Consider the following 288,358-nt stretch of genomic DNA (forward strand, 5'->3'; position numbering starts at 1 on the left):
CCTTCATATTTTATTGGTGTTTAGTTATTTTCAGTCTTTTAAAACGAAGGAGGAAAAAAGGCATGTTTGCTGTGAGAAGAGAAGGACCCTGTGGCTTTAGAGCTATTCATAATAACATCATCAAGAACTCTGTAAAGAAAGGGATATGAAGTAGCAGGGAACTGGTAAGCATAAGATTTATTTAAGTATTCAAGTATTTGACTCTTTAGCTTCTGAATGTTTCAACATGTTCACCAGCTAAATGGACTTGAATCTATTTACAACACATTCACCCGCTCACACACACGTTCAAACACTGATGGCAAAGGCTGCCAAGCAAGGTGCCGACCTGCTCAACAGGAACAATTTAGGGTTTCGCATCTTGCCCAAGGACACTTTGACATGCAGCCGCCGACCCTCCGATTAGTGGGCGACCTTCTGAGCCACAGCTGCCCTTGTGTCCTTCAGCTGTTAAGTGCTGGGCACGTACCGTACAGTCAGTTTATCAAAGCTTTAGCTCTAAAAACAGCTGCATGCTGCAGCCGGACGAGAGGTAGATGCAGGATATCAATACAATGATACGACTACTACGGTGATCTGATCAATAGTTAATAAAAAATGTTTTCTCTGCAATATTCCTGCTATTGCTTATCCATGCTAATGATGTTGATCTTGCTCTGGTTGGTCCCGTTGCGGTGGTAATAATAATGTACAACTATCAACCACATCGACATTATTTGTTTGAGAGCAGGATGAAGCACTGACTGGAGCCGGGCTTTAAGTTGCTGGCTAGGAGAAGTTACAGTCCCTAAGGCGGGATCAACTTTTCGACTTTCGCGGACTCCTTCTAGATACTACAAGCAGGGACGAGCATGGGGTTACTGTACATTTTCAAGCAAAAAAAAAAATCGGTGGAACTTTGCTACCGGGTTGAAGTTCATCCAGTGCCTTCAAAAAAATCTCCTGGCAGAGTCAGAGTACAGGATCTCTGATAGAGAATAAACTTAGTTGCAGGAGGAGGAAGTGGCGCCTTGAAAAGCCACAGCTTTCTAAAGAAAGATACATCAATTACTTTAACTTCCCAAAGAATGTGTAAGTCATGTGTGGGCCCCTGGTAGACTCAATTAGAAAAACCAGTCATGAGTAAAAGCAGGGGGTGAGGGGGGGGAGTTGAGAAACAAATTACATTTCCATAAACGTCATGGGAACATCTCAGAGATGAAACTCCAAATGGAGGAAAAAACACACATTTATTTGTTAGTTCGACTTATACAAAGTGAAAAAACACCACGTCATCTCTGGATCGGCCATGTGTGGCTAACATGTTCTGAATCGAGACAGTGAAAAGACACATGAATCCCTTTGGTTTAATTTGCAGGCACTATTACTTAATGTGAATGGAAGATGATCAGCGATTTATGTTATGTCTTTGTTCATGTTTCATCTGCCAAGACTGCATATACCGGTATATTTGTCACTATGCGGCGCACTGGAAAGTACTTGGACACACATCAGACTCCAGTGTGCCTCCACTACGTTTCAGTTCCTCTCAGGGACCTCCGTATGAAATGGCATTCGTTTTCTGTATCCTGCCTGTCTCTACACGAGGCCCTCAATGGGAACAATGATCACTGACTATTGCTCCCCTATCAGACGAGTATAATTAGTTTAAATTAACTTTTATGTCTGTCTTCTAACAACACTGCTAGCTCCAAGATTTAAATGGGAACAGGACACGCTGCAGTGGTACATTCTGCTCCGCTTAAGACTAAAGACTTAAGATGAGCCAAGATGCTAATTGCTCCAGAAGAGGTCGGTAATTGGGAGTATAGCTGCTACATGTTGAACCATTAACCATTTTCTGTTGAATCCTGTTTATATGTATGGCACATATGCATGGAAATGACTGTTTATGTAGCTGTCAGGATAGTTCCTGGACTCGCAGTCTGTGCATAAGCTTTGCCTATAGGGCCTCGCTCACTTTACCTTCTACTCACGGGTTCATGTGGGGAAGAAAAAGGGGGAACATGCCTTTCCAAATGCCAAATGTCCTTTTTTGTTAACAACTCTTTGACAAAGTGACAGTTGTCTCAATTCAAACAGACATGTTTACCTTAAACATTGAACTGTCTTTCACGTCTCCGTTCTACAATACCATTTTAAATGACAAACAGTAGTGTGAAGGTAGGTATGAGAATGCACCACTATGTTTTCCTACTTCTCTCAAATACCTGCCATTTCTATATTCTGTTGTTAAAACTTCTGACCATCACCATGTTGTGTTCAAACACATGATAACATGACTGGCAGGCGTCTATGTACAATGCTGTCAGTCTTGCAGAGGTGAAGTCAAATTAGGAATGTACTTGCACGTCTTCACCTTTCAATCAGTGACTTGTTGATTTTTAACAGGGTTAACTGCCCCTAAACTTAACTCAACACAAATACGAACCCTAATTCGCACGTTCGTGTGGAGGGACCACCACGCTACGTGTCTATTCCCAGTTGAGTGTGTCACTTCCTCAGGATAATTAATGAGTCGTCTCATCTCAAACAGACATGTGATAGACTATTTTCGTGCACACATGAGGGAATTAGGAGTTACATTGTTCATTGGAACGGACATGGCGTTGAGAAGACGGTACACGTGTTGATTTGATTTGACTCGACTACATGTGGCGAGCAATTTCAGAGACTGTGGAAAAAAACCCTAATCTGATTAATTATTGTAAATGAGTGGAAGTGCAAAAGAAGGATGGGTGTGACTTTTTATACGGTCGACTAATCATTTTTCTTCTCACGTGCTCAGATGCTTCAATGAACGGACCACTTTATTGATCCGAAAGGGGACAAAAAGGGTCACGTTACGGTAGCTTCTTTCAAAAACAGAAATGTATCAGCACAGACAAATAATAAAATGATTTGTATTTTATGCACAAATAAAAAAAAGCAGCAACACTCACATTTTAAACAGACAGGCCACAAAATGAAACATAAGGCAAACTGCTCAGCACAAGAAAGCTCCCCAATTTCCCCTTTGTTATCCTGCTTTACTCCGGCTGTCAGTCGCGGCCTTTGATGTGTCACACAGATAATTCCCACTAACCCACAGTTGCGTGAATGGCGAAACACTGTGGTTCCCTGGAAGGTTTTATCGGACCTTTGTAGGGTATAGAGTCTGCCTCTGAATTGGGGAATGAATGCATACAAAGTGCTGACAAAGTAAATTAAGAACTAAGAAGTCTGAGGCACTCGAGAGGGCGATGACTTAAAAAGCCTTTAATATCTCATGGCTATTGAGTCGTAACAACAGTAAAAACACGGCTGATAAAGTCAATTAAAAACTCATTCATTAGTCGTTGTATAGTTGTTTATTGCAATAATCATAGTGGAGTTGTAGCAAAAATCCCACGGCACACCTGGACTCGCCTCACAGCACGGCAGCGTAGATCCACGAAAGGGCGGGAGAGAGAGAAAACAGCTTCAACTACAAATCTGTCTGCTACGTCAGCATTATGGACGATGCCATTGACTTTTAGATACACAGCACAGTAAGGCGACTGATATTTCCGAGCTATGGGCAGGGTGGTTGATTTTAACTTGCACAAACCTCAGTCAGAAAAAGGATCAATGAGTCAGGCACACTAGACTAACATATTCACTAGAATAACCCCTCTGCCCCCTGCTCTTTCTCTGCTGATGGCGAGGCAAGTTAACGAGGGAGATGCATTCTGGTTATTGTGCTAACGAGGGTGGATACGTTCCCCCCTCAGGTCACCTCCTGCTTTTCATGTTTGTTAGATAATAAAAGAATATATGCTTAGAAAATGTCGACCGACCACTTTGCAGACCACTTAGGTGACAGAGCGGCAGGTTTAATAATGCATTTTCGTCATTTTGCTAACAAGGAAGGATGGCACATCCCCTTTAATAGACCTGCTACCTCTTCATGTTTGTCTGATACGCCACTGAAACAATACACGCTTACAAAATGTCCACTGACCACTTAGCATGCAGGTGGAGCTGTCCTGCTGCACACAGCTCAGCATAACAACGTGTCTGAGTAACAGAGATTGTGTGGTGTTTTACTGAGCACGCTCTGGATATTTGTTAAATAACCATGTAAATGAGTTCATTCATGTTTGCGCATCCTAATGATTATGTTCATTTACTCCGCGAAGCTGCGTTCGCAACAGAAGCTGTCGTATGATGCGCACCACAACAAACTCTGCTGAAAAGGCTGACCTCGGCCTTGCCACGAACAAACCCGAGCTGGATTTGTTATTACATACGGAATTTAAGGAGTTTTTCTCCGCTTTGAAATATGAAAGGTTGTGTTTGTGAAGCTCCAGCAGCTCAATACTGAGCATTCCCGACAGTTTTCCCTCCACCGTCTTCTCCCCCGCTGGCTGTTCTCGCTCACCTGTACGCCTGTCTTCACCACTCCAGGTAGAGCTGAGACTGATGCAACCGCTTTCTCCACAGACTATGGCAAAGTATGTCTTCAGGCAAAGATATCACGAGCCTCCCATCATCCCTTTATGTGATGCAGTTTTTTTTTAAGGACTGCAGACGTTTCAACTGTAAACTTTTTGAATGCCTTCCGTAAACTTTTGGAAACTCAAGGAAATCCCATGTTCACTGTCTTTTGCCAAGTGTACTTTATCTTTCATTTGTTTATCAGATTCTGTTTGATTCAGTCTGTTTTAAATTTTGACTGTGAAGCACTTTGTGAATGTTGTCTGTGAAGGGTGCTGTTTAAATAAACTTTGATTGCTGATGCTCTCGTGGAATGATTTTTCTGAGCTTATGCCGCCTGTTTCTCCAACTCAACTGCCAGAATAAATGCTGGCAAAGTGCATCTCTGCAAAACCACAGATAACGAAAAACTATATTTTTATATGTTGTAACTTAATATTTCTTCAGGTTCAGTTTTCTTTCTGTCACAACGTGCTTATGCTCTGGTTACATTCAGGCACAAAAAACATTATTTTTTGGCTTAAAATACCTGTTTTGGTCAGCACAAACACAGCTGCAAATTGCGTTAAAAACACATGGTTTTGTCAACACAAATATGGCTGGAAATTGTCCCGAGGTCGTGCTAAAAACATCCGGTTTTGTTGCCAAAAACATGGCAGGAGATGTCCCGAGGTCTCGTTAAAAAACACCCTGTTGTGTCACCACAAACACGGCTGGAAACTGTCCCGAGGTCGTGCTAAAAACATGCGTTTTTTTCACCTCAAACACAGCTGGAGACGTCCAGATGTCTCGTTAAAAACACCCGCATTTCACCACAAACACAGCAGAAAATTGTCCCGAGGTCTGCATAGAAATATCCCTTAAAACGCTGTGGTCCCTCGTCAGAAATATCCTGTGGTTTCACACTTACAAATGTGGCAGACTTGAACAGTGGTCACTGGCTTGGCAGCCTTGTTACCTATAATTCAAGACCACCACCACCACCATCCCCTCCAACTCCCAACATGGAAGTCAGGTAGTAAACATGTACTGTGGGCATGATATGACACGTTTTGTAGACGTTACCATGAACTGCATCCATTTTATCCTGGCGACTGGGCTGATTTCTCACATAGAACGGTGAAGCTCCACATAGAATGATTATAACCTTGCACACATTGTTGGTTTGTGAAAAATGTAAGCATTGTCCTGAGGAAACACTGGGGCCATTCAGCCGGTATCTTGCATAACTCAGTGGTGTGGAGGAGAAAATTGTTGTCTCAGCCATGATTTGCCAACACTGTTCATTCACGGAGCAGTTTCAGTAGTTTTTTCTACTTTCCCAGCTCTCCGCCACCCCTTCAAATGTCAGAGAAGGCCTGCCTGCTGCATGGCGCTGCCTCTTGGGTAGCGTTTGTGTTTTTCATCTAAAGCTAATAATAACGAGACAGGCCCTTGGAGGCGCTTTGTAATTTTTCTTCCCTTTTTTTTTTTTCTTTTTCCCTTTTTCACAGATCACTACGTTTCTTTTTATACCGCTGCACATAAAAACCCTATTATAGGCCAGTCAGGGAGTACTGCCATCTCTAATTTTCACTTGGATAGTGATTTTATTCCAGTTTTATGTCATGATACTCGCTACAAAGATTTTTCTGTTCAAGGGCCTGTGAAACCTGCTGCTTTTACGTGACAAGGAAGTTGAAATCTCCAGCACTTCTTGTTAAATAAAAACTTTTGTGTGAGGGCTTGATGCTTTTTCCTGTTTTTCTTTCCCCTACTTGAGACCTCACCTTCAAACAGGCGTCTATTTTTTGTGATTTCTGTTTCCAAAATAAAATCATAGCATAATAAAGCTCATTAGACTTTTAGACTTTGCCTTTATTTTCCAGTCAGAGCTTCGGTAAACAGCAGTGACTGCTCAGATCCGTTCAGGTGTCATAAAGAATAGCTGATTTGTCTGACACCGGGTCAGTTCATTTGTTCTCCTCCAAATAGAGCGCACCGGAGTAGCATTAGGTTTTCATTATTATAGACATTGATTTTCAATATGTGCGGTGCCCACGAGGACGGTTTGGCTTGAATTCTGGAGGTCCACTTGATGTTATTAACCGCATCCCCACACAGGGGTTATTACCCGGAGCGCTGCAGTCAGCAAAATGTTTTGACAAGTGATGAGATTGAGTGGGTGGAATGAGCCGCTGATGGACAGACGGGAAGGAACTGAAACGCTGTTGATACACTCTGTTTGCAATTTGTCCTTACTAGCGAGCTTTTTCTGGATTATTTTAAGGTTTGAGTGGAAATCAATAAACTCATTGTATATCAGGACTCCATATATCTAAAAAAGAGTGAAATTGGAAAAGCAATATTCTCTCTATGTAGCAAAGTCTCCAGCGTGATGCAGTTAGCAATGACAACAAAACTAATGGTCCTCTGAAGTCAGTCCCAGTGGGTTTTGGAGTAGGCCAAAGACATGAATCAAATGCTATACTTGGTGCCCAGCTATTTCCTTGGAGTGTGAAGTACATCCTCACTTCATTACTCAAAGCCAATGACTTACATTCACTCATTACGTAGCCTACATTACAGGTTGATCATCTGAGGCATTAATAACACATGGAGTCTGGTCGAAGTTAAAGATGATTGATCAAGCAGCTGGACGGCATTTTTTTTCCCCCCACATAATTCCACATGTGTATATACGGTACATGTATTTAAATGACCAATCTTCATGATTGGGCTTTTAAGATTCATTCAAGCAGATGGACACCATGTGAACATGACTGCAGGTTGATAATGGACGCCAATTACGTGTATAAGTGGTAGGGCTGTGCTGAATAGAGCTCCTTTCATAACATCAACAACGATGAATTTTTAAATGAAATACCGCACAGCGCTTTAGTTTCATTCTGTTTCAGCTCGGCATTCGGGCTACACGGCAACTATTTGTAAAATTATGACGTCAAGCGCACATTAAAGGAACAGGTGGTGATATAACCTCTGCCGTAAGGCCCGCGTTGGCCAATCAGAAGCCTGCCAAACCAAAGGAGACAAGCCGAAAAAAACATGTTTGTCCTGTCTACACTGTAAATGCCGTTTCTGAATGCAAGAAAGAAAAAGCTTTGTTTTAATAAATACCTGTGTACGTGTGGACAAAGTCTTGAAAGCCTGTGAAAAGCCACATTTTCACGGCAGTTGGGAACATTTGCTCTCCTGCTTGACGTACACAGAGTGAATTAGGGCATGAGCCTCAATTACCGGGCGGTCTAGCAGCAATCTAACCGCCCCCGAAATTTACATTTATATAAGCACAATACAACAAAAACCTATTTCGGCTTTCACACTATTGTTCTAAATTGCGTGAAAAAGCTCGGGCTGGGAGGTTACTCTGGAAGCATTCGTTGAAAATCTCTTAACATCCCAACAGCGATCAATAAATCAAACGCTCTGACAAATAAAAGATAAAAAATCCAGCTGGCTAGCGAGAGCCACGGGGCAGGCGGTGTCGGTGTAGTCAGGCGGTGTGCTTTCATGTGTTTCTGATGAGTGGCTCTGGAAGGTGAGGGCTTCATTCAAAAATCTCAACAGAAGCTCTGGATGTAATAAAAAAAAAATACAAAATTACGTCGGGTGCAGCCCCAGTAATTGGATCACGTATATTTCTGTCGGCCTTACTGGCGCTTTACGTAGAAACTGGTGAGCTTACAGGCACTGACGCATTTCAAATGTAGTCCATGCAGGTGTGTGACACTCATACGAAACCCTTAGAGAGAAGAATCGGACGCGACAGAGCACAGAGAGCACATCTTCGGGCAGCTCGTCTGTCTTCATTGTGTCAAATGGAAGAAGCAGGCCACCGGGCCACAGCACAAACAGGGAACAGGGGTCATGTGGACAACAGGGGGAGGAAAAACATCTACAGAAAACCACTTTCCTATCCTGGATTTTTACCTACAGCTCGCTGCCGTCTTGCTGTTTCTCTCTCTCATGCCAGGCTGCTCCGACAAATATAAGCTAACTGATGCGATAGGAAAACCTTTTAAGGGTTCTTTCCTTCTCCGCCTCCCGTGCAGTTACACACTAATGGATCTATTTTCCAGCTAAGAGCATATCTTACCTAATGCACAGGATTAATAAACAATTTATGACTATCAGTCTTCAAAAAGACTGATAGGCAGGTCTTTGCACAGGATGTGAGCGCTGAAATGCCTTGTTGAAATATTGTCCATTGTCCATATGTCCATCAATTCAGATTAGGTGTACATTTAAAACAAAACAAGACATGCCTTTTAATGTTTACCTTTCCAATTTTGTTTCATTATCCAACTAGCATCTCATTTGTATGCACGTACATTTTGTTTCCCTGAAGTAAATCACCAGGTCGTGTCCAATTTACGAATACATCACCAATTAACTTAGCGAGTGCTCTCTTAATAAAATGCTCTGAAAGTGGATGTGGAATTTTCTCAAGAGATGAGATTTCTGGCTGCGTTTGCAAACCGTTGATGAAATCTACCGTAGTTTTTAAAAAGCCAACAGGGCATACTCCCACACAACTCATAGTTTTTGAAGATTAATATCTGTGAAATAACCACATTATTGATACTCTTTAATGCCTCTCAGACCTGGAGATAACAGAGAAAAAAAAGCCCAGCAGGAAACTCCTGGAGAGGGAGCAGAGATAAAAATCTTCTGCTGGCAATCCCCGTGCAACTTTTACACACAATCGGCCGTGTGGCTCGCTGCCAACACATCGCAGAGAATCCAGCCGAATTGGAGAGCGGTGAAATATTTGGTGGCAGAGAGCGTTGTCTGCGAGTCTCTAGGTGTGTGCCGGCTCTGAATGCGATCCACACATTCCTTGAGGATGATTTTGTGTTTGTGACTCCCTCTTTCCCTGGCCATCTGTTGGACTGTTCCCTCTCTCATCTATATGGATAACAAGACATGCATTAGAATAACTAATACAACAGGCCTCATATGGTGCATGTGCACTAACAAGGTGCTACAGATTGCGGGAGAGATTCTTAGAGGTTGTGTTCTGCTTAGGGTTAAGGCCATGCTGAGGATGGTGGAGCTGCAGTAGCATCATGGTCCTAGTCGCCAGAATGAGATGTTGGCAGTTAATGTTTCTGTAAACCATCGACACATTCAGAGTGTCGAACCATATTGACATGTGTACAATAAACGTCATAACACGTTCACATTACATGTTTACGACCTGACTTGGTGGAGTTACAGCCACGCAAGAAGGCTGTGAAGCCAGTGACCACAGTTCTGCGTTTCAACATTTGTAAGTGTGACAGACCTGCATCATTTTAAAGGAGGCCTCAGGATGATTAACAATATTAGTGACAGGAAAGAACAGATATTGTTGATGAGAAGTCGGTACATCACCAACCATGTTTGTGCCCGACCTTGGGGAATCTCATCGTGTCGAGGTCGCATTAAATACATCCGGTTTTGTCGCCACAAAAACGTCTGAGGATGTCCAGAGGTCTCGTTAAAAACACCCGCTTCTTTCACCACAAACAGGAAATTGACTGAACCTAAAGTAACGCAAAGCTGCAACATAAAGACATGTAAGATTTCAATACATCCACGATTAGCAGAAACACACATCTCTAACAGATATTCTGCCGACTGGGTCGAGATTCATAAAAATAACGATTGATTATCTTGTGGGAGGCTACACTGTACATAACACGCTCTAGCCTAAAGACGTCCCTTTCCCCCTGTAAACTGGTTGTTTTTCTTGCAGCTAATTTATCAACCTTTAAACAGGCATACAGTAAGGTCAGCTATTTTTTCTTACTGTCAACATCTACAGTCGAACGTATAAAGGAGAGCAACAGCACAAGAGGCAGCCCAACCCTTGGGGAGGAGGTTATAGCAGTGCCGGTCCAACAGATAGATGGAGAAATAAAGAGATGGAGAGGGGTAGTTGTTGAGGGAAAGTCCCTCGGTGGAGCCTCCAGTGGTAAAATAAAATGCATGGCCAGGGCTGAGCTGGGGGTAGCAATCCCTCAGGGTGAACTCCATGCTAAAAATTGAGAGATCTGAAGTGTTCTTGTCCTGAGGGGAAGACTGTCCACCTCCAGATGTTGAGTGCACAGTTGATGATTGATGCCTGGAGGGAGCAGAGTGATTGTAAATGTGCACACGCACAAGCACACACACACACTTAATTTCTGTGTATGTTAGTCAGGGATTCTCACTAAATATTTCAAAGGGCCAAGAGAGAAAACAAAGGGAAAATGGATATCAGAATCTGGAGCAGCAGTCCCAGAAGAGACACCGAAGGAGCCCCCTTCTCCCAGTTACAACAGAAATAAAATCGTTTGATCTCTGCCGCTCCTGCTTCTATTGTTATCTGCTGTAAACCTCCACCCTCCCCAACTCCGCTCACTGTAGCACTGTGAGACTGCGGAGGCCAACAAATGCGTGCAGATAAATAGGCAGAGCAAATATGTTTACTCATGCAACCTGCAAAGTACTTGATTCCACCAGGGACGCTCTGCTAATTTGTAGCGTTTTCACATACCTTCCCACTTTAATTAGCACTTTTTGGAGAGCAGCCTCCCTCTCCCCAGCACCACCTAGTCACACACCTGACTTTGTCTGGCTTCTCAAAGCATTTGTAATTACTCACAATAGCCACTTCATTGCATTCAATAGGAACCTTGTTTAGCCAAGCAAATCTTCTATTAGCTAAATTAATGTTTTGTGATTTCATTGTGGTCCAACTAGAAATGCCTTGCAATTTGAATGTCTCTTCTGAGAGAGCTGCAGCGTCCCACTTCCTCTCTTTTTTGACCGTACAGTCAGCTCGTGTTGGCTGCATCTTTGGTGTTATGAAACAATAAATTAAATATCTACCGGTTCCAGTTCTGGCTGCATGTTGGGTCTGGCTGGTTTTAATTGTAGCACCGCCCTGGTTGCAGCTTCTGCTACATCCTCCGCAAAAATTTCAAAGAAAGGCATTTATCGACGAAGGGAGATGAGGTTTTGACAAAAGCCTCTTGTGATTAGAGTCCGTCAATGCTTCACCTGTATTGGCTGCATCATCTGAACCGCAACAAACCGGCTGCAGTCTCTTAATCGATACAACATTCGAGATATTGACCAGGTGTTTAGGTGAGACCACTTCCTAATGGGTCGGGACACCTGTCTTCGCTGTACCTTGCAGATTGGGGTTGGTCATCCTTTATATCAAACATCCTTATCAGCTTCTGGTCAAACACACACACCCGAACGTGCACATGCAGCATCCTCTCGGTCATTTCCTTATCGCCACGTCGCACAAACCACCCCATTCATTAGCATTGATTTCCCTTTGAATGACCACAATAAAATGGCCCTGTGTCCACGCCTTCTCCCTATCTCTTATTCTCTTCTTCCTCCTTGTTGTGTCCTAACCTTCCCCACTCTGGCTCTAAAGGGATGCCTCCTTCATGGACGCTACAGTAGGTGAACTCTTGTTAATTGCTCACAGCAGTTGGAGGTTATCAGCTGGCTGGCAGTGAAGGCTTGAATAATAAGCTGAGCTGAACAAGGCCCAGGTGGAAAACAATTAACACAGGAAGGAAGCTGCAGCAGAGAGGATGACTTGTAAAGGTTCTGTAGCAAAAAAAAAAAGGTTTGAACCCAAAAGGTCTATGAGACCATGCAGGGGACAGATGCATAAAAAGTGCTGGATTCACGTGTACAAGCCTCATTTCCATAAGTAGATGTAGTAACACCCATCTGTACCTGCGCCCGCTGCATCCTGACCTGTCGACGTGGTGCGAACAGGGAAGAATCAGTGGAAATTCACCAGTTGTGTCGGATCACAAAAGGTTCTCCAACAGCGCCTCAGCAGCTGTGAATAGGATCAGCCATTGGGGAACCTTTGTGGCTATTTATAGCGTCCACTCACTTGTCCGTCACATGGAGCTGTAAACCATCGTCATGGTGATATTTACGTTATCATTGTTAGACGTCAGAAGGATTATCAATGGCTCATGTTGAAATAGACTTTACAAGGTGCTCTGCAGTACAGGATCAAATGAGATTACAGCGGTAATGAGATCAAATGTAAATAAAGAGAATGACGAAGAGTCATCACCGATAAATCATTTAAAGTTGAGTTTAAAAGTTACACATATGAGATACTGGACATGAGAAATTAATTTCTCTACTCCCTTTTAGATATTGTGAAAATACCTCTGTCTGACTGTTAATGTACAGCAGTGCATATGCAACTGTCTCTTATTTTAATGTTAAGTGGGTCCTTTTCATGCCACCTGTGCACTAAATATGTTATTATACATTTTATCCTCTTTCATTTTTTCTCGATATGCACAAATAAGGAACTAACAAGCTAAATTTAGCAGCAAACAACAGTGCTATGTAACAAATACAGTGGAGTATTGGCGTCCTGGACAGGGAATGACATCACACTCCCTCTGTGTGTGTTGTGATCTGAGCTGATCCGTTCCTTGTCAACATGGCAGCCTGGCAGAAACATTAAAATGTAATTGTACACTAAAAAATGGTGCTGAAAACGTCGGGGCTGTGCTGGAGCAGATTCATATTTGATCAGAACTGACAAATACAGTTCATTCAGAGTTTCATGAGCAGTATCCGCTGCCGTACCACCAGACTACAGAGCAGCTTCTTCCCTCAGGCTGTAAGACTCCTCAACTCATCCTCAGCACCATAAAAGATATTTTTTCTTGAATAGCATAAAAGGATCACAGCTTGAATTGTGTTGACATATTTGAGTGAACCTATACAATGTTTCACTCCAAGGTTACATCTCTCACCTTATGTTTCTTCACCTTACATCACTCGCAGCTACAGCGTCTCACTTCAAACCGTGTGCATAACAGGTCTGAAGTATGCACGAGCAGAGAAATATCAGTTTATGAGTGTGAAATGGCATACATATGGACGGACAGTATGTTTTTTTATTGTGTGCATATGCTTGTTTATCCATATGGCCCCAGGACTGCAAAATTAATAGTTCACTCAAGGTTGAAAACGACAGCAGCAGGGGAGACGAGGCAAACTTATCAAAGCATCAGGGGGTCGTGACAGGTGAGGCTCAGGCAGGCAAAGAAAATGGCGAAATCGCAGCGGATAATCTGGCGGGCGATGAATGGAGGCGCGTCGACATAATATGCCACCGTGCTGATGTGGAACTGGGCACAGGTGTGCAGGTGGACGGGGACGGTCGGGGTGGACGGAGGGAACAGGGGTTACTGCAGGGCTCATGGGTATAGCATACGGCAGGGGGGAAAAGGCAGACAAAGAAAATGTGAGATAAGGAGTGGGCTGACAGTTTGTCTTGAAAAAGGGGCGAGAATAGATTAGATGAAGCGGTTGCACGTTCATGGGTGAGTCAAACAGGGTAAATAGGAGCGACGGCAGTCGGTCGGCTGATTAGGCGCTGTACATAAAAGTTTGCCCTGAGCATCCCTCTGGCTGCCCTTTTCATGGTGATTCCTGCATTTCCATAATGCCACAGTCTGGTGGTTGAGTGTCTGAGGTTGACACACATATGCACACACCACATCCACATCCTCACTACACCCAGCTCGAAGTTTGATCTACGCTGGACGGCACATGAATGTATTTGTTTTTTTTCCAGCAGTTTTTCCAAATGACCTTGCGTTTGCAGACAGAATTTCTGCACGGCTGAAAGAGAACGAGGAGTGAAGGTTTGTTTTTGCTTCCGTCAATTTATTATCTGAAAATTCTTTTGTATGTGTTTTTTATGCATTCAGCGAGAGAGAGTGCGTCCACGCATGAATACTGTATGAGAGTGACCCCACACGAACCGTGAACCCACCTGTACGGATTGGTTTCCGTCACTTTTGAGTCCTCGCCGTGTGCGCGTGTGCGTGCATTTCGATTAGTTATTTTAAATGTAGGACGCGTCACTCATTGCATCCCTGCAGAAAACATTCAGAATAAGTACTTTTGAGAGGATTTGTTAAATTTAAGTGAAGAAATGGTGCAGTCAAGAGCAGCTTTGCTCCCTTTTCTCAGATGTAACCCCCTTTCCCGACGCTTGCACGCACACACTCCTCTTCCATCAGGTCTCCACTGTTCATCCTCCACTTCTATTGCCTGCAGGCACTCTAACTTGGAGTCTGAACTTATTATGCTTCTCCCTTCTCTGAATTTTGGTGCACTCAGCTTGTGAATGGAGAGGGAATGAGCTCATTCTACCTGCGTCAGCACGAGGAATGGTTATGCTGCAGACGACTCGGCGGGGAAAGTGTAATGAGGAAGCACAGGTTTCTCTGAGACGGAGGTGGCCCCCCGTGCTCGGGATCGGCTTCTCCCCCCCCCTCTCAACCAATCGAGCGTGACGTGGTTTAAGCCTCCCGCGGCTGCAGGTGAACTCCATGAGAACACATTCATGAAAATGTTTAACTTCTCCCCGTAAGACCGCTCCGGGCTCTCTGTCCTCTCCTCAAACACAATCAAGCAAAACGCTCCATTTTTCCTCTCTTTGTCTCTCCTGTCGTCCTCCTTTCTCTCTGCCCTCACCGTTACCCTCCATTTTGGACACTATCACACCTTTGTCCCCGTTCCCAGAAACTAGGAAAATAGGGACAACAAATCTTTCCTTTCAGCAGGGATTGCTGGAGGGATTTTTTTTTTTCACTGATGATGGCTGATTCTTTCATGCTGCGTTCGAGGAAGGTAGTGCTCCCACTGCTTTCTCCTCACGGCAAGCATCAGGCTTAAATGCTTACCCGTGGTTTTAGATGTGAACGGTGCACTTATGCTGCTAAACAAACATAAATACTCTATTTTTTGCAATCGTTTCTGGAGAGCACAGACGAAATAAACAACATGACAGTCCGTTCCGCTTTCTGATAAATGGCCTTTTGTGCTCCAACGGTTGTGAGGGCCAAAAAGCAAATAAAAAAAACGGAAGGAAAAAAAGAAGATCAAGGAAGGGAGCGGAGAGAAGATGACAAGATATGGTGTTTGTCTGATCCTTGAGAGGGGAGAGGTTTCATTACCTGAGGGACTTCAGCCGGGGATGTCTCACTGCTTGTCAGAGTTGGGGCGCTGCTACATAAACTTCTGTGTTTTTAGTCACTCTGGGATTTCAGCGGCACCGGCAGGAGCAAGACAGTCTAGGAATCAGCTGTGATGGATGGCTTTGTCCGTCCTAGAGGATGGAGGGGTCACCGTGGTTCACAGCAGTGATGGAGACACTTCCCTGCTCGGCCCCCGTGACTTTTTTAATTAACCTCTCTGGGAGGACCAGTCTCTTCCTTTAGAGGTAATCACAGCCTGGAAAGTCCCTTCATTAGGACTTATCTGACCTCTGTGTGTCCAGCAATGTGCACACTTTCCTTCCCCGACATCCTCTGCCTCCCATTCAGTGCAGTAATGGCAGTGCCACACAGGGAGGGAGGCAACAGCAGTGAGAGGCTGTGGGATATTTAGAAATGTACCTGGCCTGGAGTTCTCATTCTCTGCAACCTCTCTGTTTCTATGTTCACACACCTCAAGTCTTTGTCTCCTGCTCTCCATTCATCCCTCTAATTCTCCCTGCCAGATTTCTTTCTATTTCACAGCGAGGCGACCGCATTGATCCCACCGAGAGGCAAATCGCGAGAGTTTAATGGCAAATTAGGCGAGGAACCTCTTGCCAGATGCCTTTGTGCCCTCTCTTCATCCTCCTTTCTCATTTTCTTCACTGAGGACCTTATGGCCTCATTATATACAAACAGACAAGAGGCGTAGACGGAAATAAAAATGATCCTATTTTTCATATTAGACTTCTAAGGGACAAACAGGCCTCGACGCTCCTCTGGGGAAGTGGGCCCCCTCTGAGTGATGCCCCAGAACAAGCAGATCAAACGCCTCTCCTCCGGATCCCTCGCCTTTCTTCCTATCTCTATTTTGGTTTGCCTTCTTTCATGTTGGGGAACAGTGGCTTAAGTGGCTCTATTGGAGCTCTCTGATGGGCTCTCAAATGAAGCCTGGGTGAGCTTGGGAAATAAATTGGTTTGTTCTGTGGCCGTGGCGCCCGTGACGTGGCGCCCCCTGCTGTTCGCTCTCTGATCTGTGTTGTGTCCGGTGGAGCAGCAGCAGGAGGAGGAGGAGGAGGAGGAGGAGGAGAAGGAGGAGGAGGAAGAGGAGTGGGGAGGGGGCAGGCAAAAAGAAAGTACACAAGGCTGGCAGGGAAGAGGTCAAGGGAAAAAAAAAAAAGGGAATGGGATGAGTCATGCAACTTGCTTTGTCGGAGCATTTACATTTCATTTCAGTCGATGAGAGTTTTATACATGCAAAGTGAACACTCTACATTTAATTTATTCACAATGTAAGGAGGGGATAAAGACAGGCAATGCGTGGACCCACAACTCCCCCATGTGGACATCCCGGATAAAACACTTTCTGAAAGCTTCAATGAGCTGATTTCTCTATTTCTATGAACCGGCTTCTGTCAGCTTATGATGATATAACAAATATAGCTGCGATACTGAATCTGTTTCACTAAGTTTAGTCTCCCTCCATACTCCTGCTTCATGTACGCCAAAGAAATGCCGAGCAGAATGCATCAGTTTGGTTTGTTCCTGATTTGACAAATCCACCTCTGAATTATTCATGTAACAGTAAGATCCCTGTTTGTCTGTATTCTCTGCATTCACATGCAGCGCCACAGGGTCCTTGGCTTTTTTCTGTTCAGCTTATCAGAAAGGACAAGTTGCTTTGGTCGCTGTGTGTGGCGGCGATTTGTGTCGTACGTGTGCTCGCGCCCATCAGATCTGTGTGTCACAGAAAGTGGCCTTAGTCACTAAAACAGAAGGCCTTTCTCTTTTCCTCTGTATTTTTATACTTTTTATCTTCACAGGCCCTTATCTTGTTACTGAATAATAGGCGCTTTGCCCAGGTGTTAATAATTAGATCTGAGAGCTGATACTTCTTCTTTGAAGACTCATAGTTATATTACTTTTCAACAAGTGTCCCTGAAACTTTAATCCATTTACATACATGGTGTCTGTGAGATTTCACCGCGGCTTTAAGTCTTCAAAGTTTATGACTTTTAGCCTGTGATAGTGTAAGTGCTGTATCGAGGCTGTTGATCATGTGATATGTTGTGTGTTTCCAAATCATGAATAATGAAGTGTATGTGCATCGTGTTAAGACGTTGATTTGATCTGTTCCACAAACAGACGCCTATTATCAATCTTACAAAACGTGTCAGTAGTCAACAGGCTTGGGGAGTAATGGGATACATGTAACAGGATTACGTTTGTAGGATACAGACAGAAGGTAACTGTATTCCAGTTAAGTTACACAAAATGAAATGTAATTAGATTACATGTGCATTCAGGAAAAGAGGGATTACTGACAGGATAGATAATGATCTATCAGTCTGTAACCGTGCACATTTGCACACATGGTTGTTGGCCTACTATTGGTTAGTATACTTTACAAACTCATTGTTTTGTATGTGCAACATGGCAGCTGTTAAATAAATGTAGCCCAGTTGAGTAAAATTTAGGCGAAAGGTTTCTCCTCTGGATTGTAGCCTAGAAGGTGGCATAAAATGGAAAATAGAGGTTAAGTTGTATAGCCTAAAGTAAAGTACAAGTGCCTCAAAACCTAGTACAGCACTTGAAGTGAATATACTTACCCCACTCATGAATTCAGCATGATAAGGGAGATCAGCTGTGTAATAAATACATATAAATATACATTAACATGAATAAAGAGGATACTTTGCACTACTGATCTTAGGTATATAAGCCTAATCTACATTATTAGACTCATTATTACATACACATTCATATTGACAGAATAATTATACATCATGTTTTAAAAGTGTCATATATATCAACCTGTCTGTATCCTTAAATAAAGAATATATATACATGTAAATATACTGTGCAATCAGTTTGTCTCTTTGCATTAATATTAACAGCATGTTTTTATACTTTTTTTAAGCATATTCCAACAATTATAAGTGCAGTTATCCCGTGCAGTTATCCTTCTTGGTCATATCTGTATATAAAAGGTGATAGAGTGTAATCTGATTACGTGAACTCATGATGCCATCACAGACAGCTCTGCTGACACAACTTGCGGTGAAGACACTAAAGCCGATTATGACCCAGGCAGGGCAGGGCAGGCCCGTGGGGGGGGAGGGCATTAGAGGTGAAGCGGCATTCTTATTGGTCGCCGGCGTGTCAGGAAGTGCGAAGCAGCCAATCGAAGGGCGCGGAGTCTTACCACCGCCTGTGACCGTCCCGACCTGCGCTACCTGTCAACACAACGCGCTCCTTCCACAAAGATAATGACTTTTCTGAATGTTTCCTCCTCCAGCGGAGCAGCTGTTCAAACCGGGATGAAGTGCTTGTAAAAATGACGGAACACTAATTACCTCTGTAGGAAAAGTGTGCGCGGGGTTTTACGAACGAAAGTCCGGCCCAGTTTGTCCCTGTTATTATCTGCAGCCGCCGGGGACTGTGGGAATGACATTTGTTGTCACTAACAGGATGGAGTGTCTGTTCCAGCGGTGCCACAAAGAGGCTGCCCTCCACTCTGTCTTCCGCTCGGTGCTGCTCATGTTGTGTTTGGTAAGAGCTGCTGTGATTATTGTGGACTTTCATCGTCATTTCTCATTTTTTGAAAAACTTTTCAGAAAAAGTCTCAACAAGAAGGCGTTGATGTGGGATGTTGCTAAATTGTTATTAATTCTATGTTTTGTGTATCTACGTGTGGCTGTGTTGCTGTGCTGTGCAGAGAAAAATGAGACAGATTATAAATTGGTCACTGTATCCAAGCCAAGGCCTATACTCATCTATGTGTGACAGACAGCTCCAAATAATAAGAGGATAAATACTGAATCCAATCCAAACATGGCAATCCTCTCAGAGGGCAGCAGATAATTAAATTGAGTAATAACTTCGCCTCATCCCGACGTGAAGTGACATGAAACAGCCAAATGTCCAAATCATTTCCGACAGATGCAAACATCAGCCGCACGGACACGCTTTATCTGTGTGTATGTCAGGTACGGTGGCCGACAAGGGCACCCTATGGACCCCGTTACAACCCGAGTGAAACTGTATCGTGTCCCAAATGAAGTTCACTGTTCTCAAAGTTTGAAATACATTTATTAAACACTCTGAATATCTTGTTTACAACACAAAAATACAAAGTGCTTCATCCTCTGAGCACCACAGGGTGACGCTTGTAGCACACAGAGCTGCGTGAACTAGCTTACACTGTGGGTTTTAAGGTGGGTTGCTCAAGTGTCCACTGGCTAAAGTGACACTGCTAGTTAGCTAGTCTCGTTGTTAAACTTGCTGTTAAGTGATATGTATTGTTTCTCGACAATAGGCAGTGTTTTTGACTTTGAATCTTGCTAGCATAACGTTAGCCAGCCAGGGGTTTAATGAGCTGAGCGGACTAGCGTATGACCCGTTGCTAGGTCGTATCTAAGGTTCGGGCTACTTACTGGAGTAGTGAACAACGCTTCCATCGCGTGAGACTCTTATGGGATTCCAATGACTGCTCCAGACATTAGTCAGACCCTCCTGTGTTACAGGGGAACTGCAGTTTCTGCTTGTGAAAAACTTCATATTCTGATGTCAGAACACGTAAAAATACACATTAATGTTCTTTTCCTTTGGCAAGTGAGCTTCCTTAATTGTTTTAACTCGTATTTTGGGTTCCACTGAACAGAAACAGTCCGTCTTGCTGCGCTGTGTGTTCCGCTGTAAGCTATCCCGTTGTTAGCTTCCTTAGCATAAGGTTGCTCACAGCTATCTAGCTAACTACAAACTTGCTAGCTCTCCTCCTGCTGGGCTTTTAAGTGCCCTCTTGGTTTAACTAGCACAACATAATTTCTAGTCCTCCTGTAGCTCAGGTGGACATAAATCTCAAAATCTGCATAGAAATAGGCAAGAGGAGAGCTAGTTAGCTAGCTGTTAGCAGCTTCAAAGCACCTTCTGGACTCGTACTGCCATGACGTGTTCACTGTCATCAGGTCAAGTCCAAGACCTCAAGCCAAGTATAAGCCGCTGATAGGCAGCCTTAAAGACTACAATAATCAAATACATACGTATTTTTTGTATTTGGTTGTGTTGTGTATATGTGTCGCTGTGCTTTTCTGAAATGCTGCACATGTGCTATCAAATTGATGGAGTTGTTGTCTTAATTTGCTCGTGTTTTGTCTATTTGCATTGCACTTGTCGGCCACCGTAGTTAAGCAACTTTGCACATTCAGACGTCCCTAATTGCAGCCACATCACACCCACCCTTCCTCTAGCTCCTGGTCCTCTGCCTGTCCATGTATCCTGCCTTGTGGTCCATTGGGGTTCAGCTTCGATCAGCCCTCACAGGGAGCTACATACCAGGCCACCACTCTGTCCTTCTGGTCAACAGTCCCAACGAGCAGGCAGCCAGGGACATTGGCAGGTACAGTAGTGAATCACACCCTGTGGGGAAAAGTAACTTCATACATTTACTCAGTACTTTACTTAAGTATACTTTTGAGGCACTTTACTTGAGTATTTCTATACATAATTTCCACTACACTTCAGCGGCAACTAATTTACTTTTTACTCGACTACATTTATCGGACAACTTTAATTACAATGTCATATAATGTATTCAGATAACACTTAAATTCACAAGCTACCCAGCAGATGAAAAAAAGTAGTTAAACTACCTTTACCAGCTTCAACATTTAAGTGATAAACACATTAACGCATCAATATTTATAATGCAATCATGTTATATATCATACATATTCTGATATATACAATCCTCATATTGAGTGTTTCTACATTTGGTGATATAAGTTTATTTTTTATGCTAATACATGCATGACTGTGACTTGATCTGAGTAACTCTCTGATCATACCAGGTTACATCTTCCTGTCGGTGTCACACTACTGTGGCACTTAAAAAGTAAAACACACGGTTTCATTTGAGAAAATGAAACCACGGAGATCAATAAAGTGAGATCAATCTTCTTACCTAACTCGCTTTCAAGAAAGTGAATAAGCACTTCCCAAAATGTGAATACAAGTTAGAACTATTCCTTTAACCTGGTTGCTAATTAAATTCCTGTCCATCTGTACTGATTTTAAATCAGTCAATGTGATCTAAACAATTGAAAATCAGTCAGCCGGGTGTACGATTGACTTTTCTGTGTGGAGAGGTGATGCAGCCTTGTCAGACCCACAACTGTTAGTAAGCGCTGCGTTTGCACTCTCATCTCCTTTTGTTGGCATTTTAGCTGCATGCAAATGAGCTCCATTTACCACGTGTCAAGACGGAAAGAAGCCAAAGTGCTGCTGCCAGAAATGTAAATCACCTCCTTCAGAGACACTGGTTAGAGGAAGGGGGCACGGCTGAGCCGGTAATAAACTATAATGTCAGCAGAGCAGCAGAAAGCAAAGTTTACTATCTTTTTTCTGAATTTAGTGCATACAAGTCCTTTTCCAGCACCATAATGAAGGGCTCAGTCATGCTGTAATTGATAAACAGCTGGTAGCTTGTGTTTAATTTTTCTCTCCTCTGTTTCCATGTCTGCCCCCTCTGTTTCCATCCACGCTCCCGACCATTCTGTCTCTTTTTCCAGGGCGATCATGGAGAGGCGGCTGGCAGCCAGCGTTAACATTCTCGCCAGGACCTCCACAATGTAAATCATATTTGCCCCCCACCTTGACATAACTTTGTATCCATGTGATGCACAAAGACTGGCTTAGTTAGCGATGATGTCCTTCACATAAATACAGAAACACATGCGTTTCGTTTTTTTCCTCTCACGCATCTATTTGTCTTGGAAACCACATGCTGAACGGGCTGCATCTGATTGTTCTTATCAGTTTTTCCCCATCACTATAAGCCTGAATGGCTGTTAGCCTTCAAAGCATGGATTGGCTTTCCTGTTAATGCATAACCACAAAAGGAAGGAGAATCTCAGGGCGTAGAGGAACGGAGGGTAGCTGAATAGAGAAGGCAGTGTTAAACCTGTTAACCAAACTGAGGGTTAGCCTAAAAATAGAGGATGTGTTTGAATTAGTTTAGGGGCGATGGAGGTGGTAGAGGTTTTATGTGTGTGAGAGCAGGTCTGTAATGAATGCGTTCCATTTGAAATCCAGGCTTATTTAGTCTTCGACGAGTTTAAATATATTCTTAGTTTGTGTTTTGCTGTATTTCACAAATCCATGAATAAAGCAGTGTGTTTAAAGCAAAGAGGCAGCTTTGCATTGACACCATAAAGTCTTGTCAGGAGCAGCCTGACAGTATCGCAGTAAATCACCACGGCCATAATAAATAACTGGGAAAAGGTTTGAGTGCTGCGTTGTCTCATAAAATACAGTTTTTCTTTTTTAACTGAATTAAAAGGCTCAACAAGGCCTCGCGATTCTGATGTGTCGTGTTGTTTTTGGTTCCTCAGGTACTACTGGAAAGGTGAAATCCAGGACGCAAGTGAAATTCTGATGGTAAGCCTCCTGAGAAAGTCCTTTTGCGATCAACATGTAATCAACAGGCGTGTTGGAACAGAAAGCAGAGCTGTAAGATGAGATGTCACTGTTGTTGCAGCTGGTGAAAACAAAGACGTCCAGGATCCAGCAAGTCATAGATTATGTGAGGTGAGAGGCTGCTTCATGTAATGGTTGTTTTGGTGTACATCACATTACTGTCATCATATTGCTGTTGTCAAATTGCCGATGAAAAGGCCAGCAAGAGTTTCATAGTCCACAAAACATTTCCAGAGCTTTGCAGAATCCTTCTAGACAACTGAAATAGGTGGGGACTTGTTTTAAAACTCACAGGAGTTTGTCCAGTGTAATGTCAGGAAGCCCTGAGATCAGTCGCATGGTTGAGCTGAATGAATTGCTGCTGCAAGGAAGTGGACGAGGATTTACTTTCGTCCACATTCAAAAACCAGATACTTCAAGTGTTTGATCATGAACCTAACTAATAGTTTGTTCAAAATACATTACCTGACATATCCATTCCCCCTACAATACCGACAAATACCATTAGGAGTTAATCATCTACACTTCCTCTCATTTAGCTGTTTGTCAGTGCAGCATCAGACTATTAGGCTCGTTGGTGTGCCGAGTTGTTAAGATGGCATCTCTTTGAACATACAGCATGCAGACCGCAGGTAATGGATTATTGAATGGAGACAGGACACATTACAATGGGATGTTGTGGTGGAGATGCATTTTAATGCACCCAGAAAGTGCTTTAAGAGCTTACTTTTCCTCCTTTTAGTGTGCGTCTCTTTTTGTACTGGGAAGCCTCACTCGGAGGCAAACGCACTATAATGGCGAAGACTAGGAATGAAAGTCGAGGTAGAAAATAATTAGTCGCAACTTGCTGCTTCCTCAGGTTACAGTGGAGAAGCTCCTCTCATTTGCTCTCTGCTTAACTGTTATTTTGTTGCTACTTTTTCACCAACTTTTCCCAAACTACAAATCCTTAACAGCAACGTAACCCAGTAACCCAAACGCTAACTCAGTGGACTGCTGACAGATTTGTGCCCTGGAACGCACCACGACTCTCTGCTCATCAGAATCAGTGAGGTGCACTGACTGTCATAAATAGTCGCAGAAGATTGCCGTCTTCGAGATGAGGACATCTGAAGTGGAGGAGTTGTCTGAACTCCGTGTCACTCCGCCTGCGAGGTTAGCTCATGAGAGCTCAACTCAGGAATATTTTAATGGGCAGCCGTACGGCTTGCTGAAATGCAACCAGTGAATTAATGTGCTGCGATTTGGATTTCTGCCTTTCTCGAATAATTTGAGTGTACGACCTGAACCTGAAGATAAGTGCGTGACTGTTCTCCCAGAGAGGGCAAAATTTATGGATTCAACTCAGCCAGCTTCAGCCTGGAACATCTGGCGGGCGGCCAAAAGTGGGCATAAACACAGACCACAGTCAACATCACGGCTGGAAAAGGGCTGAGAACCTTTTTATGAATCTCCAGAGACAGAGGTGAAAATGAGAGAGTGGAAACTCTAGGTGTGGTCGACGCCGCTATCAGACACGTAAACCTGGCAACAAACTGCATTCCAGCTCCCATGGTCTGTGACTAAAGGCAGGATTTCATTGAACTGTTTAACCGTCTGGACAAACTGCCAATGGTCAACAGAGCGATCAACAGGTTCAGTGGACTCTTATCACCGAATACACGGCTCAGCGAAACCTGCGGTCTCAAAAGGATCAACTGTATTGATAGCTTCAATCTGTTCTGGGGATGTAGGCTCCTCTGGGCAGGTGGCTTCCACTCAAGCAGATCTGGAGTTAAAGCACTGATGGAGCGTTTTTGACCCAACCTGCAACACCTTTCAGTGAACAGCAGCCGCAGTAGCGCAAAGACCATGTCCACATGTTGAAAACCAGCTCATGTACCGGTCTCCGAATTTCCTCCTCCCTTCACTCTCCCCTATCCCCCTGCCTCACCCCTTTTTTGCGATTCGCTGAACTGAAATGGAAGCACTGGTAAACGCTGGCATTAAATTGTAGTCTTCTTCCACCTTAACCGGGAACATTCTGTAACGCCAGCCTTACCAAAAATAATGACAAAAGGGAGAACAGCTCAGATGGGAGATATAAGGAGCTGGATGTGATATTAATGGATGCCAGTAAGCTGCACTGCCTTTCAGATCAACAGCAAGGAAATCTGCCTGGCATCAGAGCAGACAGGTGAGAAGATGCCCGGGACAGACGGGGTCGTCGCCCCACTTCTACTACCTCTAATATGCCTTTATCTGATAGGGCATGGATCTGCTGGCTTGTACAGTGGCCCCCCACAACACCCAGAACCACGCTCTCCTTCTGGACTTCATCAAATTTGATATAGATCAGTCGCAAAAAAAAATCTAAATTTAATGCTTTTATCACACTCAATTTAGCTTTAACAAATGTCTGGTCTTTGGCAGGCAAATCACTTTTAATTAATGACTTAATTAACCCCTCCCAGCTTCAGTTTTATGAGCGAGCTCGAACGGAGGTGGAGCTGACATTTAATAATCCTGCATAATAAACCGAATGGGACATTATGGCTCAGTCTTCAGCTGGTTTGACTCCTCTTGGCAGGGACTATTTTGTGTCGATCAGTACTTTCACATTTGACTGCACGTGCTCCCACAAGCTAGGAGTCTTGGTGTAGTCATGAATTCAAGCCTGAATTGTAGCATCCTCGTCAAGACGGTCAGAAAATGTGGCTTCTGGCAGGATTTAGAAAAAACTTGACTTCTGCGATCCTGTTTTTACAGGTCTAAGTTGAAAATACATCTGCAGCAAATTCAGAATGCTGCTGCTCGAGTCCTCGCTCAGACCGAGCCAGTGGATGAGTCCACTTCTCAGATCTTTACACTGGCTGTCTGTGTCCAAAGAATTGACTTTAAATTCCTACAGTTGGTTTATCAGACACAGTATTTCTGATCTGCTGCTCTGTTAAGAACCATCCAGACGTTCTCAGATCAGCCGGGACGGGTCTGCTCGCTCCCCCCCCCCCGAGTTAAAACTAAACATTTTAAAAAGCAGCGTTGGGTTTTTATGCACCACATATCTGGAACAAACTCTCTTCAACTCTCAGTTCTGTTAAATCAGGGCTTTAGACTTTTCTGTTCGCCACTGCATTTTATAAAGTTAAATTTGGGACAATTTATTCATTGTTTTTTCGCCGGCCTGAAGCTGCACTGCCATTTCTATTGTGTCTTTTTATATTGCCTTGTGTTTATTTTATATCTTGCCTTTATGTCTCATGTAAAGTAGTTTAAATCGCCCGCTGTTGAAGGATGCTACACAAACAAACTTGCCTTTGCCTATTAGAGATATGAGTTTCTGCCGTAGAGTTGAGATGTGAAGAAGTCCTATATCACGTCTGACATGTCTTTGTTCGGGTGTGTGTGTGTCTCTTCAAGGTCTGTCCACCCCTATGCAAACCCAGAAGTCCTCAGCTTCCCGGTGGAGGACGGCAATCTGGCTTACATGAAGTGGATGGATGAAGCCATTCCAGACGACTGATGCACACCATTAAAATCAAAGCCAACCTCTGCAAGGACTGCTTCCCAACAAGGACGCTGAGCCGTGTGCTCCAGCTGTTTTTATAAGGCTTTGGATCGCAGGGTTCAGAACTAAAGTTCAGTACATTACATTTATACAATTGTGTTGCTCTGACCTTTACGCTGATGTAGTGTGGGGATTTTATTTCGGTCTTTAAAGAGCTTTATATCACAGCCATAGAAAATACTTGCTTCTGATTGGCTTGTGGGTGGATTAGCATTGCGTAACAGGACATCTTAAATGAACGTGCCCTGCTCACTGGTCAGTTTTGAGTCATTGCACAAAATCTAAAGTTGTCTGCTTTGGGCTATGATCTTCTAAGTTAACTCTAACTTATAAAAAACTGACTCAGAAGGGCATAAACTGACCACAAATAATCAATCATGGCCAGAAACAAACCTGCCAACACACTATTTCTAACCCTTCTCTCCTGCTCTGCTCCCAATTGGCATTTTTTTCTATGAATCTCCAGCTTTCATAGCGATGGCAATTGATGTTTCTCAGTTTCTGTGTGGGATATGTGTCAGTACCTGGCAACCCAACCCAGAGGCAGAGGTGCACACATGCAAACGACCCTCACTCCCATTTTGCTCGCTCGAGCCCTCAGCGCCGCTCACTTTACAGCTGAAAGTGGATGAAACGGGTCCCAAGTAGAAGAAATGCGCTCCCAAATTTTATTCCACTTGGTGTTAGACCTTCCAGTTTTGTGATTTTAATATAAGATGGTGACTTTTGATCACACTTTTTGTACATTTTGTAATTTTTTTCTTAAAATTATTATACCGTCAGCTATGAATTTAAGACTAGTTACCTGTTAGTGTAGGGTTATATTGGTCCAGTAGAGTTGAAGGTAGGCAATTCGTCAATCCCTCTTTTTCACAGCCTAATATTGGCAGGTATGTAGAGACCAACATACACATCCATCTTCCAACCCAGCCTTCATCTTTTTAACTTAAACACACGCCTGTAAAGTTTCACAGTTTTCGCAGTTGTGTTGACAGAACACAAGTCCTCAAAACTGTGGTAGTTTCCTCTACAGACGGTGTCTCTAGAACCACATTTTTCTATGAGGGCAAACACCCTCACAAGACAAATAATGGGTGGAGGAATCACCACTCTGTATCATGCATTCCTTACCTACACCTCATTTTGCAGTATTTCTCATGCAGCGCCTGTACTGATAACGCTCTCCTTTAACGGCAGTCATTTCCATTTGATGAAACACGTTCTCCGGTTCGGCTTTTTCAATGAATTAATTTAAGATTAGATCGTTCTTGTAGGTAGTCGTTAATGTTTCCCTAAAGGCAGGTTTTACATAGTAATAACTTGTGTTGGAACGTATTGATGGCGTGACTAAAATACACTGATTACTGGTCTATAATAGTCATGCACTGCCTGTTATTGAACATTACATTGCCTGTACTGTAAAATATTATGCTGTATTTTACGTTATGAATTTAAAAGATTATTTTAATGTTTTTCAAAAACACCAAAGAGAAAAGGAGAAACCTGATCAGCAACACGCAGAAGAATGGGACATCAGGGCAATCAATGTACCTACAGATCAATACGTTATTGATCTGTCAGGCTCTAGTAGATTTCCATTATTGTTGCAAAAGATGCTCTAAGCGACACACAACTGTTTACCCTGTGTATGAACAAGAGGAGAGGCAGTACTCTGCTTTAGCTCAGCTAACTAATAAAACATTTACTTCCATCTTGTATAACCTCAAGCAAAGCTACAGAGAACTACTGAGGATAAATCAGCAAACAAATACAGATAACAAAACTCTGAAGCATTGTACATCTTGACCCGGTTTCTCTCTTGGATTCCTAATGACTTAATTATAAAATGTTTTGATTGTTTTGTTTGAGCGTTGGAGGACTGATGCTGATCAGAGCAGCTCTCCCACCTGGATAACACCTCCTTGATCTCCACAGGAATCAAACTTTAATTGAATAAGAAAAAACAAACTCATTTTGTTAATCAGCTCTTGAGAGCATCGCAGGTCAGAGTATCTGGATTGTTTGCACATTTGCAATCAAGTATCCGGTACATGACCACAGAGGCAGGCGCATGATGCTCTGCTGCATGTAAATTTTCTGTTAATTACATTTCAAAAAGGAAACAAATGTGCCAGTTGCACCGTGCCACAGTTGAGGTTATACAGGTCGGTCATGCGTGCCTACCTCGTTAAAACAAAAATACACACTGAGCCTCGGTCTGCAGAGAGCATTTCCGGCACGAGGCCTCCAACAAAAGAAACTGCAGACGAGGTTTAGTCGGGTGTTGTGCCCGTGGAGCCAAAATAATCCTCCACATCAGGTCCGGAGATCAGACCATTTGGTGGCAGGGAGTGTGTGTTTTTGCACTTTTCTATGTGTGTGTGTCGCATCAGTTGGTACAAGCCATGTTTGAATATGCCATACAGACTTAAAGGTACTTGTGTGCCTCTGTGAGTAGCTGTGACCAGTGAGGAATGATACTATATGAAATAAATACTGCAGTTCATCATTGCAAAAAAAAAAAATGAACAAGTATCCTGCAATTTCTTTAAACTTTCACTAGATGGCGGCATTTCAATAAACATAAAAACATGCAGTTGTGACGAGATATTCACATGAGAATCATATCAAATTAATACAGTATATTGGTGCATCCTCAATAATTCAGCTTCATGCAGAGGTTTTTGTTCAAGCTGCAATAAGAGTGAATGAATAATGCCCCCTCGGTTTTATCTCAATATTGCTTTGCTTGCGTTTATTTCTGGAACAACCACAGTTAGCGAGGTGTTTATCGAGAACTGCAGAGGACCAACAAGTCTGCAGCTCAGGGCTGTGACTGAAGATGGTTTTCATTATCGATTCATCTGTAGATTCAAAGAACAGTTAAAGCTTCCGTCACACTGATCTTGTTTTGTCTTCCCAACAGCCCAAAACACAAAGCATGTTTAGTTTGTAAAGATATGAAACAGAGAAAAAAGGGCAAACTCATAAATGTTTTGGTATTTTGTCTTGAAAATGTTTATATTGTTGGGTAGTTTAATCCGTAGCAGTGGATCATATTTTATAAGTTTATCTTGGGTTCTGTAAATTGCAGCTTTACGGTGGCAGTAGGGATTATTCATTTCATTATCGAGTCCAAGGTGGTGTCTTCAGGTGCCTTGTTTTGTCTGACCAACTGTCCAAAACCCAAATGTATTCAGATTATTATCATGGTGGGCTAAGGAAACTAACAAATATTTACATTTGGAACCAGAACGGAGACATATCCAGTGAATTTTTAGCACTTTTGCTTCGGAAAACTACTGAACTTCCCTAAAATTCTTGTTGTATTTCATGAAACTGTATTTTCTGTGCAGCTGTAACCTGTAACTTTGGTTTTGAGAGGCGATATAGTAAGGTTATAGTAAGGAGTAAGGTTTTTTATTCTGAGGAGAGTTTTAGTGATAGTTAACTGGATATCTCTCGGACCCATGGCTGAACAAAACTTTATAAACAATAAGCACATCAGATACATAATTACATTTCCCTCCTACATAATCAGACACTGTATCTCTCTCTCGCGCTCAGTATTCATTATTTTCAGCTGAATCTCTGTATTTCTCTGCAGCACATTCAGTCAAAGCCTAATTGGTTGATGCAGCTAAGAAAACACCATATATTTCTGCGTGAATATTATCCAAGTTGTGTAAGCAAAGAGGCATATGGCTGGCTCTTTCTTCTTCCTGTGTGTCATTAAATTCTCCATGGGAATCAGAGTTCAGGACAGGATAATTAAGAATAAGCTGTAAGAAACAGACGCTGATAACATGCTCCCACTGAGCAATTCAATAAACTGGGGATAATAACACACGCACACACACACACACACACAGATAACCGATCCAGCAAAGCGAGGATGGTGAGCTAACATTGAATCGTCGATGATATGTGTTTATAAACTGGTGAAGCAGGTTGAGCTGTCTTCCACCAACCGGAGGGTCAGTAGTTCAATTCCTAGCCCCTGCTGTCGACATGCATTCAGACCAGAAAAGTGCTATATACAGTAAATACAGTCCAGTGAGGACCGTGTAATAAGTGTTAGTTAGCAGGTTATATACATAATAGTCAATAACTGAATATAACAAAAGGGAGGTGTTGGAGTTACAGACAAGATATCTGCCAAGCCAGAGCCGGCAGTTAGAGACGGCGCTTCGACATTTATAGGTGTGAAATACTGGATATTTTTGACGAGGGACCGCAGTGTTTCAACATTTGTAAGCGTGACATCACTTGATCATTTTGGTGGGAAGTCAGGACATTTCCAGCGTTGTTTGTGGTGACTGAAACAGGTATTTTCGGCCAAAACATGATCTTCTCCTAACCCTAACCAAGCAGAAACGTCGGCCTGCTTCGCCAACATTTATTCTGGAGATTGGGTTTCAGTGAAACCAGCCAGATTTTGCCACAATTTCAATCAGCCAATCGCGTTGTTGCTTTCAAACTTTCAAAACTTCTTTTCTCTGCTGTTACCTGTTGTTTTTTTAGTGCAAAAACCCTTGCGACCTTCCTGTTCACATCCAGTCCACTCATCATCACATCCCGATGAGATCCAGATTTATTATGTACATGGCGATAAATATATTGTCTGTTCACTAAGATGAAGTCTTAGTCTTGAATTACACTGTTGTTGCTACTACCGAGTACAAGCACACACACACAAATGATTGTTGTGGCAGTTTCCATGACCAGAGATCGGTGTATCTTGAATACATTGTAGGTAGGAGGAATATTTTAGCAGCAGAGCAGTTCACTAATGAGTTGGGAGGAGAGTCCTGACCAGCTACTTCAGGCAGCAAACGGCTCCTTCCCGGGGAGGTGCAACATGATTATACAGCAAGGACAAGATGATCTGCATCTTTAATCTGAACGCAATTAAGTCTTTTGTGCCTTTTCAAAAGTTTTGCTCTCCAAAAAATGTAATAACATGCTGTCAGAGAGCGATATGGCATTTTAAAATAGCTTTTATGTCTGAGAGCGTGGACCAAGTTGTCACAAGGCGATAATGTTTACCTGCCACAGAGGAAGAGGAGCTTTGTGCTCACTGACAAAAGCTTATGTTGTACCTTCTCAGCGATACAAGGTAGAAAGCTAACAAATAAAGCCTGTATGAAGATTAATGTTGTGCTTGAAGAGCAGAGAAAACAGTAGAGTGGGGAACAATCGCATGTGAAAGAGTCATATTGTCCGTTTTTGATGTTGAGTAGGGACCTAGGCTAAAGCCTCTTAAGAAAGGGTACCCAGCCATGCCTAACGACATGTGTGTTAGCAGTTGTGCATAATTTTTCATCAAGTCTTGAAAGCACGTTCCTCAGCTGCAGATTAAATGCACACATCAGACCCGGTGTCATCTAATGGCTTGAGGGTTTTAATCAAGTGATAAAAACGCCCCTCGTCCATCTTCCACGCAGTCAAGGACGACATTATTATGAATCTCTGACTCATCGAACAAACATTCATCTCTATAAACAGATACTTGCTCGTGAATGCAGAGTCTGTAAGCACGGGGATAAGACTTTGTTATCAGAGGTGTTCGGGTTTCCGTTTGCAGTCTGTGTATTATCACATTTGATCAGGCTTTGGTTTCAGGCAGGTAAACAGTCAGCGTGCTCAAAATTTAATCTCACAACCCATCCGATATTGTCTGGCGGCGGTATAGCTTTAAAATAGCATATTTTGAATGTATCTGTATTCATACGCAGGTATACTCACGTCAGGCTAAATCATCATCAGACAGACGATAGCTGCAGCCCAGTCGCCAGGATAAAACGTTGGCCGATAACGTTTCTGCAAGCAACTGATACGTTCACATTAGTTTGCAGGCTACGTACCATCCTGACAAGTTCAAGCGTGGTTTCAACTTTTGTAAGTGTGACGCCAATGGATACTCTTAAGGAGACAATTTTCAACAACTGGACGGTTTTTGACAAGAGGTTGAGACGTCTCCAGCGACGAAAACCAGTATTTTAAGCTAAAACATGATGTTTTCCGGACCATAACTAAGTGGGTTTTTGTGTCTCAACCTAACCGTACGTTTGTCACAAGAAGTTGAAAGCGTAAAGTTGTAACATAAAGAAATGTTGAGTTTCAACAAATCCATGGTTTGCATAAAAACATACATTACTAGCATTTATTCTGGAGAGTTGATTGAACTCTTGTGTATCTAAGAACACTTAAACTGGACTTGAGCCAGATTTCTCTTGTATATAAGTTATGGGAAATAACCATGCAAGTTCTCCCTTCATATCAAGCAGCAGTGTGACTATTATTCATGCACACATTGCAGTGTTGATGTTGAAACAGTATACAATGCAGCCCTACTTTTTGTGCATGTTGTGTTGAGCCTCGCAACTTATAATACAGCAGAGTGTGAGGCTGTTTTGTTTGCTTTTCCATTCACTGGGCGCCAGTTCACTAAAGATAAGATCTCACACCGCCAAACAGATGTTGTCGTACACGAAAGCCCTTAAATTGCCTTCGCGCTCTGAGTTGCAAGGTGACGTGGAGGGGAGGGAAGAGTAATGGCTCGGTGCCTGAGTGAGTAAGCCTACCTTTAGGTGATTGCCTTCTTCCTTTTCTTCAGCACCTCCTCCTCTTCTCCATCCCTCCCTCCTGCACGCTCCTCCCATCTACCCTGCCTCTGTGCAACCTCATAAATCACCATCTGCACTTACATGTGTTTTCTGTACAGACGTACACATGCAGGGAGAGAGAATGAGAGAAACTGAGAATGAGACTGGGGACACTTGGCGAGGTAATAAAGAAGCTCATTTCTTTCAGCGTACCTTCCTCCTGGCTCTGCGTCTCGCCTGCTCGCTCACTCCCTGAGCTGCTACGAGGGCTCCGTCATCAAAACACACAGTGAGGCGTGCTCACTCTCACTGTAGCTCGTGGAGACTCTCACACTCACACACTCACTCACACACACACAGTCTCACACTGGAGCCAACAGTCAAGATGCAGCAGCAAGAGAGCCTGTCCTCTGATTCCTTGTCAGGTAAATACAAAAAATATTCAGATGTGTGTCTCTGTCATCATCACTCCCTTTTTGTTCCTGCATCGTTATCCATCTCGTTGCCCTCCTTTCACTGTTAAATGACACATTCTTGTTCTCCCTCACTGTACCCATCTGTCCGCTCTCTCCTTTCCTCGTGTGTTTCTTCTTCCTCCTTATCAATGCCCACGAGTGCATGTGTTGTGATATCAGAGGTGGTAATGATTGTTATCGTAGGAAAAACAGAAGGTGCACCTTTTTCTTCCATATGGCAGCGCTGGAAGGAGTACGTTGAGGTGGAGTAGCTGCCTTGCTACTACATCTGCCTTCGATGCCAAAGCACAGCTGTGAAAGTACATATGGACGGGAGAATATTGCACTCTTCTGACCTAGATACAGTGACAACGCTTGTGCGACTTGGGATCTCTTTCAACTTGCATCCTTTGCAGAAGTGTTGTTTTTGTGTGTCTTCCTGTGGGGAGACTGTTTGTGTGCTGCCTGCTTTGGAAATTCAGTTCATGTGTGAGATTTTAAAAAGTGGGAGATCGAAGCAAAGTGGACTCGGTGGAAGAGTCCGTTCAAATGTGCTGTGCCCGGCCCGTGGAGGTTGGCGGTTGTCCTTGGTGTTGAGGACGATCCTGCTGGGCGTCGAGCCGGGGAGCTAGACTGTGTGCACACATCCTTCATTAGTTATGTAACTCCTTTTGATTGGAGCCGCTAAAAACATGAACCTGGAGGTGAGGATTCAGCCGTCGGTCAGGTTAATTTGATTTACACCAGCCGAATCCTGTGGTTTTAGATTTAAGCCATTTGAAAACAGAGGAATTATAATTGGGAGTTGTTGTTTGCCCTCAGCGCGCAGCATCAAACTCATTAAAAACCTCAAATAAAACCTCAGCTGGTAATGAGAGTTTGTACGTTGAAGGGAAAAACTTTAATTTAGATTCAATTTCAACTCTAAATCGCTCCACAACAGCTCAGATGTTGCTTTGAGCTTCTCACTAACAGACTTTTTAAACAAGTGAACAACAACCTGTTTGGCTGCAGAGGCGACCACAGTTATTCATGCACTTCTGATCATTCTGGTTCTGATCTTTTTAAATGGTCTTCAGCATATGCTATTTTAGGCAATGTGATGGGTCAGAGTAGACGATAACAACAAAATCAATCAGTCAAATGATCTTTACTTCTATATCTCACAGCAAAAGTCATCTCATGACACTTTCCAAACTGAGCAGGTCTAGACCAGACTTCTTGATTCATTTATTTACAGAGACCCAACATTTTCCCTATGAGGAAGCACTTGTCGACAGTGGCGAGAAAAACATGCCTTTTAACAGGCAGAAACCTCGGAGCAGAACCGGATCCAATGGCTGGCTGCCGTCTGCCTCGACCGGTTGGGTTGAGAGAGAGCAGGAGAAGAAGAGAGAGAGATGGGAGGAGGAGGGGACACAGCAGCCACAGCAGCAAAAACAGCTTTACTAATTGAGATATGAATTTTAATAATACTAAAAGTATAATAATAATAATCAGCGGGGGGGATGCTAGGAGCTGAAATTACGAAATAGCAGTCATACTTTCTAACATTACAGAGATAGTTCACAAGAATTCATGAGTCAAGTTAAGTTCAACCAGTCATGACTGACTCTAATCATAAAGTCACAGGTTATTCAATTAAAAGTGATGGTCATTTTAAAAAGTGGTGGCGACATGTCAGAGGTCTCCTTCAAAATATCCAGTGGTGTCCCACTCAGAAAAACGCTTGACATCCAGCAGGTTCACAGTTAGATAATATTGAAACACAACTTGTGATTTTAGCCCAGAATCAGCATATTGTCATAAGCATGCAGACATTGAAGAACTGTGATACATCTGTCCATTGCACGGAAGTTTCTGATCCTCACCTGATCCAAATCAGCATGTTGATAGTGATATCTCTTAGAAGTGACAACATGGTGAGAGATTTTTTCTTTTCATTCCCTGCAGTGGCGCTAATACACAATTGTTTTGGCCCATGCTACACCTCAATGTATGTCGGTTTCTCGTAGTGACAGTTGACCCCAAAACTGGGATGCAACCTGCACAATGCACCATTCAATGCATTGAATCAGAGAACACATGAACAGTTGGTACTCGTGGAAAAACCAACAAACAGTGGCTGTAACACAAAGCCCCTGATGTCTCACTCTTTGTCTCTCTCTTGGCATGACACATGTTCGCTGCAGGTAAGATGCAGACCTGAAATAGCGACCTCTAAAAACAGAAACCCTGTGCCTGTGCGAGTTTGTTCTCATAACATTGAGTTTTAAATTGTCACTCCAAGTTGCATTGTGCTGTTCGAAGGGAATCAAAAAGCTCATGTTGTTGTGGCTGCCACCGTGTTGTTCCTGATTTACGGAAAAACATCGCTCCTGCTCTGACACCTTCGCCCTGTCACCCATCACCGGTCCCATCGGAGCACCCAGGTGAAATCATTATCAGCACATTCTCTAGCTCTGTGTTGAAGAGACGAAACAACAGAACAACACAGGCTCTGAGGTGACTGCGGTGCAGATGCACTGTTTGCTGCTTCGTGGGCTTCTTAGACAGATGGGCGTTATTAGGAGCGCTATCTCAGCATGAGCGGGGAAAGGCATAATTTACCCTTAAGTGTGTTGTATTGGCCTACAGCAGTGGCAACAGCAGGTGGCAAGCGGGATTACATAATGTGTGTGAGTGCGGGAGAGAAATGTGAAGGTTCACAGAGAGTTAAAGCGAGAAAGAGTAAAACCACCAACAAAATGAAACGGAGAGGTAAACAGCACGCTCTCTCTGGCTCTTGTTGTTACGCATTTCTGCTGCGTGCCATTTTGGTGTCCTTTCTGATGACGGTACATTTTTCTGATTGCCTTGGCACAGTGTCTGCAACAGTTTGAATGTGCAAAAAATGCACTGAAAAGAAACATTTCCAGAAATATGCTGCACATTTTCCCTTAAGTATGAATGGCGAACATGAGACACACGCACACACAAGAGCTCTGGGAACAGCTTGAATATGACAAGATGAAACTGAAAAACAGGATTCTCACACAGACACCATGCAATCATCAAATATAAACACAAGACCTTCAGGTTGTGGCTAAAATTAGAGCGAAGTGGCTCAAGTTCTGCACCTTATGCTCAGTTTACAGACTCACACAAAGCCGTAAAGCTATTAATTCCGTCTGCTCCGGCTTCCACAATGAGTGTATTTGCACAGGAAGTTTGCAAAAAAGACTGACTCATCTAATCCTTTTCAGTGCTCCTGTAATAATGAATCAAAGACGCCATCCTTTGCAAAAGCATTTGCACTCCCGTTTCCTCTTGTCTTCATGGGGACTATCACCATTCAGAGAAGGGGTGTAGCACTTTAATCCAATATAAGTTTGTATTCTTCTTCAGCCAAGATTCAATTCATCCTTGAAACACTTGGCAGACGATGATTTTCCACAAGACACGTAAACTGCTCTCCAAGTTCAAAGAATGACATCAGTTTCGACCTTACCTTATTACCTCACTTATTTAGTTTGCACATATTCACCTTAATCTTGATTTTTTTTATTTTATACATGTAAATCATCAAATGTCTAGAATGGTAGAGAAAAAGGAAAGACTAATTTTAAATTGGTGCTACATGATGAGAGAAAACTGAAAAAGGCCTGTGGTATTCTCATTTCCTTAAAAAGGTAGAAAACCTACAACAACCAGCATGCACTGCGCCTCACTGGTCCAATAAACACTCTTGCTGATCGGTACCGCCAGTGGTGTCTCCTCATCGTCCATTTTGAAACAGGAAACAATATTATATAGCTAAACAGTACAGTGAGATATATTTCTGAAAACATTTTAGGAGAGAATAGACATTTGGCTGTATTCTTGCTGCTGTGTTGCAGGTTGCAGGTCCTATAAACTGTTCTCATTTCATCACTTAGCGGTTAAGTAGCAGTTGGACAATGAAATCATAACCCCAGAGTGTGATGTCAGTGGACAACGGCCAACGTGTGACTATGATCAATGAACAGGATTGTGGTTCATATTTCATCAGCACCACCTTCCTTCTCACAATAAAGGAACAATATGGCGGCTAACTTTCACTATTGCAGCTTAACAGTACAATAAAATATGTTTCTTAAAGCATTTTAGGCAAAGAAATAGGAAGTGTAGTGACAGAATCCTGGTTTATAGTTGATCAGCACTGCCTAGTTTGACAGTTTGAGAGGAGTTAGACGCCAAACTCCTCCTGGATGTGGGCATAAAAAATGCAGAAGTACAATCTGTAGTTGATGCAACAGTCCTAAAAAATAAAAACGTGGTTGGCTCCGGGTGCAGACAAAATGCAAGTTTGTTCAGTTGCGTAAACTGGCAAAAGCTGGATGAAATGTTCTTGTTGAAGTGTTAAAAACTGGGAAAGCAAGCGTGAGCTGCTATAAAATCACAGGGCAACATAGTTTGATGTTTTAAAAACCGAAATATGCTCATCTGCACGGCGACAGAGTGGCAGTGAGGGATGCAACTTTGTACCAACAAGTCTGACGGCAGAGTACAGACAGCTACAGACGCTGAGTGCTTTGAATTGGCACGTATCACATTAAAAATGAAAACGCTTAAGGAGACCAACAGAAAGTCGAAAAAATCTAGTTTGGCAGAAAGGGTGGAACATTGTCCTTTAAACTAGCTGAAGAGAAGCGGGTCAGGATCTTGGTGAATCACAATGGGCTAAAAAAAAACAAAAAGATTCAGCAGATATCTTGGGACTGAGAGTGGAAATAAATCCTCAGCAAACAACAGGACCCTTGAACACAACTTCCCACTAAAACAAGGCTCCTATTTCTCTCCAAGCAGCTTTATTCCACCAAATGCCTACAACAGGTAAACAATGGATCATTCCCATTCAAAACCCCCTCTCCTCCAGGACCACCATCAGAGCAGCTTTTCCCCTTCAGATAATCAGAAAGTCAACGTGTGCACTATTTGTTGAAGTCCATAAATCCTGTAACCTGCAGCAAGTTAAGATGTAAACAAAAGGTTTGCCAGTTTCCCTCCAGGCCTGTATTTAATTTCCATATAAATTGTGCCGTTACGACTCAAAGAAGAGGTGACGAAATCAAAGTTGCATTACCGCGTGGTGTCAGCGGGTTTCTTTTCCTCGTTATATCACTGCACCTTCTTTATCTGCATTATGTATCGCAATCATTTCTGCATCACAAGCTTCCGACACAGGACTTCTGTGCGCCACAGAGAAAGAGTGCTGTTTTCCTTTTGTGGCCAGTTTTCCTTTTTAAAATCTAATTTTCAGTTGCTCAGTTATCTGATATCACTGATATTTTACTGTGAAGGCCCCTGTAGCGTCATCGTGGAGGTGTGTCTCTTTCCTGTTGTGTCATCTTGGAGGTGTGTCTCTTTAATCTGTGCCTCTCCCTGGCAGGTGACTAATTGGAGTAACTCAGTGCAGCTGGGCTCAGTGTGCTGAAGTTACTCAGGTCACTGCTGTAGGCTTTCACTCTCTTTTGGGTTTTGCTGTGCACCTTCTTCACTCATGCACGACCCAGACTTTGCTCATTGTCACTGACGTTCTTTCAACGTTTGCCATGGCGTTGTCTCCCTTTTTTGTTTTGACCTCGTGAGCTGGATCATGACATGACTGAAGACAGTGTGGTTAGTGTGTGTGTGTGTGTGTTGTGAGTCAGTTCAGAAAATCGGTATATTTGAGAACACCTGTTCAATTTAACTTGTTAATCCCACCTGATGTTTTGTTTCACACCTGCAGACAGTCGGCATACAAAATCTGCATAATTCTGTAATTGAAATAATGCTCTTAACCTCCTGTTATCACTCATTTTAAACATCAGTACAGCTGATCTCACTGCACAGTTGTTGACTGCTGATCAACATGTAATGAGCAGCGATCAGCAAACTCATTTTAATCCCATGACCTCGGAGTTTGGCGCAATATGGTGAGTAATTTTTACTTTACAAATTACCGATGTAGCAGATTTGACAGGATTAAGATCAGACTGCCTATAACAGATTACTAGAGCTCCCGAGGTAATACTAGTCCCGTGTGAATGGGGCATTAGAAGGTATTTTAAAGAATACACATTATGCTCATTTTCAGGTCTCCTCTGATTGGTCAGCTCACACACGCCTGAGACGGCACCGCTCAGTGTCTCCTGTCGGCTCTGTCATGTTTTCAGCTCCCACTTAGCTTGACTTGTGCCGTGAATGTAGCCATAAATTATGCAAATGTGTGACATGGCGATGTCAGTAAGTCATAGACTTAAAGGCGAGGCTACTGACGAGGCGTTTCAGGCACTACGGAAGCAGTGTTTTCTGTAGGAAAGAGATTTGTTGATCTTTTTACAGCATTAACACAAACGCAACCTCACTATCACCACTCGGCTCAACTCTCAAAGCACTTGAATGAGGACTGACTATCAAAGAAACTACACTCTTTGCTATATTCCTTTAACATAGCAGTTCGGTCATAGAATGAGAACTCCTTCCTCGCTGACGGAGGCACCAGACAAAGGATGTTCAACCACACACTGAGCGAGGTCAAAGTCTGGGTCAGCGTGCATGTAATAAAAGCCTCCTCCAGTGCAAATTGAGTGTAGCGCTGCCTCCGCAAACTCCCACTCGCCACCTCAAGAGATGTGATTCAAAATCTACTATTAAGTCAAAGCTTGAAAAGTGAAGGTGACAGGAGTTCACAGTGAAAAGGCTACAAAATGGGAAATTAAAAAAGTCTTGTATTGACCCGCTTGAATACATTGTTTTACTGCTGGCAAACACAATCCTTTTATCCCACTAATTGCTAACAGTTCGTTCGGTTTTATCACAGTTTTTTAGGATTGTTTTTCAAGTGCAGTTAATCAGGCCTCGTCATCACAGAAACACGGGGACACGATGTTACTTGCAGACAGTGACAGTCTTTTTCACATTTAGTTTTCACAGTCCAGCTCTTATTGAGGGAGCTTAAAGTAATTGTTGATACGTGGCCCACATTTCTTTCTAACACTGTTAACAGCCCATGCACTAAAAGAAGATTTGGAAAATGGAGAGAACAGCAGCTGGTTTGTCCCAAAGTGCATTCTGCTGTTTGTGTGTGTGTGTGTGTGTGTGTGCTAATGAGATAATCAACCTGGCGGCAAACAGGTGTGCCAGCTGCACTCAGCCCTCCAAACACGACATGCGACAGAAGTCTCACTTCGTTTCATGATTTGAAAGTAATAATTTTTTGACATTTAACATTTAAATAAATGTCTGTTAAGCCTTAATGTTAGTTTGTAAGCTGTGGTTTTCAAGGTAAACACACCGACCTCTTCAGCCGTCATAGCTGCAGTGTCTCAGGGCTCGTTAGCGGAGCAGTGGAGGGCGGCCCAGTGTTGGCCCACCCTGCAGACACCTGACCTGCTAGCCAAGAGACACTCTGGCAGTGAAGAGCTGATCCGGAGAATGAGTGACCCCGAGAGGAGCAGCAGGAGGCCGAAGAGTTGTGTGTGTTTACTGGGGACACTACAGCTCACAAACCACTGAAGTTAACACATCTGTTAAGTTACTACGTTTGATACAGATGGAGCATTCTGTCTGTTTTTTCTCGCATTTGCCTAAACATCTGCTCCAGTCCTTGTATCTCCAATATACAGAGTGAAACCAGTAATACATATAGAGAAACACTAGATAGGAAAACTGAGGAGCTGCTGGTGTTTTGCCACATTGCAGTGGTAGAATTATAACATTGCTTTACTGTTTATTACCCCAATGGTGCGTTGCCATCTTGATCTGTGTGTGTATCGATTCTTTTCTCAGTATACTGGAGAGTCACAACAATTCCCTCTACAGCTGCAACAGTGATTTATGCCATGCTGTTTAAACACACAAAAAAAATATTGTAGAGAGCTGATGAAGGTCGGCACCTGTCATTTTTTGTCCTTGTGTCATGTTTACTTCCAAACCCCTCAAGTTGTCAGTCGCCCGGGTTGCATCTGCACCAGTGTCCCACTTCCTGAGTCTTTGGCGAGTTTTGTGACAGTGATTCACAAGAGTTTGAACGCATTCATATGTAGAACGCTGATCTTTGATCATTTCCTCACCCGACTGAGGGCTGCAGATTACATTTTAATTGATGACCAGGAGCGACAAAACTGCTCAAGCTTCATATTAATGTCTCGGCTTACAAAAGCCTCTTTTCCGGTTTGCTTCATTGTGCTATCGACTGGGTGATACAGCATCTCTGGCTTCATACCAGTAGTATCTTCATGCTCCAGAGTAACTTTAATTCTGCCATCTTTTTGGGCCTGTTACATGACAGCTTCAGTGAGGTCTGCGCGTCTAAATGGGGCTGTCAGGTGGCAGTACGACTTCCTTTACAGCTTTGAGTGCCGCTTGTGGAATCTCGTCTCACCCCATGTCAAAATGAGATTACCAAACTCTTGTTTATTTGCATTTGCATCCTCGCTGTGTTAACCTGCACCTCAAGCTGTGATCGGTGGCGGTGGAAGTGCCAGGCAAGCTCATGGCATTTACCTGCTCGCCTGGCATTTCCGGAAAAGCTGTGAGAGGAGGTTCAATCACCGGCTCTGCATGTGGGCTTATCGCGTGGCCTTTGCCGTGTTGCTTTATATGAGCAGAAAACAAGATGAAGCTCCCCATCAGCGGCGCAGTGGATCCGGGGGCTCTAAATCTGTCAAAGCTGCAGCGGAGCATGCTGGTGTAGCTAGCGGCGTGTAGACAGGCTGGATTTATAACTTTCTATTTAAATGGACGCATCTCTTTCCGAAATGCTTCCTCAGTGGGTTATGATGGGTTCATACTACATTGCTCTGGCGCCTTTTCCAATTCAGTTTCTATCTTTATCTCAAAGTGTGTTCTGCAAGACGGCTTGCATCAGATGAATCAGAGGCTAATAATCAAGCAACCATGATTTCTTCCGGATATTAAGCCAAATACGACTGTTTTACGCTCGACATCAATTGGCATACAACTTCTAAACAATGGCATTGACTGGAACGAAAGCAAGGAAGAATGATGCTTTTAGGGTTTAGATTTCAGGAACACATTCTGCATTCAGCAGCAAGTAATATGTAGAAGATCCAAGAAGGTTTTGGACTGTGACATTATATTATGCAGAGCTTGGCCTCGTGTCATCGCTCAGCCTGCGATTTCAACACGAGCTTCTGTCATACACTCTTTGTGTGTAGTAGGAAAAGCAAAAGGGCACAACTAATGAAATAAATCATGGCTACAATCCCATTTTTGGTGTCAGAAGCCATTCCAATTCGACAGCATGCACAGTATCAGGGGCCTGGAACTTGCACACCTAAATGCGAAGCAGCCAAATTTAATATGATTAACTAAACCTGTGTTTGGCACATCGTCCATTAGAAAGCTCTGCTGAACATCTTATCCTTGCGAGTGAGAAGAGGCTAAAGCATCATCAGAAAGGCAGAAATCTTGCATTGTGGGAGCCCCTGCTGCTTCTGCTACAGACGAATAACAAGAACAACATCTGGGAAAGATCATTCAGCATTTGGAAGTAGTGTCTGTCACAGCCACTCCGCCCCCCTATTACTTGTTTCTGCACTATGTAACTTCAGAGAGAGGGTAGGATCACAGCGTTGCGTACATGTTTACTTCAAGACACTAGTTTTAGGCCACATTGTTGAGACACAATGAGTTTTATTTGTAGTTAGCACCTACATTACGCTTGTTACAGACCTGGAATTTGTATTTACGACAGTGGTGTTGCATTCAGAACCTGCGGGGGGCGCCAAATCACACAAAATGCCCATTTCTACATAATGCTGCTTTAATATAAGAATGATTAAACATTAGTGCTATTAAAGATATACCGAAATACAATTAAGTGTACTTGAATGTACTATTTTGAGATACAATTAAGATGCACTTAAATATACTTAAGACTGTAGCTCGGGAGGTAGAGCGTGTCGTCAGGTCGCTGGTTCGAAACTCGGCTCCCCCAGCTGCATGTCGCATGTGTCCTTTCAAATTGTACTGTATAGTTGTACAATCATACTTACAATGTCTTTTCCACACATTTGATTGAATTTTGAATATGTCTTATCAGCGTGATAAGATTGGATTGACATTTAATACAGCATTGGTTAAAAAAAAGTGCATGTTAATGGTGTCCCAAAATGGTACAGACTCTAGTGTATTTAAGTGTCTTTAGTAGCACTAACGATATATCATTAGCATATTAATCACATTTTAGTACATCTAAAACGGTACACTTTTATTTCATTAATCATGTGCTCATTATACTTGTATTCAGTGGACTTTTTTCAACATGGGAACATTGTCTTCATAAAAGCACTTCAATCAATCAGTGACATGATTAGTTGATTTTAATCTTGGCAAAATCCGGTTGGTTTAACTGAAAGCGTAAAAGCCTGTAGTCAGCTGATTAAGGAGTGTGTAGAGAGAGAGAATTATAAACGAATGAACATTAAGCTAGTCTTCCTGAGTGAACTTCGACTGAGCCTTATTTCCATGAAAATAGGTAAATTGGACCTGTTGGGTATTTTGGTGAGAAAATATCCACTCGATTGTTCCAAAACCTCGAAATCAGACTCCTGCAAAAAGTCTGGTTTGGTGAGCTGGGAGGCTAGAATCCATATTCAGTGGGAGTCGTAGGTGTAGAGACTGTTATCTGATGTCAAGTCAATATTAACCTCTTGTATTTTCAGAGCACTTGTGTCCTGGGAAAAAAAAGGCAGTCAAATTTATAACCACGCTAACATCAGCTTTTCTTCAGATTGGGCTCCAAAAGCGGTCGTTATTGATAGATCAACAAGGCGGCCTACGTACACTACTCTCACATCTGCCGTCTTTGTTCCTGCTGGATCGCTATTTTTTTCCGTCGCTCACTATGTCGTCTTCTGTTGCTGGAACAGGAAGGCCAGATTTCAAAAATAAGTGTTCGTGCGGCAGCGGGTCCAAACTTGAAATATTGATCTGACACCATTAGGTTTTAGCCTCTTTGTATTTGCTCAATCATTACCTGACGGAAGGACTCTGTAGCAGCTGGTGAAAGCTGAGGTTTATTGTCGTAGTGTGGACCACAGCTATTGATGGGGGGGGAATAAAATGCTAATAGTGTGCAGCTATTGATCTTAGTCAGCCGCTGATATGTAAAAAAACACGTGAGGGAGCAGCACAACATGGCTGTAACTGTATGCAAATAGGAAGTGGCCACGCTTGTCTCCTGCGTTGAAGAGCATCCAGCTTCTATCTGATGGGAACACTCCTTATCTTTTACAGGCAGAGTGAAACACACTTATCCGTGACACCGTGCTTTCATGGACGCAAGCAATGAATGCACGATCTATTGTCCCTTTGAACCCTATTCATTTGAGCGTCAGTGCTTGATTACATAACTGTCCTACAATCGATAGGTAATAACACAAAGACAGCACACTAATGTGCAACCTAATCATGCCCTCTTATTTGGGAACATCATGCCCTGCATCTTGTTCTCAAGTATCTCTTATGAACAAAATGTGGAGTGTAAAGTGAAAGAGACAGTGCGTCATAAGTGATTTAAAGAATGTGTTGGGGGGGGGGGGGGGGGGTTTGGTAGGTTATAATTTTTAAACAGTGATCGCTCAGCCATGCCGGGTTTCAGGCAGTTTTCTCTTCTAGCTGTTGGAGAAAAAAAATCCTCTTACACAACACTGAGGATGTTTGTGTACAAAAATAATGTGCAGCAACTTTAAAGAGGCACAAGCAGACTGCCCTGCAGGTGACTCAGTAATCCACTTCTCTCACCTTTCCCAGGTGAGATTTTCAATACCTAGTTCAGAGATTATTCATCATCCCATATGGAAGACTGTGGTTTAATTCAGTGATAACTGTTGTCTGCGGCTGGACGCAGTAAATGTAAAACGTGTATTGTCACACAGCACATCTCCAGCACATTATATTTGCAGATGTTGATTGGACAGTTTAGCAACAGTCCCCTGGTTCATTTGTGGACTGTCCTGAGTGGGATCACTGTAGACTACGCCATGTTATCACGGACATGTCCACCAATGGTGGTGTCTTAACGACCTTAATACTTAATGGCCTCTAACGTAGTTTCTCCTATTCAAAAAACTGTCACAACATTGCAAAAAGTGTTGTTCTATCTATGTTGTGCCTCCTTTGTTAGTTTTAACTGTGTAAAGAGGTCAAAACTCCAGCAACACTTTTAGTATAAAGAAACTTTATTGTTAGAACTTTTCATTGTTAACCCTGATGAAGGCCATGAGCTATCAGGTTGGTAGTACCTTTTCCATTATGCAGGCCATGGAAGTAGGTGAAGGTGTGCAATAACCCCCCACTATGCTTCTTTTTGGCTGTGTAGCTTGATTTAAAATGTCCCACCATTTTTCAAGCCTGTGTACAGATGTTACCCACATTCCCCGGAGGTGGTGGCCTTTTTAACATCAGGTTCAAATATAGCGAAAGGAAGGCACAGCTCATTTTAGTCTGATGGTTTTTGGTCACTAGAACTTCACTGGTTTGACAGAAAGGCCTTTGTAACTGATGTGCTCCAGCTCTTTGTCGTAGTGACGTTCCTTCATACCATGGATAGGTCCAAGATGTTCAGAGTTCCTGAAGACTTCATTTACAACTGCAGAAAATGAGCATCAGGGGCTGAGCCAGATTTTGTAAACATTTGAGGCTTAGTTCAAATCTAGGTCAGCTATGTGCTCTCTTTTTTTTAAAGCCATTAGAGATAATACAATGCCTAAACATCTATACATCATTTGAGAGAACAATGGTTGGCATGGAAATAAATAATTCTGTAGCGTTTACATCCTTTTTTATCTAATTGTTCTCCAACTGTCTTCGTCGTTCTGAAATAACACAACAAATGTTGAGTGTGACTAATTTTCCACTACTGCCACTTAAAAACGGGCAAAATTGGCTGTTACTATTTTTAAGTTACATAATATAAGTAGTGTGAAAATTTGACTTAACAGCATGACTAATTCGAAAACCTATTTTTGTTATACTATGCTGGAAGAGAGTTCACAGGATGAATCAAATCTGCGATCATCTGAGCTGCTCTAATTGCAAATAAAGGATCTCCATCACTGCTAGCAGAACTAGATGATATTTCAAGATAATTTTTCAAGTAAAGAAAGTCAGTTTGTCGTAACTAAAGTAAAATATCATCTACTGTTGTGTGAAACCGCTCGGTGAACTACATCGTCGCGCTAAACACCAACATGGCCGCCAAATCGGAACAGAAACGATACAAAAAAAGATGAAAATCACAATTAATCTACTCATATTGACAACTGCAGTTATGTAAAAGGGGAGTTAATCAGCTTTGTGAGTTGCTAATATACAGGAGCAGCGCTACAATGTTTAAATTAGGGGTTTTGGTCACTGTTTTCAGTTTTACGTCATTTGTTTTATGACAAACGGTGACTTTATTGCCCTGGAAATTATCTTTTAAATTGACAAACAGCATATGTGTGATTCATGAAACAATTCAAATGGGATTAAAAAAAATTAAAAATTAAAAAAATATTTATTGTCTCTCCCATGTGGCAAACCGGAAGGGGCGTGGCTTCGGCTCTCTGTTGAATGGCTCGACCTCATCCGTCACCAGCAGATGGCGGTCGCCATTTTAAAATGCTTAACTGGCCGTTTGAGAAGTGAACCTGAACATGTCTCAACATGGCGCCCTTACAGCAATAGCTGAGTTGCAGGTCTTCATCTTTGGCTCGTTCTGTAGGTAAGAACATGCAAACAAACAACCAATTCATGACTTTATTTTCAGTTTAAAGTGAAGCTCCGTGTTTTTTTTTTATACCTAGCAGGATTTTAGCTAGCTTTAAGGTAGCTGAGTTAAGCTAACTTGCTAAGCTAGCTTGTTTGCTGGGAAAGCTTGTCACTTTAGCTTTGTCACAAACTTGTTGAGTTATTTATTTTGCATTGAATGCTGCAAGTTTTGCCTCATCTCTCAATTCAAAGTGATATTTTTGTTTGCACATGCCTCGTGTGTAATTTCAATTTGCTGTATGATGTGAGAACGTTGCCCCAGTTTGTGCCTCTTGTGTATTGTATTTGGGATACAGAGGAGACAATATCAGTTGCATAACCTGCATAATGGTGATGTATTACTGTTCACGTATAGGAGCAAACCAGAGCACTGCTAAGAGCACAATTGGGGGGGGAAATGGAGAGGTGATGTCTGCATTCATCCAGGACAATACACCTGGCCTGGTTGCAGCTACCAAAAAAAGGCACATAGCAGCTGAAGCATATCATCATCGTTTTTGGCACATAGATGTCTGTAGATGGAAGAGGTGTTGTCAGAAGAGAGAACAACCACTGACATGGTACATAAAATGTTCAAATGATATGGTTATCAGAATAACCAAAGCCTCACAAAATTAGCATAATCCTTATGTTATGTAGCCAAGCGTTGGTTGTACCTATTCCATATTTTTACTGAAGCTCTGATCACGAAGTTATTTTGCTTATTCCTCCTTACAGCGAGGGAAATGGCTGCAGTATGTTGCCGTCAGGGGAAAAGGCGCTTTGTGTATATATTCACACAGTCTGCTACCTCGGATAGCTGTGCCTGCAAAATATCGATTCACAACAGAGCATGTACCTGACCTGTCAAATCCCCCGATCTATAAATCAGCAAGGCCGTGGAAAAAAATCCATATAATTTATATCACATCAGCGAGTTGTCCTTGGGTGTGTCTGTCAACCAGAGTCAATGAGTTCTGTCAAAGACCTGCAAAGAAATACTGCACAGTGCAAGGATAAACATCAGTTGTTTCCTTTTTCTGTGGCATTGGTCTGCCATTTTTTTCCCTCCTTACTTTCTATTGTGGTAAATGCTGAACAGCTATGTTGGTTTTGAGATTACCACCATGAGAGCGAAAGACTCGGAGCTCATCTGCTTCACAGATGAATATCACCCCATTGGCTTTATTGAAGGAAATGAATTCAGACATGCAAAGAAAAACTGCACCAGTCAAAAGACTTCTTGTCTCTTTCTTGTAGGGGTGGGTGACATGACCTAAAATTGCACGCAGTATTTTTAGTTTTTTGCAGTGATGCTATTTTATAATTATGTCACAAAATGAAAAGTGATACTTCTCTCAAAATGTACCTGACCTCTTTCACTCTTCTCACTCTGTTGGCAGTGTAAGGGAACATATTTTAAGAAAGACAAATAGATTTTAAAACAAATCTGATTTATTTCTTGCCTTCAAATAGGAATAAAAATAAAGTCTATGGGCCTGCATGTGATTTGGGAGACTGCCTGGTAATGTAGGTTAATTAGTTAATGTAATGTGATTCATTCAGAGTTAGACAAGGGGTAGGATTAGGCATCTCAACAGCACTTATTTGTAGAAAACTCCAAGTATATTTATTTAAAATAGTCAGTGTGCCATGGGACTTATCTGTCAAGTACATTTACTTAGCTGCAACACATACATTGGAGAGGATCACGGAGCAGAAGGAGATTTCACTTTAACATTAACAACAGAACCGGCTGAGCTGAGCGACGTGGAAAAACAATGTCCCGCATCTAAGTTACTACTCCGATTTATTTGGCTTCAAATTTGGCCTCTCTTGACTGCATTACAGCATGTGACATTAGATGTAAAATGGCAAACACTCGATGCATCCTTTAGCTTGAGTTTCAAAGCGCATCCTGCTTTTTACATTGCAGGCCCTCATTGAAAATGCAGTTTGAATTAAAAGGGTTAGCACACACGATAGCTATAAGAGTTTTCCAGGTGTGGTGGGGACATTTCCATAAACAAATTAAGATAATCCACTCGATCCTCACTTCCTTGGATGGTGGGAGTAGATAAAGTGGTTTGTGTTGAAACAAAAACCGAGATAGAGGCTTGTTTACCTTCCCCGTGGTTACTGGATGCAACTTAAGTTCTCTGAGTACAGGTTATCATAGCCACAGTAAAGCACAATCTTTTTGATGGGCTGAAACACCTATGACAGTAATGATAGTGTTGCAAAGTCCATGTCATAGCAGAATGTGACACCGGTGGGAGTGATCATGAAACCGATATACTGCCTGGCCCTACTTTCTTGCATTTCTGTCTCTCTCGACTATCTCTCAGGATACTAAAGCTCGTGCAGATGATTCTGAATTACGTAACTTAATCAGGATAAAAATACCTGTCTCTGCTAAATGGAAAAACTCTGTGTGCTTGACCTGCTCCTGTCCACAGCATGACTGTAAGCTGTTCAGATGCGGTAGCTGTATCTCCGGCGTGTTTGTGCATTAATGCGCTCGTGCACTTGTGACTCTCTCTAATGGGGCGACGATGAGGCTACCTGGGAATGTGAAGCATTAAGATAAAATGATCAGAGAGACACGGCTGACAAGGTCGGGTCAACTCTAAACTTAATGTGTGCATTTCGCACGCTCACACCCAGCGTACTGGAGCTGTAAATCCACAATATTGTAAATGAGATTAAAAGATACATGACAATGAATCCCAGCACAATATCTGAATAATATACATCTCATTGCATTGAATATTCGCTGTGAAACTCGACTGAAGTGCCTCTGAAAGCGCGCTGAGTTTTATATTCTGTTTCCGAGATGAGATGAAAAACCTCCAGTTTCAAACGCCAACACACTGGAATAAACTGTATGAAATATACAGGAATGTCTCTTTGAATCATTTTTTAAAAGTAAATCATGTGTTTCAGTGCTTTTCATCAAGTACACACAGCATGTTGTGTATCATATGATGAAACACACTGCTCGCTCTAAGCAGTGGTGATGTGCCGTACCATCGAAACAGCACAATGACCCGCATACTGCACCCATCAGCCTCTAGTGGATGTCGCCGAAGATGATAAAAGTGTTTGAGTTTAGCAGGAAATGTATTTTCTTTACTGCACACAGTGTGGAGACCGAATCACCTGACATGCTAACAAGCCCAACAGATCCGTAATGAAACTCTCGGATTACGCTCTGCGGTGATTGATGTAGTCACGGCGTCTCCGTAACAATGTGAGAGTTGACGGATTGCATTTCCCGCGTGGATAAAGCATATGTATTGCATTTCTTGAGATTTATGTCATGTCATCATTGGAGGAGCAGAAGAATCCAATTTATGCCTGTCTCGGTTGTTTTATATTTATCCTTTTCTTCGGCACGCATCCATAGAATGATTGAGTTTGGGAAAAAAAAATGTGGAGAGCGTGCAGTAGTCATTACCTCTCCAGTGGCATTTCTAATCAAGAAAAAGGGTTTTTGTGTTCGCTGAGCAAAACAGTTATTTTGAGTTGAAAAGCAATTCTCCTCACACAGATGAAGGGCCTATTAAACAAGAGTACTTATTGTCCACTCTTTGCCGCCTGCTTCATCCCCCGTCCTTAGGGCTTATTTTAGGATGTCACCGTGGAAACTCTTTATTCCACTCCATTATCAAGCTAACAAACAATTGTTTTCATTTTCCCAGATGTCTTTTGTCTTTTTCTCTTCCTCCACCACTGATATCTTTCTCTGTTTTGATTTCTTCTTCTTCTCCCTTCTAGATGTGCGGTGTCCATCGAGACATTGGATGACACGTGGTCACTCCTATGACGAGCAAACTGCGTGGAACCAAAAGTACTGTGTGCTTGCCGACTGTCAGATGCTGCTTCTGAACGAGGAGGAGGTGGTGAGAGCAGACAGTACAATCTTCTGTCTGTCATGTCCTTCTGTGTCACCATTGTCTCGTCTGTTCATCTTCCTTCTTTTATTTGTCCTTGTCACTTTCATCTCAATTGCGTTTGCTTTTTTAGCTCTTTGCCATCCACCTATTTCTCCACTTTGCTTAATATTTGTATACCACATCGTAAATTAATGTAAATATTATTACTTCAGTCACATTTAATGGTCAGTTTCTAATGACTGCAACGTGTTGGATTCAACCCAAACTCAGTGAAACTATGTCATTAACACAATCAGTGAATAGATATCCAGTGTCCTGGCTAGGGTTTTCCATCATGTTTATATAATAATAATAACACATCATTACAGCAAGTCCTATTAAATGACAAAGACAGTATATTGTTGGATATTAGCTTATTGTAGATATATTTAGAGCTGCAACAAATAATGTACTAGTTGTAAACTATCACAAACTATTTGGATTATTCGGTTTGAGTATTCATTTTAAATTTTTCCAGCTTTTTAAATGTGACTTTTTTTCTTGTTTCTACTCCTCAGTGACAGAATATCTTTGGGTTGTGGACAAAACAAGTCATTTGAGGAACAATGATCAACGTTTTTTACCATTTTCTGACATTTTATAGACCAAAAAACAAATAGATTAATAGAGAAAATAATGTACAACTTATTCGACACTGATAATAACCATTAGGTGCAGCCCTAGATATTTTGGAATCGGTATATGACTGTTAATAAGAAACAATAAATTACAAAATGGAAATGCCAAACTAGGTTTTAAATAATTTAGAAGCAGTGTCACAGTTGCAGTTCGTCCACCAGAGAGCACTGATCCTAAGAATCCGTATGAAGGTCGTTTGTTTATGGAATAAATAAATGTACTACAGTATCGACTGATATCATTACTGCAGTTTAAACTCCCACATTTGAATATAATAAAAGATACAGTATCATTTGGGATATTATATAAATTGCCAGCTGTGAAGAGTCAAGAGCTCTAGAATGAAACCTGTGTTGAGGGAGAATTCATTCTGCATTTAAATTCATCCCACACCGGAGACCACCAGCAGCCAGGTTGTGCAGAGCAAGCTCCTTGCCTCCATTGTTTTGATTAGCGTCACACTGGATTATGCAAGTTTCTGTGAGATTAGAGGTCCTGTTGTTCAGAACACATCAGGAGTCAGCAGGGTAATCTGAACTGCATTGTTTACCTCTGCAGTATCCCGTCCTTGTTTAACAGCTTTGTGTGACCTCAGTTTGAAAGGTGACTAATTGCTAGGATTGGGATTGGGCTGATACTCTAATATACACATAATACATGCATAAATACGCATTTTTGCAATGATGTGTCCAATATTGTTATCAAACACTTGTGACAAAGATAGGTGTGTTATTGAGACGGGATATTTTACATCTCAACAATAAACTTTGTTGTCCAAAATGATAACCGTGCACTGAAACGGGACACTTCATGACTATCCCCATGACTTTTTTCTGCATTATGTTCTGTAAAAAACAATATTATAACAACATATGCCCCGATACCAATTTATCTGTTAGAGGCCAATGTCAGCTCATAAAATCAGCTAACCGATATATTGGTCCTGCCCTCATTTTTAAGGTCTCAGCACAGCAACTGGGACAGAACACTGACCCTCTTTGGGAATATAGCATCTTATCCAAGAACAAGTTAATCACACTGGTGCTCACAGAGTCAAAGTCACAAAAGCACCTGGAAAAGGCTTAGTCATTTCACCTGCCAAACATTTTTACATGACTGCTGGAACTGGGGAGAAAAGTGTGGCTTCAGTTTAATCTTTGTCTGAAGGTACTGAGGTGTGCCACGTTGAAATAGAGCAGTAATTGCAGGGAGGAATTATTTGAACTGATGCACTGGCAGCCTTTCCACAACAGTGCTTCCCCCCCCCCCCCCCCCCCCAGCAGCAAAGAACAACAGCTTTTAAATGCATCCATCTAGAGACCAAGACTCTGAAAGGTCATCCGTAACACTGCTGGATTCCTGCGATGTCAGCAAACTGCAGGTCAAAACGATGACAGTCTTATAATGGGCCTCCTCCAGAGGAAGGTGCGATGGCATGATATAGATGGACAGTTTTCATTAGCATGAGTCAGAGCATCGACTGCAAACATACAGTCCAGGTGAAACATGTATGTGCACTTCTTAGGGACATGTTTGTCACGGCAGTTTTCAGTTATTTCAGCAACAGAACGATTGCAACACTTCTTGCTCAGTCACAAGGTGAATGATTTGATTCAAAGTTAGTATAAAAATTTAGTTTAGTTCAAGCTCCTTCGACTTCTCATGCAGCCTGTTATCAATGATCACAAGTCAGAGAATGATTCAGATGCGGCCTTTAGGCTGTGAAGAATATCCATTTGTTCTGGTTGTGCATGTGATGCAATATGTCTCCAGTGCAATATCTCTTATTTTAAAATGCACTTAATATATAATTCAGATTCAGCCACATATTTAAAAAAAAAATGAGAACAGTTTAAATTGCCCATTTTCTTTGTTGTCTGAAGCTGACGCATTTATTTCATTGCACACTGAACTTGTGATCGTAAAGGAATGTATTAATGAAATAAGGTCATATGCTACATATTTAAAGCTTCATAGCTAATATACACGTGTCCTTATTCACTCTTTATATAATGCTGCATAGTAGGCTTTTTTAGTGCTTTTGAGATGGCGTCCTAACAGCAGAGGGACTGACTGACTAAGTTTATTTAGAGGCGGAAAGACTCCCGCTGTCTCTGCAAGACAGCAGTCACGTTGTCACTGCAGTCAAACGATATCTCCAGCTCAGACAAGATTGCCGGCGGTTTAGTCCAAAAAGGTTTGCAGCTCATTTGTAAACAGCCTCTCAGAACTAATGGAGGAATATGCTATTTCATCTAACCCCCGAGGTTGATCCCACCTGCATTAGCTTTCCCTTTACCATTTGTATTTGAGACCTTTTTTGACAAGAAATGATTGTTTGGTGAAAAAAAATAGGATAAGTTTCCTACGATCAATCGACTATTCAACTACTTTATGGGATTAGTGGATGACTTTTAAAATGCAGAAGTCGTGAGTGCCCTACAGTGGAAAAACACGAGAGAGGACAAGAATGTGTGAGACGCGTTCAAAAGTGAGAGGAAAGAGAAATCATTATGTACAAAAGACTTTTAAGAGTCCCTGCACAAAAGTTTTGATTGATTGTTGGCCGTGAAGGAGTTGTTGCTGTAGGGGTTTTAGTAAACAGTCACACTTTTTCTTTGTTTCTGCCTTTTTGTCTTTATTGTGTTTTTCTGTTTTTTATTTTTTGTCGGATTCTTTTGTCTCTCCGTCTTCAATCAGTTTCGTTCTTCAGCCAGGCTTGTCTGTTTCTCTTGCTCGTCTTGTACTCTCAACTGAACATTATAAAAAACAGTAGGAATAAATACAGTATCAGTGCTGACAGCCAATGCTGATATTGTCTTCTGTCAAAGAATGCTTACTTAATAATTTATTGTCTTGTTTGCCAAAGGTAGAGAGGCCCTTAGCCATTTGTTGAGCCAATGGGACACTTCTGTAAAGACAATTAATGCTTCCACAAACATAAAAAATCAAGCAAAAAAAGGAGGAGTTCAGATAGTGAATGCATAACTGTGCCATAAGGGAAAACAATCTCAAGATTCAGTGTGAATGCCAGTGTATCTTGAGGGCGGCAATATGAAGGTAATAAAACTGAAAGAAAGTTGTGATTCCAGAGGGGTTTCTAGGGTTTGGGCTTTTTTCTTTTTCAGCTTGTTATGAATCCTCCAGTTGTTCCTCGGGCCCATGAAACCCACTTTAAATGTTCAGATCATTACTCTCAAAGGTTTGCATAACTGCCAGTAGAGGGGGCTCATGATGAAAGATTAAAATAAGTTTTTATGGTTCTTCTAACAGGAACCAAAAAACCCCCAAAATCTCCATGCCAAATTGAGGATACTTTGATTTCTGCCTCAATTAAAAGTGGGCTCAGCCATTTTCTTCATGGTTGTAATCAGGTCAGTGCTTACATCCATGGCAAAGGCAATTACAGCATCTTAAGTGGGTAAGCAGAGAGTGGAAAGACACTTCACTGTTCCTGAAGTTTTTCCCCTGTTAACCCTTTCACAAAGAATGAGACGGACAAGTTTCTCATCTCATCATAACAACTGCAGCTTAATATTTAAACTTATTGAAAATTCTTAACTTTTAGTTTGCAACTAGGAACAGAGAAACTATATAACACTGTCAGGATGAATAAAATAGATCTGAGCATTACAAATGAACAATTGGATGAGTGAGTGAATTAAATCATTATTAAATTATTATGTATTATAATAGTTACAGATTAAAAATCCAATCCCTGGCCAGGACCAGTGTTCCTGGGAGTCGGATACCCCGGCCATGGCAGTACTATACTGTATCCCAGACAGAACTGTTGCGGTGAATAGTGGGACTCAAATTACAGCGCGCAGTGCTTAGTCATTATGGCTCAGACCACCAGACATTGTCTTTACGTCAGAGGCGGTGTCAGTGAGAGCTGTCCTTAAACCCAAGCCTCATGAGGCGAGTAAAGAGGTGACGATCAAGAGACACAGACAGATAAGAGACGGACATGGAAACAAAGGGGTGGAGAAAACAAGACGGACAAGGGCCTGCATTGAGTTGAGAGGTGTGAGGATGTTCGATAAGCCATTATCACCCCTTTTGGAGGACATCAGGCCCTTTCCCCTTTTTTTCCTTTTAGTCAACACTTTCTAACCGCAGCCATCCTTCTCCCTTTGTCTGTTTAATCTTTAGGAGCCAAACATTTGGTATGCGAGCTATAGGAAGATACGGGCTGACACAGACTGATGTGCTGCTAATGTCTCTTCTGTTTTATCCAATGACTCCTCATTCATCAGAAGCTCTACAGCTATTGTGCTCTATTGGCCCAACACAGCATTAAACATGGTGACCAGAATAACCACAACAACGCAGATAAGGAGCCTCTGTGACTATTGTATTTCCAGCTGACACCATTTGTCTTCTTGTTAGCCTTCATTCTTCCTTTCCTGTGCTTCCTGCTCCATGTGCCTGCTCTGTATCTGTGTCTTTTTGTTAAAATTCATTCAGCCTTTTATCTGTCTTGAATTTCTTGCTCTGTGTCCCTGTCCTCCTCCTTTCCCTCTCTTTCCTCAACAGATCCGTCCCTTGTTTTTGCAGGAGAGGCGCCCTGCGTCATGCAAGGTCCATCTCCTGCGACGCACCATCAGCGTTCCAGTTGAGACACAGTTTCCAGAATACCACAGCCAGCTGTCCACCGAGAGCGGTGAGTAGCCTGAGGACATACCTCTGCAGTGATGAGGATGCAACACACAGACGCATGCAGACACACACACATGCAGACAGACTAAGACACAGACACACTAATCCAGACACTGGGAATACTTTAATTGCTTTCTTGAAACCATTTAATTAAATAAGAATGATTAATAACCTAGAAATCTAATATTTAACACTTGTTCAACATGGACATATAAAAATATAATTTATTATTAAGACTCTGGAGGCAGTAGAGAAATTATTGCTTTTTAATGACTCGGCTGGATTTTTTTTTTTCTACGGTCCTCTTTGTCCAATATCAGCTTAAAGTCAAAGTTAACTTCTTGTCTGCTCCTCAGTGACATAACCAGTCAAACACTCAGACATGCAAGTGAGCCCTTGCATTGCTCACATGCCTAAGTGGTCCTTTTTAAAATTGCTGGTACTCTTTTCTTCCACCTCATATCCACTAGATGGAGAGCTTGCTGCTCCGTAGCGCTTCACTGCACTTAATCCTAACCACCAAGACAGACTCTCCTTTTCAACGGCAGGTGTCATGTTGCCTTTTCTAACCATGTAATGCTTGTAATATAAAACCATTACTCTCAGGATGTGAATGCACTTAAGATGGAGCCGCCCGGTAAAAGCTGGTGAAGTCTGTGGATGTGTCTGTAAGGATGAATGATGAACACACACAGTGAGTCTGAACGAGACACTAGGTGGCACTGAGGTTTGACATTCAAGCATTTGTATCCCACCGTTACCGTTGCTGGGTTGTGAGCTGGCATGCAACTTAATATGGCCCACCTTTAAATCAGTGGGTGCAAAGGTTGCTTTCATGATGTCATTACATTATTTTGCAGTAAGAGCAGAACATCAACTTCAGGTTTTATTTAGTTTCCTGAGGTATCGTTGGCCTCTGTCCCTGAGAAAGTTTTGCTGGACGGCGTTGTTGTTAAATGTCTGGCTCAACAATGTTTTGTTAGACTTGTTAAACCAACATTCTTGCATAGTTCTTTGTGACCACAGTAATGCTTTAATGATGCCCTGTGCAGGGATCAGAGGCATGCTTTCTGCAGACCCTTATGTCCAAGAACGAATTCTTTAACAGTGATTTTATTTCTCTCAACTGTGACCATTAGAGGGAGCCATTTAGACCAGTGTTAACAACACAACTAAAACTCTGGAGTACTTTAAAGCATTTATAAATGTGTTTTTGCTTTATTGACATGAGAAAATATATCTTAAAGACTATTCCTCATTCCTCTGGTAATAGTTTGTTTTAGTTAAAGTAACAATATTGACGATTCTCATATAATTTATGCTAGTTTTAATTAAAATCGATTCAGGAATTACAGATTAAATCATCAGTTCAGGGAGATTAACAGATAAAGCCTATGGTCCACTAAGGAAAGTATTGCAATATTTATATTTTTGCAGTTTCATGCATCGGTAGTCTGTATGAACATGCTGCCAATGCAAACCAAATATTACCTACTCATCAGAATCATTTAATTGGAGTCACCCAAACTTTTATTCTGAAGTAGTTACAGGAAATGCAGGAAATGCTTCAGAATGAAATACTTTTATTCTGAAGTAGGCACAGGAAAAGTCTGGCATTTGGCAGAGGGTAGTAAAACAAGAAGGAGGAGCTATGGTGAGCTGTTGGATGAAAAGCTGCAGGTGACGGGCTGCACACCTCCAACCTCTAAGAAAGGTACTCAACTCCTTTTACTGAGCCCTGCTGTTTGCAGAGTCATGCCCGTGTGCAGCAAAATACTAGATCAGGATTGCTAACAGAAAAATGGGGAAACATGCTTGCCTAACTTCTTTATTAACACTATAGTTTATTTTGCTACCTCCAGAACTGTGTGACCTGTGGTATTAAACCGCATTTGATGTGGCCATCAGTAACCAAAAGTGTTTTGCCACTTTAAAGCATTAAGTCATGTTATTTTGTCTGTTTTTGACACTTGTGTCCTCCTATCACACCCTATATTTCCCAAGTAAGGTCACAGTGTTGTTGAGAGTCCGACGAGGACTTGATGCTGAGCTATGAGCAGCAGCTTCTGTCTCCTCAAAGTCATGGCTGTGAGTCAGCATTCTCTGCATAGCGCATATTTGACTGTTAAAAATACAGGGACGAGATTTTACTGTGATTGCCAGGTGCTAAACCACACACACACAGAAAAACAGAGTTCTGATATATGTGCATCCAGGTTTGTAAGCCGTCTTCACTGACAGACGCGCTGACATGAGGATGAGAAATAAGACACATCATTATACTGGATCTATGATTAGGTTGATTTTGTTTATCTGAGAGGAGACGGAGGCTAAAAAAATATAACAGTCTGCCAGCTACTTCACTAATTACAGGGTACCTTTGCAACTCTGCCAGTGACATCTGAAACTTTTCCATGATGATGATGGAAGACAATTTCTGAATTGCTGATTCGGATTTCCATAGTGGAGCTACACTTTTCTGCATGTTAACTAGAATGCATTACAATACATTAATATACAGTGGCTCATTTTAGCCATTTAAATATATAATAACTATGATACATTAAGCTGTTCAGGTATTTGGCCGAATTCATATTTCACAAATTTAATATTCATTCATTCAAGTCGTGAAACTTGACTTCAGTTTCATTTGGATTTGAATTCAGCAGTTAGCAGCAATGAAAAGTGACATTTACAGATCATAAGCAGCGTTTAATGGCTTCTGTAGCAGAAATGCCAGTGGCACAAAAGGATGTCCTGCATCTGGTTGCATTTTGCAGTAAGCAGGCCAGTATGCTTTTCTGGCCAAAAGTGGCAAATGGCACTGGCAAAGAGGCGGAGGCGAAACATGAAAAGAAGCTGGACTAAATGGGTGAAATTATAGATGCTAAAGCGACAGGCAGAAGAGGCTTTTCCTTTCTTTTTCCCGTGTCTCTCATTGTGCACCGATTCACTTTTGTTGCACCAGATTGACGGGCTCTGCGGCTGATTCAACATGCTCAAGTCGGCCGAAAATCTGCCGACAAGAGACACACTGCAAAAACCTAAAACAGACACTTAGCGACAGTCCCAACCAGAGTTTATGCTAGACTCTTTATTTGACGGCCAATTTGACTGTTTATTTCAGAGTTCTGGTCATATAGAAAAACTACCGGTCATACGCTTTGAATTCTCATACACGGCAACAACAGCAACACACACAAAAGCTATAGTCTGCTAGGATTTGTCCTACCTGCCCCCTCACAAATTTTACAGAACATTTTGTCTATTCCTTCCACCTTTCAATGCCCGGGTGGTGTGTCTGGGGCTGTGTGCACCAGTTGTCCAGGCATAGACATTGAGGAATGGTGTAACACTGTGAGATGCAGTGAAAACTTCAGAAAATATTTTTAACTTAAATCTGTCCAAAAACTGCCACTGGTTTTTGCTGGTGAGGCATCTCTAGCGATGCATTTTGGTTTGATCAGCTGCCCAGTTGTACTTCTCCTGCCACTGCCTTTGGTTACAGCTTCCATTTCTTGAAGAGCAAGAAATCCACACTTTCCTGTTGTCCTGCTGTACTCGGCTGCAGTACTTGTTGCACTGTCGCTCAGGGATGTCTGCTTTGCCTTTGAACATTTTCTGACTCGTGTTAACTGCTGTCAAGACAAAGCGTGGGGCTGTTAATGGAGTATTTGGCTTTTGAATCTTGTGTCTAATATATGTTTAGTTTCAGGCAGAAATCGCTCGATGAAGAGAGAGAAAAACAGGCTGCACGACTGATCACTCGGTGAATCGTGCAATGTTTTAACAGAGGAGGCAAAACCAAACATATGGATCATATTAGTTTCTATTTAGGTTGTCTTGGCAACATCTCACACAGTATTAAGTTATTTATTATGCTGTTAATGAATTTATTTATGTGGCATTTTCCCAAACGGACATTTTAGCTGTTGATATTTTCATCTGCCGGACAACTACTCGTGATAGTGCTTAGTGCTGGGGTGAGATAGTGCTAGAGATTCATTAAAACACCCTTCACATGTTCACTGGCAAAATAATATTTTAAATGAACAAAAAACAACTAACGACAGAAGAGTTGTTATTAAATTTATCCCTGAAAACCAAACGGTAATACATGTTCCAGTCCCCTCTTCTGTATCTAACCTTTTAAAGATGCATTTGTGTGTGTTTGCTTGTGTGTGTGTATGTGCACCTGCGTGGTTTTCAGATCACGTTCTTCATCAACAACACTACAAACACTCACGCTCTATGTTTTACTAAATTATTCATTGGCGTAGGCCCCACCTGCTCCTGTCCTTGTGTGACACAGGCTCTAAATAAGCAGCGCGATGAATAAAAACTATACTAAGATGAATAGGAATCCACAGCGAAATCAGAGAGCGCTCTCATCTCGTCTCATCCTCCGACTGAATTGTGAGCGGCTGCCTCCTCTGTTCTTTTGAACTAGTCGAGGTTTTGGCACAAACATGCTTGAGACGGAGAGCGCTGTTACGCTCCCACCAGAACAACTACGCTTAATTTTACCGAGGTGAAAGTTTTTCTTTCTGGGTGCTGCTTTGGGAAAAGTTCTCATCTCTCAGTTCTTTAAAGACGCTGGGGCATATGCTGCCCTATTTTCCAGTTTTTTACTTTCTCCATAGATATTTCCATTAAAGCTATAACACTTTAGATAGGATTAAATAGGACTGTATGACCGGCCAAAGGCTGTGGAATGATTTTAACATGCCTTGTAACCCAAATATTGCATCACATGGCTATTAAGTATTTTAACAGTCCCTCTGTAATGTTTAGTTTGACCAAGTCCAGTTCTCTCCTCCAAGTTTATAATGGCAATTAGCTGTCATTAGCCAGGATTGAGTTTGTTGACTTTGTGCCAGTAACTCCAGTCTATCCTGCCAACACACCGCTTAATAATTGGATAGATTGTTTTGGCTTGTCTTTCGGTTTTTGATAAAGATGAACTCCAGTCATTCCAAATACGGGGAGCTATCAAGAAACCTGGAATAGTTGAGATTAAAATGTTTTCAAGGTAAAGGTCAGCTGGGCTCCATTTGGCTGAGTTATGCTGCTGACAGAAGCATCAGGGCTGGTATGTTAGTAAGTTGTTGTTAGTGCAGAGTTATTGAACTAGAATTGGGTAAATATGAGGATGTGCAAAGTTAAAATCAAAAGGACAGTTCACCCCAAAGTGAAAAATATTTTATATCATATTTAGAGACATAATTTTGGAGATATCAACCGTTGAGTTAAATGGATTGCACTGGCCTTTTCTAGTTTAATCAACTACTCAAGTTGCTTTACAACACAAGTCGGCATTCACATGCATGCACTCATACGCTGGTGGCAGACGCAACCATGCCAATGTACCACGTGCTCATCGTTAACAATAACCATGATCTGATTAAACAGCCACCGGAAGCAATTTGGGGTCCAGCATGCTGCCCAAGGACAATGCAACATGGAAACAGGGAACACTCGACCTTCAGATTATAGGATGACCGCTCTACCTCCTGGCTGCCACAGCTGCCACTCACCACAGCTGACCCCTGCTGTGGTTGATGTCTGCCTTGGCAGGAATACAATGGAAGAAGATGGCACTTGGATTGTCATGTTTAAAGTGGCAAAAAAATACATTTGAGAAACTCAACAGCAATGTCTCTTTCCAGAAATCATTACCTGTCTACTTAAGATAATCGACAGACCTTGTTGTGAGGCATTTCATGTAGGAACTATTTCTTTCTACCGAGCTACGCCTGCCAACCGTATTACTGCACAGAAGAAAGTGGGCATCTACTCATTGACAGGAGACCTGCGTTCGTGAGAGTGTAGGATGTAAACATTGTTGGCACCCTCCTCTGGCTAAGCTCTACCTTAAGTTAGCTCGGTTAAAGCTCGCCTCTCATCCATGATTAAATGCACACTTCCTTCTGTGTGGTAATACACTTGGTTTCTGAAAACGCCAAGGCCTAGTTCCTTCATAAACCTGCTCACAAAAAGGTCTGTGGATTATCTTGTGTATTCATGTCATGATTTCTGGAAAGACACATTGCTGTTGAGTTTTTCAAATGTATTGTTTTAGCGCGTTGCCCACCACAAGCCATCTACTTCCATTATATGGAAGGCAGACATTTCTACAGCTTATATCTCCAAAACACTGCAATATTATACCAACACAGTCTAGATGGATAAATAGCAAGGAAAAACAGTTTTTTTTATTTTCAGGTGAATTGTTTTCTTTGCTCTGCTAAACTACTGTCTGTATGTCACCAATTCAACCATCAGGGCAGCCAAACTTCAGTATCCTCGAGCATCTTTTGAGTGTTGGCAGTACAATACTAAGTACATCTCAAATGTAAGAATTTCTGTTTTATATCGCTGATGATTGAATATCTTTGGGTTTGGAGGTTTTGTTGACAAATTTGAGGATGTCCCTTTGAGCTCTGTGAAAGCGTGGAAAGCGTTTTTACATTTAATTGCCTAAACAAGTTTTAATGACAATAATCGTTCGTTGCAGCACTAATGTTCTTGCTGCACAAGCTGTTAATTCACGTCGGCTTAAGCAGCATGTGCTCTTTTGTGTGCCAAATTAAAGTGAGAGTGGAAACCGTGCCGAGCCAGCACAACTCGGTCAAGTCTTTGAGTCCACCCATTGTTAATGCGCTCAGTACTACATGAGTTCGTAAATTCTTCTAGCATGTCGATGTTTTCCAAACTGATGTTACTCAGTTCTCGTTGTGATGAGAAAAAAATATGCTGATGGTGAAAAATTGATCAAAGTGGAAACATTCAGCGCTGCCACAACCCTCTCCACCCATATCGCTCTCTCTCTCTCCTCCACCACATTGTGGAAACTGCTCCTCTCTCTCTCCTCCCTCCCATTCTGTGCTCCGTTATGCTCTCTCACTCACTCCCTCTCTCGCCCCACTCTCCAGAGAGGGGCTCATTCAGACAGATGTAACACAGCGGTAGAAGCCTGAGCTGAGCTGAGCTGGCAGGCTGTAGGGGCCAGACCAGAGCCAGCAGCAGCTCTGACTGGAGAGAGAACAGCGTAGAGCAGGACGGCAGTAGAAACAACACAGTAGTTGTAGGAACAGTTTCAGTAGTTGGGAGTTCAGTTACAGAGTCGACTTTGCCTCGGGATATGGGTGTGTTGATCTGGGCGCTCATCACCCTGTGAATTTAACATGGACCCTGACACCAGCACCCATCCAGAGGCACAGAATGGTGAGTGTGAGAATCGAGGGCGGGAGGAAAAAGATGAGATGGGATTGATAACTGTGGAAAAAGTTGAAGAGCATGTTGGTGAACAAGGGAGTCGGGTCACATGGTTTTCCCGTTAGCTTGCTAATATGACCAGGCTCTCCATTTGGCTCTTTAACTGTTGACTAGGGCCTCTGTGGTCAGATGAATGGGACTTCAGTCTGTTCTGGTGGGTAGGGGGTTAAGGGGTGAGGGGTGTTACATGGCAATGTGATGAAATCAACAGCCTGCTAATGACATTTTGCTCTAATGACCCTATTACTTTAACAGGATCCTGACTACTTATACAAGATTATAAGATTTTGGGATTTGCTGTAGTTGAGAAAGTTCAGAATTGCATGTTGAGTGATGTCCCTCTGGAGTATGCTTTCTGTCTTCTGTCCGTCTTGCATCTGGCTGTTTTTAGGGTGAGCTCCGTGGAGCAGGAAGCTCTCCTCTCGTCCTTTTTTGAATGGAATAATTAACTGTGGTGGATGCGAGGGGCCGTGGGTGTACCATTTCTGTTCAAAAGCAGCAAGATAATTTGAAGGTTACATGAATCTGTGTATTTGTATGCTGTTCAGCGGTTGCAGCATGTGGGTGTTTGTGTTAGAGCCACGGCGCAGCACGAAAGAATGAAAGTGGGAGAGGGAGAGAGAAGGGGAGAGACAGAAAGAGAGAGAGAGTTATGTACACAAATAAATCCAGGGGGATCTGGACTGCACTGTAGGCCAGTGAGAGTGCTCACTCTTTCTCTTCCCCCTCATTTTCCGCTGCCTCCTTTTTTTTTTCTCCACTGCTCCAAATGTTAGAGCCTAAACTAGATAGTTAAAAGGCAGAAAAAAATGGTGTGTTATTAAGTGGGCCAGAAAAGATGGTGTTTTGTCTTCATTGCCGATGGGAAGGACTCTGCTGTGCCGCTGATGAAGAATGTGGTTAACAGAATGAGTCAACAGAGAACATATTTCCAAGAGACCATAGTTTCTTTTCGCCAGCGTCTAAGCCACAGTGCTTTATGCACTGGGCTTTCTGCCACGACGGAGAGACAAAGAAAAGGGGAAAGAAAACTCCTAAAGTCCAGACCTCACCACTTTTATCCATCTCTAGAGATGTGAAACTTGTTTTAACAATCTTACCCAAATAAGTGAGAACAGTTGAGTGTTTTCTCACCTTCACATTAAGGTATTCGAACATAAAACTACAACTCTGGACAGCGGTTAACTACCGTCTTCTCCTCAACCAGTCAGCCAGCCAGCGTCTGTCAATGCGCACAGGCCCGAAGATATAAGAGAGAATATAAATAGAAAAGTATGAGTAGAAAGGGCAATAATCTGGTATCATCCGATTACATTCTCACCTCAGGCTCGCAAGCCTCAGGAGTTCACGCTTCCCGAGGCTCGTCGGCATCAATTTACACTCGCACACACACATTCATGCACACAGACATCATTGCTGTTGTTGTTGTTTGTAACTAATCTCAGAGCAAATCCTTGCTGTGCATTTTATATGCATGCTTTTTCACATATCACTCATTGCTTTTCATATTTTACATATAAAGTAGATGTTGATGTTCTGTTTACGTCAAGTTGAATATGGTAGCCCACACACTGTGACTGCATATACCCATCTCCTGTTTTTATGTGAAAGTTGAGGATTGCTGATGCTCGAGCTGTGCAGTACTTCAGATAATAGTCTGAGTGGTGTTGCTATCAGACAAGCCAATATAAAAAGTGGTCACTTAAATAACTCAAACAATAGTCAGACACTGTGAATGAACTCAGTCCACATCTGTAGTTGTATTACATAAGTCTAGAGCTGTGGTACAACAGTGCACCCTCCACTTTTCTCATGAGTAATGCTGTGTTCCATCTTCCTCGGAAATTGGAGCAGGGAATGACGTCATACCTGAGTTAACCACGTTCCAGTACGACAATTTTGGGAAACCGAGATGGACGCCACCAGGACAACCATTGTTGTGCTTTGCTCTTTTGGACATAACACGCATTATGTGGTCTTTTGCACATACAAACAAGTAGCAACATGTCGACAGAAGGAAGTTGGACAGTGCTGCGTATAAGACTGATTTAATGTGACACAAATAAGACACAAGTGCTCATATCGGTATATTCTACAGATTTCACTTACTGTTGATGGGGCAGCCATCTTGGATTTAGATATTTTTGGGAATGACACACCGAACTTGAATATGCCACAAAGACTACAACTGAAGAGATGGAGGTGAAAAATAAACAGAAACAGAGCTAAATGGGTGAAGTCGTGGATACTACAGCGACAGGTTCAAGGGACTTTACTTCTCTTTTTTATTTTCTTCCTGTGCACTGATTTGCTTACTGAACAGCCAGTCAGAGAGAATTCACCTCATCCACAGGCTCTGCCGCCGATTCTGCACATTCACACCAAAAAGCTCCTGATAAGGGCCCGACTAGTGCCAATAGTGTAAAGCACGCTTCAACAACTACGGCCACAGACACCCACCGATGGACTTGGCCGATGGCTGACCATTGGCCTGGTGTGTCAAGGCCTTACCTCTCCGGTTGTTCCAGTTGAAATTCACGACTGGGAACTTGGAGATTCTGAATTCCCAACTTAAATGAAAAGCACCGTAAGCTGAGAATCCCACGAGGAGTATTTCTCTCTACAAGTAGTCGGACCTTTTTGAGGCATCAAAAAGGGCACATACTCGTAGGATCACACAGAGATGAGAAGGAGTTTGAGGGAGCTAAGTACAAAGTGAGAGGCAGAGAAAAGTCCTTAACCATGGCCTTCATTGACATGTAAATAGGTCTGCATGTTTTTGTCCTAGTTGGGGAAAGGTTGAATGCCTGCTCATGTACTCCAGGAGAAAACACAGGGACATTTTTTTGTGTGTTTGGCCAGAACTTTTATGAGACAGGGGGATCAAACCAGATCTCTCCTGTTTCACTATAGGCATTTTTGTGAAAAACAAGGGGCTTTTCTCTCATTTTCCATTTTGAGGCGAGTTAGGGTTTCTGACTGCACTTCTGAAATTCCCAAAATTTCATCCAGATGAAAGTGTGGTCTTGTGGGTGAAAGCGCTGCAGGGCTTTGTCTCGAAGAATGCTCAGCTTTTAATAAAAGATTTATTCTTGCTCGTGTTGTCATGTGCTAAAATCTTGCCAGACGTCTGAGCTGGGTGGTACAGGGTGTTTAAATTTAGCTACCGGGATGTCAGCTTATAAGTTTTAATCTAGTTTTAAGAGGGGAAACACTATCTTGCACTAGGCCTCATGGTTTAGTCGAGTTCCTTCTGGTGTACAAGAGACTTTCTTCACTCAGCAGATGAGTGCTGTCTAAAGGGTTTAGAGACCGGTGAAAAAAACCTGTTTAGTCTGTCCTGTTATTCAGCTGTAAACATGTTTGCGTGTGTGGAGGCTTGTGTGGTGGGCGTGTTACTTTTGGGAAGCAAGTCTAGATTTTAAACCTTTGGTGGAGAGATATTTAGGCAGAGTGAAATCATTCAGGTTCATCCAACTTCTTTTGAGTTTGACGTCAGAGGTGAGACTGGAGCACAACTGAGCAAAATATCTGGGTTTTAAACTTTCTTTACTAGCAAGTTGCTATTTTAGTCTGTCAGTTTGTTGCTGCGGAGTGTTTTAGAAGTGGTGTATAATTAGTCTTTTTTGCTGTCCAATAAATGTGTGTGGACTATGAAACCAAAACATTAAGCTAAAAGCTAAAAAAAGATATTTTTACCTTGTTAGCAAACAGTTTCTGATTCAGATATCCAGCAGTTACGGAGCAACATTATCATTCATTAGGAGATGTGTCTCTGGCCCACGGATGAATGTAATGTCCATCATTCAGTTTTATTTCAGCTCTGTTTTTGGACTCTATGAACCCCGAGGCAAACATCTGGCTCTTTAGCTGCTAAATGCTCCACTATGTTCACCAGCGAGTCACTAACTTTTGCGTGTCTGCCATTTGGTGCTGAGCAGTTAGTGTACAGTTGTTTTTTTTTTTTTTTTTTGCAGAAAATAGTTGCATGCTGGGGATAAAAAAACAAATGTATGAGAGTGGTCAGAGTGAACCAAATCAGTAAAAGTTGTGGGATTGGACAGCCAAACATTAGTTTTAAATCTTTTTAAAATTCAAGGGGAGCTACAGAGTCAGGTGATAATCGAGACCGTTCGCATTGTCATTTGATCCATTATCATAAAAACATTGATTATAAGTGCTTGAAGGCCTAAAACTCCAAACTCATACACATATACATTATAGAACATGTTTCCAGGTAACATAAAAAATGTTTCTTCATTTGATTTTGGTAAATATACTCACATGGCCACTGTCAATCTACTGTTTTTTCTTCAGTTTACAAGTGAAAGACATTTGAAAATGTCACGATGACGTGTCACTGTTGAAGCTTCCAGATTTAATTTATTTCATTTTAAACAAAGATGGATATAACTAAAAGTCTGCAGTTAAACACTACAATTTGTCTTCTTTATTGTGGACCCATTCCCCCTTCAGTTTTTGAGTCCTGGGGACCCACTTAATTAAAACCTTTAAACATCACTAACCATTTTTAATTGAAATCCCAAAGAGGGACGGCTATGGAGGAAAACATCCCATCTGTAATTATTGAGTTGCAAAGTTTCTCAAACTATTGTGATTATGTTCCTTTAACAACATCTCCCCAGGCCAGATGCCAGTGAGAACAGAGCATATACAGTAGGTCAGATTGTGTATTGATTGTAATGTCGCTTCTGATTCCTGGATATTGATGGCTCCGGAAATTCAAGCAGACTTCCTCATTTGGGGCAGCCAGCCTGTCTCGAGCAGCTTTATGTTTAATGTTCAACATAGTCACTCTTTCTAATGGGCTTCTGACCCTGCTGCCCTGGCATTATCAGAAGCATTAAGAAAATATGAGCAAGTGCAAATAAAAGGCATGCTGCTTGTCATGCTCCTCCAGAAGTCAAGGCGAGTGGCACTGGATTAGTTTGGTTGGAAAGGAACGTCAGGAGTGTTTTGAAATAACAAACCGTGTGTTGGGGCACAGGCTTTTCTTAACCAGCCCTGATAGACTTGTGATTGTTATGGTTTCCAATAAGTCATTTTAGAAAGAAAGCAAAGCATCACCTTCACAAACAAACTGAATGTTTTCGTGAAAAATACCAAGTCTCAAGAGTTACCAAGAATTCAAAACTGACGAGGTGAAAAACAACATGTCAGATTGTGAGACTGATAGCATTTCCGACTCAGCTTTAAAATTCTTCTCAAACGTATCTCAAGTGGCCGTTTTTGACGGGATTTCGCCTCCGTGCTTTTCGTTTGATGTTATCTGTTGCGAAAACTGGATGTTTCTGAAGACGGAGGAAAAAAAACAAGGCAACACAAACCGCACACATTTGCGCTCAGCCTTGCAGCCACACAAGAGGATCGCTGTGGCTATTTGCATAATGGATAGTGCTTCACAGAGAAGCTCAGAATGAGAAAGAAAAAGCTTGAAGCGAAAGAGGCATGAAGGACAAAGAGAAAAGACCTCAGTGATCTATGTTTAGAAGCTTTGTTGAGCTATATATATTTACTACAAAGTTGACTAGGTGTTTCTTTGAGGAGGTCAAGGACGCACATGTGTTGACTCCACACTACATATTTGGATAAAGGTTGCAGGAACAACAAGGTTTTGATGCATCCTCTGTACATTTCAGGATGCTTTCACTCCTTAGAGCTGCTTGCTGTGATCGCCATGTTTGCGACTTTAAAAAGCCAGCCTCTGGTAATTTTGTCTGGATGACTAAGAATAACTATGATGGGACTTTTCAGAAAGGATTTATGCTTCTACAGTTTGCCTTTTAGTCAGATTATCTAAGGAACTGAGGAGCCTCTAGAACTCAACTCGGCTCAACTCAACAAAACTTTTCTTTGGGTTTGCCCTGTCCAAAGCAAATTAAACCGATGCCAGAATACAAGTGATTGCTTGGTTTGAGTTTGAAGTCATGGTGTCGTTCTTTTTAATTTACAATCGTGTGATTTGTGATTGATGTTATAAAGGAGACAGTCCACGCCAAGATGTCTGTCTCCAGAGTGGCAATCTGTTGAGCGTGACAGTTTCTTTGTCTGTCGTAGTTTTTCTGTCCGTTTATGGTACGAAACCACAATGAAACAATTGGCAAATGGATCATAATTAGCCCCAGCTCTCTTTACACCGCTCTTTTTAAGACTCAAGTTGTTTCAATCAGGAGCAACTTATTACGAGTTAACAAGTATTTATTGACATGTGCACAGTAAAGATGAGGAATTAAGTCTTTGGAGAGTAGATCCTAATCATGACGCCAACATATTTAAGGGGTTAATGACGCTGTGTGTAGTGTAGGAAAGCCTGATAAAGTCTAGACACTGCTGGTGGTGGTTGGATTAAGGTCCAACATGGCTGACATCTGGATGAACATAAAGATGAGTGAGCTTCTGGTGAGCTCAGACCTGGGCACTGGACGTGAATGGGGTGGAGGGAGGGTTGTGATGAATCGCACGGAAATGACAACGGACAGCAGCAGAGTGGAGTACGGATTTAAAAGGCTGCTTCCAACTCCACATAGTTCCCAACCAACTCTATTTCAGATTTACACAGTTGTAAAAAAACAACAACAAAGAAGTTAAAAGTCATCTATTCGAAAAGTGCAAGAACAGATCTCAAGCATTGTTTTTCTTGATCTGTTCCTCTTTGGCTGTTTCATTGTGTTCTACAGTAATTCAGCATTTTTTCAAATTGTGTTATTTCATCAAATAAATATGGAAATGCAATTTTGCGAGCCAGAATATAAGAAAACAAACCAAAAGATTCCCCGCTCACCCCTAACGCACACATGAAAAGTCCATCAAACACTCAAAACTAGTCGGGTGATGGTGGATATAAATAACACTGCAAGAGCAGAGCTAAGCAACAACCTCAGAGAGCTGACTTGGGGCCAGCAGCAACAGTGGCACAACTCCATTTGGCCCCATTTGTCAGAAAGCCTCCCTGATGAGAGACTGTCAGTCAACAGAGCGCTGCCGTGGAGGGACGAGAACCAGAGGGAAGCAGTGCAGAGTATATGAGACAATAGAGAGTTAAGAAAAACTGGAACGCGTATACAAATGTAAATTGTGCCTTTGCTCTGTGTTATGTAGACGTTAAGCTCGTTAGTGTGGCGTACATGTGTGTAGGTGCCAGTGTGTGTCCATGGTATGTTTTGCTGTAGGAGAGTCTGATGTGTGTCTAAGTTGAATTGACTGCGAGGGCCAGAGAGTGAGCCAAACACAGTCATGAGCTTGTTACACGCTCACAACAAATTTATGTTGGGAATGTGCTTTTCATGTTTCTGGAAATCTTATGTAAATGTGCCGGTCCCACACTGAGCACAGAGTGCCAGAGAGGGTGAGAGTGGCGGGGGGATGAGCTGAGGAGGAGAGAGACTTTTAAAATATTGACTATGTGGAAGTCAGAGCGAACATGAACGTCAGCAGCGGGCTTAAGCCTTTTTCCCGGGAGATTGTTATCATGGAAAGATGCTCGAATGGCGAGATCAACCGATCTTAATCAGTGTTTTGTTTATCCCTCCACATTGTTTATGTGGTTTACCCAGTTACAGATCTGTGATGATCCACTGGAGTATTTACAGTCTCTCAGTCCAAACGCTGGTGGGAAAATACAGTAATTTGAGCCTGAAATGAGCACTGGAGAGGCATTTGTGAAGTCTTTGCTATTTTTTCCACTTTGTTTTTCTACTATAGTATTTAATTCATCCATGATCATGAGTTTGTAGGTGCAATAAATGACAGTTCACTTAAATCAACACAATGGCCCATCCCATTACAAAGCTCCCATGCTAGCAGAGCAGACACTTCCCCGGTGCTCCGAGCTCCCAGTCCTGACTGCTAGCTGCACAGCTACCTAAGATAACTAGCAAGTGGCAGCTACAATTGGCAGCAGTTAGAAGTGACTTATATTTTTGAGTCTGTATTTTTTTCCTTTATATGGCTTTTATTGATAGAACACCTGAAGACATGACAGGAAACAGGATGAGAGAGAGGGGAAGCAACACGCAGCCAAGAGCCCCAAGCCGCTGCCTCTGTACACGGGATGCCAGCTCTACCAACTGAGCTAAATTAATTTCGATTTTATGATTAATCAATGGATCGCTTAGTCTATAAAAGGCCGAAAAAAACTTCGTTTGTAATTCATAGAATTGATTTTCATCACAAATGATGAAGAAAAGCAGAAAATCTTGAATTTTTTTAAGAAGCTGGAACCAGCAAATGTCTGACACTCACAAGTAATTGGTTATCAAAGTAGTCGCTGATTGATTTTTCTGTGTTTCGTTTCTAACATTGGGACAAAGTTACTCTGTTGGGGATTTCTTTTTAATTACAAGCTCAGCTTTCAGACACAGAAAGTGTGTTTATGTAAGTTCAGTCAGATACTTTCATCAAAGAATTGACCGTTACAGTAAAAGATTATACTGTTGGATTTGGCAGAAAAGGCTCTGTAATAGCTCAAAGGGGGAAGCATATAAAAATGAAGTGGAGAGGAAGTTTAAAGTAGCAGGAAATACAAGTACTGAAGTAAAATACCTCTAAATTATACTTAAGTCCAGTACATCAGTAAATTGTAGTTAGTTACTGTCCATTACTGGTTATGTATATTGGTTCCAAATATCTGTTATCAGTCTCCTTGATTGATTTGGCATCCGCAGTGGTAAAGGGCCGAGCGACCTTTGAGGGCCTTGACAGCTAAACAGCTCCGTGGTATGCATGTCAGACCGCCGGGCCCTGGGCCGCCCCAGTTCTGCTCTTTTATAAGTTGAATTCCCTTTGGAGTCCTTCCACAAAAAGCTCTTGCTGGCATGGTAGGCATGGTAGCGGCCTGACCCCACGTGCCGCACACAAGTGCCTTTGTCTCCAAAATGGCAGTTGTTGGCATTCCTGACTGTCCCCCCCCGTCCAACTCCTTCTACTACTGAAATACACAGTCCTTTTTATTTCTCTGGCAAGAGGAAAAGAGATGAGCCGTAAGCTGATTGGATGTAGTCTAATGTGTAAATGTTTCTCTGACTCAGCTTTTTAAGGAGCCCAGTGTCATTTTGTTATGCATTAAGTTGAGCCTCAGCACAAACATTTAGATGTTTTTTTTTTTTTCTTTTAGCACCCGTGCACTCAACAGAATATATAATGGCAGAATTACTTCTAGAGGCAGATCATTAGGGCTCTGTAGATACACATTAGACAGCCTGTTTTTCACTGATGGCTTTTTTGTCACATTGGCACTTTTCATTTTTTTGCTCTTTGCTTGCCACTCGTACACTGCTTTGTATTTTCTTCATGTCTCCCATATACCCTGCCTCTTCCTTCCATTTTTGCAGTCTTGCTCTTAACTCTGCTTCAACAGTAACAAAACAGCTGTCTCTCGAGGGAGATGCATTCACAGTCTTTGCGCATTTAACTCCCGAGAAACCTGACGTTAACACGCTCATATGCACAAACTTATGCATAGACTAAACACGGCCTTCACTCTGCATGTTCTTGACTTTTCCACACGTTCTTGGACGTAAACACACACAAGTGGACTCAGGAAAATAAACAGAGTGACAGGGGGTGAGACGGAAAGGGAGACAAACAGAGAGGAAGATAAAAGGAGAGGCGTGACAGAGTTGTCTATAGAACTGGACTTCACTTTTTGTCCCGGTGTAACTCTATAGCCCACATACCAAAGTACTCTCTCACTTTGTCTTTTCAGCCTCTGGGTTTCTGTCTTTCCCATTTTTTTTTTTTTACTCTCACTCCGTCTTTGTCTGTGTTTTTCCTGGTAATTGTTTGTTGAAGGTGGAATTGGACTTTAAACAAGCATTGTAGTCTTACGGGTTTAACCTCGAAACCACCGGGCGACCACATGCTAATGCAAACAGTATGTGGGTACTACTAATTACAGTGCGAGTAATAAGCAATATGTAACTCTAAGGATAGACCAGAATCAGAAGACTTTCGGATCAGCAGGAGCCAAGTAGGAGAGTAATCATAGTTAAATAGAAGCACATGATGCTAATAGGGTTTAAAGGCATTAGCATTTAGCCGGGCAATACTTGCTCTTGTCCTTTTATCTTTCTCCATCTAAATTTTGTTATATTTACAGTGTGATGTTTTCTATTCTAAAAAGAACAAACTGTAACATATGCAGTTTTGCCCACAGGAATCAATCAAGTATTTCTGGTTCTGATAACGAGGTTCAAGTTAGGGGTGGGCTGTCAGCCAAGAAATTATATAATGATCTCTTTTGAAAGCAATCATGAACTACGATCAAAATTTCAATATTTTTTTCTCAATTTTGAGATGCCCTGCAGACTTTAGGCAGACTTTCGTCCAATCCATGTAGCTGTGAAGTTGCCTACTTCGATCTAGTGGTTTGTTCATGAAGCGTTTATCTACAAGTTTGAAAAGAAGTAAAAGGGCATAAAATAGCACGATCTCTACACGATCTAAAGGCGTCAGATTGGACACCCCTAGTTACCTTTGCCTAGGAGGTTATGTTTACACCCATGTCTGTTTGTTTGTTGGTTGGTTGGAGGATGGGTCTCTGAACTTTTGGTGCGGATCCAGGAATACTTTCTCATTTTCTTTAACATGGCAAAGCTTTATGTTCGTTAATTTCTCAGGGAATGATTCGTAGTTCTGGATGAAAAACGAATGTGGTGGCTGGTATCTACTGTATGAGGGTATGTGCTTTGCTGAGTGCAATCCTAGTTCAAACTGCAATATAAATTCAACCACAGCTTAATTTATTGAAGGATAAATCACAGTTTCTTAACTTGAACTCAGCTCGAGGGCTGGAATGAGGAAAGGCAGTCTGTCTCTCAGGCTGTAAGGTTTACAGTTCAGTCCTTGCACATGAAGTACTGTAGGTGTGGAATAGGATAGTAGTAGTGTTGCTCGGTTCCCAGCCTACTTTCTGCAGGCTGAATCCTGGGGGCTTAGGAGCACCATCCAGTACTGAAAAAGTTCTCTGAAATCTCTGCTGAAGGTTCAGTAGTCTTCTCTGAAATATCTGGCACACAAAAAGGTTCTTACTCGCAAAGACTTGAGCATTTCTGACCATAACAATGAGTATGACTACAATCAACCTCATTCTGCACATTCTGCTCTACTACAAAGACGTAGTGTGCTTACCATTATTCAAAATTTCATCAGTAATCATCATTAAAACTAAGAAAATGTGTTTCAGAGAATTTATATGTACAGTAATAACTCAGTGACAGCTACTACGCAAAAACAGAAACACGATACAAGGTGGTCAGACATCTGTCCGACATATTTCTGTACTTGGTACTTTTTACTGGCATGTGTGGCCGTACAACACTGCACTGTTCAGCAAAAAACATTGGAAAAAGAAGCCTCACTAATTGTCCTGAAACTGTTTTGGAAATTTGGAAGTGATCAAGCCAGTCTGCAAAAACACGGAGTAATCACATGCCAAAATGTTCCAGTCTCATCACCGAGCTTTGGTACACAACAAACAAAGACACACTCACAACACAATGTTTCACTGGAGAGTTTTATAGTCGTGCTGGATGCCTCAGACCCAAGAAACACATGAAAGTAATAGATCAACGTATTTATTCAGGCCTCAGCGATGTCATAGACGGTCTCTGCACCAGAACAATTTGTATCATTTAACATTTACGGGGCATGTGTGGAAACAGGTCTGTTTCCATTTTGGTTTTGGAAGCCAAGACTCACGAAATGTGCAGTGGAGAAAACACAGAGCTGTCTGTCATCAGTTTATTCTAACCTGACGACTTTTTTAACGCTCTGTTGCTGTGACTATAATTAGCTTAATTGTAGATATCAAAGAAGATAAATAAAGGAAACATCCTGCCATCACAATATCTGTCAGGTCAGTCAGTGGAAAAACATGCTAATTAAAGAACTAAATTGTCTGTTGAAGGCTAAATAATGTTAATACTCCAAGATAGTTTTAATGGTAATTGTAGCAACACCGTAGAGACGCACACATGACTTCACAACAGGTTTCATCTTTGTGTCTTGTGCATTGTGGTTTGGTAAATGTGACGACGTTGTCTATAGAGCCACAACTCTTCATTTTTGCATTTCTCTACATTTTTAGCCTCCGCATGGCTCAAAGGATGGCAGTGTTGATCGGTCCGTCTGTCCGTCTTTGATCCGGATTGAAGTATCTCAACGACCTATTGAATGGATTACCATGAAATTAAACATTCACGGTTCCTCTGTCTCTTCCTCCATGAGGTTGACATTTGCAGTTGTGTCTAGATTAATGAATGAATTGTAGTAATATTGGTGATCCCTTCACTTTGGTAGTAGTTCACTTTTGACGGAAACCCACAAAACCGATGACATTCTCATCAGCTGCGGCTGCACTTTGTGGTTTCTGCTAGTTAGCATGCTAACACGCTAAACTAACATTATACTTGTTAACATCAGCATGTTGGCATCGTCACTGTCAGCTTATTAGCTTCCTGATGAGCTCATTTTGCGTGATGCACTGCTGTTAAGTGCAGACTTAAAGACATTAGTGTGACTGTAGACTCTTTGTCTCGTTATAAACACATCTTCGATGATATATTTTAATTTCTTCTTTACAATGAGGTGATGAATAGCATCACTGTATTGGAATAAAAGCAGACATAACACAGACAAGCAACTTTCTACAAGGACACATCATGTGATATTTTTCTTATTCCACAGCCCTGAGGATTTAATGTGAGCGAGACTAGATGTGGTGAGAACTCAAGGGGAAGGAAAGGGAAGAAGTTGAAGTATCCAGAAGTACACTGGTGTGAATAGCAGCAGGAGGAGGAGGAGGGGGGTCTGCTGTCACGTCTGTGGACAAATGCTTTGCTTGACAAATGTCTGGCCAAGGACAGCACCCGAAACATGAGAATAGTGTTCTCTGACAGGAAGGAGGGAGGGACGTGGGAAGAGACGAGGAAACACCTTTTGTAGTTTTGGCATAGTTTTGTGTGGTGACTCGAATCTTTCACTTAAAAACCAGGTTTGGAAACTTGCCTGGAATGGTTTTTGCAAATTAACTAGTTTATCTCTTAAACAGAGGAGAAACAAGTGAGGCTTATTTGTTCTTTGTATGTCTTGTAAATCAGCCACCTTCTGTCAATTCCAGCTGTGAAGAGTAATTTGTGTGTTTGATGTCTTGTTGCTGAAATGTGCTGTGTAGATAACACTCCCTTGCCATTGTAACAACCACAGAAATAAGAGTTTCCATTGGATGTTTAATATTAAAACATTTAAATGGCATTATGTAGAAAGACAGGTAGTTTCCCGAGATCAAATCGGCAGTGATCACACACACTGCCGTAGATGCAGCCTAACAACACAGCAAACTGCTAATGCTTTAAAGCTGGAGTGTGGTAGTGAGGCCCGGCCTGGCCCCGCGGTTTTGGTCAGCCGCAACAAGGCCTCCAATTGGTTGGACGTGAGGTAGGAATTCAGCTCTCGGAGGTCTAAACTCCGCCTCCTTTCTCCTCCTACCGGCCCCGGGCGCTGAGGCACGACGGCTTTCCCTGTGCATGCACACACACACACACACACACACACACACACACACACACACACACACACACACACACACAGTCTTTCTCATATGGAAGGGGCTGTAGAGCAGGGAGTTACAGACGTTTGAAGACGCGGAGCGAGGAAGTGAGAGAAAGCAACAAAAGACAAAGAGATTTCTCTCCTGCCCTCTGTTTGTGTGTGTGTGGGTGAGCTTTTTTTTTTTTCTTTCGCTATGTGAGCCTGAGAAGGGGGAGGACCTGAACCCTGCTAAGAGTCAATATCCCTGCAGGAGTCCACAGGACCATACACACTCACACTCACACCCTCACACACACACACACACACACCACACACACCACACATACTTGCTCAGTCCACTGCAGCTACTGCAGCCTGAATGAGTGCTGAAGGAGAAACAGAGCAAGGAAGCAGGAGTGCGAGAGAGGGGAGGAGAAATCTCTGGAGTTACTACTTGTTGCTCTTGGTTTTCTGTGTGGATTGAGGATGATATCCCCTCTGCTTACTCTGCGGCAGTGGGACCTTGTCTGAGGTGAGCACCAGCATTCCTCTCTCTTTTCTGTCCTTTCACCGGCCAATAATCCTGCGAGAGGAAAAAAGAGGGGGTCCGATTTACAAACTTGTGAACTTTTCTGCGGGATTGCTCTCTTGGTGGAATGGCGGAGGGGGGTTGAGAGAGAGGGAGAGAGAGGAGGAGGAGGAGGAGGTGTGGAGGGAAGCTTTTCACGTGCCAGGGAAGCAACATAATCACGCAGATCTGTCAGAGAAAGAGGCAAAGTATGGGTAGAAATAATAAAAGTATCTTTTGTGGAAGAAAATGAATGGGGGGGGAAGTAGGGTTGCTGAAGAAATGTCAGGCTCAGACACACAAAGAGCTGTAACATGTGATTCAGAGCTCTGCTTCTGTAAGTGGGACAGCAGAAGATGAGAAAAGAAAACTTAGTCCAGCTCTCAGTGTCCCCAGACTCTTTTCTGATTCATGCCACTCTTTCTTTGGTGTTTATGTGTGCCGCTTGGGGCTGACGGGACCATGCGCCTTAAATGTGACATTTATTCATAACCTGTTCTCTGTGTGTGTGTGTGTCCTGGAGGAATCGTTGTCCCATTCCCAACACACTGTGGCAAAGGCACAAGGTGGTGTTTAACTACTTTAGGAGTGTGTAGCCTTCATTTATCAGCTCCTGCATGATTACAGTGTCTTCACTGACTCCTCTGCCACAGATAGTAGCTCGCCGGAGTGTGCAGCCTCATCATCATTCCTACACCAACATGTGTTTACATGCTGCAGTCTATCACCCACACATAGAAGTACTAAACATCAACAATTTAGAAAGTGGCTCTGCTGGAGTCGGGCGTCTGTAATTGTAGTGACATTACACATTTATGTGAAATAACCATTTTATGACCTTTTGGGATAAAGCATCTGTTGTTTTAAATTTGTTTGGGAAACCCTTTAAAATATTTCAGATTCCAGGCGCAGACTTTATTAGATGTTGAGGTTGTTTTTTTTTCCTCTTTTTTTTTTTTCATTAGTGGACCGTGTCCGGGCGTGGGGCGGGCATTGTTGTCCTATTATTAGAGCAAGCTGGGCCAGCCAGCAGCTGCAGGGAAGGAAGTACGCTCTGAAACAGCCGGAGAAGAGGGATTACTGGGAACACTGAGCGGGAATTATGGACTGACCAGAATGGCATTCCTAAGGTGGCAGAGTCACTGGAGGGGAAGATGAGTTAGCCGGAGTAACAGACTGGGATCAGTGTGGATCATAAGAAAAGACATAGGCCAGCAGTGATCTGGACTAATGCACCCTGCTGTGATTGAAGATTACAGCTGTTGTACAGCTGGATAACTTGGTTGTAGAACTACTGACATGGATTTGTTGAAGGCTGCAAGTGACATTTTTTCCCCCTGATATCAATCTGTTGTTTTTTTTATTAATCAATGAATCTACAAGTCTATAGAAAATGTGGAAATAGTACAAAATGCTAATCAGAACTGCAAAAAAACAAAAGTGATAAGAAAAGCAGGAAAACCTCCCGTTTGGGAAGGTAAAACCAATGAATGTTTTGCATTTTGCTTGATAAACGATTCATTTTTGTGATTTAACAGTTATCTCAACAGTTGAGTCATTCTCTGCCGATCAACTACTCTGCTAATTGCTTTGGCACCTTTTCAAAATAAGCAGGATTCCCTATTAGTTTCCACAGTGTGGTCACTAATCTTCCTGGAGTCCTCACAACAAAAACTCAAATTAGCATCCAAATATCAGATCAAGAAAACTCTACACAAGCCGAACATGAAGAGAGAAAACAAGTGAGATAAGGGTATGTTGTATTACAATCTACAGTGGCAATCTTAGTTGTAATAAAGGGCGATAAATAAACTGCAACCTATTGTAACCTGTCATTGAGTCTGCTCTCTCGCTCTTTGTAACATCTTTATCTCTGGGGGCCCCGGCAGTGGAAGCCGACCGAGTGTTTTCAGGCAGTGAAAGTGGAAGGAGTTCTTTACAGATACTGATTACTTGGTGAGTGACTGCCGTGATAAACGTCTGCCACACCAACTAAAAAGAGATAATCACATCCTGGTATTACTCGCATATCTCTGCTATCTCTCCCTCTCTACCCCGTAAACCTCTGGTGTGTATTCCAGTGAAATACGCTTGCTCATTGCTAAATAGATAAATATGGCAACGAGGGCTTTGTTATCAGGAACTTTTGACTTTTTCTGAACTTCTTATTTATCATGTTTTTGTTTTATTGGGTTTTCTTTTTAGCAAGTGATGCCACTTCTGAGTGTTAAAAGTCGTCTGTCACTTCCTCCAAACCTGTAGTGTTGAATGCAAGCTGTGATGAGTTAAATTAGGTTTTTTGGTGAGAAACCGCCGACGGAGCTATTGTGAAACTGCTTCATCCAAAGAACAGAACAGTACAGTGGAGAAAGGATTAAAGAATAACATCGCCTGTCTTGAACGTACTTGCTCAGATATTTCTTTACGGTTGTGAAATTAAAGCTTGCATGCCAGCTGGGGGAAATGAAAGAGACTCTGATTTGATAAGTTGTTAGCCTTTAGAAGCAAGTCACACATGCGTGAGTCAGAAAACAAGTCTCAAGTCTTCACTTTTAAGTCTCAAGCACATCCCGAGGTACTGAGCAGAGAATCAATTTATACGAAATTCTGAAAAGCTGAGTTTATTTTCAACGTTAACAAAAACGGTTACAGCCTGCTTAGGCCTTATAAATGTTACTGATATTTGAATTTCCAATAACAAGCCTCTTAAATTAACAACAATGAGGAGTAGGGCTCTGAAATTGTTTTATAGCCGTATAGCTCCAAAGGTTCAATTCAAGTGTATTAAAGAGGCGTTTCAAACCGATAAGAAAGGGATGTAATAGTATGTAATTAGAAGTCTACCGTTACACCGGTGCCCATATTTAACTGGTTATACGGCCCTGAATCATCCTAATTGTATTTTACATCAACAAGTTCAAGTCTTCTCAAGAAATGCATAATTGATTTGCATCGTCTAACATAGATTAAACTTAACATTAGCTTTGTAGCTAATGTTTTACCAGACAGTAAGTTAGAGAAAAAGACACACTCATGTACCTTTCTTTGTTCCTTAGAAAGATGGATTTCATCTTTCATCGAGTCATCCGTCTCAAGTCATGAATATCAAGTCAAAGTCACGTCTGTTGTCATTGTTCATCAAGTCCTCACTTTTATGACTCGAGTCCGACACCTCTGCTAATGCTTCATACACAGTGGCCTAAATTCAAGTCTTTAAACTCTTATTCTGTAATATTTATGGCACATTACAAAAGCGGACAGGGAAAACCACTTGGGACTCTTTTAATTTTCAAAGTAACTAGACCACTTTGTAGTGATATTAATTCTGTAACATAGTTCTCTGTATTTTAATATCAAAGTCCTTTAATCTCCACACTGTCCATCATTTCCTCTCGTCACAAACACCTTACTGTGGCTCACAGACTTTTAGTAGCACAGGACCTGCCCTCATTTCCCCCACTCCCTTTCCAGCTTTCCTTCCCCCCCCCGCCTCCCACTCGCCCCAGCTCTCTGAGGAACAGCTATGTAATTAGTTGGAGGCATAAATCACAGACAACAGAGGGGATTTTGATACATGTTTGACAGCAATGTACAGCGGTGGTTTCACTCTGTATGTTGATTTTGGGTTTGTGGAGCAGAAAAGAGGTGGAGGTTGTTTGTTGGCAAACTGTACAATTATGTACACGTGTTTTGGAGGCTACATTCCATGCATTTGATCACACGCTCTGTGAGATAAATGATCTTTTATTGTGTGTCTCTCATTTTCTTCTAGATTGCATGTTTGGACGAGCAGCTGCAGCTGTAGCCTTTATTCCTTCACTGGCACTTGCTGCTCATTAATATCGAAATCAATTAGCCATTTCATTGTTTTCAGTACCATCGACCACTAATGATGACTGTGGAAAATGATCCATTTTGTCTTTGTCATGGCAATAAAGGGCTTCAAATTTGAATGCAGGACCACAAAAACATGGGCTTTTTGTTGATCTAAATGGTTTGTTTTGCTTTCCCCAAAACACCCCTAACCAACAAATTACTCCCACTGCTCGCTATTGACCGAACATAGTCTCACACACGGAGATGCACAAGAAGTGACGGTTTCTCTAGGAAATCTCACAGGAAAGAACTAGAATCACCTCATAGACAATGGCCCAATCAAAATCCCCTCTGTTTTGCGAGTTCGCACCTAGGGGTAGGGTGTAGGGCGAAGTGTTAGGGCTACATGCATACATCCAAATATAGTTATGCTTCAAACCGAGGGGTTATGAGAACTCTCTCAGGTCAATATTCAAGGTCCTTTTCTTTATAACAAGTAAAACAATTGCTACCAGTTTGCTGAAGGCCCATTAGCCCACTAGCTAGCTACCATTACATTGTTTTTGCTGATTTGTGCATGACAGTCCAGCATTTTGATGCATTTCAGCGTTGCGTTACCCCGCTTTGATGGCATTTGACCCCCGTGATTAAACAAAAGTCCAGCAGTGAAGTTGTCACACTTGGTTCCGCTCCAATAATATCAGTGCAATCTGGCAGGGCAGGAGCAGGCAGGGTCCACGCTTGTCTATCTCTAACAGATAAATGGCATTGTGATAATACCAGGATTGACACTTTAACGCAAGCAGAACTTTCACAGCTGAAGACGGCATATTGGAAATGTCTGGTCGCGTCTCTTTACATAAACACCGTCGACGACTACTGATGATGTTTGTGGGTCCGAAGGGTCGTCCCACTTCATTGGGGGGAGGAGACGACCTTCTACATTTTGGAACTTGGCCCTTTTGCAATCATCACACCAAAATTTCACAAGATCATCTCTCTAATATTTGTTGCAAACACATTATTTCAGTGCACGTATTACCTCTCTGTATGCTGTGTGAGCAGGTGTGTACTTGATCGGAGGCTTCAAGGCGTAGGCTGTTGCACACTGCTCATAACATATTATTATGTTGACATATTGACTCTCATTATTAATCCAGCTGGCGTCCATATGTAGTTGATAATAATTGAATTCTGTGCCCCCCGCCCACCTCAGATGTGGCCCTCAGCAACAGCTTTACCCCTGACTGAGCTCTTTGACATGCACACGCCCTCCGCTGAAGCTGCCAGATAAACGGATGTATGGGGCTCACTGTGCGTCTGGTTGTATTCATGTAGGCTTAGAAATTGACGGGGCACGTTGCAGTGTCAGCATGTGTGTCACCACACAGCATGCAGATGTAGCTACAGTAGATGCCTCTATGTTCTCAATACATTTATGTTGGTGGTATTAGGTCAGCAAAATCAGTATCTGCAAAAAATATGAAACATGTATACCATCTGTCTACAGCTGAGACTTCTGGAGGTTGTTGTTGAAATGTAATGATCCAGTTGCCCGTAACAGAAACTTTGTTTGTCACTACTTTAAAATGAGTTGTATTTAATTTCAAAACTTTAACTTGTCAAATCAGAAAATGCTCTCATACCCCATCACAATCACCATGGCAGCTCTCATCAGTGTCCCCGGAGTTGTTCCATTACTTACTGTCTATTTCAGCAGCTCTGACATTTTTTTTTGCCCAGCGGCAGACCGAATAGTGGAATGAAAGCAAGGTTCATAGGGAAGAAATCTTTACGCGGGAGTTAAAGCAAAAACGTTGTCTTCTGCCAGTTTAACTATTGCATAATTGATGATTCAATGCATAATTTAGTGCAGGATGTAGCATGAATTTCACACCGTTAACCAATGATGAAGTTACTGTGACTCATGATTGAGTTTAGTCACTTAAAACGCTGATACGCAGTCAAGTAAGCTGGATTTCAACGATTTAATAGTTTATTTATTTAACTGTAATTATGTATGTTTATTGTGTAAATGTTTGCATCTGACGACCAGTTTGATTTCCTTCATATTTCTATAAGAAGAGGTAATATGCTGCTTTCAGAGAGGCTGAGCAAATGAATGGATCTGAAATCAAGTTTTATGTAAATGGATTAAAAGGAAGTGGGAATTAACGTTCCTTCAAGTCATCATTTGTGAGCAAGAGGAATTAATGATATATCCTGCCCTTAATTAACACATTTATGAGTCTTCATAAGTCATGCGTTGGTTAAGCATTACTTAGAGTAAGTTTATGATTTGTACTTTTATTATAAAGTGTTACCCCGTGTCTCTTTTAAACGTCACCAGAATAATGATGCTATGCAAAATGTGGTGAATTTCTAATAAAACGATGAGTAAATGAATCTCTGAATTGCATATTCAGTTTCACATTATGTGGGCTTAACTGCTATACCTATTGCTGTGCCAGAATTATTAAAAAAGTACAATTCTGGGAGGTAAATGTCTCACAAGGAGTTTGATGATCTGTGAGATTGTGTGCATTGGTTCGAATATGTGATGCTAGTGTTTATTTGTGTTGTGTAGAGACGTCTGACAAAGCCTTGTTGTGTTGATTCACAAGGAGCTGGGCCACCCACTGAGTTTTCAATGAGCCGGGAGATAATGGAGCAAGTATTCCAGGTCTCTTCCCTGCAGGTCTCCAGCAGTGGTTCACTGTCTAGTTTAACAGTTAAGTAGCTCTGCCACATTCTTAGAGGTTGGTGTTTATGGGAAGACGAGACGCATTTCATTTGTTGATATGTGTGTGTTTCTGTGTGTGTGAGAGAGAGTTTGCCTTCACACCTCATCTTGTTTTTGTCACCTCAAAGCAATGCAAAGAAAAGTGGCACAGGAGCAGCAGAAACGCCATGAAACATGTATATAAAACACTTGTTGAGTCATGTCACGCTGTTGGAAAACGCATGTAATGAGACAGATGTGTAGATCAGTGCAGTGCAACCTTTTTAAAGTATAACTTCAGTTTATTGGGATCTTATTTCTGTAGTTTTGGCCACAATTTCAATCGGCTCTAGTCACATTATACTCACCTTGTTGTTGTTTTTAGATCTTGGAACATGGCCACATTGCATCAAAGTCTGACAGGGCAAGAAACAGGCAGACGGCTGTAAACAAGCCACCTGTTTTACCACTTTTTTTCAGAGGTGAAACTGAAAGTAAACACACTTCAGTAACCTCTCATCTGACAGGAAAACACTGAGCTAACAACTACATACAGATAGTCAGTTAAACCAGGAAGTCGGTCTGTAAAATGCCTGGATTGTAACAGTTTGTGTAATGAATTTACCATTCACCTGTTGTTGGGTTGTCAACCTGTCCAATGGTCTGACTGCCCATCTTTCTTGCTTTGTCAGACTTCCTATCGGAGACATTGTTGCTTCCCTGAATCTAAGTTGTTCATTTAATGAGTTTAGTGATATTTCACCCGTCAGCAGGAGTACAAAAAAAACTATTGAACAGACTTCCTTGAAACATGGATAGGGCTTTTTGTTGACATTTCCGTTACTTTATCAGGGAATAAATTGTGGATCTTGATGTAAAAAATCTGGCTATTTAAGTGGCTTGTATCTATAAGTGAGTACAACTTAATACGTTCCTAGATAATCATGGTTAAGCAGTTATGGGTTGTTTAACATTTAGAGTGATTTAGGCTATAAAGTTTGTTATTCGATTGAGCTTATTTAAATTAAAGGGGACAGTCGGGCTATTCTAATCACGTAAAGGAACGATGGACAAACAATGAAAAATAAAAACCCCAAATGTAATAAACTTTATTTGCTCTTCGCTGGTAAACTTGCAATATTCTGGAAGAAAATATCCTTCGGCGATGCAAATGAGGAATCTTTGCCGTTTGGTTTTCTACTCTTTTATATTTTTTCTCCTCCTTCTTCTCAAATTTGCCTTGACACTGACATACAGATAAACAGGCTTTCATCACAGAGCTCCAGACACACTGGTAACCAATAAAAATCTGTGGAGACAAAAGCCCATCACTGAACCAGGCCCCTGGCTGTCACAACAAAATGAAACTGGAGTGCAGAAGAGAGCGAACACTGTTTGCATGAACTTTTCTTCCTACTGCACGCCCTGCGAATATGCAGGTTGACTCTTTAAAAACCCAGCATGTACAATATATTTACACTTGGCTTGGCAAAGTTGTTTGACTACAATGCTATAGTTCTATTGCTTTCTAAGTGCGCCTTTTAACTGTTTTATAATTTATGAGGCATCTCAGACCAAAGGCTCCTTGAACTTAAGATTAAAGTCTTGCTAAGTTGTCTCATGCCACTGAGCTTTCAGAGGCGCCATGAAAAAACTATCAAACTTATTAATATTCATCCAAGACTGGTGGGGCAGTGAGGGGTTCATCTGAAGGGATCTGAGGCCCGCAGTGTTTCACAGAGCAATGAAGCGTTAAATTATTGAGGTAAGCCGTGGAGACAGGGAGACTAACTAAAAGTCCCGTCTGACATCCTCACCTTCCTTATCACATAAACTCACATGCACGCGTTACAAAGTGCAACATGATTGCCGCTTTAATGCAATTTAAGCCTGGTTTTGTCATTCTTCTAACTTCATTTAATCCTCTTCTCATGGGCATCACAAGACTTTCATTGTTTCTATGGTAACCGGCGGAGCGGATCAGTACAGTCGGTATTCAGATCAACAAAAAGACACGTGCTTTCAAAGTATAAAAAAGAGATACGTCCTGAGAGACTGATCAAAAGAGGGAATGAACACGTAACAGTTTAATTTTGTGAAAATCGTTAATTTCCTGGACACGTAGGTTATTATTTTTTCTTTCCTCATGTGGTCCATGACGACGAGGATGATTTTCTTTTATTTAAACATCAGAGAGAGAGAGAGAGAGAGAGAGAGAGAGAGAGAGACTTATGACAGTTTTTGAACACACCTCAATGATTAATTGTTGTACTTGCAAAGGGAAATATTGAAGTCCTCTGTTTATCAGTTCTCTATCTGAACAGTGCTCTCTCTGTTTATCACACACACTGCACACACACTGCACACCCACTGTGGGAGTGAGTGCAATCATGCTGATGATGTAAGAAGGTGGCCTAACGTGCTGAGACAAAACAGAAAACAGGAAAGAGGGGAAAATGAACTCCACTCCCAGAGGTTCCCCCTTCCCTCCAACGTACCTCACTTCCTGTCACATAACTCCCACTTCAACCAACCCTTCACACACAAGCACTCACTCAACAAGCCTATTTTTTATGACAAATAAATCATCATACAACAATAAGTGTCTAAGTTTGTAGGGTAGTTGGGTGGAGGTTATTATGAACCTGATTTTCACACTGAGCTACAGTTGAGTTGCCTGTCAGTGTCTTTGTAGAAGCGACTGGTGGAGACTGCACTGTCCCAGATTGTTGTACTCCTCCTGTGTCCTGCCCTCGATCTCTCTGAATAGCCACACACATACAGCAACACCACATACACACACATAAAGACAGGCGTTGGACCTTTTGTCACTGCGGCTGTACCAGTTTTGTGGATAAAGTTCAGGCCCCGAGTATGAAGTTACAGAAGTCCAAAAAATCTGCTTCTGTTTCCTCCCCCTGCGGAAGGACACAGCAACACACCCACAATGTGTCTGTGCATGTGTGTTGGGGAGACAGAGACAGTGAGATTGCTGTTTATAGCTCAGATGTGGATTCCCACGCTAGATAAAGCGTGGCTGATGATCACACTACACTGACAGGCCACAGACAGTAGCAAACAGAATTCACTTCAAGTGCCTGTTTTGATGTTTATCCTACCTTCATGTTAGAGTGTGCCTGTGTGCGTCTTTGTCCTCGTGTCTGTGTGTGCAGCACATTTCCATAGGCTGACTTGCCCGAGGTGCACCGCGCTGAAAGCAAGTGAAATCAGAGGGCTTGTTGCCAACTCCGTCTCCCCATAATTGAAAAGGGTGCTTTTAAAGCTTTTTCCAAACTGAAATCAGCAGCTGTTTGTCTTTCTGGTTCACTCGTTCCTCTTAGAAGTTCGCTGTTACAACACCCTCATCTGACGGAGAGAACTGGTCTATCAGACCGATGCAAAACAAGCTCCTAAAATTACAGTGAGGCCGACTTGTACGGTGCAACGAATTAATTAAGTCTTGGTAACCAAGAGGGATAACTAAGTCAACACTTGCCGCTTCTACTTCACACTTAATCCATCATGCAGTTCAGGGAATGAAGTTCATTTTCTTGCCATAACAATTTTGGTGTTTTCATTGGTATTCAAATCTAAGTAAGTAGTCTTTCGTGCAGCTGCAAGAAGTATCGGGATGCATTTCATCCGTTTAAAAAGTAAGGACATAAGTGTCCAGCCATGCTAGCCGTGCTTAGAGCTGAACACCGTCATTAGAAACAAACATCATGAGCTAACGTCTGCACACTGCCAATGCTAACATGCAGATATCACGCAGGTACAAGGTGTTTACCATGTTCACCAGCTTCGTTCAGCATGCTAATATTTGCTAATTAGCGCAAAATAGAAGGCCGAGTAATGAAAACACGATTTATTTTAATATGCCTAAAAGTTACTGTAGATACTGTAGTTGCCTCAGTGAAAAGATATGTCTATTTTTATGGATGGAGAGGAGTTTAAATGTTTGTTTTTTTAAAAATAATATACATTAAATTCTAAAGAAGGGTTGCTTTAAATTACAAAACGATGAAGAGATAAATAAAAAATGAACATGCTCTTGCTTCTGCTTAGTGGTATCTGCCCATTGTGAGTCGTCTGTCTCTGCAGTTTCAACAGTACAATGAAGATTAGGATAAATGAAATAGTTTGTGGTACATCATTTAAAAAGGACATTTAAAAAGACTCAACAAACACTTCCATTCCTCCTCTGGTCATTCAACAGCCCGCAATTCCCGATTTAATTTGCTGACTCATCTTCATCCTATGGCCCTGACACAAATGTATGTTTGCCTTTGTTTTGAGAGGACCTCCCCTGTAAGATCCAGCCTGTGTGTTTGTTCATGTGCGCGTTCATGCGTGGTAATCTTTGCGGCGCATTGACTCACTGTAGCCACTACAATTAGGGAGGATGGAAGCGGGTGCTTGTACTGTATGCCAGACTGTGCACACGCAGGTGAGCGCTCAATTAACGGTCAGCACATTTGCACATATCAAAGGTCAGCGGTCGATGGATGGATGGATGGAGAAGTTTTACAGTAGCATTAGTTGCCAGCCTCGGTATTGCCTGTATCGCTGCCAAATCCCTCGCCCCCCCTCCTTATCCTCACTCCACGGGCCACTTAAATTTCACATGGCCATTTAACAAATTATGCCTATTGTTCATGTGACAATGGAGCCTCTGTGGCTGAATGGGAAGTGGCTACCCTTCACTCGGGCTGTGACTGAATTCCATGAATTCCAACGTAAAGGACGTGAGATATTTATATACATAATGGGAAACGAGATCACGTATCATGAGAGATGTTATGGTATTTAAGTAATCCAGGCCACTTGATGCCACGTCAACATATCAGCCCCGGGTCCTGGTTTGCTGTGCTACGGTAGAGTTTGGCGTAGTGTGAATGTGAGTAAGCAAAAGAAAAGAAAGTGAGCAATTAAAGGCGAGAAGGAAAAATGGTCATTCTTCCTAAATGTACAAAGAGAGGGGATGTTATAAAGAGCAGCAATAAAAGCTTAGGAATGAACTAAGAGGAGGATAATTGAAGCACTACAGTCCCACTTCTGTAATGACATGTTTTGTTACCTATAAACCCGGCTTCCTGGCTTTCTCCGTCCTCTAATTTTTCTCCTGCCCTTTTACAGCCCGTCCTGTCAGAGCGAAGACTATTACAGATGTTTTTGAAGGAAGAGTTTGGAATAATTACGGGCGCAATATTTCAGCACCTTGTATAAACGCGAACAATTTGCACGCAGTCAGCTGCCATGAAGCAGGAGCGTTTAAGTAAAGTGAATACTGACAAAACTGGGACGCTCAGTTTCCAGTACATCATTTTCAACAATACAATTCAAAAAACATCCTCAGTCTTGTATCAACAGACTGTTGAGGGGATTTGACATATTGGAAAGTTTCCTACAAACCGTACAAAGCTCATTTCTGGTTTTATTCTTCCATCCCTCTCCCCGTGGCCTGTTATTTGACCTGGGATTTAAAGGTGGAGTCGCCATGTAGATTAAATAAGAACTGGATTACTAAAAAGAGATGGACGGTGAAAACCTGTGGAGAGCTTACACCATATATGTGTGTGTGTGCGTGCATGTGTGCGTATGAGCATGTGCAAAGGTTAAAGCTGCCCAGTGGGATCAATGAAGGCTCAATCTATCCTTTAGGTGGAGATGAGTGTGCCGGTGTGTGTTTGCAGCTACTGTAGAGCGCGTCCAGCCTGTGATCCTTTCTCCTGTGTTTTGTTTCCGCCGGGTCCCAGTGTGTTCGCTTATTTGTTTGATCTGCAGAGCATTGATTGGAACAGATTTGCCTGCGTAAGCGTTCGCCTAAATGTCAACAACAGAATGCGGGCTATTCACACCGTAATCCTGACATTGTCTCTTTGATGTGCATCGGGCATGGCCTCTCGGCTTGTGTGTGAGCGTCAGTGTGAGAGAGACAGAGTAAAAAAATAAATAGGTAGAATTAGCGCTTCAATGATAAGTCGATCAATGGGTATTTAATTTGCATTTGCTGTGATAATCAAGTCGTTAATCACGAGAAAACACCAAACATTCTTCTGTTCCAGCTTCTCAAATGTGCTGATGTTGGAATATCTTTGGAGTTTGGACAAAAGAAGAAGTTTGAAGATGTTACCTGAGACTCTACGCTTTTGTGCACTTATAAAACTGAAATTCAACAGAATGATGAGACAAAAAACGGGAATTAGGGTCCCTAAAGATGCTATTTCTTGCGTTTGCATTACACAGCTCAGTTAGATGCTTTCACACTCGCACGCACTTGGTCGTCAACTTCAGGCCAGTTGTTCTCTGTACTGCTGAGCGCTGTATAATATGATCCGGTGCTTGGTAAACAGAAGTGGTGTTGGCGGACCTGGAGCTCACAGGATCCTCTCCCCTGGGCTGAGCTTCACTGTTGTGTTTCGAGGTTCTGCGGGGGCCCATCAGATCTGAAGCCCACAAGACAAGAGCCGTGCAGCCACAGGAGAGACCGCTAGCTAAGCTTAAATCCATCCAGTCAGACTGAAGGCACAGTATGAAATAACGCTGTAGCAGCTATGAGCTAGCAAACTATACTCAACTTAGACACGTGCCTGACAGGTTGGGAGCGGTCATGTTCATGTTGTTTTTGCTTTTTTGATTTAATTGAAGATGTATTACATGATTGTTAGTCTTCTTTCACCTCTTACCTGAAGCTGTCATGTCAGTCATGGTTGTCATATAAGAAGATGTATGGAAACACATCAAGAGCTAATGAATTTCTTGATCACAAACGATAAGACGCTGTATTTATAGACAGAAAGAATGGGAGAAAAAGACTGATGAGCTTGGATGGAGTACACTGGAACAGCAGACAGTGGTTGTGTATTTGCCAGATCACCCGCAGCAATGGATGACAGCCTGAATATCACCTCTGATAGCTGTTCATATCCTGTTCACAAACATTTTTTTTCTGGCTGCTCATCCGTTGTTGAAACATAATCAACCGTCTGATGTTAGATTTAGCATTGTGGACATTTTCTAATGAAGAGAACGCTTTTATTTATTTATCACAGAATGGAAATCCCCATGTTGCAAGTACAGTATCAGATGACACTCACATGCACTGCAGGGTAGGGTGGCAGAGCTAGCTTTTAGCTTACTGATGTGAGTTCATGTAATAGTTCATCACGGGTCAGGTGTAGTGATTGGACTGATGTGTTAGCCCGGCCTAGTTGCAGGCTGTGTTGGGACTGTCGTGTTTGCTTCAAGGTAAGTATGGCAACGTGTATTTTGGATGAGTTTGTGACGACTCCTGCGTCAGTTTGAGAAACATACCTGTCTCGACTTTAGTTTGGTTAGTAGGCTAGTTCGTAGTTCATTTTGAGCTCAAGCTCTTAATCGTGAGTTTCCGCTTGAATATCATCTAACCCTGTAGGCAGACCGGCCTCTTCATTTTGAAGATGTACGTTTTCTGTTAGTTTTTGTTAAAATTGTGTATATATATATAATTTACTTTTGCTTCTGCTTTTTTGTTTCTCTCTTCTTTTACCCTGGTTTTAAATTCAGTTTGCTCCCCTCAGTCCCTGCCATTTCAGGGACACAACATAAGCAGGGTTTGTTTTACCTTTCTTGGTGTAACCAGTTTTTCTCCAAAATCACTCAGTATTTCCTTATAATACTTAACTGGTGACAGCCAGTGGACATGTTGTTGTGTGTTTTAAGGTTATGAGCATACCAGAAATTTAACCTTCAACACAAAACTTGTTAAAAAGGAAAAAAATGCACTTGATAACACATTTGCAATAATTTTAATATCTGTGCAGCCTTGGGCTGAAAATCTAATTGTGTGTCTGTTTCGTAATAGCTGTGATACTTTCGATACTATCAAATCACATCGCTTTAAACACAAGTACTGATACTTCTGACAACATCAGTGAGTGTGTGCGCTTACAAAATCTGTATATAAATACGAGTTGCTTGTGTCTAAGCACGATGCTGCATGGCCGCGTGAGCCTTTGTGGCACATTTGATATACAATTTGAAAACAACATTGCCAGAGGTCTGTCTGTGCCCGTCTCAAGTGGTTGCTTCATTAGCGAGACCTCTCTCATCTCTTTTTTCCCACTCTCGCTCCTTATTTGAGCTCTTTATTCCTTTTAATCATCGCAAAAAAGAGCCCCCTCTCTCCTCCTGCACCTCCTCTTCCTCCTCCACCTCCATATTGCCTATCTGCTCGTCTCTGGCCAGCAGTGTCACACAGACTCCTCTGTTCTCTGTCTGTCTCTAGTCTTGTATAATGAGTTCTGCTTGGGACGGGACATTCTGCAATTTGGCCTTTACTCTGGGGCCAAGAGGGAGTGGGAGACATGAATAAGATGAGGATGAAAAGACAGCACGGATAGATGGCACCAGTCTGTCACTATAGCAGCAGGAGGATGAGTTTGTGGGGTTGGAATGAGAGTTTTGTGAATTTTTACTTTTATGCTGGGAAAAAATGTAACAACTGGCTCTCTAGATATGAGACACTGCACAAAATAACATAATGGTATTGATTTAAAGCAAACATACACAATAATATCTTACATCTACAGATCAAAATGTCAGCGGTCCATCACGTGTTATCTCCTTTATCTTCTGGTTGCATCTTGTTAGCACAGTTCTGTGGATGCGTATGGCGATATGTATCAATAGAAAAATGTCTTTTTATATTATGTTCTATTTGTTATGTTGTTGTTTCTCAAATCAGCAACATTTTCTGTCATTTAAATGACGCTTTATGTAACATTCAGATCCGACTGATCAGAATATCATCGTAGTTCAAGAGACAAACTCGGGAAGGTCACAGTGAAGTGAGGCCTCTTGGTCTCCTTGATTCAATTCAGAAGTCAGACACCACAGAGTAAACCCTGGGACAAAATGTCCATATTTTATTCTGTGATGAGCAACTCGTGTCTAACCTTGGTTTTCTTGGTTTAATCTTACTGCAATATTTTTTTTATCTGAAAGTCTCATTAGTATTTTTTCCAAGAAACACTTGTGCAGTAAGTGCATTCTCTGTGAAGTGTCTGTGTATTCCTTAAATGTCACTTCAGCCAGCCAGAGATTTTAAGATTGTCTTTGATCTTCTCACGGGCATCCCTTTAATCCACTCCAACACTCCACTTTCTTTGTGCTGAAAAGTTTTGCTCGAGAACAGACGAGCTCCTCTTTTATCTGTTATTAGAGAGGGGTCGCTGATTTCGCTCGCCATCTGTTTTGTCCTTTCTACGCCAAAGTTGGTGGATTAATTCTGCTTAGGAGTCGCCCGGACGGTGCTATTAAGATGTTAAGATATCGAAGTGGGCAGTTAGCCGGCGGGAGATCTCAACGTTGACCACGATAATATATATCCCCTTTAAAACAGTGTGATTAGCTCTATCTGTTCTCTGGCTTTCTTTAAGTGTTAAGACAGCAAGACAACTGAACTGGAGTTTAGTGCAGTGAAGTTGCAGTCATTCTGATTTTATAAGGGGCTTACAAGCTGGTGCAAGATGTTTCAGTAAGAGCTGGTCCTTCTGTATGACGAGCCACAGAAGGTCCCACTGTAAATTTTATGGGTCTGCATCTGTTAAAGCTATCAAGCAACTTCAGGGCAGTTTGAAGGGTCATAACTCAATCACGTCACCACGAGTTGTACCTGACCACGTCCTCCAGAAGGGGTCAGTAGTGATACAGCTTTTGTCTGCCATATGGCTCATTCTCTACAGGATGTATTACATATAAATGAAGATGTGTTTCACATATTCAGTCAGTTCTTGTTTCATGAGATAATGACTCGGGTACATTATTTTAATAGTTTGCAGCATCTATATGATATCAAAAGCTGAAACAGTCGGTTAATGAATTAGTCAATCAACAGAGGAAATACTTGCAAATATTTGTTTGCTTGTTTTCTTTGCTTTATTGATAGCAAACTTAATATTACAAATGTAATGATGTTACCATGTACATTGTAATGGCCACCATTCTCTGACATATAGACTAAATAATTAATTAAGGTAAAGAAAATAATAGTTGTAGCTGCAGCCAGTGTTGTAAAAAGTACCCAAAAGTCACACTTACGAGAGAGTAAAGATACTGTGTTGAAATATTTACTTTATTTTCTGCCAATAAATGCCTCAAAGTAAAACTATACATATATTTCCATGCATATAGATGCTGTATGCTATGGGTCGACAATTATCAGACCTGATATTCAGATCAGAATAGTCAGAAAAGCTCTGAGGCAGCGTGCAATCTGCAAAGTCACTAGTAATTACAGTTATTTGATAAATGTAGTGGAGTAAAATTAAATTATGTGCCTCCAAAATGTGGTGGACTGGAAGTATAAAGTAGTAGAAAATGGAAATAATACTTCAAGTGCACATGCCTCAAAACTCTACTGAAGTACAGTACTTGAGTAAATCTACTTAGTTGCATTTCATCGGTGGTTGCAGCCCAATTTACAGTATTTACCTGTGTTATATGATCACTCAGTTGCCTGCATTAAATCCTGCCTTCATCATGGCGATAATGTTCAGTGTTTGAGTCGGTGATTCACCTGCATGGTCATACACCTCTCTGTATAATGCAATGCAGCTCAACGGCAGCACCAGTTTCTGGATGAGAGACAGAAAAAGATTGCTCACTCTCCTCTGTGACTGGCGGCCTTCCGAGTTTGCTGCTGTTTACCACAAAGCAGCGGTGACTTTATTATATATAATAAAGTCAAGTTGTCTTTTAGAGGGTAAACTATTATCTGGCCAAGGAGATTCAAGCAGCAGTAGCTATCAATTTTGTCTTATCCACCGCTCGTAATCCATACTAATATGTTTTGTCATTTCCAGACGAACACGTTTTTGCCCAGACTCTCAATCCTCGAATCTTTATGGTTTCTTATCACATGCTGCTCTGCTCTGTTATTTCCGAGCAGTCTAATCCCTGTGACTCCCTCCGAGGTGTTTTGCTCTAATGGATGGCTATATTTCAATGGTAATAGCCAGTGTGTGCCGCTTTCTGTGCGAGACCCACTATCCGTATGGAGACAATAGAGTGAGTTGTGTTTAGAATCGATACATCTCTCTTTGTCTTTCTAAAATTGGAAATTGTTCCATTTCCCCATCAGCTGAATACTTCGCCAGCATTTCTGAGCAGTGTTTTAAATGGTTCAGTGAGTTTATATTCACGGCGATACATATTAATTAATTTTATCCTCTGAAAGATTTTTTTGTCTTCATTATGTTGCGTCTCTGTGTTTGTATGCATGCACTTAAATCCAAGATTCAAGGTTAATATATGCAGTTTATTCATGCAAGTTAAAGTTGCCTTTATAATTCTCAAGATAAAATGTTTTTTTTATGGTGGAGTGTGGAGGATTAGTTCAGGAGTCTGACAACCTGAGGAAAGGTGTGCTGTGAGTACTGTGAGTGAGTACTCAGACTGTGACCGGGGTCGATGTTGACTTTTAGTATCCTTTCTTAAAGAAATCTATACTGTGAAGAGCGATTATGTATTTTCTTGCAGTATAACCCTCAGAACCACTTCAAGAAATTATAAAATACACACAGTAGATGAGGATGTCATTGTTCTTAAACTACCACCTTGATAGTTACAGTCTTGGGTAAGATGCTCAAGTTTCCAAGTCAACCTTGGATACATGCTAAAGGGAAACAGGGCTGCAAATAAAAATTATTTTTATTGTCTATTAATTGGTCGATAAAATGTTAGAAAAGTCATGTCTTGTTTTCTCCACAACCTGAATATATTCAGTTTACTCTCATAGAGGAATAAAGAAACCAGGAAATATTTACATTTGAGATGAAACCCATTAAATAGTTTGTCATAACAGTAATTTCATGTTTGACACCTAATCGATTAATTGTCGCAGCACTGCTGAGAAATGAAAACTGCTGCTCTAAATCTAATTTTTCTTTTTTCTCTCTCGTTTGCTGCCGTGTGGATTCGACCCTTCCTTTCGTCGCTCTCTTCAACAGGTAAGACATGTTTACTTGTGATTCTTCATGTGACCTACAGAGCTATTCAGATCCTCCACCTCACAGGTTTCTTTCTGGTCTCAAGAGGCCGACAGCAGAGACCTTCTTTCCTTAAATTTCTAAAGGTTTTATTATGTCCGAGTAACACAGAATCATTTATCTCCATTTACTGCAATTGACCTCAACACAGGGACTTTGTTGTGGAGTCCTGGTGCTTTAGTCATGCAGAGGAACAAAAAGGAGGAAGTAGGTTGTACATACTGTAAGTTAACTGGCAAACAGCACGCTCTGTGTTTCTCTGCTCAGCACTCTTAATGGGTAGTGCTCATCAAAACAATAAACTAAATGCATTCATCTTGATATGTTTTATATTCAAGTCATTAGCGTGTCTGTATTCGCCTGAAGACTCTGTTGTTTTCAAAACCTTTTTCCACTCTGCTCTCACAAATTAACAATTCACTATGCTGAGTGACTGGAAAGTGGGCTATTAAACACCTAGTGGTGATGCCTGGTTTTGATGTAATGCCATCAAAGTGTGTAAAGAAACTTTCAAATCTGTGTAATCTTTATTTCAACCACATTCAAGCTTTCAAGTCAAAATACACTGCAGCGTGCTAGACAGGAAGGATATTCAATATTTTCTCAAAAACAACAAAAAGACCAGACCCAACAATGCATTAGTCTGTCTCAATATGTGTCTGAGACACTCAGCTTGATGCCAGCTGGTTTGCACTGAAGATGCAAATCTTTTAAAACGGCTTACAGACGTATGATTTAATGTTTTAAAAGATGCAAAAGTAAATTTGTACATTTGTTAGGAACTATATCCAGCAGCAGAGTGATACACATTGATTGAGTCATTATTGGCAGCAGGACAGTGTCTGTGGTGTTGACTCGAAATACACTACACCGTCTCCACTCGTACTAGTAAGGAAACCATTAGGGGTGTTCCAGTGCAACAGTGTGGCTCAAATATATGTTTTGAATAGTTTTTAAACAACGGGCCACAGCGGAGTAATCTTTTTGTTGTCCGATCACAAGACTTCTCTTTCAGCCAGTTGTATCGGCTAACAATAGTCATATACTGTATGGATGATAGCCAAGTCTCAATTTAGGTGTCATATCTGAAAAACTCACATTTTAAGCTGTATTATTGTCACCGTTGTGACAATGTGGAAACATTGCTCTTGTTTTTCATCTGCAGTATTCAGCCTCATCTGATGCAACCAGTTTTTCAACTTTACAGACCAGTTTGGGGAGTCATTAATGATGCCATTTGGGTCTTATCCCACACTGCAAGAGTTGACAACTGGCATTCACATTAAAACAAAAGCCAGTGGTTGACTTCACCTTTTTTTTTCTTGACCTTTTATTGGCGCTTTCACTGCTCACTGGTGTCTTTGTCGTGGAGCCGGAGGAGGCCAGCAGAATTACACGAACTCTGCATGACCCTGATTTACCGGTCTGCTCGTCTATAGGCCTCCTGGCCTGTCTTAACAACAGCTCATTGTAGTAGGTACCTATTCCCACAGCGACTATTATGCAAGCAAGACAAATCAGTCTGCTTTGTAATGAAAAACGCAGCCTCCACTCACACATGTCTCTTTTGTTTTTGCATGAATTGGAGTTACTGTTAACCACATCAGTTCAGTTGTAACCCTAATTTGTGTGCAATTATGTGACATTACAGACAAGGTCTTAAAACCTCGAGACTCTGTTTGTTTTTCACCGGTCTCTCCATGAGAGTGAGAGGACATGTTAGCAGTGTCTGCAGGGTGTTTCATGAGCCCTGAGGCAGCTGTGTGAAGCCTGAAGGCCTTTACATTCCCTCCGCTACCCGGCACGAGGCTCTGGCTCACTCCTGAGTGATGTATACCAACTAATGGTCCTGCTAAATACTCTCCATGGGACTGGGGGAACAATCAAGCTTATGTTAGAGACATACAGACACACATACAGACCCTGCTGCGTCCTGTAGTTGTGAGTTTATGGGCTGAGGTAATGACAAAAACTCTACACGGCGTGTAGCGTTATGGTCCCCACTGCTCTCACTAGCAACATCACTAGCGACATCGCACACAGTGAGCAATTGTTCAGCCGTAGACGGAAGGAAAGGTAATGCAGAGGGAGAGCAGGAGAGGAAGGCTTTGATTAGGTACCATCAACGGATCAATTCATTTGTCTCGGGACCCGGGGAGACGTCGATTACAAAGCGGTTGAAATTTGTGCTTTTTCTCACGGGCAGTTGTTCGTGACCGTGCATATTTGTGACTGTTTTCATGTGTTGTTGTTTGTGCATCAGCATTTTTTTCCCCTTAATTTCTTTTGTGGTCATCGATTTTTTTATTTCTCAACTTCCCAGAAGTCACCTGTCAGTTGCAATGAATTTCCTCTTCTGTTGATTTATTTTGAGATTATATAAACGTCCAAGTTCTTCCTCTATTTTTTTTTTTTTGTAGCTACCAATGGATATGCAGCTACTAAATTGGTCATTTATTAAGCGTGAACGTGTCGACCACTGGAGGTTTCACAGAGCTTTCAGCCACACATCATGGCCTCAATCAGTGGATGGAATTGTGATTCAGCCATTTTATTATGCTTTTTAGTTTTAACTCAGTTAAGTAGAAAGAGGTTCTGTCATTAAAGCGCTGTCCTAGTTGTTGGCTACTTGAACAATCGGGTTCAGTGGCCTCATTACAGAAAAGATGTCCCAACTGCTCGTCCTATCTTAAAGAAAAATAAGTAATTCCCAAACTAATGGCTGTTTCCTATCCGATTAGATCTTGTATCTTATCTTAACTTAAGAAAACCTAACTAGAAGTGTAAACTCAGTTCTTCAATTGGCACTCATCCTGTCGTGTTTGTATCAAATACACACAAGACTTAGATTGTACACAAGACTGGCTGTATCTGTGATAAGACTGTAATATCAGCTGTTTCACTTCACTTGACTTGCTAGCTAAGCTTGCTATAATGGACAAGAAAAGACAGGCTTTCAATTTTAGAGCATTTTCTTGTCTGCACTAACACTGAGAGAACCCCATGCCTTCTTGTAGGCCTTTGCAGAGACGGATGTTTTTGGCAGTAAGTCTGGATTCAGGACAGGATCTATGTCGTCCTTACTTAGAAATGTTTTAGTTAGGATAGTTCTCTGATCTCTAAACTCTTATTGTGAGATAAGACAGGATTTTATTCCTAAATGCAGTCAAGAACACATGTTTCTGTGATACCAAAAATCCTAATTTTGTTCTCAACTAAGATTAGACTCAGGGAGTTTGTGATCAGCCGCCTGGTTCTGAATTGTCCAGTGTCGAAATAAGAAGTTGTTGCATTGGGATTGTAATCAGACATGAAAACCAAGTCTTGAGAGATTGATTGGAAACTGAAAGAATCGCTTGTCTGTTATTTGATGCACTTAGAACATTCAATCACAGTTTTTGATTATTTGCTCGAATTTAATTCATGAATCAAACTGTAGTTCATAGTTTGCACAAACCTGAAGACAACTTGACACATAATCAATCTTTGGTTTTGCCTTGAGAGTGAATTTCTGTCACTTTGTAAGCTGCAAGACAAATGGACAAAGTGGGACTGGCTGACTGTTAACTCAGATTTAACAGCTGTATAGACATTCACATTACAGCTTGAAATCACATGAGAAACCAACAATGTTATCCTCACGGTACATGCAGGAACAACACATACATGCATCCAATTGTGTGTGTGTCATTGTGTCTAGTTGTGGACTATGGTCCATCTGTCTGACCCTCTCCTTCAGAGCACTCTCTGATTGGCTGTTTGACATTCTTAACAGCCTATTTACATCTGCTTGTGATAGGCTGTCACTCCCTGCCATGCCTTTCTTGCCTAGGGAGGCAAATTGAAGTGGTTATGTTGCAAAACCAGGAACGTGACTGCCACTGTGACTGGATCTGGAGTCGCTAGCAGTCGGGGGCTGTGATGTTTTTCCTGAGTCAGACTTGTTTACTGCACCAGATGTTGTCTTATCTGCGCGTCTGCAACACATTAGTTTGGTTGATGGAGGGAAGTAAAACATTCTGTAATCTGATAGCTGTCTTGTTAACTCCATTCCACTGAAGTCCTTATCTATGCATGTTTTCTCTGCAGCCCAAAGTTTTCTCCTGCTGTTGTTCTCAACCACAAAGCATACCCTCTCTCTCTGTCTGTTACACACTCACACAAGAGTTGAAGATAGGGGGGTTTGGATTTATATAGCTGTGTTACAAGAGACCTCCTTCACTGCTTTATGAAACACAGGGACTGGCTTTCTGACTGTCTATAAAATTCCTTCAGTGCACTCTGGCACTGGGAACAGGAACAGCTTTCCTGTCATTCAGGATACACACTCACACAGTATTCCGGACATCATGCCTCTGGGATCTCGCTGTGGGAAACTTTGAGGGGGAGTGTTTTAAAGGTGGAGCAGAAGTCTGAAGCTTGTGGGACAGGACACAAGGACTGACTGAACAGAGGTGGATGTTTGATGGTTTCACAATGGAGTGGATTTGATCACGACACAATCCATGAGGACTTAAACTTGAGTAGATCTAAGGGTCTGCAAGAGGACTCTTCAGGGAAGTCTGAGATAAAGAGTTGGATTCCATGAGAACTTTTCCAGGAGCTTATCTGCACTGATACCAGATTCAAGAGGACTTGTTCCCAGCGCTGCTGAGATATATTGTCGTTTGGTGGGCTTCAGAGTGGAAACTCTCACCATGGCTGGGATCACTAGGAAGGGATCTGGGAGACCCTCATACTACTACAGATTCCTGGGCAAGTCCCGACTGCAACGTCAGCGAAGCCGGTCCCGCAGCCGCACCAGGCCGTCTGCCAGCAGGGGTAATAAATACTACTACCACTGCTAAAAAAGAGCCATGCAGCAGTTTTGGACTCACGTGAAGTCTTGTAACTTAGCTATTACGACATACTGTAGCTGTAGCTGATAAAACTCAGATGAGACACATTGTAGCTCACTAAGAGGCCATTAACCATTTTTTGTAGTGTTTCCCACAGGATTTTGCTGACAGTGGTGGTGGACCTCTGGGTGCATGGTTCCCTGTACTTATAAGTGTAATGTGTCAGTATGGCACACTTTGAGGGCAAGATTAAGAGGCTAGATCTGTGAAGAACTTTGTGCCCTGTAAACAATTTAATCACACATTAACACATATAATTGCTGATGACAAAAACGTCACCCCCACAAAGAAAGGTAAACAAGACAGCTAACGTTAGATTAACAGTATTTATCAGTGACTACTGCACTAACGTTGTGTAACGTTGACTGTCATACGTTGATAATGCTTACATTTTGTTTGTACCAGTGGATATTATAACGTTAATGAATGTTTACTTGCCTCAAATGATGATGTAACCTTTAAATGCCTCGGTGTCACGGATGCAACCAGGAATGTTCCAGTGTGTGTGTGTGTTTGTTGTCTTTGCTGAAGCAACAACACAAAACACATCACAGATCTTTTATGTCATTATGAGAAATGTAAATAACATTTTCGCTGCATTCTGAAACTGTGGCCGTGGCAGACCGCTGCCACACAGGTCATTAATGAGAAACACCTTTTTTTTTTTTTGTCATTAGCAAGAGCATAATTGTGGTGTTTGATGGGTATTTATTTTGCAAATATCAGCTAATTCTGTGAAAGCAAACATGAGAAGATGCAATTCCCCTCAGCTAACGTTAGATTCACACTATTTATAGTGACAACTTCTGCAGTAATGTAATCTGTTGACACTGGTAATGATACAACTTTCTTTGGACTGGTGGATAACTGCGCTCTAACACCGGTTAATGTTATTCCCTTTAAATGGCGTGTCCTCAAAATGCCTCAGTGTCTCGGATGCAACCAGGAATGTCCCAGTGTGTTTGTGTGTGTGTGTCTGTGTGTGTTTGTGAGCATGCGTGCATGTGTGTGTGTACAGCTGCCGTGAGAGATGCTCTGCTGAAGCAACAACACAAAACATGTTTCACATATTTTATGATTATTATGAAAAGCGTAAATATAGTTTTGGTTCACTATAAAACTGGCTGGCCGAATAACACAACCAAAACCTTTGTTTTTTTTTCATTAGAAAGTATATAACTGTGGTGATTGAGTTTTTAAGAAGTATTTCTCTGGCACGACCGCTGCATTCAGTGAAAGCAACATGAGAAGATGCAATTTCCCCTTTTCAAAGCTTTTTTTTAATTGTTCATATGAGAACTACCTTTTTATTTTTAGAACGCACGGCAACGCATGTGTGTTCACGAGTGAGATAACAGTTTGGTGTCGCTATTCACAAGGTGCTGCTGCTGCTGTTCTCTCAAATTGCACCGCCAACACTTGACAGCTCACAGCTCAGTGTCAACTTGCCGAGTTCCACCCTGTTTGGGCCTGTGAATGTTTTCGTTCTTAGTAACCGAGAAACAGTTCAAGTCAGTTGATTAGTTTCTGCACTGCAGAACTACGTCTTTTTCTCTCAGCCCATGCCCACGAGCACTTTGTTTCTTCACTTTGCTGCTTTTTCTGCCCCTCAGTACTCCTGTACTTACTGCTGGAGGCAGTGTTTGAACTGCAAGGTTATAGTGATAAGTCTGCCCCCAAGGCTTAGCTCGAGTTACTTGAATTGAGAGAAAAGAAAGTAGCTCTGAATTTCTCCAGCCTATTGATTTTATTTCAAGTGAACTGCTGTAAACTCACCAACCAAGATATCAAGTGGAAAAACTGTTAGGTATCTGGTGCTCTGTTGCTGTGAATATGATGCAAACTTTCTAGAAACAAAAAAAAATAGCGCGTTAACACCAGGCTCACACTCTCTGACTTTCACTGATACTGACCCCTTACTTGTATTCTTTTAAAAATAGCTGAAATTACGAGTAGAGCTCTATAGTGAGAGGCAGACAAAGCCAGACAAAAGTCACAAGAGAGAGACAAACAGAGTGTGTAGGTGCCCGCCTCGATGTCTTCACTTTGCTTCTTTTTGCTGATGAAAGAGGCGCTTTGAAGTCTCCCCTCTGTATCATTCAGTTCTCAAAAGAGCACACACACATGCATCTGAGCGTATGTACAAAGACACGCACGCAAACACACTCTGCCTTGATCTTTGTGGCTAAGTGCAAGCTCCTCTCACAAAAAAAAAGCCTTCACACACTACACATTAACACACAGGCAGGGTGGAGGTTGAGTTTGCTCCCAGATGGTACAGGAGACCACTGGATGCTGTCGAGACCAATACACGCCTTTGATTCTTGTTGTTGCGGTAATGAAGTAGTTAAAGAAGTTGTGGTCGTGCTTTGTATGAGCCTAAACTGGTGACTGTGTGTCATTGTTGGTGCAATAGACACTATAATGTTCTTTAGGTGGTCCTTTCACGTAATCTCATATCTCTAGAGTGAGTGTCTGTTGGTTTGGATTGGATGGGTTAGGGTTAAGGGGTTAGTTAACCCAATCAGAGGCAGAGTAGGGGCCAGTCTTAGCAGAATACAGGTGTAAATGTTTATATATTTGTTTAAGAGGAGACCATAACAGAGCTTGCATTCACCAGGCGACCAGAAACAGGCCTCTACATGGATGCTAATGTTGCTCTTGATCTGCTGGATGTGTCAGTTGTTCTTGGCCAACTTCAGAAGATGATAACATGTTGTTGTGTAGTTAATTTTTACAGCTTGTTTATGCATCAAATTAAATTAGAAACCTGTTAACACCAAGAAATTAGCTTTCTTCAAGGGAAATCAGGAGTCTCTAAGCGCCCTTCCCTGATAATGGAAACCAGGTTTCTTGTTTATGTGGCACTGTATAACTACAGAAACCAGATACTAGTAAACTGGTTACTGCGGTGCCTTTGATTGCATTGAATGTTGCAAATCTGCTTTATGGCTGAAGTTATTTTACAGGAGTTTCCAATACAAAGCATATTGATTTCTGGGATATTCAGTTTACTTGATTAGCCATAAACAAACACTTCTATCTGGTATCCTCAGTTTCCAGACCTTTACTGTGTCACTATATGGGCTCTGTTTGTATTGTGATATAGAATTGCATAAACAGTGACAGAACCACCCTTCACGGAGTTTGTATATTTGCTCTAATTCATTGAAATAGGGTTTGTGCGGAGAAAAATAAACTTCTCTCAGTAAACAGCTCTATGCGCCTGGAGCTAGATGATGTGATATTGCAGAAAATGTGTCTCATTCGAGACGCCCGGCAGCTCGGTTCGAAAATGGTGTTTTTGTTCACACCACAGCCGAGAACAGCTCTGTGGGTTTATCTTGAGGAAGTTACTGTCGCCCCTCTTGATGTATACACCGTCGCTGGGACAGATCAGGTGGCGGCTGCGTGAGCTCATGTGTTATTGTTTTCTCAGCATGTGCGCGTCCGTGTCAGTGCGTCATTATCAGCGAACGGAAAATCTTCTATCAGTTCCCCCTTCTTTTGCCAGGGTTGCTGACATTTACATAGAAAATTACTGCTTATCTCAAAGAGAGACAGGCAGGGAAAGAGAGAGCAGTGTTGTCTGATCTGACATGTTCTGCTGCCGTGTTTGAAACTCCTGTTGCAATCAAACGCTTTGTTCTGAATTGTCCCGTGAATAGAATAACATCATTTTTCACGGCAGAATTCATCATCTGGCTCTTTGTGTAACCCAGAGCAGCTTTAATTTGTTAAAAAAAGTTTCCTCAGAAAAGTTTTTATTAGCTCTCGTAAACTTGCGAGGGACGATTTGGTGAAAAAATAAGGTCTCTGAAGAGCTGATGGTTCTGTCAAAGCTGAATTTTCCTCACTTAATGTCGGGCGGATTCCTGACTTGCTTGGCTGAATTGAGCTGTTATCCTTTGCCATCATCTTGTTTTGATATCACACAGACTGAAACCAGGAGCGTGCAAAGTTTGTGGCTTTTGTCAGAAATGACTTGCCATTCTTCTTTCCCTTCCATTGATCTCACTCGATTCTCGTGACCCGTAGTTTCACTTTAAAGCTGGCAGCAGCTAACAGAAACACCAGCTGGCAACCCTGTTACAAATGTGTAACAGGGTTGCACACACACAAACACTCCCCTTTCTTCATTCTCACATCTCATTAAACCATAGCACTATCTACATTACAGTAATAGACATAGTTATTCTAAATGAAATAGTGTGACATTTTGTGAAATGTGTTTGTTCCCTTTTCTTGGTGAGAGTTGACCACTCCCAAATCTGTCTGTTCCCTCTGAAGCTAGAGGCAACAGCCAGTTAGCCTAGCTTAACTTAGCTTAGCTTAAAGACTGGAGGCAAGGGAGGAACAGCAAGCCCGGCTATATCCAAAGGAGACAAAAGCTGATTAGATGACTTTCTTGGGGTCTTCTTGCACAAAACTTTGTACAAATTAAGAAAACAAGATATAATGTGTTAATTCATGAGACTTAGAGGTGTTGGAGGCCTTCTGGCAGAGTGAGACCAGCTGCTTCCCCTTCTTTCCAGTGTTTATGATAAGCTATGCTAACCATTTCCTGGCTGCAGCTCCACATTGAACAGACATCGATCTTCTCATTTCATTTTCTTGAAGAAAGTGAATAGCATATTTCCCCAAATGTCTGATCGTTCCTTTTAAAAAAAAGTGCAATACTCGTCTGCTAAACATTTCATCCATGAATAAAACATCAAAATGAAATGCTGGAGGAGGAGGCGGCCCACAGCCGCAGCGCAAGTCAGGTCAAGTTGAAGTCTTTGTGAAGCTCAGAATCACATGCAGTCTCTCAATAGACTTTACAGATACACATCAACAATGGCTGCAGTCTCTTTAAAAGATTGAGAACCAAACAAAGAACGAAGAAAACATTACAGGAAAGGGAAGTAAAAACAGAAGCAGTAGCAGGGGAAGTTAAGTAATGATAGGAACCAATAAAAGACAAATACAGAACAATCCTCTCCAACAATACAAGCAAGAGTCCAAAAGTAGTACTGGTAAAAAGTCCAGCACAGTATGTCCAAAGAGGTTAGCTTTAGAAAAGTGCAAGAAAAAAAGCCTCTCTCAAATGTTCTTGCCCTTTTAAAAAGGCGTGCTTTGACGGATGTCGGCTCTGACGGCTCAGTGACGGAGAGCACACACACACAGCACGCAGTGACAGAGGCAGAGTAACAACTGTGTGAAACCATGAAATATCACAACACTAAAGGGAGAGTTACTGCGAGCAGCTTGGGAGAAAGTGTTTGAACTACTCGATAACAGCTCAATAATGCATTACCACTGACAGTTATTGCGCGTAATCATATTCTCAATGGGTCATTACCAAGAAACACTTTTGATCTGTGCTACCGCGTCATGCTTAGATTTTGTCAGGTTGTTTGTGATGTAGACGTATTTCTGACTGTGTGTGTGTGTCTGTATGCATGCATGCGTGTGTGCTGATGGGAAGTGAGGACAGAAACGAGGCTGATAGATGGGAAGCATGGCCAAAACAACACAGACGATCATAATGACTCAGTTTCCGATGCCTAAGTCATATTTACACGTAAACACAGGAAGGCTGGAAACAAGTCCGTAGTAATGACTCGCGTCTCGAGTGATAATCTGCTTTAAATATTAACACGATGGAGAGAGAGAGAGATTTATGGCCGAGCAGCGCCACGTTTAGACCTCAGCTTCACAGCCAGTTGAATCACTTTTTTCCGGTTTTCCTCAGATTTGCTCTTTGATCTGTTTTTGCAGTTTGCGCCCGAGCATCCTCGCTGAGATTAAGGTCATGTTTTAGTAAAACAAAGACTTCCCTAATGAATTTAGGCAATCTAATGCTTTGATGATTTCCGCTCAATGTTTAACATATACAATCAGGCCAAGGGCCGGGAGAATATTTGTGATAAGAGTGAGGAAATTGACTAAAACACCAAAGAGTAAAAGTACTTCCCCATCTACTTTGTCAGTTCTGTATTAGAGGATGAGAAGTGAAAAGTGTGATCAATTTGCCTCTGAGATCTAATAATGGGAGGCAGAGACACGAGACAGATGGCTGGGACAGTTAATATAGCAATAAAGCAGTGAAGTGAAACTGCTAGGCCTCTTCACATCATCTCGATGTTTAACCCAGGATTATTTTTCTGATCTGCGTCTCATCCCTAGGGTCCGTCCCTGTCTACCCTCTTTTGCCTCAGCCTGGTGAATCATGGAGATGGGTCGGATGACGCAGTGCTTCTGCGTACCCGAAAGAGTCCAATAACGGGGGGACAGGTGCAGGCTAATCCCCCTTAATCCATAGATATCAACTCAGATTACAAGGCAGAGCCAGTTATGGGGAAGTAGCTGTAGGGTTATAGGAGATCATTTCCATCGCTCACCGTGAAAACAGCCTCACAACGTACAGCCGACAGTTAGCAGTGAGTTATTCTCACATGCAGTCAAACTTAGAAAATGAAGGTTTAGGGTTGCAACTAAGGATTATTGTCATTATTGATTATTATGCCAATTATTTTCATGATTAATCAGTCCATTAAATGTCAAACAATCTTTAAAAATGCTTTTCCCAGAGGCCCAAATTGACGTCTTCACATCGCTTCTTTTGTCCAACCAGCAGTCCAAAACCTAAAGACTCATTTATCAACACAAATAATGAAGAAAAGCAGCAAATCCTCACAGTTAAGAAGCTGGAACCAGCAAGTGTTTGACATTTTGATTGAAAATAACAAAATAGGTGGTCATTAATTCTCTTCTGATTGTTGCAGTTGTGCTTCTCTAACCAAATTCGAGGTTTGTTCAGCCATTATTAGCCTCGTCTTTATTCAGAGCTTTACAAATTATATTTGAAAGCAGTCCAACTCTTATTTCCTTTGGAGTTCCAGGTTCTGGGTATAATATAACCACGGTATGCAATAAAACATGAGGAATCAAAACAAATAATCCACAAACAGATCTGAAGAAATGCATCTACAGCCCCCCGGAAACCAATCCAATACGTCCAGTCTCAGTAATCATGCATAGATGATACGCTTGTCATTTTCGGTTTGTCCTGTGCAGTGTGTATTTCTGAGAGCTGCTGTCACGTGTCATTTTATCAACTCACACCGGGGTTTGTTTGCTTCATATTCTACATTCTCCGTGCTTGTGGATGTTATCGAAGTGGGTTCGGATCTCAGCCCGGCAGAGGCAGGAATGTTGCTGCTGTGTCGCCCTCTGCATGAACACGGACTTCCTCCTTCTGCGACCCACTATCCTCCTCCTCCGCCTCCTCCTCTGCCTTCCCATAACACACTGCAGACAAAGGCATGCATGTGCCAAACTAAACATGAAGCAGAGCCCCTCTCTATGGATATCACCAGAACATGGTCGAATTTGGTATTCTTGTGGTTGTGGGGGGGGGGGAAACATCCTGTCCTAGTGCAGTGTAGTGCTGCGCAGTGCTCCCAATATCTGTATTTTTACCAATTTATTGGCTGACTATATTTCACAAACGTAATACTGAATTCTGGAAAAAACTTCAGGCTGCTTTGATCTTTTTTTTTTCATCATCAGCCCGGAGTCGATTTCAGATAGGGGCTCAGTGTTAGCAGAAAGTTAAGAGACTGTTGACTGTATCCACACTAGCGGCTGTTGTGGGCTGAAATGATTCTCTTTTACTCCCTCGTGTCCACAGAGTCGCTCCAAGGAGACGGAGCAGCACCTCTTTATCGCCCCATCATCGCTGCGCTGAGTAAATACAGCATCTCAGAGGTCAAAAGTCCAGCGCTGTCCTCACAGTCCAGTGTTAGCACATGATAGTGTACCCACACAAGGAAGGATTCTCTGCTCCCTCCCCCCCTTCGTCTCTCCAATACACCAACACCCGTTTTAAGACGAGACCTTAAAGCTTGACGATTCATAGCTGTGCCTTCATTACGGTACATGCCTGGGTGGGCCTCGAATGTCACCTTCATTACGTGGACAATAAATGAATAAATAAAAATCTTCCTAGCACATTTTTCTTTGATTGACATTAACTCACAGTTTATATTCTAGAGACAGACAGAGACTTTTTTTTGCAGCACTATCAGCCTGTCAGGACAAGTTCTGCCTGTCTCATATTTGAGGGGAAAAACAGAAGAGGCTTGTATTTGAGAAGGAGGGAGGATGAGAGGCAGGGTGGACCAAGAAAGATAGTCCTCCAGGTAGAGAGAACACAGTAAACACTGCTTGACAGCCTGTGATTTTGCTGCACATTTCACTGGCCCACAGAGGATGTGATTGTGTGTGTGTGTGTGTGTGTGTGTTTGAATCCTCCTCTGTTTTTCCCTCCTGTCTAACAGAAGAGCCTTGCCATCTCTTTGGAGGCTGTTTTTCAGCCCTGAGGGTGTAGACTTCTTGAAATGCAGACACGTGCTGCTGTTGATAACCGGATCCTTTACTCTAACTTTCTTCTCATTAGCTCGGCGAGCACAGTTTGGACTATTTCTCTGCCTTGTTCAAATAAACCCTTTAAAAGGGCTATTATAAATATTTTGATATTAATAATGGATTAAATGTTGTTACTCATAGTGACAAACCCTGAGGTCCTAAGTATCAGTATCAGGTCCAAGGAACAATTGATTTGTATCAGCTTTATTTTAATTCAGTTAGCAGCTTCTCATTTTCAGCCAGCACTGACTGTCCCTTTCACAAGTTAAAGTAAACGTTGCCAGCAGCAGGTCACACCACCAGTCCTGTAACTTGTCTGTTGCCTTGCCAGTGTCTGCCCCTCATCTGTGATCAGATCCTGTGTAGTTTGGTGATATGTCAGCGGATACTCTTGTATCACTTGCCAGATGGCAGCAGGGTGAACATGCTGGCTCTGTTGACAGTGAATTTAAGTAGAACTTTATTTTTTTAAGAAAACTCTACAGAGTACTCTGGCAAGCCAATGCACCAAAGCAGTCACCATAAAAAAAGTTGTTCAAGATGTTTGGCCACGTCTCAATTGGCTTAGATTGATGTTGCCGCTAGATTGTAGAAACATTCACTACACAGAAACAGACTTTTGTCATTCGTAAAAAAATAAGAGAGACTAAAGATAAGATCTCCTAGTCGGCGGAGTGTTTACTGGTGTAACACCAACAATACAATACTGATTGTTCTCTTCATGTCACTATCATTGGTTGGCAGATTAAATACCCTGCGCGACAACAACTTGCTTACAACAACCTTTGTGAATTTCCTCTTTCATCACGGAGCCACTCGGCACAGCCAGCTCCTCATGCGATAACGCATCATAAACCACATCACTCCGTGGCAAAGGAACCATGTTTATTTGCAAAGCCGACCATCATCGTTATTATATCAGCGCAGCACTTTGGCGCACCCGCACCAAAAATAAGTCGTTATGCAAAGTGTTCGTCCCTGTTTTTCCTTTGTAATGATTAACTAGATGCTATCAGTCTGTGTTCTGAAAGTTTATGTGACGCATTACCACCGGTTTTCTGGCACGCCTCATAAATGAATCAGTCGTACTATATTCATCCTGTTTGTCTGGCCTTACTAGCAACGCACCAAACATTTGACAATATTGAAGTTAATTTTTTTAGAAGTAGGAGAGGCTTTTCCTCCACCACCTTTTGTCTACAGTGGTTTTGCAAGCTGGAATATCCTGTGTCGGTGAGGTCTGAGAGGAAGGGAAGTTTAGTTGGCACTGGGCACTGGATGGAGCATGCCTGGTTGGGAAACACTGAAGGAAATATGCCTTCTGACCGATATGACTGAATGTTAATAGGAAAGGGGAGGGATTAGATTAAATTGAGCTAGACGGATGGACAGTGAAAATGACTATTTGTGATTTAACGACCTGTTACAAGATGGAAATATTTCCTCAGCTGGTAGCTGACAAGACCCACTGTAAAACCACAACATGTGGCTTTTACTCTTCGAGTTTTGTATCGATTAAACCAGCGAGATACAGCGTCTTAATAAGTGAGTTAAGAGGTGCTAGTAGGTGATTGTTTTACCTTAGTTTCCATTAGCATGCCTCCGTGATAAGCTATGCTAACCACCTAATGTCTCTAGCGTCATACTTGGCTTATTAACACAAGAGTGGTATCAATCTTCTCATGTAACTCTTGACAAGAAATTGACTCTTAGAGGAATAATTTGCTTGACATTCAGACTTTTTTTTTCAGGCTGCAATGCCCCTATCTCGCTTGGCCAGACCACTACACAAATACACTCCTCTGCGCACACGAAATGCAGGCGACTATCATCCCGTCTGTGCCCATTAGGCCCCCCGGGGCTCTCACTGGCACTTTCAGGATCCCAATAACCAAGTGTGAGGAGGCCTGAAGGTGGGTGGAATCAGGACAGAAAGATGGCTCTATTTGTGAATAGATGATGGTGGAGGAGGGAGAGGTGTGAGCTTTTGGGGGGGGGAACGTGAAAGGACGGAGAATAAAAGGGAAGATGGGTACAATGGGGGCGGTAACGACAGATGAGAAATCGATTTGATTTGATGTAGGAGATGAAGATGTCATGGCACAGTTACAAAATTCAAGGAAAGAGGTTTGAAGAGGACATTCATCAGAGAGCACACAAGGGAAGAAAGTGGATTGGTGAAGGCAGAAACGACAATGTTATGATAAGGAAGAGGAGGTGGAGGATAAGGAAAAGGAGAAAATGATATTCAGGGAATCGATTAGGATGAAGGTCGGTATAATGAATACCTCTCTGGCCCCTGTGACCCTTTGATTGACCTCACAAAAAGAGCCCGCCATGCTCGATGCTCCCTAACACACACTCATACACCTAACAAATTATCTTAATCAACAACAGTTTGACAAACCCCTTTCAAAAGGAAACGTTAATTTGATACCAGCCACCACATACAGTACAAAACAGCTCTTTGATGGTTTATTTCAGTCGGAAATTTGTCCTGTAATTTAAGTTTTATTGAGCGCTTTATACGTCTGTTTATGGGCTGCTGTTGGTTAGGTGGTGAGGGGGGGGCTGGAGTCACACAGGAGCGAGTTATAGCGAGGGGAATTTTCCGTGCATTTGCAGAGATATAGCACACGCAGGTGGTAAAAGCATGTGGAAAAGCGCACACTTCAATTTCACACAGCAATTAGTTCGCAACTAAACGATTTTGTGTTTGTGTGCGTGAGCTTTTCCTCCGAGTGCTCGTGGCAGCCAGCTGTGCACAAGTGGAGAGATTTCAGTTAAAAAAATTAAGAGGACTAGAGGGGTGAATCGAAAGACGTCGAGAAATAATTTGACGAGAGATGCAGGAATTCACTCTGCTGATTTAATTCGATCAATGTTCAGATTGAATGCCTTTGTTAGCTCTATTTGGCCATGAATGGTTTCTCAGATTTAAAAAGGATTTAATACACTTGTTGTCATGGCAACAGATATTTAAATGCCACCTTTTTTTTCTTGTTTTGTTGTTGCATCTGTGAGATTTGAACTATCTGAGACTTAACTCCCTAAAACCATGACAGGTCAATTGAAAATAGAAGAAAATGGAGCCTTGACTATTGACTGGTAAACATAACCATAGCCCTTTAATATTTAATTGTTGGACCTTTGCATTAAAATGACTAAGCACAGAAACATGTACAGTAAGTGTTGCATTTTGGCTTGACTTGTAAATTCGCTCATGAAGGCTTGTAAACTTGACTCGGACCACCTCGCTTCAGTCACTTCCTGTCTGAGCCTCGTGTCCTTCTGTGTAATGATATAGGGATGTTTAAAGAGGCTCATGTAGATTTCTTCACCTCTGGAGTACATGAAGACAGGCTCAACACGTCTCTGTAACACAGTGACTAAGCCAGTTTCAAATCAAATCCTTCTGACCTCCACAGAGCAAATGGACTACTGCTCAGTGGATCCAGATGGTCCCAGTTTTCAATTATAGAGATTTGATTTAGCAAGAGAGGACGTCTACTCTGTGTCAGAGCGTGTTGTTGTTTGTCTGCCGTTTGTTGTTGCGGGCTGCGTTTATGTTAATGTTAGGCTGAGAATTATGTGGGTTGGGATGCGAGCCAGCGTTTTCTGCACAGCAGGAAGTGCTATTCCTCCATTCGTTCTTCAATTACAGCGTGTGCTAATTCAGTCAAGCGGCCTGTTAAACAGCAGACAGCTAATTTAGCACAGCTGAGCTTGAGACGCTAATAGAAACGACAAACTCCAAGTGTGTGCGCCTGTGTGTGTTTGTGGGTTAGTAGAGATGCTTTATATGCAAATATAATATTAGACACAAATATTTTTGGCACAACATTTGGTCCATCCAATTTTTGGTAATTTAATTGCAGTATTTGATCACTGCAGTCCTCATTGAGTTGAAGCCAGTGTTAATCCCAAAATATGAAAATTCATGCCTCTCCCCTTCGTTTAGTTGCACATCCCACAGTGGAAATTGATACAAAAATTCAGCGCTGTAATTCAGTTTTTCTGGCCAAATCTTATTGCATGTTGTTGTTACAGATTAGTCTTAAGCATCAACTGAAGAAAACATGAGTAACATCCGAAACAAATCCAAAAGTTTGATGAAGTTTGTTTCTTTTTCCCTCTCCTTCAGTGTTTTATATATATTCTCGTGCATGTAAAAGACCAACAGTAGCTCCTCTCTCCCACAGAAAACACTGTTCCTGAAACGCCTCGTCAGTAATCTTGCCTTTAATTCTGTGACTTTGTGACATCATGGAGTCACACTTGCATAATTTACACCTAGCAGCTGGTTTGGCACGTGAGAGTTGATTTAGCACGTCTGCCCTGTTGTTGTTAGTGGTGCCGGGTCAGGCGTGTGTAAGCTGACCAATCAGAGACTGAGCATTCAGGAGGCGGGCCTTAAAGAGACGGGGGCTAAAACAGAGCAGCAATATGAGAAAACTGATGTGTTTTTTTGAGCATGTAATTTAGTAGTTACCCAAAATAAAATTATGAGCCTGAAAATGGGAATGATATGATCTCCTTTGATAAGAATTACCAACAGTGTCTGTTAACTTGAAGTGTTGAGAGTCGAGAGATGTTGCATCCCAAATCTGATGATGATGATTAGATCAGCAGTCAGCGGGAAGTTCCCAATAAAATGGGGAACACTCCTAATTCATATTATATACTTAGATACTACAGTGTAGTGTGTGTGTGTGTGTGTGTGTGTGTGTGTGTGTGTGTGTGTGTGTGTGTGTGTGTGTGTGTGTGTGTGTGTGTGTGTGTGTGTGTGTGTGTGTGTGTGTGTGTGTGTGTGTGTGTGTGTGTGTGTGTGTGTGGGAGATAAAGAGCGAGGGAGAGAAAGGAGGAGGAGGATTTGGTTCATAATGCAGTTTCATCCTTATTAGAGTCACACTGCCACGCACACTTAACACTAATTTCATTAGTTCGCAATGTTACAGACAGTCATTTAAATCATTTTAATAAAGCTAGCACAGTCCCGGTGAAGCAATGACCCCATCTGTTTCAAAAGATTAGATCAGTATACAGCACAGTATCTGACCTATTTCACACATTTTTCTGTTTAATGTTCGAATGTCTTGTACTTTCTGTCGCAACTTCTGTGCAGAACAGAGTGGTCTAAACAAGTTCTGCAACCGGCTAACAGGCTGAGAGCACGCTCTCTACCCATGCGGGAGCAGTTAGCATTGATGGCTAGCGGAAATCTGTGCAGACATGCATGCTCAACATCACTCGCATTCCTCTTGGACATGTCCAGATTTGCCGCTTCTGCACGCACGCACAGCCGTTGACTCCAGAACTCTTTCTAACCCACGTTCATGCTGATCTGATACCGTGCTGTGCTGTGTGGCCCGGATGAAGAGAGAGACTTAGACAGACACCCACGCACGATAAAAACAATAACCGATGAGTTCAGTGAAAAGAGAGAGGATGGGAAATCAGGAATGGAGATCAACAGCCTTGTACTCCCTGAATGGACTCATTCATACACTGATGGAGGATTGGGTTGTATAATACAGTCCAGTGTTTACAGGATGCATCCATAAACACTTTTTATGTTCTCAGACTACTTTGAATGCTTCATACGGTTTGTGAAGGTTGTTCCTGTTCTGAGTTTAGATCTCCTCCATTGCCTTTCTGTACATTTCTTTTTTGGTACTCTCAATTCTTGTTATCACACTAACGGCAAATCACACAGGATGTGCTTTGTAGAATGGAAAATGCAAGCTGTAGTGCTCTGCCGCTGTGCACAATCTTTTGACTGGTTAAAGAAATGGTTTGAGTTTTTTGGGGGGAAAATTCTAAATTGTTTTCTTGCTGAGCTTTAGACAAGAAAATCGATGCCACTCTCATGCCTGTATGCTAAAGATAAAACTGGAGCTAGCATGTAATTAGCTTAGTTTAGCATCAAGACTAGGCTGTGGCCAAAGCTAAAAAAACAAAAATACTTCTTCAGCTCAGTAATTGGCACATATTTCAATTGTATGTTTGCTTTTTTACTTTGGAGCGCACCAAACTATCTGTTTCCCCTTGTTATAGAAAGTATGTGAAGCTAAATTAAGTTAAAATTAGTTAAGATAAGCTAATTAACTCAATTTTGCTCCGTAGTTAACAGCAGAAATAGGACTGGTATCACTCTTCTCATCAAACTCTCTGTGAACAACTGTATTTCCCAAAATGTTGAGCTCTTTAAACATATTGTTTTCCTTCTACAATTTAAGGATCAGTTTTACATTTTACAAACCTCTCTCTACAGAGTCTCCTCCAGAGAGGACAGGACGCCGACGCAGCATGCCAGGCAGCGCCTCGGACAAGACCGCACCCACCATGGAGGCTACGTCCACCGCTGCGACACCTTTCCGAGTCACCGTGAGTACTGTGAGTGTTTTTTGTGTTGTTTCCATGTATCGTCCCCGTCTTCCCTATTTGTCTTGCCCTCTGTCTCGGTCTTGGTCTCTGTCTCCACCTCAGTTTGCCTTAGGAGGTTCTTAGCTGTAGATCAATGTCTTCAGAGGTCTGGTGTCCAGATGGAGCCATGCCAATCTGAAACACATTTACATCAAATGTTGGAATGGGGCCTTTGATGTTTGGCGTCTGCACATCAAACATCTCCACATCTTGGATTTAGGTTCAGCACTCCATTTTCCGCTGCCTTCTTACATCCTGTGATTTTTCATTACATTTCACCGCAAAATTGTACAAAGCTGACACACACACACACACACACACACACTCGCACACCTGTGCGCGCACAACTCTTGTCACTCACTCGCCTAGAAGCAAACTGTCTCTCTTCCTCTCAAACACACACACACAGCAGTCCTTTGTCTGTCATCCTGCTCTAATTCAAATCCAGTATGCTTTCTGCCATGTTTAATTCAATAGATAAACAGCCGGTTAATGAAGCAAAAAATTCCGCTATGAGTCGTCAATTTAAAGCTAATTAGCAATTAGCAGCGCATATTTCCATTAATAAATGATGAGTGGGGAGATGACGACCTGGAGGTGAACTGTAAACATTGGTTGTTAGGACAGCGGGGCCACAAGCACTCAGTCTCTCATAAACAAACCCTCCAACTTCATGTTGACTTTTAGCCTTTGTCAAGGCGCAGCAGGCACACTAATGAGCCGAGTAAAAGGCTAAAAGGCATTATGTTCTTTCTGAAAAATAGAAAATATTTACTCATTATCTCCATTTTCTCCCTTTTGTTGTCCTTTCATGGCCTTCAGCCGTCTTCAGCACTCAACATTTCACCCAAAAGGTGGAGTTTACTCTGCAAAAATCAAATTGACATCCCTCTAAGGGCTTAGACATCCCACAGTTAATGACAAAACAAATAGGCTAGACTCACAGCTTCGGGACCAATTGCAAAGTGTTACATGAATTTCATTTTAGGAGTTGCATCCATAAGATTACCACAGTTTAATAAACCATAGATTGATTAACTCTCATCTGTTCATGCAAAAAGTTACGAGCTTTTATCGTCTGTGTGTGTGTTTGCTCTTTGTCAGGCCTTTTTTTTTGCATTTTAGACTCATTTTACCTTATACATAATGTGAATTAAGTTATTGAAAATTGAATCAAAGAGTGGATAAAGGCAGATATTAGAAAGGAAAGTAGAATAAAAAGCCTGTAGGAGACAGAAAGAGGTCAGATAGAGGGGCTAAATATTGATTAAGTGTCTCTTAAGCAGCTCCTTGTGCTCTCGAGGGAAGAGAGGGAGAAGACGAGCACTGCAGCAAAGTCATCCTGTCTCGATCACATGACCACTTAACTGACTTCTGTGGGCTCATTGCTAAGCAGCAGTGACTTCTTGCACTGAGAAAGCCAGACAGTGTTTGACCCTTTGCTGCACTTTTTCCTTATACTGCCCCCTTCTGGTGTGTAATGGTAACACAGCAATCAAAGTTCCCAGCTTCTTCATCCAACTTTTGATGGATGCAGACCGGTTAACAAATACGATTTTTAGATTTTACAGATAAATCAATTACTAATAAGTCCCATGCAGTGGAAGAAGTACGCAGTGTGTTGAGGATGGATTGGAGACGGACATGTGGGGATGTAAACAGGGTGACATGCAGCCATGGGGTCATCTTCTCCTCCTCTCCTGTATCTTCACCACTTTTAGCGATGACAAACCACCCCTCACTTTTCTCCCTCCAGTGAAAAGAGTTGCGGTGACATCTAAAGTACCCCTCCTAGGCCTTGAGCTAAATCTGTCAAAATGTTTTTCTCTCATGTTCTTTGCAGAGACCGAGTTCAATGTCTGCACACATAAATGGGTGCCACACACACACATAAGCACATCTCACAGCATTTATAAAAAAAAAAAAAACGACTTATCACCAGCAGGCCTGGGAGAAAAATAAAAATCTTTCTAAAGCCTAATCTTCCCCGGGCAATTCAGAAATGCTAGAATATTGCATAGCTTAAATATAAAAGTTACTACTCGGTAGTTTCTCTTACTCAGTGCTTGTTTTTAAAAAGCAGACAAACAAACCTTATCTAAGTCCGTCACGTCCAAGTCCCGCTGATTGCACTCGTTGAATGGATTGATTCTCAATTGTGACTTAGCTCTTTATCCAATCTCTCCCTGACTCCAGCCTCTCTACCTGCCCCCCCCTCCTCTCAGATAATAGCAGGGGGTCTAATTGGACAGGTATGTCTCTTGTTTTCATCAGGTTAGAGCTAGAGGGGGACAAGAGAGGTTGATGTGGAAGCAGGGAACACCCTGCTGATTGTCCAGGCACTGATTCTATCAGCCCCCATTAGGGAAGCTTGAAATTGCCAAAGCCAAGGGAATAGAATTAACTTGTGGCAAGCATTTGCTTTAATTTCATGAAAAAAAGCAAACCCAGCGATAAAATTGAGCTGTCCTCTTAGTGCTGATTTAATGGGCTTGGACAGGCTGAGATTACCATCAAGTATGCAAGCCTGTTATGCGCTCTCACACAAACAGACATGCGCCGAGGTAAGCTTACACACATTTGCACTGTAAACATGGTAAATATGGACAAACACATTCTTTCCACAAGCATCAGATTCCCCTTGGAGCTCGTACAATGCAGCGGGGGGTTTCTGGGTTGGTGGAAAACCAGCCTCTCCTCCCCTTCGAGGATGCATGTTGAATCAGATTATTCCATCCCCCCCCTTTTCCACTAATTAGCTGTCAACCGTAGAAATGTGGAATAATTAAAGAGCGCATTGAAATTCACGCTAACATGTGACACTGTAGTGTCCCTTGTCAGGTTACGCTGTCTGTAATAGCCTTATCATGTTTTTGTATGTAAGTAGGTGTTTGCAAAATGAAATGTAAAGGGCCTGACACTTGAGCAAAACCAAATGTATATTGAAATTAATTAATGGAGGGCTCTCAACAGCATTCATGTCTTTTTCATCCACGCAGCATGCATGTATGCAGGGAAACCGCATTCCCGTGTGTTTATTCATGCGTGTTCCTCTCCACAATAGAACAATGACATGATGTATGACATCTCATGCAGTGTCGGTTTTTCATTGTGTATGCTGGACTCACTGGTCATGCTGCATTTAGTAACTGATCACCTACAGCAAGACATAATGGGTAGAGGTCAAGCCATGCGTTTTTTTGGGAAATGTCAGGCATCGATTTTTATAATGCATTGGTTCACAGCCTTTTTTGTAATACCTCTGTCACACTAGACTGAGAAACCACAAACATACACTTAAAAATGTCCTTTGTCTTTAATGTAAGTGTGTACAGTCTGCATTCACTCCCGTGTGAAATGTCTCTGCAGTCGTCACAGGTCTTTCAGCTCCAGTCGGCTGTGATGAAAACACAACACACTACATGGAAACACATGGACACACTCATTTTTCGCCCCCCCGTCAGCGGCGATGATATGATGCACGCTGACGTAAGTGCTGTCATGATATCAGATTTTCATTAGCCGATTATCATGGCCTAAAGAATTCACAGTAATGGTATTATGATGATATCCACATACCCCCTCCTTAATTGTAATAACACTTAAATTGGTTGTTACAGCTGACTCAAGATTGAATCCAATAATTCAATTTTCAAAATTAATTGAGCTACTCAATCTTTCCATGTACCCCCTGGCAACAGGTTGTGAATCGCTTGCCCTACTGTTTACTGACCTGTGCCGTATGGAGGCATGTGCAGAGACGAGCACTGATCAGAATGTAAACCACAGGGAGGTTTTCTACTGTATCTGACCACCTTTTGTTTCAGCTGTAGGTTAATTCTCTCTCCGTGGCCGACGCTGTGCTCTGTTAAATCCCGATCCGCCGGCGACCTTGTCACTCATTTGCTGCACTTTTCTCCTCACTTTCCCCCTCGTTTAGTTTCACTCTATTGCTTTTTCTATCAACTCATGCTCTGCCACCTCCACATTGTGCTCCACTTTTTTCCATTTATCCTGCACCTACAGCTCATCTCCGTCTGGCAGCCACTCACTGTCATTTTCTCCAGTTTTTGACCAGTCTTACCTATTTCTGCGTCTCTGCCTCTATTTCCCTTCTTGCATATACTTTTTTTCTGACGTCTCATACGAGCGGGGGCTGAAGGTGAATTAAATGATAACATTTTTTGCAGTGCTCTGTGTGTCTTGCCTCCCATGGGGGTTTAATCCGGTGTTAATATAGGCATCAGTCATCCTTACCGACTGATTGTAAGTGGGGGGAAAAAATAAGCCACCATATCTGTTCACCTTTAACCTGGACGACATCTCTGCAAGAGCTTTGTCAGGCCGACTGCACATGAGATGGTAGTGTTAATGTCGCATTGCTGCGGAGACAGTTAAAGGCAGAACAAGAAATACAACATAATCAGAGAAATTATAGGTTTGTTACTTGGCGTCTCTGCTTTGTCTGCTCGCTTCTGTTCCTCTTTCTCCCTCCACTCTTCAGACTACATCCATCAGGGGAACGAGTAGAAGTAAAAAACAGAACAAGCAGCCACTAATCAATCCACATCGCCCACAGGGACAGGTTTCTATTCACTGACTTATCTCTGCGGATGGGGGAAAAAAAGAGAAGCATTTTAATTTTTTAGCTGTGAATGTGCCAACAGCAGCAGGCACACACACTCTCTAGGGGGCTGCAAGGAAGAGGCGTGGAATTGCTATGAATTCAGAGAGTGTGATTGATATCCAGAAAGGACGAAAAGGTGTGTGTCGATTCTCTACCTCCCTGTGCCTTGACATGTCGTTGAAGGAGCTGATCTTAGATGCCTCATCCCCTCGAAGAACCAATATTCCTACTGCACAGTCTGACTCATATTTGTCTTTGTTTAGAACGGTGCCTATGCTTATCCAACCACATGCCCACACACATGTGGAGCGACGTATTGATACGTTAAACACTTAAGACCAAGGAATGAGAGTTTGATTCAAAAAGCATCAATGCCGAGAGCCGCGGGCGCTGCGCTCATGCGAACATTGGTGACTCAGCTCTGTTCATTTAGCTAATGGCCCCCGAACAGCTCACAAATGGCAGGTAGCAATAATAAGCCATTTGCGGCCCACTTCCTGTCGACTTACTCATGACATAACAGGTCCAGCAAAATTAAGAGTTAATCACATAGCCACAAAGTCAGATCGTTATTGGGTATGTGCACAATAGCCATTGCCGATAATGATAAATGACAAACAATTGATTTGTTATGTCATGTTTCATGTGACAATAGGAATTAAAGACTTAAGACTCAAGGAAAAATCTGCAGTAGCAGCACATCCATAGACAATAGCTGTGTCCCATTTTCATACTACAATATCTACTTATTATATAAAATACATGGCATATTCTCATTTACATATACATAGCACCTTTCAAATGCCATTGCCAATTTTGCTTAATCAGGAGGAAGCAGAATCTGTTTGCAAAAATGTGAAATAGGTGCACTGCAGCAGTTTAGTGTCAGACTCACACAAAGTTAGGAGCAAAACAAGAATGTTGAGCATTCTTATTTTTAACTGGTCTCATGCTAGTAATCGAAGCTGCAGACTCAAGGACCTCCTGACTTTAAGGCCGTAGTATTGGTCGAGCTCCCAAAACACCGGACTCGCATTACCCTTATTGCAACTCAAAGGGGTCTTTTGTCAGACTATTCCTGTCCGGGAAAGTCCGCCTTCTTTCAAACTTAATTTTCCAGTTTGTAATGCAGGCTCTCTGTTATGTCTACTTTCCGAGCCAGAGTTGAGTAATTTACCTCAGACTTTAGAAAGCTTTCCTCCACAGACACAGACATAGGAGGAATTACACAACTGTTTTCTTCGGCTGACTTCTAATTGTCATTCTGTGTATTTATGACAGCGAAAAATGTATTTTCATGAAATATTTGCACTGAATTTTGGAGAATTATAAATAAAATATTTTTCCTACTTGGAATTTTGTCTTTTTCGCAATATATTCAAGTGTCTTAGGAGGAAGCCATTTTCAGGGTTCAACATCTTCAGAAATACAACTCCTAGAACCATGAAATTGTGGTGGAGGCACAGACAAAAACGTTGCACAACACTTCCAAACGATTGAAAGACAAAAAAATGGGCAAAAAATGCGAAATGGGTGGTTTTTCGAGCCCCAGGAATGTTTCCATATTTCCCGCTAAGAAATTACAATGATTGATGTTGTGCCAAGTTTCCAGGGGATGTAACATCAACAGAGTCTAAGATGTGGCAATCTGTGGCTGTCATTCCTAGGACCAAACATTTGTGTGAAAGGGGTTTATATGAGATCGTTATGTGTGTACAAAAAGTTCCTCCCATGTTGCCTTCATGTTTATATTGAACAAGATGTTAATCACTAATGATTAAACCTGTATTGAGTGTATGAACACACTGAAAAGACCTTCTTTGGATACATTTTGTATGGAAGTGGGACACAGCTATTGTTTTAAGTCGTGCACACACATAAACAGGACAGGACCACGAACAGCGTGAGCGTAAACATACTGACGCTAGCGAGTGTTTGCTCTCAGCCCAAAGTGTTTTACTGATGACAGGTGTGGTTCATCAGGATGCTGCGGCTCCTCTGTGATCAGCTAGCAGGCTGTCTGGAAGTCGCTCTGTAATCATCCCTACTCCATTGTTGCCCGGGGCGACCTATTCACAAGCTAGGTTGTAATTATACAGGTGTGTTAATGGCCCGACTGGGACAAAGGGAGGTCTTTCTTTTTTCCGCTGTGTGTTGCCTCGTCGTTTTGTGAAATGTCTGCATGTATGAGAACGACATGAGGTCAAGGCACCGTGGATGTAACAGCCATTATGAGTTTTTACATAAACGTATTGTGGCTCCTGAATTTGTCTATAATTGAACCTATGAATTGGCCGTTGTGTTGTTGTCTGATTGGATTTAAAGAGCCGCACCTGAGCCTGAGCTGGTCTTGTACTTCCTGCCGCATACTGGCTCGCTTGTTAAGTTTCTGTCTTCATCACGTTGCTCTTCTAAGTTGCTCAATCGACTCCTCTGTTCACCCTGTTCATTCAAAGGCCTTTCTTTTTCATCTTCATCTTCTTCATCCCCTTCTTGATCTTCTTCCCTGCAGTGAAATGGAAAAAAAAAAAACAGAAAAAAGCAGGGGGAAAAAATTTACTTTTTTTTTTGTGTCTCTCAAAAACTTGCAACAAGCCTGCCATTTCTGCACCACATCTCGTTTGTTCCTGTTCTCTCACTCTTAATGCCAGCCAACAGTTGCCATGGAGACGGCGAGGTGCTTGGGGGAGTGTGATTGCAGATGTTAGAAGAAGTAAACACACAGACTCAGACAAAGAGAAGAACGAGAAAACTAATAAAGGGGCGTATTCGCCGAATTAGCGCACGCTGGTGATTACAAAACGCTGTTTGCACGCCCGCTAAAATTTGGTTGCGAGCGCTATTATAATCGCAGCTGTGGCAAACGATCTGTAATTTTTTTTTGCGTGCATATTACGCACCAGCTTATTATGTCTATTCTCTATGTGTTATGCCTCTTTGTATTCAGGTTACATTGTGCGTTTGACCTTGTCCTCACCCCCAAACAACACCCTCAGCCTGATATGAAGATCTATACTCATTTATTCCCCTTTAACTATTCATGACACCCTGCATCACAGGATTTAGGACGTGGATTGTGAATGTCGGTATTAATATGTTCTGTCATGCTGCCAAGTTGCGCTTAATGATTGACATCTGGGAGACTTCCCTCGCGGTGACACAGCTTTATTGACTGCCTCCGTGTCTCTCCGTCAGGGCTTTCTGAGTCGGCGGCTGAAGGGCTCGATAAAGCGCACCAAGAGTCAGCCCAAACTTGACCGCAACTCCAGCTTCAGACACATCCTCCCTGGCTTCAGGAGCGTCGATAACGACAGGTAGGTGTTTGTTCATTATGCTGATGCTGGTGTGTGTTTGTGTATGCTGGATTTGTTCTATTCTGCCGTCTCTCTGCCTGACGGCTGGTTAATCGGGTCATTGTTGACATTTTTGTGTTGTGTTGTGAAAAGCAGTTTATCCTGAGTCTCCAACCTGTCACTTCTAATCCATCTCGCTCTTTCTCACCGTAATACATGATAATTAATCTCCCGTCCTTCGTTGTGTTTGGCATTAAAGTAATTTCTTTGGAGAATGTTGTACTTCCTCTGAAATATAATTTATTTAGCCTTTAGTTGTCATTAGGACTGGGCAATAGAAAGCATTGTAAGACCGGTAGAAACTTCAGTGTAGTATATTGAGTCAGCTAAACTATTATACTAAAACTAAATTAAACAATACCCTTCAAAAAAAACCTAAACTGAAACCATATTGCATGGTTACAAAACTAATTCATTTCAGATTTAGTGTTTTTATAAAACTTTTGCTCACTATACTTCAGATCATCAGGTTGCTTTTGTTCCAAGTTTAGTTTTTTACCAATAAGGCATCAGGTTCATGAAATAAAATGAAGGTAACACCTTCTCAAGCAGTGCATATGTGAGACAGTATCAGACAGGAAACGGCTCCATAAAATAAGTCATTACAGGGATCGGTCATTGTCAACCTGTGGAAACAGAAACTGCAAAGTTCATCACTGGATGAATCACCATCTAATAAAGCCACAACTCTCAAACTATAAAAGAAGCTCACTCTGGTGCTATGCAAAGGATTCTCAAAAATACTTTTTGAAAATCTATCAAAATACCGAATGAATGAACAGAAATGTAATTTAAAAGACGTTTCATCTTTCCTGAAATATTTTTGTGTCAACCTGCTCTGTAGTTGGATTCATGCACGTCACACACATCATCCATGATTATAGCTACGAGCTAAACTCAAACTGTGATGGCAACATAGTGAGTGGAGGAAATATGAAAGGTTAAAAAACATACAAACAAACAGCAGCTCTGTGAATATATCCCAGTGACAGCCAAAGCAAACAACTGGAAGAGAAACCCATTCAGCATTGAAATCTCTGAAATGCCCGATGTTTTCACTGTTGGTTAGCAGGAGAATTAATAGAACTGTTTTGTGACAAAACTTTGAAGTCTTCTTTTGAAAAACTGTCCTTGTTGGACTTTTAGATAAAGAAATACAGCGGATGCTTTCGGACAAAGCGGTGCAACCGCATTTTAATGTTGTAACATCATAACGGTAGTACTTACAGATCCTAATATAGGTGGTCTATGATGTAAAGTGATTGAGAAACAATGTACTAAAAAACCTGTTATATTACTAACGGGCTTTCCCCCTTTCAATAGACACTTTACACATGCCCTTGCTTTTTTAATGGCAGAAGACATGGTGCCAGTAGGTACCCTCAATAAATATAACCGACCCAACGTATCGGCTCGTGTTAGACGACCTTTCATACCTGAGGACGAATGCAAGATTGACACTTTTTGTGTAATTTATTTATCAGATCGATGGATTTTCAGTTTGGAGTTTGTCCTACTTTTGTAAATTTTTCAGGTTCTTGATCTACTGCAAAGGAATTTTAAGCACCACAGAGTCTTTGAAGTCAGATATAAGAAGAAAAATGGGATATATAGGTCATGATATATTGATATCAGCTGATAAATAAATATGTCTGTGGCCTCAGAGTCTGAACTATACAGCTCTATTTTGAGTCTTCTTTCCAAAGCGATACCCACGTGATGGTGTTTCACTTCAGGCTGTGATAATTGCCAGTTTCTGATAACTTTCCTCCTAATTTCCTCAGGAGCTCAGCTACTTGGCAAACATTTGCCCTCTTCTAACGATGTCAATTAGGATTCCAGACCAGGCTATGTTGACCTGCGATCACACTCGCCCTGCTCACTCTGGATTTTTTTCGATGGTCCTTCCATGCGTGCATGAAAACAGCTATAATTCCCACCACCTTTTTTTTCCTTTGCTGCGTCTGGAAAAAAGCCAAGGTGTCCATCTGTGGAGTTTAATTAATGGGGGTGCTGCTTTTGAAGAGATGTTCCACGGCTCTCGGTTTCAAAACTCGGAGCCGAGTTGCTGCCACTCTTCGTACTTTTTAATGAGGCATTAACATCACTGTCAAACTATCACAAGGGAACACTGGCGATTGTTCGGTGTGGAACATGGTGAACTATTCCTCTGGTGCGGTCGGACAAATTGAGCTCAGACTCTCTGGTGCTCTTCTTTGTCCCGCTGTCTTTTCTCATCCTCTTTCCCACTTCTGCCCATCTCTTTATACACCTCGCATCCCGTCTATCCATTTCAAACTCATCACTCTCCAATTTCATCCTCGTCTCCCATCCCCACCCGCCTCCTTTTTCTAGTAGCGAGGTGTCCTACCTATCAGCGTTTATGTGTTTCCTTCTGATAAAGCGCTCGGCAAAGAAGGCAAACATCGGACAGGAAATTGGAATTGTCCAGGAGGTGTCTTATCTCGCCCAGTTTAACCTGAAAACACACACACCTCGCTTGCAAATGCACTTATTTACACCTAGACTGTATACTGATAGGTCTCCATAAGCTTATCCTGATGTAGCAGGAGAAGGAGAGAAAATGCCTCTCTGGTGCTTTCACTCTTCAAGGGCATTATCCAAGCAAATGGTGGATATAGTAACATACGACTGTGTGTGTGCTGTGGCGTTTGTTTTGGGAAAAAAAAAAAAAGGGGGGGGGAAGCATGAAAAAATAGTAATGTGCTGTGAGGAGTCAGTGACACTCCTCGTCAGCCTGGGAGCAGCCTCCCCACAGGGCAGAAAACACTGCAGAAGAAGACAGGCTCGGGTGGGACGTGGCAGAAGAGGGAAAAGAGATGATGAGATGAAGGAGAGATGGAGGGGAGGAGGGAGGGAATCCTATACCCTGAAAACTCCCTGGTGTGCAGATGTGCAGGCTTGAATATGAGATGCAGGGAACATTTAGTATTCACTGTACGTCCCAAACGCTGTATTTACCACATAATGTTGCAGGTTGTGTGAAGTTGTGTCGGCTATATTTCGGTACAGCACAGCAGAGTTTGATTACTTAAAGTAATCATCTTAAATTCTCCTATTGAGGGCTGCAGCTAATGATTGTTTTCATTATCAATTCATCTGCTGATTATTTCCCCAATTAGAGGTAGAGAAGGCGATTCTGGAGGAAGATAGTCGATTGTTGAGTCTCGTTCCCAGATCGAGTATTCGAGGGCCTGAGAATGAGAATCGGTAAACAACTGACTGATGATAAATCAGCTGTTTAGTCTTTAAAATGTCAAATTAATAGGTGATTTTTTTTTTTCTTCAATTGACTGATCAATTATTCAAATAGTTGCTGATTCAAATAATTTCTAAAGTGTTGAGATTTAATTTTTTTACGATTCCTGAATCGATCGAGCGCTTAGTCCCTTAGCTCAACGCTAACACATAACAGGGATTACCGTGCACATGCTAAGGGAAATTAGCATCGCGACCGTGATGATATTATCTGAGCAAGCGACCTGTTTTATTTCACGTTTCAAAATTCCCAATGAGTTTAAAAATACAGCCGCCACTAGGTGGAGACCTTGTGTCCCACGAGAGTGCAGCACATACAGTATGTTGTATAGATATCCTATTTTATATACTATTACAGCATTAGCTTGATGAACAGGAACAGCTAAATGTAGCGGTTTATGTCTGCTAGTATACTGACTGACGTCTGGTATGACTCAGGCGTGAGAGGTGTATTATTCGACTTTTTTCCCGATGCCCTACTGTGGAAAAAAAAAACATAATATTGAATTACAATACTTAAGTATTCAATACCCAAGTATCGAACCCAAGTATCGTAATGGTATTGAATCGGGAGATATGTCTGTCATCCCAGTCCTAATAGAGTCCTTAGCCTCCTTCTACCCCTTTTACATTTCACAGAAATGTATTTATGTGTATTTTTAGTATTATTATCTCTTGGGAGCAAACACACATCATCTTGAATTCACTCACACACATTTTCAGTGTGTGTGTAAGCTGTGATGACATTGTTAAGCCTTGTAGCCTGAGGCGGTCTCAGGGGAGTGACCTGCAGATGAGGAGCAGCTGGACGTCCAAAATGAAATATTCATCTGCGTTAATCAGAGACCAGAACACTCGCTGAACACTCCGATCTGTAGCGAAGCAGAAACACAGCCATGTGTGGGCGCACACGAACACGTGAACGGGGTTATTATTTTCATATTTATACTTCATTACACCGACATTGTTTTAAAAAGATAGTCAGGTTTTTTTTTTTTCCCAGGGTCTTCAGATGTATGGTGTCAGCTGGAGATGGTGAAAGGTTGCACAATTTTCTGCTTTAGCTTTCACTGGGGAAAAGAAAGTTACAGCATCTCAAATAAACCACAATGAATCATTAATCAAACACATTCTTCACTCTGCAGTTACAGATTCTTAAGGAACTGAGTATAACCTCGCAGTGGCAGCACTCAGACTAATAACAACTGAACTGTTGCTGGTTGTGCCGGATGTTGTCCTCCTACAGTATGGATCCCCATTCACCTCATAAATATCAAACTCATTACTGAAAAAGCTACAATCTGCAGCTTTCTTCTGACGGTACCCTGTTTGTCTTGTGTTGTTCTCTGCTGCTCTGACCCGCTCAACATGATTTACTTGTATCTGAGAGATGATCTGACCCTGACTAGCCTCTGCTCCGTCATCTGATCCGCACTGACCTTGCTTGGACCATGTAGACACACTGATGAATATCACAGTGGTTGTAGCTCTTTAGCGACAGCAGAGTGCAACATATGGTGGGGTTGATGCCATCATATTTTTTTTACCAATAAGCTCCTGGCAGATTTTATTATAGAAATAGAAATTAACTCATGAAGTACAGAAAGGTAGCACTTGTCTTTGGCTGTCTACATAGATTGAAATATTGATATGTACAAATGATAGTTTAATTCTGAGGCGGTGCATCTATTCATCTATATAAACCCTTTGGAACTGCAGTAATTAATCCATAAAGGTTCCCTGTAGGGTTTTTGAACATAAGTAGCGCTGTGGAGCTGTAGTACACAGTACAGGCAGCACAATGCACATTCCTGCTAATGCTAGCAACACTTAAAGCACGGGTCTCACTAAAAAACTTTGCTTTGCAGGATGCAGCATTTATGTTACAGTCTGAGCCTCGTACTCTGAGTGCATGTTGTTGTTTTAATAATTTATGGATTTGCCCTCACATCTGTGTGCATGGACAATGATAGTCTGCCTTGTAAGAATGTTACGATGGTTATATGAGAAGCTTTCTGCTGGAAGGGTTAGGGTCTTAGGTGATAAATTATAAAGATGCAATTACTTGTGTTTGGACGTGCCGGATGAATGGGTCTTCACATGACTTTCATGCAGGTGACCAGAGTTTGTGTCCAATGTGTAATTAAGGTTTTTTTAATAGATTATAAATTTTTGGCTCAGTGAATTGGTTGTTTTTTAGCTATTTAAAAGAATATTTTCAGCTTTCGGTCAAGGTTTGCTTTGGTTCAGGTAATAAAACTACTTGGTTAAGTTGAGGAAAAGATCTGTTTGGTTTAAAATCATTAAAAGTTAACGAGCAGAGATGATCACATACAAATTTTAAAAATTAAGTTAAAAGTGACGGTTCACTCAGTCTGGCACACAATGCTCAAGTTTTTAGGGAGTCCCCTTTAAGCATGAAACTAATAAACATTAATGCAAAGAAAATAGGATTTAAAACATTTTTAAAAATGTCTTGAGAATGTTTAATGAGGAAGGAAATGCATTCAACACCTTTTGTTGATTAATGTCAAAGCAAGTTTTTTTGTGTTAACTCAAAAACTCAAAGGGCACCTTAAATTATGCTCCAGTCCACTCTAATAAAAAATAAATGGCGTCCCTTCAGTCATGTCTCATCTCGCTGCTGCTGCTTTCCTCCCCGTTGCATCATGCCAGATGTCACTGGTCAATGTAATTCAGGGTCACTCATGTATTGTTTGACTCATTAAGCACACAAGAGTGCTTCAGAGTGTGTGTGGATCTTGACTCTTCTCTTCTTCTCAACACCTACAGAATCTCGCCCTCTGTATAAATACACATTTGATTGCACACACACGCACACATTTTACCTACAGAAGTGTTTCTCCACAGCTTCCCTGAGTGCATCCAAAGCAGTGCTGACATCATTGCTGTCGACGGTACCCTCCTCCCTGCTGTTCCTGCCTCTCCAGCCTTTTACTATGTAATGGGAGTGCTTGTCTGTGTGGATTTTGTGGCCTCAGCACTGGTTGGGTGGAGCTGACCGATTATCATTATGTGTTTTTTATTCTCTTGTCTGTAATCGCATGCACCCAAACACACACAGACACTGGCACACACACATATTTTGTGCCAGTGTGTGTGTGTTTGGGTAACTGCAGCTCTCAGCACTGTGGGCACCAGTGACTCATGCGTTTTCATGGAAGGAGTGCTTCTATAACACAGCAGGAAGGCTTTTCTTGCCGTCACTCACGGCGCTGAACATTAGCAGATGGATAAAAATGGCTGAACCGATTTATTACGTCCGTATTTCTCCTCCTGTTTCTGTCCCCTGTTTCGCACGGCATATGGTTTAATTATGTTTGCATTGCATGTACCATACTGTATGCCGAGCAGTCTCATGGATGCATGCTGGGAGAGTTTCCCGGGGTGTAGAAGATGAATGGATACAATAAAACGTACAGAAGACAAGACAAAGACATAACAGCACCAACAAAGAGCACAGGGAGGGAAGCTAAACAAGACTTGTAAGGACTTGATATGGAGCCATTGTTCTCACATGTCGTATTATCCTGATCCACGATTTTAATATACTGAGACCAAAATATGATCTGGAAAGCTTTTCTGATTAGGCTATTATTCTACTTTCACATGCTATTTATTCATTGTACATTTTTATCTCCGTACTGTACATAATGGCAAAGAATAAAGATACTCTCATTTACTTTGCTTAATTCCTTTAAAAGAAATCATGGAACGTTTGTCTCCTTTAGAGATACAAACTCCATTTCTCATCAGCGTTTAATTAGAAAAGCTTCCTCGTGTCATTAAAACACTTTCCAGAAACAATACAGAGGGCACGGCTACTTTGTCTTTAATAGTAGCTGCAGGCGTCAAATTAAGAAGGAGTGTATGTTTTCAAAAAACAGTACAGGTGATCAGTTTGAACATTAAAGGCACGATATGTGATCTCTGCTGCGAGGGGGCTCTGTCAGAACAAAACAAAAGACATTTGCAGAGTGTTTTGTGGGGAGAATATAGCTGCTGCAGCTGCTAGCTAGCTCTGGAGGAGGAAGTTGGTGCAGAGCTAGATCTTCTGGAGGAATAAACACCAAGTGAAGTCCGTTCTGCTCTGATCTAGGGCCGTTTAGCCGTAGAGGTGACCTCCATTGTCAGGTGTTTATAAACTGTAATGTTAACTGCCGACTGGAAATGTACTTTACTACATAAAGATATTACAGAGAGGAGAGGGGTAGTTAACCTGTATTTTATCATTTTATTTACTTTACTTTTACTTTACTTTTATTTTATTTTAAGTTTAGTCTTGTTTGCCGACTTTACTATTTCAGAAGTAGCGACAGGCGACCAAATGAAACACTCCGTTACCTCGAGTAGACTTACGGACTTGTGGATTTCTCTGGGTTTGAACATTGTTTGAAAAATTTGGGATAATGTAAATACACAACTCAACAAAATATATTACAAAGGTCTAGACATTTTAATGCAGAATTATTACAGATAATATCTATAAATATCTTCTATTCAGTTAAATACAGGTTGAAAAGGGTTTGGAAGTCATTCATTTACATTTTACACAGCATCCCAACTTTATTGTAATCAGAGTTTTGTATATCGGTACCTTATCCCATCATTTGGGTTTCCCCCTCACTTTGTTTATCTTGCGTTGGATTGAGTTACGAAGTCCAGTGACCATATAAGGTAGTGAAGCAGCGGTGCCGGCGTGTGTGTTGTAAGTAGCTTTCGCCTGTAACTCAGAACGGCTGCTTTAACACGATTCAAGAGCCCTTGATAGAAACCCCCCTGTCATTTTCCATAAAACCGCACCAAAGGGTGCCATGGTAATTGTTGCAGGTGGGGGTGTTGGAGTGTACATGTGTGTGCGTGAGGAAGATCCAAAATAGAGCAGCATAGTGAGGGAGTGAGAGACATCCATCCATAAATCCAATAAAGTGATGCCATTTAGAGTTATTAAATTCTGTAAACATTCCCCAGGTGGATTGACTGTAATATCCAACCTTTTTCTATTGCTCCCTCCCTCGTTCCCACCTCCCTCTCGCTCACTTAGTTACTGACATTCACTTTTTTGCTCTTCCAGCATCCCAACATCTGTTAACCCTTCATGTTACAGCCTCAGGGTTCGTACAAAGTCCTGAAAGTTTGGCTTTAGGTACCTTGAAATGCTTGAGTTTTAGTCTGTACCAACCCTACCATCATCTCTCCCCATTTTACTTCCTCGTCTCGCTGTTCGCATTCCTTTTATCCCTCTGTTTTGCTATCATTTGTCACTTTGGCTCTCTCTTATCTTCTCCGTTCATGGTAATAGTTATGTTCGGAGCTGTTGTTCGGAGCTGCGGTTCACTGGTGGAGTTCTGCTACATTAAACTCAATCCAGTTCTTGCAGACTTGTCCCTGGATCCTCTTCTCTCTCTGCCCTCTTCTTCATTTCGAGCCACTGCACCAGCATCCTCCTCGTCGCTCCTCCTCTTTTTCCAATTTGTCATAATTTGCTCACTCCCCAACCCTGTTATCTCTCCTCATTTTTGGGGAAAGATGTCATATTTACCAACTCTCTATCCTCCTTTTTTCCCGCTGTCATTTCCACTCTCCTCATGCTGAATGTCACATGCTTGTTGATTACATGTGCACTTCAAGGCAGAAAGGAGGAATTTCCGAGAGACCCAGCCTGTTTTTTCTTATTTTGATGTCTTCAGGATGTTTCTGGGGTCAGCCTTTGAGCAGTGGGTGTGTAACCACCAGCCATTTAACAGCATGCAGGGTGTGAGGGCAGGACGCTATGAAAACGTAGCGAACAGGTGCCAGATCTCAAGCATGCATCCAATAACCCTTCCCAATCAAACTGGATTCAAAACCCACTAATGTCTGTCCTTTGTCTTCATTTGGCGGGCACACAATAGGCATTCATTCTAGTGCCAAATGACTCTGCAGTAGTTCTGAGGGTTTATTAGCTCCAGCTATGATCGGCAGAGATGAAATCACGGTGGCTAATATTTTGCCCATTTTCAGGTGCAATGCTGTGACACGATGAGGGTTAAGGACGTTTGCGTATAATGCTCTTCTGTCCATCTCCATTGAAGCAGCGCTTGATAATCTCTCTCCCGATTGGTACCAGAGCATGTGAGCGGAGTGGAGCGTGAGTGAGCGGGAGGATTTTTAATGGTGTGCAGAGCGGCCTTTTTGAAAAGCCTTATCCCCTGCGCCATCTCGCTCCAATTTAACTCCGGTTCCGCTAACACCGTGAGTCCGGAGCACGCCTTACTTTGAAATGGATAATTTCTGCTCGGAAAATGTGGTTATTTTGAATGCCAGGCTACAATTTAAGCTACATTTAGAATACAACTCAAATGTCTTCTTGTTTTTGGAGCGAGCAGTGAGCGATTTGAGTGGAGCGGGGTGAAATCTGAGTGGAGTGCAGAACGATAGTGAGTGGAGCGGCCTGGAGAAGCTTTGAGCAGCGGGGAACGAACAGCGCTCCACTCTGCTTTACATGCTCTGATTGGTACTGCGCTCGTCTCTTCTCGATGCAGCCTGATGAGGTACATGATCCCTGTTTTCTGACGCGTTTGTGACGTCGAACTGCACCAGAAAACAAAAGAAAAAGAAAGGCGAACCTGTCTACTGGCAATGAGAGAGGAGTCAACAGCCTATTTTTGGCACAGGAAAGCTACAAGCTGGAGAGGAGGGGTCGACTTTGAATGTTTTTTTTACAAACCTAAACTTCTACCTATTCTGCCTGTAACCCTCTACAACACACACTCGTGCCCACGTAGACGTAAAGGTACAGATCCATTGTATAACTGTTTCATTCTGGCATCGTTCATTCACTTATTCATTCACTACATGATCTGCTCAAATGTTGATTCATCATTTATTGGTGATGATATTAAGGATGTAGGCCTGGACACTGCCCAGAGAAGTAATGCACCAAGTAGTGCCAAAAATCAAATGCCCAGTCACAGATTTTGTGCCAATCTGAAGAAAACACAACAGCCGTGCTTTCATTATGTTCATCGCAGCAGAGTAATTAGGCAGAGGAAGAGTGCATCCTTCTCCCTCTCCTACTCTTTTTGGCGTCCCTCCCCTCTCGCCATCTCATTTGCAATGCATCAGCATGATTTGGCGTAGATGAAACAGAGCTCTCAGGGTAATAATGTGTTGTACAGAGCAGGTTTCACCTACCACTGTGCATGATTAAGCTCTTATCCCGTGCAGACTAGGATGGATTCAGTGAACCCATCAATAGCATCTCAAAAAACTTAATGCCTCTAATTTGGCGATGATTACGAGGCTTCGTGGCATTATCTTTTTCTATTTGAGATTATAATGAGGATTTTATTAATTCAAGAGTCATGTGGTGTTGTTTAGGTGCTTACACAGAGGTGGGTGTTTTTGAAAAGGTTGATTTATCCCGCTTTCATAAACAAAGTGCTCTTCACCGGCTTCAAGGACAGCGATGACTATTCAGTTTTGAAGTTCCAGCACATCAGCTAAGACAAACTCTTCTGAATGAGACTGGTGTCAGCTTCAGAAGTGTTTAAACACCCTCAAAGACAAAGAACATCAGCACCAACCCACTGAAAATTGTTCTCTCAAACATTCAGGAAGTACGTGTTTATGAGTGTTTACAGGTTAGAAGACGAAAAAGCATCGGTATCTGCACAAGCACACACTGAACACACACAGCTCAGATGATATGTATATGAGCTGACCTCCCATATTTAGAGGAGTCATTAAGTAAAAGTTTTTCTGGTAACAAAATCAGGTATTTTTAGAGACATCCGGACAATTTACCAATCATTTCTGACCCCTAACCAATTCGTTTCTGTGCCTAAACCTAACGAGACCTCAATCACGGCGTTGTCACAACATAAAATTGAAACATAGAGATTGAACATGTCCTTCGTTTGTGACATTTATTCTGCCGATTGGGTTCAGCTGAGAGGCCGGGAGGTCGTACACTGACGGATTATTCACGCGATTATGTCCTGAAACTCTTCTGAAGTCTTGTTTGTAAACTGAACAAATTAAGTGATGCACAAATTGTTCGCCTTAAAAATATCCACGGATCATTTCAGATTCAGCTAATAGCCCTAAGCACAGTCCCTCAAACAACTTCAAGAAAGCTTTTCGCAATTGAAGGGTTTCATTACGATATGCTAATGTACAATTAGATTTCATATTGCCTTGGTTCCACTTCTCAGCTCAGCGCCAAAACCTTTTGCTTGTTATTTTCTTCCATTAAGGAAAGTCAGCATCCCTCATCCCTATACTTAATGGACAGAAGGTTTGTACATACTGTTTACAATTTTCCAAATGAGTCTAGTCTTTGGTTCGATGTATTCCAGGGAGCTGTGCTGTATATTGCTTCTCTGATCACTTTACCATCTGCATAATTTGTCGCAGAATCATCCCCGGAGCAATGCTCGTGGTGTTGACACCTGCCCAGCTGGTAGGTTTTGGTGGCTCGGTTGATGTTTGACCCTGCTGGGCCTTCTGTGAGCTGGGCAAGCATGGCCAAGGGTCTCCTCTCTTTCATTCCCTCCCAGGGTAATGAGCTGTAATGGATAGGGCCTTGGGCGTGACAGGAATACCGAGGGCCCCATCAAAGCAGTGCCCTGCGCATCCCTTTAAAGGACTGCTCAGTACGCATGCAAACACCCATTTACTCATTCATTCCTGTCTTTGAACTGCTCCTGTCACTGGCTCTTCAGTTATTCATCATGCACCAGTATTATAGGTATTAGAACGTTGTGGCCTTCTTGAAGCATTGCTGTCTAAATTTAAGGATTACATGTTTTTACTCTATAAAAGCTATAAGTAACTAAAGTGTAACTATGCTGGAAGCTCTGACATTTTCACTACTCAAGAGTTGGCACCAAACTGTAATGAGTGTAAGATTTACATCTTGTTAGGAAGTCATTTCCAGGCTGTCTGTTGGCAACACAAAGGCAAGAATAAATGTTGGCAAAGTACGTTTGTGCAAAACCAAAGATACGTTTATTTATGTTGCAACTTTACATTTCTTTAGGTCCAATTTTCAATGATTCTCTTGTCCCAGTATTGTGCTCATGATCTGGTTAGTTGAGGCACAAAACCCACTTGGTTAGGGTTAGTAAAACATTGTGTCTTGGCTCAAAATACCTGTTTCGGTTGCCACAAACACTGCTAGACACGTCCCAAGGTCTCGTTAAAAACACCCAGTTTTAGCGCCACAAACATGGCTGCAGAGTGCCTGACTTCCTGTCAAAAATATCAGCTTTTCGTTGCTACAAACATGGCTGGAAATTGTCCTGAGGCCTCCTTAAAAATATCCAATCCTGTCGAGTTTACAAATGTTGGTCCCTTGTCAAGAATATCCAGTGGTTTCATACTGACAACTGTTTAAACTGCGGTCACTGGTTTCTCCATCACCGTCCCCTCCACCTCCCGACATGGAAGTCGGGTAAATGTGACACGTTTTTGATATCCCGGTGACTGGGCTGCTGTTGGCACATGAGATCCATCAACCTCCGTGTTTCACCTGAAATAACCCTTGCACAAAAGTTGGTCAGAGAAAACTCTGTTTCAGCAGGACTGCCTCATAAATTCTATATATTGACTAGACGCACACACAGAGGCACACATTAGAGAAAAGAGTTCATGGCACTGACAGTCCAGATGGTACTCAGTGACTCTTATAGACCCACTAAATTACGATGGTGATGACTCTAGATGGTTTTTCACCACTTTCGCTTCACTAACAGGCCTCTCTGCCACTTTACTGCTCTGCTCGTCCCCCCTTTCACTCATTTTTGTAGTGTGAGTATGTGTGAGTGCATGTGTATGTGTGTGGTGTGTAATATTTGCGACGGGAGTCTGCCAGGGTTTTTTATTCTGCCATGTGCTAATAAAAACCCATGTATTGCAAAAGGCAGGCCCTTCTCCCTGTGTGCATTCAGCATACTGTGGTATGAGTTTCATTGCGCTTAATTCAAACTGGCCTGCAGTGAGAAGAAGTGTACGAAAGCTTTAGTTTCACCATTTAGATCAGTATCATTGCAATTAACTGACGGTAACGAGCCAGAGCGCCTTGACAATATTCGTGTTGCCAAAAAAATTAAGCTCCAGGAAATTTAAACTAAGACTTACAGTGGGTGTTTTTGTTTGTTTTGTTTTTTTAATGATCTAAAATGAAAGTGTAGGAGAGCAGACACGGTGATGGCAGGCAGTTCGTCGAGATATTTCAGCTTATAAGAGGGATATACTCGGTTTAGATTCAGTTACTCTCTGATGACTGCATATGCGATAACAGGTGATATAAGTAGAGAGAGTACGGCGAAATGTGCACTTCATCCTAACTCACCGAACTTCCTGCGCTTGGAGGAGGGAAGTTTTCTACACCGTTACCATCTGTCTGTCTGGTGTGTTTGGATAATTTGCAAAAAAGGTGAAACTCTTTTCAAGTTTCAGCTGTCTGATCATCAACATCCTCACTTCCGTTCCTGTTTGTGATGCAGTGATCTCGCAAGCTGGCCCTCCATCCAGATTTTTTCATCTGGTCCTTCTGACTTCAAATCACAGGTGGCCAGCATCCCCGGCAACTAAACCCAGGCTGTGTCCAAAATGACTCACTCGTTCACTTTTCCTTATATAATGGGGACACTCAGGAGTTTACTCCTTGGTGCATTGCATTGTGGGATTTCTTTTCTGATTGCTCTGAATGTACTGAGCGGGTCGGTCGGTGTGTGTGTGCAAGCTGGCTCGCAAAAGATGAAGGAATCACCTGACTACCTGTCAGACTGTATCACCTCGTACAAGCCGGTACACAATCTCTGTTCACAAGGCTCCGCAGTTACTTATCCATCCCGTCACTCCAGCGGCATGTTTATAAGCAAAAATCCACGTCTCTACACTGTCTTATAACCTGTCATCTCTCATCAACTTCTTCCACCATGTCTTAACTTTACTGACTGGGACTCTACTGCTGTATGCTTGATTTTTCATATTTATAATTAAGGTGCATCCCTGTATGTGTGCTCAGAAACTCTGGTTTGAAGGTATGGAGGACCACAAGTGTCACGGAAATAGTAATAAAACATTTAACTAATTGTACAATAAAAAAAATAGGCCTTAATAAATTAGTTTACAAATTAATTTATTAATCTATTAATTAATCAACTAATTATAAAGTTGTTGTTTTTTTATATTTTAATGGGCAAAAAAAAGTTATTTATAAATGGAATTTACAAATGAAATATTAATCCATCAATAAATAGTTTAAATTTAAAAGGGATTTCCAAAAACATCATAAAACAGTACATCATTTAAAAATGCATTAATGAATTCATAAATAAAGAATGGAATTTAGAAATCTATTTGAAAATGCAGTTTAAAAAGACAATTAGCTGGAATTGAATTAAGAATGCAGATTTTAATCATTTCCTTTTCTATCTGCATTTCCATTCACCCGCTGCTTTTTCCTTTTCTTATTAGCTATTCGATTTGCTTCGTCATTTGGCTTCTCCTTTTAGCCTTTCTGTGACACTTTGGGCCTTGAGCTGGAAAAATGAGTTAAAACAATGTAAATTAGCCATCAATAGATTAATAAACTGACTTATAAACTAATTTACTTATGCCTATTTTTATTGCACAATAAATTAAATGCTTTATTACTATTTCCTTGACACTTGTGGTCCACCACATGAAAGCAGGCTTATAGGTAATAAAGCTTCACTACCCACTGCTCACTGTGCCTCCTCCAGACACTGCTGTATCATCAGACTGCCTTGTGTCTGTGTCAAGGCTCCACCGCTGTAATAATCAACGTCTTTATTAAATAAATGCATTGATGGAAAGGAAGCAGGCAGAGATAAATGCTACTGCTCGGCTCTATATTCAAACTATTCCTTATTGATATTTTATATTCTTTATTATTAGATGTCTCAGCCTTAACTTCTTCTCGATTAATGCGAAGATCAAACGTCTATGTAGATCAAATGACATTTAATATGAGCACTGTTACTGTTATTTATCATTCTTCTTTGCGCTCTATTAATTATATACTACCGCTGTAATATTCATCTCATAACGCTCAAACTGTGTGAAAAACAGGAGACAGACTGGCATATGTGGCGCAACAGCAGCGCGGCTTCGCTGGTGCAGGCTGACCTAGTTTAAAACAAACATTTAAGGTGCCGAGCTGCCTGTTTACCACCCTGACTGTTCATCGCACCTCCTGTGAGCACAAGGATGCACTATCGCCAAAGTCAAAGGTGCATTAGGTTTCACGCTGTGCTCTTCCACCACTCCCTTTTACATTTACGATACCCCCTTTCTCCCTGGACAAAAAAACACTCACTCAGATCTGGCTGGAATGATCGCCATTCATTTCCAGGTCAAATGACTCTGCAGTCGTCACAGGTGTTGATCCTTAATACTTTATTGATCCTCGGGAACCAATATTTCTGACTCTGATTGGAAACATAACACCAGGGTGGACACACTAATCTGGACCCCTTCTATGCAATGTAACGCAGTAGTAGCCACACTAGTAGCTTGCTTAGTTAGAATTTATTGTTAATTATTTTTCAAAACACGGCACATCAGCTTTGCACACATCATCCCACAGCAATAACAGACAGAAGTAAGTAAAGTACAGCACAACATCACACCGCTAGCTAGCTATTTATTTCTATTTTCCTCGTTTTATGGCGGGTGGCGACCAGGGTTAAGGTACATTACCACCACCTACTATGACAAGTGAGAATGAAAAGCAACAGAGATGATTTTGGACTAGCTGGATTACTTCAGATGATGTTATCATACGTGTATGATATGAATATTTTATTTTTGAATATAGAGATTATCGTCAATATCGTTACATCACGACACCCCTATTTCTGGCGTCGGTGGCGAACAGTTTTCCAATCGTCTCCGTTTAAGGAGTGCTCGAATATCATTCAGTTGATGTTGAGTTTGATAGAGAGATTAAAGCACAAGATATAAAAAACGATTACCATAGCAGTGTCACTAGCTCCCATGCTGTTTTCTGGAGCATTCATGACTTCAAATGTCACACACCAGGAAAAAAGAAAGGCAAAGTGGTCTACTGGCAATGGGGAGTAATTCAGTCCTCTATTTTCACCCACTATTTTTAAAGTGTACTCGCATTAAAAAGAAAACCCTGCATATATGCACTAATTTTGGTGTTGCGCGGCATTGCGTTCTCACTATGTAGAGAATTGTTAATAAAGGGGCACAAACTGAAGTGAAGGAGAGATGAGATGGCGCCAGACACATCTCAGTATTCTTTTAAAATCGGCTGTGTTCTCTGAGTGCTGTTATTGTGAGCGGGATTATGTCTGGGTCAGACGTTCAGCTTTTCATTGTGCATTTACAAACCCTCTCCAAACAGCTCCCTGCACTCAGGCTGCACTCTTCTCCTCATATCAGAAAACGCTGCTTGTTTTTTTTTTTTTCTTTTTCAAATGACACATTCACAGTTTTTGAGCACGTCCTTCTTTTTTATCGATATGCAGCAACATATATCAAGGTTTATAAGTTTCTCGTTTATTTTCATACTTGCAATTAGCAATCAGAATTAAAGTGTGTTGTAAGACTCGCTCATTTTGATAATATTACCTTCCAAGGTGTTCGTAAATCAGTGATGCTTGATAATTGGCTTCAACATTTCTGCAATTAGGATACAATGTGTATATCGAATTTGACGGCAGCAGCTTGGATATAAAGCACCGAACACTTAGATAACACATGTCTAGGCAAGAGCGAGACGGGGCGTACTGCAAATATGAAATACAATTTTTTTTTTTTTTTGTTGCTGTCTGTGCTGATACAACTTGGTTTTGCTGGCACAGAAGACACAGCTAGTCGGATCTAACAGCTGTTTTTTGCAGGACAAGCACCATCAAATTCTATATTCTTGGGCAGCACTTTATGGTAATTTTATGGTATTTTAACAGTATTTGAGCTTCTAACATAAGTCTAAATTAGCAGGAATGATGACGTAACATTTGTCGGGGTCTGGACCAAACAGAACCCCTGAGGGTGTCCTGTGGTGTCTGGCACCAGGGCATTAGCAGTGGATCCCTTTATCCTTTTCGAGGTAAAGCCTCGCTGGATCAAACTTGTTACAGTGCTTCCCATGGATCCCTAATTGGATTGGGATCTGGAGAATTTGGAGGCCGGGTCGACACCTTGAGCTGTTCCTCAGGTAGTTCCTGAGCAGTTTTTGCAATGTGGCAGGGTGGGATGTCCTGCTGAGGGGGACACCGCCATCGGGAACTGCCGTAGCTATGATGGCGTGTACTTGGTCTGCAACGAGGTTTGAGAGGATGCTTCGTATGTCATGGCGATTTTGATAATATTTTGATGAATTGTTCAATCTTATTAACCAACAACAAATCTGTTTCCACTTTGTGTATACTCCTGGACTAAACCAATGATTGACCTGACCATAGAATGCAAAGTAATGTAAATGCGTGGCAGAAATAATCTCATTTAATCAATTAAACTATAATCCACAACAGGGCATGCTGAGATTTAATGAAAATCAGCGTTTTGGTCAGTACAAATGCTGTTATGGTTCAGTGGTTCTCTGAACACTGGATAAAGCTGTATTATTCAAATACTTACTGCATACTGTATCAATATATATAAAAATAAAGTGACTTCATCGTCAGTTGTCACTTGAAATGTTTAAGACAGACGTATTTGTCAACTTGAGCAGGAAACAGGTGGCCAGCAGCGAGTTACTGAGGTACTTTTCACGATTGGGTCATTTGAAACTCAACAATGTACCTTTGACCAGCGCTTTTGTTTAGAAAGGGGGTGAACTCAAGAGTCAAGAGTATCTGTACCCTCCTCCACCCTATTGTGTGGTCATTTGGTTTACACGTGCACTACTGTGTGTGTGTGTGTGTGTGTGTGTGTGTGTGTGTGTGTGTGTGGGGGTAAGGGTGATGTCATGTTTGATGACATCATTGCAGACGTGCAGGGAGTGCAGATTAGTGGCCGTGGCTCTCTTGAACCAGCTCTCCACAGCTGTCCCGCCTTATCTTGTGTCCCGCCCGAGTCCTTCATCCCCCTGTGCCAGCTCTGCCAGACTGTAAGCTCTAGAAATAGCCTCAAACTCACACTTATCTCCTCTGCCAGTCTACCAATCCCAGCTCAAATTGAGCGTGGCAAAACCCTCCCACCCACATTCCAGTCTCACTACCACCAACCCTTTGGCCGGCCCCATCGGCCAAGTCACTTTGCCAAAGCTGAGCTCCAGCCTCATATGCACAGTGTTTTTTCTGTCTGAGCCCCAGCATGAGTCCTAGTCTCACAGCTGAACCGAGTCCATGCTCAGGGCAGGTTGGCGACACAAGCAAACCCCCCACCCCTTCACCCCCAGTCCCAGCAACAGCGGTGGTAGCAGCAGCAGCAGCAGCAACAACAGTGGCTGACAGGGGAGGCAGCACACCTCGCAGCAGAGTTGACAGGACAAAGAGCACACACACTCCCACTGGAGCCACACAAGTGGGGGGGAGGCAGGGCCAAGCTAGGCTGCACCACACACACATACATGTGACACCCCACCCTCCCCCCCCTGCACACCATATGCAGGCTCCTCCCTGCGCAAGGAGACAGAAATGGGAGGTGCAGTCAATCACTGACAGTGAAAGGGAGAGCTGGAGTTGGGAAGAGGAGGGAGAGAGACAGCAGAGGAGAAAAGGGGACAAACCCTCATCATTCTCAAATCAGAGTCAAGTGTCGGGGTACCCTTAAATTCATTCATGCGGAGTGAAAGACAGCAAACAGAAGAGAGTGTGTCCCATTTCAGAGACAACACAGGAAGTAGGGCATGCTCTGTACGGGGTGAGCAAGAGAGGGTGGGAGAAAGACGGGAGGAGAGGGAGCTGCGAGAGAGAGGGAGAGCATTGTAGCGCTCATTCTCCACCCCTTGTCTTAAAGCAGCAGCAGGAGGAAAGGGAGAAGGAGTCAGGGAGAGAAGGAGGAAGAGAAGCACAAGTGAGGAAGCAAAGAGGCGAGCAGCAGTCTGCATCGGCAGCAGGGGGGGAAAATGGAGCATTGAGATCGCCTCAGCCTTCAACATCCCTGCCTTTCTTTTCTTTTTTTTTCTTTTTCTTTTATTCGGGCTCAGCCTCGGTTTCTCTCCTCGCCTGCCTTTGATTGTTCTGTGGAATTCTGACAATGCCTGGTGAGTGTTATCCTGCTTTTCACATGTCACTCGCCGTCCTTTGTGTGTTGGTTTGCTTGGGGATCATGCAGTGGGAGATTATTCTATCGTGTGTGGCCACGAATAGAAATGTGGACTTGATGCTTCATTGGGACTGTTTACGCTGCTCTGCCCTGTGCACTGTTTATACTCCAGCTGTGCTGTCCTCTCCTTGCTATGCTCGTCTCTCTCAGTGACAATGCAAGGGAGGCTGCTCTCCTGAGCGCACACACACATACACACACTCTCTCTCTACTACATCCTGCGTACATTGAGGATACTCTGTCAGTATTATATAATTGCTTCAGGTCCCAAAGGGGCTTTCATTCAGAGCATTTATAACCAGCGATATTATATATATAACACCAGAGATGATAATGCAGCAATGCGTGGCAACCACATCCTAAATGTAGCAACATCACACAAAGCTGGCCTGTGTTACGGAGGGCAGCCAGCTAACACAAATCAGATGACTGGGCCACGCTGTGAGGTCAGCCGCTGGTTTTGGCCGGCGTTCTCAGTCGAAGTCGTATGTTGGAAGCAATTAGCTGTTTAAAAGGAGCTGTGTGTCCCAAGGATACAGAGTTTGGAAGTCTGCAAGAGCAACAGCTCATTTCATGGTAGAAACTGTATTGTAATGTCTGCACAAGAGAGGAGGGGATGAGTGGAAGGGCTCTTCTTGGTGGTTAGTCATCATTTCGTGCCGGCCTTGGGGAGTTTGTAATCTGTTACTCTTGTATTCTTGCATACAATTCCCAATAACCCTGGAGAATAGTAGTAATTCGGAGTATGATAATGTCAGCTTTCCCAGATATATTTACAGTTTTCAGATGGGTTATTACATACATTTCCTGATAATTACATTTTTCCTCACGAAAATCAACAGTCCATTTAATGCACCATACACAGTTGTACAGCTGCAGCAGAAGTCACATGAGTGTCGGCACATTGTAGAGTGCACGCTACGTACATGCATGTAATTAGTCAGCAGCCACACATCAAGTATAATTAACTGTTATTAATTATTGCAGTTCGGTCTTTCGTTTTGATTTGTCTCATTAGCAAGATGCCTGAAACACAGAGGCCGCCTGTCAGTAACTGTTCAACACACCCTGCCAACTTCCCTGCCACAATAACGCAGGGAGAGTTTAGTTGCTGGAGAGCAGCATTCAACCAAACATTTATTTTCCTCGGAGGCGGCTTCACCGGAGGAAGCCATCTTTGGTTTAGTAAACACATAAATGATAGTTTGATGGTTCTGTTGCTTGTTTACTGCAGCATGCAGATATGTTTCAGTGTGAGAGCTCAGCTGGTGGTCCTCCTGATTGTAGCCCTCCAGAACAAAGCCGAGCTTGACTCCTACATGTCATGCTCCAAGCATTTGTGTCAGTCTGTGTTTGGATGCACTAACTGTGATTTTTTTTTTTTCTTTCTTTCCTCCCAGCCTGGGGATCTGTATCTGCCTGTATGCATGAGTGAATGTTTGTGCGCACAGTCATACATGTGCACACTCTGAATGCAAATATACATATGTTTTGAGCATGTGTGCGTTTAGTGCGCTTCAACGTTCCTATTTTAGCTTTTCGAGCCTGCTAACCGGCAACCTAGACGAAAGATGGCAGAGCGAGAAAATAGAGCTGTTAGTCATTTTCACAGCCTTTAAAATGCAGTTGGAGCAAGAGTGAGAGATGGAAGGAGCGAATGTGAGATGGAGATAAGACAAACAGTGTGAGGAAATAAGATGATTGAAACGAAGACAGAGAGGGCGGACAGTCGGCTGTTGTTTATGTTGCAATATTTTGTGCACTAGTTGTTCAGGCTTATTTTCACAATCGTCATTTTCTTGATTAATCAGTTGGGTGTTTGGTTCAGGATATTGTGAAAAATGCTGATCACTTTTTGGAAAGCCCGAGGTGACGTCCACAAGCAAAAGATATTCAGTTTACTGTCATAGAGGAGTAAAATGACCATCAGAAATTCATATCTGAGAAGCTGAAATCAGAGAATTTGCAAAATGTGTTTTTTACAAACTGACTTGCAGCGATTAATCCATCGACGAAATAGTTGGCGGCGTACTTAATGGTTGACAACTAATCAATTGATGGACGTTGATGCTCTGCTAGTTGTGTGCGAGGACTTGATTATTTGTATCCACCTTTTTCCTCACGTGAATTATGGGCACCACTTCCTGTCATTTAACCGGGACCAGCATTTTGCATGGTAACAAGAGGCTAATCCTCGTTTTTAAAACAACTGGTACGTTGTGTCATTCATTCATGAAAATCTAGGTTAGTGGCTTTTTGAGTTAATTCTACCAACACTATTATTATTGCTTAGCCCACTTGGCTAACGCTTCGAAAGCCTTGAAAGTCCCACCATTGCTTCATCATACTTTTTTAATTAGGCTACTTCCACCAAGCACAGGATGTATAGAAGGTATGATATGATATAGAATACAGTGTATCGCTTCCTTGATATATCTGTGCTGCAGGAAAATTAGTAATAAAAGGGAATAAATGCAGAGCTCATCTTTGTACAGCACCTTCCTGCTGCTCCTCCCCATCTCTTTGCGTCATTCCCTGAGTCTTCTGTCACTGTGTAATTACTCTGTCACAGATCATCTCTGTGTTGTGCATTGATTTACTGAGAGCTGATGAAGTGGGGCAGAGCATTTGATCAGACACATTTACAGGGAGGGAGGAGTGGGTCAGGGCCGCACCCACAGGGCTACTCGGCCGGGGGTCAAGAGGTCTGAGCCGCTGGCGGTTTAGAGAGGGGGAAGGGAGAGAGCAGGCACGGTTTCACACTTAATCAACAGCACTTCAGCATGACCACACGAACATGAGTGTCCAAGCGAGCACAGGTGTTTGGGTACTGACCATCGAGTGTCTGCTGTCCAAGTATCTGATTCAAGCAATTCTCAATTTTCCAATGTGTCGTCGCTGTCCAGAAAATCATGCATCGAATGGTTAATTTGGTCTTTTTCAGAAAAATTAAAAGATTAAGTGTTCCTTAATGAACTGAGGAGATTATCGTGTTTCTTAAAATACTCAGAAAACATTTGGATTATCTGAAAAATGCGTCGTCACAGAGCTGAAACAAGTGTTTTGGTGATTCATGTTTGTGACAAGACAGTAACGATCAGTTTATCTGATAAGTGAAGCCATTACTTGAGTACCTTGAACCTGCATTCTTTCTAATGGCCAACAGGAGGCATCTCCACTGGTTTCAAAAATAAGTCAGATGTTTATGAGAACGTGACCCTATGATGGGTTTACAAGTGGTTATTCTTCAAATTCAGTTTCAATGGATAGAAAAAATCGAGAAGTGAGACGATTCCTGTTTATTAATTGGATTATTTTGGTGGAGGAGGAGGTCGCAGCTGGCGTTAAGAAGGTCTAACATGTTTTAAATGCTTTATTTGAATCCACCAGTTTCATTCAAGTACAGAGGCTCAAACGTTTATTGAAGATTAAGACGGCATGAAAAGTAGAGTGACACAGATTTTTCTCAATTTCCGTGTGCTCATATAAAATGACTCAAATGCTTTGAAATATCTGATGCGTGTCAGCAAATCGGAGGTTGGAATATTGTCTTCCGTCTCGCCATTGCGACTAGAAGGACCGTTGACGTAGGCGAAGGACTTTCAGTAACATTTTTCTGGATCTCCTCAGAACCTGCCTGGGAGAGGATGAAAGAGGAGCATATGCTCATGATGGGGCAGCGTTGTGCGCTGTCAATAATTGAATCACTCACTCGCTCTCTCCTGCCCCGAAGGCCGGAGTGCAGAGTCAATAGGAACGACACGAGAGGAGAGCTCTCAAGCATCGGTCCTACAGTAAAGGTCTCTTTCTGTCCTTCCGCTCTCGTTCTCTCATTACACAAACAAGCACACAGGAAGATGAACCAGAGACGGGGAAGTGACATCAGCTCTTCTGTCTCTTTACAGTAAGCTGCTTTACAAAAAATTAAATGGAGGGTAGGCTATAGAGGGATGAATGAAGCAATGGAGGGAGGGGTATTAATGCCTGTATTGCTCTCATTCCTCTTCCAGTACCCACTTCTGGAGGAGAAGACAGAGAGACGCTGTGTGGATTAGGCTGATCTTTTATCAACACTTTGCAACATTGCCAATGGATTATTGCAGCCACATATATTAAAGGGACAGTTACCTCGGTATAAATGGTATAAAAAAAAAACCTTCGACAGTTGATGAACTCTTACAATATATCGTCATATTGCCTTATTCTTACATGGGAGTAGATTACCTTCCAAATTTAACAGCAGAAGTGTCTAATTAAACCCAATTATCAGCCATGATTCAGTGCAGTAGCATTAACAGTTATTATTCTTGGTCTTACCGTCCTCCTTATTGCAGCGAATTTCATATTCTCTCTACTTGAGTCACTGGAATGCTGATGTGAGTTCGCTCTCCTCTCGGTCTGTTCGTCTTTTTCTCCCTGTCTGCCTCTTGCCTGCCCTCTACCAACACATACTTGTCCAACACGTCTCGCCCATCTCTCTCCGTCCGCCACCCACCTCCCTGCGATGCAGACTTGTGGAAGCCTGCCTGGAACGTACTGTATCCAGTCATTATTTTTTTTTTTTTTTGCCTCCCTCCCTTCTTCTCCTTACCTCTGCGCAGGCAGGTGGTGCTCTACTAAACAGGTTAGTGGTTAGCAGGGGAATAACTACTCAGAGGCGAGGCCTCCCAGGGACTGCCAACAGACAGACAGTTAGCCGAGAGAGCCCCGTCCCTCCCACCTTCTCTCGTGACCCCCGTCCCTTTGCCGAATACTGCCGTACACTTGGCTCATGACCTCGCCAGTGCCCACCCACACACTTCTTGGCACGATTTGACATGGATTTTTCTCACATGGAATACAAATGCATTTTCTGTTTGTATGCGCGTGTGTGGGTAAAAATCTAAGAGTCGTGCACCCGCATGACTCGCTGAGCACAGAAGGCTATTGTTCAAAATACTTTTCCCTATGAATAATGAAGATTTTGAGTTTGTTTTCTGCACTCCCCTCCCGCTACAGTGATTACAAGCTTCCACAGATAGAATAGCCTTGCCCTGTCCCACATTGGGAGCAGTCACACTCCAAACAACTCTGTGAGGTATGATATTATCATGACCCAGACCAGAAGAATGAGGAAATCCCCCCTGAGTGTTTAGTCTCAAGGCTTTGCCTTGGCTTTGTAGTTAACCTTTACCCAGCCATTCTCCAAAACAGCACACAGGCATGCAGGTCTGTTTACTCGTGATAAGAGCAAGCAATTCCAATCCATTGCATCGGGAGAGGAACGAGTGCATTGAACCTCCTATAGTTCCCAAATCATACTTGAATTGTTTTGGAGCTGGAGAACCGGTCCACATATAATGGGGGGCAAAGACCTTTTCTGCTGCATAGTTTGCAGTAAATTCCAATGTCAAGGCAGAAGTTTGACTCAAGTCTTTTAAAAATAATGACATCTGTATAATTTCTGTGGAAGGACTGAGCTGAAATTTTCTACTGTGGTTCAAAAAGCTTTTTAATAAGAAATACTGAGACTGGTCTATGCCAGACTGGACCTTTAATCATTTCAGAGGAGATGACTGGCATCTCTGGGGGTTTTGGCTGTGTTTGGAGCTCGAACATCAGTTTGAATCGAAGCGTCTCTTGACAGCATGTCTGAGTTGTGACATCAGTCTCCCCTCGCCGGCTATGTAAAAACAAGCATACAATACATCTGGCAGTTTGTCTCCTCCCCAACCCGGCTGGCCTTATTTTCTCCTTCCCTCAATTGCTCCCTCTTTCCCTTTTTTTTGTTGCCTTCCTCCTCTTTTTTCTCCTTTTTCCTGGAGTCCCCCTCTCCAGGCCAAGGACCCAGCATTTTCCCACAGAGTGTAGTGCTGAAGGCTGAACCATTGTTTCCTGCTACAGGGAAACAGGGAGGGAGGGAGCCGGCAGGCTGACTTCCTGGCTGCCAACATCGGGGTCTATGTCAGTGTGAGAAAAAGCAGGGGAGACAGATCTGATGATGACAGAGAAACTGTGTATCCTACCGAACGACTTCAGCTAGAAGACTATAGATTTTGCTATAATTTTCAGACAGAAGCACCTAAATAACTTCCTAACGGCTGTCAGCTTTTCAACGCTTTCTTTGCAGCTATTTTTTTTCTTTTCTCTCTATTAAGAACAGAGACAGGAGGACTCTGACCTTTTACAGAGATAATTATTATGCAATTATTCAGCTAAAGCATAAGCTAGGTATGAAACCATGAAGAAAAAGTACAGTTATGTCAAAGGAAATAAGAAAAAACTACCAAAAAGTACAACAAAGTTGCTATAAAAGCACTTATTTGGTATAATATATTCCATTGGATACTTCTTCAGCTTTACATTGAAGTATTCTTTGAAAATCATATATAGTATGTATAAATCATGTCTTATTTTGAAGGACCATATGCAGCCCCCTAAATCGTACCTTTTATAGGTCAATGTCGTGAGCACAGTGTTTATAGCATTACTTCATCTCGGTATAATGTTTCACTGGGCTATGAGGCAGGCTCGTCCTAAATAAGTGCACTGTCTTTTTAAATGGGATGTGGAGAGGGGTGTGTTAGTAGCAACAGACATCCTTTGGGAGCGGTGCGGTGTAACTCAGAGGGCAGAGGCTCCAGCCACGTTCCCAGAGACTCAAAAATAGTCGGGAAAAACACTGAGACCAGTCGCTTGTGAGGAATGCGACCCAAACTGAAGCCGCCGTGCCGTTTTCTGGATCCAGTTTGGAGAGGTTCTGCTGGACAATGTTTCACATATTCAGTAGATCGTAAGTGTCATTTTGTTTCAACACTTTGGATGGTTACAGCACAGCTGCACGCTGTGGTTTTTTGGAAACCTCTGTCTCTGCATCCACCCACGCTTCACTCAGTGACTGTACATTGTGGTTTCAGCTAACTATTTTCGCTACATATATGCCATAAAGTACTTTACGTATGAATTATGAAAGTAAGAAAAGGTCAGAATACTTAATTAAAAGAGTGCCGTACATCTTTGAATAGCTGGAGAGGATGGTGCTGAGAGAGAAACGAGGACAAGCTTAGACTTGAACAAGAGAACTATTCAGCGCCAGAGGCAGATCTTGTCTTTAAAGTGCAAATAAGAACTCAGTATTGACGGCGCTTGACAATTTAGAGCCAATTATGTGCTAAAGTTACTTCACCTGTCTAGATCTGCTATTAATAAGGATGCATGTATGAGAGCTGGAATAAATTGTGAAAAAAGTAGTATTTAAAGAGATCATAGGCTTTTAGCCATCAGAGTTTTTGCTGTGTTGCGTGGGAAGCGAGCCTCTGCCCTCTTTTTCTCCTTGTGAACTCCTTGAGTGTTTGCCTGCGTCTTCGTCCAATGCCACAGGGATGTTTGAATATTCAGGTCAAGAAGTGAAAAACACTTCCTCATCTCCCCTACTCCTTTGCACATGGTGTTATCAGTTCCCCAAGCACTTGACGAGTTATGCAAGAGTTCAAGAGAAAAAGCTTTCTTGTAACTAATTTATATTTTCCTTAGTACGTGCTGAAAGAAAAGAATGATAGAATGATTAAAATTTATCATTTTTTGCATGCAGTTTGGTCTGTCTTTGCCTTGCAAACATACCTGAATACAGCGGTTTCATGTTTGCCTTTACACACAGGCACTTAAGCACGTGAGCACAGATGAACACACCATTTCCATGACCTTAGAGCGCCTTGAGTATTCTCAGACTCATGGTCAAGGCTGAGTCATACCCACTGATATGTGACTGTCTCGCCCCTAATAGTTTATCATTGATGCTGTGGTGCTTTGTGATTAAAATCAATAATGGCTAATGAGCAATAACAAAAAGGAAATATTAAACTCAAAGTGCAAAATGTGCATTATTCTGTCAGTGTGTGTTTGTGCCACGAAGGCGATAATTAGTAATATGACATCTGAAGTATAACAGATAATATTTTACTAATTCATGTCAGGAACTCTTTTCCTACTCTCCTCTACTGCACATATTGTTGAAGGGCAGTCTCTCAAACCACTCTGACACCTCGCTGCCCTCCAGGCTTTAACATCACCGGATGGCCTGAAGCCAGATGATAAGTCATTTAATTGGGCAGACATGGCCCAATTAAGCCAGCGTTTTCACTCTCCCCTGTCTTACCAGGGCGATAACTGTATTATCTTTGCCTCCGTCTTCTACCACTGCCCCACTCCTCTCTCTGCTGGAAATAGTGGCCATAGGTACTTTGAATTACAAAGCGAAAAGTAAAAAGATGTTTCTCTTTTTTTTTTTTTGCGGATGCTGTTTTCTTAAGTTTAAAATAATGAATCAGTCCCTGACCTGTCAAGGTTTTTCTGCTGGTAGTTTCAAAGTGGACCGAGTTGGCTGGTTTTTAAAAACACCTATAATTATCACAAACAGCAGCCAGCCAACATCTACAACACATTTAATCAGGTTGAGCTATAGTGCTGGTTATACTGAAGGAAAGTGTAGCAGTTAGTTTTGAGTAAAACCAGTGTTGTAAAAAGTGCCAAAATAAAAATATACTTAAGTGTCAAATGTACGAATAAAAGGGAATTCGACATATATTCACATGCACAGTATGTATACTGTATACTATCGGTCTACTGATTATCGGCCTGGCTGATCATTTTCTGGTTATCATATCTTTTTTCTTAATCTGATTGCCAATAAACTAAATTATTCTGCAATTAATCTGCAAAGTAACTAGTAACTAGGGTTCAAAATGTAGCAGAGTGGAAGTATAAAGTGCTTACAAGTACCTCAAAAGTGCACTAACAGCACTACAGTAAATGTACTGAGTAACACTGTACATTTTCTGTTACAACAATGTATTCAAGGACATATTTTAGATTTATTCAGTCAGTTATTCACAATAACAAACACTGCTCAGCCTTCCTTTTGCTCCTGTGCATTTCCTGGCATTTTAATAACATATAACACAGAATGTATACAGTAAAAAGCAGAAATCAATAAAACACATTCTATTGATTTTAGTTCATTTCATTTTGCCTGCTTTTTGAAATAATCAATCCTTGCCCTCAGTCCTCAAATTATTATGTTTTGTATAAGCTAAACAAAAACCTGTCCGCCCAGTAAAAACATACCATGAGTAAACAGACTGCGGGCCTACCGGTGGATTCATATTAATAAAGTTATGTGGGACAGAGAGAAAGAGAAGCTTGCATTTATGTAATGCCTTTCGAAGGAACCCAAGGACGCTTTACACGCATGGAGGGAGACAATACAAAATAGCACAATAACAGAAAATAATACTGGCAATGATAGCTGGGTCACAGTGGACGTGGCATTGCAGATATCTGCCGGCAGACAGCTCCAAATGATGGGGCCTGCCATACTGAGAGCTCTGTCCCCAAAAGTCTGCAGGCTGGTGGTGGGGGGGGGATGGTGAGCCGACCCAGGTCTGTCACGTCATCTCTTTTCTGTAGCTGATCAAGAAAAGCAGGACTGGATTATTATCTTAGAGGGTATTTGTTACGACGCAAGAACTTGCTTGTTAGGTAAATACTGTACCTGACATTTCAGTGTTGTAATAATTACTATTATAGATGCATGCAGGAAGGACATACTTCTGTGGGCTAACCTCAAGGTTAGCATCACCCTGGTTCCCCTTAACAATAAGTGTATGATACTTACACAATCTATTCAGCAAGATAACCTTCACAAATGAGCGCCACTTTTATGACATCTGAAGCGTAGATGCAATCGCCAGGTGTATAAAGCCAACTTCACCACCACTAAGCTTCTTACTACACTACACACTTTATTATAAATTGGTCAATCTACAAGTTGTAAAGTCAGAAAAGTTTGCAATTAAAGTCTGGCTGTAAACACCGACCAGCGAGTAGATGAGTCTCCGTGTTCGGCATTATCATGTTTAACGTCCCCGACAATCTTTGTAGCGACCGCCTTTTTGAAGACATGTAAATGATTTAAAATTCACAATTGGAGTATTCACTGATGTATTTAATGTCCTAGAACTAAACATGAAAATCTCTTTAGCTTGTGTTAACCACAGACCTTATTTAATTTCAAGTATCTAAACACAAACTCCTTGACTTTGACTCTGAAGTGCGAATATGTCACTCTTTTGTATAACAGTTTATAAAGCCAAAATCATTTTAAAGAAGACACTGATTTACAGTTTGAGCAGTCACATCCACATTTACTCTTCTCGTCCTCCCATTTCTGGCAGCTTCATCACGTGTTACGCAAATGTTGCTACATCTTGGGTGATACCACAAGGGACAGGAGGAACTAGGTTTATGACATAAACAAATATATGTGTACATTCCAGTAAAACACTATTCAATAATGATGTTTTTCCCCCTACGTGTCACATAAAGTGTGTGATTTAAATCAATATACCAATCATACCGCATTGGTGAGTTCCCAGAAGGCCATTAGTCATTAGTATGACATTTATCCTTTGCCCTGCGACTATAGCTGCCACTTAAGGAGTTACTCATTAGTGTGACCTTTGACCTCATTATAAATTGTGCTTGCAATGTTTTGGCTGTCTTATTTTGGCCTCACCCCCGTGCCGTAATTACTGTGAATGGACTGATGGATTGACACCCACACATAGACGCTCCTTTCAGTCCATTATGCTGTTGAGGCTACGTATTATTCTCCAGTGACCCTTCGATTCGTGGCTTCTAAAAAACGTATCTGGGAAGAGAATAAGATGAGTAAGAACAATTTCGCCACATGTGTCACATCCTGCCGAGCTTGGCACAAATCAATATTCTCATGAAATCACCGCAAATGCTAAAACACACTCCTCACAGATCATCACAGGTAATTGGCATGCTGTGAATCGCAGCTGCTAGCGTGATCTGCTGTGTCCAGCGGTTGTACGTCGCGGCCAGCTGTTCTGTTCTCTTTCACTCAGCACATGACCTCAGCGCCAAAACCTCAGCCGGGCCCGCTCCAGAGCAGCTCCTTCACCGCTCCGTATTGGTCTCCTGCGGTGAGCGTCCTAGCAGATGTTACACTGAATTACCTCTCAGCCCTAGCAGGGAGGCTGCGCTCTCGCTGTAATCAAGCTGTGCATGCGTATGTATGTGTATGCGTGTTACCAGACAGCCTGGCTCGGAGGCTGCGTTAGCTCTCCCAACAGTTGTTTCCCAGCCACCTGATCTCAGTTAGCAGCCAGCCTTTCCCACACTGTAGTGTCTTTGCCAGTGCTCTGAGTCAGGCATCCTCACAGACTCCTAAAAAGGGCCTAGAGGAGCTGATCATTTAGGAGATACTAAATGCTAAAGCTAGCTCCCTCCTTTCCTGTATACATGTGTGTGTTTAGTGGGGTGTGTGTGTTTGCATGTGTCTCATTCTTGCCTTTAAAAGCTTCCTTCCTCCTCGCAAATGAAAGGCGGTCTTTGTGCAGAGCTCTCCCTTCTATACTTTGAGATAATGTGTGCTCCCATCTATAGCGCTAACTGGTTTTTCGACATAAAAGTGGTCACACCATAGCTTCAGTTTTTATTCCCTCTTGTTTGGTGCAGCGATGCCTGGGGCAGTGTCTCTCTCTTCCCTCGTCCCAGCATAATCTCCCTTTTGTCTTGCATGCATTAGACCGCTGGCGCTGTAAAAGCCTAAAGAGCCGACGCCGTCAACCAGCACAGGTGCTGCAAAGCGCTAATGCACTGGATACGGACCAAGGCAGACTTCACTGTGCCCACTCATCTATGTTACCCATCTGTTTAAATGTACATTTTCTTGTTTTCCCGTTCGCTGTCATTGTTATCGCCTCCACAGCCATCTACTACGCAGCCAATCAGGACTCAAAGAGATCACGGATGGATGAGCAGAAAGGGTGTTTTTGATTGAGCGTGTCAGTCTGAATGTGTGGAAATCTTCCTCTAAGGGTTATTGGCAGAGGGAATCATAGTGGTGCTGTCACATTAGCTGCTGCATCTCCAGCTCACTTTGCTCACTCACAACCTCAAACTTTGTCTCCAGAGATCAGTCTTTTTCCTCTGCAGCGTATGTGACTTCGACAGCGAATAAGCTTTGTTCTGTTGACTGGATCTTCTAGCCGCCCTGATTGGTGTGCGGGCTCCAGTGCCTATAGCCACATGTCAGTGGTTCAGCTCACACATCCACCGTTCTGCACCAGCAGCATCTGACAGGACCCCCTCCCGTCTCTTTCCCTCGCCTCCTCTTGAGTACTTCTATCTGTCTCTCGCTGTGGGCCAGACGTTTGTATTGTTGTCTACAGTTTATTCTCCTGCTACCCATCGCCCAACTGTTCACTCCGGTGCAGACGACGCTCGACAGATGGCGGGTTGATGCACAAAACTATACATTTTACCCAGAACACAAATGCAATTGTAATGCTGAATAACAGACGCATGAATCATCAGAAAAATCTCACACTGACCGTGGCAAAAGTTTGACTTCCCCTTTGAGCCAATACTGCCTCATTATTCCCACCAAGCACTAAGAAAGATGAACCACATCTGCTCGGATCAAATGAGCGATCAGGCCCGTGACAGAGTACTCTGCAATGTGACAGACACGTAATTGTTTCATCACGGCCTGTGGTCCTTTCCACTGAGTCAGCGCCAAAGCAGTGGGAATAATGGACACTTTATTGTGCGAGGCTTGATGCAGGAATAATGGCTTATTTGTCCGGTTGCCTGCCTCTGCAGTGCATGTGTTTCATAATCAAGCTTGAACAATTACTGTGCGATTGTGTGTGCGTGTGTGTGTGTTAACTGTGATGTTTTTCCCGCTTTGATGTCTGAGTTGGGGCCCAGGTGTGTGTGGAGTCGTCGGTGTTGCTGTCTGGCCAGAGCGTTTTTTGTTTTTTTCTTTAGTTTGAGCCCCGTCTACAAGCCGAGCCAGCTGTGAGGAGACTCTACAGGGATGTAAATATGTTGAAAACTCTGTGTGTTGCAACTTCATTTTAAGCACACTATTACAAACCACTTGTCTAACCACTGTGATGCAGTTCTTAGCAAAGCATTACATCTGGTTTCACAACCACAGGATACCTAGCATCACGTCCAACATGCAACATTTCTGCTTATTTCCGCTCTGTCGTGGTTGTACTTCGGCTTTTATCAGACAAAAAAACAAGATAAAGTTCAGAATAGTTTAGATTAGATTAACTTTATTGAAATGTTACAACAAAAGTACATAAAGGTACCCGTAGCACAACATACCACTAAAAAAAACATTCAAATATACATCGTGCAAGAGTGAAAATGAGCCTGTAGGTGATATAAATATACCAGAGGTAGCAGCAAGTGTGCCCTATGCAGTCGTTCTGTGTTCAGTGCCCGTATGGCACAAGGAGTAAAAGACTTCTTATATATGTTCCGGCTGGGCCATCCGACTCGACGGCCAGATGGGGAGCAATTCAGACTGTGAGTGCAGTGGGTGTGATATATCAGCGCCTCTCTGTTCCGCCTTTCAAGGTACAGCGCTGTCAAATTTATTTCGGAGTTGTTTTTGTGACTTGCCAGTCACCTTTCCTGCAATATTGACAGTCGTGTGGAGCTTGTTTTTGCTCTTGGCAAGTTCCTTGATTAGATGTTGGCTCACAACAGAGCAAAGCATCAGCCGGAATATAAATAATCAGCCTATCTTTGAAAAGCCAAGAAGATCACCTATGTGTATTATTAATATCTCTAGACCCCCCCAAGACTCATTTAACCAACTGGATGAGAAACTATTCTGTCGGCTGCATGACAAAGATTTTTAACCTCTTCTAAATCAAGTATGACCGGACTGTTTCCTATCCAGCTACCGCAACAGAATTGATGCCCCTGCCTAACTTTCTTTATATTGTCTCGATACATATCTCAAAACCATGAAATCTCCTTAACAGCACTGATGAATATCAGTGTTTTCGACCAGATACCTCGATATCGATATTGCAAAATATTGTAGGAATGACTATTGGTACTTACTTCACTTTACTGTCTTTTAAAACCTCAAAAGACAACATTTACACCAAATCTAAAACAATATATAATCTCATATCACAATAGGGATGTAATTATCAGTATAAGGCCCAGCCGTACTTTGAATTATTTTTTATTTATGTGTGAAAATAAAGCACTTTTATTTTTGGAAAAAAAACTTGTGCTTAGCTCTGTGACAAGGAAGTGATTGTAGACATTAGAGGAACAAACTGTGGCTAATGATTAATTACATTTTCACACTCGAGCCATCAGTGAGCCGTCGTGCTATTTATGGAAGTAATATTCGTACTTTTCTCTACTCATTCAGTCTTTAATGTTTCACTTGATTACTTTTATTTGGCTGACATTTTTGTCCAAAGCAACTAACAATGTCAAAAATGGAGGTTGCTATAATTCGTCACCCTGCGTGTCTCTGCCTGGTTCCACTTGTTGGTATGCATGCCGACTGGCCCGAAGGTCTCATGTGTTTGTTTGGTAAAGAGCATTATTAACAAGTAATTGCTGTGCCAGTCTGCAAGTGGAAAGCGTATTGATTGGTGCAAATGCTGGTCTCGCAGCAAAGCAGAACGCTGTGTAAACAAATGCGGGGCGGCAACCACAGTTAGCACTGGTAGCAAGGAGACTTAACATGAAGCTGCTTAACGCTAGCATTAACTGGAGGCCTCTCGTGAGACAAGTATGTGTTGTTTGAGGTTATGTCGGGATCTTTAGCTTCGGTCATTCGGCTCATTTTTGCATGTATTACAGTAACGTGAGTGGCAGCACGACACAAACAGGGTCTTATCTCCCATCAAGATTAACACCACTTCACATGTGCTATAACGTGCTGCTGTTGTTGTTGTCGTCGCACATGTGATCATAGTGAAACAATGCACAATCTTGTAGCCACCCTGCAGGAAGTAGACTTTCAAAGCGCTGTTATTTGGACTGCATTAATTGAGCCAATCTTGTGCTATCAGTATAAACATACTCCCTCGTGGTGCAGCCAGCTAGCCAACAAGTCAGTGTGTTAGAAGTCTTAAGTGCACTGACGCCTGTATGGGCCCGAGGTTTTAGACTATATCAGATCCCAGACAGGCTATCAGATGAACTCTTTTTACAGGATGCGGAGACAAAGCGCACTGAGTGCAGCCCAGACACACTCTGAATCCATTACTCTGCTCCGCTCTCTCAGGTACTTACTCTTAACTGAGTTTCTATCGAACCTTATCCTTACACGGCGCGCCCAGATCTCAGACGGTGCTGATAGGAGTTTGGCCTGATGGCACAAATTCCCAAATAGTGAGTGTACATCGCCAGCCAGCTGGGTGTTCACATGATAACAATCTAAATGTACCAGATAACTCAGCAACACTAACTGCAGAAAGTCAAAAAGTCTTAGACCTAAGAAGTCATGACAGTCGTAACGGCAGCCTGCTTATTAATCCATTTATTCATCCATTAATATTCATGCGCGATATGGTTCAGACCCATAAATTCAGGGTCCAGTGTTGGGAAATTTATGTAACCTGCTATTTATCGGTATTGGTGAAATTCCAGCCAGTAAATCAAGCCGGTAATAAAAAGCCAGATTGCTTTTATTGACTTAAAAAAAGTGCAGCATTTTCCAAACTCGCATACAGTAGGTGGCTGATTGCACCTTGAAAGTCGGTTTCCAATCCAATGAAAAAGAAAGAAGATAAGGAATATAAAAATCTTTGCTCGCTACATGTGAGTCTTCCTTGCCCTCAGGTGTGCATGAGAGCCATTATAAACAGTTAATTATCGGTTATTTGTCTCCATAAAACCTACCTCTGCAATACTACATACCTTTATACCAACCCGCATTATTTGAGTGAGAGAAAAGGATAATTGTCCAAGTCATAATTTTGGTTCAACATGATCATGAGAAAACGCATTAAAATTAAGTGTCTTATCACCTGGAGACAGTCTGTAACTGAATGTGCCAGAAATAACTGTGTTGCATCAGTGTTTTTTGATGCCAAAATTCCCCTTGTCGTTCTTCCTCAATCCAGACCTAAAGTTGCTGTTGTTATTTCAGCTTGTGCATCAGACATCTTAGAGTAACTGCCAAAACAAGGCGAGCAAGTTTGTACATTTGGCAGAGCTGGAAATCGTTAGCATATTGATGAAGAAAGGAGGACAGAAACATGTTTTTTTGATTTCACCTCTATGTTGTGGTATTCAAAAAAAAAAAAAAAGAAAGAAAAAAACAATTATGGAAACTGCAATTTCCCAGGCTTGAGTGTCGGACTAGGGGACTTTGTTTCGTTTCACCCCCTCCTCTCTCGGAGAATGCCACTTGGTGAAAAACACCACAGGGTTCAGGATAATCAGAAGAGACACATTCATTCATTAAAAAACACAAATGGATGTTGGAGCTGCCGGTGCTCCATTAATTATGTGTTTCTGTCACGTCACATGCACTGATTCACATATTACTTTGCCAAACTTTCCTCAAAACTTGACCACCGTTCTAATGGAAGTTCTTTTCATCCATGTTTTGTATCCAAACATAAGGTATTGTAGATTCAGCGTGTACAGCGCTCTTTGCAACATCCCCCTATAATCCTGACAAGGTCTTTGCAAAGGCTGTTCTATATGGCATGACCTTTTCAATTATGTACTTTACTCTAGGGCATTACATCGCCCCTGCCTGTGTGTAGGAGTCACTGGAAGTTTGTGAACTATCACAACTGCAGCTTGTGTGACTTCCACATAGTGTCGGAAATATTTAGGTGGCCCGAATGAAGCCCAGAGGACGACGAGGGCTAGACTGATTGGTGGCCAAGAGAGGAGAAGGAGGGGGAAGAGATAAACAGAACAGGGGAAGAAGAAGAGACTGGGATGGAAAGATTTGTGCCAAAGAATCGTCCGAACATAAACCATCCCACTGCCACCTGAGGTAAACACAGAATAAGAGAAGGACAGGACAGGAGAGAAATGGAGGCAAGGGTAACTGAGGATTGTCAAGGACATAGAAGGACGTTTGCTGAGAATAGACGATGTTGGGGGAAGGGAGAGAGATGAGACGAGGACAGCGGGCTTTTAATACCAGTTATTATTTGCAGGAGGCTTGACATGAACAGCGCGATACAGAAGTTATGAGCGGATTTCACACGCCAGACAGTCTTTCTTCGTCATTGTTACAAAGTGGCCGACAATGGGCTGTAAATTACACGTTACAGTACAATTTAATACAGTGCCATACAGATGACAGGCAGCATTATTATTCATCAATTCTTACACAGTCTCCCACCATCTCCACTGACACTAATGTCCTAATATGATATGCTGAGAGAAAAAGAAAATCATAATAGAAGAATAATAGATGCGTCCCTCCCTCTGCAGTTATTTCTCTTCACAACATGCAGAATATTACTCCTCGGGAGATCTTGCTTTTGGCAAGCGACTCTGGCTGCATGTTTCAGGACATTTTCACAGGAAAAATACTGACATGCTTCCTATTAGTTGTGACTAAATATGAGAAATGTGTTTGCAACCGGTTTGATGGTATTTGGAGCATTTCCAGGTCTGTTTCTGAGACATCATGCAGGTTTTTTGGGGGGGACTGTGAATAAGTTCCCTATCCCCTCCTGTGTCTAACACCACATCCCACCAGAAAAACCCCTGTTTCTCCCTCCTCTCCGCTTCCTTGACTCGCTCTCTGTTCTGCCCGGTACCCAGTCAGCCAATCACAAAGCAGAGCTAGGTGCAAACACACTTCCCCTGCAGCTGTGCTTTGGAAAAGGCTAGAAGCTCCTCAAACTGGATTCTCATATGCAAAGCGATCCTTGAGGTCTTTGCACATGTTATTTTTTCCTCGCTTTTTATTTAAGAGGATGATATCTGCCTTGTATGCATGTGCGAGATCAAAAGGAAGAGCGAGCCCCGATCATTATCCACTTCACATTGGACAGTTGGATTTGACAACAAAGCTGGCTGACTGTATAAAGAGCTGCATGCGGTTGCTAATCTGTCATTACGGGTGCTGCATTTTTCCTGGAATGCTCTTCTTTCAGTCCACAGAAGGGATGTACAGTACACACACACACAGGCTTACTCACATACATGGGATTAGTGTGTAAGCCGTCCATAGAGGGCACTATTAACAGAATACTCTCACTCATTACACTAGCAATTGACCCTCTGTCTTCCCCGTCCTGCCAGTGTCTGAGTGTCAGGGGCTAATGTTTGCTGCCCGGCTGTCGCTGCGTACATCCCTCGCTAGTGTATTTAGCTTTTCATCCTCTTAGCACTGTGAGGCAGACTGGGACACAGGGTTGGGCTGTTGGTTTATAGAAAACGCAAAAGCACCAAGGGCGTTTGACTCTTTATATTTAACTTGAATTTGCTATATGTGAGAATGGGCCACCTGACAAATACATAATTTAAATCCAAACAAAGTTGTTTAGTTAGTTTCTTCTTAATTTCAACTAACTACTCACTAAGCAGGCATATTAACACTGTCGGCAACGTTATACAATTAGCTGTTTATTTACTAGTGGAGAAGAGACTTCATCCCTTTACTCATGTGGAGCTGTCTCCAGCGGTGGAAAGCAGCATGTTAACTCTTGTTTTGCTTCTGTTTTTGTCATCTTTTTGTCTTTTCCTGCTAGGAGCGCAGGGTTCGAATACGTCCTCAGGGCAGCGCTACTTCCTTAACTTCTCATGTTGAACTAAGGGTGGTTTTTGCATAGCCAGATCTCCTCAGGCATTTGTGTGCACAGAAGAAAGATCTGTACCGTCACAGACTAGGTTAGGGTTAGGGGAACTTACAATTTTCAGTGTTTAGGTTGCTAACTCGGAGGTTGTTTTCGTTTCCTGTAAAGACAGATTTTGAAAGTGCTAACACGCAGATTGCAAAAGAGGAGGAGCACGCTTGCTGAAATAGGAAAGCTCGTACCAACAGTCTACATCTGGTGAGTCAGACTAGACTGAGGGGAGACTGGATGATACAGTGACTCGCTATCGCCTCTTGGGGTACAAAGTGCTATAACAAGACAGGGTGGACCAAGGCTAACTGGTTAGCATGCTAACTTCAATAGATATCTCTGCAATACAATACATAAACATCTCTGACATGTCATAACTGTTACTTCTTCACATTGTGTTGATAAGTTAATTGTTGAATGTTTAAACTGAACCTTTCAGACTTGACCTCATGACATGATGGAGAATAACACGGCTCACCACAAAATAACTGGCTGTTGAATCTTAGAAGAGATCAGCTTGCAAATACACTGCATGGAGACACATTTGCTCTTTCCTGTTGACATCAAGCACAAAAAAAAAAACAGTGGAGAGCCGTTCGCTGTCTCCTAATCCTCTCTGGCTAAATAATGGCCATGAATAGAGCTTCAGGGCTCGCTTTGTCAGTGTATTGAACTTTCTGAAGTGCACTCTGAGCTCCTCTCATAATGCAATGGAGAAGGGTTGACCGGGTTATGAGTTTGTGTGCTGCATGTTTGTAAAATGGAGCTCCACAAAACCGATAGCAAGTGGTTTATCACTTCGAAGCATTATCACATCACGGAAATGATCTGAAGTCCGACCATTAATGATAATCAATGATATGAATTGCCTCCTATTTATAGTGGATCCACTGCAGCAGTCTGCGGCGCAGCTTGACTCAAATCTTTTGTGCATTTTCACCCGTTCATTGATGTTTGAAGCCGTAAACGAGAGGTCTCGAAGCATCCATTAGCAAGCGAGCTTAGAAGTGGATGCATGAACATGTGTTGATATAGTGTGCGAGCCTGTCACTCTGAGGACTCGCCGACTTTGAGGCAAGTGGAGCATCCTCTCCTCGTCATCCTCACACTCTCTCGCTTCACACTCACCATGAACGCTCGCTAATACGCGCGGTACATATGCTCCCGCTCTCTCACTTCCTCTCCTCAAGACTCTGCACGGTGACTCAATTCTCTTCCTTTTTTTTTCCACTCTTAGATCTCATCTGATGCCAAGGCTGAAGGAGTCTCGCTCCCATGAGTCATTGCTCAGCCCCAGTAGCGCTGTGGAAGCACTGGACCTAAGTATGGAGGACGAGGTTGTCATCAAGCCTGTTCACAGCAGCATCCTCGGGCAGGACTACTGCTTTGAGGTGAGGGGGCACACAAACATAAACAGTACATGAACACACAAATACGTATTATTCTGTCTCCACAGTGCTTCGAAACATTCTCGTGCTTAATTGAAGCATCCATGGACAGACATACCTCTGCAAAGTAGGAGTTATTTCAGGTATCCAAGGCTTTTTAACTAAAGGTCATGTTCTGCATATACAATTTTTGGTAAGTGGCATTTGGAGCACTTCCAAATCATCTGGAGAAAAAAGTAGCGCATAAATTAGTTCAGGCTGCACCCAAGATGCATTTTGGTATGAAAAATGTCAAATCACTGTGCTTAAAGCAACATTATGTAACCTTAGGGTAGGATCACAGCGTTACATACATTAAATATTTAAAGTTTCGATTCGCTCTCACTGCTCTCTTTCATTTTCAACGACAAAGCTCTGATAAACCCACTGTTTGCTACAAGCCTCCCACCAACCAGGAGACAGATAAAAGTAGTGACTAGCTAGTGAACAGTGTGAAGCATTAAGCTGAGAAAGAGCCAGATACGACACCCGGAAATCAGTGGAGATCCAAGCAGAGCTACAAGGAGAGTGAATATTCGCCTTATTAATCAGGTTTCACGACAGCAAATATTATTAGTTTCGCTCCGTGTCTACTGGATGTGTAGGCAACAGCTTAGCTAATACATGTCGATGCCATGTTTACAGCTTGCTCTGCAGCCACTGTTAAGTTATTTTGCGGGTGATGCAGATGTCGAGCAGATGCTACAGATTATGCTCTAGAAGCCAGATTCTGGGTCAGCTGTAGCTTCGCCTTATGCTTCAGCCTAACGGTTAAAAGCTTTTTGTATTATGTTATGTACTTAAGGGCAAATGTACCAAAAAAAGCTTTATATGTAAAATATTGATAATTGCAGATGTTTTTGTCTCTAAAAGACGATGTTGTAGCATCATGAAGGTACAGAGCGGCATTTCGCTCCAGCTGTACCTCATTAGGTACCAAATCTGTACCTTTCCAGTGGGAACATATTTTCCACCAAGAGAAAAAGGTACATTTTTGTCACTGGGGGTGCAGGAATGTTCTTTTAGAGATACAGACAAGAAGGTACAAAAATGTTTCAATATTTAAAAGGTACAGTGTTCTTACCCTGCTCGGGTACAGCTGGAGTGACGAAGCATTTCTAATCTTTAAGGTCCATCCATGTACCTTTATTTCTCCGTCAGTGATGCTGTTTCTTGATCCCAGTTGCAGCAACAAACCAGTTTGAGTTTGGTACAACTCAAATTTTTCCATTTTTCTCGTGATTTCTTTTCTCGTTTGTTTTTAAAAAAAACTTAAATGTAAATGAACAGCTTGGAATCCGCAGCTCCTCTCACTTCACATCTCATCCTGATTCGCCGCTGATGGCCAATTATAGCCAGAGGTTCAGACACATACGGCTTTTCTGTATCAAAGGTTACATCCTTATGATCATCTGTGGACTGGAGTAATTTCCAACAAGCTTCTAATTGCCGTAAGATTCACATGTGCATGATATGTGTTGGCAAAGCTGCAGCGTTGGCTCGGGAGCCTTTGGTCGCATCAGGGTGAGAGGAATTAATGAATACTTTCTACCCTACAGTGTGCACTGTCCAGACCTGAAATCTCCACTAATCTTTATTATCCTGCTCATTACATCATTCTGTTAATTTTTTTTTCTGTTCTCTCCGTCCCACTGTGCATTTTTTAATCATCCGGTTATCACCCAGCCTGCCTAGCAGTCATCTGTCACCTCTGTCCGTTCACACATTTCAGTCATTCCTCAACAGTCCTCTTCAGTCCCCACATATCCACCAATGTGTATGTGTGCGTATGCCTGATAAGCCTCTGTGCTGTCAGAGACAAAGTGGTATTTATGAACTAAGTTTAGTAAAAAATGTCAGTTCCACTTATTTCCTGTCACCGTTATGCATGAGTTTTTGATCATTAAAGCATTTGTTATCCCTCTCTCTCCCTCTGCGGTAGGTCACCACCTCCACAGGAAGCAAATGTTTTTCCTGCCGTTCATCAGCCGAGAGAGACAAATGGATGGAGAATCTGAGGAGAGCGGTGCAGCCCAACAAGGTAAGAATGTAAATAAGCAGTAGGTGGGACGACACAGCGTGCCGTAATCAACGATTATAAGTTCGTGTCCCAACTCCAAACCACACTTCTTCGCAACAGTGATGAGTGTATGTGTACAGTTTACGGTGTTGACATCCTGCTTCAGCTGTATGTAACTCAGACATAAATGCAATCTTAAATGATGACACCCTGCTGTTATCTTCCTGCAAGTGTAGAGGACAAAAAGGTTGCATGGAGGAACCTCCTAAAGCGATATCCTCATTGAGCACTGATGCCATCTGTACCCACAAACACAGCTGTGGCAGACGGAGAGAAGCAAACACATCACGCCAGGAAAATAGTCTTTATCTCACAGCATCATTACTCCTTCATCTGTCATTATTTAGCAAATTACTCACTAATTGCAACTTTCGGGAAAAAAAAAAGTTCCCCAGTAGCTCTTTTGGCAAGGTTGTCTTATTTTTGTTTCTCGTTTTTTAATTATTCTGTGATTTGGAGAGATTAGATGCAGTGTCATGTTTTTGGCAAACATAGAAACTGGAAACAGATACTGAAATTATTGGGAATGAATTAAGAAAGTCTCCAGAGTTGTACTCAATAGATTAATATAGATTTTCAGTCACAAAAAAAAGATGTACAAAAACAATAATATTAAGATCGGCTTAAAAGTAATACTGTTTATACCTGTCTGGATTTTTGAGACTTTTTTTTACCGTTGACGCATGATGTCACTGCAGTGCACATTTAGTCTTAGCCGGGCATATAGTAGCACTATATTACCGTCCCATCATGTCTGCTCTGGTCCGAAATGGCCCTCAGCACAAGACAAGACCTCCTTCGGGTCGGTAAACAGCAGCTCTGTGCTATCGTGCGTTACTCAGGCTTTGGCCACTTCATGAAGGAGGTCTCTGAACATCTGAATCCACTGCCCTTGGAAAGTTAGGTCTCTTTTGCTGTTAATCTTGCGTGACCATGGTGAATCTTTAGGATCAGATGCCGTGGAGGTTCTTCATCTCCTGGACGTTTTTCCGGAGCGATCTGTGGGCACGGTCGATAATTGGTCTCCCCTGCAACTCCAGAACTTCTTTTAATAAGCCCGCCGCAAATTCCCTGGGGGTCTGACCACGCTCTGTCCCCTCTTTCAGACCCGTAATCCTCAGATTCTGCCGCTTTGAACATCCTTCCAGATCCAGGCATTTACCGTTAAGTTTATCAACTTGTCAAGTGAGATGTTTAACCTCAGTAACAATGTCTGTTGTGCGTGATGCTGACTCCTCCAGTCCATTCAGTGTCTCGGCCTGTGACTCAGCTTGGGTCTTCAGTGTTGTGATACTCGCAACGTCCGCAGTCCTTTCATCTATTTTGTCACAAATGTCAGTTTTCATCGTGTACAACTCGGAACGTAGAGATGCTGTTGCGGTTAACACGACATTTTCATTCAGGTCGGATGTGTTCGCCTCACCGTCCTCTCCCTCGGCTCCGCCTGGGCCTTCTTCGACAGGATCATTTTCATAATCTGCCTTCTCAAGCACATCGGACGTTAAGCTTTGTGACAGCTGCGATACAAGTGTCCTTATTTTGTTGAAAATTACATTTTAAATCGAAATCGTTGAGAGCTGTCACGAAGCGCATCCTATCCGCTCATTTTGCCCCCCTAGAAGTAGATTCTCTTATAGTTAAAATATAGAATAACAAAAGAAATATAAATACATTTAGTCATTTTCAATCTGTAGCTATCTTTTGACCCACACATCTCCCAATGTTCGACAGATTAGTCTTTATAACCTTGCTAATGCAGATTCACAAAGATAAGATTAGAGCTCAGAAACACGTCATATTAAGATGAATTTAACGATGAGAGCCGCAAAAACATAAAAATAAATAAACACAATTTTGTTGCATGTGAAAAGCATCAAAACACTGTTTTGACTTTCTTAAGCGGAGCTACTAGTGTTTCAAACAGCCTCATGATGATGAGAGACTCCATTTTTTCTCTATAATAATGTAATTATTAGCTCCTCTTTTCTTCTCATCATCTTCAGCGGTAGTTTTCAAGGCAATCTGAATAATGGGCCAAAAATATGCCCCTCTCTTGGCAAAAATCAATTGATGACATAAGAATGGGTGAGCACTCTGTGAAATAAGTAGGAGTGAGATTTCTTTTGCCTTTTTAAAGACTGCAAACGCAGAGAGAAAAGGATTTTAAATTGCCTCTATGAAATAATTGAAGCACTGTCTGAAATGTTTTTGCCATTTACAAAGGAGAAACTTCAAACTCGAGGTTCAAGGCAGATTCTCATTTTACTGCTGCTGGATTATTCCTGCATTTATTGATCAATTGAGGAGATTAGTTTGATAGATCTGTTGTAGGTGGCTTGCTTTCATCCAGTGCATGTCCTCCCACTAAAAATATCAATTTCTTTTTTTTTCCAAAAGTTTCCAGTGGTGATGTTGTTGTCAAAAATTGTTGTAAAGGCTCTCACTAAACCACCTCCTATCATCTTATCTTGTCTCAAGGACAACAGTCGTCGGGTGGAGAACATGCTGAAGCTGTGGATCATCGAGGCTAAGGACCTGCCGGCCAAAAAGAAATACTTTTGTGAGCTTTGTCTGGATGACTCACTCTACGCCCGCACCACCTGTAAACTCAAGACTGACAATGTGTTCTGGGGAGAGCACTTTGAGTTCAATAACCTGCCTGCTGTCAAGAGCATCACGGCCCACCTCTACAAAGACACAGACAAGAAGAAAAAGAAAGATAAAAACAATTACATCGGGCTCGTCAATATCCCCGTCGCTGCCGTTACCGGACGACAGTTTATGGAGAAGTGGTATCCAGTCAGCACGCCCAACCCCACCAAGGGCAAGACGTCCGGGCCCATGATAAGAATCAAAGCACGCTATCAGAGTATGAACATCCTTCCCATGGAGATGTACAAAGAGTTTGCAGAGTACACCACCAATAACTACATGCTGCTATGCTCGGTGCTTGAGCCCGGGATTAGCGTCAAGAACAAAGAGGAGATGGCGTGCGCGCTGGTCCACATCCTACAGAGCACTGGCAAGGCCAAGGTTAGTACCTGTAATATGATTTATCTCTTTTTTTCCCCTCATTTGTGCTCTCCACGGAGAAATAATGGATAACAAAACCAGAATATCAGTCCATTATCTCGCCACGAGGTACTGACAAGACATTATGAAGCACACAGAGGTTAACTGTTCTGCCGCTGCCTGCTCATCTCGTGAACTATTGACCCCCTACAGCTGTAATACAGAGCAGACAAAGACCAGACAGACAGGTGATTTCCTCTTGCCGCACCAGCCTGTATTACATTTTTAACTCAAGCTAATCCCTTACATGTATCCCCTGCAGCGCTTCGCGGCATACCGATGCAGGACAGAAGCACAATATATCCTCCGCTTTCTGCAGAACTGCAAGCACGCGAAGATTAGTCTACCACAGTAGGAGCTAAGTCTCCCATGACAGCATGCCGTTGGACTAAGAGAGTCTCCCACTCATCCGAAACAGCTGTATTTTAGTTTATCTGACAGCAACATGGTTTGTCTTCGAAACAAATGTTGGCATTTTGACCCTGCACGGTGACATATGAAAGGGGAGAGCCATCTTGTCGGCTGATGATGAAAAAAGGATGGAAAGATGCTGAGAGGTGGATTGTTTAGTGTAGTAATCAAAGTAAATCAGCAAAGTTTTTGATAACAGGTTAGTCGTCAAAAATTCTCAGCTTCCAGCCTGTCAGATTTGAGAATGTGACGCTTTTCTCTGTTTTATTTCATTTTAAGTTGAATCTTTGGCTTTTTGTCTGTTCGTCGGACTAAACAAGACATTTAAAGATGCAAAACCACACTATTAACGAACTAGAATGGCACTCCAACCAGTCCCATTTTGTACTCACTCACAGATACCAGCCACCAAAATACACCCGATGTTATAACATTAAGATCAATGCAGTATTCCCTGAGAAATTAACAAAAAATGTGGAAAAATACCCTTTCTCACGACGTTTATGGTTTGTTGTGTCAGGGCCTTTTTGTGGCTTTATTAGACAGGACAGCAGAGAGATGACAGGAAATGGGATGAGAGCGACAGGGGTCACGTTCAGCAAAGGGCCACAGGTTGGACTCGGACCCTGGGCCACTGCAGCGAGGACACAGCCTCTGTTCAAACTGAGATACTGCAGCACTCCCGTTGCTTCATCTGCCACCAAAGCTTAATGGTGTCTGTTGTGGGCCGAGACCCATCCTCCATCCAAGTTTCATAGAAAACCATTCAGGAGTTTTTCTGTAATCCTGCTGACAAAGCACCTAACCAACAAACAAACTGGCACGGGTGAAAACCTGACCTTCTCTGCGGAGGTAATTTTTTGCGATTTTATTATAGAAACAGGCGTCTTGATGTGTCTGTAATGTCTAAAATAACTGTCTGCTTTTCAAGGAGTTCTGCTTCAGGCTGCTTTCTTCACTGCAGACAAACTTCTTCGTCTTCTTCTTTTTTCTGCCTCATCAGTTGCCAGAGACAACTTCTGCCTCGGTTTAGTTTTTCTTGACAGTATCTCATCAGCAGAGCTTTGAAACTTTCTTTGACTTTATCACGGCTCAGCGGGATGATGAATGATCAGCGCTTAAGAAGTGATGTCTATCCGCACTGTACCGCCAGTCTGCGGTTTAGGGACCGATAGCTGCTGATTGATGGGAGAGAAGGCATCTACTGGTCCCCGGAGAGACAGACACATCCTTAATTACTTTCAATTAATCCCCACCTTCCGAGCAAAGCACTAAAAGTTTTACTTCGTTCTCACCCCTCGGTCTTCTTTTCCTGGCTGGTTTCCTGCCAGCTGTGGATGTGCTGCTTGTAAAAAAAACGGCGTCAGAGATGCTATTTTCAAGGTTGCTCATCATTAGAGAGAGACACTTAAATCATTTTCAAGATAAAAGATTGTAATTGCAACTTTGTCAGGCCGTAAACAGTCAAGCAGAAGCTTTGAGATCGACATTAAATGGAAGAATTTATGAAATACGCCGTCAAAATTTCGAATGTCAGTGCTGTTTGCGACCACAGCTTCCTTTTTTGAGAAGACTTTCATCATTCAGAATATTGTGATGTGATTTGACATATTTAGGTAACACACACACACACACACACACACACACACACACACTCCAGTGCATGTTTTTCCTTTAGCCTTGATGGATGGAGCAGTGCTGTCACGCCAAACACCGACAAACCACTTCTCATAAAATATTCCCCAGGCCTAATTAGGATATCCTCCGCTGCTGCGTGGATGCTTTATATACACACACATCTTGGCCAATGTCGCGTGTTTTTTTTCGTCTCCAATCCAGCGTGAAGTTCATTTTTCATGTGCTGCCAACGTGGGTGCGGCCTTTGCTAACACGGCGAGTTATATTTAGGAATCAAGCGATTTAGATCAACTCTGGAAAATCCTGTAAGCCTGGTTTTATTGTTTTTCTGCAAATGTTTAATCGAGCCTTAGGTTGTTTCCCCCCTGTCTCTCTCTCTCTCTCTCTCTCTCTCGGTATTGTTGTGTCCAACTATCAAGGCTCAAGTCAAAATCCATGAGTCAGTGTCTAATTCTGTCAGCGCCACAGCGGATCTCTACATTTCAAACAGAGATAGAGAGACGGTGCTTATGCATTAGGGAGTCACCCCTCTCTTACACCCAGCAGAGGTGAACGGGAGGTGAACGTTTCCCTTTTGCAGATGCACCGGTAACTCTTTGTAGCTTTGAAGTTGCGCTCATGTGCGTCGCGTTTAATCAGCCGCGCGCAGGTGGGAAACGGCTTCTAATTGCAGCTGGCGATTGTTGAGAGACGCAGACTGCAGGTTGTAACGGGCATTAGTATGCAACACCTCTAGACGTCTGTTTCTCCCCGTGTCATTTCATCACACATCGCCGAATAATTATACCCCGAATATTCTGCTCCGTTGCACACCCGCTCCCTCTCTCCCTTGTTCTCTTCCTACTTTTCCGTCTTTGTCTTCCTTCATCTCGCTTTCGCGCTTCATTGCGTCTCGAGGCCAAAGCTCTCTGGAGAGATGTCATTACTGATGCTGTATTGATGTCTGGATGCATTGGTGAGCACGACGGCCACGCCCTGAGTCGCTGCACAGATGCCGACTTCGTGCACACACTCCTACGTACGATCACACTAGCAGGTGGTTGCAGGTAATTTATTCAGTTTTATGCATGAGGAAGTCGCCCTGCAGTCATTTCAGGTTGATGTTTAGGTCAGAGCTGTACACTACGGCTGTGGGTTGAAGCATTAATGAATGAATCAGTAGTCTACGTTTTATGTTAACTAGTTTTACTTTAGAATAAGTAGTAAATTACTTCTGCCCTCAATAAGATTTTTTTCTAAACTGAATGAATATTAGGGCTGTGACGATTAACGATATTTATTCAAACAGTCCAGCTTCTTAATGCCCTTTTTAAATAGCATATTCTCTGATAGGGAACACTTCACTAGGTTTAAGATGTACAAAAGCAACGTTTCCAAACGTTTCAGACACAATTATGAACAAACCTCAATCTTACATTTGATTATCACCTTATTTTAAATTTTTTTTTTATATTTGCAAAGTAAACTACACATTCTTAATTGCTTGTCACAGCCATCCTTAATTTTATGCCTCTGACAGAAACACTTCAGATTTTGCGACTAAATGTCATCATTAGGAGCCTCGTGTGACTTTTTTAAAAATCATGTATCATGTTAAACACCTGGAGCAGCGTTTCCACTTGGGCAACCACAGGGATTAAAAAAAAAAAAAATCACAAAAGAAAACATTTTACGCAGTCAATCATCTGATCCACTTCCTCCAGACGTACACGGTTATTGTTGTTTGTTAGGGAGTGAGGCGGTGCGACAGGTGACCCATGACCGGATTATCATAGTTTCCAAAAACTGCTTCATAGCACAGATACAGCCATTTCATACATGAGACTATATATGGTGGATCTACTGCTGCGTTAAGCCTGTTCATGTCAGTCAGCTGTCTTTTTTATAGTCTGCATCACAAGGAATCTAATAATAAACTAATATTTATAATAAAAAACAAAGTAAATCCACTCCCAGCAAACAAGAAAACACAAAACATTTATCAGTGATACAGTAAAACATGAATGTGCTCCTAAATTTTGTGCTGGTGCCCCAAAAATTTCCACTTCTATTGGAAAGAGTTAGCCTGGAGCCCTGTACATGTCCTAACTTTTGTTTCTTTAAACACACCTATTTAAATTCATACTGGCTCTCTCTTATTTCAAACAACCTCTGAATACAGTTGAGAATAATTCATTCTGTGCTTTGTGCATAACACTGGATGACAAGATTTCAAAGCATGCGAGTCTGATTTTGAAGAATTGCACTGGAAACATTGCTGCCGAGTTTCTCTTGCTGTAAGGTCACGACAGCGGTCCGAATCCTCCCCTGTGGGTTTCACCGTTACATCCACACACCCAAACAGCACCACTGGAAGCTCCACAGCAAAAATAACAATCCCTCCTCTGTGTTGCCTGGAGAAGTTGAGCTTCCTCTCATCTGAAAATATCCACTCCTGGCATGAATCCTCTGCGTTATTGATCTTGTCTTGTCGACGCCTCGGCCCTCGGGAAGATGATGTTCTAATTTTGCTGCCGCTCCGCTCAGCCGCGCCCGACTGTTGGAAGTGACGATAAGGAGGATTTATCCTTGTGATAACTGGCCGGAGGAGGGGTGGTGCTCTGGTTATTATGCCATTACGTTTTTATGTAAATGCTCCTCGAGGTAAACTAACAGCCCTGCTTAAGAGGGCGAAATATGTGAGTGTCTCCCCCCCTCTGCATCGTCCGTGGTGAACTGTCGTAGCGCGGCTCCGGTGATGTCAAGCACTAGCATCTTATTAATGCATTCAGCGCTGTCATCAGTGGGCAGTGATGCTCATCGCCACAGCTGCGTTACACAGGCACAGTTTGCCGTTCGTACATAATATGGTTTGACAAATGATTTACTAACGTGACATGAAGGGCTCTGGTTCTTCTCTATTCCTCTGGGCTTTGAATTCATAAGTTTTCCCCCCGAGAAGGCCAGTGAGTGATCATAGCGTGCTAGCCGCTTGTCAATACCCTCCCCGTTAACAGTGAAGTTGTGGGTATTGCTTTTGATTTTGACAATAACTGTGTAATTATTTATTAAAGCTGCTTCTCTAATCTTTGCTTCCAGATGTGCCGCCGCCATGTCTGGGGACTCTTTAATAGCTTTAATCTTATCTTTTTACAGTATACGAGGTGAATTATCTAACGATGAACTAAAGATGGGTGTCGGAGGAGACAGGCGAACCGTAGGAGAAGAAAAAAGGGGCGCATTGAGAACAGTAGATGTTAGCTAATCATGAAGTCATAGATCTACAGTACGATAAGGCTCCAGCCAGAACAGGAAATAAACAGCAAGCACATCAATACACTTCCTCTCCACATAGTCTCTCCTGTAACATTTGCACTACAAAGGCAGCGCATCGTATCCTCCGACTGTTTAATAATTCCAGCATCATTCTTTTATTGACTGTATCCTGGCAGTGATGGAGAAGAGTTGAAAAGATCCAAACAGAGTGGCGAAGAGAAAGATGAAAGCGCCGACGATGGAGAAGAGAAAAAGAAGGGAAAGAGCAAGAGCGTTTAGAGAGATGTAGTTTTCAGCTTGCAGCAACACGGTAGCTGACTGGAGCCAAACAGCAGCAGAGAAAACATCAGTGATGCTCAACACATCGATCTGGAAGCCTCCTGACGTCTCTGTTGGCTCTCAGATTACACAGACTCTGTCTCTCTCCCTCCTCGCCTCTCCTCTCACTGTCAGTCTATTCTGTCGCTTCGTTTAGATGCACCTGATTAACATGTTTTTAGCTTTATATGCCTAAAGTTCACGTGCACAGCAAGGCACGCAAATAAAGTGGTGAAACAGTAGGGAAAACAACAAATTGAGGTACACAGAATAATAAATCAATGCGCTGTTCACCTGAGTAAAACGGCATTTGTGAAGAAGAGCCGGTTCCCTTTATTGTTCCATATCCTTGGCAACATGCTGAGCCTTGGCGAGCTTTCCCATCACAGCTTTGTGCCCGGTGACTTTTGATTGTCCGTGCTTCCCGTTGCCTGGAGGAGACGATATCAGCAAAACATCTGCCTCCATTTGTGACTCATGCCATGTGCAGCACCTGCTGTCACCAAGAGATTATGGTTATATAAGTTTGGGAAACTTGACAGTTACACAGTTGTTTTGTGTCTCTTCATGCAAAATCCACCATTCTGACCACACCAGTTGCATGGCTCTGTAGATGGCATCGTTGGTCCACCATTGTCATTGTCATTGTACAGCTGTTCATGTTCCCAAGATGATGAATCCTACTTACGATCACTTATCACCAGACTTTCCCCTATTCACAATTTAAGGAGTTTAATCTACGGCAACAAAAATGTAATTATTCTTAGTTTCAGATAAATATAATGTGATGAAAACATAACTATGAATATTAAATTCCATTTCTGCAAATAGATCCTCCAAAATCCTACACAATAGACCTTTAACTTCATTTAAGAACCAGCATTACATGTTAGCATGCTAACATGCTACACCTAGATGCTGCTGCACATGGTAAACATCATCATTTGAGGACTGTCACTGAGAACATGTCGACATACTGGCATTAACATTTATCTCAGAGCGCCGCTGTGCCTGTGCAGCCTCTCGGAGGTCTGTGAAACATAATTATAAGTTTAAGGCGAGATAATGTCACTTTTTTTTCTCACCATATTCTATTTCATATTTGTCTAAAAAAAAAAAAAACCCTGGAAGCAAAACTGGAGAAGAAAAGAGATGAAATGTGTCAGCCCCACTGCGAGGGGTTTTTTAAAATACGATTTTATGGCCTAATATGAGACTAAATGTCATATTAAAGTTGGCGAAATTTAATAATCAAATATGCGCAAGAGGGCTCTGTGGACTGCACTTAACACTTAACTTAATAGAAAATACAAGAGGGACTTGAACACACACACGCACGCACGCTCGGGGAATATAAAGTCAGAAAACATGATGTTTGGATGCTGATGACACTTGCTGTAAGACCCCCTCCAGTCAAACCTATCCTCGTAATGATCATGTGCACCAGCAGCTAAATCAGGAGGGCTGCAGCCCTTCCTGTTGTCGCGTTGAATGATAAGCCTCTGTGCCTACGGGGAGGAACCACTTCCATTTGCATTCGGCCCTCCGGTCCTCTCCGTCAACCTCAATGTGACCCTCACAGGAAGAGCTGCGGGCTACAGCGCTGTAATACTAGCCACCAGTCTCATGGGAGGGAGATCGGGGAGGGGGGGGGCATAAAGAGATGGAAAGACGAGGAGAGCGAAGGATGGAGTGGCGGGAGCGGTTCCTGTTTTCTACCCCCTTGAGTCTTTCCTCAGCCCTCGCCCCAGGCTGGAAAACCAGGCTCATCGATCAGTCAAATTGTTAACGTTATAGGGTTTCTATATTCCCCTCACACGCAGCTGTTCTTTTTCTTTCCACCCTCTGACAATACTCCCAATTACCCAGCCCAAATTTGTCATTTTTAAAAGTCGTGTATTTGCTGCATTGTTTTATACACACACACACACGCTCACCTGAATATCAATACTTGAAGCATCAACAGGTAATTTCCATTTTTGTTTTCTAATGAATCCCATTAGTTCCACAGTCCATGACTCCTCCAATAATGGTGTGCTATAGCTATTCACCAGATAAAAAAAAAAAAACAATCGACAAACAAAGAATAAGCATTCATCCAAAAATGAAAATCTTTATTCATGCTTTGTTGGATCCTGTCTGAATATAATACACACCCTGAGAGGAAACAAAGCACGGGTATGAATACATTTCTATATATTTTTAGCTTTACATCACACGAGGTCGTCACCGTTTAGCCATTCTGCCGGCTTTTTTGACATTTAACTTCACATTAAGTGCGTCGACTCCCATTCACGTCACGCAGAACGGGAGCTGGGTAAAGTGATATACCGGTGATATTTGAACCCACTTGAGTCATCCACAAATTCTCCAGTGCGCAGACAGATTTAAAGAGGCTGAATTTAGAGGAAAATGTTCTGTAACTTTACCTCTTTGCTTCTCCTGCACCAGTTTTGCCCTTTTTAAGGCATTTTATCACACTCGTGCTTATGTTTTCCTGCTTTATATCGCCATAGAAACACAAAACACCATCTGAGGTGGTTGCAAAGCATAACGTGACCCCTCTTTTTTCATTCACTTTTCTTTTCTTTTCTTTCCCAGACTCAGATCTGTTGCTTTGCACGGCAATCGGAAGGGATGTAATTTAAAAACATCACTCTCCTGGTTTTTTTTTTTTTCTGTCTGTGACAGTGAGAGTCCTGATCAGGATCTTGATCTTGATTATGTCGTCCCTTCAGTAGGAGCCTGTGTATTTATATTATCAGCTTCAAAACTTGAGGCTGCACACTGCGAGGTGGAATATTGCCGAATAGAGATGTAAGCGCCGCACACACACACACGGGGCTGCGGAGATTAGATTGTTGTGTGTGTGCATAGCGGCGCAATGGACAGGACTTTATGAGTTTTACTGGCAAGTCACCCCATCTAGAGGGAGCTTCTCATCTTTTTTAGCAGGACTGTGTTCCCGACTATTTATTAGATCTGATCAGCCGTGCCGCACCATCTCCCCTCCACTCAGACCCTATCTTCATATCACCCTCCTTCCTCTGTGCTCTGTGAGTTGAGGTTTTTTTTTTTTGAGGCATGGTTCGGCTGATGAGATGTGGCAGCGATACAGAGAGCGCTCTACTTCTCCTTATTAGCACTGAAGCAGAGGGGAGGGAGGGGGGGAGACAGGCTGCAGGATTTAGGGCGTCAGAGAAAAAGGCTGAGAGGACGACGAGAGGGGGGAAAGCTCCGGTCTCTTTTTAGGACATTATTGCTCAAACTTTGCAACAAATCACATATATAGTGGGTGTTACTGTCGACCTTTTGTCTAAAGCTTTTTAAACTGATTTCCTAACATACACTCAGTCATTGATATGCAAAGACTTCAAGATTTGAGGACTCTGGTACTTGAATTTCTTTGGCTGAGAGGCTCGACTACAGAAGAAAGAAAAGAAGTGATGCAGAAATAAACAGATAAAAACAGAGTATAGGGGCGTGAACAGAGTATAATAGCAGTGATGGTGTTGTTGATGCTGCCGTCACCTGTTGTTTATCAAGGTGAGATCTTTAGTTACACAAACTCTGCAAAAGAAGAACTGGAAAAATTCAAACTACTTTACCTAAACTATAAACTACCGATCATACTGTAACTAATTTAATAACTGAAAAATAAAACTCACCTTTCAAAGCTAAAATATCAAAGCTAAAAGTAAAGAGCTCCCAGCATGCCGTCTGCTGCTCGGCCACCACGGTATTAATACCACCTGGCGAGACTTGAAAGAAAAAGTTATTCGAAAGACGTAATCCATTACAGTTAAGTTCTGGCTTTAGTTGTGACAGTTGTGGCGTGATGAGGCAGTCGGCCAGCCGCCGTCAGTCCCTCAGTCAGTCCACCACTTGGATCGAGAATGAATGATCTATATATATATTTTTTTAAATACAACATATCAGAATTATTAGAGATAGCAACACATACTAGCACTGTCATGGTGAACATGTTAGCATACTGACATTTGCATTTAACTCTAAGCAACACTACGGCCAAAGACCAGCCTCATAGAGGAGACCAAGGTCCCATTTCCGGAGTCGTTCTTCCGACTTTGCTGATTTTGTGAGCTTTTAAGTTGCAATATGGCAACAACATGGATGCTGCTGAGAAGATGTGTTGTATTTTCTTGCTCAGAGGATTAAAACAACATGCTGGTAGCTGTTTGAAACTCAAAGCTTTTATATTACAACATGATTTTGTCCTGGACCTGTTGCTGCAGCAGTGCATTCCCTACAACCATTAAAATATTGCTTTACTTGACTTGTTATCAGGGTTAATGCTGATAAAAAACTAATCAGGGTCAGTCTATGTGAATGGCTACAACCTAGTACCATGTCAAAAATTACATGTGAGCAAAAAATGTATCTGCAATGTGTGAATTAAAATAAAGCTCCATCAACCAAACATTTACTTTCATCCCGTCATTGTTGTTCCGACTTGAGGCAGCGTCCACTTAAATTTTCCCGGTCTGAAACTCATTTTTGCGATTATTACTCCCCCCCGTGTTTGCGCTTTTATTCTTGTTAACATGAGAAACAAACTCATATCTTCCTGGTTTGACTGACATGTCTTTGAGCTGTGTTGGTCCCAACTGAAGCTGCGTTAGCATGCTGTACTAGCACAACTTGAAACAATCAAATTAAATAGTAACCAAATGTCCAACCGGTTGCTACTTGGTTCCCTGAATGTGAGAGATTGTCAGAGTTGGTTGGCGTCAACTTTTTTAGGCCACCAGCAGAGATTATTCTGGTATTTTTCTGACTCTCTTTTGATGTCTCTCTCAGTTTCCTTCCCCCTCTCTGTCGCTCTCCTCCTCCGTTTCTTCTGACCGTCCTCTCTAATCAGGCCGGGACTTGCTTCGCCTCCCTGGTCACATAAGGAGGGTAGAGCAGAGGGGAAGGAGGAGAGGGATGGAGGTAGAAGAGACACAGAGGGGTAGAGGTTAGAGGAAAGATCATAATTGGGATGACATTTGGAAAAAAAACAAGAAAATAAATAAAGTAATGGCCCTGGTCTAATGATGGGACGGGTGTCCATACACCACAAAAGGTCAGGTTTCCTCAGGCATCTATGTGTTGAGTGTGCTGTTCTCTGCTGCATGCCTTATTTATAATAACCATGAGCTCCCCGATGACCAGTGAGCTCTTGACTTGGAAATGAAAAATACATTTAAATAGCTTTGTATCATTAATAAATTATGAATTCAATTCCTGGTCTAAGATATAATCAAAAACAGTGTACAAGGATGATTTTCAGCACTTTGAGGTTCATTATTTGTCATAGAAACTGAATTTAAAGACAAAATATGCAACATTTACTCATCAGAATGCCTTAAAACCACTAGAACTGTGTTATATACTGGATTATGTTTAGTTCTGTACTTACATTATCTCAAAATGTTTCCAACAACATTCAAACCCAGAGAACACAGAATTGTATTTAAGTCAACGGAGCTTTTCATTTTCATCCCTGTCACTATAACTCTTGGGGAAACACCAGATGATGCATCAAACACTGAAGGAGGAAGTAAGCAAATGTGAATGAAACTTGAATACATCACCTCGTCCGAGCCACGTCGGATGGATTGGCAGTGGTGGTTGTTTAACGATGACCACGACAACTCCCATGATCCCACGCTGCTTCACAGTGTCCCCAAACTACATCTTTTCTTATTGTTTTGTAAGAGTAAACATTGAGAGGCAGAAAATACATACTGTGCCTTTTAAATGTAAGTAAGTAAAATCTCTAAATAGTGATCTAAATTATTCAAAATTATAAAAAAACAAAATACTTGTCTGGATAAGTGCTCGCCTGCTTCAAAAGTTGCACCATTGGCAGCGGTTACAGCCTCGAGCCGCTCCAGGACAAACACTGTTTTATGAAACTATGCTTTGGGGTCATTGTCTTTCTGGAAGTCGCACGTTTCTTGCACACTTCATCAGGTTTCTCTCAGGATCCCCCTTGTATATTTCTGAATTCATTTCACCCTCCACCCTCAGAAGTGTTCTGAGGCGTCGTGATGCTGCTACCACCATGCTTCACGGTGGGGGAATGCAATTTTGGTCTCATCAGACCGTGGAAATTTCTTCCAGCTGACTTCAGAAGCCTCCCCACGTGGCTTCTGGCAAACAGGAGCCGTCATGTGAGGGGGGCTTTCATTTTTTTCGCCGATCCCTCCATAAAGCTGTGACTGGTGAAGCACTCGTGTTGTTGCACGCACGATCTCTCCGAATCTCTGAGCCTCTGAAGCTTGGAAGTCGTTCAGGGTTGTCATAGGTCTCTCATGGCCCTCGCTTACAAGTCTCCCTCTTGCTCAGTTTTAGATACTTATTCCATGTTTCGTGACTTGGAAATATTCTTTGTATCCATCCCCTGACTTATTTATTACATGTGCAGCCCTTTGAGGCAACAGACTTGACTATGCTTTTTCGTCCTGAGTAACTTGGAGCGTTTGAACGGTTGAAACTCCTCAATTACACACAGGTGAACTCCGACTTGACTGCACCGATGAGGATTTGGGTGTGCCCCAGTGAATGCCAGAGCCCTTGAGTAGAGAGAGTCACGCCATCTCTGTTTACTCCAGTGGTTCCCAGAAGTTGGCTGCAAATACTAGCAGCCCGGTACTGTAAATCAATCAATCAATAAATCATGTATTAACTACAGACATACTTCAGTTGCCCACTTGGAACAATCTGAAGTCGCTGTGAATCACATGACGAATTTCATCTTCTGTTGCTGTAACCTCTCTCTGCTCAAGGGCTCTGGTGAATACTGTGCAAACATGTACAGCATTTAAAATCACTTTATTGACATTAAAGGGGCATTTTCCTGTTGATCAGTGTCGCTTTAAATCTTTTTGACTCTCAACTTTTCATAAGTGCTGTGTTATATAACCTAAAACAGACTCACACAAAACTAGACATACACACCTCAATGTTTGATTTGCGCATTAGTTAAATTTAAGTTTAGACTTTCTCCTGTGTAGCTTCGTGTGTGTGTGCGTACGGGGCCGGTGAATATATGAAATGTGCGAGCGCGTTAAGCAAAAAGGCTCCTCGCGCTGCGCATCACTGGGTGATTGGCTCCCTGTGGTGTATCTTTGATTAGCCGGATAACAGGCTTGTGCGGCAGCTATAGAAACCACGCGCGAGGCTCCGTCGCTTTCTTTCCGCCTCCTCCTCTGTTCTTTAAAGACCCACCGCTCTGTCTCTTCTTCCTCTCCTTCTCCATTTTCTCTCTGTACATCTGTCACTCGGCTCTCTTCTCCCTCGCTGCTACGCTGGTTCCCCTAGTTTAACAAGCTGCCAGGGGACTTACATGAGAGTACACCCAGAAATTTGTTGAAGGGATCTAAACAAGGGATGATTCATCCCCAGATGGCTCCATTTCCATCTCTCCCCTTTCAGACTTTTTGAATTTCGCGAGCTTTAATGCATGTCTCCAACTGTTATTTTTTTACACCTGATGAATACTATATAGCCCTTATGGAAATCGATTTTAAACCGGAGCGTTCAATCCAAATAATTCACACTGCCAATTAAAAAGAAAGATCAAAACACATTTTAGATTTGGCACGAGTTGGCCTGTTGTTTAAAAGTGATCCTAACTTTGGTAGAAACTCGCTAAAAAAGTACATCCACATTCGTCTGCCGCTCTCCAGTTGTTGTGAGACGGAAACTGAGACGAGCGTTTTTCTTGTTTTCGTTCTGTCATTGTGCAGCAAAGCGGGCGTCGACAGTCTTTCATTCCAGCATTTGAATGAGAGTGAAGAAAATGTTTGCTGCCATTATATGAAGAAATGATTCCTGTCACTGTTTTTTGTCTGCTCGGTGGTAAACATGCTGTTTTTCTCCGCATGCTGAGTTTCAGTTCTGGGATCTGTCAGATTCAAAGGGATGATATGAGTATAGCTATTTTGTTTGCCCCCTCCATTTATTGTTATTGTGAAGCATTATGCTTTGTTCATATTCAGCGATAGGTTCGGGTGCTATTTACCAAAATGTCCATATTGAATCCAGTCGACTTGTGGTAGATGTTGACAGCGGATATGTTGAAACTTCACATTTCTTTATGTTGCAGCTCTTCTTTGCCTTAGGTTCAATTTTCTATGTTGTTTTCTGACGATGCTTTTCTTATGGTCTGCCTTGGTTTAGGAAAAGATCATGTTTTGGCTTAAAATGCCTCCTCACCACAAACACGGCCGGAGACGACTTCTTGTCAGAAATATCAGTTTTTGTTGCTAAACTCTGGCTGGAAATTGTCCCGAGGTTTAGTGTCTCTCAGCTGATTGTTTTGGTTTTCCGACCAACAGCTTTACTCTCTAATTGCTCTCATCAGCGTCATTTTCAGCAAAAAAAGCTCAAAAAGCCAAGTGTACACAACGTGCCCAGTACCAAATGGCAGGCAGACTAAAATTTGCAACTAGCTGGTGAACGTGGTGGATAATTTAGATATTCAGTTATTTCCTTCAGGATTTTGTGGCGAGCAAAGCGGAGCTAGAAGGAGAGGATATTGGATTTACACTCATCAGGTGGCCAGAAAAGCGACTCCAAATGAACGATAATGTCGCTCCGTACCTGCTGGATGTGTAAATAACCAACTGTGTGCTTGAGAGTCGGTGTTTTGTTTGTGTTTGGCTTGTATTGACTCGTGTTCATCATATGTTATTTGTAAGAATCTCTTGTATGTTTTTGCCAGCTGATATGTGCATTCTTCATCCATGTAGCCACGATTTATTTAACTGCTCCTCTTTCAGACTACATTGAAACAGATCTAATGAATCAGAATCAGGCTCAGGCAAGTTGATAGTGGTTACAGACTGACGAATAATTGGCAAGTTAAATCAAAGGGCTCATCCAAGCTAGCGTGTTAGCATAGGTTACTTTGATATTCCCTTAGTCTAAGTTTAAAACGCAGCCTTCACTGTAGATGGAAACAGCTTTATTAACTTACTCCTGGATAACCAAACAGGATTGTATGACTCACAGTTTTTAACCTTGCCCTCGTCTTGTTTTTATTTTGTATTTCTGCAGGACTTCCTCACGGACTTGATGATGTCCGAGGTGGATCGCTGCGGGGAGAACGAGCACCTCATCTTCAGAGAGAACACGCTAGCGACAAAGGCCATAGAGGAATACCTCAAACTGGTGGGACAGAAGTACCTGCAGGACGCCCTCGGTAAGTGGAGCGGAGGCAGCGGCTGTAATTTACTGCTGTTTATCTGAGAAAGGGCTGAAATAGCTGCTTGAAGGTCTTTTCATTTTTCTGTTTTTATCCGTTTTGTCCATTTCTTCTGCCGCATGTAGAGCGTCAGTCTTTTTTCTGCTCGTATCCAATCATTCTGCTCTCCTTGTCCTTGTCCACAGAATCACCTCTAAACTTCTTTATAAATGGCAAATGTTGACTGCAGCATCAGTGAATTAAATGTAATGGCTACAGTACAATTTAACAAAAGACCAGTGGCGTCAGAGATTAAACGCATTAGTCATCTCCTCCCAAGGCATCATTCTGACAGCGGGGACAACTGAAGCGATTCCTCCATCATCTCAATTTTTTAGTTTCAGAGGCCGTGGACGAACGCAAATCAGACTGTGACAGGAAATGTGTTTCTGTCTCACTTTGACGACCGTTGTTGGAATTCAAAACTACTCACAGGATCAGCTTTGTAGATTATTATTATGATGTGATTGTTTGACCCCCCCTACTCCCACATCTGCAGTGTGAGTCCAAGGTTAGCTCAGGTGTGTTTGTCCGCCTGCGGTCCTGACAATAAGCACTCTGTATGCACCGTGTGCGTTTCTCCGTCCCTGATTCAGAAATGTACACAGTGGCAGTTTAATCTACAAACAGCACACATCCTTCCTGGCACTCGTCACATCTTTCTCTGTATGCTGCAAATATTAATGCCCACGTGTGTGTTTATGTCGTTCTGTGTGTGTGTGTGTGTCTCTCTCTCTGGCCTTGCAGCTGGAGACACTGTCCATTTCCTTGTATGTGTCTCATAAGATTGCTTCAGAGAAATATTCAGGGCTGGTAAATAATGCGTGTTTGTTTCTGGTGGAGGTTTTGTCGTTTAGCATCCGGCTAAACTGTGGAAATTGTTTGGGACAACACAAGGACAGCCGTGGGCTGCTTTTACAGGCTGTTGACTCAATGAGATCTTAGCAGTAATGTTGTGTCTTCTGTCTGAACAAAGGAAACAAGAAGGACATATTTATTTTTCCGCTATTTTCTTGAGTTTGGCCTTCTTTGGCTTTCAAGAACCTTATAGGTCTGTCAGTCTTTGTGTTTGTCACAGGTCAAACTCAAGGATGATAAAAGACGATATGAAACTCTGTTCCCTGTAGCTTTGGCATCATATTCGTCCTCTGTCCTCGCTCAGCTCAGCACTTTGCACCCCTTTTCAAATCACAAACAAAGCACTGACACAGCTCTCTCTTTTGGGGGAAAGGCTCTACAAATGTCCCTTCATGTCTCACAAATTCCTCTGTTTGTTTTCTTCAGGTGAGTTCATCAAGGCTCTGTACGAGTCAGACGAGAACTGCGAGGTGGATCCGTCCAAGTGTTCGTCAGGTGACCTGCCCGAACACCAGAGCAACCTGAAGATGTGCTGCGAGCTGGCCTTCTGCAAAATCATCAACTCATACTGGTGAATACTGGGACGCAGACTTGACCTGTTTCTTTAGTCGTCTGTATAAAACTGGGTCAGGAGTGTCTCATAGTACATCCTGTACCCCTTAGCAATATCCAGACTCGTGTCGTAACTCATGTCCATTCTGCGTCATGACAAATGTGAAGGAAGAATTTTTAGCACCAAAACCCAGCAAACAGACTTTCATTTCAAAGCATCTTAATTACAATTAAAACAATGCTATTAAAGCCACTTTTAATTAAGTTTCATGCCAGTTAGCAGCAGTTGTCATCTATAAAAGACATCTGTTGTTCAGAACTTGGATATGAGCTTTTGAAGCGTCTCTGGAAATCAAGATAAGAGAGCCAACTTTGAAGTAAAACTTCAACTAAAAATCAAGAATAAGACACGTTCATCATGCAAGTCACTCCTACTGACAGCCAAGTGTAGGAGTGACCTTTAACAGCAGCTCTCGGGGCATCACATGAGTCATTACATGTACACTCACGCACTCAATTAACGTGTGAAATAAAGAAAGTTAAAGAATTAATAATGTATAACTAAGGTTTGATACACAGATGTAACTCCAAAATGAAACAGAACTGGAGTTTCAAAGAAATTCTGAATAATAAAAATAACAGCACACTGTCAAGTGCAGACAGTAAAGATGTATGGAGAGTGATTGCAATCAAATCTGCGCCTGCTTTGTTCTCGTTGTTTACACCCCTGACAAATGCAAAAACAAAATGAAAAGTGCAGTAACATCCTGCCAAGTGTTCAAATCAAATGCAAATAATATGCTAAAACTTCCCCGTTCTGAATTATACATATCGCTCCAGCTAACATGTTATTATTAATCATCTCTGTTTCTCCGCAGCGTCTTTCCACGAGAGCTGAAAGAGGTCTTCGCGTCGTGGCGGCAGGAATGCAGCAACAGGGGTCGACCGGACATCAGCGAGCGTTTGATCAGCGCGTCCTTGTTCCTGCGGTTTCTCTGTCCGGCCATCATGTCCCCCTCGCTTTTCAATTTGATGCAGGAGTATCCGGACGACCGCACAGCACGGACGCTCACGCTCATCGCTAAAGTCACCCAAAACCTGGCAAACTTCACCAAGTGAGTGTTGTTCCCCCTACCAAGCTTTAAACTGAAAATGTGGATGTATTTTTTTAATTACATTCACTCCGTGTCCCCGTTCGCCATCAGATTCGGTAACAAGGAGGAGTACATGTCCTTCATGAACCAGTTCTTGGAGCATGAGTGGACCAATATGCAGCGTTTCCTGCTCGAAATCTCCAACCCGGAGACAATCTCCAACACGGCAGGCTTCGAGGGGTACATCGACCTCGGCAGGGAGCTCTCCACCCTGCACTCCCTCCTCTCTGAGGTGGTGTCCCAGATGGACCAGGTACTAAAGATGCCTCACTGCGTCAGCTATCATCAGACTTTACTCTCTCAGATCCACATATAATTGTGGACATGAAGCTAAAATTTAGTCTCCACGAACTTTTACTTTCAAAACTCTCTGTAGGCGACAATATAGATACGATCAAATGAAGTTTTTCCATTATTTTAAGGGCATTTAGTGTTTGATAAGGATACTGACGGATGGATCTTGATGATACTGATTGTAAGCTATGACTTCATCGCACGGCAAAACCACCATCTTCCTCGGCAGGATACAGTAATCCAGATTCAGTAGATTATGCTGAAATCTGTAATGCATTTGTTTCTAGAGTTATATAGAGAAATACATTGATATTCTGTAAGACCTCATAAAATATTCAACCGCGTGCTGAAGGTCTAGAGGTCCTCAGCGCACCATCAGGATTTGAATCAGGCTTGGACTACATTAAGATGTGTATCATACATCAATCAATAATTTATTATTGCATTACATAAACTGTGCACAAGGGGAGAACACTGCGAAGCCTCGGAGGTTGGGTTAGGCATGCTAATGGATTTACAAGGACATTTACATTAGCTCTGGAAACAGATGGGAAGCAGGTAATAATTAGATAAAGCTCAGACTCGTGTTGTTTTTTTGGGAGAGCATCCAGCTCTCTGAAACCTCGTCTTTCAATAATTCAGAAATCACAGCGAGTCCGCTTGATAGTCCACTCCTATTTCATTATTTATTATGTTGTCTGAATAAGAGAGTTGATTGCGCGGCATGTGGAAGATAACTCGGTCTAAAAAATATGCAAATTCAACAAAACAGCCTGTAAATTAAATCCAGTTAATGCCCCAGCTGAAGTGGTCCACAGTAATATTTAATTTGGCTTAAAAAATAATTGCGTCTCTTTCTCCAGAGTGCAGCCTCCAAGCTGGGTCCTCTGCCCAGGATCCTGCGGGAGGTGAACACAGCTCTGCTGAACCCGTCCAGTGTCCAGATGACAACCGGACCGTCCTCAGACCACATGGGCTCGCCTCCCGCTGAGGCGAGCTGCAGCATCTCCACCGGCCTGCAGAAAATGGTCATAGACAATGACCTTTCAGGGTAAGAGATGTTCAAGATGTCGACTGGTGCACGTACACCAAGTTTATTCATATATGCAGAGAAAACTGCAACTGAGGTTAATTTGACGGTTAACAAACAATGAAATTCTATAAAAAAACATTCATTAAGCGATTGTAAAGGTTTAAAAACATCAGTTGCCACTTCATAACGGCCATCCAACTAATAATTATAGATGATGTATACATTATTTATTAACCATTTACAAATTATTATAAATATCCGTTGCGACTTTACAATAAACAATCGCTTAATAAATAATTTGGAAAGTATTTCGTTGTGTGTTAACAGTGAAATAATTATAAATGTACCTTTAATTAATGATGGTTATTATAAAGTGTGAGGCAAATGGTGTATTTTAACTCCATTACATTTATTTGCCAACTTTAGTTAGTCCTTCTAGTTAGTATAAAATATGTACAAAAATATAATCAACAAATAAATTATGATGTAATATTGCAGATTAAGATAACAGCTCTTCACGAGCTCCTTTATCCAGCCGATAAACTATATGAAGTAGTTAAAGCACCTACTCTAAAAACTTTACCTCATTGGTGCAGGTAATTATGATCCATTAATATAATATTCACCATTTTGCATGAGTACTTTGACTTCTGTACTTTTAAGTAAAGGTTTAGTATATACTTAGTCATGTATTACTATTGCTACTTTAACTTAAATACAAGATCTGAGTACTTGTTATAAAATAAATGGCACCATGTACAAAGCACAAGGTCCTCATTTGTCCAGTGGAAAGAAAAATAAGTCTCAAACAGCCCTCGTGTCACTAAAAATCATGTTCCCATTGAATCCCAATACTTTATCCTTCACACATACCTGTATTTATTTACAGTATCGTTGTCATTTACACCCGACAGCGCCTCTGTCCTCCAAACTTTTGCCTTTACCTCCTACGCCAGCAGCCGTCTCTTGGCATATTTGATTACGGGTTGGGTCTGGAAGTGATTCAAAGATAGGCTAATTCTGGAACAGGTCGGTTGTGAAGCCAACACTGGTACTTTGCACCCGTTGATCTTCAAAGTCAGCTAGAGTGAGTTCTCAAACTACGACTTCTGATGAGCGTCCGTGCTCGTCACCTGAGGCCTTCGACACAGCGAGCGGCACCCTTCGCTTGTTTACATCGGCCACGATGAAACCTTTGTTTACTCGCCGGTGGATGAACAGACACTCGGACAGCACCGTATCTCTCTTATCCGCCGTCCTCTTACTCCCTGACAGAACAAAGGCAAGGTGACACTTAGAAAGATTAACATGAAGGCACTGGGAGCAACAGGAGGAGAGATGTGTGATTAATAGCGCCGACAAACTGTGTCTCATAAACACCAGTAAACACAAGACCAGAGCAGGCGGGCGGATGAGATCATACTGTACATAACAGGAAGAAGAGACAACAGGAAGAGAGTCAGACATCTGCTATCATTATGCTAACCAGGGGAGCAGAATCAATAGCACTAATTAAGTGAGTTCCCTATATGACCTGATGTCTGAGCCTCCCCTTTTCTCTTTATCACAATAACTGTTTGCTCATATTGACGCATGCGTGTGTGTGTGTGTGTCTGCCTGTGTGTGTGTGTGTGTGTGTGTGTGTGTGTGTGTGGCGTATCCTCATCAGCAAGCCGTGAGACTGAAACAGCATTTGAATGAGGCCACGATTCTCACCTAATTGCTTCTCATCCACCAAACCCGTGACATGAAAAGTAGGAGAGAAGCGAAGGAGACAGTGCCAAGATTGAGGAAGGAAGAGGGGAGAAATTGAGCAGAATGAAGGAAGAGAAAGAAGTTGGGAGGGAAGGGTAATGGAGGAGAGGGAGAAGGACACAGAAAGAGGGAGGAGACGAGCGTGATGTGAATGATAGAGATTATTGGAAGATAAATCACGTCTGTCAAGGTAATCGTCTTCTGGCAATAAAGCCTCCATCTGCCGGTTGACGGGAGGGAAGAGAGGGAAGGTGAGGGGACGAGAGACAGAGCAAATAAATGCAAAGGCCACACATCCTCAGAAAGCTATTTATTTTGGTCTTTAGTTTTATATTACCAATTATTCATTTGGGTTTGTGGTTTTGAGACACTGAACCGTTCATCAGAAGAAAATAAATACAAACAGATGTTTTGCAGCTACAGCCTGAATGCGTCTGTGTGACCACGAGCTGATTGCTGCACTGTTACGAAAGAGATTTTTGATCTCATCTCAAGGTTTCCTTGGTTAGATTAATGTAAAATATAAGAAATAATACATGCATTTACAATTGCATACAGTGAAAACAACGTGTTATAGTTTGCCTTTCTGTGGTTCCACCGCTCAACGTTATCCGTCATTTCTTAGCTGAGGTTTTAAACGCATGCCTGGTTAACTTTTTTTTTGTTTTCTGTTTCTTTCAGATTAGTTGACTTCACCAGGTTACCCTCCCCTACCCCAGAAAATAAGGACCTATTCTTTGTGACAAGGAGCTCAGGGATCCAGCCTTCCCCAGCGCGCAGTTCAAGCTACTCTGAGACCAACGAACCCGACCTGGGCATGTCCAATGGCAGCAAGAGTCTGTCCATGGTGGACCTCCAGGACCCCCGCAGTCTGGAAGGTGGCCCAGGTCCCAGCTCCTCAGACGCCCTGGGTGAAGGCCCAGCTCCTGGTGGAGGCTGGTCGGCCAGAGTCCCACAGGGCAACATCCCTGGGGGTCCCACCCTGAGGAGGCCGGGTCAGAACCCCACCGCCATGGGCAATGAGAGCACCCCAGGACGACCCGCTCAGCTATTAGCCCCGCTGTCTTTCCAGAACCCAGTCTACCAGATGGCGGCCTGCCTGCCCGTGTCCCCTCGCGGGGTGACCGACTCGGGCTCAGAGTGCCACAGTTCTGTCAGTTCCCATAGCAACAATGAGGACGGACCAGCGGGCGGGAAGCACACCTTCTTGAACCACGGTGGAGGAGGAGGAGGAGGAGGAGGAGGAGGCGGAGGCGGGGGGAGCAGCGGCGACGAGTACACCAGGCGATCGGGGGAGTTCAACCGCCGACAGCTGTCCCTCACAGAAACACAGCACCAGCCCACCGTCCCCAGACAGAACAGCGCCGGCCCCCAGCGGAGGATAGACCAACCTCCGCCTCAGAGCATCACCCGGGGCCGCACGCCCCCGAATCTGAACAGTGGACCCTACCCCCGGCCCTCCTCTGGCAACATGATGACATCTTCGCCCGACTGGCCCGGCAGCGGCGCTCGATTACGACAGCAGTCCTCGTCCTCCAAGGGCGACAGTCCTGAGACCAAGCAGAGGGCTCAGCACAAACAGGTACGGGCCTCACACTGCAGCATCTCAGACTTAAATAATAATGGAGGATGATATTAATTTGGGGCGTTATTCAAAAGCCAACTGTAGCCGTCTCGGTCTATGTAATCACCTGCAATTACAGTAATAGATAAGATTCCTATTACAATTTGTCTCATAGCATGTTGGAGAAGGCTGTGTGGGTGGACCCTCCGCGCATTGTGCTTTAATGAACTGTAGTCATTGTGCGTGTAATAACAGCAATTTGCGTTACGGGCAGCTCATCACTTCACCACTGTTTCACTGGTCAAGTTTAATGGGCTGAGAATGAGGGTGGTGGAGGCTCAATTAGCATCTTATTAACTAGCGATATATGTGGTCACAGTCGCACACGAGGCACTCAAATGAGTACAAACACATCCGGTGTATTATTGCTGGGTTTATTGTGTTGATGCGATACGTGTGTCAGTGCGTTTTGTCACAGTGGGAGGTTTCCATTAAAAGAATCGGCAGTTTGTTTAATGGAAGGTCTGTGTTTATTACCGGCGGGTCAGGACTATAGGCGGTAATTAAAAATACTGGTCGGTGGTTGCCCTAGGTGACTGGGTGAAAGGGAGGCCATCTGCATATTAACCACAATGCCTTGCTCTCCTCTCAACGGAGTAGTCTATTGGATTTCTTTCAGATTGACGACTTAGTGAAAGCAGCAAACCCTAATTAAATGTGTGTTAGAGAAGTTAGAGGATATCACATTTAATCTCTGTGATTGGAGAAGCAAAACTTAAAGCTGACATTACGTCTGTAGCTTTTAAATTATAATTTTTTTTAGCCATGTAAGAGGCGTGGCTCTCGCTGATTGGTAATGTCGGTCGGCCATTGCACCAGTTTAGTCCAGACTGAAATATTTCAACGACTATTGGATGGATCGTCAAACAACTTTGCACTTGAATGGTCCCCACAGGATGAATTTAAACTTTTGTGATCCGCTGTACTTTTTTTCTATCCCCACCAGCAGATCAAAGTCAGAGGATGAATTGTTCTGACATTTGTGGTTTTGAGTGAAATGCCTAGACCACTTTTTTTTTTTTTTTTTTTTTTTTTACATTTGTGTTCAATAACCTTCAGGATCTAACATCATCATTGGGGTTAAAAATGGTAATTTGCCAAATACCCATCAGCCTGAGCTGTACTTTGTCTTAACTGTTAATTAGCAAGTGTTAGCAAGCTGCATGCTAAACAAAAAAGGGTTAAGGCGGTTACCAATATAACCGTGATCCATGGAGGGAAGGTTGTTTTTGATTCTACAAACACGACACATAATGGCTTTACGTTTCTTACCCAGGGTTCCCTCCTCCCCCAACCAAAGCTTTGAATATTCACTACCGAAGCTCTGGAGCCCAAAACATTAAGCCCCCTATAATTTACCATAAATTTGCGGATGGTGCATTTAAGGCTGGTGGGAAAGTTGCCACTCACAGTAGACCACTGTAAAACTTCCAAGAGCATGTTTTGTTTTTTTATTAACTTCTCAACATCTGTAGGAGATTTCATGTCGTGTTTAGGTCACGTTAGCTTGCTACTGACGTTAGCGTTGTTACTTGTTGAAATGAACTTTTTCTAACAAGTTAAAAAGATAGTAAAGCCGACAGTGGAGTAACGTTATGATACATTTCCCTGTACACCGATGACTTCCTTTCTTTCCTTCTTTCATTCGATTTTATCCGTTTGCAGATACTCAGATTCAGATGTTTCAGCCTTTTTATAAAAATATCCTCAATGCAAATGAGAGTGTTGGACTATAAAAACATCCTACGTTTCCTCTCATGTACTGCGAACAGCCCACGGCCACTCGCTCTACTCATCTGTCCATCAGATAACTGGCAGATAAAAAAAAAACCACACACACACACGCAAACCGTAACTGCTGGTGTATGCCTCCAGGTTGATTTCGAGTATTTACCACGTCGCAGCTAGGATTACCGCGTAGGCGTGCACACTCACACATGTTAAAATCAGTGCTGCCGAGTGTGTGCGTGAGCTTGAGGACCAGGAGTGTGTCTCCATTCCACCTGCTGCTTTCAATCCAGATGAGTTGGTGCATTTCAAGCTTTTTTCTGTTGTTTCTGTGCTGTTATTGCAAAAAAAACCTGCCTCCCCCTTCCCCTCCCTGTCACTTTGCACTCAGCTCATGTGTGTATGTGTGTGTGTGTGTGTGTTCGTGTGTTGTGTTGGTTTTACTAGGCCCCCTCCCCAGTGAACCCCAGTGCGCTGGACCGCACAGCAGCCTGGCTATTGAATATGAATGTGCAGTATTTAGACCATGAGGGGATGGAGCCCGAGTCACTGAGAAACAGAGAGGATCTGACTCAGGTGGAGAAGGTAACCAGCCTCCTCATCCAACCTTTGACCTTTTACCAACCACTCCTTTCACAAACCCACCTCGACCTTCAGCCCTGATACTCCCACTAAACTATCCTTCCTTTCTTTACCTCTCATTAGTCCCCACATTCACCTCCCCCTTCTTAAAAACACCCCTTCTTCACTTAACGATGTGCTATATTTATTCCCACTTTGCCCTTGCCTTTCCTTTAAGCCTGAGGTCCCAGAGACATACCCGAATTGCCACTCAATGCCATAATATGCGCATTTATAACATAAAATTAAGGTAGGTAGGATGTATCGTGCATCAGCCTGGCTCTGCATGTGACCCCATAATACCTCAATCTCCCATTTTCCTGAAATTGGCTTTTCAGTGATGCTCAGGCTGTTTTTTTTTTTCTGGGATTTTGCCATTTTCACAGCCAGCAGTGAAGCTCGGCCGAGGCCATCAACCGCAGGAAAGTCATAGCAACAGCAATAATGGCAGCCAGTGGTTATTACAGCCACAGTAATTGTGAGGCTAAATATAGCAGAAATATCAGCTCGGCTGTCAGCAGGTGCCAGAACTGAATATCAGAACAACAGGGATTATTTTCATTTTTCATTCATGATGATTTTTTTTTTTTTTTTGGATCAATCGTTTTTTGTCTAGAAAAGGTCAAAAAATAAATTGTGGAAAATATTTGTCATTGTTTCCCACAGCTGGAGGAGATGAGTTCATCCAAAACTCAAAGATGTTCACCTTATTATCATATATGACATGAAAAGCATCAGAGTCTCATGACTGGAAAGCTGAAATATTAGGAAAAATGACTGTATGCAGCTTATTTTTCTGACAAGCGATTAACAAAAGTGAGGACTGATCCGATCCAGCGTCCTTGATCGAGTGCCGATACAGACGTCACTCGCACATCTGATATCAGATTGCATAGTCTTAGGTTGTTTTATGGATTAGTATGTAATAATAGTATTTTAAAGGTGCAGTATGTAAGAATTTTAGCAAAAACAACTAACATTTTCAGCAGAATGTAAAGAAATAATGTCGTTATATTGTGTTGGGGAGATATCTAGTGAAGTTAGCATGCTAAGCAGCTAGCCCCGGTCCATCCCGGTCCACAGCTCCGAGCTCCCAGCCCCGACCACTAGCTGCACCTCTATCTTAGCTGACTAGCAGTAGTTAGCGGTTACTCTGCTTCCTGTTTGTTTTGAGCATGAGTTGGACAGGTGGCCAGTTCTTACATACTGCACTTTTAAGCCCACAGCCAAAACGTTATAGCACAAATTAATCGATTAATTAATAATAAAACGTGAAAACAAAGACGTCTAGCAGCTCTCGTATTTGTTGTCGACACAGGCGGCGCTCGCACCGGGACCATGAATCGTATTCAGTGATATCCGTGTAGAAATGAAGAATAACTTCTCGACATTTATCCTTCCTCGTCCCTCCACACACACACCTCCCTCCTTCTCACCGTCTTTGGACTGAAACTTAATAGCCCGGTGTGTGTATGTATGTGTGCGTGTATGCATACGCAGTACATCCACACAGACATGTTGGTGCTTGTGTGCGTTTGCATCTTATGTGAAAGACGGAGACAGAGCGAGCCTCTTTTTCTTTTTTTTTTCAGCTGCTTCCTCCGCTGCCTACGTTCCTGCTTCTCTTCACAGCAACCTTTACAACTCATTCACCCTCAGCTTCGCTTCCACGCTTTGATTGGCTGCCACATTCCTCCTCGTGTTTTTTTTTTTTTTTTCATCCATAATGAATACAAACCTGTCATCCTAGCATAGCGTATACTTTATGGAAGCCAGGCAGCCCAGGCAAAGGGAGAGAGCAACCAAAGAAGGCAATAACTTCTGCGGTCTTAACAAAGAAGCCGCAGCCGCCTTAAAATAGCATCGCAGCAACAAGAGAAGGATTGGAAAACAGTACATCTTCCACAGCAGCTTAGACACAGGCTGCAGCTAATGGCCCGTACAGACTTAACAATACAAGCCCCTACAGTAGCCATTTTAAGCTTGCACACCATTTGCATACACCGTATACACTCGGCGATCTATAACAAATTGGGTTGTCCGTTTAGAAAAACCTTGGAGACCAGGAAACAGGACGTGCAGCTTTCTATATTTGGAGTTTAATGTATTGTTTTTTCTTTAAACAATCCCTCCAGCCCCGACCTCCATTTTGATTCAGCTGCGTCCTGTGAAAGAGTTCAGCGTCGATCTGGTTTAAAAAAAAATATAGTCAGATGTCGAATGAGGACAACAGGTGCAGAGATGCATCTGTTCAAACCACCCTCTGTTTTCTCTTTTGTCCCGCTCTGTGTTATTAATATTCACATGTGTTAATTGTATTCTTCAAGTTAATTGAATTTCAAATGCACCCAATCAAAGAACGGCAACAGAAGTACAACACTGAGAGGAAACACCGTCCGTTCTGGATCGATTAAAGTCGCACACGAATAAAAACACAGTGTCAGGGAGCAAAATATAAATGTTTCAATAGTCGATCGAACATGTCGACGTGAGATTTATTCTCAGGTTTCAATGCAGCAGCTAAATAAATAAGAGAGAGAAGAGAGTTTATTTTTCTTTGTTTTTGAGAGAAAAAACATTGGCAGCTTCTACAGCAGTTGTGTTTCCTCTGAGTTGACCTGTGTCCTGTGTTTCAGAGAGACGTAGTGGATGAAGGCGAGAGCAGGGAGCGCGGAGGCAGGGGTCAGCAGTGAGGTTAAACCACGGGCCAGACTGGTTCCTGCGGGGGGGAGTGAAAACACTGACCTGTGGTTTTTTTTTAACAGTTTTTGGTCGTTCGTGTCTTTCGTTTCCTGTAAGAAGAAATTTGAGGCAGGAATTCAAGACGGTTTTGTTTTTAGGACACGGGATCAGATGTGATGAAGTCGACTTTGCGAAAAGAAATCGTTTCCTGAAAAAAATCGTTTTAATATGAGCTGTAAAAGGGCGATTTTTTTCGTCAAATGGCCAGATATTTCTACTGGATAGCCAGATTTTTGCCCCACAGGCCTCCATTTGCCGAACCAATAGCACTGTGGGAAAAGACATCACGGGCACAGAGTTGGATGTATTGTCTGACTTAGGAACAGGACAAAGGCAGTTACAGATACAGTAGATGTCATTGACTCTCGGGGGATCTGGTGTCAAGAGCAGACGGATATTAGAGATAGAGAGAGGAGCGGGGAGAGGGTAGAGGAGCCGATAAGATGAATCTATTTGAGGTCGCTGGTCTCTCCTGGGAAGAGGGGGATGATGGGAAAAATGTCCCGGTGGAAGGCGGCAGAGTGACGTGAAGATATTCAGAGGGTTGACGGGGAAAGATAAACGATCCGAGCAGCATGTGTAACTGGATCGGATTATTGAAGCGCTCTGATAGCTTCAGTGTTCTCGATTAGCGATTGCTGATAAAAAAATTAGCTGAGTCGTGTTCAGATGTAAGATTTAAAAATACAGTAGCGAAGGTCGAGTCTATTCGGCTTAACTCACGCTGAAGTGGGAAAATGAACTCATTTCATTTTCAGCTCACGTCACCAGCGGTACAGTCCGAGGATGAGCACGTTAGCATTCTGCGGTTAGCTTTTAGCTCAAAGCACGGCCTCACAGAGCTCCTAGGTTCGCTGTAGGCTCTTAATCTCGTGTCCTCGTCTGTGCTTTCACTCTCGCTGGTTTTCCCAGTGACACGCTGACTGACCACAGAATCCCTCGCTGCTAAAAGAAATGTGCTTCTCTTTATCCAGAAGAGATTTGATTCCTCCGTTCGCTTCCCCCCCCCTCCTTCGCCCCGAAGTAAACTCTTTCAAAAGCCTCCCGAAGGTCTGGCCGAGAGGTCAGGGAGAGATTTTCAGGGCTTATTTCACAGACTCGACTCGTACTCCACTGGTCTGCATCCCTCCCTTCTCACCTCCTCTTTGTCTTTATCGATCCTAAACTTCCTTTCTTTTTTCTTTTTCTTCTCTTGTTATTTCTTTGCCAGTTTAACCTCGCAGCAGGTCGCTGGTTTTCGAAGCCGAACCAGAGGTCTGACTGTGGAAGTTTTTGGGGTTTTACAAAAGATTTGTGAGACAGTTTTTGCAGGGCAGCGATACAGGTTCAGTGCAAGAGAGTGCAAGACTGAAAACGGCTTGTAAATGAAGCGTGTAACTCCCCGAGTGAGGCAGTCTTTCTCTTTCTAGACAGAAATCATTGCTATATAACATTATCTCAGGATTGAGAGATTTTTGCTCTCGTCATTTATGGTAATGAAGAAGGGGGGCCCTGCTGATAGGGGTTGATGATGACGATGATGATGATAATCATGGCGATAACGACGGCGGCGATGGCGAGGAATCTCATCCCTCTGCTTTCTTTTCTTTGTTCAGTACCAGCAGGAGATCGCCGTGCTGCAGGAGAAGCTGCGGGCGTCGGTGCAGAAGCTCGAGGAGTACGAGGCCCGGCTGAAGGGTCAGGACGAGCAGGCCCAGAAGGTGCTGATGGAGTACCAGGCCAGGCTGGAGGAGTCGGAGGAGCGCCTGCGCCGACAGCAGGACGACAAGGACCTCCAGATGAAGGGCATCATCAGCAGGTAGGAAGACGAGGAGCCACGACGGTGTCGACTCGAAGCTTCTCGCTCGGGATTTTACTCACACGTCATTTTTCTTCCAGGTTAATGTCGGTGGAAGAGGAGCTGAAGAAGGATCACTCAGACATGCAGGCGGTGGTGGACTCCAAACAGAAGATCATCGACGCACAGGTCCGTTTTCCTCTTCTCGCAGCACGCTGGCTGGTTCTGTAGATGCTTTCTGTCAAGCGCGGTTGAAATTTGTATGTGCCGTCACTTGTGTCCTTCTGCTCGGAGAAACAAAGGGTCACCGAAACACAAAGAGATGTTTAATTCATAGCCGTCTCAGCTGCGGCACTGACAAGCTCCAACGGCTGAGCAGGATTCCTCGGCGGCCTCCCACTCGCTCCCTCATGAGACGTACATTTACAAATGTCTTATCTGGTTTTGTGTCAACATGTAGCTCCTCTGTAGTCCGTGTGGTTTCTATTCACATGAAACAAATAAGTGTCGCTGCGATGAATTCTCAACGTTGATTGGAATATAATTATAAATTAAGCAGAAAGGATTAAAGTGTTTGTTACAGAAGCATTTCCTGTATACATTATTTGCATGCAGACACACACGCGCGATTATAATGCTCATCTCTGGAGATTAATGTCAGAGTGATTTTTTTTTTTTTTTCTGTGCAACATGACATTTACACAAACCCAGACACGGACATGCACAGGTGATTAATCTCCTTCACGCCTACAGTAATGAGACTTTGCGTCTGCAAACAAACACGCGGCAGAACGGCAATAAGTCGTCGTTGCTCAGCAAACAGGCGGAGAGAGAATGAAAATAAAAGAAAAAAGATCATTATGAAGACGAGGAGGGAAGTTTGCTTCTGTGGCTCAGCCGGCTTCACTTCAGACGATTAACACCGCGAGCCTCGTGCAGGTGTGGGAGGCCGACTGCATTTAACTAACCTGGCCAACAATTAATTGTTAATTAAACTTCAGGTGGTCGTTATGTCACTTTCCAGACCATTTCTGAGGCTATATAAAGGTCTTTATAATGCTACAGCTGATATAGATGCAGTACGTTCCTCTGACTGTGTCCATGTGTTTGCAGGAGAAGCGTATAGCGTCGCTGGACGCAGCCAACGCCCGTCTGATGAGCGCTCTGACCCAGCTGAAGGAGCGCTACAGCATGCAGACCCGCAACGGCATCTCCCCCACCAACCCCACCAAACTGCAGATTACTGAAAACGGAGAGTTTAGGAACAGCAGCAACTGTTAGACGGACTGATATCTGGCCTGGAGTGAGTGTTTGAGTGCCTGCGTTGTGTACAGATATTCAAATGAGAGGACGTCTACATGCATGGATGCATGCCTGTTTGAAAGACTTGCGAGGGTGCGCGTGTGTTTTTTTTTTTAAAAGCTGGAAGACATTTCGGACGCCGACGTAGGAGTGAGGTCATCGGCCGGAAGAGGCGGAGGGATCACCAGACGGCCTTCGTCGAACGAGGGTGGCGGCTCAGAGGAGGCGGGGCAGAGCTTGTACATATGAAACTCAAAAGCTGTCCATCAAAGTCCGACGCTTTCGCCAGCGGACACGCAGCCGCCGGGACAATTCAAGACCCCGCCTGGGACGAACCACTATATAACCACACACAGTGACGACCGCCGGGACACGGTCACCCCTAACAGACCCTCCTCCTCCTCCTCTCTACCTTTTATCTTCCTCCCTCTCGACAGAAACCAAGTGGACCCACTTAAAAACAAACAACAGGCGTCGAGGATTATCACTTTAGTCGTCTCGAGAGGATTCCTTTCTAGTGCTTTATTTAAAAAGTCATTTATAAAAGAACCAAATAGGAGCTTAACAAAAAAAAGAAAGAAAAATAGATATTTTTAGTCCAAAACAAATCTTCTTTACGTCCCTTCTTTTACTCCTCGGGTGTGTTCCTGAGCGGACCCCGCCTGACCCAAACCCCTCCCCGCCCCCGCCCCGCCCGCCATCCCTACGTAGTGCACTTTGTTGAGAAGCTATTGGTACATGAAACGCCTTAAAGTAAAGGAACACACCTGGACGTTCTCCCAGAGCTCCCCCCCCTCTATTTCTGCAAAAAAAAGAAAGGCACAACTTATACTGTGGATTTGTAAAGGATACAAAAATAAACATTGTACACACGTTAAAAAAAAAATGTATTATGAACACTAAAAGTAAATCTATGTGATACTATATTAATGAAATTTAATATAGATGTATGCATTTTGTTTTCTTCTTATAGAGTATACACACATATCTATATCTATATTTGATAATCTCAAATATAAAGAAGCAGCCCTTTATTTAGGAGTTTTATTTTTCTTCTCTCGACGATGAAAGACTGTAAAGTGTGTAGCTTTGCTTTTCGAGGCGCTGGCGGCAGGAGACCACACGGAGCGGCAGCGATCGGACCATCGTCGCCTCGAACTCTCCACGACGCTCCGCCCTTTAGAGAAAAACATCGCCGCTCTCCTTCTTCTTCTTCTTCTCTCGGCTCAGCTGTCGGCTCTTTCTCCTGGTGCTCGTCATCGCTCTCAGATAATTTTTTTTTTAGACTCTGGTTTCGACCTCCTCCCCCACCCCGTGTGGTCTCCTCGCTCTAGTAGCACAAGAGCTCTTGAGAAGACGCGTTTTTTTTCAAAGACGCGCTCGCTCATCTATACACTGGACTGGTGAGCCGTCGTAATAAACGGCCTCCTTTTACGTTACGACATTTTCTCTCTAACTGCTTTGTTTGTCAGTGGTAATGAAGTATGCTGCATCCAAACTGTGACTCTGTTTTTAATCCTAGTGGCTTCATCTCCCTCCTCGTTTTTCTTACTCGCCTCTTCATCATCCCTTCTTCTTCTTCTTCTTCTTCTTCTGAATGTGAAGATGCTAGCCGGCTCGGGTTCGGTCCTTCTTAATCTCTCCTGGCATCGCTCTCATCGCTCCGTACCACCTCGGCATCTGTATTTTGTATATTTTTGTATTCGTTTTTTTTTCTTACCTTGTAACAGACTGTATACATCCAAGCGCGAGGCTCTGCATGCTTCATCCTCGCTCTCGGCAGCCGACGGTAGCGTCAGTGTCACCATTTTTTTTTTTTTTGTTTTGTTTTGTTGCCAAACCTGAAGGCGATGATGATGATGATAACGATGAATGGCTTTGCTGCAGATATATATACAGTGAATATATGATAACTGAGTGTATCAAGAGGCTGGACAGCCTGGGAAAGTGTAAATAAAATGCTCACACTATTTTTACCTAATGTTAACAGAGCTTTTTGTAAATGTATCTCGTGCTCAAACTCTGCTGTATCATTATGGATATTGTAAATACAGAATAGCTCAGTCGGTCATCTGTCCTCATCGGGTAGAACTATACGATTAAATTAACCTGTCAGTGTTCTCCCTGTTTAAAAAGCTATTGTTTTTTGTATTTGGAGTGTTAATATCACTAGCCAAAAAAAGCTGAAAAAGTAGGAGTTGGACTCTTGGGGAAGCGGCGGGGGATGCCTCCTTGGTTTCAGGCCAAGCCGAGTCCAGTCTCGATGAGATTCACAAGCACAATCCTGTATTTCTCATCAGTCTAGCTCTTTGCACTTTTTACGTTCAGTGGTTGGTGTTTTTATAATTAGCTTTTCTTTTCTTTTCTTTTTTTTTAGCACAGCACCCGTTAAAGGTGTTAAAAACGTGGCAAAGTTCAAAACCGAAGAAAGGGATTTTTGCTATAGCTCATTCACAAAATTGTTATATCAGATAAACAGAACTATTTAGCTTCTCTTCCTAGTTGAATATAAAGGAATAACCTCGAACTGAGGAATCCTCTGGTTGCAAAAAAAATCTGAAAAATAGGGCTTTTCTCTTCATTGTATCCGACCAGGCATTCAGACCTGAGAATATATTCTCTAACTGCAGAAACTAAAGCAAGACTATGTCGACAGTTCAATACATTCAGAGGTTTTACTGCGGATTTACAGCCGTAACGCGGTCTGTTGTGGTGGATAAGTTGCTTACACTTCTCCACTTTTGCTGTTGTTACATTAGCGTAGCATTTTAGCTAAATGGTAAACTACTGTTAAGCTAAATGGTAAACTAGCCTACCGTTTACACAAGCTAAGAGGTGGAAATTTGGATGATAATGTTACGTAATAACGTTGGTGCTTACGTTTAGCTAATCTAAAGTCAATTGAAGGTAACTGACTCTGTGACTCTCCGCCACTTGAGCTACGATAGCTTAGCATTTTGGTGGCCAAGTTTAGCTAATGCTAGCCAATTTTAGATATATGTAGACACCTTTGTGTAAGGCTCATTACTGATCATTTCACCAACTTTATGACGAGCTAAATGCTAAACTACTGTTAAGCTAAATGGTAAACTACTGTTCAGCATTTACACTAGCTAAAAGAGTTGGACATTTTGATGCTAATGTCGCAGCCTTACTCGGTCTGTTATGATGACTAGCTTTTGGTAGCCAAGGCTAACCAATGTTAGCATATTTTAGACACATCTTCCTGTTTACTGTAAGGCACATTAGTGAGTAATTTCACTCCCTTAATGACTAGCTAAATGCTAAACTACTGTCTAACTAAGTGGTGTACTATATTTTAGTATTTATACTAGCATAAACAGTTTAGATTTGATGCTAACAGCTAATGTTAGCCAATTTTAGATACATCTTACCCTATATTGTACATCTTATTCATTTCACTGACTTTGTGACTAGCTAAATGCTACTGTTTAGCATTTACACTAGCTAAAACAATTGGGTTTTGATGTTAACATTAGCTTTTGGTTAGCGAATTTTAGATACATCTTATCACTGAATCAGTTCACTCAGTGACTCTATGACTCTCCTCATACTTGTGCTACTGTTACAGTAGCTTAGCATTTTCAGCTAAATGCTAAACTATTGATAAGCTAAATTGTGAACTATGGTGCAGCATCGAGCAAAAAAAAACATTAGTTTAGCATTTAGCAGTGGCCGTTGTTCAACAAAAAGTGTCATAGTCTTGCTTTAAACTGCAGTGCACAATAATAAAAAGTTAACTGAGATGAAGCTGTCATGTACGCCACCTCAGTACATCTGAAAATTAAAGTAGAAGATGCACTCTGATGTTTCTAATTTGACTTTCCAGCTGAGTTCATTTACCCCATCCATGTTCCCACCTCAGTTCTATTACGAGTCAGAGAACCACGAGCTCACTCCTCACAGTTCAGCCAGTCCGACAAAAGATCAATCAAAAATATAAAGCTATAAATAAAGTAAAAAGATGTTGTATGTTTTCTATTATCTTGTAGAAAATACTTTTGTAAGTATGTTGAAAGTATAAAGTATTTGCTGGATTCTGCTTCCTTTGACGACAGTGACAAAACAATAATGTACAGAGGAATTTGTGTTGACAAAATGTGGCTGTGCAATTTATGTACATTTGCAACTAGACCTATTAAAGTTTTATTTAGCTATTTTAAAAAACTCTCGTTCTCTTGTGTCTTGTTTCTCTGGTCGCTGCTTCACATTGTTCTCTGTGACGCTTTTGTTATTATGAAATGTAGATGAGGCTTAATTTGAGCGCATGCGAGATGAATCACATGTTCATTAAATACTCAAGCAGGCCTAGATAGATGACAAGCAGCTAGAGAGAACATATGCTCAGACTCGAGGTCCAAAGGCGGAGTGGAGGGTATGATGGAGGGATGTGACAGACTGGGTTTGAGCTCCTCAGCGAGGCCTGACCTACATACTGCCTGATTGTTATTCCCCATGGTGGGTTGGAGAAACCTGAAATGGCCTGACAACAAAAAATGGAGAGGATTTTGTGGGAAAACGTAGCTGTAAATTGAGCTGATTGGCGTATAAAAAAATCCCACACGTTTGGTTTCCAAGTATAGCTGAAAGGCCGAAGAGACGCGGCATGAAAGCCTTTAATATATTATCATAGAGCGGGTGATCGAACGGGGAGAATGGACCTCATTAACAGCAGATCCTCATTACATGTATTTTAAAGGAAAGCTTCTGTGGCGTTAATTGCTCCCTGTGAGGCACGCTTATATCTCCCCCGAGGGCAAAGGCGTGCATTTAGGACATCGGACTCATGAAAACAAGCCAATAGTCTTACCGCTCTCCAATACTCCCACCCGTGATTCACAAGTATCAAAGGCTGGCAAAACGTGGCCACATATCAAACCACTTGTTGATGGTGAGATGGAGACTTTACTTTAATTGCACTCCAGAACATCTCCAAATGAAAAAGGTCAAAGAAAAAATGTGTTGCTTTGGATATTTATTCTCCAAAACGACTTAAGTCAATGGGGAATGTTTTTAAACATAAAGCAAACAGCTCAATACAGCTTGTATGGTGTAATCCAAGTCTCTGACAGGCCGACAGATCCCAGACTGATATAAAAAGACGTTATTTACATCCTCAGTGCAGAGTTGAGCCTGTGAAACCCACTTCAGACGGGTCGTCAACTGCTTAGCTTTGGAGCTACAGTGAAGATTTCTGCTTTGAAAAGGGCGTTCATAACGTTTTTGAAATCAACTTGGGTTTGTTTTTTTTAATGTTTTTACGGAAGCCCAGAAGGGCAAGTTAAGATTTTCTTTTTTTTTTTTTCTGGTGCTCCATTTTCTAAGTTTGATCTAAACTGTCTTCTCTCCTGTGTTTATGACTTGAGAACTGGTGGGGAAAAGGTGTTGCCAGGATCATCTTTCGAGGGTCCTAAATTTTGTGAAAACGTAAAATAATAATAATTATTATTATTATTATTATTATTATACTTTAAGGAGAAAAATATTTTTCCTTTTTTTTCTTTCAGGAGAAATTTTTTTTTTCACATGCAAAGCAGATTTTTTTTAAAAAGATACAATTTCAGGAGAAACTTTTTTTGTGAAACCAAGTATAATTTTTTTGTTCAGGAGAATTTTTTGAAACCGAATGGGGGAAAAAATTCAGAGAAATATATATATTTTTTTTTCGTTTAGAAGAAAACTTTTTTTATGCATTTATGAAACCGAGTGTCAAAGAATAAAATTTCAGGAGACACTTTCTTTGGTGAAACTGAATGGAATTTTTTATTTTTTATTTTTTCTCAGGAGAAACTTTTTGTGAAACAGAGTGAAAACAAAAACACTTCAGGAGAAAATTATATAAATATATAAAAATATTTTTACTTTTTTTTTTTTTCAGGAGAAATTTTATTTTCATGTTTTTTTCCCCCCATTCCCCCCAAATTCAGGAGAAATTTTTTTATTTTTTTTAATTCCCAGGAGAAAACAATAACGTGTGAAACTGAATGAAAAAGAAAAAAATATTCAGGGGAAACCAAGTAGAAATTTTCTTTTCTTCAGGAGAAGTTTTTTTTTGCATTTATGAAATCAAATGATTTTGTTTTCATGTTTGAAACTGAGTGGGACAAAAAAAATCAGGAGAACATTTTTCATTTCTATTGGTAGAAGAAAAAAATTCTATGCAATATGTGAAACCAGGTGAAAAAGAAAACACTTCAGGAGAAACTTTATTTTAATGTGTGAAACAAAGTGAATTTTTTATGGCGTGGGGGAGTACCAAGAAGAATTGGTAGAATTTAATTTTATTTCAGGAGAAAATAAGTTTTCTGTTTCTTTCAGGAGAAACTTTTTGTGAAACCAAGTGGGGAAAAAATTCAGTTGAATTTTTCTTTTTTTTCAGGAGAAAAAGAAAAATCTATACATATGTGAAACCATTTTAGAAAACACTTCAGGATAGTTTATTTTTATATATATTTATTTTCTTCCAGGAGAAACTTTTTGTGAAACCGAGTGGGAAAGAAAAAAAAATTCAAGAGAAACCTTTTCTTCTTTCCAGAATGAAAAATTCAATGCATATGTGAAACTGCTTCAGGAAACACTCCAGGAAAATTCAGGAGAAACAATTTTTTGTGAAACTGAATGGAGTTTTAGTTTGTTTGTTTTTTCCAGGAGAAACTTTTTGTGAAAAAATTCAGTAAAATTTTTTTCTGGAAAACAAAAAATCTTTGTGAAACTGAGTGAAAAAGAAAGTACTTCAGAAGAAACTTTATTTCCATGTATACGTGAAACCGAGTGAAAAGGGAAAAAAATTCATCAGAAACCTTTTTTTGGGGGAGAAACTTTCTCTGAAACCAACGGGAAAGAAAAATAAATTCAGGAGAAACCTTTTCTTGTTTTTCAGAATGAAAAATTCAATACATAAGTGAAACTGCTCCAGTAAAAACTCCAGGAAAATTCAGGAAAATCTTTTTTTGTGAAACTGAGTGGATTTTTTTTGTTTTTCAAGAGAAACTTTTTGTGAAAAAATTCAGTAAAAAAAAAAAAAAATCTATGCATATGTGAAAATTCCACAAAAAAAATTCAGTATAATTTTTTTTGTGGAATTTTTTTTTTTTTTGCATATGCATATGTGAAACTAGGTGGAAAAGAAAAACCCTTCAGGAGAAACTTTATTTCCATGTTTATGTGAAACCGAATGAAAAGGGAAAAAAAATCAGGAGAAACTTTTTTTGTCAAACGAAATAGATTTTTTTATTTTTCAGGAGAAACTTTTTCTGAAAAAATTCAGTTAAAAAAAAAAAATCTATTCATATGTGAAACTGCTCCAGTTAACACTTCAGGAAAATCCAGGAGAAACTAATTTTCATGCATGAAATCGAGTGAAAAGGAAAAAAATACTTCAGGAAAATTCAGGAAAAACTTTTTTTAGTGAAAGCGAATGACATTTTTTTTTTTTTTTTTTTTTCAGGAGAAACTTTTTGTGAAAAAATTCTGTATAATTTTTTTTGTGGAATTTTTTTTTTTTTTGCATATGCATATGTGAAACTAGGTGGAAAAGAAAAACCCTTCAGGAGAAACTTTATTTCCATGTTTATGTGAAACCGAATGAAAAGGGAAAAAAAATCAGGAGATACTTTTTTTGTCAAACGAAATAGATTTTTTTTGTTTTTCAAGAGAAACTTTTTGTGAAAAAATTCAGTAAAAAAAAAAAAAAATCTATTCATATGTGAAATTGCTCCAGTAAACACTTCAGGAAAATCCAGGAGAAACTAATTTCCATGCGTGAAATCGAGTGAAAAGGAAAAAAATACTTCAGGAAAATTCAGGGAAAACTTTTTTTTGTGAAAGTGAATGACACTTTTTTTTTTTTTTTTTTCAGGAGAAACTTTTTGTGAAAAAAATTCAGTATAATTTTTTTTGTGGATTTTTTTTTTTTTTTTTGCATATGCATATGTGAAACTAGGTGGAAAAGAAAAACACTTCAGGAGAAACTTTATTTCCATGTTTATGTGAAACCGAATGAAAAGGGAAAAAAAATCAGGAGAAACTTTTTTTGTGAAACGAAATAGATTTTTTTATTTTTCAGGAGAAACTTTTTCTGAAAAAATTCAGTAAAAAAAAAAAAATCTATGCATATGTGAAATTGCTCCAGTAAACACTTCAGGAAAATCCAGGAGAAACTAATTTCCATGCGTGAAATCGAGTGAAAAGGAAAAAAACACTTCAGGAAAATTCAGGGAAAACTTTTTTTTGTGAAAGTGAATGACACTTTTTTTTTTTTTTTTTTCAGGAGAAACTTTTTGTGAAAAAAATTCAGTATAATTTTTTTTGTGGATTTTTTTTTTTTTTTTTGCATATGCATATGTGAAACTAGGTGGAAAAGAAAAACACTTCAGGAGAAACTTTATTTCCATGTTTATGTGAAACCGAATGAAAAGGGAAAAAAAATCAGGAGAAACTTTTTTTGTCAAACGAAATAGATTTTTTTATTTTTCAGGAGAAACTTTTTCTGAAAAAATTCAGTAAAAAAAAAAAAATCTATGCATATGTGAAACTGCTCCAGTAAACACTTCAGGAAAATCCAGGAGAAACTAATTTTCATGCATGAAATCGAGTGAAAAGGAAAAAAATACTTCAGGAAAATTCAGGAAAAACTTTTTTTAGTGAAAGCGAATGACATTTTTTTTTTGTGTTTTTTTCAGGAGAAACTTTTTGTGAAAAAATTCTGTATAATTTTTTTTGTGGAATTTTTTTTTTTTTTGCATATGTGAAACTAGGTGGAAAAGAAAAACCCTTCAGGAGAAACTTTATTTCCATGTTTATGTGAAACTGAATGAAAAGGGAAAAAAAATCAGGAGAAACTTTTTTTGTGAAACGAAATAGATTTTTTTCTTTTTCAAGAGAAACTTTTTGTGAAAAAATTCAGTAAAAAAAAAAAAATCTATGCATATGTGAAACTTCTCCAGTCAACACTTCAGGAAAATCCAGGAGAAACTAATTTTCATGCATGCAATCGAGTGAAAAGGAAAAAAATACTTCAGGAAAATTCAGGAAAAACTTTTTTTTCTGAAAGTGAATGACATTTTTTTTTTTTTTTTTCAGGAGAAACTTTTTGTGAAAAAAATTCAGTTAAATTTTTTTTTTCTGGATTTTTTTTTTTGCATATGTGAAACTAAGTGGAAAAAGAAAAACACTTCAGGAGAAACTTTATTTCCATGTTTATGTGAAATCGAATGAAAAGGGAAAAAAAATCAGGAGAAACTTTTTTAGTGAAACGAAATAGAATTTTTTATTTTTCAGAAGAAACTTTTTGTGAAACCAAGTGGGAAAGAAAAAAAGATTCAGGAGAAACCTTTTCTTCTTTTTCAGAATAAAAAATTCAATGCATATGTGAAACTGCTTCAGGAAACACTCCAGGAAAATTCAGGAGAAACTATTTTTTGTGAAAGTGAATGACATTTTTTTTTTTCAGGAGAAACTTTTTGTGAAAAAATTCAGTATAATTTTTTTTTCTGGAATTTGTTTTTTTTTTTTGCATGTGAAACTAAGTGGAAAAAGAAAAACACTTCAGGAGAAACTTTATTTCCATGTTTATGTGAAACCGAATGAAAAGGGAAAAAAAATCAGGAGAAACTTTTTTTGTGAAACGAAATAGAATTTTTTATTTTTCAGGAGAAACTTTTTGTGAAAAAATTCAGTTAAAAAAAAAAAATCTATGCATATGTGAAACTGCTCCAGTTAACACTTCAGGAAAATCCAGGAGAAACTAATTTTCATGCGTGCAATCAAGTGAAAAGGAAAAAAATACTTCAGGAAAATTCAGGAAAAACTTTTTTTTTTGAAAGTGAATGACTTTTTTTTTTTTTTTTCAGGAGAAACTTTTTGTGAAATTTTTTTTTTCTGGAAAACAAAAAATCTTTGCAGATGTGAAACTGAGTGAAAAAGAAAACACTTCAGAAGAAACTTTATTTCCATGTATACGTGAAACCGAGTGAAAAGGGAAAAAAATTCAGCAGAAACCTTTTTTGGTGGGAGAAACTTTCTCTGAAACCATGTGGGAAAGAAAAAAGATTCAGGAGAAACTTTTTCTTCTTTTCAGAATAAAAAAATTCAATGCATATGTGGAACTGCTTCAGAAAACACTTCAGGAAAATTCAGGAAAACCTTTTTTTTGTGAAACTCAGTGGGAAAAATTCAGAAGAATTTTTTTATTTTTAGAAGATTTTTTTTTCCATGCGTACGTGAAATCGAGTGAAAAAGAAAACACTTCAGGAGAACCTTTTTTTTCGTTGTTCAGAAGAAAACTTTTTTATGCTTGTATGAAGCTGGTGAAAACGAAAAAACATTTCAGGAGAAACTTTTTTTTGTGAAACCGAAAAGCTATTTTTTCAGGAGAAAAAAAATGTATGCATATGTGAAACTGAGTGAAAAGAAACACTTCAGGAGAAACTTTTTATTTTGTGGAACTGAGTGGGAAAAATTCAGTAGATTTTTTTTTATTTTTCACGAAAAAATAAATTCTATGCATATGTGAAACTGAGTGAAAAAGAAAACACTTTGGGAGAACCTTTTTTTTCCATACATGAAACCAAGTGAAAAGGAAAACTTTTTTTTCAGGAGAATTTTTTTTTCATGCATGAAACTGAGTGGGGGGGGGCAAAAAAGTCAGGAGAAATGTATAGTTTTTTTGTGTTTTTTTTAGAAGGAAACATTTTGTTTGCATTTATGAAACCAAGTGAAAAGGAAACAATTTCAGGAGAAACTTTTTGTGAAACTGAGTGGGGAAAGTTTTCTATGCATATGTGAAACTGAGTGAAAAGAAAAAACTTTGGGAGACACTTCCTTTTTAGAAGGAAAAGGAAAAAAATTCAGGTGAAACTTTTTATTTTGTGGAACTGAGTGGGAAAAGAAAACGTTTTTCACAAAAAAATAAATTCTATGCATTTGTGAAACTGAGTGAAAAAGAAAACATTTCAGGAGAAACTTTTTTTTGTGAAGCCAAATGGAAATTTTAGTAATTTTTCAGGAGAAACTTTTTGTGAACATTCAGTAGAATTTTTTTTTCTTCTGGAAAACAAAACTTCTATGCATACGTAAAACTGCTCCAGAAAACACTTAAGTTGAATTTTTTTTTTTCAGAAGAAATCTTTTTCCATGTATACATGAAACCAAGTGAAAAGGGGAAAAAAATTCAGTAGAAACTTTTTTGTGAACCCAAATGGAATTTTTATTTTTTCAGGAGACATTTTGTTTGCATTTATGAAACCAAGTGAAAAGGAAACGATCTCAGGAGAAACTTTTTGTGAAACCGAGTGGGAAAAATTCAGTTGAATTCTTTGTGTTATTATTTTTCAGAAGGAAAAAAGATTTCCATGTATACGTGAAACTGAGTGAAAAGAAAAAAAACAATAGGATAAACTTTGTTTTGTGAAACTGAATGGGAAAAATTCAGGAGAAAAATGTATGCATGAAAAAAATCAAAACCGAGTGAAAAAGAAAAAAAATTCATAATTGTATTAATTGTTTTTGTTTTGAATTTTTTTTACACCTGTATGAAACTGAGTGAAAAAGAAAACACTTCAGGAGAAACTCTTTTATGATACTGAGTGGGGAAAAATCAGTTGGACTTTGTATAATTTTTTTTTTGTCAGGAGAAAATTTTTGTGAAACCAAGTGGGTTTTCTTATATTTTATGTTCAATGTGCCATTATAACACCAACCGTAGTAGTCACCATGGGGCTCCAGCAGCTGTCCTTGGAAACAAAAAAATGTTGTTTCAGGAGAAACCTTTCCTCCTGGAGAAAAAAACTTCTTCTTCTTCTTCTTCAATTTTTTTCCTTTTTTTAAACGCATTTTCACCAATGGAAGAAATAATGAAGCAGCTTAATAAAAAAATGAAATAAAAAAATGTCTTCACTTTCGTCAGCACCACCAGGGACAAGACACGGGCTGTGTCCAAATTCAGGGGCTGCAGCCTTCAGTGGCCTAGCCTTTGCGGCCCACGAGGGCCGGGTCCTTCAGACAGGTCTTTGAAGGCCTCATCCACCGTTGTTAAATGGGACGGTCTAGCCTTCGGAGTATTTCCTGATTGCCTCACCAGATGTTCCCGCCCCTTACCCTTACGTCACGATTGTGAATGAAGAGATGCATTAAAGTCTGTTTTGGTTCAAATCTATCAAACGTGTACATTTATTTGTGTGTGTATAAAAATGAACAACAAAATGTGTCAAATCTAAATTGAATCATCAACATTACAAAATAAACATTAACCCATTAGTGAATAACAACTATATTTACCATAGCATCACCAGCGTCACATATTTTAACTGAAAGTTGAAATTTGGAGGTTTTGAAGTTTAACATATCTGGCGTTGGATGTTCAAATGAATAAAAGCCGAGTATAAACCCATTACTTAAATTTAAATGTCATGTCTGCGCCACTTGATGTCGCCATTTTCTCTTGCTTCCTCTTCTGTTTCGGGACTGAGCAGCGGTGCGCAAAGGATCTTGGGATATGGGAGGCCGCGAAGGACAGTTGCGGTGCGTCCTCCGAAAAGAGGGAAGGCTAGGCTGCATTTGTGGGCTGCGTTTGAAGGAGCCTCTGAATTTGGACAGCCTTCGCGCAGTGTTGTGACGTAATTGGCCTTCAAATGCGCACTTCGTGGGCTGCAGCCCCTGAATTTGGACACAGTCATGGTGTTTGATTTGTATCTGACATGTTCAAACCAGCACAAAATATCTACGCAAGCTCAAATCAGCGATGGTGTGTAACTAAGTACATTTACTCAAGTACTCTGCTTTAGTACTTGTACTTCAAAATTGAAGTACAGGTACTTACTTGAGTATTTCCATTTTCTGCTACTTTATACTCACACTCCACTACATTTCAGAGGCACACATTATTCAACTTCATTCATTTGTTAACCGTAGTTACAAGTAACTTTGGAAATTAAAATAAATAAGATAAAAATGTGCAAAAGCATGAAATCTCCAATCAGATTCATCAGATATCTGCTCCGATATTCAGCCAGGCCTGTATTGGTCGACCCATAGCATAGGGTATTTACTTTTACTCAAGTATGACTTTTGGGTACTGGGTAAAATAGTTTTTATTTAACTGGTGACAGACACCTCAGCTGTTGAGTACACACAGGAAACTATGAGGATTAAAGACACTAAAGCTACAGCGTGAATTGGCATCGCCAGCCTTCGCGACAGAAGGTCGGGGAAACATTGGCAGATGGTTGTGCTGTGAAACATATCTAAGGTCTTAAGACATAAAAAATGAGCTATTTCAGGCTCATACATCAGCCTTGTTCCAGACAAGAGCTGTAGATAGCACAAACTGCCCACAGTGCTGCCGTTACGTGACAAACGGTGTCCTTTAATGAGGCCATAGGGGACGTCACTCTGAGGCCAATACGAGTAGGACAGTATAGAAATATAACATACCCAAGATTATTCACATATCTGGTGAATAGCAACACCAAAGAAGAAATCTGGTCAATAAAAACACACATCTTCAGTTCAAAAATCAAAATGAACTTTATTTTTTGCAGTGTTATCCATTGATTTCAGTCACATGATTGATCACCATTATAACCTTATAAATCTACTTCATGTAATCAGTTAAATACTGCAGTAAATGTTAGTCCTAACAGTTCATATGGCAGAAATGTTCAACGTTTACTTCACTCCATGCGTTTAACAGCTGCCAACGTTGCAGGTTTTTCAAGCATATACTTGGCCTGCATGTGACAAAGTTTGTGACAAAAGATTATTTAATCATTTAATAATCTTACAGTAAAAGAAAAAAAAAAAACCCATTACAATTCAAACATTAGTGTTCAGTGAGTAACTGGTGTAAATAGTCTGAAATGGCAGCGAGGATCTACGACCTTTCTGGTTGGCATCCGCCAGCAGCAGTCATGATGTTAAAGGATAAGTTCACCCAAAAAGATGGTGATTACGTCATTTTGTACTGGCGCTCAAGCAGATGGAAAGTTGGGGGACTTATTGTCGGATGTTACAAAACATTTCTGGAGCTCACAGCAAGACGGCGTTGTAGTTTTATCCAAACAAGTGAAGTAGATGAGGACTTGGGGGAATAAAAACAGGAAGCACAGAGATTTGAAAATACATAATTTACGCACCTTTTAAAGCCAAAATCTTCACTGTAGCCGCTAAGTAAGTGTCGGTGCACACCTCGTATGAAGTGGGTGCACAATCTTTTCAAATCAATTTGGGATCCTGGGGCTTCCAGAGAGTTGGATAACATCACACAAGCTGTATGGATCCATTTTAAGCCCCCCGGATCCCAAATTGATATGAAAAGATGTTAATTACACCCTTAGCAACAGATTTTCAAAAACATTTAGGATCTCAGAGCTTCTGGGGACTTGGATTACGCTGGACGAGCTGCAACGCTGTTTTGTTGTGAAGCTTCAGAAATGTTTTGTGGACTACAAAACTTCACCCAACTTTGGCACGAGGGCGAGTACTGAATTTTACATTTTTGGTTGAACTTTTCCTTTAAAAAAGGTTTAAGAAAATGCATCCATCTTGAAATTGTGAAATTTTAAAAACCATGCAATTACTTGTGAAATAATTGAATTCCCAATGTGCGGCCAACACACAGTCATCATCCTAAAAACATGCTCGCTGGAGGTCTGAGGCTGCCTGACTGGAATAGCTGCTGAACTGAAAGAGGATAAGTGGCAGCGTGGCCTTTTCCCTTTGAATACTTATTCACTTAACTCATCTCTAATGGGCTCAGGACGCACAGCTGAGCCACTGGCTGTAAATAGGCTTTCACCATTGAGCTTAACACAAATAAATACAGTACACACACACACACACACACACACACAATATGTCCACACATATGCTCAGTCACCCTCACATCCATTGTGCAAATGCAATAGTTGTTGTGCAAATTCTAGGATATACCACACACACTAAGGACGCTCCCTTACACCCATTTTATGTATTCATGTGTAACTGCATTGAACGTAAAGCTGGAGCATCCAATGTTATCCCTGAAAAAGTTTGTTTTCTGTGTACGTGTTGCCAGACAAAGGTGAAGGGGAGCATATAGCTGCCCTGTAGAATCAATAAGTGTGTATTAAAAGCAGCCTTATCCTCCTCCTCCTCCTGACTGGACCACACTGTTCATATATGATCACATCAGGAGGGGAGGAAGAAATGCACCACCCTCCACCAACATCTCTTGTTCCATTTCCACTCCTATCGCCCCCTGCAGACATCTTCCTCCTCTGGAAAAAAAAAGCAATCAGGCTGAGAACAGTTCTCCTGTAAGTCAGCCAGCAGGGGTCAAGCTAGCTCTTCTCTCAGCTCCCATCATCGGGAACTGCAGAGGAGAAATGGACGGCTAATTTCCTCGCTCCCGTGGAGAAGGCTAACGGCAGTGTTTGGGGATTGGATGACTTGTTTGAGTTCTCTCTCGTCAGTTCTCCACGTTGGCCCTGAGTGAGCGAGGCTTGAGTCTTTGATGCAGCCGGTAGTCCTGGCTGGCCGCCCTTCGCAGGGGAGCCGGAGAGTTGAGCTGAGGGTTGGTGAGGCCCAGCGACTGAGACTTGTTGGCTCGCGGCAGCGCCCTGCTGCAGCTCACGGAGCGTCTGTCTTCGACGCCCGACTGGGACTCCAGCTGGGCCTCGCACAGATCCAGCAGCGCCGCTACCTGCTCCCTCATCTGCAGGGATTTGAACCTGCGCGCCGCCAGGTGGAAAAAGGCTTCGACAAACGCTTGTAGTCCCATACCTGAAAGAGAGAAAATGTGGTTGAGGTGAGGCTGGAGAAATACATAAATAAAATGAAACACCATTTCAAGTGAAGAAAATGTATTTTTATATCATTTTAGCAGTTTAAACAGATACATTAATACAGATTCATTTTCTGTTTGAGCATTTCCATTTAAGCTTTTGTTTCTTAAATTTCACTTTACGTTTTCAAATTATTTTACATTTTAAATTTGCATTGTATTACATTTTATTACAGCCCGATTACTCCTCTTAGTGTAGTAAAATCATTTCTGAATTGTATCTCTTCACTTTCTATTTGGCTTTTCATTTTAATCATGACTGAAAATATCTTGCGTGCAGACGATGCTCTGAGTGCTCAGACACTGGAACTGTTTTTTTTCTGATTATGAAGATGTGATATCCATGTCAACAGACTGATTAGTGTTGCCATCTTCGAAAAACAACTAGCTTGAAACTTTCATAGATTGTTGGCTAATACAGTCAGACCTCTTTAAATGTACTAAAGAGAATAAAAACCTCTTATTTGAATGTTTTCACTTTTATCTTTGAAAGGTCATTCCTGTAAATTATTATTGTTCTTCAGTTAAATATCTTGACTATAAGTTAAAAAATGTTTCTGGTGATCTTAATTGTTTTCTCTCCTGTGTTTATGACTTGAGAACTGGTGCAACAAAGTTTTGTCAGGATAATTTTTCTAAGGTCCTTATTTTTTTTCCCCCATCTGTGAAAAAAAAATAAAATCTGGAGAATTTTTTTCTTGAGTGAAAAAAAACTTTCAGGAAAAAAAAAAAGTCACTCGGTTTCAGACATGAAAAAAACATTTCTTATGAAAATACTTTTTTTTGTCACTTTCTTTGGGAAAAAAAAAATTCAAATATGAAAAAAAGATAAGGAACTCGGGGATATGTGCATTGCATTTGCATTCATCTACACATTTTGATGCATAGCTTTACATGCTGATACGTAAGTAGTTAATATTCTGACACTCAGGGATCTCATGGTATTTCGACCTTCTGTAGCGGCCAGACTGATTTTCTCATATGTACAAATGACTAAGTGAATGCAACCTTTTCAATCATTTAATAAACATATGTTGTTCACAGACAATAATAATGGAAAATGATTTAGGTTTTGTCCTTGTTGTTTTCTAAAATAACTTTGCACTTCTCTCCTGAAAACTAAATTCACCATCATCTGCCCTTGAAAGCTATGAAAGTTCTGCAATAGCAACTGAGATATTTATATACAACAACAAATACACTGCTCTATAACCACAGTTTTTCCCTCTATGAGAAGAACAATGTCCTCTGAGCTGAATTTTCACCCCTCACATTTTTCTACTGCAAACTCTTGTTATTCTCACCCCAGGAGAGAGAGAGAGACAAATGAGCAGAAAGCCGAAGAATCCATGAAGTGAAAAAAAAAAAATGAATGAGATGCCAATTCACACCGGACTGACGGGGTGAGGGCTGGTAGGTCGTTTGCTTCAGAATTACTAAAATTATTACGTATCACGCGAAGAAGTTTTGTGCAAGATGGCATTTACATACATTCCTTCACGTGTCCTTTATAAAACTTTTTCCACATACCGCAAACTAAGCTTTGTCAATAACAATCCTATGTCTTTTCTTGGTTCCTCACAAATCCTCCATTGCACATACACAGAAATAACAGACTCTGACTTCAGTCTCCCTGAATACGTATGAGCTCATTCTAAATTCAGCCCACAATCTCCTCCGTACAGGCCCTTCCATCCTGGTCCATGTGATCTCCATCCATCCGCTTCGCCTCGCAAACACTCCTCGCGCAAGGTGCAAAGTCTGAATAATTCATGTCGGATACTCGCTTTCGCTGTCACATTGTGATCTCAGCTCATTTCAATTACGGAAGCACAGTGTCAGAGGGAATCTGACAAAGAATGACACGCAATTATCTCCGAGCACATTATTTGCTCCGAGTCTCAAGGATACCCGGCTCTCTGTCCTCTACATGTTGTTTCTTTCTGAGGGTTTATGTTTTTTGCACACGTGTGTGTGTAAATGTGCGCGTTACCTGCTTCTCTAGAATCGGGGGTCGATCCAGACCAGCGGCGTGTGATGTCTATGTACAGGATGTCCACTGAAGCCATGGTGAAATTACTGTTGCTCAGCTTGCAGGTCCTAAAAACAATCAGATGTTAAAGCTCCAACTGAAATCATATTTAATTATTTCTTTTTCAAGGCAAAAACAATTTCATGTGTGTTTTTTTTTCTTCAAATGTATTCTTCTTCCTCTTTTGGGGAAATATCTGAAATGCTCCATCTCCTCTAAGCTGGCTTTGGGGGCATGTCTGTGTTTGATTGACAGCAGCTGGCAGGCTGAGCACCAGCAGGGGAGCGTAAGCCAAAATAAACAAACTTGTGCTGTAGCTTACACGTTTTTTATGCTGTTTAACGCTATGAAAATAGACCTCCTGGTGGGCTGTTCTCAACTGGCCGCAGGAGATTGTTGCTGACATGATCCTGTGAAAATCAATCCAAAATACAAACCATAATAACTTGAGCGTTCCTTCATTTTACAGCAGGAAGCTGAGGCTTTTGTATCCCGCCTAATCACGTTGTACGCAGATGATGACGTCGTTTTGTTACGTGACGTGCAGTACAAAACACGGTGACAACGAGCGTGAGTGAGGGCAGGAGGGGAGCAAAGAAGCAGGCTGATAGTTGTCAAAGAGAGACTGAGAGGATTTGTAGTGTTGAGCACATTGAGCATTGAAGATACTCCAACAAAAAAACATCACAATAAGCAAAAATACTGAAATTGGCACTGGCAGAAGCAAATACAGATAAAATAGTAATTAATTAAAAAATTGTACCTGATGAAGGTTCGGAAGGCTGTGGGGCCCAGACGCATGTTGCCCTTGACCCCGAGGAAGCGAATGAACAGAGCTGCGATTCGCTCCACCAGCCGCAGGTAGTTGAACTGTTTGGTGTACTTGGGGTAGACCTGCTTCAGACACAGCGAAGGCAGGGCGGCTTCATCCGGGCTCCTCTCTTGTATCTCTGCCTCCAAGGGAATCTCCTCCCCGTGTTCAAACCCAGCAGCCCTCGGTTGGGATCTTTGACCACAGAAAACAACAGATTATTATACATTTTACAGCACTATATTTCACTGACAGTGTTTAATTTATTAGCGCTGTTGACTGACCATTTAACCTGTACCGCTGGAGATTTAAAGACTACAAAAGTCCCTACATTTACTGTTTTTTGTGCTGCCCAGCATAAAGGCTGAGTAATGGCCTTTAAGCCCTGCAGGACTGAAGCGCAAGACCATCAGGCCAACCCAGAGAGCTTTTGTCAGCTGAGTAACAGCCAACTACCTGAGGTAAATAAATGCACCAAGCTTTTCACTTGAGTCTGCACTTACAGTCTGTCTTGGCAGGAGAAACAGGAAGACTAATGTTGTATGAAGGATAAATGCTCTCTTTTCTCTTGCTCATCTCATAGACTCTGTACAGCCTTTTTTACTGTCTCTGCTTGCATCAACAACATTTAACTGCACCAGAAGCAAGATGCATCTACATGCTACAGGTGTTGCATTTAGACTTTTGCAAATATGCTTTTGATTCCTGTGAGCAGGAAGTTACTTCTTATCAACTTTGTACATTTAAGCGAAACAGCAAAATGACTCCTGTGTTACACAGTACAGCTGGATGTTAAGCCACAGTGGATCTGTGCAGGTGTTTTATTCTGTATGAAACATTAGTGTAATGTAAGCCTCTTCTTGGACAAAGACCCCTATTCCACAGCAACTACTGATGGACAAATTGTGCTTTTAGAGGTAAATTACCAATGTCGGGTTTTAAGCTTTAAATGTTGATGAGGCAGATGTATAAAAGCACTTTTCAGTCAGTTAATTAAGCCAAAAGATTTGACTTTTTTTTCCACTTTCCCGTGGCACAACGCCAGGCAAGGGGCCCAAAGAGAGTAGTACAATTTCATAAATTAAAGGTTGCATATTACGATCATTTTCACATTGGTATTTTTATTCTGGGTCTATGAGAAAAAAAAAGGTTAAGAGGCAAGAGGCATTATCTTGTAAAGCCCAGTGTGCTTTGATTGGTCAGCTATCACAGGCCAGAGCAGGCAGCGCCCACCGGGTTTCCACATTTCCGTTTTTGCAATCCACGGCCCAGTTGGGGGCGTGGCTGACGGCAGAGATTGTATAGTTGTGACATCACAAACTTACAGAAGTGTTAACGGCTCGTTTGAAGGCGCATTTTTCTGAATATGGACTATGTATGTTTATCTGTGGATGGAGTCTTCTGATTCTTTCATGGTATTTATAGAGCACGTAGACCTGCTTTATAATCAAATCTCACCCTCTACAATATGGGGGAGAAGAAAAGGCTTTGCGATTGCTTTGAGGTAGAAAATTCTTTGAACAACATGTTTTGGTGAGAAAGAATATGACTTTCCTCCTTTCACAATCGTTACTAAAGGAATAACTGTGAAAAGATGAACACAATTCTCTGAGCGTCACGAACACACTGGAGAATCATTTTGTAGCGTCAGAAGCTGGTCCATTAGATCCAATAAAAATCAAAAGTACCCTGATGAGTTCTGCTTAGATTCTGTGTTTCTCACCAAAAGGCATTGGGTCTATCATCTAGGCTACTACTACCTAATTTTTCAAGCATAGCTTTTGTTTTCATCCATGTTGGCTAGATTTCAGTCTCTTTCTTCCTGCATTTTTCTGGCATATTGCTACGATTCATAACGCCACCTGTCGATGACTGGAATAGTATAAAACCTTTGGCACGTTCCACACTACCTGCCTGTCTCTCGCCGCTGGCTATCCCATTGTGCTTTTCCTGAGGGAGTTGCCACTTCTCATATAAAAGGAATGGGAGCAGGGCGTTCTGTGCATTTTTACCCTCATAAATGTGTGAACACTGCTCTTGATTGACATCTCCCTTCCCTTTCCTGTGCGCTATGCTGCAACTGTTGCTGTCGGGCAGGGCCGATCCCTCCTTTATCATTCTTATTAGTTCGTAGAGTTGAGTGACCTCGAATAACTTCCATCATGAGCAGGGACTCATCAGCCAGAATAAGTAAAACACCTGTGCCGGTGTAAAGGGCCTTTAAGGACAACTTGTACGGTCAACATTTCCATGCAAACACAACGACAAACGCGCAAAGTCACATTCCCGTCAAGGGGATACAGTACTGCTGACTTTTATGAGGCAGTTTCTTTGTCCATGAATTAGTAAGCAGTGTGAATGGCACTGAGAGAGCACTGCTGAATGTTTAATAGAATCAATCATCCCTCGGCAGCCAGAGGGACACCACCCACGTCTATTTAGACAGGACTGGCTCGGCTAAAAACGGACACGTCTTCTAGAGAAGCTGACAGCCAGACAGACAGTGAAGGGAACATCTCCAAACACTCCCAGCAGACGGAGGAAGAAAATGATGGAGTTAAGGCGAGAGGGTAAAAGGTGAAGAATGGCAGGTTATTAAAAAGACATACAGAGGCCCGGTGCCAAATGTTAGTTGAGTGTATGCGAGGAGGACTAATTCAGCTGTCATTACCCTGCGTGAATGCTATTTCTGGCCTCCTGGTGAATAATTTGACAAAGCTTTCGCACACTGTCAAAAGTCCTGAAAGGTGCTAGATGTGTCAATGAAAAGAAATCAAATGTGTCCACAGTGATCTCCATTTCAGCAATCAGAATTTTTTGCCGGCGCTCTAAGAGTATGAGTCATACCAAAACACACAGACACAGGAAGCAGTCTCCCACAGGTAACAATAAACCTTTTGTGTGTGCAAATGATTTAACGCCCACTCCTGTTCTCACTCCACAAAATCACAAGAATCAGAAAATGTTAAGCTGCTATAACCAATTTATTTATAATAACAATGTATAAAAACGGCAATGTGACAATGTAGAAAGAGTCCTGAATCTGCAGCTCTCTCCAGCTTTATGGAGATTTATAGCCAATTTCTGCTCATTATTGAGACAGCTTTTGGTAAAATAATTTTCGGGTGCAGCAGGCAGATGCTTCCAGTACAAAAGCCAAAAAGATTAGCTGGATACAGGCTGCTCAGTACAAAATGGCAGTCAGGAAAAGTTAACGACTAGCTGGTAAACGCAGCAGATAGCAAGGTAAGCAAATTAAGTTGGTAGAGACCAAGAACGGAGCTAAAAGAAATTCATCAGGTAGCCAAAAACATGACTAAATTAATGATGAATAAGATAAATAAGCAACTACTGCCACTAGGGGTTTCTTAATCAAAACAAAACTACAGACATGGCTAGCGTGGGGTCATGGGAGTTGTTGTCACGTTATGTTTAGTCATGTTTGCCAGGTAAATGATTGTTAACTACTGTTGTCACATTTGACAAATTTCTGGAGCTCTGATATTATTATCATCATCATCATCTTAAAAAGGTGTTGTTAAGCCAATTTTGTGTTTGAAACCTGTAATTGCTGCCCTCAAGGGCCCCCCCAAAAAAGAAAAGAAAACCAATTGTAGGTTTAAAATGGAGGCTGTGAGCATGTTATTTTACATTTCCACAATAACACAATAAGAAAATGTCTCACTCTGTGTGGTTCAACCTTAGTTACTTATAACTGCACTCAAATCCACCTCTGCACGTATTATTTCTTTTGATGCAGATGATGTTTTTGCAATCATGTCCCTCGCACTGTATTTTAAAAAAAGGTATGGGCGCCTGAATTTCAGCTTTTTGTTCTCACCCACACTCACGCACACCTCTCATAATGGCTCATAAATCACCCTCAGAGACATCATACACAGGATTTATGAGATGGGTGCCAGAAGTATATGTCTGAGAGTCACTGATAGAATCGGACCCCCTCCTCCTCATAATTACCCACTTTTCTCCATTTTCCTCTTTTTTCTGACATTTCATATTTACTTCTCTCTCTTATATAAGCTCTCATTCCGTCTCCTTTAAATAGCAACACCATTTCTTTACACAGCTGCACCTTTGTACTGTGCGCCTGGTCAGTTCTCACCTCTCTTTCACTTCATCTTGACAAGTCAAATTCATACGGGGGTGACTTCAGTTTAAACTCTGCAGCTCTGACTGACTGAATCCCATCCATTCCACTGCTGAACAGCTGTCAGCTACCACAACACAAGTACTTTTACTTGCTGGTAGACCATCTGTGCAGTAAACAAATGACTTAACCTCCCGTAACGATGTTGGGAACATTCTGGTCGTGCTGTCAAAGACTGCTTGTTAAGGATTTTAAAAGTTTGCAGGAGTAAAATAAATCAAATCAATCCTTCCCTATTGAAATACATCTGACCTGACTGAAAATCTATGCATGTGAATGTCAGCCTCAATTAAGTCTTGTTATTTAAAGCTTCAATCTGGCATCCATGAGATTTATTTTATCCTGTGATAGCGAGGCATCAAAACTGGTGAAATGCCAATCAAAAGACTGTCTGGTTCGAAAACAAAATGGTTCTCAATTCTCGTCTTTCTCTCTTATTTCCTTTAATCAGCCAGTGAAGTTAAAGCCCAAAAGAACTCTGTCTGGGTGTCTGACATGTGCATTTTGAAGTACGCCATACGTTTTAAAAGACCAAAAGCGTTATCAATGGATCAAACTGCCTTGACAACCCCTAATCCGACCTTGTTTCAATTTTGGAGCATCAAATGAGGTACCGGTAACCATGGCAGCTAAAGGGAATAAAAACCTAATGTGAGGAGCAGAGAGTGAGAGAGTGAGTGAGTGAGAGAGAGAGAGAGAGACGACAGCTGAGCCCAGCTTGGAGCTGCACACCGCTGCCTCCTGTGAAATCTCATCAGTAATGACCAAATCCAGCTATCGTGAGAACTTCTACCTAGTTCCATAATGCTGACGTTATTATTATCATGTACTGTTACGAATGCAAAGAGGCAAGAAGAGAGGAGAGTGAGCTATTGAAGTCAGAGGCAGAGGTTTTGTTATTGGGTTTGACACGGAGGCTGCACAGGTTTATGTTTATATGCATAGGGAGGGTCTCTGTGTGCAGATGAGGTCCCTATAGAAGAATATGACTACATATAGATAGCGACATTTTTACAAAATACTGCTGGTTCTGTGGGGTTGGCATTTCAAATCTGATGCCTGCAGTACATCATAGCTACATGAAATTACATGCGTCAATTATCGCTTTGAGAAAGTTTCTTCTTTAAATACAGTTTTTCATTGTATGCTTCTACTCCACTGCATTTCAAAAAGGGAGAAGTTGTGCCTTTACTCCATCACTTTATTCTGACAGCTGTAGTTCCTCGGTACTTGTCAGATTACATTCAGGCCTACATATCGTCAAAGATTAAACTGATGTTTACAATCGTTTTAAATCATTTTATGCACCTTCAGAAAATTTTGTGACATTACATTATGGTGCTTGTTCAACCAAAAAAACCAACTAATAATGCCATATATAGTAATACATCACATCAACTTTCTGCATAAATAGTAATTTTGTTCTTGACACCTTGAGTTAATTTGCTCATGATGACCATTTTAAGTATTATTTAAGTATTTTAAAACTGCAGTAGTGAAGGATCGGAGTCCTTGTTCCACTATTGGCTTATTGCAACATCTTTACACACAGATGTCTTCATTTAAATTCAATGTAGCAAAAATATTCTTGATCAGAAATAATTATATACATAGTGCATCTGCCACACCGTGGCATCAGATGATTGATGAGTTCCTATATTGCTCCCGCGTTGTTGGCAGCAGTGATGATCACATTTTCCTGAGCACATCCAATCTAAATGGCTAATTTAATAAATATTAGCACTAGCTTGTCGGGACATAATTGGCATATCTTCCCCCCTAAAACACAAAACTCAGTCACTCTCTGCAACGCTGACACAGTTCCCTGCAACCACAACCTGACATGATTACTAAACCTTTATGTTCGGGAAGAAAACATTTGAAATCGTGTTAAACCACAACGGAATATTTACTGCAGGTTAATTTTATCATGGCTATAGATGGGTTTTTCAATATTACAGCCCTAATTTGTGGAAAGCTGTGTACTGCAGGAGGTTCAGCTAAAAGGTGCTAGGGTCCACTTTCTATCTGCAATTACTGATGAGCAGTAACATCCTTGTTATCATTAATCAATGATGTATTATCTAATAGCGGAGCACTGGCTGTTAATCTCTAATCACATGCCTCATACACCTGCACCTTATTACCTGATAGACTGCTGTTACTTGCAATTTTATATCATCATCATTTAGAAGCGTTAGTTGTTGTCATTGCTCTCTAAAAATATAACTTCTCAGGACCGATTCAGATCATTTCCCCCTCTATAAAGTTTACTACTTTATTAACATTTCTATCCTGCTTCGTGTCAAGTTCCTGCAAACATAAAGATACACGAGACACTTTAACTTCCCTCACGTCATAAACCCTGTCCTTGTCAGTGTCACCGTTTCTCACACTGCTTTATAGACACACTGAATTATATCTTATTAAAGATGATGCACCTTGCTCCAGTCTGGACTTAAGCCTCTTTTCTCCACATGGCTGCGGACGATAAACATTCTCTAACACGGAGATATTTTTATAAAGATATTCTTCCACTCCTTTAATTGGCTTTAGGGGGGGCGTACAATTTAGAGATCAGGTGTCTGTCTTTAGAACAGAGCAGTGAAACAAATGGAGGCATTTACACACAGAGAAATAATCCAGATGATTTACAACACAATCAGTTGGGACGTCATGAATCATTGGAAGATCAGTGTTTAAGTGTATAGGGATACAACATACTGCTAGTTTCATTATAGCTACTATAACTGACACTTGATTAATGTGGCTGATCCTGATATAGATATCCGAGTGTGTAAAAAAGATAATGATATAGTAGTCTTTTTTGTTTGTTTTGAAAGGTGCACTATGTAGTTTTGGGGAGGAAATTTTAATCAGAAGAGAAAAATCTTCATTGATAGTATTGTGGGGAGGACAAGTATTGAGGATCAATCCGAGCCGAGCCAGCACATGTGTATATAAAAGCCCCTCAAAAGTCCGAAACGCAAACATTTTAAATTTATAATCACATAAGAGGAAGATGAGCAGCAAATTCTCGCAGTTGAGAAAGTGGAACTAGAGAAAATTTAACATTTTTGCCGACTTAGACTTAAATGGTCAACTAATTATAAAAACGATGAACTTATTCAGTGATTGAGTAATTGTTCAAGCTCAATAATGAATGTAAAAGGTATATAATTATAAAGCTTTGGAGTAACCCCCACTATCTGAGGTCTGAGTCGACATAAAACGTACGAGGGACATTCGATTAAAGGATTATGGGTCTCTAAAAGTATGTAGAGAGGAATACGTTGAGAGGAACAGTATCTAAAAGTGTCTTTTAAATTATGCTCTAGCGTAATTTATTAACTGACAAGTACAAGGTGTGATTCTGCTTATTCCAGCTGGATGAAAATATGGCAGGAGGAACGAGGATTACACATATCATAGGCGCATTATATCAATATAATACCGGTCATGATTATAATAGCTAAGTGGGTATTATCCCAGAGAAGACGGTCGTTTCACTTCCAGAAGAAAGCAGATCAAATATCTTATATAGAAAATAAAGGACGGGAAGGGGAGGAAGGCTAGTAATGTAGAAGGTGATAGAAGAGAAAGTTAGAATCAGTAAATCTTATTGTCATAGAAGAAAAACAGATTAGAGGGGGAAAAAAAACACAAACTCCTAATGATAGAGGAGATTTATTGTCAGGCACCACACAGGGCCAGTCAGCCTGAGAAACTGAGCCGCCAGACTTGTACAGTAATGTGTGAATTTCTAACCACGGCTCAGCTGAATTTAATTTTTCCATTTAACAGGCTTATGGGGAGCTGTTGAGTGGTGCAGAGCTGGGCTCTGTGGACGAATGGGCTGAGTAAGATATCATGCCCTTAGAAGTGGACTCTTAAGACCAGCAGACAAAGAGCAGAGGTTGTAAGAACTCCAGCTTCAAACTGTGTGTGTGTGTGCGTGTGCGCAAGTGTGCGTACTTACACTGAAGGCTTCCTGTGGGCCGGGTCCATAAGGCGCAGTGTGTCCCTGATCACACCCACTTTGACCTCTTTGTCAACTGGACTAGGAACATATTCATAAACCCCCGGTGCCACCTGAAGGAGACATAAATATTTATCACAGCAGAGTGAATAATAATGATAATAATACTGGGATAATAGTGATGTTGACCCTCACTCTTACCTCCTGTTCATGTTCTATTCTCATACTGGGGTTGGAGTTGACTTCTAGTAAAACTGGCTTCAGGTTCTTCATCAGCAGGATGTCAAAGCCCAATATCTGAGACACAAACACAAATGCTCCTATTTATGAGTGTATTTGAGTCTAAATAAAAGCTGTTAGAACGAAAAGGGCGGAGTGGACGAGGTCCAGATAAAAATAAAGTTAGTTTAAAGTCTCTATTTAAAAACTTGCCACGCTTCAATATTGGATCCTGAGGTAAAATTAACAATTGAGGAATATCAGTCAAGCTTGATCCTGCATACTTAGATGTTATTTAGAACGGATCTTGCCAAATTTTGGAATACTGAACATAAACCTAAGAACACCTCCATGTTTTTGTTTACATTTTGGAACATTTGCATCATGAGAAGTTTCGTAATTTTGTCTACAATCACCTATATCACTTATCAAGATATGAGTCATAAGGAGTTTCTTATTGTATTATTTGTAAACAGATTTATGGACGTTAAGCTGCCTGTACTTTGGAGATCCTGGTGCCACTGTACAGAGGGAATTGCACTGATTTTGGCAGTGTATGACGTATTTGTGTTTAGGTTTACCTAAGTTATGACTCTGAGAAAAATACTCGAGTGGGAGTCGAGACCGCTGAGACTTACTGATCCATCAGAATTGTTGCCTCAGAGCTTTTTGGTTAAGGAGGAGGTTATTCTTTCCACCCGTGTCATTTGTTGGTTAGTTGGTTGGTTTGTGAGCAGGATTAAACAAAAACTACTGAATGGATTTCCACAAAACTTGGACTGAGGATGGATCTCACGCCAGAAAAGACCCCATTAACTTTTGGTACAAAACCGGATAAAGGGATGAATCTTTTTCTCATATTCTTTAACATCGCAAGATAAGGCGATTTTTTACCATTTTTAATTTCAATTTCTCAGGGAATAATGCATGGATCTTGATGAAAAAAAAAAAAATCAGGCGCATTTAGGTAGCTGCTATCTGTGAGTGACAGTTGCGCACTGCAAAACAATAACGCCAAACTCATGCGTCTATGCTGCTGCAAAGGAGCAGGTAAAGACAGTAATGTCTTTAAAAATCAACTAAGGATGGAAACCTTAGATGTAGCAGTTTGCTGAAACCTCTTTCTTTCACATTGTTGCTACAGCTAGCTCTCAGGCTACAGCCAGCTCAACAAAAAATAATCAGGAAACCATAAGGAAATCAATTAGGAAGTTGTGCTGACACACAGAATCAATAGTGGCATTGGCATCTGATACTCACCTGGAAGCAAGTGGGTCCCGGTTTGCCAGGCGGTATCTCAGCCTGATAGTACACTTTAAGTTCAGGCACCACGGCGATGACGGTCTTGATGACAAGAGCGATGATGTCCGACCACACCTTCTTGATGTCCACGCCTTTAGCTGCCAGCCTGTACAGCACGCTGGAGAGAGTGCGCTTGCTGCCCGTGTTCTGGCTGTCTGAGTGGACAAAGTTGCCGCTGTGGACGTTGAGGGAGTAGTTTGTCAGGTGCATGAAGACATGGCTGAGATTCTTCTGGCTTGGTTCCTACAAGACAGAATAACAGTCTCCTTAATTATCTCTTTATAAAGTACAGAGAGTACATGTTTCATGGCATCACAGCACATTAGCTTCGCAGTAGCAGCATGGCTACCTGGTAGGGCTCGGTGCAAAAACGTGTCAGGCCTTCCTTGGCAATGTAGATCTCCAATGGCTCCAGGGACTTTATGAGCACGTAGAGGCGGATGTCAAACTTGAGCTTGTCAATGAGTAATGGCTTATGGATGTACTCTTGCACTACCCCCTGTTTGGCCTGTGAACCCGCCATGATCTTTAGGTCACTCGGGTCACGGATGAGGTAGATGCCGTCGCCCTGAGAGCCCCCGTCAGGCTTCACGATGAAGGTCGGATTCACTGTGGCGTCGTTCTCCTTCACCATACGGATCTACAGCAGAGGTGGGAGTAAGAGGGGAAAGACTTATCAGGGTTGGGTAGTAACAGATTACATGTATTTGGGATTATATAATCAGATTACAAGTGCTCCAATTAGTGGCAGACATATTCATATATTTACTTCCAGGCTTCCAGACAAACTTTGACTCTAGAGTTTCCAGCTCAATAACTGTACTGCTTTGTAAATGGTGATTTATGGAAAATGGATGGATGGTTTTTATTCCTTTGTATTCATATTGAACATGAAAGATAAACATTTTGAATAAGTGCTCCATGTGGCCTTTGATTAAAAAACAGCAGAAACAAAAACCAACACAAAAGAAACAGCATCATACATGTTGCAGATGTTGTACACATGTACTTTGTGCCAGAACTGTTTTTGTAAGTGTAACTGATTTGACCAACTGTAAAATGCTGAATACATAAAATACATTTAAATTGCACTGAAAAGATTTTAAAATGTTTAAAGAAAAAAATAATGTGAAAGTACTCAGATTAGATTAGATTTTTATCCCATGGATTACGTCGCTAATTACAAAATTTGCCATATACTTTGATTTAAGTAACTGACTGTTATTGGAAACACTTGATTCACACAAGTTTCATACACTGTGTTAAACTTTAAAACCAAGATCGAGTTTGAATTATTAACTTCTGATGAAGCTTTGAGAGCTGTTAACAATTGATCACAAAACTAAGCCAGACATAGTAGTCAGATTTAAAAATGTAACACCCTTATAATACAGTGAAAGGTTGAGTTACATGTTCAAAATAAGTCACTGTTCATCTTCTTAATGCACTCAATAATGAGTTAATGAGGCTGGTTACATGGCTACAACTGAACTCCTTCTTAGTTAAAGAAACAGAGTCATATAGAGTTGTTGTCTTTTGTTATAATTATAGTTGTTTTAATCTGCTATTCTTTATTTTTTATTATTCTGACTATTCATTGTGTTGCAATTGGTGTGCATTAGTCTCTAAACCTGTTTTTATACCATGTTTTTTCTTCAATCACTTGTAAAGCACTTTGAATTGCATTATGATTTGTTTAAAAGGTGCTATATAAATAAAGTTTGATTGATTGACTGATTGATTGTATCCACATAAACTTGACAGATGTCAACAAAGCTTAACCTAACCTCCATTTTGCAGATGTCTCATAAAACACTGCATGCAATCTCCAAGCTAACACATCCATCTTTCAAGCATTCCCCTTGAGTCAGGTGTTATTTTTTGGCCTTCAGTGTCTTTCAGAAATGTTACCAAATCAGCACACCAACATCATATATTTAGTATATGATGCGTCATCATTGATACTATGACATAGAGAACATTTTGAACAGCCTAACATGGTGTCAAACTCTGTCTAGGGAAGCAGTAAACTACACTGAAAAGAAAAGTGATATTCTGGTGCCCCCTGCTGGACATAATGCACTGTTGCCATGTATACATTTCCCAAGTATTGATCATCTGCCCATGCAACTACATGACCAAGTCAGATCAACACTGAAACCTCCTTACTTATATTACCACTGATAACAGGAAGTGAAATTTAACTGTCACCTGCAAAAATCAGGTCAACTGCTCACTTCTGTCATCATAAATGACAACAAATGTGAATGTGAACAACAAAAAAACATAACTTAACACGGTTCTCTTCTTGTCATCAACTTTCCTCCTAAATTGATGAACATGAAGACACAAATGTGGACAAACGTTGTCGTTGTCATATTATTTATGGCTGGTTGGTGAATGACACACTTGGTAACTGATTTCGACATCCTTGAACGTCGTAGTCAACAAGCGAAGAGCAGCTGATGTCTTGCTCATTCTTCCCCCTATTCTCTTCACGGCTCTTGCTCCCTTGTCATGTGTCTACACTCACTCAGTTCTGTGTCTCCTTCACAAGATTCAACCATGTGTTAAGGAGTGCCAGATGACCATAAAGGGTAATATTCATAAATGTCTTTTCTCCTCGAGGAAAGTGAGCAGTGAAGCGTGCACATGTCAAGAATAAAACGGGTCATGTTATGAAGCCGCTACTGTTGCGATGTAACATGGCGAGCAGTTACAGAGAAAAGACTGTGTAGACTCCACAACTTCAGCATCTGTGACGTTCATTTGTTAAATATAACTAATATAGAAAATGGAGAGGAAGCACAGCGACAAAAAGAAACAGTGTGACTGTACTTTTCCGAGCTTTCTGGCCATTTTGTCCAGACACCAACTGAGTCACTGGTATATTTTTGACTTATGATGCCATTGTGGGAGTTCATCAAAGCATGCTTTGTCTTTGATCACAAGACATAATATGCTGTTTGTTTCAAATGTGTCAGAGCAGAGACGGGAACGAAGGTCTTCATGTTTTTAATTCTGGCCACTTATAATGGTCTGCAAAAGGAAAAGACCTGTTTTGGCTTGTGGTGTAATAAATCACATCGGCGGTAGCTGCAATCTATTTAGGTGTTCCAGGTCCAAGGCCACGCTGTTGTGACTTAATGGTGTGTATTGTCATAGTAATAATATCAATAGCATCTATGCTTATACTTCTGTTTAAGTCAAAGGCTCTACGTTAAATTACCATTTTGCTAACTTCTAATTGTATTTTTAGCTCTCTTAGTATTATCATTTATTTTTCAGCATTGTTGCATTTATTGCATTTTTTTCCCCATTTTTTCTTTACAACTCAGGTGTCTCTCCTGCAAACTAGAGATTTCTGACCTCAGTTTAACACCAGTAGAAAAAAACTTTTCCCCTCCTAGCTTTTCCACTGTTGTGCCGTGTGAGTAGCAACAACCAAAACACACTGGAAATAAGTAGGGATGCACATTATGGCTTGTTATAAGTCAATACCGCTACCCTATAATTACCTGCTTCTTGTGGCAGATACCGACAACCATAATTTCACATTTTGGATTTTAAAAAGAAGTTTATACCCACGAGTTTATGTTAACCCGAGGGTAAGAAAGGCTACGATGTAGTAAGCAAAGAGGGATGATGTGATACACCGTAGCTCTATTAAGAAACACATAAGACTTTTTCCCTCTCTGAACCCAAATGGAGCATGTGTTGCAAATTGTATCAGTGTTGTCTTCTTCTGAAATTGTAAAAAACTTCTGCACCAGCAATGACATGTTTGGTTCTCTAGTCTACACTGCGTGGCTCCACCCAGGTGAGGTTGTTTGAAGCCATGAGCACAATGGGTTGCACTTCTCCTTCTTCTCTGTGTTTATAAGCAGATCACAAACCAGCTTTAAAGGGGCATACCACCCCCTAATGTATCTGAATGTGTCGATGCTGTGCATTGTACTTAGTTAATGAAACATTTTCTGAAAAACTTCCACGTCTGCTTGATTTCTACTACAACATATCTGTTTTTCCCTAAACAGAAATGCAGAAATAATGATTTATTTCAGTTGATCAAAAGAAAATCATATACAGCATCAGTTTCATAATGTTTTTGTTAGAAGTTATGCAACTATACAGTACCTGCGTGGAAAACTGCTGGTACTCCTCAGGCAGGATCCAGGAACGAGGATAGAAGTCGTACTCTTCTGGGAACAACTCCTGCATAGTCCGCACTGCCCGGCTCATGTTGATCTTCCTCAGCATTTCAATCATCCCTGCAATGCACAAAGCACTGTTTCAGAGATTCAATGAATGCAGGACGAAGCGATTGGAAAGCAGTTTTTAAAAAGGAAAGTGTATTGCACTGGGAAAACAAATCTATAGGAGCATCTATAAGGACTTTCCAAACAACAAAGACATGATGTTGTAAGGATATATAACTGATATATTTAAATTAGAGCAAGGAGACTACCAGTGATGTAGATTTGGAGGTACATTTCCTACCAACACAATTATCTCCAGAGTCTCAAGTGATGATTTTTGCCATGGTATGAAAGGTTAGCGTTGGAGCAATGAGGATCAGTAAGGCTTTAACTAAATCCCTGCTGTTGTGATTACAGAATACTAAGTACACATGAAGTACCCTGAGCTGAAATAAAGCCATCACTGCTCCCACAGGCAGGTTAGTAGTATTATTGTGCGTGTGCGTGAGTGCTTAACATCAACAGAAGGTCAAAGGAGAGGTACCTGGGAACTTGTTGACCTGCCCTGAGACGATATTTTCATTGTCGTGGAAGGAAACGCCGTGCCAGTAGATATCACAGGCAGCTCGTCTTCCCAGAGGAAACTGGAGAGCGGGAGAGAGAGCGATGAAAAGGAGGAAATGAAACATGATCTACAAAAAACAACCAACGATAACAAGATTAGTTTTAAAAAATGATCTGTACATGAGAAGGAGGGTTTATCTGTTAGTATGACTCAGGACATTGACAAGGTCCTGAGTAATGTCCTTCTGGTGATCGCAGAGTGTGGGGATAATCTTGCCTAAAGATGGTAGGCAGTGCGTGTTGTGTTGCGATGAGCTTGGATAGCAGAGACGAAGTGATACTATAAAAGGATTTAGAGAGCTGGGAAATCCTTCTGGCTCAAAGCAACAGATTTTGTCCTCTACACCTCAACTCGCACCACATATTTTGCAGACGGAAGAATCCCATCTTAAACAAAAACAACTGAAGAGGTGTGCACTAACTAGTACATCAACACCTTTTAAGACACCTTCCACTATTTGATTTCTCCCACATGTTGCTGCGTCTCACATCTCTGCACCAGTGCTTTTTACTAACTGAAACACTGCACAGATTTCAATCAGCTTTTGAGTTTCTATTACATTTGTTTTTTATGTGCGCTCTGCCAAAAAACTGAATTTACAAAACACACTGCCTACCTTAATCAAGGTCATCGTTTGAGTTTTATCTAAATGCAACACGTGGGATGTTTTCACTTTGTTGACGCCTCAATAGAAATTTGATCATAAAAAGATCCTCATGCTGATTCCCAGTTAGTCTCAGCTTTTACTGATTTTGAAAGTTTTTCTCTTGAGGTAATTACTACTCTGGTATCAGCCTCCAAATCAACTACTTGCCTCAGGAAGGAATCCGGATTTCTGGCCATATCTGGGCTCTACAGTGCTGTAAAAGGTAAATTTATCACTTCCACCTGGTACTGTCAATACTTGCTCAAGAATGCTGATTTGTTTTTTTCCTGCCAATTATCTTGTCTGGCTGTGAGGGTTTGGGCTATACTCGGATCAAAGGTCTAAGGACAGAGGGTGTCGTACACTGTACAAACTGTAAAGCCACCTGTGGGACTGTTTATATTTATAAACGATTATATATAACGATGCTACATACAATAATAAACGTGGATGTTTGCACCATCGCTTAAAATAAAATATCATCTTCTGCCTGGTGTTTCTCAATATTTTCAACCTAGAGGGAGTTTTCCAAAAAGGTCTGTTTTCAGCAACCTAAAATGCATTTTACTTGCAGAGAAAGCTCAGTTTAAAGAAATATCCACATACATGTTGGACAAGAGGTGTCCAACCTCTTATGTTGATTGTCAGTCCTCAGCTGGACAATAAAGTTATGTCAGGACGTTGCTCGCACGCTGGGCGGTGGGCGGACATTAGGCTAACGTAACTTATGTAGGAGGCATGTCAGAGGGAGGCAGAGATCATCTGTGAGTGATAAAAAAAAAAAACGAGTATTTTTTTAAAATCTCGAGGCGCATGTCCGATTTCATGACCTTGCTGAGAAGCACGAACTGGACTTCTGCCTCACAACAATTACTTATCACGTTAGCCATTTTCACCTGAGGCCAACGTCTGCAGCCATAAATAACAACTGTTACAGCAAGCCCAGCTAACCCGCCAACATCTGAGGAGGCGCTGTCAACCTTGCCGTCCGACTCAGAGAGAGGTGCGTGCAGCAGAGTCAATAAATGAATGACATCTGAGCCGTTATCGAATCGAATCTTGGGGCCAGTGAAGATTCAGACCTCTAGTGTGGACAGGGCCTCAGCCTAAACCTCCGTTTATGTCAGGGAAATTACTCTCTTGAGTTAATATGGTATGACTTCAGTGGTTGTGATACAGCTCCTTCACATGGGAGGATTAACCCTGTTACAGACAATCAGCTGACTAAGGAAAATATCCTGATAGTGTTATCAGTGGGGGGCTGAGGATTAAGAATGCAATCTGTATCACCTCCTGAAACTGATATGAATAATGTATTTGATTTTTTTCCTCATTGCCATCTAGTTCATAGTTAATTCATAACGTGACACAGCTCACATCTGAGTTTCAAAACATCAACAGTGAACTGGGAGGAACTTTGTCACAGAGTCTATGTTTAACTTTATGACATCAGGACTTTATCGAGCTGTATTGGAAGGTCAGCAGCACATCGTCACCGCTCCTAAATGCTAGTCTCATGCGACCCAAACCCACTGCCAAGCAACAGGATAGATCTGACAGAGCTGCATCTCATTAATGAGTTAGCGTGTGAGCGTGTGAAACAGGGAAACCCTGCTGGACAGCCAAGGCCTGCTATAAATACCGCCACCGAGATGCCAGTGTATAAGTGTCTAATCCCATGAGGGAAGGAGGTCAAATTAATGAGTAGTTTCTAAGGATAAGGCCCAAGAATAACCGCCTTGGGCAGAGAAGGGCCATAGATGGAAAATGGTTTGACTCACTGTTGTGGAGTTGATTATGTGTGGACATTTTCGAGCCACTTGTAAATGAGAATATATTGCTCACTGAAGTCGTATGTATTCAGTTTTATCTACAAATGAGGATTATTTTCATTATCGTTTTATCTGCTGATTATCTTTACGATTAATTCATTAAACATTAATCTGTAAAAAAAGTCACAAGACTAACCGATAAATAGATCAATTGTTGGGATACAGGATAATTCAAGTTGCAACTTGCAAGCATTTATATTTGTATTTATTTACTATTTTTTCTAAACATGCTACAGGACTTTCTTTGCCTTTTTGAAATTAATATGCTTCAATTAAAACATCAGCTTAGTCTGTAGGATCCTAATGAAAATACCAAGCCTGTGATTAATGCAGTTATTAGTCTAATTTTCTGTAGCTGTCACTCAAACCCTCAGGCTTGCCATTCTCTCTCTGCCTCAAAGAGGACTAACGGTCTATTGGATTAAAGGGGCTTAAGGCTAATCATTTCCTACTGTTTAAGAGAATGCCATATGCTGAAAGTCAGCCGCCTCTCAGGCCAGAAAGCACTGCAGATGTAGAGACGTAGTAGTTTTGGATGTAGATGGACCTTAAAGCCAAAACTGATACCAATTATTAGTGACAGAAAACACCAAGTAGTCAGTTTAAGGATTCAGATTATGCAGTGATGATAGGATATTACTTATGATTTGTATCCAATCAGATAGTGTTGGGGGTGGGACACTGAGTGAGACTACAGGCTGCATCGAAGCCGACGTAGTGCATTTCTAGATCGACAGTAATCTATTTTATCAGAGAACGGACAAAAGAAACACTGAGGCTGGAAATAATCGGCCCAATATTGGTAAATTTACAACGTAGGTGGTTGTTTGCACCTTGAAAAGATGCAAACAGCAGACTTTTGAATCCATCCATCAGTTTATCCGTCCTAAAATGTCCTAATAAACGTCCCAAATTTGTATCCACAACTATATGTAGTAAAGCTACTTAACTGCTCTGTGTGTTACAACTGGAAAAGGGATTTTCATCAATCAATATTCATTTCATAACTGAAAAACAAACAGTGCACGGCTACTGGAGTTTCAGCCCCTTCAAAGATGTTGACAGCTACTTTCAAAACGGCTCTAGGAGGATCTATAGCGCCCTTGACTTTGTAGGGGGGGTGGACCCTGAGGACAAAGGGTGGTCATGTATAGGCTTTCTGTCTACTGTTTCCTATACCAGACCTGGGAGGATTTAAGTGTCACTGCGTGGTCACGGCTGATAAGTGGTGTCTTTACTCCACCTGCCCTGCTTGACTCCTCATCCATAATGGAGACCACGTTAATAATGGCTGATGGCAGGTATTACTCGCATCACATGCAAACTGACCAGATGGCGTTAGTGGCTCGGGCCTGGATCAATTAGCCTTCTCATGAATGTTTTAAAGTTGTTGCGTTTCATTTAAAACAACTTTCATCCACATCCATCCTCTGTAACTCTAAACATGAGAGGCATGCACACGGACACTGTCAGGTTGTTGCTGGATTAAAAGGTGATCTTGTCAACTACTTAAACGTACAACAACCAACTTTTAACTGGTTATGAAACAGACTAAGTTTAAAACTGATCCCTCGATATGAGCAACAGAAGCAACGAGATGATTAGAGAGAGGGTTGTCTATTTCTTTTTAATAAGAATATTATTATTTGTCTGGGTTGAATAAGTAATGAATACAAAAAAATACAAAGAGGAGTGGTGAGGATGAATTTTCCTGTGTAAGCAACAGTCCAAAACCCAGAAAATCTTTAATTTGCTGTGATGTAAGATAAAGAAAGGCAGCCAATTCTTGCGTAATGTGCAGCTGTAACCATCAAATGTTTAGCACTTTGTCTAGCTTGAAAAAATTAACAAAATAGTTGCAAAATTAATCATTTGTCTGTCGATTAGTCAACTAATCGCTGAAGATTTACTCTAAATATGTAGTGATAGAAAACAGTGAAGGCTGTACTCCAGGTTAGAAGAATACCTAATAATACCTTGAAAACATGTGCAAGATTTGGACATATTATGCAAGTTATGCCCATATTAACAGGAGTGGTGATTGCACATGAACCCAGAACATTTAGCTTAAGTGTGCTAATGATTAGCTTGACTTTTAGCTTCCCAGGTATCGAGACAACAAAGATTTAGCAAACATTTGGATGTTTGGAGTATACATTAATACCGACAGGAGAGTGACCATATTGATCCAATTTTACAGCCCATATAGATTATACATTAATTCCCAATGACATTTTAATGGATGGTCATCTGCATGGATGGATTTATCTGCATGTTCCAGGCGTCTTTTGGAAACCAGTCCCTCACTTTATCATTATCAAATCTTCCGTCCATTTTCTGAAAGCTCAGTTTGGCCACTTTTAGTACTGTGCTATAAATAAATCACTTTAAAAATGGTTGCCTAACTGCCTGAAAGTTATATAAACATATAAAAAAGGTATAAAGCTTTGTGTTTTGATCACCCATCTCCACAGTTTGGTTAACACAACTATTAACTGAAACTCGTTGCTTTTTCCAAGTTTAAATACTGCATTTAAATAAACAGATCGCTTACAGACACTTTGGACACCTACGCACACTCAAATTTAATTTCCTATTTAAAGCTTTGTGATTCACTTTCTGTCAGAGATACTGCCTCTCATAAAATGTCAGCTCTTTGATAACCAAGAGAAGAAACACACGGCCAAACTGTTACATAACCTCGCCTGAAGCAGATAGAATCGGTTTTTCAGTGAGAGGCTGGTTAATGTAATCATTATCAAATTGATTATAACCCCCTCTTAATTATCCACTACAGTAATGCTCTTTATAGGATGCAGCAGATGCAAGATTATATTGTTATATGCCCAGTAAAAGTTAGATTAAGGTAGTGCGATGCAGATTGTTATTCTTATGAACGCTGTGAGAAATGTGAACTGTTGGCCTTTTCTTCTAGTCCTGTCTTAGCACAGAGACACTCCAGGCAGCCGTTGCTTACATGTGACCTCTATAACCCTGAAGCCAACTCATCACACCTCTGTGGCCAGAAAATGTAAATCAGTCGAAAGACAAAAGACTTGTTTGTGAAGGACATTACTGTCTACACCAGCTTATAGCCTACATATATCGAACTTGTGGTCATATCATAAGGAAGATTGTGCTATTTAGAGGCAAGCACATGCATGTTTTAATTGTAATTTGATTATAAATGAGTAAAGTTAACATTTAAATGTCACTGAAGAAAAAAAATGCAAATGTCCGCTCAAAATCGACGTTTATAGGAAAGATTTTAATAAATCTGTTATAATATATATATATATAAATAATGTGCTTCAATTATATACTAATTTCATTTATATTGTGCTGTTTTATCTTGATTGTTTGTACTTTTTTGTCTTTTTTTCTTATTTTGACTCGGAGTACCGTGTTCATCTTGACCTGTAAAGTGCTTTGTAACCGTGTTTCAAAAAGTGTGATACAAATAAAGTTTATTATTGTTATATTAATAGCACAAGTAGAAACATAAGACCGAGGTTCTCATCTCATCTATGCACATTCGTGACCAACGCCCAAGCTGAAACGCTGGTGCACCGAGCAGCTGATGACAGAGATCCTTCTCTGGATTAGATAAGCCTGCAGTGTCATGTTTTGTAAAAATAAACCTGCACATACGGCTTCGGGCTAACGATCATTTTCATTTCTCGATGAATCAATTAATTGTTTGGTATTCAAAGTGTCAGATAATGGTGAAAATGTCAACCATTGTTCCCCAAAGGTCAAGATGACGTCCTCAAACGTCTTGTTTAATCGACAAGCCAAAGATATTCATTTTCCTGTCATAGAGGAGTGGAGAAACCAGAAAACAGTCACAATTAGGAAGCTAAAAAGGCAATTACAACTATCTAAATTGTTGGCAATTAATGTAATAGTGGACAAGTAATCGATCAGCCAATGACTGAATAGTATTCCTCCAAGACAAACAGAAAAAGAGCAAGAAAGAAGCTCTCATGTTGCTCACCTCTTTCCACTTCAGCTGCTTGATGCTTATCTTCAGTGCCTCTAATGAGGTTTTGGCTTTTGCAGTGTCCACCGTCACTGGTCTTCTCTTGTTTGCAAGTTTGACTTCTTGGATGTTCTTGGACGGATGGATGCTCACATAGTTCCCATTAGTCTCTGACTTGCCCTGCAGGATCTTGCCAGTCCCTCTGATGTGAAGTGTCCGCTCATGCCCAAGTCTATTCAAGTTCTTGCCAGCATGAGCAGACCCATGCAGTGACAGGTCCTGGAGGTGTTTGCCACAAGAGTTCTTGTCATCTTTCCCTGGCTTACTACGACTTTTGCCCCTTTGTTTACAAGTGATGGAGGTGCTGGATGCATCGCTGCCGGCTATGGTGATGCTGGAGGGGTCTGGTGAGACGGGTGCATGTGGGGGAGAGGACCCTGGAAGCTGCTGCTGCTGCTGCTGCTCCTCGGTGTCCACACCCTCCTTCTCTGCATCCTCCTCACCAAATGACTTCATCTGCTCGAGTTGGACCCTGACTTTTACATAATCATCACCCATTATGCGAAATGCTATGAGTGTCGCCGCTGGGCAGGGCACAGTTGTACCACAGGGTGCAATACTCAAGCAAGCTAACGTTAGTCTGAGATAATAATGTCGCACGCATTGCTAGCTTAAAAGGCTAATTAAACAGTAAAATCCATAATGCTCCTGTCAGGTTGTTTCCCGGATAGAGGGAGCGAGGGAGCAGACTGTGAACATACGCTCACAGCCTTTTAACGTCTTTTATCAAGCTAGTAACGGCTCAAGCTAAAGATTTAAGGCTATAGCTAACGCCGTATGCCAGCTGGCCACAATAATTCAACGAGCAACTTCAAAAGGCTAGCGGCTCTGACAAGCTGGCGTTGACTTATGCTAGCTGCCGCTGCTGCTGCTGGTGCTGGTGGTGGCAGCACTTGTCGGCTAAGCTACCGACCTGACGTTAGCCTGGCAAACTTCATTTAGCTAGGTAACATACGGCTCGGTTCTGAAACTACCCTTTGACTCATGACAGACTTTAAACTTACAGGCACCGTTATCTCCTTCCCCCAGTGCTGACAAGCGTCGTGATGGTGTCCTCCGCTCCCTCTACCCCCTCTGTGTTATCGTGTCCGTTGTACGGGAGCTGTAGCTCAGCGAGCAGCAGGAGGCAGAGCCGCCCGTTGTCCAGCCTCCATCTGCCTCGAGCCCGGCTGATGCTGCCTTTTGAGCTCCTCGTAACCTCCGACTTTCGAGATGCCACGCTAGCACAACGGCTAAACATCCATTAACTATAAATATATATATATTTATAAAAGTTAAAAATGTATCTGTTGGTTTTAGAAGTGGTTTCTCAGCATTGTTAATCTTATGAATCCCGGATAATGTGCCTTTTCGATCGGTGTCTATTTAGAGGATGAATTTATTTCCGACAGCACCTGAAGGCAATAAGGGATGCCAGGTTTCATCTATTATTAGAACAAAGAATAAGTCAACATCCTCAGCTGACAATACTGACTTATTAATAGGCCTGTATCAGATGATGATGAAAACAAGGCATTTATATTAATTGTGTTTAATGTCTTTTTGAAACATTTATTCACCAACTTGAAGATAAGATAAGATCAGATAAGATAAGCCTTTTTGATCTCTCACTGGGGAAATACACATCACAAGAAAATATACATACAAGCGAATCATCCAAAGATGAAATTAAACTTTTATCATAACGATGTCCTACGATTTCTTCCTCTAATGAGGAAATACCAGGTATACCTAATGAGACACAGATGTAAAATTCCTAATTTAAAGATGTTTTATTTTTTAAAAATGGTTCTTGGGAGTGTTTGGTTGATATTTCTGAGAAGGACATTAATATTTCATCTTCTCTGTAACATATTGTGCATTTTCCTTAACCCATTATCGGCCCACAACTGAAATCCTGGATGACTTTTCCCTTTTCCCAAATACAAGTGCGATGGTAAGCTTGGCATGACAGAACAGGATGCTTTTATTTCTTTTACTTGGACTTTATCATATTGTCTTTTTGTGTTTTTACATTCTTTCTTCTACCTTCTTGTTTTAACACACTTTAGACTCGGCTCCCTTGTGTTTGGCTCGACTGTAGAGTGTTTATTCTGTGATATTGTCTTGAAAACTCTCTTTTTAAAAGGTGCTATATAAATAAAGTTTATTGTTATCATCATTGTTATTATCATTATTATTAAAGTACGCCATTGAACATGATAAACTTAACTTTGCATTGACATATTAGCCTTCTCCTTCTGAGTGTGTTAGCATGCTGATATTGATAAGTGTGTTTCATATACAGCGCTGCCTAGCGCTATACAGTAGAGCTTCAAAGAGCAAGCATAAGCTCTAAGAGGTTTTTTGTCAATTTATTTTTCATCACTGAATGAATGTTATGTCCCTCTTGATCAGGACATTTGACAGACTATGTTGACAGTGTGCAAAAAATGAAATACCATTTGAGGGGCAAAATGTGTTTCCACCTCAAGAAAGACAATGTCCTACATTTTAAATTGTTTCTTCTTTTTATTCAAAATTAAGCTATTTGAGCAGGTATTTAATTTTTTTTTCCATTTTTTATTCAAATCCAAATTTAAACAATTGTTTTGAAAATTGTGGGAGGAAACCGGAGCACCCGGAGGAAACCCACAGGGGCAACCACTTGAGGGGAAAAATGTGTTCCCACCTCAAGAAGTCCAAAAGTCCTACATTTTATATATTTACAAAATTAAGCTTTGTGGAGATGGGAGTGGTCGAGGTGCGGCTGCGGGAGAGCCAGAGGTGGGGAGGGCTCAGGAGAGCAGCGCCAGCCCTGAGCCCTCCCCACCTCGACCACTCCCACCTCCACAAAGCTATTTGAGCAGTGATTTACGTGTTTTTTTCCAATTTTTATTTAAATCCAAATTTAAACAAAAAATTGTGGGAGAAACCGGAGCACCCGGAGTAAACCCATAGGGGCATGGGGAGGACATGTTAACTCCACACAGATCGCACACATATAGCTTGAAGAGCATTTCTGATTGGCGAGATGTCGGCTTTATGAAGGTCTATCTTCTTCTTCTGCCTGGTCACCTCTCAGGGTTTTCTGCCTTTTCAGCTGCTCTTTTGTCGTATGTGTGCTGCTGTGGGAGATAACGGTGATACACTGCCCCCCCCCAATGCCCAACCACAGATGATATGTGGTATCTACAGGTCTTTGGTGTTGATGTTTGATGGCGAAAGTGACAGCTTGAGTTGTTGAAGCCATCTTACTTCTTCCAGCTCGCTGGTTTCCTCAATCCCAGAAAGTGACGGATTCTCTTCCAGACAGTCTTTTTTGGTTTGCCTGGATGATCCTCCTCAGAGACTGGAGTCACGTCAAGAGGTTCAGGGGCCGATGTTGTAGCAATGGATTCCCGCTCCCACGGCTTCTCCTGGGGAACTTGGGTCACCTCCAGAAGTTCGGGGGCCGGTGCAGTAGCGACGGACTCCTGCTCACACGGTTTCTCCTCTGAGACTTCAGTGTCTTTCAAGGCCTTAAGCTCTGTGGAGAGGTCAAGGTTGACAGACATCTCAAGGTTAAGCTGAGTTTTCAGTCCTTCCTTCTCCAGGGTGTTTTGCTGGAGATTATTGTTTTCCTCGGTCTTCCTGTGACGGAGGTGATCCTGCTCAGCCCTCAAGTTGGTAATCATCTGCAAGCCTTTCGACACTGTGTCTGCGTGAGACTTGACTTCCTTCTCAAGCTCCTGCTGCAGAACATCAGCCTGCTGTCTCGCAGCGATGGCTTCAGTTTGATACCTTTGGCTGATACCACTGTTCCTGTCCAGTTTGCCTTGGACTAGGTTGTTCTTCTGCTTCTCCACCTGGAGCTCAGCAGTTGTCTTCTGCTGCGTTTCCTTCACAAGATCATGCTGAAGGGTGTCAACCTGCTGTCTGACTTTAATGACATCAGTTTCATACCTGAGTCTGAGCTCATTGTGGGAGACTCTGATCTGATCCAGATCTTTTTGAAGAAGCTTGTTCTTGTCCTTCTCCACCTGGAGCTCAGCAGTGACATTCTCATGGCTGGATGTTTGGGCCTTTTTCAGCTCCTCGTGTTCTTGTTGAAGGAGCTTTCTTTGCTGAACTTCCTTCTGAAGCTCATGTTGAAGGGTCTGTCCGACAGCGTTGACATCAGCTCTATACTTTTGGCAGATCTCTTGTTGTGAAATGCTGATCTTGTCTAGTTCTATGTAGAGAATCTTGTTCTTCTCCTTCTCCACCTGGAGCTCAGCTGTAAACGTGTCCTGGCTCAGTTCATGTGCCATTTGCAGCTCAGCATACTGTTTTTCAACAGTTGTCTTCTCCTGAATTTCCTTCACAAGATCATGCTGAAGGGTGTCAACCTGCTGTCTGACTTTAATGACATCAGTTTCATACCTGAGTCTGAGCTCATTGTGGGAGATGCTGATCTGATCCAGATCTTTTTGAAGAAGCTTGTTCTTGTCCTTCTCCACCTGGAGCTCAGCAGTGACCTTCTCATGGCTGGATGTTTGGGCCTTTTTCAGCTCCTCGTGTTCTTGTTGAAGGAGCTTTCTTTGCTGAACTTCCTTCTGAAGCTCATGTTGAAGGGTCTGTCCGACAGCGTTGACATCAGCTCTATACTTTTGGCAGATCTCTTGTTGTGAAATGCTGATCTTGTCTAGTTCTATGTAGAGAATCTTGTTCTTCTCCTTCTCCACCTGGAGCTCATCTGTAAACGTGTCCTGGCTCAGTTCATGTGCCATTTGCAGCTCAGCATACTGTTTTTCAACAGTTGTCTTCTGCTGCGTTTCCTTCACAAGATCATGCTGAAGGGTGTCAACCTGCTGTCTGACTTTAATGACATCAGTTTCATACCTGAGTCTGAGCTCATTGTGGGAGACGCTGATCTGATCCAGATCTTTTTGAAGAAGCTTGTTCTTGTCCTTCTCCACCTGGAGCTCAGCAGTGACCTTCTCATGGCTGGATGTCTGGGCCTTTTTCAGCTCCTCCTGTTCTTGTTGAAGGAACTTTCTTTGCTGGACTTCCGCCTGAAGCTCACGTTGAAGGGTCTCAGCCTGCTGTATGACAACGTTGACATCAGCTCTAAACCTTTGGCAGATCTCTTGTTGTGAAGTGCTGATCTTGTCCAGTTCTATGTAGAGAAGCTTGTTCTTCTGCTTCTCCACCTGGAGCTCAGCTGTAAACGTGTCCTGGCCCAGTTCATGTGCCATTTGCAGCTCTGCATACTGTTTTTCAACAGTTGTCTTCTGCTGCGTTTCCTTCACAAGATCGTGCTGAAGGGTGTCAACCTGCTGTCTGACTTTAATGACATCAGTTTCATACCTGAGTCTGATCTCATTGTGGGAGACGCTGATCTTATCCAGATCTTTTTGAAGAAGCTTGTTCTTGTCCTTCTCCACCTGGAGGTCAGTTTGAAACTTCTCCTCGTTGACTAATTGGGCAACTTGGAGCTCTTCATAATCTTTATGAAGGTGCTTCTTCTTCTTCTGCCTGTTGGTGTCTCTCACCTGAGTAGCTATCTTTGCATGGCTGAGAGCTACATCATCGCTGTACTTTCTCAGCCGCTCTAGCTCTCTGGTTGTTTCTTTTCCCCTGTTGATGTACATTTCTTTCAGTTGTATCTGCTTTTTCAGCTGCACTTTCGTCGCTTCAAGCTCCTGAAGAAGACTCTGATGAGTGTTGTACTGCTGGCTGTAGAACTCCATTTCCTTTGGCTGGTATAATCGGTGTCCGAAAAATGCTGTTGTCTCTGATGAACAGATATTGTCCGTATCCGATGTCTTGCTCTTGAAGATTTTCTTTGCTTTTCTTTTCCTCGTGTTCACGGCTGTGACGGTTGTGGAAGAAGAATCAGATGTTGAAGACCTGCTATAGACTTTATAGGTTCTACTTGGCTTTGATCCTTCTGCTTTGATCTAGTGCTTTGATCCTTTTTCCTTGGATTCTATTGACTTTGATTCTATTGACTTTGATTCTTTGATTTCACACACAAACACACACACACACACACGCACACACACAAAAATACTTTTTGAAAACAAACATCTGTTATGAATTTTTGGACTTTGGGCCCTCTGAGTTGAATTTCAGCATTTTTGTGATTCCTTGTATATTCAAAATGTCACAAATCGCTCATTTTTCAAATTTTTTTTTCTTACATATACAGGGGCTAAATGTGGAAGCCCATTTCCACCAGTTAAAGAAAACAAGAAAAAAAAACTTAGTGTTGATGAAAAAACTCAACTAAATCATGAAAAAAGAATTTAAAAAAATTATGAGATAAAAAGGGACAGTTATTAGATAAACACTTAAAATTATAGATAGATAAAAAGATAGAAATAGATAAAAAAAAAAGCTGAAATTATTATATAAAAAAATCGAAATTATCAGAAAAATCCAAAATTATTAGCTAAAGAGTCATAATTATGACATAATCAGTCAAAATTATGGAATAGTTGAAATAATGAGAAATAAATCCAAAAATATGAGATAAAAAGTCAAAATTACAAGAAACAAGTAGTTACGAGATGACGATAAAAAATATGAGATTGAAATTGAAATTATAAGAAGATATCAAAAAAGTTGAAATTATGGATTAAAATCCAAAATTATTAGAAGTTACAATTGAAATGGTCAGAAACATGTAATAATTCTGAGATAAAAATAAAATAAAAAATAACAAAAACATAAAAAAGTTAAAATTATCAGAAAAATGCATTAGTCATTAGATTACAAACCGAAATTATAAAATAAAAAGTAATAATTATGACATAATCAGTCGAAATTATGAAATAAAAAGTTTAAATAATGAGAACAATTGTAAGAAGATGCCAAAAAACCTGAAATTATGAGATAAAAATCCAACATTTTTAAATGTAAAATTGAAAATATCAGAAAAATGTAATAATTATCTGATATAAAGTCATAATTATGAATTAAAAAGTTGGTCAAAATTACTGAATAAATATTTACATTGTATTTTCATCTCATAATTCTGTCATGTTATGTCATAATTATCATTTATGAAGATTAATTTTCATTTTTAATTTGTATTTTTAGTGATTTTTTTTTTTCTCTTTTTGTCAGAAATGGTCTTCCATACTGAACACGCAGCCTGGTGTGGTTGGTGCCGTTCACTTGTGTTTTTCCTCACGGGGGGAGAGAGAGAGAGAGAGAGAGAGGGACTGGTTTGTGTCGGCGGTGTAAAAACACCTCACAGCTGACAGCCCGCATCCTTCCCTTTAACGGAGCGCAGTGATGGTGAGGCGCTGCTGGGTGGCAGAGGTTGTGCGCTCATCGGCGGGTGATCCGCTGGCTGCTTTTTTGTGTCATGTCCATCTTCGCCTGACGAGATGATGAAGAAAGCTGCCTTCACATTCATCGGAGATCGCCGGTGATCTCTGGAGGGGGAGGAGGGCTTGAATCGCGCGCTGTGGCGGAAGGTTTTTGGCCCATATGGAGCTGAAATCTGAAATTGCTCAATTTCAAGGACGCGCTCTTCATCTTTCTTTTTTTCTTTTCCCCTTCAACGACTGATTGGTGTTGAAATACTGGATTAGGAAACCACATTGTTCTGATCCAAGTGCTGTGTCAGCCTCATGCTTGGAGGGGGAACATGAAGCCATACGCTGCTGCGCCTGATAATTAGACGCTTGCTTTTGGTTATTTTTTGCGACGCATGGCGCAGGTTTGCTGTAAGGATGTGATCACACAGGGATCCCTGCTTTCTCGCTCCGCTGCCTCCTCACAGAGTCGCTCATGATGCCCAGGGCTTTGCGGAGACTGGTCCATTTGGTGCTGTTCTGCCCTCTGTCCAAAGGTCTGCAGGTACGCATCGGTGGGGGGGACAGCAGGGTGTCAGTCTGCTGTCCTTTGTTGCTGTGATGATGATGATGATGATGATGAGTCCAGTATACATTAATGCATGTCAGACCTACAGGGTGATGTATCTGCACGGGTGGCATCAGCATCATAAAATGTTGTGCATGTTAAAAAATGATGGCGAGGAGAGATGTGATAGCTGTCATTGTTGTAAGGTCAAGCGACCAGCTGTCCAGTTATTTATTTATTTCTCTGCAGGCCTCAGTACACAACGTGTATTCATGTGCCAACTCAGTTTCCAGGCAGGCTACTTTGATTTCATTTATTTCCATCTATACTTAACATTTATTTAACCAAAATTCCCCAGGGGGATATTGTTGGTTAGCATCCACTTCACTACCAGCTGTGGTTACCTTTTGATTTTCCAATTAAAATAGTAAGCTTGTGAAATAAAGTCACTTGTGCAGGTTTAAATGAGTGTTCAGTATTGTCTCCTCACAGAAAGTGTCTTGTTGTGGTTGAAGAAGTGACATTTCTCCTCTAAATGCCTCGATCAGGGCCCAAACAGGTACAATTATTCAAAATTACACAAAAAAAGGGAAAACTTGAACCACCAGTTCCAAAAGAGGAATACAGATCTGTGTAGCAGAACTGATTTTGTGTTTTTTCTCTCTTGTTTTTCTCGTGAAATAATGAGGAAATTGATTTATAGGATTTGTGTACATATGCACTAATCCTCAATTGTTTCTCGTGACACTTAACACGAGTTTAAAATGGAAAATTTGTGCCCATGCTACACAACTCCCAGTGTGTAACAAGCATGTTTTTATGAAGAAATAACTGAAATTGCAATGTCTCCCCATCCTCAGCAAAACAGAATCCTATAGTTACAATTTTGTGACTGTTTCACAGACTTTTCTGGGTTTTTGTCGCCTAAACTGAACCGCTCATCCGCTGCGACATCAGTGTGGCTCATATATGTAGTGTTTCACTCAGCGGTGACACATAGTCACGCTGAGAGTCAGGGAAACAAATTAAAATTCATGTCGATGATTGTTTTTGTAACAGTTTCGTCACTCTATCACAGCATAACTACCATGATACTAAGTTGTCCTGCTCTACCAATACAGTCGGACTGTATTGTGTGACCTATGGGGTTGGCCTGACCTCCATGTTGGGAACCACCAGACTCTGGTGTAAAAACTGGTCCAAACTAGCTCCACTGGGACAAACTGCAGCAGTACAGGGCTGCTTATGCATCGATGCTGCAGTACTAACAATCTATTAATGTTACATGTGATAAAATATCAGACACACAGATTATTCTACGTACTTTTTGGGAGTACATTGTGCTGTATTTTTACTTGGGAGGAGGGGTTTGAAGCAGGGTTTTTGTTTTCATAAAAGGATATGAGCCGTCTTGGTTTCTGATCTCAGGTGACCAGCTGTTCTTTCGATCGTGGTGGTTTTAGGTCCGTTTCTGTGACGTTTTGTCACGTTGTTGTCTCTTCTCTTTCCCTCTTAAAGGGTCGCCTCCCAGCCATCAAGGTGAAGTACCTCCTCCTGGCCTGGCTGGGCATCCTCATCGCCAGCTGGGTCATCTACATGCAGTATGCCTCTTACTCTGAACTCTGCCGCGGGCACGTCTGCCATATGGTCATCGTAAGTACAGTCTCTGAATACTCTGAGCAGCCAGCGTCACAACTTCATCAGCGTGACGAGGGTCGCGGGAAGGTCACCGCGTTATTTTTGTCTTCACGCTCCGCTGTGCAACCGTCTCTGACAGCAGCCGAGCCTCCTCATTGATTAAATATGATGTTACTGGGTTGGGAACTAAATTAATATCACGATCAGATTTCAGCTTATTTGGGACCAAATGGAAGAGGAAGTACATTCATGGGCAAAACATCTCAGCTGGTTAATGCTAGTCTCGGCCAAAGACAGAAGGAAAAGTAGGAAAACTGCTCACCCTCATGTTGAGGGGAAATCAGGTGAAGTATCGTAGTCCACAAAATATTTTTCGAGCTTCACATGAAAAAGAGCGTTATCTTAAACAACTGAAGTAGATACAGACTACAAAATACCCCCAAAAAACATGAAAGGGCTCCCATAGAGCTCATGCAGCGTAATTTAAGCCTTAGGAGGCCCACATTGATTTGAAAAGATGTATTTACCCATTTCAGACGGAGTGTGCGCTAACGCTTTTAGCTTAGCAGCTACAGTGAAGATCTCAGCTTAAAAATAGGGTGTTGATAATGTCTTTTCAAATCAATTTGGGGCTTCAGGAGAATTGGTTTACGCTGGACGAGCTGTACGGAGCCATTTTATGTTGTTGTTTTGGCTGTTTTAAAACAAATCCCCATCTACTCCAGCAGTTTAAGATAACGCTGTTTTGCCGTGAAGCTCCAGAAATGTTTTGCGGACTACGAAACTTCACCTGACTTTCTATCCAAATGGGGGTGAGCAGATGATGCCTGAATTTTTATTTTTTGGGTGAACCATTTCTTTAAAGATTTTTCGAAAACGGTTTAAAAGAAATGTCGTTTTTGCTGATCGGAAAAAGCTACAGTAGCACACACATATAAATCAGTACAACGGGTTTGTTTTGAATCAAGAATAAGAGGATTCAAGCCAAATGTTTCATGATTTCACTGGGTGAAAAATAAACTCTTACACGTCCACATTCTGGCACATTTTATAATATTTGTGACCATGTTTGGGGTCTTACACTCGATCCATCGTGCTCCAGCTACTGCAGTGAATTCCTCAGACGCCTCATTACTGTGTAGATCCCAAAAACAAAGAGAAATGAAGACCACTGAATAGGAGGACTGTCTTTTGAAGAAAAGCAGGGTCAGTTCGGGGGCTCCTTGGTTTTGGCCTCTTCCTTCATGCACGTCCTGTGACTCCGGCTGAAAACACAGCCGATAGCTCAAACACTGTCCTGCTGTGCGCAGCTGTTTCCAGAGATTTGGGCTGTCGACAACAGAACAGGCGCTGGCATTTAACGAGGCACAGAGGAACACGATGACTATTGAGGGGATAGCTGCTCAGTACAAATTGATGCACAATGAAAGATCAATGATGTAACCTCATTATACGAGATAATCAGATGTGCACAACAGAGCGTGCAAACGTGAGTGTTTCGTGCTTCTTTTTTAGATCGTCAACGTGATTTCAGGGAAACACGTCACGCCACGAACCAGAATTAGTGCTGATGATGCAGGCTATCTGTCGGCTGCACAAAAGGGCTTTTGATTGCCAGTTGCCGCTTTGTAGTTTGGTTGGAAAACTTTAGAAATCTGGGAGTAATCTGGTGTGAAGGATTAACAGAATCTGTGCCTGCTCAGACGTCAGCTGTGCATAGTGCGTCTTCTGTGCTCTTTTTGTGGCTTCCTGTTGCAGAGAGGAATCCATATTTGATGTGAGATAGTATGCTACTCCGTACTGCTGCAAGGTTTATATAGTGCAAACCACAATGAAAGACCTACATGAGTAGGAACAGTGGCATCGTGGGAATGCATGGACGTTTTTGGAAAAGAGAAGATCGATCCCACCCACTGGTCTGTATCATAAATATAAGAGTTAGCTCAGGTTAGATGAGGAGCGGGCATCTCCTGGCAACCCTACAGTCAGGACAAGGTGCCATGACATCCCTCCGCTGGCCGAGTTAGTCTGGCGTAGTTTTAGATACATTGATACTGTTGCACTGGACATTCATACACAATGCTTTACATCTGCTGAAAGAAATTGTGTAAATTGTCCGCTGAATGCAGAAAGTCTTATCTTCTCTGTTGAGCTGATGGAGAGTCTGTTAGATCTGGGCAGCAGCTGGACAGGCAGGTGATCGTGAAAACCAGTGCCAGCAGAGCGGCAGATCTGGACTACGATGTGACGGAGAACAACGAGGGGTTCGGGTGAATGTTTACACAGCTCGGAGGTGTAAATAAACAGAAATTGATGTGCTCGATGTATAAATATTGGATTTGCGAAGAGAGTAAACTCTCGGAGGATCTGCTCCCGGCGGTTAATGCGGCGCATTTCCTGTTTTTCTTTCTACAGTGCGATCACTATAGACGGGGCATAATATCAGGCTCCTCCTGCAAGGCGCTGTGTGATCAGAGGACTCTGACCCTGCAGCGCTGCATGTCCACCTCCTCCACACATCAGGTACAATAGCCACAAGTTGAATGTATGTTAATGCGTTTTATAATGTAAATACAGTGAAAGATTGTAATGTTCTTTAACTCTTTAAAATATCACATAACCTTTGTATCACACACATACAAGCGTTCGTACATATTCCCTCATCTCTCTGTTCTACTTGCAGGTGTACAGCGGACTGTGGAAAGAGAGACCGGTTGTGATCAAGTGCGGCATCGAGGATCCGGTGAAGATCGACGGGGCTCCGGACTCTGTGCTGCGACAGGAGATGACCTTATTTGACAAACCCACACGTGGAACCTCTATGGATGAATTTAAAGAGATGCTGCACAGTTTCCTCAAGGTCCTTTTGTCTCCGCTATATAAAATATTATATGTAACAATGTGCAACATAGAAAGTAGGACCATCTAACTGCATTTAAAAAAACGAAATAAACATCGTCAGAATCGACCTAAGTTAGTCCTAAATTCAACACTTCCACATTTATGACATAATAACCCAACTGTGTCACCCTCCTTCTTGCAGGCGAACCTTGGTGAGCAGTCCTCTTTGAGCACCTTGGTGGACCGGGTCATCACCCTAGCAGATGTCAACCAGGATGGCAAAGTGTCTCTAGCGGAGGCCAAGTCTATCTGGGCTCTCCTCCAGATCAACGAGTTCCTCCTGATGGTGGCGCTGCAGGAGAAGGAGCACACCCCCAAGCTGCTCGGCTTCTGCGGCGACTTGTACGTGACCGAGCGCGTGGGCCACAGCTCCCTCTACAGGCTGGAGGTGCCTCACTACCTGCAGGCTCTGGTCCCAGAGGCCTTGAGCTCCAGCCTGAACCACTGGCTCGCACCAGCCTGGCCTCGCAGGGCTCGCATCACCATCGGCCTGCTGGAGTTTGTGGAGGAGGTCTTCCACGGGTCGTACGGGAGCTTCCTAATATGCGACGCCAGCCCTCGCCACGTGGGCTACAATGCAAAGTACGACTGCAAGATGGCCAACCTGCGCAGCGTGGCGTCTGAGGCAGTCGTGCGGGGATTTTTGAGGGGGAGGCGATGCGAGACTAACGCAGACTGCACTTACGGCCGGGACTGCACGGCCACCTGCGATCGACTAGTGAAGCAGTGTAATACTGAGGTCGTACAGCCAAACCTGGCGAAGGTGTGTGTGCTGTTGCAGGATTATCTGCTTTTCGGAGCGCCGTCAGACCTCCGGGGGGATCTGGAGAAGCAGCTCCGCACCTGCGTGACACTCAGCGGTCTGGCGAGCCAGATGGAGGTGCATCACTCACTAGTCCTTAACAACCTGAAGACACTGCTGTGGAAGAAAATCTCCAACACTCAGTACTCTTGAGAACAGATTGAAATCATTCAACCTGCACCTCTACGTAATGAGTGAATTATGAGTAATTTTTGCTTATGAAGCTTTGCCAAATGTTACAGAGGGTGGCGGTTATTGATGCAGTGTCACTCTACATTGACTGTGAATAACAGCATACTGTGACATAATGAATATACAATATGAAACAGCTGACAACGCAGATTTATTCAGTGAGACTTATACAGGCCCCATCACGCTTTTGTTTTTTCCGATGCGTTACTTTGAGAAGCACATTAATCTGTTTAGACATTATTCTCAGGGCAACGCCTACGACTTAACTTGTAAAATAATCTGTGAGTGAATAATCTGTTTTTAAAATTAGTTTCGTAGGATATTCTTTTGTTTGTCGCTGGTAGAGACAGAGTCAAATTGTGAAGAGGTGTGATAGTTTTTGTACAACTGTAAATATATGTGGAGCGTTGTTTTTTGCTGGGTGTAAATGGATCTCCGTGTGAAGCTGAAGGATAGATACAAATAATGGATGAACTGTCCCTCCTGGTATCGATCTGATATTGATAATTTATTGAAATCAACCCTGAACATACTGGAGTTGTAAAGGACAATCAGACATGATTAAACTTGAATGAACTTCTCATCCCTGAACAAGTTGTGTCCGAAAATTGATTTTCAGCGCAGTTTGATTAAAGCTTTATTGATCTACGCTGGGTAGCTGGTGTCAAAGGTTGGAGGAGATGGAGTTGCTGGGCTGAGTGACAAGGTAATCTGACTTTCTACAACTTGGGACCTTTAAAAGGGGCATTATTCAGGTAAAACGTACCTAGATAGACCGGGTCACAACACACATACTCTAATCACAATTTAATGGCGGGGGAACCGGAGCACCCGGAGGAAACCCACACAAGCAGCGGTAAAACATGCAAAGTCGGAAAGGACCACACAAGAGGAGATCCCCTTCCTGGACCGGTAGGTGCCAAGAGGCAAGCATGACAAAATCTGGATCAGGGCCTGTGCTCATCCGACAACTCAGGGTGCCGTTCCTTGATTCTCGCTGATGTTTGGTCAAATTAGGGGGCAAGGCGATGTGATGATGGCTAACTAGCAGAGAGAGGTGGAAGTTTGCAGTGTGTGACCTCAGCACCTTGTCTACTGTAGGCAGTGTCCCGTCTGCCACGAAGCAAGTGGCTCTCTGTCCTCGTCCTGTTTGTACCACCACGTAAGGTGGGGCAAGGCATCTTGGTCACAGGCCTTGCGCTGGTTCTCATCGGTTCTAGTTCTCGATCTATAATAAACCCTCCCTTGGGTCTGTATGGACCTGTACGTCAGGTTTTGAAGGCGCTGTCTGAAATCTTTTCAACCCCAGATCTGACTCGCTGTCGACTGCACACCCTGCTTTGGGTTTGTCATGGTAACAGCAGTCTTTCAGACGGCAGGTAAATCCGCCGCCACGCCCTTTGGCTGTTTTTTGTCCCTGTGCCCGTTTTGAAGGCGCTTTCTGTCGGATGGGTGGGAGGACTGGTACAGACGCTTTTGTCTGACTTGTCGTAACCCTCTTGTTGAGTATTAATTATATTCGTAATAAGCATTAATTAACAGGAAATAAGGCCCTAATAAGTCCTTATAAGATGCTTATTAACATTATGACATTACATAATAATAATAATAATAATAATAAGACTTAGATTATGATATAGTAGCTGCAAAAGGTCTAAAACTGCTAATAAATTCAACTTTAAAGTATGCATTAGCTTGTTGTTAGCTTATTTTGCAGTTTACAAACTACTAACAAGTTTCTTCTACATGCTCAAGATGTATTTTAATCAATAAATAACAATAAAACAATAAGATATAATATAAGATTTGTCCAAACACAGCTGAAGGGCATTTCATCATATACCACTAGAGCTCAGCTACGGCACTTAAGTAACATGTGACCTGACGACTAAGAATGAATTTAGGCACAGCTGAGTATCACAAACAGGGTATTTTAATGACATTTCTTTTAAAAATTGGAATGAGCAGTTTTGGTATTTACAGCAGTTAGATCGAACACACTCAGACTTACGTTTTACCTTTTATTGAACACCTGGGTCAACAAAATATCACTTGACACATTCACTAGTATTTGTAGGCGTGTCTTGAAGCGTTAATTTCAACATTTTCTCCCTTTCCACCACGTCTTCGAGGCACACGTATCTGCAGATGGTTTACAGTCTCTTGCCCCGAGCCCGGAGCGCTACGCTGTGAAGACAAACCAGAACAAGACGTCTGGTTAATTTAGTCTCCACATTCAACAATCACTTAACCAGCTTTCAATAACTTCATCTATTGGTAGACTTTATCACTCCAGAAACCTCACTGTAGGAGGTTCTGAATTCAGATGATAGTGCACACCTTTTAATCTCTGCCACCTTATGACACAGGCTCGACACAGTGTCGGACTGCAACGCCTCAAGGGGCATGTTGGACGAGAACAAACAAAACACTGGAACCTCACCTTTATCAAGCATCTGAGCAGCTGCTCCACAGGTTCATCTGGTCCATCAAAGGTGGAGCCTGACCTGTATGATGAAGACATTCATGAGTAGGACAGAATCAAATGTACAAACCCACTCATTACAGAGATGCAAACCAACTAATCCTTGAAATCTGGGAAGTTTTTGGTGTAACTGACACCAGCCTCATTACCAATGAATTAAACAAGAGACGTGGAAAACTGATTGAGTGCAACAAGAAAAATGTACTCATGTAACTCTTACAGGGTTTCTGCAGGTTTCAACAAGTTTAATTCAATTCAAAATGCTTTATTTGTCCTCGTGGACAATTAAAGGCACGTGGAGTAGTTGTACACAGACACAAACAAGTCAGCATGTTAAGTTAACTTTAACTTAAACATGTCAAGTACGTGGATGTTGGGTTTCTTTTCCTCTAACTGTGGAAGCCATGTCTCTCCATTGTTTCACTCTCTAATTCAATAATTGTTTCATTGTTTTTGTCTGTTTGTATATGTGAAATAAATATAAAATCAATAAAAACACTGTTGAAAAAACAAAAACCTTGTTGTAAACTGAGTCTAAGTATCTGGCCCGGTTCCATACCCAAAGCCCACAATACAGTGGCAATTGAGCTATCGTGAGCCAGTTACTTACTCTCTGCCACATTCAGCACAACAGAGACACTGCAGTCAGAGTTGAGTCTCAAGGGGCAGCATTAACTCTAATTCATCCAGTTGTAAAGGTACATTTCCAACAAGAGCAGTTACCGTTATCCGAAACGCTGTAATCTCAGTATCTGAGGATCAGCCGCCCTCATGAGGGCGAAGCCACATATCCTCTCGCTGTGCAAGAGCCTGTATGAACAAGAGAAATATGTCAGAAGACAGAGGAAACAGGTCCTCCGATACAAAACATAACCATTCAAAAGCATTTACGTACCAAAGATCATAGTCCATTGGTCTATTGACATGTGGTATCCACGAAACAGTGCTGAAGGTCGCATCTATACATGAGAAATGAGTTTATACATTTCATTCTCAAGCAGGAGGCAAGCACAGGGATCACCATCAGGCTCGGAAATGTGTACAGTCTGCTTGTAAACAAGGAATTAAATTATCATTTCAGTCTTACCTCTAAAAATCATGTGACTCTGGTGATTAAAGTTGGATTTAGATATATATATTTTTTTCTTATTTTCATGACCACGGCAACCATCTGTTGATTATTGTTATTAATCACTCTGTTTGCATTAAAACGATGGCAGTGTGTAACCATTTATAAATTCCTAATATAATAACCCTTTAATTAGCAATAATAGCAAAAAGTTGCAGGTCCCAGCTGTTCTGCTGTAATACTTTGAATGTATTTGGGTTTTGGACTGTTAGTAGGTCACATCAATGTTTGTCACCATGGGCTCTGTTTTTTTTTTTTTTACAATCTGCTTTTATTGACCAAATGATTGATTAATTAAGGAAGTCATTACTAGATGAACCCAATCACTGGTTGTGACCCAGTTCTCATTTACTTTGACACATTGTAAGTCAGGCGCCTGCCACCAGGGGGCGACAGCAGGGAGCGAAGTACAGTTTGCGCCCCAGTTACTGTAGTTAATTATATTTTCTCCTATTTTTGTACATTTCTGTAAATATCTCTCCCCACCAGAAGCAAGCTAGAACAATTTAAACTCAAACTGGGGACGTATTTAAGCTACTTCTTCGACGTTAATGTCAAAAAGCAGGAGTGACACCTGTTGATACATGCAGCTGTCAAACCCTCAGAGCTGCCACACCCATTCTCACACACAACCGACACGAAGTCAGCTAAAACAGCCAAGTATAAACTGTCATCATCTCGTTTTATCTGAAAAATAACGTTAAACCTCGACTGTGATGGATGTAAACATGAATATTGCTAACGTTGCACACCAACGCTGACAGGAATCTTGCCAAGAAGTCGCGACTAAGCTCTGAAACTGTTGTTTCACCACAAATATGTGACTGTACATGGTAAAATACAACGATTATAAACTTATTTACTGTTAACGGTCATGTCCTCACACTCACCATTTTGTCGTCGCAGCAGGTTGCCTTCTTGTCAGACTGTCGGAACCTGTTGAACAACTACGGAACACGACAGAGGACAAGCTTTATTTAGCCGCTAAACGATAACCAAAGATGGTAATCGAAGATTAGCGAAATTCTCGCGAGATTTGTTAATGTTATTTCTTTATTGTAGACGCTGTTCAAACTAATTATGTTTTTTAATGTGACAACGGTGAAGTGAACAGGTTGGAGTGTTGTTGGCACAAAAACACGAGGTAAAGATGAGGAAATGACCATGACTTGGATTAAAATGATCACTCTCGCGAGATCTTAGGCGGGTGTGGCGTTACCAGAGTGTAAACAGCACTGTCTTCTGCTTTTGCATTTCAGCAACTGTCATTAAAAGGAAGGGATGGTGCCATAACACCATTTCAGAAAACATTTAAGTCACTGGGACCAAATGACACTTTAGTTTGATAGCTAAAAAAGAGATGTGATATCCTTCAGAAAATTAGGTTTCATAGTATATGAAGCAACCAGAAACACTAAACTTTTACATCAATTTTGGGAGTTCAGGGCAATTATTTTGTTTAAGCACATCTTATTGATTATAAGCACCATCTTGCCAGCTTTCAAAAGGCCCTTTTATTCTTGCATATGGCTGGAAGTGTTGGATCTCAGCACTATGTTCACAAGGACTGCGATACTCAAATCAGAGCTGCAACAATTAGACAATTAATGGATTGAAAGAAAATCTGCAACAATTCTTTGAATAATTTCCTCCTCAAATGGGAGGATTTCCTGATTGTTGTTGGTTTATATAATTTTAAATTGACTATATTTGGTTTAAGACTGCTGGAAAGATAAAACAAGCAATAAAACAAGTCATTTTAGACTCTGTAAGAGCTTTGGGATTATGGAAATGCATTTTTGATGTTTACACTTTTTCACCATTGTCTCTCGACAAGAGGAATTATGACTTTCTGTGACATGTTGCAGCACAGTCCGTAACCCAGTTACTGATTTTAAGCGTTTCTGCAAAATCTGTGCCGACATGGCCTTAAGGGTGCAAAGAGGCAACAAGATAGAACAATTGGATCTGAAGTTGAAAGTATGACACCGATATCATTTGAAGGGATTGAGTCATTATTTTGGTTATGTCTTACAACCTGTGAGCATGAATATGAATACGACAGTGACACAAAGTGCTGTTTAACTATGGCAGTCCATCTAAAACAGAAGAAAAATGTTAAATTACAACCAGAAAACCATGTCACAGAAACGAGATTCAGCCCGTGGCATATGTAACTCAGTCCAGGACACTAGCATCAGATCTTGTTTAAGTGCAGATGCATGATGGAGGGCAGCAACAGACGGTGTTGAAATGCATTTTTATTGTCTCTTATTCAAGAATGTGTTATGTCATGAGCCCGGTGTGGAGGGTGCCATCAGGCCGTGCAGTAGCTCCATCTGTTTCCTTTTGTCCTTGGCACGTTTGATAGTCATCTTGAATAAGCGACAGTACAGCTCCATGGCATCTGGAGTGTCATCGTTGCCAGGCACAGGGTACGTCAATAGGCTGGGGTTGCAGTTTGAGTCCACCACACCGACGGAGGGAATGTTCATCTTTGCCGCGTCTCTGATCCCCACGTGCTGCTGAAACACACTGTTGAGCGTGGAAAGGAAGACGATGAGGTCGGGTAAACGGACTCCTGGGCCGTACTGGACGTTGGCGTTGGTGAGGAGGCCGCCCTGCCAGTATCGCGTGTGGGCGTACTCCCCACAATCCATTGCAGTGCTCTCCACCAGGTGGCAAAACTGACGGCGGCGGCTGACGAACAGTATGACGCCACCGCGATACGCTATATGAGCGGTGAAGTTCAGGGCTAGCTGAAGATGCTCCACGGTCTGGTCGAGATCAATTATGTCATGGTCCAAACGGCAGCCGTAGAGGTAAGGCTCCATAAGCCTAAGACAAGAGAGTAAGAGTTTGGTTAAAAAAGCCATGAATTACCATTACAGATTACCTGCAGCCTACTGTAATCCCTAGTGTATAATATTGACTTATTGATTTATCAGCAGTCATTCACATGACAGCTCTGAACACTTTCTGTTCTGTTCTGCTTCTTAGCTGTGGTAAGCTAACATCAATGCTTAAAGCTCACGTCAATATGGACTCAACATTTCCTGCAGGTGTTTAAATGTAAAGGGATGGGCCTGTATTGCAGCATGGTTAGAGGTGTGATTATGCATTTTGAACTGTCTGATGTTAAATCATAAATAGGAAGTTACTTTTAACCACCACAGGAAGTATGATGCGTAGATTAACAGCAACATTTTGGATCGTTTTACACCAAGTGTGTACACAGCACAGTTGTCAGTAAAATCCTGTAATGTAGATTTTATTGAATATTAGAGTAACATTAACACTGTTTATATCGTCTCTGCGTGGCCAAATAATACATAGATACATGGAAGTCTGTAGTTGTTCAGTGACTTTGAGTTTTTCTAGCTTCAGTCCACTGCACCGGATCTGAGATTAAAAAATCACAAGTTTAAAGTAGGGCTGAATGGTTGCCATGACTTTTTTCTGTGGTCTGTACCAAACAAGTATGTTCGTTCATATCTAGAGAATATGATTTTTTAGGCCAGGGCATCTCTGTGGCACCAGAATTCTTCATTCACATTGGTATGTTTGGACACATTTTTCCTTCATCAAAAAAGGAGAATTTGGATATTGCACCTGGGTATATTGTGCCTTCAATAATATTTTGATTACCTTGTGCGGCCCTACTTAAAAGTGTTGACTCTCATGTGACTCTCAGTGTTTATCATGCTGATAAATCAATAACAATATGAAGACCTTCACATTAAGGTCCAAAGTTGGCCCTTCAACATCATAGTCGTTAAATTAGTTTCAAATCAATGTTCTGGAGGACGGAGCCAAAACAAGAACAAGATCCATATAATGAATAAATGTATTGTTCAATTCAATTTTCATAATAATGACATTAATAATTCTCAATTATGAAGGATTTGCTGTCTTCTCCTGCGATAATGACCTGAAAAATGAATTACTGACATCAGAGTGGGCTTCACAAAATGTAGTCTTTTAGTATTTGCTGACAAAAACAATAACTGGCCAACTGAGAAAGTAGCAGATTACTTGTTAATTAGTGCTAATTATTTAGTCTAAGTAAGTTGTACATTAAGAGCATGTGACTGACTAAACCATTCCCACCACCTCCATCTCACTACTGAGTGGAAACACCCCTGAGAGATGTCTGAACAACATTAATGGAACAAGCTGATGAGTTGTGGTAAGTCACACCAACCTGTGCCTGCAACCTTTCTTATGTCCAAGATGAACTCTGGCGTCGAACAGTTCTTTCATCGAGATGAGCTCTGACACACGGAAAAAGTCCGGCTTCTCAAGTGGCAGGTTCATTATTTTATCTGTGCGGAGGAGAAACGACATTGCTCAGAGTCTGGAGGAAAACAGCAACCCCGAGGTCTCCTACACACTCCTGTTGTAGTTAGCTAGCTAGCTAGCTCACCTGTACTGTCGTCAATCTGAAGTGGAGGTGGTTTGACGGACGCTGCGGTGGTATAGTGATGTCCACCACCGGAGTATCCGACCGTCACAGCCCGTGACGGTCGCAGCCCCAGAAGACCTAAATATAAAACACACATGAGGTTTAAAACATCAGACTTTAGCGAACTCGTAACAAGCGAGTACAGCTAGCTGACGCTGCCTAGCTAACGGTTAGCTACTGCCGTTAGCTGTAAATACATCGCGTATTTGCCAGTTAGGGTTACAAATATAAGATAAAACAATGCCACAACTGTTCTACACACTTTAAAAAATGAGTGACAAACACTTAACGTTGCGAGAAATAGAAATAGTTCTGTGCAGATACCTTTCATCAGTGTCCGGGCGGCCATGCTTGCTAGAGTCCCTCGGAAGGTCAGCCAACTGCGCATGCGCGCTTGTAGTTCATGGAATGCTGTTAAGCTCTTTGAATAATAGACTACAATACCCATGGTGCCAAACATTTTGCTCTCAACTTTATTGAAAACAAACAAAACCAGTGACATTTCCACACTCATGTGATCTAGCTGGTTAGGAACATAACCCAACGTTGATCTTATGAAGTAACTCCTGATATAGAAAAATCAAATAAAGATGATTCTGACAAAATAATTGATTTTGTCTATCTGGATAACCAAGTATGACTTGCAACTAAGCAAAAATTTAACATCAGCAAACTCAAATTATTCAGTATGAACATGGAAAAACTCAATAGGAGAGTGTAGTAAAGATTATTTGCAGAATACTGATATAATTCCCAGGGTTCAGGAGACATTTTGGTCCAAAATTGTAAAAATGAAATGCCCTTAATAAGTCTAAGTAAACAAAAAGTGACTCCTACTCTTTTTCAAATACCAACTAAAAAAATTATATCAAAAAGATTAAAAAAAGATTGCCAATAGCCAAACAGAACATCTTAGATGACCAAAAATACTCCATGAAGTGCAAACGAATCATTCAACAACCTTCGTACTGCAACATCAAACATAATCTACATGCAAGTTTCAAATGCAAAATGAAGTTTTGTCCTGCTGTGCTGTGGGTGCTTCATTTCTCCTGAAAAAGAGCAAAATGGTCAACAGGTTTTTATTCAGCTGTAATCACTCACTGTTGAGACCACACCATTTGTGTCCAATCACATACCTGTGGACTGGAATGAACTGAAGCTTTCTTTTGACACGTCGCACAGCCTTGTTCTGCACGGGGACGCTACTGAGAGACGGTACCCCCTGCAAACATTGTTCAATACATATTTCACTCTCTCTGCACCTCGACAACTTTTAACAAACAGTTTGAAGCAGAGAGTGAAGCAAAACCTGCACCTCAAACTGTATTTCTACATAATTGTACCTTTTTGCATTTATCATCCAGGTACCTCCTGCTGAACATCCTGCCTCTCTCCTCTGTGGTAAGAGCTATGCAAGGTCTGACGGTGATGCCAGGGTCAATGGCACTGGACAAAGACCTGGGCAACAGAGAGCAGCATACACATTATAGCAATTCCCAGTAAAAGTTAAGTAATAACTTAACGCTCTAATAATTCATCCCAAAGTCCATCTTAAAGTTGGCATACATGTAAATCAAAACGGTAGGTGTTCCATCAACCGTTTCAAAGCAAATTATTATACATTAATGAGGGAGACACACTGTTGCTCTGATTCCACTCTTTATTACACAGATGCACTTAAAAGACACGGCAAAAATTTGTTTTGTTTTTTTCGGAAAGAGTAAAAGAAAAAAGAAACACTTCTTACAAAATATTTACAAACCTGGCGATGCACAGCATGTTCAGTCAATTTTTTATTTTTTTTGATAAACAAAAATAAATAGCCTTTTTCACATATGAAAATTCAAGAAAAAAAACTTTAACATGACAAAGAAATAAAACACACTTAATATCAAGTTTAGCAAGACAGAGAGGAATAATAATGTGGCTTGTGTGGAATCTGGAACAACGCTCGAGTCGTAGGTAATAAGTCCAAGACTGTTATAGTGGCTTTCATCAATGTATCTATGAATTTAAACAACAGAATGAACCGAGGGCACTGCGTCTGAAAAACAAATGTTGTTGAGAGGAAGTGCAATATCTCCATTGTAGTTGAGAAAGGATGAAGAGTCGTTCCTGTAACTAGTCTGGTTCTAAAAATTGCTCTAAAAAAAGATGCCTATTAAGGGTCAAGGGTATGAAAGCGTACCCTCGCCTTTTCTCCTTTATGTGCAAAAGTTAGAAAGGCTATGCTCGAATCTGTGGCTGACATGAGAGGGTCATTTTCTGGAATTATAAATCATTACAAGCGCACAGATTTAGAGCTTCGGCAGCGGGAGGTAATGACATGGACGAGGTGAGGGAGGGAAGGATAGGGTGAGGGAGAAAGTAATGTTCGACATGTTCGACAAGTGGAGCTGACGACTCTTATAACTCTTCTTTGCTCGACTCGAGTGGGAAGGTACAATGAAACAGTGAAAAATACAGCAAATGGTTGACATAGTAGAATTTGGGTCAGTTAAGTAATGGTAAACTGCTAGATCTTATAACATGGCATCTTATTGGTTTCTTTTTATTCTCAAATTTTAAAAATAAGCACAGAATTTGGATGGATTTTGATATATTTAAAAGTCACGTGCATGAGATTTTCCCATTAAGGAAAATTCAGTGATTAGCTACTCACCCTCATGCATCCTCATGGAAAGTCAGGTTAAGCTTCACAGCTAAACAAGCATTGCAACAGTCTCCTAAACAACTGAAGTAGATGGGGACTTGTTTAAAAATGGCTCTACACAGCTCGAACGGCATAATACAAGGCTCTGTAAGCCCCAAGATTTAAAAGTTTTTTGGAAAGACATTAGTTACACCTTTGATGTGCAATAAAGCCCGTACATCCACTTCAGACAAGGTGTGTGCTAACACTTTTAGCTTAGCGGCTACATTGAAGATTTCTGCTTAAAAAGGGCGTCTATTCAAATCCATTAGGGATTGCAGGGCTTCTGGAGACTTGAGATTACGCCTGATGAGCTATATGGATTCAATTTATGTTGTTTCAAAATGTCTAAAAACAACCTGGAAAAAAACCAAGTCCCCATCCCTCAGTTGTTTAGGAGAATGCTGCAATGCTGTTGTACTGTGATCTTCAGAAATGCCCCCCATCAGCATGATGGTGAGTAGATAATGACTGAATTTTCCTTTAAGGGCTGCTACTGATGCTTACTTTCATTAAAGATCAATCAGTTAATCATGAACACAATTAGCTGATTAATCATCACTCTATGAGGAGTAAACAAATGTGAAAAATGGTCATCAGGAATTCTCAGAGCTCACAGCGTACATCTTATTTAACAATCACATCATATTTAACAAAGAACAGCTGCAAATCTTCCCATTCATGAAGCAGGAACCAGTAGAAGTTTGGCATTTTTGCTAGAAAAGGTACTATGACAAACTGATTATCAAAATAGCTGCTGTTTAATTGCTGTAAAAAAAATGAGGTGTAAACTGATCAATGATTTAAGCTCTGCTGGTGTTTTCATGCACAAGACTCTTTTCTGGTCCGCTCACCACTCCAGCGATGCTACCAAGCTGCATAACATGTTTCATTATGAGTTTTTGTACAGCAGAACGTGAAACAATGTATATTTTGTCTACTGGCTTTACTTAAGATGCCCTAATTGAAGGCAGTGATGGACACACGTTACAATAACATCAACAATAATGACTTTTTAACTTTTGCACATAAAGGGTCTTTGACTTTTTAAAGTAAACCTACAAACCACAGGAAAACTGTAAGATTATGTAATAACAGCATATATGTTTCTGATTAGCATTGCTTATTTGTGTTGTCCCACTGGTACATTAAAAAGATACAACCAAATTTTAAGCATTTGGACTTAACCTTAAATCTTTATTAAGTCGTGTTGGATGGTAGTTTTTTCTTCTTTTTACATAAAATGTGGAAGATATTTAGGACGATTTCGTTTTCTGCAGGAGAGTTTTTAGCGTATGCAGTCTGCCTCGTGTCACTGTATTGCTTTTCAAAGGTTTGATGATATGAATTAACCTCAGAGCACAAAATAAAGTTTTCATGATGGTGCCATTGTGTTACATATAGTCGTATAAATCTACAAACACATAAAAAAATGTTTTTTCTTTTCTTTTATTAACAAACATTCCCTTAGAGCCTATAAATGAATGAGTTTTGATCATAGCCTACATGATATTTATGAGCAGGGCACAATCAAGAAATGAACTCACGCAATGCTATGGGACATAGTGACCAAAGGAAAATACTTACAATGTGGAAAAGCCCTGCTTCTTCTCTGGATTTCTCCTGTTTCCTGACTCACAATCTGTCTCATCTATAAATTCTTCCTCTGTTCTCTCTAGATGTACTTCTTTATCATCTATCTTCATGCTCTCGCCTTCTCTTTTCCTCTCTTTCTGCAAGTCCACTCTCTCCTTTCCCTCGCTCCTTTCCCTGCTTCGAACCTGGACATGGTTGGTCCTATTAGATTCCAGCTCGACAAAAACACTCTTGTCCTTAGGTATATGCACCATACTCTCTGTCTCTCCTTCAATAGGGCACTGGGACCTGTGGCCAGGCATAAGGCTCCTTGCAAAGGACATCCTTGGATGCTGCCTGGCAGTAGATAAAAGATTAAAACCAGGGGATTTGAATGTGGTATTTACAGTTGTCTCTGCAGAGCAGGGGAAAGGTGCTCTGCTGGTCCTTGCTGAGGACCAAACAGTGACTGGAGTCTGTGATTTGGGTGTGATGACCCCGGTTTGAAACGGCGGGGTTGCTGATGCAGTCTCGTTGATTTTAGAAGTGATATGGAATGGAGTCCGATTGAGAGTCCTGGTGTCAGTGGGGAGTCCCAGGCTCTGGCGCCACTTGATTGACTCCGAGCGGGAATGAGCAACGCTGGGATTCAAAACTGGCCGAACTCTCTCCAGCTGTGGGGTGACATCCTGAACTTCGCTTTTCACAACGCCGGGCCTTCGTTGCTCGCACCTGGCAGCACCGGCCCCGTCTGCTGGCTCAAAAAAACTGGAACTGCAGGACTGGACTGGGGTCAGGCGTGATTGTGCACCGACAGTGGAGATCTCTGGTGGCGTTGGAAGGGACAGTTTACTCAGAGGAGATTGTCCAGAGAGAGGACTGATGCTTTTTATTGGAATTTCAGCCAGCTGATTTTCCTGTTTAATGTCTTTATTTTGAGGTGGGGTACAACCAACGCCAATGCTGTTCATCGATACGTGTCCATCTTTTCCTTTCTCTGCAGTGGAAACTTTTGCCTTTTCAGCCAAAAACTTTCGAATCTCTTGCTCAATGCTGTCATCGCTGTCTACAGAACTGCTATCTTCCCTTATCTGAAGGGCAGTCTGAGTATTGTGCAGCACCGCTGCGTCTTGACACTCGGTTCCTTTCAACTTCTCTGGATCACCTTCATGCATACTGTGCTCATCACTCCTACTGGTTTGCTTTTGTTGTGAAATGCTTATTTTACTGAACCCACACTTGTCTTTCATGTCATCCTTACTCTTTTGTACCTTTCTCAAAGCACTGCGCTTGCAAATAGGATTAGGTTTGAACTTTTTGGCTTGTAAAGCATTTCCCAGCAGTGATTCTTCATCCTTGAGGCACTTCCTTGATTTCCGTTTTATGTCTCTCGTTTTTTTCTTTGACTTCTTTTTTGTCTTGAGCAAGTCTTTTATAGCCGTGTCAAGGTCTTCATCACTGTCAAGCGAACTGCTTTTGTCTCCACTTTGCTCTGTCTTGTGTAATCCAGCTATCGGGTGCACTCGGCTTCCCTGGGGAAACACCAATGGGCTTGATTCCTTTCCTTGCTCAGGTGGAGGTTTAGGGACTGTTCCTTCAACATTGTGATCCGTCCCTGACATGTTGGAAATGCTACAGTTTTCCTCTCTCTGTTTTCTTCTCTGTGTCAAAGACAATCTGTGAGCTTTCTTCGGGGTCGCAACTTGTTTCGTTTTCACGTCCTCTGGGTCATTTACACTGTGAGGCTCCGGCGTCGTAGCAGAGCTGGGTGACTGTTTGTGCATTTGGGCCTTCTGTTCAAGAAATTTCCTGATTTCTAGCTCAATCCCATCTTCACTATCAATGGAGCTGCCGTCACTTTCTTCATCTGGGCAGCTGTTCGGAAGGGAAGGCTGCAAGGAAGAGTCGGTGGGGGCACAACTGCTGAGGCCGACGCTGTGATGGAAGGGCCCAGGCATTACAGTTTTTGAAATGTCCAGTATTGCCTCAGCACACATGAGCTCCGCTGTTGTATTAACCTTCGGCAAGGCAGGTGTAGGTTGCTCCTTAAAACTCTCCACTTTAAACAAAAGCAATCCATTTCCTTTACTCTTCGGACTGTCTGAAAGAGCACTCTTGGGTATGAAAACAGATGAAGGAGGAGGTTGAACAGATTTAACTTCTTTCTCTGTTCTGGTCTTTTTCTTCCTCGGTTTGTGTTTCTTCATATTTTCCGTGCTCGTGCTGCCAACAGTGTGTATTAATGACTTACTAAAGGTTTTTTGCTTATGCAAGAATGGTTTCGGGACAGTCCTCTCTTTTAGCTGCTCAAGCTGGTAGCAGCGAATAGCTTCCTCAATCCCATCATCGCTAGTGGAGTCAGACTCCTCTTTGAATGCATGCGGATGAAAAGCTTCCCTTTTATTCTGCTGCTCCTTTTTCTCTAACTGGTATCTTTGAATGGCCTCCTCGATGCCGTCATCGCTACTGGAATCATTGGAGTCTTCCTCCATCTTGACAGTGACGGGGCTTTTTACTTTGTTGAAGAGGCTGATTGGTTTAGCGGGGCTCTTTGTCTGCTCTTTGGGCAAGACTAAACTTTTAGTCATTGTACCTTTATCTAAAACAGATTTCTTTGTGTTGTCATTTAGACAGGCCTTGTTTTTGATGTACTTTTTTAGAGGTACAACAGCCGGTGTTGTGGCAATCTCAGCTTTGACACTTTTTGGAAACTGGTTACTGGCAGTCAGACATGTATTGCTGTCAGAGTTCTGTTTGGAAACCTCGGGAACAGGTAGGTTTTTCCTGGGAATTTTGGATGATTGGAGAAAGGTGAAGCACGGGTCCGCCTTGCGTTTGTGATCATCCTTTTCCTTCAGGTATTCCAGTATCGCCTCCTCAATTCCTCTGTCCACAGAATCATCGCTGTCAGAGTCACTGCTCTCGTGATTGACTGGGGAGGAAACGTCTGCCTGTTGGGTTTCAGTGGGACCTTTAGTTTTGGATTTGGCCCCCATATAAGAACCCATTGCAGCCTTGCAGACCTGAGGATGACCTTCCTGTCCTGACAGCACATTTGCCTCGATCTCGTCGCCCATCTCGAGTGAGGACTGGGTACTCCTAAGGCTCTCTATGATCATCTGGACCTTGTCTGAGATAGGTGTGCCTCTGGTGGACAACTCGGTGTCAGAGTCATTGAAGCAGATTGGAAGGCTATAGCCTCCAGGTGGGCCACATGTTCTCCATTCTGTTTGCGTCGCTGCGACAGGAGGTACATTCATCAAGTACATTCTAGTGAAGTAAGGTGAGGTCCTCGACCATTGGAGAGCAGCTGCCTCCGATCACAATCACATTGTTCAATCTGAGGAGAAAACAGAAAGAGAGAAACAGTGTCAGGAAAGTCAAACTTACAATTTTGCAATTGTGTACAGATATCTTGAATTGACAATTTATTTGAGGGACATTTGGCAGACATCCTAAGTTCTGACTACAACTATTGACAACTACAAACACACTTTTATACAAACTAAATGACAATCAGGATCAAGGAGATTATATTTCCCCTCAATGTACATAAATATGTTCGTCTTCCAGTAAATCTCTGACTCTCCTTCACTCACCCTACAGTCTATCAGGATCAATACGGACAGATACTTGCGATCAGAATACAAATCTTTACACATATCATACTGGAGACTAAGGCATCGTCAGTGCTCTGCCACCATCCTGTGGAGGAGCTCCATGTGACCACATTAGTACTTATGCAGGCTGTGTGTCATTATGTAAAATGAATTGGTGTTGCATGGAGAGTTTCTTTTCATCTCAGGGGCGCAGGAGTTATTGCTTATTTATGGAGAAATTTGTGAATTTCTGCGAGGCTTGAGATGACTGTGTGTGCTGTATGTCTGAAGCTTCTTTACACTAAAGAGCCTGCTGGTGGCTGGCTGGCTTTTGTCAGTTTCCTCGCCCAGTTTTGGTGCCATTTACCATAAAAAGAAAAAAAAAAAAAAATCCTACATACTTGCTAAGTCAGCAATTGTAAGTCAAATTTCTCAGTTATGCACCAAAACTGCACTAGACCGCAACTCTGCAAAACAAAAAGTGAAAGGAGGCGGAGATGTTGGAAGGCAGTGTTAAAGTACAGTCCATCACGATGAGCGGAAGAATGTGCTTTTATTATGGTTCTGACAAATTGTGACAAATAACCTCTGGTCTTTCAGCTACAGCCAAACCTTTTGGAGCATGCCAAGAGACACAGAGCCAGGTTAACCTGCCAGGGCTAAAATAATTTGCGGGATCCTGTTCTTTTTCTTGCTTTGAGTTGATTTTCAGTGCATTTATTTCCTTTTAATTACGCACTGGGTCAGTTAAATGGCAACAGAAATATTAAAAAGTATTAAAAATGTGGATTTTGACACTCCTCTGCAGAAGAAGACTTTAGATTAGGTAAAAGGGCAGGTGTCACCTTATTATTTAATATGGTGCATATTACAAAACAAGTAATTCCCACACGGTGAACCTGGGGCTTTTAGGGCCCCTGAGAGTTTGGGGCCCTTGGGCAGTTGTCCAATTTGCCGAGTTAGTAATCCAGCCTTGGGGCTGCCCTGAAGCTGTGATTGAGTGTGAAATGCATTTTATTCCAGCACAAATACCGAGAAATAAAAGAATATTCCACTCCATCCTGGCATGAAATGACATTGCACAGACTATTGTCAGTTTATTTTTTGACATGTTTGTTGTTGACCTCTTTTATGATACGATTGCAAGGCTCAAGATGAAGCATAAGCAAACTCTTCTTGTACAATTAACGTCTTCTAATCTTTCAGGGACTGAGCTACGCTTTCGAACATAGTTCATGCTCAGTTCAATTTCCAAATCAAGGTGTAAGACACCTGTCATCTCGGTACATATTTTAACACATGCTCTACTTAACTTTTAATTAGCTAAATAAAGTATTTTTCCCCCTAGGAGCCCGTGGAACCAACTACAATTCCTGTACAGGTCCCCAGACCCCATGGCACTTATTTGAGATCAACATATTTTAATTAACTGACCCTGACAGGTTTCAAAGCAAACACTGTGTCCACAAATTAGTAAATCACACCCTTAGAATTGTTAATTATTAATGGCAAGGTATTGTAGGAGCAGGAACTCAAGCTAAAGCTGTTGTTGATAGTCCCCACAGCGTCAGTGGTAACCTGGCAACTGATTTGCCCTCTAATTACTGTACCAATTACCTCAAATTAACAGTGTTAAATTATCATGTTTATCCAACTGGTTCATGTCCCCTGACACTGTTTGTGTCATTCAGTTTTAATGCTATCTTCAATATGGTGGAAACTATCCTTGACAGACAGCTTTGACTGTGCACACATTCAGTAATCCAACACAGAATAAAAACTAAAAGCTGTCACGACACAGTTCAGACACTGGTGGGAAAAGTGTTCAGATCTTTTATGTAATTGGAGCTGCAATAACAGAGTTTAATATTCTATCACAAGCCCTGCTCTGAAGTCTTTACTAAAGTAAAAGTACATAGTAGTATAAGCAAAATGATCTTATGTTATTATGGATGTATGATTTGGCCTTTTTCAGCTGTTAACATTTATTACTACAATCTCATGGCCAGTATTCATGAGATAACCAATAATTTCAGATGTCTGCATTCTTAAAAGAAGTTCCTAATCTGTAGTTTATGGATATCTGAGGGTAAGAAAAGCTTTTCCATATATAAGATTTGATGCTGGGCTCTTCTTCTTCTTCTCCTTCTTCTCTGTGTTTATTGGTGGATCACAAACTAACTTTCAAGGTGCAAACAGCCACCTACTGTACTTTGTAAATGCAACACTTGTGAAGTCAATAAAAGCAGTTTGGCTTGATATTAGGGGTCGACTGTTACGGCTTTTTTTGAGCTGATACCAATTATTAGAAATCAAGGAGACTGAAAACTGATATTTGGGACCGATATGCATTTGCAGAAAAATGAAACTCTTTGTGTCAAAATTTCGAACAACCAGTGACGAAATAAACGTACAGTTTACTCAAGTACTGTTCTTAAGTACAATTTTGAGGTACTTCACTTGAGTATTTCCATTTTCTGCTACTTTATACTTCCTCTCCACTACATTTATACACATATACACACATATTATATATTTATAACACTATATTTGGTTACATGAAAGACTACTTTATTGTTTATAGGCTATTAACTGTGACATGTTACCAATCAGCTATTGCTGTGGGCAGATATTGTGTGAGAGGATGTTGCATCAGAGCCAAAGTAGCACATTTTAAAATTTGTTTGTTTTATCAGCAATCTGACAGAAAAAATGCCAGATGTGATAATTGGAAAATGCTGAATACGAGTCCCGATAATCAGCCAGGTCGACCCGTACCTGGCTAGAGTTTCACCAATACCAATAAATAGCCATTAGTAGAAACTTCCCAATATTGGGCATTCATTCATTGATCTGATGTATATTGTGCATCCCTATAAATGCACAAAATCAAAAGTGGGCCTACTCCTTACGTCTCCTGTCTGTCATATTATTACATATTACTGGATTGTTATTACAGATGCATCAACGTGTAAACTTTGTATGTTGTAACTAATCTGAACAGCTCACTTTTTAGGAAAACAATACACGACATGTCATCTGATCATAGACTTAAGAGCTTTAAACTGGAAATACTTGAAGTACAAGTATCTTAAACTGTACTTCTGGCACTTTACCAAATGTAGTGTGTTACTTTCAGCCACTGGGGTCAATACATCTGGCCTAATAGATGGCTAGTTCTGCCTTTAAAGCTGTTTTTGACATCAGTTAAACATATTTTTTTCTTTTACAAGACTGCACTTGTTAATCCTGGCACCTGCCAGATATTGGCACCTGATCCCATGATGATTATGAGGCTGTCCTGTGAGTAACATCCCGTACAAAGCCCCCTCCATGAGCCAGCATGCTCTCGGACATTAACCCCAGCCGAGGGAGTCGCTATGCGGGGAGTCTTTACTTACCCACCCCTTAAATGTAAATCCTCCAGCTCGGTATGCAGCCTGCAGGGGGGATGAGCAACCCCCGACTAACAGCCTGACACCACCACCACCACCACCACCACACTCAACTCTGGACGTTTCTTTGCTCACTGATTACACCCTACAAAAACCTGGCAGCAAAGTGCGAATAAACTACAGGAAACCACCAAAGACGCCCCGCAAGAAAACACCCGCCGCGGAGCTCCGTACATCGAGCTAAAAGCCGTAGCACGCCGCGGTCCTACGCCAACTTTTGTTTGACAAATCATGTGTTGTACGGAGAAAGTTTGACCAGTCGTGCCAAAGATGTGGTGGTTCGCATTTCTCTGCATTACATAACCAAACGTGTTGTGTTATTTCCCCCCCCCTCCCAGACCCCCTTTTCCTGGTTTGCAACGGAGCGAAAAAAAAAAAACCCCGGCTGTCCCCGTGAGCCTCTAGCGGCGCGGACTGCACCGATGCCCGGCGTGCAGCGATAGGAGACTCCGCAGAGGCAACCATGTTTCTTGGTACCGGCCACGGTTTGTCAAAACCCACCGTACTCGGTCGATAACACGGCTGAACGTCAAGGAATACCACTCACTGCTCGTATACGAAACACTACGGTTAAAAATCCCGGGATACATCGGAGAAATGGGGCGAAACGGCGGAGGGATAACCGTTACTGGCCGCCGACTTGAAAAGGCACAGGCGGGCCTCCCGGCTGCTGCAGCCCCGGCATTTTCTCCGGCAAAGAAAGCCTTTGTATTGAGCCACAGCTCGCCCTCCTAGCCTCGGCTATTTTTCCCCCTCTCTCACACAGCTAGCTAACATCCAACCACACACACGGTCCACAAGTTGAACTCACCTGACACAAAGCGACCGTTACACGGGAGTGTGTTCATCGCTGCGTTGATTTTAAACACAAAAAAAAAAGGGAAAAAAAGAGAGAGATTTTTGTAGGAGACCGTCGTGGAGATGTTTCAGCGTCCGTCACCAGCCCGCACACACTCACACACACACACACACAGAGAGACACACACACCGCCTGAAGCTCTCCCTGCCCGTCGAGTCCCCCCTCCGCTCCGACTACCGGGCGGACGAGCTTCCTTAAAGCCCGGAGTCCAGCCGAGCATGGGTCCCTTTTTCAAATCCCGGAAAACATCCACGTTTACACCAAAAAAAAAAAAAAAAACACCTCTTGTTATTTTATTGCAAAACGTCTATTTTTGATTAGCTAATTTTGCATTATTAAAAATAAAACTGTTTTTTTCCTGGACTAATTTTAATGCGCAGTAACAATTAAAATACTTTTTATTTTTTATTTTTTTAATAGTATCCCAGAGGACGTAGCGACACTTTAACTATCACAAAGTTTTATCTCCCATAGGGCAGAGTAATCTGATTACTGAGACAACTCCCAGTGTGCTTCACACTGATATCTTTTTTATGTTGGGAGTAAAAATCCTGCATGTTATTCTGATAAAAATACTGTTTTTTTCTGTTATATCTGTATTTAATCAATTTCAAAAACTTGCTATATTGAGAAAAAAATACCCACAGCCACAGATGAGATACAGAACAACAAAATCACAATTTACAAGTTGCATTGACACAATATATGGTACAGATTATATAATATATGTAAAGTGTGTTGATCCAGGAGGATGACTGAGCAGACCGAGCCACACGACCTCCTCTCCACCGTGGTGACAGAGGAGAGCTACGAGCAATTACACTTGTTAAATACACCAAATGTGCCTAATCAACTCACTTTTTATTTGATTCCAGACAATGAAGTCATTAAAATACCATGCAGGAGCCAGGAAACTTGATTACTTTTGCATTCACGTCGTATTCTCAGTAAGGGTTCACTAGGGGTGTAAAATCGCAAGTTTCATCACGGTACAATATTATATCGATTCTTTTGATGGCGATACGATATTTGCCGATATCAATTATTATCTATTCTTTTTAATAAAAAGAAAGCACTGTTTATAAAGGAGCTGCGCATGGACGAAGACGGTGACACAGACATGAAACAGGAATTTCAGACTAAGGCGGCGATATGAATCGATGCTATTGGATTGTTGATCACCGGATCGATATCGATCCGGATCAATGTATCGTTACACCCCTAGAGTTCACCCCCTGTGTCTTAAACTTAATGGATATCTACAAAAGCAGATTGAAGTCATGTACTTGTCACTGCAGTAAATACATGATTAAAAGTTTTGTAGTCGGTCAGGTTGGTAGATTAACCTTTTACTATAATGTTAAATAACGGTCTATGTTAATATATGTGACCGGCACATTAAAGCTACAATATGTAAGCGTTTTACTCCAAAACATTCAAAAATTAACTACAATTATCAGCAGGATGTGAAGGAAAAAACAGTTAGATTATGTCTATTTATAGAGTGGTGTAGCGATGACGTAGTCTTGGAGGCTAACCCGATAGCATCGTCCTGGTTCCCTCGACAAAAAGTAAATAAATATCGCTGAAAATGATCTCTGTGGCAAACACAAGTTTATGACAGTTACACGTTTTATTCAGCAAGATAATCTTCACAGATGAACAACACTTTTGTGAATTCTCAAAACCTAAATCACTAGAAGTAAAAAGCTAATGTTAGGCTATAAACAGACGACACTGCGGTCGCATGACTTAAACGTCACCACCATTTAGCGTCTTACTACACAATTACTATACAAGTTTTCTGTAAATTGATAAATCTACAAGTTGTAAAGTCAGAGTTAGAATAGTTTGTAAGTAAAGTCGGACTAGTGAGTAGATGAGTCCCCGTGTTCGCTGTGATGACGTTTAATGTCCACGACAACTTCTGTAGTCTTATTTAGTCACTTGTTAGCAACTGCTGTTTTTAAGACATGTAAGTGCTTTATAATAAAATTGTGGGACATTTAATGATGGATTTTATGTCGTAGAACAAAACGTGTAAATATCCACACACCTTATTTCAGGCATTTAATCACAGACTTTCAGACGAGGGAACCGGACGTGCAAAAATGCTAACTGATTCCCAGGTTTCAGGACTACCAACTACTCCACTCAATTTTGGTGAAGCGACATCTACTGAAGTTAGCATGCTAACCAGCTAGCCCTGGCCCGACTTGTGTTTTAACATGACTTTGTACCTCAAGAGTCAATAGTCCAATAGTACAGTTTAGGCCTGAACTTGCTGGGTCTTATCTCTGGATTCTGGTCAGAGCATCTGTGAGTGAATCCATTTTGTACTCACTGTCGTCAAACTGGCCTCCTTGATGTCGGAGGGTGTGTTTGATCCAAGTCTGGCTGTTTTCCACTGGGAGGCTGCTGAGCCTGCTTCCTTTACCTGCTCGCTCGGTTCCGGTTCTGGTGTCCGTTCCATCCATGGATCGATTAAGAGCAACCCGGATACAGTGTTGGAGACAGGGTCCCATTCACTGCAGTTACAGTTAGCAGCAGTTAGCGGTTCTCTGGCGATACGCTGCCCCCTGTTTGTTTGGAGAATTAATTTCACAGGTGGCAAATTCTTACATATTGAACCTTTAAGTCAATGCAACACTTTTTTGGTTGGTTGTTATGGAGGTTAGGCACCTTATTGCAAAGAGGTGTTTTTGGCAGATTGTGTACTGTTGAAAATATCAACACTGTGGGAAAATAAGATGCTAATGTAGCATGAGTGATCCTGCAGATCCAAAACAAATTGCTTTTATCTATACCAGGATTTAAAACCTTCACTTCACTTGGCATTTAAAAAGTCTCTAGTGATGCACTGTTTTCTTTTACACTGTACAAAATGGCTCTTGAGCTAAAAGATAATACCTCTAGTCGGTTGTGACATTACCTGTTCGCACAAATGTAATGTGAATCTCAGTGGATACACAGTGAATCCAAATTTTATTGCTTCCCCCTTAAAGTTCCCAAACTGTCACAAGTTTAGGATTCATAGTTTTTTCTTGAGAGACAACTCATCTTGCATCCGACACACTGGATCATTGACTGAACTCTCCTCTCACTGTCTTTTCTGTCCCATTAACCCTGAATGCGATTAATGGACGCTCATCTTGTTTTATAGTCTTGAGTTATGTTCAGTGTCTTGGCTCGTGAAGAAAGAATATTCTAGTCAAGGAGATATTTGTAACACCGAACAGGACCAGCACATCGAGCCAATAGTCTTTGATCATGTTCCTGTTCATTCAGTTCACACTTTAAATCTCTGTCAGAGGTTTTGGACATTAACTTTCAGCCAAATCTGCCTGGATAGCCATCTTGGGAATCTATATATGTATATCTATATCCATATAAGTCCTATAAGTTGCCATTATTACCGTCAAGTAGTCTTCTCTTTTACTAGTTTTTGAGGGATACAGAGCTTATATGTAAACTGTGACACACTTCATTTGGTTTTATCTGTGTCACAGGGTTGTTGTCATGCCGCTGCACTATTATCAGTGCCACACCTGTTGGCACAGATTTTTTTTAATCAGCCCATAAAGTTCGCAGTGCAAACAGTGGACCCACAGGAGCTCTGAGCCATGATCTGTTGTCTCAGAAAGGTTCACAGTTTGGTTGGTTTCTCTCCAGGGTTGTTCTTCTGATTGTGTTCAGTCAGTTAATGGACCGTAGTTAATATTTTGAATGAAATGGTACCAGTTTACATCAGTGTTTCCCTTATTATTTGTGGCATTTATGAGGTTTATGACGCTGCAAAAGCAACTAACAATTACTTTGCTGTCAATTCATTTGCAAATTATTTTTCTGACTGATCAGTTCATGGTGTAGTGAGTCTCTGATAGCGTGGTATATGTGAGGAGGACTGTGAGGACTTGCTCATGTAGGTCAGCTCACGTAATCATCGGTGGCATAATAAAAAGTTGCTTCACCACACCTGGTCATAAAATAATTCTGGCACTAGAACTGACGTCTCAAACACTTAAATCACACATTTAGTAAACATTAGTAATTGCAGGTCAAACAGAGACACTCGCACTGTGACTTGTGCTATATTTTGCAATTATCCACAGCGAGGAATCAGATTCTCAGTTCACCTTTGACATTTCATTTTACTTTTCCAAGATCAAATTAAACTTTTCACCACCCGTAATCGTTATGTCTTTACTTGTAACCATTCCCATTTGTTTTCTTTTTCTCCGCCACTCACTCTAGAAGTAATAACAACGAACATCTCGGATAAATATGTGTATTAATTTTCCTCGAGATCAGGGGTTGCTCAAAAAGAGATAGTGGCTGTGACATTTTAAGCTTTATTAGTCGACATTCACAACAATACAAACATTGCTGGGTCAATAATTGAATGAAAAATCATACAGTGTATTGCAGTGTGCACAGAAAACAACACAGTTTTGTCAATAGTGTATTAAGTTGCATTCTCTGTATGAATATTCCTAATAATGACCATTCAGGGTAAACAGATGTGCTGGGTTATGGTTTGGATCACACTTTATTTATATAGAGCAATGACATTCAATTCACAGCACTACTGAGTGACTTTCCTTAAAATAATCTCCACTGTATTTCATATTAAAGATATAAGATATATAAGACATTGAGTCTATCTTCACCGGCCTAACTTTGAATGTTCTGCACGATCAGCCAGGTGGAAATATGATGAAAATGGACTTTTCTAGCAGGAATCACTAAAAATAGACACCAAGTGCCTTTGCTGGTTAATGGTCCTTATCTTGCACCTTAACATTTGCTGCCATTAGACATAATAATAACTACAATAATGACTTTTTATACCACGGTCTGGGTGAATACTCAGTTCTGATTGGCTGCAGGCCGTCATTTAAATCCTGGTGTAGGGACACCTCTGGAGTGAAGCCGTCTGTTCACTGCTCTAAATTAACGAGCTATAGTCTGGATCTAAAAGGAGGAGCATTGGCATCAGCTGGCTGCAGACATCTCAACGTTAAAAATAGATTAAATGAAGAAAAAAAAAATCTTATTATTAACACTGGATGTAGTCCTCCAGAGCATCGTCCTCTGAACACCACAAGATGGAGCTTGTCACACACAAGCTCCTTGTGCTACAAGAAGTAGCTTACACTCAGAGATGTGAGAAATAAAGTGGGTAACCTAAGTATCCATTAACTAAACGGTCCAATTTTAAGCAATGGCAAACTCATAAAGATGTGAGTAAACCCTATCTTTGATTTGAAAAAGGTGGATTCACTTTTTGTCAACTTTACGCAATGTTATTGACTTTGAGTCTTGCTAGCCTGACGTTAGCTCTCTGGCTCCATTACAACATCTCCATGATGTAAGAACCTTATGGGATTGTAATAATTGTTAGTCAAAACCTCGTGTGTTGTGACAGAAACAGAAAAACCTCATTGTAATGATCTCAAAATGCATGAAAATATAAATAAATGGTGAGAAACCATGGTATCAGTAGGATAACGCCCTTCCAGGTGCTCCTTAATCTCTGATAATGGACACCTCGTCGTGCGTTATCTCTTACATATAGCACCTTTAATGACAGACTACACAAAGTGCTTTGACAGACAAAGCAACAGCAAGATACTGAGAAGGCAATATCACAGAAAGGCAAGTCAAAAAGAAGCAAGACCAGACAAAATGAAAGATTAACTTAAAACAAGACAAAATATGCAAAATGTCAATCCAGATAAATCCAGATAAAATCACAAAAGCAACAAAGAGATGACACTGCATGAAAGCGAGTCTATAGAAGTGGGTTTTAAGGAGTGATTTAGAAGAAGTCACTGCCTCTGCGAGTATTATCTCCTCAGGCTTTCTGTCACAAAGCCGAGGGACCCTGATGGCAAAAGCAGGGTGACCTTTAGATTTAAGCCCCGACTTTGGAAACGACCAGAGAAAACCCACCTGAGGATCTGAGGCTGCGAACCGGCTCATATGAAGTGGGATGTCTCGCCGGAAGATGCATTTTCATGTTAATGCAGTCAGGTTTCTATAAGAAAAGCAATCTGACTCTGGCTTATCTGTAGTCCATAAAAAGTGAATAATCTTCTCGGTGTCAATATTCTGCTCACATGGTGTTTTCGTTAGGCGGTCGACATCAGTCTGTCTCCTAACACACTTTTGTGGGACAGTATTGGAGCCCAACGAACCAATACACCGTCACTACACTACGCTGATTAGATGCTGCTCTATTCTGAGAGGGGAAAAAAAAGGCCACATTAAAGCTGCAGCTCCGTTTGCGCTAATATCCGCTTCAAGAAATGAAGCGATTTGCACTGATGGTAATGGGACGGAAAAACCAAATGGCCTTATTTTCATGGTGGCACAAAGACTGGCACAAGCAGCACTACAGCGTATTGGTATGTGCCTGACCTTGAAATGCACTTTGGTCATTTGGTGTTTTCATTTGCATGCAAATGAGGAAGTGGAGGGTGGGTGGGTGCGTGGTACTTGGTGATAACCGAGTCTGACGATGCCCCGAGAATAGACGTCAGAGGAGTAATTCATTTGATAATAAAACAAAAGGCATGATGGAAATACGAAGCGGCCTCTCTGTCTCTGTCTTTCTATGTCTCTCTGTTTCCCCAAAAAACATCACTGTCTGCTGAGGAAGCTCAGCCACACAGGCAGGAAAATAAATTAGCCAATGAAAATAGACGTTCAGCACCATGGACAGCAACCCTGCTCGCAGCAGCCTCGGAGGGGAAGGGAATGGAAACTCTCTCTTTTTCCACCAAAATCATATCTTATGGATCCGTCAGGCCTTACAGATACTTTAGATTACCTTGCAGCCCCAGTAGAGATTATATATGTCGTACCAATCACCAGAAGAAAATGCCACTAGGTTAGCGTTAGGAACAGATCACGTTTTTGGCTTAAAATACCTGTTTTGGTTGCCAAAAACATGGCTGCAGATGTCCTGGCTTCCCATCAAAAAATACCCATTTTTTGTTGCCAAAAACGCGGCTGGAAAGTCTCCTGAGGTCTCCTAAAAATATCCACTGTGTCAAATGTTGGAGAGCAGTAGTCCTTCATCAAAAATATCCAGTGCTTTTACACTTACAAGTGTCGAAACGCAGTCTTGAACCGCGGTCACTGGCTTCACCGCCTTCTCGCTTGTAACTCCACCATCCCCATATGAAAGTCAGGTCATAGACATGCAATGTGAGCACGATATGACGTGTTTTGTAGAAATGTCAATGTGACACGTACAAATTTAAACATATCAGTGGTTTTATCTTGTGACTGGGCTGAAACGCCCAAAGTTTTACAGGACGCTTTAGATTTCCCTGTCCTGTTCTGGGACATAAAGAGATAATGCTGGCGGTGGCAGTAAAACATTGATTCTGAACACATAAACAAGGGGAAATGATCTAATATATTAAAATGATGGCAATCAAACAGACTCCCAGAGGCAGCTTGAACATTGTGCTGACATTTCTGTATCTTTATATTCAGACCACCTTTGTTAGATGCTTTTTATCTTGACTGCAGCACAAAAGACGACCAACTAAACTAACCACACCAAAGGGCAGGCCGTGAACAGATTCTCAATTTGCACCATGAAAGAATGATCAGTTATCCATTTAACTGATTTAGAGCTGACAAGCTTCCACCTGAATAATGAAAATGTCAGTGCTAAAAAAAAATGTAAAACCCAATGTTAACATCAATCTAAAAAGTTGAATGTCTGACATTATATTTGGATTATTTAGTTAAAGTTAAACTACTTTCATCGTGAACACCTCTTTGCATGCTCAAGTGAGCTCTGGAGTGATTTTACAGAAGCTGGAATGGATCAAACAAAACCCATCATTTGGTGGGATTAGATGAGTAAAAACAGACGAGTAAATTCCCTTTAATGCTTTTTGAGCATTGTTTGAAAAGCCACCCAGTAAATTGAAATAAAAAGAATATTTGCCTGAGACACAAAAGAGCTTTGCTCCGACTGCATGGCGTGTGTCATTACAAGACCTGTGAAAGATTATGAAAGCAGTGTGAGGGTGTAGACTGGTGTGCAACAGAAATTAAAGATATAATCTGAAATAATTCTGCATAAAAATGTTTAAAAACAACTTTATTATAAACCTTAATTATATATTTTGTTGAGTTTTGTTCTTACAATATTCCAAATGTTTCTAACAATGAACAAACCCTGAGAAATCCACAAGTTTAGTCAAGTTAACAGTAGATGAACATGAACATATGTGCGTGAGTCATGTCAGATAGATCTTTATCAGCAGTGGTGGCTGTTTAAATGTGTATTCAACACCAGTGACGGCTGCAGTCGGGTTAATAAACAGGAGTGAAGATCCAAAAAGTTTACAAGTAATCTCTGAGCTCTCCTCCCTCCGGGTCAGAGCAGAATCAATGTCACAGGGTGTTTATTCCTCGAGAGAGAGTTTGGCTTTACACCTTGTTTTTATAGAAAAGATTAAAAAGCTTTATCCATACGAAGTGTCATTTAGAAATATAGAAAATAAAACATGGATGAAACTTCTGCATGAAGCTTCACATGTGATGCTCCACATGCACACAGTGGGGTTGTTGTGTAGCCCTGTCATACATGAGTCTGCCTAAAGAAAGCTCGCGGCCAACAGAATCAAACGCCTTCAGGCAGAACCAGAAACACGACAGTGCTGCTTATAAAGCATCGATTGGACGATCGGATGATGAATTTCTAACACTGTAGCAAGAGCAGGAGCGGAGGACGTATTTACCTCAGTAAGCAAACTAATACCACAACTACTCTGTTACAAATAGCCACTCAGGGGCCACATTGAAAATGTTTTACCAATTGGCTGAACAGACACCGTGGACTTCCTCTCTCTAAAGATTATTTACAATGGATTGAAACTATTAAATGCAACGCCTACAAAATACAAATACAAATATATACAGTCACCATTTCTTTTTTTGTTACTCAGCTGTACTTGTACATACTGTTGGGTATTATAATTTCCAACAAAACATAGTATTTTATACAATTCTCATATGTTTTGTATGTAAATATCTTAATTTGTACAGTAACGAAAGCTGCCAAATAAATGTAGTAAAGTGAAAAGTACAACATCTCCCTCTGGAGTTAAAGAAAGTAGCATGAAAACAAAGTACTTAAGTAAAGTACTTCTACCTCAGATTTGTACTTTAGTATAGTTGAGTTAATATACTTAGTTACATTTCTCCATGAGCAGCTGTTCAGGTAATCCAAATGAAGTTATGACATTGAAACGACATCATGTAGAAATTGGTAAAAACAAAAAAAGTGACATCATGTTGCTTTAACAGTGCCAAATGCTGCCATCTACTATTACTTAGCATTTCATCCCTACCTAATTAAACTTCAGTATTTCCACGATGATCCACCAGATGGCAGCGTAGACACACGTAAAACACACACTGTGTACTTCCTCTGTTTTGGTTTTACTGACATCCATAAAGAACGAGCTCAGCGTGAGTGTAGATACAATTAAATAAAGAGAAATACATTTAAAATGTAATAAACTGTCTTCAACTTAAAATCTTCTATAACTTAATAATGTTACTTACAAAACAATGAATATTTTCATAAAGTCTGGTGAACATAGACATAAAAAAATAATGAAAGTGAGTGCTTTCATCATTTTTTCCCTCCTTTGCTTCACATTTCACTTTTAGATTCTCTCTGGAGCAAGAACAGAAGGATTTTTCATCATTTTTTAAATCTTCACTTGCAGCCCAGCCTGTGCCGCTCACACTGCACTGGGTCGCACTACAGCAGACTGACTTTTTTTGGTGATCTAAGCGTAGAAAATCGTATATATTGTCGAGACCCAGGAGCGTAAAAACACATCGTACCACGAACTACCTCAACACTAAACATGCTCTTCAACTTCTGGAGAGTTAATAACAGCACCAGATGCACCGTCAGCATCTGCAGTCATTAATAACTTCTATTTATTACGCTAAAACTTCTTCAGTATATTTTTTGGGGGGGAAAACCTCCACTGTGAAGTGAGATTTCTCAAAGGAGACATTTAGTCTCATAGTAGTCATTACTCATGTGGCGTTGCTGCTGCAGGGGGCAGCAGAGACCCACACTGGAGCTCCACGTTTTCTCGTTTGCAGTATTTGTAGTATTTAAATGAGAGAGCAGCAGAATGGTAACAGCTTTAATTACAACACAAAGTTCAATCTTCATTTGTCCGTTCTCATTCTGCAATCGTCTCCTTAGAGGAGCTCGACAAGCCGATATGATGGCTGATGTTTATTAACCAAAATGAAACTGATCCACGGCCCGAAATGTCAACTGGCAGGGCCATTATTTTTCTTAATGCGCCTGTCAGATACCAAAAGTGCACACGTCCTGCTGGCATGTGGTCCGGGGGAAGAAGATTCAGTGAGTTCAAATGGAGGCAGACAGGTTAACTGTACAGACAGGAGTGCAGAGGTCCACTGATACTTGTTAGTAGCCCTGTCAGTTTCTGCTGACTCCTTCCTGGGGTTCAGCTGAGCTGTAATCACAGAGAAATCAATCTATATACATGAGATAAACACCATATGGTAAACAATAGTAAGAGGAGACGAGGAGAAAAAGCCCGATCGTGAAGCAGGAAGTGAGCGTGAGCCCGACACAGAGATGCAGCAGAGCGGAGGTTTTACAATGAGATGTAAAAAGGCTTGAAGACGGTTTTCAGAGAGAAAGCCAAGACCCCAGCTGTGCCCCTGCTCCCACTCAGCACACATGTATGCACATATGCAGGTCCGCCCACACACAAACACAGCGGGCCTCTGCTGATTTGTGTCAAAAACACAATAAGAGCATATTCACTGTAAGCCCAGCCAGATATACCAGAAATCATCCTCACAGTACGCTGACACCAGGACCAGGAGATTCAAAACCACTTTCACATTTTTGCGTAAAGTACAGAATTAGCCGTTTTGTCTTTTTTGTGTGTTTCAATAGCCAACACAATATGTATTTAAAGGGACGGTTCACCTCAAAATCAAAATTACATATGCCTCCTTATCCATCAAGATTGTTTTGGTGTGAGATGCAGAGTTTTGGAGATATCGGCTATAGCGATGGCTCGGCTTGTGGTGAAGCCGTCGACGCGGGACAGAGGGGCTCCTGCTGTTTTTTTTAGCGTTCTTTTGATATTGTGATGTGATTTGGAGCAAAAAGCTTAAACTCACAGTGTCTTCATTGTCTTTACCGTCTTTGGCAACTTATACAGAAAAAAAACATCAAATTGAATAAGTCACTACGACGGTCAGCCCTCCCAACAGTGATAGTGTTTATGTGATGCAATTTGGAGCAAAAGAAACGCATGGTAACGTACTTTCCACAATGCCTGGTGGGTCAGGACCTCAATCACAGCACATTATAACAGCATCCATATGATTATAAACTGTCGGCGGATACGTTTTTAGATTTACAGGCGGAAACACACAGATTGCTGCGGTGATATCGCGTAATTTCTGTGTGAAAAGCACTATTATCTACCTCAGTTAGCTTAGATAGCTAGCCCTTTGTCCATGAGTGGATGCTTACTTACTTCTGTGGTTCAGTGATACAGCTAAAAAATAGTTCCTACGTGAAACTGTTCACAACAAGGTCTGTGGATTATCTTCAGTGCGTCTAGCTCCATTATATTTCAGAGCTTCACCTCTCAGTTTGTCCAAAACTTGGCAAACTTAGACAAAAACAGTCTAGATGGATAAATAGCACCACAGATATGAGGGAAATACTTATTTTTGATTTTGTAATGAACTGTCCTTAATACATGTTAAGCTACCAAAAGAATCTTGTCTCTTTTTCGCAGTTTCCTGAAGCTTCAGCCAATATCTTTTGGGATTGATTTCCATCCTGGCAGCTTATTTTACCCCGAGTGTATCTATTCTAAGAGTGACTATAAGCCTCTCGGAAAAGGAAACAATATTTATGCCTGTCAGGTTTGACATGTAGGATGATTCAGCGACTCACTGATCTCTGACAATCCTCTTCGCGTGGAAGCGTCCAAACTCCCGCGGCACGAGCTCAGGCCGGCTAAAAAAACTGTGACTTCACTGAATTAAACTCGTTCTTTCTCATTCTTACAATCAGTATTTCGGGGACCTCCTCCACAGCGACTGCAAAGGCATTTGTCAGAAGTCCAACATAATCAGGGAGCGAAATCTGCTTAATTCAGCTCCGAGTTTGTGCCATGTTTAATTTGTCCTCGTGTCCCACTCAGGGGAAAGTCGTGTTCGTCAGCACCTATTGACCAACAAGTGAACACGAGCGCTTGTCCTTCTGCGTTTGGCTCTTCTGCCATTGCAGCGTTCTGCAGGCTTTTCACTGTCTGCACATTTGTGAATACAAGTTTGTGTCCTTGCTTTTTTTTCTCACAGTCGGGGCACTGTGGTGCTCTGCAATGTCGCACAGAGGCCACGTTGCATAACCGCTATTCATTTGAAACCTCAGAGGCAGCCTCAGAGGCAAACCGGTGCTTTTCTCCCCTCGCAGATTTTGCGGCCTCTTTACATTTCTACACGGTGAAGGATCCAGACTTCATCTTTGTGATGCCTTTGATCATTTAATGGTATGTAAAAGCTCGGGAATGTGACGGTCAGGTGTACCACCGTCGAAGCTGTGTGGGAGGAGATGGCTGCTGTTGCTGTTTACCATAGTACTGTACTTCCACTGTGGAGGCAGCTGAGCGAACCAGAATAACCTGACATTTCGAATACATTCGCAGCCTGGGTGAAAAAGAGTAGCATGAAAAAGACAAATGGCGGCGCGGAGAGCAAAGGAGAACTTTTATTTCATTATTACATACTTGATTAAAATTAATTCCATCTAGGGGCCATCTATGAATCTATTATCCCATGAAAAATATATCCCTCATGAATTAATTTACCACAGGTCACCCGGAGACAGAGCTGATTTAGTAGGCACATAATGCTTTTAGGCTAAAAGTTTGCGGATGCAGAGCGCGAGGTGACCCCCTCGGAGCTCAGAGGACAGTGTCGTGTCAGATAAACACTCAATTTTCTAACCCCCTCCCCTCCCCCCCAACAAACCCTCTATCATCTCCACACAGTGGGGTATTGATTGGTGAAGAAAGTACATTTAATTTCTCTCTCAGCAGGTTTGCTGTGCCCAGCTGTCCTTCAGACCCCCTTTTTTCCTCTGCTTAATGGAATATTCCAGGGAGAAAGAGAGCGAACGAGCGCGTAGACGTGTGCCTCCGACACCTACACTCCGCTGGGAACGCTGATTTGATGAGTTCCTGTCACGGAAAATCACATGGCAGCGATGCACTTGGGATTTTCTTTTTTCGACCCTCATTCATTTCTGTCATTTGAATATGATTAATCTCTTAGTGTAGGATGTCGGTTAGAGTAGATCATCTGCATTTCTGCATGCGACGAGGAGTGTTTTCTACAAACGCTCGACAAAACATGGCATTAGAGAGGAAGCGGCAAAAAAAAAAATAGTGGTATTCCTTCGCTGTAATTGCGTTGCTTTCTCTGCCAGCCAAAATAATTCCTCTGTTTTCCATCCAAAAAGAGTGAAATGCATAATTTCAGATTTTGCCCATTAAATCAGACATCTGGTGTTTACAGTCACAAAGTAAAGAAAGTGTGTTTATACAGTATTAAAACACTCGTGTTGCATTGATTACAGATTTAGAGCATATCAGTATCTATATGCATTTACAAATGGGTAACAAATGAAAGGAAAAAGCCTGAATAAGTGAGCGGATAAACATCGGAGTAATAAATGCAAATGCATAATGTGTCACTGAGCGGTTTGATGAATGCGCAGATGATGAGAATCAAAGGATACAGCCTTCATATTCAGCATCTTAACCCAGTTAGACACCTGTGGGAGATGTTTGACCGACTTATTAGAACGGGCCTTTTGAGCCTTGATCAGTTATTTGCAATTAAAGCGTGTGAGGAGGTTGTGAGCTGCAACACTCACTGACAACAACTCGTTGACGTTTGAGTCCTGACGAGGGAGCCCAGCTAAACACTGCTTTATTATGATAAGCGGTCACAGGACAAAAAAAGGTCAGGGTGAGCTTATTAGTGTTTTAAATACTCAAGTACAGTACAGTTACATGACTGAGATAATACTCAAATACAAGTAAAATACTGGATACGTGAGTAAAAGTAAAACGTTTTCTTCTACGCAGAGTGTTAGTTAGTCGATGTTTAATTGATTATCAACATTCAATAAAAAGAGTTCCTGTTTCTCCAAATCTTTGGAGCAGATGAAAGACTTAGATAGCTAAGTAGATTACATGGCGCAATGCAGATTACAGACTAGAAAAAAGTAGAAATACCTCCAGAAATGACTCAATTACAGTAATTTGAGTAGATATAATTAGTTACTTCCACCCCTGAAAAGTAACAAGCATCTAAATCCAATAAATAAAAGTATAAAGTAGCATCTAATAGAAATACTACATCACCTTCCATAGAGCTAACTAGCTTCTGGGCTACATTTATGAAAAAACGTGAGAGAATAAGTTACAAACCGTACGAAACTAACAGCTCTTAAATCGACATGTTTCTTAAATCGATGTGAAAAACATTAAAGGGTGACTCCACCAATTTTCCAAGTGTGTTTACAGGTCTTGGGGAGCGCTGCTGCGTGTGAAAAAGTAGTATAAAGACTAGTAGGAAGCTGCATGTAATCTGATAAATTACCTACAGTGATGTCAGTGAGTGGCTGAGCTGCATTGTGGGTAATGTAGGCAAAAACAAGGCCACTGGCTGGACTCATTATGGACAGTTTAAAAACAAATGATCAAAATGGATACAGCAGAACCAGAGATATAACCACACATTCTTCTCCCTCTTCATAACCTGGTGCCTACATTACCCACAATGCAACTTAGTCACTAAGAGACACCACTGGAGGCAATTTTATCAGATCACAGCCACAATTATTTTTGTAAATGCTTCGGCGGGTCTGAGTTTATATCTCACACTGTTTCGTTATTCATTCCCGTCACGCGTCCTTCATGCTGTCGTTTTTACACGCCCGCCTCCCCATCGCCACGCAGGCATCGCCAATTCACCAGCCAGAGACTTTCTGTCGAGGCTGTATTATCACCTAACATCTGCTGTAATAAACCTTATCTTTACTGCATTCACCAGTCGCTCCTGATTGAACTGCTCTTGGTAATCACTACAGCAGCTGCGGGGACAACTGAAAATGATGTCGGCGGGAAGGCTTCGTCACTCCTGGTTGGTTACGGCTAAAAACAAACGAGAAGGAATGAAACTAAACCGTCAGACTGTCATGACGGCCCGACACTTGACCAATCTGTAGGCTTTTTGCTTTAACTTCTGTTTTATGAACACGCCACAAACTATTGCTTTAAAGGGGAAGTGTGGCATTTTTACAAACCTTCGTCCGATAACATGTTTTGAGGAGTGCTGGTGCACATGTGAAGAACAGCTGTATGAAGCCTTTCACAGGGAGCTGTTTGAAGTCTGATCAACTGCCTCAACTGTCATTTAAGACACATTGAGTCGGAAGACTGCAAGTTTGAAAATGAATAAAAAGTGAGTGGAGTTAGATCAGATCTCTGTAGCCCAACGTGATCTCTGCTCTGATGCTACATTCGCTGCTGCTATCAAC

At 41.7% G+C, this 288,358-nt stretch overlaps 6 protein-coding genes across 24 annotated transcripts; 3 read left to right on the forward strand and 3 right to left on the reverse strand.

Moving 5' to 3' along the window:
- The first annotated feature begins 18,682 nt into the window (after positions 1 to 18,682).
- LOC311275249 (protein CutA homolog) lies at positions 18,683 to 26,619 on the forward strand. 4 transcript variants are annotated; one of them, XM_084383612.1, is made up of 7 exons: positions 18,683 to 19,034; positions 20,732 to 20,880; positions 21,707 to 21,775; positions 22,052 to 22,111; positions 22,874 to 22,919; positions 23,020 to 23,069; positions 26,358 to 26,619. In XM_084383612.1, the coding sequence occupies exons 1-7, from the start codon at positions 18,930 to 18,932 to the stop codon at positions 26,458 to 26,460; spliced, it is 582 nt and encodes a 193-aa protein (XP_084239738.1). In that variant the 5' UTR covers positions 18,683 to 18,929; the 3' UTR covers positions 26,461 to 26,619. The 4 variants fall into 4 exon arrangements, with proteins under 4 accessions (XP_084239738.1, XP_084239739.1, XP_084239740.1 ...); XM_084383613.1 differs by having other exon boundaries at positions 23,020 to 23,064; XM_084383614.1 differs by lacking the exon at positions 21,707 to 21,775.
- Positions 26,620 to 33,329: 6,710 nt separating this feature from the next.
- On the forward strand, positions 33,330 to 203,558 carry dab2ipb (DAB2 interacting protein b). 12 transcript variants are annotated; one of them, XM_084383297.1, is made up of 19 exons: positions 39,072 to 39,208; positions 39,403 to 39,507; positions 51,113 to 51,237; positions 56,449 to 56,575; positions 116,120 to 116,241; positions 124,094 to 124,212; positions 163,717 to 163,870; positions 165,849 to 165,947; positions 168,465 to 169,019; positions 183,750 to 183,894; positions 185,221 to 185,365; positions 186,225 to 186,461; positions 186,552 to 186,753; positions 187,658 to 187,845; positions 190,264 to 191,164; positions 193,382 to 193,519; positions 197,893 to 198,095; positions 198,176 to 198,263; positions 199,188 to 203,558. In XM_084383297.1, exons 3-19 carry the CDS (start codon positions 51,139 to 51,141, stop codon positions 199,353 to 199,355), a joined length of 3,690 nt encoding a protein of 1,229 aa, XP_084239423.1. In that variant the 5' UTR covers positions 39,072 to 39,208; positions 39,403 to 39,507; positions 51,113 to 51,138; the 3' UTR covers positions 199,356 to 203,558. The 12 variants fall into 12 exon arrangements, with proteins under 12 accessions (XP_084239416.1, XP_084239420.1, XP_084239421.1 ...); XM_084383290.1 differs by lacking the exons at positions 39,072 to 39,208; positions 39,403 to 39,507 and adding an exon at positions 33,330 to 33,538; XM_084383294.1 differs by lacking the exons at positions 39,072 to 39,208; positions 39,403 to 39,507 and adding an exon at positions 33,330 to 33,538 and having other exon boundaries at positions 116,120 to 116,232.
- Positions 203,559 to 212,897: 9,339 nt separating this feature from the next.
- ttll11 (tubulin tyrosine ligase-like family, member 11) lies at positions 212,898 to 240,294 on the reverse strand. 5 transcript variants are annotated; one of them, XM_084383200.1, is made up of 11 exons: positions 240,077 to 240,294; positions 239,028 to 239,528; positions 232,472 to 232,571; positions 231,866 to 231,999; positions 228,078 to 228,368; positions 227,687 to 227,971; positions 226,409 to 226,504; positions 226,208 to 226,320; positions 218,013 to 218,255; positions 217,211 to 217,317; positions 212,898 to 215,156 (listed from the first exon to the last, which is right to left on the reverse strand). In XM_084383200.1, exons 2-11 carry the CDS (start codon positions 239,526 to 239,528, stop codon positions 214,843 to 214,845), a joined length of 2,184 nt encoding a protein of 727 aa, XP_084239326.1. In that variant the 5' UTR covers positions 240,077 to 240,294; the 3' UTR covers positions 212,898 to 214,842. The 5 variants fall into 5 exon arrangements, with proteins under 5 accessions (XP_084239326.1, XP_084239325.1, XP_084239324.1 ...); XM_084383199.1 differs by having other exon boundaries at positions 239,028 to 239,544; XM_084383198.1 differs by having other exon boundaries at positions 239,028 to 239,548.
- A 5,456-nt stretch (positions 240,295 to 245,750) lies between these two features.
- dipk1b (divergent protein kinase domain 1B) lies at positions 245,751 to 254,610 on the forward strand. The gene is made up of 5 exons (XM_084382431.1): positions 245,751 to 246,887; positions 248,409 to 248,543; positions 250,944 to 251,051; positions 251,212 to 251,388; positions 251,572 to 254,610. The coding sequence occupies exons 1-5, from the start codon at positions 246,819 to 246,821 to the stop codon at positions 252,382 to 252,384; spliced, it is 1,302 nt and encodes a 433-aa protein (XP_084238557.1). The 5' UTR covers positions 245,751 to 246,818; the 3' UTR covers positions 252,385 to 254,610.
- Positions 254,611 to 258,031: 3,421 nt separating this feature from the next.
- Positions 258,032 to 260,935, reverse strand: mrps2 (mitochondrial ribosomal protein S2). The gene is made up of 4 exons (XM_084382432.1): positions 260,827 to 260,935; positions 260,464 to 260,580; positions 260,242 to 260,362; positions 258,032 to 258,875 (listed from the first exon to the last, which is right to left on the reverse strand). Exons 1-4 carry the CDS (start codon positions 260,888 to 260,890, stop codon positions 258,329 to 258,331), a joined length of 849 nt encoding a protein of 282 aa, XP_084238558.1. The 5' UTR covers positions 260,891 to 260,935; the 3' UTR covers positions 258,032 to 258,328.
- A 1,216-nt stretch (positions 260,936 to 262,151) lies between these two features.
- Positions 262,152 to 272,910, reverse strand: ppp1r26 (protein phosphatase 1, regulatory subunit 26). The gene is made up of 2 exons (XM_084382430.1): positions 272,638 to 272,910; positions 262,152 to 268,112 (listed from the first exon to the last, which is right to left on the reverse strand). The coding sequence occupies exon 2, from the start codon at positions 268,039 to 268,041 to the stop codon at positions 264,781 to 264,783; it is 3,261 nt and encodes a 1,086-aa protein (XP_084238556.1). The 5' UTR covers positions 268,042 to 268,112; positions 272,638 to 272,910; the 3' UTR covers positions 262,152 to 264,780.
- Between the last annotated feature and the right edge of the window lie 15,448 nt (positions 272,911 to 288,358).

This window comes from Pagrus pagrus (assembly GCF_965226575.1).
Source record: "Pagrus pagrus genome assembly, chromosome: 19".
NCBI classification, from domain to species: domain Eukaryota; kingdom Metazoa; phylum Chordata; class Actinopteri; order Spariformes; family Sparidae; genus Pagrus; species Pagrus pagrus.

What these genes read in the sequence shown, in the direction of transcription:
- LOC311275249 (XM_084383612.1), top strand. Translation starts at nt 18,930, where the DNA reads ATGACATTTGTTGTCACTAACAGGATGGAGTGTCTGTTCCAGCGGTGC. An exon ending in TGCTGCTCATGTTGTGTTTG is followed by an intron (nt 19,035 to 20,731) that starts GTAAGAGCTGCT and finishes CCCTTCCTCTAG; the next exon opens with CTCCTGGTCCTCTGCCTGTC. An exon ending in GCAGCCAGGGACATTGGCAG is followed by an intron (nt 20,881 to 21,706) that starts GTACAGTAGTGA and finishes TTGGCATTTTAG; the next exon opens with CTGCATGCAAATGAGCTCCA.
- dab2ipb (XM_084383290.1), top strand. Translation starts at nt 33,499, where the DNA reads ATGCAGCAGCAAGAGAGCCTGTCCTCTGATTCCTTGTCAG. An exon ending in GTCCTCTGATTCCTTGTCAG is followed by an intron (nt 33,539 to 51,112) that starts GTAAATACAAAA and finishes TCTCCCTTCTAG; the next exon opens with ATGTGCGGTGTCCATCGAGA. An exon ending in AACCTGGCAAACTTCACCAA is followed by an intron (nt 186,462 to 186,551) that starts GTGAGTGTTGTT and finishes GTTCGCCATCAG; the next exon opens with ATTCGGTAACAAGGAGGAGT.
- dipk1b (XM_084382431.1), top strand. Translation starts at nt 246,819, where the DNA reads ATGATGCCCAGGGCTTTGCGGAGACTGGTCCATTTGGTGCTGTTCTGC. An exon ending in CTCTGTCCAAAGGTCTGCAG is followed by an intron (nt 246,888 to 248,408) that starts GTACGCATCGGT and finishes TCCCTCTTAAAG; the next exon opens with GGTCGCCTCCCAGCCATCAA. An exon ending in ACGTCTGCCATATGGTCATC is followed by an intron (nt 248,544 to 250,943) that starts GTAAGTACAGTC and finishes TTCTTTCTACAG; the next exon opens with TGCGATCACTATAGACGGGG.
- ppp1r26 (XM_084382430.1), bottom strand. Translation starts at nt 268,041, where the DNA reads ATGTACTTGATGAATGTACCTCCTGTCGCAGCGACGCAAACAGAATGG.
- ttll11 (XM_084383197.1), bottom strand. Translation starts at nt 239,570, where the DNA reads ATGGGTGATGATTATGTAAAAGTCAGGGTCCAACTCGAGCAGATGAAG. An exon ending in GCAGGTCAACAAGTTCCCAG is followed by an intron (nt 232,000 to 232,471) that starts GTACCTCTCCTT and finishes TGTGCATTGCAG; the next exon opens with GGATGATTGAAATGCTGAGG. An exon ending in CGGGACCCACTTGCTTCCAG is followed by an intron (nt 226,505 to 227,686) that starts GTGAGTATCAGA and finishes TTTGTGTCTCAG; the next exon opens with ATATTGGGCTTTGACATCCT.
- mrps2 (XM_084382432.1), bottom strand. Translation starts at nt 260,890, where the DNA reads ATGCGCAGTTGGCTGACCTTCCGAGGGACTCTAGCAAGCATGGCCGCC. An exon ending in CGCCCGGACACTGATGAAAG is followed by an intron (nt 260,581 to 260,826) that starts GTATCTGCACAG and finishes TTTTATATTTAG; the next exon opens with GTCTTCTGGGGCTGCGACCG. An exon ending in TCAGATTGACGACAGTACAG is followed by an intron (nt 260,363 to 260,463) that starts GTGAGCTAGCTA and finishes TCCTCCGCACAG; the next exon opens with ATAAAATAATGAACCTGCCA.